The sequence below is a fragment of the Rhinolophus sinicus genome, linkage group LG07 (assembly GCF_036562045.2).
Source record: "Rhinolophus sinicus isolate RSC01 linkage group LG07, ASM3656204v1, whole genome shotgun sequence".
NCBI classification, from domain to species: domain Eukaryota; kingdom Metazoa; phylum Chordata; class Mammalia; order Chiroptera; family Rhinolophidae; genus Rhinolophus; species Rhinolophus sinicus.
In genome coordinates, this window is record NC_133757.1 from 28858650 (window position 1) to 29123022 (window position 264373).

Below are 264373 nucleotides of genomic sequence, written 5' to 3' on the forward strand. Positions count from 1 at the left end.
AACTTGGCCTGCAGTGGGGCTCCTTCCAGGAAGTCCCAGAGCTAGCATGCCCAGTGGCCAGCTTTGGGCTAAGCCAGAGCACATCCACCTACTTCCAAGAACACACCCAAATGGTAGACTAGGCAGGCACCAGAGCCCTGCTAAAGTGAACCCTGCTCTGTAGGGTCAACCCCTGCACCGCAACTCCAATATAGTCACAGCCAGTTCTCACAGCCAATCAGCCTGAGGGCCATTCCCTCCCATTGATGTGCAAACATCAGCTAAGGCTCAACTATAACAGGAGGGCACACACAACCCACACAAGGAATATACCTGGAGCACCTGGCTCTGGTGAAAATGGAGACTGTCCACTGACCACACTGAAGTCACTTTACTACAACTGGGAAACATAGCAGCCCTACCTAATACATAGAAATGAACACAAAGAGGCAACCAAATGGGGAGATAAAGAAATATGTTCAAATAAAAGAACAGAACAAAGATCCAGGAAAAGAACTTAACAAAATGGAGACAAGCAATCTACCAGATGCAGAGTTCCAAACGCTGGTTATAAAAATGCTCAGTGATCTCAGGGACAACTTCAACAAAGAGATAGGAAACATAAAAACAGAGATAGAAAAAATAAGAAAGAACCAGTCAGAAATAAAGAATATAATAACTGAAATAAAGAGTACATTAGAGGGAATCAACAGTAGATTAAATGAAGCAGAGGATCAAATCAGTGATTTAGAAGATATGGTAGCAGAAAACACCCAATCAAACAGCAAAAAGAAAAAAGAATCCAAAAAACAAAAAAAATGAGGACAATTTAAGGGGCCTCTGCATATCAACATCAAGCATATCAACATTTGCATCATAGGGGTACCAGAAGGAGAAAAGAAGAGCAAGGAAATGAAAACCTACTTGAAGAAATAATGATGGAAAACTTCCCTAACCTGGTGAAGGAAATAAATATTTAAGTCCAGGAAGCACAGAAAGTCCCAAATAAGATTAACTCAAAAAGGCCCACACCAAGACACATATCATAATTAAAAAGCCAGTGGTTAAAGACAAAGAGAGAAGCTTAAAAGTAGCAAGATAAAAGCAGTTAGTTACCTACAAGGGAGCTTCCATAAGGAACTTTGCAGGCCAGAAGGGATTTACAGGAAATATTCAAAGTGATGAAAAGCAAAGGCCTACATCCAAAATTACTCTACCCAGCAAAACTACCTTTTTGAAGGCCAGATAAAGAGCTTCCCAGACAAGAAAGAGCTAAAGGAGTTCATCACCACCAAACCAGGTGGTGTTAGAGGGGCTTCTTTAAGATGAAAAAAAAAATCAAAAATATAAATAATAAAATAGCAGTAACTACATATCTAGCAACAATTACTTTAAATGTAAATGGATTAAAGGCTCCAATTGAAAGACATATGGTGTCTGAATGGATAAGAAAACAAAACCTATACATACGCTGCCCACAAAACACTTCAGATTGAAAGACACACACAGACTGAAAGTAAAGGGATGGAAAAGGATACTTCATGAAAATGGAAACAAACAAAAAGCTAGGGTAGCAATACTTATACCAGACAAAATACAATTTAAACAAAGGTTTTTAACAAGAGTCAAAGAAGGACCTAGCAACCCCACTTCTGGGTATTTATCCGAAGAAACCCAAAATGCTACATCAAGGGGTCATGTACATTCATATGTTCATTGCAGCATTATTTACAATAGCCAAGATATGAAGACAACCTGGGTATCCCTGACTGGGGGAATGGATAAAGAGGTGATACATACATACCAGCCATAAAAAAGAATGAAATCTTGCCATCTGCAACAACATGGATGAACCTACAGCATATTGAGTTGAGTGTAGTAAGTCAGACAGAAAAAGACAAATATCATATGATTTCACATATAAGTGGAATCTAAAGAACAAGATAAACAAATGAAACAGAAACAAACTCATAGATACAGAGAACATTTTGATGTTGTTGCCAGATGGGATGGAGGATTGGGGGTGGGTGAAAAAAGGGAAGGGATTAAGACGTACAAATTGGTGTTACACAGTAGTCATGGGGATGTAGGGTATAGCATAAGAAATATAGTGAATAATATTGTAATAATGATGTATGATGTCAGATTGGTATTAGATTTATCAGGGTAATAGATGGTAGGGGGACTGGAGGACAGGGTGAAAAAGGCAAAGGGATTAAGAACTACAAATTGATAGCTACAAAATAGTCATGGGGAGGTAAAGCAAAGCATAGGGAATATAGTCAATAATGTGGCAATAACTGTATAGTGCAAGGTGGGTACTAGACTAGTCAGGGGGATCGCTTCATAAACTATATAAGTGTCCAACCATTGTGCTGTACACCTGAAATTAATATAAAATAATATTGAATGTCAAATAAATAAATAAATAAAGTTCTGTATATATGAAAACAAGAACAAAGAAAAGATGTCCATTCTCCCCACTTCTAATCAACATTGTACTGGAGGTTTAATAATCTTACAAAAAGAAATAAAAGGCATCCTGATTGGAATAAAAGAAGTAAACCTGTCTTTATTCACAGATGATATAAACATTTATGTTACAGGATACAAGATCACTATACAAAAAGTTGATTCTATTTCTATATGCCTGCAATGAATGATCAGAAGTAGAAATTAAAACAATAACATACAATACCACCAAAAACATGAAATACTTAAGGATAAATTTGACAAAAGAAATGTAAGGCCTATATGTCTTATAAAACATTCCTAAGAGAAACTAAAATGGAGAAATATTGCATGTTCTTCTTTTTCTTTTTTTTTTTTTTAAGGGGGAGTGGCAGGAACTGAGAACAGGAAGGAGTGGGAGCTGGAGCTGGTGAAACCTTATGGGCTTGGAAAGGCTTTCTACTGCTTGAGGTAGGAGCCACAGGTCTGAACAGGGAGCAACATGATCTGATTTTTGTTTTAACAAAATCCCCTGACTATAGGGTCAAGAGCAGAGGCAGGTAGCCCAATGAGGCAGCCACTGCAACAACGTAAGAGCAGGTGATGGCTTGGACCAGAGTGGTAGCAAAGGAGGTGGTGAGACACAGCTGGATTCTGCATGTTTTGAAGGTAGAACTGATGAGATTTGCTGACTGATGGAACATATGTGGGTGCGAGAAAAAGAAATGAAAGACAACCCCAAGGTTTTTGCCCTGAGTACCTGGAAGAATAGAACTGCCATCAACTGGCTTTGGAGATTGAAGGGGAGAACCACAAGTTTGGGTTGGGGCAAGTTTTTAAGGTCTGGGTATCAGTTGGACTTCCAAGCAGAGAAGAGTTGGCCATTGAATATATGACTCTGGGATTCAGGGGAGGGATGTAAACTGGAAATATCTCTATGTAAAGACCATATGAAGCCAACAGACTGGGTGAGGCCCCTGGGCAAGTGGTAGTCAGAGAGGAGATGAGGTCATTGTACTGCTGATGAAGCTGAGGCACAAAGGGTTGAACAAATCAGCCAAGTAACCTTGATGTTCAATGGTAGGGCCAGTGGCAAAGCCAGGGTTCAAATACAAGCAACCCAACTCCAGAGCCAACACTTTTAACCACCAGTAGGGTTGTTAGGAAGTTTAAGAGTTAATTCACATAATACACTTGATAGGTGCCCAGCACCTAGGAAGCCCTCAGTAAACGCTATGCCTTCACACCTCATTAAAGCACACCCTCATCTCTGGAGGCCCCATTCCCTCTCTCGTCAGTACTGTTTCTTCATATGCCCTCCACCAAATCAAAGCTTGTAACTCATCTCAGGGACCTCCGCCCCTCCATACTGCGCTATAATAACCCTCTGCCTTAAAACCTCCCATTAAATCGCAAGGATGTATTACAAGAGCATTTCTATACTTTACCATCTGCTGTCTCCTGCTTTACATACTTTCCCCATTAAAGACCCTCCTGAGAAACACCCTCCGACTCACATACTGCCCTCTACCTCACAACCCCTCATTAAAGCGCACACCCATGTTAAAGGGCACCCCCTCCCAATTCCCACACTGCTGGGTCAGCTGCCCTCCTCAGCCCACATTCCCCAGAGCAACTCCGCCCCCCAGGATCAGGGCATACTGGCCGCTCTCCCGGCCCCTCACCTTCTCCACCGCCATCCGTCCTCGCGAGAGGTTCAACTCTACATGTTCTTAAACAGGAATTGTGGGGGCTAAAAAAAATTAATACTTTTCCTCCCACCTTATAAGTTCTTCTAGCTGGGCAAATAATTAACAGACAGATTAACAGTAGATAACCAAATTTTTTAATACATGCACATGGGGAATTCACATAAGCATGAACATTCCAAAGATAGTGAGGCCACATTGTGTATATATGACATTTTGGACAAAGGAGAAAAGGGAGAATGGGGTCTCAGATTTCAAAAGGGAGAGTGGACAATTTACAGGTAGTTGAGGAAGAGGGAACACACATGGCAGGCCAGTTCTTGCCAGACAACTCAGAAACCATGGGATGTGGGGTATCTAGCCAACAGGCCCCTGTCTGAAGCCCCGCTATTTACCATACTTAATTCAAATTAAGCTAAGGCAGCATCCTACGATTTCCTTCCTGAAGCAGATTTTTCTGTCTGAATCTCTTAAGCAGGAAAGGAGGTACAGCCAAAGGTTCTCTCTGAGTCTTATTTCTTAATAAACAGCTTAAAATCAATATCCCCAAAGGCAAAACTTTTGATCCCCTTCAATATCTAGGAGTGGAATGGCTAGGTCATATAGTGGGCATATGTTTAACTTTAAAAAAAAAAATACTTCCAAACCGTTTTCTAGAGTGGTGTTCCGTTTTACATTCCCACCAGAGTATAGGAGAGTCCACTTGCTCACATCTCCTCCAGTACTTGGTATTGAAGGGAACCAAAGTTTTGCCATCCTGAAGCTGCCTTTTTGGAATATTGAATTTAAGCTGTTTATGAAGAAACAACTCAGAAGGAAACTTTGGCCCTCCCCATCTTCCTGCCCAAGAGATTCAGACAGAAAAAAACTGCTTCAAGAAAATCTTAGGATGCTGCCTTAGCTTAATTTGAATTAAGTATGGTAAATAGGGGGGCTTCAGGCAGAGGTCTGTTGGCTAGATACCCCATGTCACACTGTTTCTGAGTTGCCTGTCAAGAATTGGCCTGCCATGTGTGTTCCCTCTTCTTCAACTACCTGTAAATTGCCCATTCTCACTTTTGAAATCTAAGACTCCGTTCCCCCCTTTTCTCCTTTGTCCAAAATGTCATATATACCCAATGTGGCCTCACTGTCTTTGAAATTTTCATGCTTATGTGAATTCCCCATGTGCATATACTAAAAATTTTATTTTATCCTGTTAATATGTCTCTTAACTTGATTATTTGCCCAGCTGAAAGAGCTTACAAGGTGGGAGGAGAAGTATTAATTTTTTTTTTAGCCCCCACAGTATTTACCTAAAATAAATGAAAGCACATGTTTATACAAAGACTTGTACATGAATATTCATAGCACTTTTATTTGTAATGGCCCAAAACTGGAAACTCTGTATCCATCAACAGGAGACTAGGTAAACAAATTGTGGTATATCCATATAACAGAGCACTACTCAGTGATAAAGGGAGCGAATTATTATACACACAATAACACGATCTCAAAATAATCATTTGACCGAAAGAAGCCAACAACAACAACATAAAAGATTATAGCGTATGTTTCCATTTATAGAAAATTCTAGACAATGCAAACTAATCTACCATGACAAACTGGTGATTTCCTGGGGATTAGAGGACCAGGGAAGAAGAGGAGAGAGAGAGACTGCCAAGGGGTATAAGGAAACTTCTGTAGGTGATAGATTTGTTCCCTCTCTTGAGTATGGTGATGGTTTCATGGGTGCATACAAATGTCAAGATTTCATATTTTAAGTATGTGTCATTTGTTGTATATGAATTATTCTTAAATAACGCTGTCAAAATAATAAATACTTACATAACAAAATTTTAAAATATGCCCAGAATCAGCATTTTCCTTCAGAATTTCTTGTAGCAGCTGTTTTCCTGGTAACCCTTCCCCTCCCTTCTGCAGAGAGGCTAGAGTAGAATGAGGCTGGAGTGGCTGTGCTCTCAGCAAGAAACCAGGCCCTACCCCATCCCTATGTCTCTCACTTGGCCCAATACAGGCTCTACTGCCTTTTCAGCTTCCTGCCCCACAGCCTGCCAGAAGATTCACTAGTAATAAAGAGCTGACCCCCAACGCCTACTTTTGCCACTGCTATACTGCCTTTCTTAGTGTGTGGTTCCAACTGCCCTTCCCAGCTTATCAGCAGTCCCCAAGCAACAGCTGGAGTGTCTGCAGTGGGGACCTGCCCCCCATTCTCCTGCTCCAGGCTCTTCTCTCACCTTTCTGCCTGAAGACAGCATCTCCAGGACTCTCCCTGATCCCCCAAAGCCCCAACCCAGTCCACTCTGTCAGTCGCTTCTGGGGAAGTCTTCTGCTGTCATTCCAAAGAAATTGAAACAATTTGGTTCGGTTTAAAGCTTCTGTTTGCATTGAGGGGTTTGTCACACATGTTAATGAACAGGCAGGCTGACAGAGCAGGCACCAGAGCAGAAGAGCAGAAGGGGTGGGGGTGGTCGCTAATGAATTCTTCCTGGCTGCCAGTCTGATAAGATGCAGACAAACAGATGACTAGGGCCTCTCCTGTCTCCTGGACGTAGGTCAGTTCCCCTCCCTGACCAGCTAAGCTCCCAGGCCTGTGTGTTTCTGGGGTCCTTCTAGGCCGGGGGCAAGGCAGGGAAGGATGTGTAGACACAGCAAGTGTGCTCAGTGGGTGGGTCTGGATGGCTGGCCGGGCCCAACTCCTGCCCATTCGCTCCACCGTGCCCAACCTCAGGTGCCCTCAGCCAAGAGAGAAGAATAGCTGAATAAGTTATCTGAGGGCTTCAGCAATCCAGGACAACTCTCTTTCCCTTCCTTTGGTCTAAATGACTTTTTTCCTTTTTACAAGAGTAGTTCCTATGTATTGTATAGTATAAGAAAACAGAAGAAAATTAAACCATGTGATGCCATCACCAGAGATAACCACCTTCATTTTGCCTTAATTTCTTCCTTACTTTTCTAATTCATATTATGGGGGCTAAAAAAATAATAATACTTTTCCTCCCATCTTATAAATTCTTCTAACTGGGCTAATAATCAAATTAACAGAGACAGATTAACAGGAGAAAATCAAATTTCAATACATAAGCATGAAAATTCCAAAGACAGTGAGGCCACATGGGGTATTTATGACATTTTGGACAAAGAAGAAAAGGGGGGGTGATGGGGTCTTAGATTTCAGAAGTGAGAATTGGTGATTTACAGGTAGTTGAGGAAGAGGGAACGCACATGGCAGGCCAATTCTTGCCAGACAACTCAGAAACAATGGGACATAGTGGGTATCTATTATAGCTAACAGGCCCCTGCCTGAAACCCCCTATTTACTAAATTCCAATTAGGCTAAGGCAACACCCTAAGATTTCTTTCCTGGAGTAGGCCTTTGCATCTGAATCTCTTAGGCAGGAAGGGGGGAAGGGTCAAAGGTTCTTTCTGAGTCTTATTTCTTAATAAACAGCTTAAAACCAATATCGCAAATGGCAGCTTCAGGGTAGCAAAATTTTGGTCCCCTTCAACAGGTTTTTAAAAGCAGAAGTGGAATCATAATAATAATAGCAATGTTTATTGAAAATACATAGTAAAGTGCTTACTATGTACTAGGCTATGCTAAGCACTTCATGTGGATTATCTCATTTCATTTTCACAATGACTCTGAGTGATTATGTAATTATTATCCCCATTTATAGAGTAATTGAGGCTTAAAGAAGTTAAGTAGCATGTCCATGGTTGTCCAGCAATGAAATGGTGCGGCTTGGATTCCAGCCCAGGAGATCTGATTCCAGAACCAACACTTTCACTCTGACTGCTTTGAAACTGACTAAATATCCTGTAAATATATTTCTGAATTTTTAGCCTTCATTGTCATTTTTAATGACTACATAGTACTCCATTGTTCAGAAGTACCATAACTTCCGCAATCCCCTATCAGTGGACATCAGGTTGTTTCCGATGTTTTCTAGAATTCATTCTCTGACAAGCATCTTCACAGTTTAATATTTGTTCAAAAACTAAAATTAAAATCCTTGGGTCAAAGCATATGTATAATTTTAAGGCTTTTGATACATGTTGCCAAGATTATCTTCCAAAAATAATGGACCAAATTATACTTCCTATATCCTCCTCCACACCAGACTACAAAACATTCTTCATCCAAGTGATCAGATGCAGCTCAAGTTCTGCCACACGAATAATAAAATTTAAATTAATTAGGGGCTCAGGGTAGCCCAACTTTTTCTGGTGGGAATTTCCTCCCTTCCCCCAATAGCAGAAGAGCCAGAGCCAGACACTGGGCAAACAGGGGTCTGGGGCAGAGGGCAAAAGACCTTGGGTGATTGAATCAGCTCAGTAATTCTAAATTTCTCAGAAATGCCTTGTTTCCACCATTGTCATTGAGCAGTCACTGTCAATGACCAAGAGAGAGAACAGTGTGTGGAATGTCCCTGAGTCCCTTGGCTGCTGAGTCCAGTTGGTAGCAGCTTGGAGCAGGGAGAGGCCAGAAACCAGGGTGCCCAAACGCATGGGTTTTCATCCTGGCCCTGGCATTCTCAGAGTCACCAGCAAGACATGCCAAGCCTCATTTCCTTCATCTGCTTGATGCTGGGGGTGGAACAATGGCCTGGAGATCCCACTGCTCCAATCTCTTGTGCCAGAAGAGGACATTAACGAATACCAGCTAATATTACGCTCTTACTAGAAACCAGGCACAACCTAAGCACTCGGCTGATGCTATCCTGTTTAATCTCCCCAAACCTTTGTAGTCTACTTTACAGTACTGCTTTTGCCCTTGTTTGACAGATGAGAAGACTGGGGCACAAGAAGCCTAAATGATTTGCTCAATATCGGACTGGGGGCAAAAGGCAGAGGCAGAATTTGAACCCAGGACAACCTGACTCAGGTCTAGATGGCCCACACTTCTCCACAATGGGCACTCCTCCATGATCAGAAAACAAGTTTCCTGAAGGAAGAGTTGTGTCTGTATTGTTCCTCACTCTGTCCCCAGCTCCAAACCAATGCCACCGTAGGCAGTAAAGATTGTGACTGCATTAGTTGTCTGTTGCTGCGTAAGAAATTGCCCAGAGCATAGTGACTTGAAACAGCACCCACGTATTCTCTCTGTTCTGTAGGTTGGAAGTCCAGGCACAGCATCACCATCACTGTGGTCTCGTGCTCAGCACTTCACAGGCTGAAAGCAAGGTGTCAGCTGGACTATGTGCCCATCGGGAGCTCAAGAGCCTCTTCCAAGATCACTCAGATTGACGGAACTCATTTCCTTGCTTTAATACGACTAAGGTTCCTGTTTTCTTACTGGTGACCAGAGACCTTTCTCAGCTCCTACAGGCTGCCCTCAGGTCCTTGCCACGTTGCCCCCTCCATATGCCCTCTCACACTCTCACCCTTCAAATCACTCCTGTCAGAAATTGTCCAGTCTCTTTTAAGGCCAGACCCCACGAGGATAATCTCCCTTTGATTAACTTAATGTCAACTGCTTTAGGGACTTTAGTTACACCTGCAAAATCCCTTCTGCTATATAATGTAATCTAATCATAAGAGTGATGGCCCATCATAGTCACAAGTTCCTGTCACCTTCCAGGGAAGGGGATTATATAAGATGTGTACACCAGGAGTAGGAATCCTGGGGCCAACATAGGATTCTGTCTACAACAGTGACGTGTGGATGAGAGAACAAATGCATAATGAATCAAGTGCTCACCTGTGCAGACGGAAGGGAGGAGAGTGGCCTAAATGTGCACTCACTTTGGGATATATCCTAGAAATCTTTGACAGATCCCAAGCTCACTTCACTGTTTAAGGAGCAGGGACCATGATAGCTACCCTTTCTCTCCAGTGTCTCACTCTGGATAAGCTTATATAGACATTGAATGTGTGCTCTGTTCTCTGAAACTTGGAGCAGGGATAAGTAATAATCCAGACAGCAGTGGAGCCAAAAAGGCCATACTTTCTCATTAGGGCGACTAACTTTCAGTCTGTCTCCCATTTCCCCTTCTCTTCCCTTCTCCCACCTTGGGGGTGTTTATAGCTTCTCCTCTGAGAAGTGTCCTGTCACCGAGACCCACTCCCCCTGCTCCACCTCAGAGAATCTGACCTGGGAAAGTCTCATTCACTCACCCCAGCCATTAGAGGTCCTATCTAGGAAGCGGCCACCACACCCCACACTGAGCTGGGCCCATGAATAAAGACATGGACCTCAGCCTCATTTACCCTGTGTCTCCTCTTTCTAGTCCATAAAATCACCCTAATCCCAGACTGTGTACTCTTGAGTATCACAATAGGCCCAGGAAGTGGGACAGGAGCTGTACTCTTCCCTGGGGGAAGAGGCAAAGGCTATCTCCATAGTCAGTTGCCTTTCAGCCTGAATTGATGAACTCTCAGTCCTCCACAGGCTGGTGGTGACCATCTCAGGTTCCCCAGTGTGTAACTCAGGACACTCCTCATCTGGGAGAGGAGGCAGATGACCACCCTGCCTGCAGCTGGTGAAAACTCCACCTCATTCCACTAGGATGCTCAGCATAGGACTTTTGGCTGAAATGTGTACTAATTCATTCAACAATGTCTTCTGAAGACCTATAATGGGTCAGGTACTTTGTTCTAGGGCCAGGTATACAAGATGTCAAAAAGAGAAAAATCCTTGTTCTCTAGGATGTTCTATTCAGTAGGGAAGACAGACTGTAAACAAGATAAATAAGTAAATGATCTGGCATATTAGACGGTGCTAAAGAGCCCTGGAGAAAAATAAAGCCAGGAAAGGGAGGGGGGAACGCCCATGGAGGAAGGAAGCAGTTGCAAATAGGGTAGGTGAGAAAGCTCCCCCTGAGAAGGTGACATGTGAAACAAATTAAGACTTAAAGGTGATAAAAGAGTGGGTGGTTGGGTATTTGAGTTGCAAGTTGCAAGTGCAAAAGCCCTGAGGCAGTAGTGTGGCTTGTGTGTTTTTCCAGAACAGCAAGGGGGGCCTTGTACAGATGGAGCAAGACGGAAAGAAACAGGAGATGGCAACAGAGAGGAAAGGAGGGTGGGGGCTCCGGATCAAGTAGGGCCTGTCAGCCTTTGTCATGCCTTTCTCTGGCTTTTACTCAGAATGAAATGGGAGACTCTGTAAGGTTTTGAGGAGAGAAGCGCCATGACCCTGCTTGTGTGTGTTTTTTTTTTTTTTTTAAGATTTTATTGGGGAAGGGAAACAGGACTTTATTGGGGAACAGTGTGTACTTCCAGGACTTTTTTTCCAAGTCCAGTTGTTGTCCTTTCAATCTTACTTGTGGAGGGTGTCATTCAGCTTCAAGTTGTTGTCCTTTCAGTCTTAGCTGTCGGAGGGCGCAGCTGAGCTCCAGGTCCAGTTGCCGTTGCTAGTTGCAGGGGGCACAGCCCACCACCCCTTGTGGGAGTCGAACTGGCAACCTTGTGGTTGAGAGGATGTGCTCCAACCAACTGAGCCATCCGGGAGCTCAGCGGCAGCTCAGCTCAAGGTGCCATGTTCAATCTTAGTTGCAGGGGGTGCTGCCCACCATCCCTTGAGGGACTCGAGGAGTTGAACTGGCAACCTTGTGGTTGAGAGCACACTGGCCCATGTGGGAATCGAACCGGCAGCCTTCGGAGTTAGGAGCATGGAGCTCTAACCGCATGAGCCACCAGGCCGGCCCCTGCTTGTGTTTTTAAGGACTTGTTCTGGTTACTGTGTGGAGAACAAACTGTGGGGGTAGAAAGGGGTGAGCTGCATCACTGGGCCAGGAACATCAAGTCAGACCCAAGGGACCTCGGATCATGAAATAGTGGCCCTCAACAAACATTTCTTGAGTGAGTGAGTTGAATGTCTGGGACTCGGGCCAGCCGAGGGTCTGTGAAAAACATAAAGCTGGAAGAGGGGCATAAAAAGGGACATGGCTACCAGGGTCTCAGGAATTTGGGACTTTGGCTAATCGATCAGCTAGGTAGAAGGAAGAAGCAGTGGGATGGGGAACCTAGCCGGCCAGGAAAGCCAAAGAAGCCCACTTCAGGAGCCTGTTCTTCAGGCAGATGGTGCTTGCCCTCTCCCCAAGCACCATGGGTTTTTTTCCCACGCAACAAATCCTGATTGACCTCCTACTGTATAGCAGGTGCCTTGAACACAGAGCAATAAACAAGACAATCAAGAGCCTGTCACTTAGTGGGGAAGATGGTCAAGCAACCATATAAATAATGAGTAAAATAATTATGGGTTTGTAGTAGGTGCTATGAAGGATAGTGTTGATATAAAATAACTGGAAAGGTCACCTAAGGAGATGACAGTTCAGGTAAACCTGAGTAAAGATCACACCACCCAAAGCATGGCAGGGAGAAGAATATTTCAGGCAGAGGAGACAGCAAGTGCAAAGGCCCTGAGAAGGAGAAATCCACAGTGGGTGTAACGAAGGGGAAACCGGATGGCTAGAAAGTTAATCAGGGACATTCAGTCTTCCTGCTTAGGCGGTTCAGGAAGATGAAGGAAGGAATGGGTCTGCAGCTGCCAGGGTGCTGGGAGTGGCAGCTGCACACGGGTCCTGAGTTCCGGGGATCTCACTCCCCTGAGAGGCCCTAGGAAAGACCTATTAGCACCAGTGTTTCCTGGACTTGCCCTTTGACTTCAAAGGGCACCAATAATCATTGTTAAATGGTCCAACTATTTTAATAAGTTTATACCTGAAAATGTGATAGGAAGGTTACTTTGTTAGTTCTTTATTTTTAATCACATAAAATGTCAGTTCAATTCCAGCTAATATGAAAAAAATGTATAATTAAACTTAGGCTATCCCACAAAGGGAAAGGTCCTGCTTGTTCTTCTCAGTATAATAGAAAAAAAGTGATAGAACTCTTCTAGATAACACAAGTCGGCAAACAAGAAAAATCAAATCCTCTCTTACGTAATTCTGAAGTAACAGCAGCAGCGTCTCCCAAACTCACAATACTCGCATCTTTCCTCCAGAAACCCTGGAAGCCCCGTTCCTACCATGCTCATGGGGGGGATACCTGACCCCAGCTGGAACAATGAAATTCTTGCCCAGAAATTTGGATTTCAACTGAGAGACAGCTTCTCAGTCTAGACAAGTGGGTGGAATGAGGGGCAGGTCTACCAAGGAGTTCCTGCATAGCCATGTCCTGCCATGTGCTTCAGGAAGTGAGAAAGCTGGTGGAATCCACAAACATGTAGAAGCCCTTTCTGTGGGTAGATCTGGGGAACCAAAGATAATCTGATAGTATACACTGTCTTGGTCTCCCAGGACTCCCATTTAGCTCAGGAGACAAACATGTTCTCAAATCCTTGGTGCCATCCTGGAGGAGCTGTGCCAGTAAGACTGGGACGGCTTAGACAAACATTTCCCCCTTGCATCTCAGTTTTCCCATCTAGAAAACAAAGTGCCTCTTCCAATTCTACACTTCTTCAGGGCCCTGTGCTACCTAAAGACAAATGTAATCTGACTGGAGGTTGGAAGACAAGTTTAAATTTCCCACCTGTGATGGACTGAATGTTTGTGTCCTCCACCCTGCCCCAAATTCATATATTGAAGTCCTAGCCCTCAATGAAAATAGGGCCTGTGAGGAGCTGATAAATGTTAGATGAGATCATAAGGGTGGGGCCCTAATCCTATAGGGCTGGCATATTTATTTTTAAAAAGGAAGAAAAAATGGGGGGATCACTTCTTGAATTATATAAATGTCTGATAAAATAATCAACTGTAATTGAAAAAAAAAATAATGAACTTTCTCTTCCACATTGGAGAGAGGAAGGAAGGAAGGAAGGAAGGAAGGAAGGAAGGAAGGAAGGAAGGAAGGAAGGAAGGAAAGAAGAAATAGAGCTCTCTCTATCTGCCATGTGGGGACACAAGAAGGTGGCCATCTGCAAGCCAGGAAGAGAGCCCTCATCAGGAACTGAATCAGCTGGCATCTTGATCTTGGGTTTCCCAGCCTCCACAACTGTGAGAAAATAAATTTCTGTTGTTTAACCCTCCCAGTCAGAGGTATTTTGTTATGGCAGCCCAAATTGACGAAGCCATCACCTCTTTCTCAAAACTGGACAAAAGGGGCTCTTATATGTTGACAGTTGCCCAGCAGCACACCCTGAAAGCCTCCTGAATACACATGGCATACTTAAGAGCACAGCAGCCACCAGCATCCCAAAAGGTACGGATGGGAAGTTTCTTTGGGAAGCCTCAAAACCTGCCCTGTCCTCAACCTTTGGCCGCCTCACTACCAGGATTCAGGACCTGACGGAATTCATGCCAGTCTCTCTTGGAAGTCCATCCAGCCTCCTCTGGTGCATTCCTGCTACTTTCTCAGTGGGCAAAGGAAGCTCCACTTGGCAACTGGGCAGCCTTGGATGCAGGAGGCAAAGCCCAGGACTGAGTGGCCAACGACAACTGGCCCCTCCTGACTTGTTCCCCCAAGTTTTCCTGCTGGGATGTGTGGAAAGTGCCAGACAGGCTCCCGTGGAGTACTAGGGACTGGATGACCCCTGGCCCCTCCTCCAACCTGGCTGAAATCACCCAGGATTTACATAGAGGCTCCCCTCCACTTGCTTCTCTTCCTTCATATCTGTTGACCCATTGCTTCCCCCAAGCACACAAAATTCCATTGTGTTTTCATTCATGCAGAAAGACCACCATGTTCATTAAGATGGAAGACAGATAACAAAGCAGATTTTGATCTTGTTTGTTTGTTTTAATAATGAAAGCTTAGTTCTTCAAAATCCAATTTTTATGTCTCTTAAAAATGTCTCAGCTTCCCTTTATAGTTTTCTCTCTCTTAGACCTACATCATGCTCTGTGCCCTCTGGAGTTACCTCCTTTAAGAGCCTTAAAAAAAAAAAACAAAAAAAAAACCATAAAAGTCTCTCTCTCTCTCTCTCTCTCTCTCTCTCTCTCTCTCTCTCTCCCCCCTTCTCCCCCCTCCCCCGTCCTTTGCCTTCCCAGCTACCTTCTTACCCTCAGCACCCAAATGACATCATCCTCTCTCTCCTAACCCATCTCCACAAGCCAAGCTCTCCTGAAAAGTAGACCTGGTGCCAGCCTGGGGACCACCTGGGTAGTGTCCCATGGGTCTCCACTCCACAAACCCAACCATCTCTTCCTCAAACCAGTGCCTACTTCTGGTCCCCTTCCCTTTCAAGAACCTCACCTGTGCCCAGTCACGGTGCTTCCCAAGCTCATCACTCTGTGATCCGGAGCACCACCGAGCCCTAGCACATCCACCTCCCAAATGTCTCTGGCTCTGTCCCCTCCTTGACACATCTAACTGTGCCCTCACTTCCTCTTCTCTGAATTTTTCCAATAACCTCACAACTAATCACCAGCTGGGAAACTTGGGACAAGTCACTTTACCTCTTTGAGCTTCAGTTATTCCCTCTGCAAAATGGGTATAATGACACTTACCACAGAGGGCTGTGGGAAGATGCACTGTGGTAACATATATACATATAAACCACCTAGCACAGGGCTCAGCATGGGTCAAACAAATGTTAAGTTATCTCTTCTTCCCCTACTTCTCCAGCCCTGTTCTCCACCGTGTGGTATATCCTCTAGAGTCAAATCTGGTTTCTAGAGTCGTTGTTTGCCAAACACATCCTGCAAGTTTCTGCTTCCAATCATCCAGCTGCAAGAGTATTGAGTGTCTTCTTTTTCCCATTTTAAACCAAGTTGATATTGTATAAAATTATCTGGTTATTTTGATTTATCTAAAATATGCAGATCAGGAGGATACCTGAATTTTTGAAAATAATTATGATTTCTTAAGTCTTGTCTCAGGAAGTTTTTATAAAACAAAGTAGAAAGAACTCATTCCCGTTAGGCATTATCTTTCATTCCCACTCTGCTTTTGGAAGGATTTACAATTCAAATTGAGGATAAACTGTATTTTCACTTAGAAAAACACATTTCCTCTAGCAATAAAATTCTCTTTTGAATAAATCCCCGTAAAAAGCTGTATCTTTATATTTTATATGTGTAACAACTTAACAAGAAAATGCTATTGATCTCTTTTCCCTTTCTTATTCTTTCCCATCATCTCTCTAATGATGGAAATTTAGAACTGCGCACACACACACACACACACACACACACACACACACACAACTCCTTTGTCTTTTCAGAATTCTTTTCCTAACAAATCCTCACAAATGAGACAGTGGTCAGATTTAATTGAAATTATTTTAGCTGACATCAGCTGGGTCCAGGTCCTCAGTATCAAAATGAAATGAAAAATTGAAATAAAACCCATGACTTCAGCTGAATTATCCTGACAGTTGCCCCAAGTTCTATATCCTCCAAGGGAACTGCTTTCAGATCAATATAGAAGAAAAAGCATGCTGGTGTATTGGTAAGTAACAGGGACCAATGGCTGTGGAGTGTCAAGTTCAATGTGTGGGCTCTGGAGACAGACTCTGGGCTGGAACCCTGCCTATACCCCTTTCCAGCTGAGGGACCCTGGGTGAGTTGCTGATATCTCTGACTTTCAGTTTTCTCATCTGGAGTTGTTGTGAGAATTAAATTGATGAATTCATGTATAGAAGTTAGGATAGTGCCTGGCATATACTAAACGATCAGTGACTATAGGTATAATTCTTATGCCAGATAAAATCAGTGCCAGTTCCAGGTACTAAAAACCTGGATGCAGTATAATGTAATGACCACACACCTTTTACTCAGAAAGCCTGGGTTCAAATCCTGACTCCTTTGCTTACTACTAACTGTGTGACTCTGGGCGAGTTACATAACCACTCTGGGCCTCGGTGGCTCCATTTATAAAAAGAGCATTAAAAACTGTACCTGCGTCATAGAAATGTTGTTAAGAATGAAATGAGACAATGTAAAATACTTGGCACATACAATAAAATGCTCAATGAATTTTGGCTGTTATTTTTCCTTGCACTCTACAAAAATATAGTTAACTCAGAACTGCTTCCCCACCCACAGGGAGGTTTTCAAAAGGCTAGTGCTGTAAGATTTTCCACTTTAGTTGTTGATTAGGGGCCAAGATGTATTACAATACACCTCCTATTTGGGGGGTATTCCCAGAAAGGTGGATGGAAATGTTCCTTAAACAAAAGGACGTCAGACTTACCTTCTCCCCACAATCGGCAGCAAGAGTGTGTGCAGGTGAACTGTGTTCAGCCCATCAGATGCTCACAACTGGCAACTGGGCCATGGTTTCTGAAAGCAGAGAAGGGAGAAGGATGGAAGTGGGAAGAGTCCCGCAAAAGGGAGGCTGATAACTGACCCATGGGGGTCTCATTCACTTCAACCACAGCACCTCTACTTTTTCTGTCCTAAAATTCTTAATTACAAAATCAACACATATTTTTTACAACCAGAAGAAGCACCCATAAATGTACTCAGAGAGTGTGATGAATCTCTTTGGAAAATATCCCCCTCAATTCTCCTTGCCAATTAGCTAAGTCCGTCTGCAACTTGTTCTCCCTACTTAACAGTATATCATAGCCATCCCTCAAGGTCAATGAATGTTATTGTCCTCCCACTATAATGGCTCCATCATTTTCCATAATATAAATGCACCACTATTTTTTCAAGCACTCCTCTTTGGGTAGACACCTTTTTGGATATCCATGACAATTTTAAATACACATCCTCATTGACCTACCAACCTCACTTTTGGGAATCAATCCTATAGAAATAAAACACCGGTTTGTATGTAAGGCTGCACGTACACAATGCTGCTTACTTAGTGCATGTTGCTTTGAGTATCTGAAACTGGAAATAACCTAAACGCCCAGCAGTCTCCCCTGAGCTGCGTTGTTCATAGCATTTTGTTTGGGGAATGGGAAAATTTCAACTGTAAAACCTAGGCTATTCAAACCCAGGTAAGAACTGGGACTTTTAGGTTTCTTCCAACAATGAAATTTTAGGTGCCTTTCACTGGGGGCAATTAAGGGAGGCAGGAAGAAAAAAATAAGATTACCACAGCATAAGTGGGTCATTGTTTGGTCTATTTTACCGACATGGACAGAAAATCTGAATCCTCAGCAAGCCCAAGTTCAGGTTTTGCTTCAATTCACAGAGCCTCAAACAACAATGTGCATTAACTTTCACCTGGGACTCTTGTTAAACTGCAGGTTGATTCAGCAGGTCTGGGGTGGGGCCTGAGGGGCTGTGTCCCTAACAGGTGATGCAGCGTCTGCTGGTCTATGGACCACGCTGTGAGTTGTGAGGATCTGATCAATTCACATGTGCTGTCTGAACTGAATTTTCCTCATTTGTCAAATAATGTGGTTAATTAGGATGACTAACCATCTGAGTTTTCCCCAGGACTGTCCCAGTTCTTGAACTGAAACCCCTGAGTCCCAGGAAACCAGGATGGTTGGATTAGATCAGAGTCAGATAACTCAGAGGCCTGAAACGTAATATGAATATATGAATGAGGTGGGTTGGTTGGAAACTTTGGCAAACAGAAGAGCTTAAACACCCACTCTCTCGGGCTCTACCCAAAAGTCTCCAACTTATTACCCTGGTCAAGATGACCCCTTAGACTCCATCCAACTGGGAAATTCTGTAATAGATTTTTCTAAGGGCAGCTGTAAGTACCCATAGGTGATAGGTCACAATGAAAATATTAGAAATCGATTAGAAAATATTAGGCTTATTAGATAATGTTACTGTCTAATTATATTATTATAACATAATATTAGATAATATGATTAGATTTACTAGATAATACTAGAATATTATTAGAAATATTTATTAAGTAATATTAGAAAATATTAGACTGTACAGAAAAGAGATGAAAATGCTGTAAAGAGAGGGCAGGAAAAGAGTCTACCCATGTACTCAAAAACTGAGTGTGGCAGCCAGCCTCCAAAATGGCCCCCAATTAGTCTCACCTCCTGGTATTCGTATCCTCACGTGGCTCGGTTCCTACACCGAATTGGGCTAACCTGTGTAGTCAATAGGATACTGTGGAAATGATGGAGTGTAACTTCCAAGGCCAGGTCATAAAAGAAATTGTGGCCTCTGTCTTACTGGTTTGTTAGATCACTTGCTCTGGGGGAAGCCAGTTGCCATGTTGTGAGGATACCCAAGCAGTCCTATGGAGAGATTTGTATAGCAAGGTCCTGAGGCCTCCTACCAACAACCATGTGGGGGGGCCATCTTGGAAGTGGATCATCCAGCTTCAGCCTTCAGCTGATGCAGCCCCAGCCACCTTCTTGACTGCAACCTAATGAGAGGCTCTGAGAAGAAACCACTCAGCGAGGCCACTCTCAAACACTCTGAAAACTCCTCAGTGATCAAAGACCCAAGAAGTTGAGAACTGGCAGCCAGCAGAGCCACAGACAAGTTTTATTTTGGCTGCACAGTTTTTATTAAAATGTGAATTAGTTACCAACATCTAACAAACAGGATATTTCTGTGCAAATCTGGATTTCCAGCACCTTCTGAAAATTTGGAAAGGCTTTTATCCCTCCAGGTTAAAGATAGGCTGGGGCTGAGCAGTGCCTGCACCTTAAGAGTGGGCTGGTCTGCCCTGCATCAGCACACCCACCACCTCCACTTGTCTCTCTCTGTGGCACATGTCCCGTGTTGACATTACCTGCTGGATCTCATGAGTCTGGGATCCTTGACTTAGAGATCGGAAGTCTTTTCGCCAGTGCTTCTCAAAATATGGTCCCAGGACCAGCAGCATTAGCATCAACATCACCTTGGAACTTGTTAGAAATATAAATTCTGGGGTCTTTATCTAAAACTCTAGAGTGGAACCTAGTAATCTGTATTTCAATAAGCCCTCTAGGGGATTCTAATGCATGTTAAAGTTTGAGAACCGCTGTTTCTCACAAATAAAGTTTATTGCCTTTGGAAATTATATTAGTTTTCTAGGGCTGCCATTAAAAAGTACTACAAAGTAGGTGGCTTTGAACAATAGAAATGTATTGTCTCACAGTTCTGGAGGCTAGAAGTCTAAAATCAAGATGTTGACTCCCTCTACAACCTGCAGGGGGGATCCTTCCTTGACTCTTCCTGGTTTCTGGTGGTTTGTGGGGAATCTTGGCACCCCTTGGATTGTAAACACATCACTTCAGTCTTCCATCTTCACAGGGTGTTCTCATGTGTATCTTCACATCATCTTCCCTCTGTGTATGTCTGTCCCTGTGTCCAAATTTCCTCTTTTTATAAGGACTCCTGTCATACTCGATTAGGGCCTATCCAAAGACCTCATTCTAACTTGATTGATTCTGTAAAGACCCTATTTCAAAATAAGGTCACATTCTGATGTACTGAGGGTTAGGACTTCAACTTTTTTTTTTCAGGGAGGAGGATACAATTTAACTCATAACAGAAATCATTTTCTGATACTCAGTAGAATAAGCTCAAAATGTCTGAGGGTCCAGCTCTACCAACATGCAGACCCAGCCTCAGTCCCAGCAGAAATGCCAGTAGTCTGCACCTTTTGTCAGGCTTTGTATCAGATCCTTAGCGCCCACACAACTCCAAGTTCTCACGGCCCCTCTGGGAGCCCCTCTCAGAGGCATGGTGGGGACCAAGGACCTGGAAGCGATTCCGTCTCAAATCATCTGCTCACTGGCCCTTTTTTCCTGGCACATATATAAATAAACAACATAGTGGGGTTTTTTCTAATCCTATAATGTATTGGGCCCTGGACAGACAGTCCTGATTCTCTGTTGTAACCTTAAATTCCGTTAAGCCTCAGAGTTCTCAGATGTGAACTGAGGGGCTTGAGTGATCTGTCCATGATCTCCCTTCCAGCTCTAAAAGTCTGTGGTTCATTGATATTAAACAACCTTTCCATTTCAGAATACTGAACCCCCTCCTACATTATTAAATAAATCGTTGTTATAGTGGATGGTATGACTGTACTTAATGAATCAATCAATGTGTTTTTTTCAAATATCTATGATAAGCAAAGCACCTTGTCCTCTTTTTGCAATACATTTGAGGTAAGAGAACCCATTAGTGACTTCAGATAAAAATCTTGAAGCATCTATGGTCAGAAATAAGTGAGTAGATTTCTAACCTCTCGATGGACCAAGGAGGGGCTGGGCAGTGGTAAAAAATCGTGCAGTGTGGGTGAGTTTCTGTGTTGTGGGTGCGTGGTTATGAATATTGCAACATGATAACTCTCACCCAGAAAACCTACCACGTAATCCAGAGCTAAGTTTCCACCCTGTCCCAGGGTTCTAACTCAAGTTGACTCTACTTCAAACGAAGGAAAGCTTGTTTGGCCAAATACCCATGGAGCGTCGGTTTCAGGAATGTGACATGCTGTTAAACCACAGCCGTGTAAGCTTGCGGCCACTGAGATTTTCCAAGGATGAAAGTTTCACTTTTCAAAGAAAAACATGGCACCACGAAGCAGGAGACACATAAGGTGAATGGTATGGCTTGGTCCCAGGAAGCTTTCTCTCTCAAAGACACCTACTACGTGTGAAACTGTTCTGGGAGAGGGCAGGGAGGAGCATGAGAATACGTAGGCTAAGTTTACAAGATCCCAATGATGAGACACAGTTCCTGCCTTTCAGTAGGCAGAGAGAAAGGACAGTTGGGAAAATACAATGTCAGCACATGGCATCTTGGAGGCCGGGGAGCACTGGGAAAAGTTGCAGGGTATTTACCCTAGAAGCCAGGTCAAGGGGATGGTCGGCATTGCACAGCTGGGAGAGGCCTGGAGGGGTGCTGGAGCAGATGCAGGAACTGGAGGTAGAAGCACCAGGTCATGGGGCAGGAGAGAGGTTCCCTGACAGTTAACACAGGGAACTCAATGTCTCTCTGAGGTCACATGTCAGGCCCCCTGGGGTCTCACCTCCACATCTGGCTAGGAGATTTGACAGAATGATAACCAAGGACTGTTGAACACTACTAGAGAAGATAGGTATCTGAGGAACTGAATCAATACAGAATCAAATCTCAGAGGCTCACTCTAATTTTGGAAGGGAACATAAGGGACATCTCCCTCCACGTCAGAGTCCCTACAGCAGCTTAGTTATCCAGCTTCCGTTGGGATGCCTTCATTGACAAGGAGCTTTCTCTCTCACAAGTATAGCCTGTGTCATCACCAAAGGGCTCTAGTTGTCTCAAAATTTTTTCCTTATATGGTGCTGACATCTCCTTCCTTCTTATTCTCCTAAATGCAAGCTCTGTCCTTCACAACAGGTCTGAACCCGCATTTTCTGCAGCAGCCCTTTAACTATTCAAAGGCGGAGCCATGTGACCTCTCTAAACAGCCCTAATTCCTCACACAGTGTTTTGGAGGGATGGCTCCTGGACCTAGCTAAACACCTGAACACTGACTAGTATGCCCATGTCCTTTGAAAAACGTGCTCCCTTCTCCCCCAACACTGAGAGCCATTTTCCAGGGATAGTGAAAGCAATATAGATCAGATCGTGAGCATTATGTGTGCAATGCTGACAACCTGAGCCAGCTGACCTCAAGGACCACAGTGGGATGGTGGCTACTTCAGGAACTGAATGAAGATCCAAATCAACCCAGCTTAGGATGACCGCTCCAGAGAGGCCAGGCAGCCTTGACCAAGCCTGAGCCTAAGAACTTGCTAAGCCCTAATGGGTCTGAAGCCTCTCACTGTCTGGGATAAAAGCAGGCCCTAGGCCAAAGTCTATGGACACTGGATTTCATGGACACTGGTGGGAAAACCACTGAGCCCTGAGCTTGGCATAAAAGGGAAAAGCCCGCCCCCTTGTGGACCTCTGGGTGGTGGCAAGGTGCAGAAAGCACCCTGAAACCTCTCAGGAGATTAGGGATCTGGGGGAGCAGCCACTCCCTGTCACTGCTCCCATTTCACCAGTTGCCTCTGGTGACCTGAAAGAGAATTGATCTTAACTGTCACAGGGCAGGGGAGTGGTGGCAGGGGATATGAAGGGAAGTTAGGAGGTAAAGATCCTTGGATCTAGTTGTCCTGCAATACAAAGTTGGAGAGAAATTAGGAAGGTGTTATTAGCTGTTGAAAAGGAAGGAAGGAAGGAAGGAAGGAAGGAAGGAAGGAAGGAAGGAAGGAAGGAAGGAAGGAAGGAAGGAAGGAAGGAAGGAAGGAAGGAAGGAAGGAAGGAAGGAAGGAAGGAAGGAAAGAAAGAAAGAAAGAAAGAAAGAAAGAAAGAAAGAAAGAAAGAAAGAAAGAAAGAAAGAAAGAAAGAAAGAAAGGGAAAAGGCAGCTGGAGGCCTTTCCTGGTTCTGCCACTCCCTGGGTGGCCCCAGGCAAATCATAGTCCCTTTCTAGGCCTCCAAGGGCTAAGCTAGGTGAAGGCTACAATCCCTCTGAATGCAAATTATAGACCCAGCTGGAGGCTTTCACATGCTGGTCCTGACAATGGTCTGTCACTGGTGGCACCACACCCCTGACTGAAGAGAAGAGTGGACGGGAGGTGGCCAGGGCAAAGGACATGTGTGGAAGGGAGACAGAGGGCACCAGCTTCGCCAGCTTGGCAGATCTGCCCATCACTGTGCCGTGCACCTTGGAGCCCTGTCATTTACCACAGTGGTGTCTCCTCCTTCTGCAACTTTGGCCCAGTCTAACTTTCGTACCTCCTCCTGAGACACTTTTCCACTGGGTGGAGGTGTTTGTGCCATAGAACATGCTTGCCTCAGATAGATGTGACCCAGGGCCATTTAATGTACAATATGGCAGCCCACAAGCATCACGCTCACACACTTCCAAACCACCTTTACTCAGCACTAAGCACATTAACAAAGATTGTGTTTTTAACGTATTTTGGAGGTAAAATCTGCACTCCTCTGTAATCAATGAGTATAATTGAACTAAATGCAGCCCTGGAAAATGCAAGCCAGAAGCACTTTTCCTCAAAACTCTCCAGATAAAAATAGTTGAATTTAAAAAATTGAATTATATGCTAAAATGGCTCAAATTTCTTCCTGCTCTATGTTCATAGAAACACAGGGTTATGGAGTCACCAAAGACGTTTTGGAAGACTACCTGTCTTCTGGCAAAATGAAAAGTATTGAACCCGTTTAAAAATGGCCTTGGATAAATTATGTGAAATAATGTCTTCAGGCTAGTGTGCTCCTAGCTGGAATGATGAAGGGAGAACATTATCGGGGGAAGGGTCACCTCTGCACACCACAGCACACTAAAGCTTGGGCTGAAATTAATTAAGCCTGCAATTTCCCATTTTTAAAAAAGGCATTATAAGATTATTATAGGCATTATAAGTTGTTATGTAAACACCGCTTCAAAATCCAAGGATTCCAGCAATAAGTACAATCTAAGTTCTACCTAAAAATCTAAAGTCAGGTAGAACACGTAACTCTAATTGTAGACAGGACCCTTTTCAAACACCTATTTAGACCACCCAGTTTCTGTAGTATTGCCAAATTCTAAAAATGTAATGAAAATTTTAAAGTCCAAAACCTACAAGCCATCAGAGGTTCAGTAAGCAGATTGTGCCATTTCAAAACTGCAAATGTGCTTGCATAAGCAAGTCACCGGGGCTAACCTTTCTGGATTGAGTCTGGCCTTCAGCTCAGAACATGGATATGCCAGGGTCAGAAATGTGACAAAACTGAGCTTTCACGGAGGTTAGCCAAGGTTCACAGGGTCATGACTGGGCCATTTTATCAGTCATGTCAGGCTCACACCCTATTGCCTAGCATAGATAAAAACTTTATCTGTCAGTTTGCTAACTCTACTCCTCCTGCCTTATTTTCAATAAAGAAAACCTGGACTCACTTATCTAAACCAGAGACTGGCCTTTCCCAGTATTGTTTTCATTGCAACTTCTGAGTAAAGGAAACACACCAATGATGTTTGGTCTCATTTTAGTCAATAACTGTCCATAACTGGAGTGAGTGGCTTTGTCTTACTTAAAACCTTGACTTCAGAAAACAGTTCTGTTGGTGTGTGACAACATGGAATATGTTTATTAAACATAATAAGTTTATGGCTCAAGGTGTTATATTAGAATATAATAGTTTTCAACATGTTACCTTTTCAAAGTCATCTTTCCCTAAAGAAAAGCAAACCCCCCAAAATCTAAAATTAACTTTGATAGATTTTCCAAATAGGGAATCTAAATTACCATAGAAAAATCTACAAAGTTACCTTTGGACTAACACACATCCATATATAATATATATTTTCTAATAACTGTTAAGAGAAAAAAACAGCTAGAGTTTCTTCCTCACAGAAAGTATATATGCACAGATGACAAAGCCATGCACATAGACATTTAGAAATCTGATTAAATATACTAAGTACAAATATTAAACCGGCGAGTTTCTCCCCACAGGAATCTTAAATGCAAGACAAGCACCTTCCAATTTTACTTTATTTGGAAACTATACAAAATTCATTATTTTAATACTTAAAGACTGTGGTACTGTAGTAGAGGCACATAAATATTATAATATACATTTAGAAATTAAATATAATAAAAATCAACATGACATTATGTAAAAACTCATATGTACATTTGCAGTAAGTCCAAGGTCGGGGCACGCATGCCCATCAGGTTTCCCCCTGGAAACGGGTGAACCTTGCTGGGAGATCATCCACGGGGTACACGGTGGGGCTGGTTTTCATTGTAGGAGGTCCATTTAGAAGCCGCCAGTCACAATGCCTGGCCAGCTCCACTGTAAATATTTTGAGAAGAATTTTTGCAAACTCTTTCCCTACACAGCTCCTAAGGCCTCCTCCAAATGGAATGAAGCTAAACCTGGATGCATCCTCAGGGTGCGGTAGCATAAATCGGTCAGGATTAAATTCCTCCTTGTTGGTGAAGATGTCTGCCACATCGTGAGTATCACAGATACTGTAGATAACATTCCAGCCCTTGGGAATCTGGTATCCCTACAAAAGATTATGAAGTCCTGAGGGCTGACAAACTGGAATCTAACTTTCAACAACAAAAAGCTATCGCTGATATCTTTGGAGGCGTTCAGTTAAAAGAAAGGGAGGGAGGGATACAGACAGACAGACGACGTTCAGGTTGCTGAAACATGTGTACCCATGGGGCAGGACACTGTTATCAAAAGCATTGAGGAACTTAAGCCAATGCACAGGGAAGCGAGGGGAGATTTAAAACCACAACAAAAGGGGAAGTGGAGAACGTTTAACTTACATTTAATTCAAAAGTCTTAAGGGCAACCCGAAACCCTCCTGGAACTGGGGGATTCAGTCGAAGGGTCTCTTTAATAACACACCCAATGTATTTAAGCTGTTCCAAAATTTCCATGTCCAACTTGTTGTCTTGATTGCTCTTGCAAAGCAAACCCTATCAAAACAGTCATACCGAGGTGAACGGTTATTTTGTGCTCCAATAAAATCAGCCCAGCAGACGTAAACAGGGCTTAAGTGGCGACTAGACCCAAAGGGCCCCATGGTGGAAGAGTGTGAGGGGAAAACTGTGAGCAGCTAGTTAGTGACCATTTGCCTCCACCCCTTGGCCCAAATCCACTATCTATTTACAATTCCAAGAGAATGCTGCTCACCAGTTAGAACCACCAAGCTTCTCCCCACCCCCATCACCCCCACTCACTGCCACCCACCTAGACGTCCCCTATTCATGCCCTTGGACACACAAATCCAAGTAAGTGGAACCTCTCTGAAAATCTCCAAGGTTCTGCAAAAGGTAGAGAAAGGGCAGGAATACTAGATCGAACCCTGTCGAGTGGGATCACAGCTCGGGATTCCTCCCTTTTTATTCACAAAGTGAATTCTCTTTGCCCTTGGTCATGCCCTTTAAAACACTCAGCGGAGTCAGCACAATTACTTATTGGGAAGTTGGCTAGGGAGCAGCGGAATTTCTTAAGCTAATGGGGACCCCTCTCTCCTCCCCCAGAGTCCCCTACCTTACTCTTCAGCTCCTCTCGCACTTTCTGGAGAACATGTGGGTAGAGCCCCAGGTAAGTGATCAGAGATGTGGCTGCACTGGCCGTGGTTTCATGTCCTCCAAAGAGGAGTTCGGTTGAAGATTGCTTTAGTGCCTGAAAATGGAATAAAAACAACGTTTTTACAAGTCTGCATGCAATTTTACAGATGGATTATTCAGAACTCAACTGAGGGATCTGGAGAGAAGACGACAAATTCTACTGATAGTCAAGGAAAGCGACATTTTTCACAAAATGCAAAGTCCCACTAGTTCTGCTGAAACAGGAAGGCCAGTAAAATCCCACTGCACCGGGAACGCTTGAATTAAAGCCTTAGTTATATTAATATCGCCCAAGATTATTTACATTTTGCAAATTCCAACTTTCCTCTTAAAATCTGAAAGGGATAGGGGACTCTCCCTGTTCCGCTGCAGCCTCTTGCACAGCTCTCCCGACCCAGCGTCTCAGCCTTCGGGGTCCCATTCCTGAGAACTGTGCAGGCTGACCACTCAGGGAAGCTAGGCCCCAGGCCGGCGCTTTGAGGACTCCAGGAACCGCACTTGGAATGCCAGGGGACCAAACTCCGCAGTGCCCCTCCTGAAGCTGCCGCTCACCTGCATATCCAGCCTCTCTCCCCTCTCCCACGAGTGTTCGATCAACAGCTGAAGAGCGTCTTTGTAGCCCCCGCCCGCCTCCGCCGCCTGCAGCCCGCAGATCTTGGCGCGAATGTTCTCCTCGATGCGCGCGTGGATGAGGTTCCGCGCCTTCATGCCCTGAGCGCAAAGAGCGTACAGCGGTGAGCAAAGGCCTGGCAACCCGCGTCCCGGGGTCCTTAGCTCTGCACCATGCGTGCCACCCTTACCCGGTATAGCCCGCTGAAGGGCACGTCGATGGGCAACGAGAAGAGATTGCGGGTCATTTCCTCGAAGGCCTCCACCAGCTGCTGCTCCGCGTCCCCGCCGCTCGCCAGCCGGGGCTCGCAGCCCAGCAGGATGCGCATGGCGATGCGGAACATAAGGCGCTTCACCTGGGGGTAGACCAGGAGGCCGCGCTCGCCGCAGCTCAGCCACTGCTCCAGGCAGTTGCCCACTTCTTCGGCGATCACCGGCACGTAGCACTGGAGCGCCTCGCGGCTGAAGGCCCGCATAATCACCTGAGCCCCGAGGAGGGGAGAATGTTAAAACCGGGTCCCACCCGTCCCCCTCGCCTGCCGGGGTCTCCTACCAGACACCCAACCCTGCCAGACCCAAGGCACTTCCCGGCTAGGAAACTAAACTGGGCTGGAGAGGGTCCTAGCCGACGTCTCCTGCAACTAGCGCTCGCCCAGCATCTCTCTGCCTGAACCCCTCCGGCGAATGGGGTCCCCCTTGCGGTACAGGCGCCTCCACCTCCTCCCTCACCTTCTTGCGCTGCTTGTGCGAGGAGTCGTGCAGATTGGAAAGGCAGCCGGAGCCCAGGATGGTGCGCACCGACGCGGGCCAGTGGACCGACACCAGCCGGTGCTCCCCGAGCAAGATGCGCCGCACGTTGTCAGCGCCCATCACCCGCACCGTGGGCCGCCCGAACAGATGTGTCTTGTAGATGAAGCCGTATTTCCTGCGCTTCATCTGCAGGAACTTCCTTCTCTGCGAGAGGAAAGCGGAGGAGAGAGGCGGGCGTGAGGGGGCGCCGGGGAGCGCCGCGCATCGGGTTAGCCCTCATCCTAGCCGTAGTCACCTCCCTTCCGGGGGCTCTTACCCCGGCGTCAGTGGAAGCCCGGAGCCGAGTCGGGAGAATCCTCCTGTCCCGCCCCAAGCTCCCTTACCTGTAGCACCATCTGCAATGTTTCCCCAAAGAAGGGGAAGCCCATAGTTCCGGGGGGCAAAGGGAGGGCGCAGCTGCGGTCGCGGCTGCTCACGCAGTACAGGTCCCAGAGCTTAATCGCGGCCAGGAAGAGCAGCAGCGGTAGCACGAAGGTGCAGAGCGCACTGGCCAGCAGCGCCAGGAGCCCCATGGCGCGCCGCGACCTCCCGCGCCACCTGCCGCCGCCGCCAGCGCCTCCGAACCCCGCCGCGCGCCAGCTTTATAGGCGGCCCAGGTTGCTGCCCACGTTACCTTGGTCAGACAAATTAGTTCACCCAAAGTTCATCTTTAATTGCGGATTGGGCCCCTGGCTCCTCCCCCCGCGAGGCGCTGCCCAAAATCTTTAACCGTTTGTTCCGCGCGGAGGCAGAGGCGGCGTGGTGGCGGCTTCCCTCGGAGCGCGCCTCCTGAGGCGCAGAGCTAGGAGCAGCCTGCCTCCCCCATCCAAGGTGTGCGGAGCTCCGAGGTAGCGGCAGGAGCCAACCCCGGCTCCAGAGAGCGGGAACTCCAAGCCTTGGGCTTCCTGGTGGTCTCTTTGGAATCCCTCCCGCAGGGTCCGACAGGCGATTCCAGCCCAGAGCTGCCTTCACTGGTTTTCCATTTACAGGCGCCGCGTGGGCTGCCTTCCACCTGCTGGGAAAGCAAAGGGATGTGCGTTCAGGAATCGTCCAGCTGCCTTGTGCCACAGGTGGAGAAACTGAGGTCCTGCCTGAACGCAGAACAAAAACGCAGGCCTCCCGACTATTCCGAAGATCCCACAGAACAGCCCGCACCCAGGACACAGCGAGAGCCTCGGGGAGTCAGGCAGGACCGGCGGAGCATGGATCCCAGTTCCCCAAATCCCTCAAGGGGGCCAACACTCATGAAGCCTTCGAAGGTCCTACTTAAGGGTACGAGAGAGCCCCAGGTCCCTCAGGACTTGGGGCGCAAACCTGAACAACTCAGCCCCACCCCTGACGCCCCAGTGAAGGACCCCAGAGGCAATTCTTCCGCGGCTCCGCAACCAGCGCTCTGCCATGCGGCGACAGCGGCCAGGATTCCGAGGATCCTGGGGCATACAGCCCCAGGTAGGCAGAGGGGTAGAGGTTCTCGGCCCTAGCCGGATAGAGACTGAGAGAAAAAGGAAAGCCTGAGGTCTGGGCTCCTAGTCCCGGCTCCATCTCTCTTGCATCACCTTGGGCAAGTCACCACACATCCTTGCGCCTGTTTCCTCCTCCTTAATTTGGAGGCGATCATTCCGGACCTGTTTATACCTTCCTGTAGTTGTGAGTTTCCAAAAGGGGCTTTTGGTTGCAAATACTCTTCCCAGCTCCCGGCATTACCAGAGTGACCTGAACTCAAGGCACTGGAGTCTCTCTCCTCTCTCCCGGCTTCCACCCAGCGTAAAGCTATCGGGTGAAAGGTGATAGGCGCTAAACCCAGGCCTCTGAGGGCCGCTAATGGGAGTGTTGGAATCCGTACTGGGAAGCGGGTCTGAGGGCCTCTGCCCAACTACAATCAGCTGCTACTACAGCCAATGCCTGGAGATCGGGCGATGCAGGAAGTGCACGTGTGATCCCGGCTTCCTACCTGGACGAGCCATCTCGCCTCAGACCAGGCAGGGCCACTCGCTCCCTTGGTTTGAGCGCAGAACGCACCAGCGGCGCCGAAAAGGAAACAGAATAATACACGTTTTTAAAAAACTGAACACTGGCTCTCTCAGGAGTCCGCCACACGCCTTGGAGGTGGAAAACTCTTTGATCTTGGAAGCTGCTAAATACATGGCCCTCCTGCAGAGGTCCTCAAAGCCGGTGGTATTGGGAAATGTCTGCGGAGTCCCAGGGACTTCACAGGCCCGTAACACTCTAGGCCCAGGTCGCCACAAGGCGTGTTTCGGAGAGTCAACGTTTCCCCATAGCCCTACTTGGCGGTTCAGAGGCTCTAGAAAAGGGTCTCTCCCGCTCTCATTTCTTCTAACGATCTGGTGACTGTAAACTGTGCAGTCGACTTCTGGGCTCCGGCAGAAACCGGAGCCAGAAGTGCTAGAGGTAATTCTCAGAAATCCCGTCCCACCCCTTTCTGGACAGTGCCTCCGGCCGGTGAGCAAAGCTAGCGAGCGGGGGCGTGACCTGGGGCCCAGTCCCAATCCTCGGGTCTGACCCGCCTGTGACCCATGCAGGCCGGACCGTGACATCCGAGTGAACTCTGCAGGGCCACCTCGCCAAGTTCAGCGCGCGCCGGGTCACAAGATGAGTGGGACCTGAGGGCTGGAAATTGCTACGGGGTGGGATGGGGAGGGGTGTTTTAATCTATCTGCCCATCGAAACCGACAGGGTGTCCGGCGGGGGCGTCCAGGAGGAAAGGATTCACTAGGAGAGTGGAGATCATTAAAGAACATCTTGAGGGGGCGGGGGTAAGGGGTCAATAAATTACCAGCTCAATAAAAACTTTGATCTAGAAACCTTGCCAAGCTTTCTTGGGTGGCAGTCGCAGGGGAGGGTTGGTTCACTGGAAAACAAAATGTTTCCAAGTTGTTTACAAAGCAGTCTCCCTGTGGCTAAGGGTCGGGGGTAGGGAGTAGCTTTTTGCTGGGGCTGGGGGAGGGGAATCAGGTGAGCTAGGGTAACTAAGACCCATCTTCCCCTTTACTCCCTTCAGCCCCTTCTTTCCATCTCTTGAGCACTCAGGCCTGTCTCAGGGTTCTATGCCTGCTCTTTCCTCAGGTTGGGGTGTCCCTCTCCCAGGCCACCACTGGCTGGTTCCTTCCAAAGTTGAATGTCTCCTCCTCAGGGAAGATTTCCCTGCCCACCCTGCCGAATTTAGCCCCTAGGGACTCAGCATTACAGGCATGCTTGGTTTTCTTGTCAGCATTTATCACCATTGGACATATTCTTGCTCTTTTGTTTGCTAGTGTACTGTCCACCTTCTTCGTGAGCATATCAAGTCCAGCGGGACAAGGACCATGTCTGCTCCTTCCTCAGAGGATCTGGGGCTACTAACACAGGGGCTCAGGTATTCGTGAAATCACTGAAAATGATGGATCAAGGGGAAAGTAGGTAGAGTAAAATTGGAGCTGCCCCCTACAGGGGCTTATAGTTAGTACAAACCCCAGAGCTGGTAACCCAGGTCTCTTGGAATCAGCTCTACTGTCAGGGCTCCTGAGAGTTCCCTCCCATGTTTCTCCTCTCCCCCAAAATCTGGTTCTCCTGCCCCACACCCCGGTGGAGCTTCTCAGGCCTGGCTGTCTGTGCAACTTTAGAGAGACCTGAGGGCAAGCCCCAGTCCTTCCACTTTTGCAAGCTCGGGGGCCTGCCAAGCCCAAGGCCTGGCGCCGGGCCTGTGCTGGGCAGTAGGTGATGAATTGCCCTGGATGGGGTTATGGTGGTGTCAGCCGGGCTCGGAAGAGCCCGCTGCGCTCTGGAGCTAAGGCCCTGCCTGAGCCTGCTGCTTTCCCCTTTCCTTCTGGCCCTGGGATCCACCTTAAGCATAAGGTCAGGAGGGCACCAGCTTCCTTCTGGTTCACTAAGGGGTCAGCTAGGGCCTGGGCGGCAACTTTCTTGGCTCACCCATCGCATCCAGCTGCCCCTGCCTGTTGGAAGATGGGTGGCAGGTTGAAGCAGTTGGGAATGAAAACACTGGAGGTTCTTGGCTTTGATTTAAACATTGGTGGGAAGGTCTGTGTTGAAAAGGTCCAGAGAGAGTCTTTAAGCCAACCTAAGTATCACTATGAAAGGAGAAAGAGCTGAGCCCTAGACGGTGGACACAGGCCCACAGACTGGGGGGAGGGAGGTAAGTGATGGGGTGGAGGAAAGCACTGGCTTGGCAGCCCAGGAGCCCATTGTTGGCTCCTTAGGTGAGTCTTTGGCCTCAGTTTCTCCTCTGTAATTGAGGAGGTGGAGGTAGTGACCTGGAAGATTCCTGCAGCCAGCTATCATGGAGGTAGCTCACAGCCCAGCTCTCAGGGCTCTCCTATGTTCAGGGGGGAAGTCTCAGCAGCCTGCACCCCAGGCTGCCCCAGCTCCTGGCCCCTCTTTGGGTATATGCGAGGATGGGTGCTGGGGGAGGGGGTCTTTCCTGGGTGTCCCCTACCTCCTAATCTATGCCTTTCCACCAGGGAGCAGCTGCCCAGTTAAGCCCCAGCCTCCTTGCTCAACTGCTGCCAGGAAACTTTATTTCTTGGCCTTCCTGTTTTTGGTACATTTATTCCAAACCTCTCTGATTATGTCTCAACCTCTCATGAAAATAATCCAGCCTTAGAGACATCTCGGTATGCCTATTCTCCCCCGTATAAATGCGAAGATTAAATGAGTTATTGAAGAAGGAATTTTTCTTTTAAGAAGTCGGCAGCAGAATCCGGTGATGTGAAGCTGCTTAGAGCCCTGGAAGCGCCCACAGTTCTGAGTTTCCGCCGAGACCGGCAGAGTGGCCACGGCACACTGAGCGGAGGCCAGTTGCCTGAGGGCCTTCCGTTGGGCGCCTTCTCGGCATGTCTTCCTATGGCCCAAAGCCAGGCAAGGGATGCGCTCCGGGCGTCCCCGCTTCCTTGCAAGGCTTGCAGCTACGGCCGTGTGCGGTGGGTCTCGGGCATGGTCCACAAGACCCAATCCTCTCCGCGGCCCCACGACCCACCCACCCTCCCAGGTTTGACGCGAAAAGGCGAGGCAGCGTAGCTTCTAACAGAGTTCCGCTCCTTCCACCCCTGCTTCGGGATCCTGGGAAGGGCTTGTGAGGCTTGGTCCACGATCTTTCCTTCCTCAAGGCGCCAAGCTCACAAGAGGCACCTTCTCCCTGGCCAGGGCGCTTCTACGGTGCCGTGACGGTGGCTCGCACTCCCCCTTCCTCAGAGTCTGGCATAGAGACTCATTCAGTGACCGTTTCTTGAACGAGTGAGCGAGCACCCGACCTGGCACTGGGGAACCGCAGATGGATGGCGCTGTGAGTGCATCAAAACCATTGGCCAAGTCATATCCCGCAGCGCCGGGGGTCAGAGGCGTAGTCCATCTCGCGCTGCCGAAGGCGCGAGCGGGTGGAAAAAAAGCCGCAGCCCGTCCACTGGGTGCACGATGGGCACGGTCTGCATGGCGGGGAAGTCAGGCGTGGCCAGTTCCCAGCGCGCAGTGCGCACCAGCTCCACCGCTAGCAGCTGGAGCACGGCCTGCGCCAGCTCCTGGCCGAGACAGCTGCGCGCACCGCCGCCGAATGGGATGTAATGGAAGCGGCCAGAGGCGCCCCGCGCATCCTCGCCCGCCGCGCCGAAGCGCTCGGGGTCGAAGCCCTCGGGTGGGCTGCGGTACACCGCGGCGGTCTCGTGCGTGTCCCGGATGCTGTACATCACGCTCCAGCCCTTGGGGATCTGGTAACCCTGTGGGGAGGTGAGGAGACCCGCCTGACCAGGAGGCACCAGGAAACCCGGCCTGAACCCACCCTCCACCCCGGGTGCATCCAACAGGCTTCCGAAAATTGGCAGGAACGTGCGTCTAACCCGGAAACTAGGAGACGGCTCTGTGTTCCAATCTCAGCTCCTTCTTTGGTGAGCTGTGTGACCTTGGGCTAGATACTCAATCTGTCTGAGCCTCAGTTCCTTAATTGTAAAATAATAACAAAACTGCCCATTTTGTTGTTGTAAGGCTAGAATAACGGGTCTGATATGCATATTAGTGGTCAGTAAATGTGATATTGTTATTTATGTTTCAGTGTTTTGGTTTTGTCTTCTTTCTTCTGACATTAGATCAGGAGACCTAAAATGCAGTTCTGCACCTACCAGCTGCCTGTGCCAGACAACGCGAATGACAGGGATCCCCATTTCTCTAGGACCAGCTCAACTATAAAGCTCTTCTTTGCACTGAACTGAAAACCGTCTCTCCATCCTCCCCATCCATCAGCTGTACAATAATAACGTTCGGGTCTGGTCGCCACACTTTTAGAAGGCGCACATAAGAATTAAACTGGGGTAGCCTTAAAACGTTGGAAAGCAGCCGTCATGTTCCCTGCATCCTCCAGCTTTTTAAACTATTCCACTTTCTGACGTGTCTTCCAACTCCCTGACTACCCTGCTTCCCTCACCTGAACAGGGGCCAGGATGCCTACTCAGAGGCTCTCAGCAGGTGGAGAGATCTTGGAACCAACCAAGAGCTCTCTCTCTCTCTCTCTCTGTCTCTCTCTCTCCCCTCTCTGGGCCTCAGTTTTCCCATCTGGGGAAGACCTCTGCCCTCTGCTCCCCCGGGTGGACCTATGTTCCTCTCCCTCTGTTTCCCTAACGTCTTGTGGGGCATGCCAGTGCCTGCAGAATAAAGTCTGAATTCTAATGCAGCATCCACGACACTTCTAAACACCTCATTAATCCACCCACCTTTGTGGGGGCTGTCCCTTCTCTGTGGTGTGCTGTCTCCATCCTAACCCTTTACTGCTCCAGCTCAAATGCCAACCCCCAAGATGTTTTGGTGTCATCCAGCTCTAGAGATCACTTTTCCTCACACCACAGTTTGGGATGAAGCTGTCAGCTCTGCCCCCCTTTCTCTCCTTGATGAGCTCCTCCAGGACAGAATCCCAGTCTCCACGGTGTCCTGGAACCTTGGTAAGCAATGCACCACGGATGTTCTCGATGTTCGATGTTTAAAGTATAAGGGTCACGGGAGGCAGTTCCCACTCTGCCTGGAGCCTCCCAGCAACTGAGCTGGGGGGAGGGAGGACTGATTGCTGGGGGAGAGAGAACTGCAGTGGCAGCCATTCAGGCAAAAGCCCTCAGTTTGGCAACGCTAGGGCTCGGCTCCTGGATGCCGCCACCGTGCCCAATAACTCTGGCCCCACCTGGAGTGTAAGAGCTGGAAGGGACCAAGACGGCTTCCTTCCAGAGAGTAAACGGGGGCCTGGAGTGAGGTGGAAATTGCCCAAAGTCTTAAGAGATAGAGCCAGGCCTAGACATAACCTTCTTGCCCAGCCCAAGCCAGCAGATCCGACCATTAAGAGACTCTATCCTATATTTTCATTGTCCTGCTTTTCTGGAACCCAACCTCAGCCAAGGCCCTGAATAGGTAACAAGGATCAGTTTCTTGATCTTGTGAGGGAGTCTGAGGCGTGGGGTACAGACAGGACAGCGTGGGAGGCTCTCTTTGTTCTCCACCTAGACCCACTGGCTAAGAGGGGTTGCCGTGTAGAGAAAAATACGTTTTTTGACTCTAAAACTCGGCTCTAATTGAGTTGACCGACCCGCACTGCTGCCAAAAGCAGTATATGGAGTTCTTAGCCTTGTTGGCTCGCCAGGCACCAGGCTTGCGCCCCTCAACCGTGTTTCTGGGGAAATGAAGCAGGGATCGGCCAATTTCACAGGCAGGAAAGTGGAGGCTGTGAGAGTGGAAGAGGAGACAGGCAGTACTAATAGCCCCACCCTCCGCCGAACGCACGGTGGGGGGGGCGGGGAGGGGGGGCGGGGAAGCGACGCCCCGCCTGAAGCATGGGGACGGCTTAAGGGGGTGGGGCCAGAAGACTGGAGCGGGTGGGGGGGCTCGGGGCGGCGCACTTACGTCGAGTTCAAAGGTGCGCAGCGCGGTGCGGTAGCCCCCGGACACCGGCGGCAGGGGGCGCAGCACCTCCTTGACCACGCAGTCCACATAGCGCAGACGGCCCAGCGCCGCGAGGTTGAGGTCTGGCTCGCAGCTGCAGTCGGGCCAGGGCCCCGCGCCATTCCCTGCAGCCCCTGGCCCGCAGCTGCACGCGCGCCCCAGCCCTTGCGCCTCTAGCTCCTGCTGGATCTTGGCGATGGCTGCAGGGTGCTGCAGTAGCAGCAGGACGAGGGACGTGCTGGCACTGGCGGTGGTGAAGAAGGCGGCGAAGAGGAGCTCCACAGCAGACTCCTGCAAGACAGCCCAGGAGGCGCTGAGTCTTGTCAGTGGGCCCTGGCCTCCTGGCCCCAGGGCTGAGATGCAAAGGGCCCAAATTGACCGATGTGCAAAGGCCAGAGAACCAGGATGTGCCACTGTGGTGGCTACGTGCGGTCCCAGAGTCGACTGAATCGGGAAAGCCACATATAGCAATAGGCAAAACTAGAATCTAGCCACTTTCTTTGGGAAAGTTCCCAGAGATAATACTAGAACCTTCTTCTGTGTGTTGTTCTTAGTGTATGAACTCTAAGTGTATGAATTCATTGGCTTTTTACCCCAGTTCCACGAGGTACACTTACAGCCCTCTTTTAACAGGGTTGGAAACTGAGGCTCCAAAAGGTGCTCAAAGTCCCTACAGCCAGTCGGGCTGAGAGCCCAGTGCTCTTAACTGCCCTGTGGTGTCTGCAACCCCAGCTGGATGTCCTGACAGTGACTGCAGTGGAACTGAGGGAGGCACCTGCAGCCGCTACCCCAGCCTCACACCAATGCAGTCTTCACGGCTTCTTCCTCCCACTTAGTGGAGTGGTCTCAGTGAGCCACTAAACCTCTCAGTGATTTGCACTGCCCAGGAAGAGCAGAGGAGGGACCTGCAGGTTTTATCCTCCAGGCCCCAGCCCTCACCACCCCCTGCCTCTGTCCTCCCAACTTCCCGGTCTTCCTTCTTGCAGCTCCCACAGTGTGTGTTTATACACTGATTTGTGTGATCACGGTATGAAGGTGTACACCCCCCTCCTGCACCTCAAGGGCAGGGGCTGTGCTTTGATCACTTCTCAATCCCCAGTCCCAACATAGAGCCTGAGAGACCCACTAGGTACATAATATTTGGGGAATGAATGACTTGGTCCAGGCTAAGTGCCTGCCCTGCACAAGATGGGGAGCCAGGACAGAGACCTTAAAGCCAGCCCCAACCTCCTCCCTGGCGAGGCGTTGCTTGCCTGCCTGCCTGCCTGCCTGGCCTGCCCTGAATCCCAGACCAGAACTGAAGATTCATGAGCAGTGGGTCTCTTCCTGAGAACCTGGGACCCCCATCCCCAGCTCTGTCAAGGCAGAGGAATCATCCATTCCATTCCGTACCACTCCTCTTCACCATCCAGAACAGTTCATACACATGGGCTCCCCCAGGACTCTGGAGTCCACTGCTCATCTTCTTCTAATCCCCTTGACTCTCCCAGACTTTACAAACACCCAGGAATCAGGGTAGAGATTATTAGCCCCATTCTCAGAAAAGAAACAAAGGCTGAGACCCAACCTTTGAAGCTGGTGGAATGGGGAAATCAAGGTCCAGAGAATGGATAGAAGTTGCTTTTGGAAGGGCTGTGGTGTACCCATTTCTAACTTTCTCCTGTCCAATCTCTCCATTCTTTTTTGGTTCTCAAGCAGGTCCTGGGGGCCATTCAAAGCTTCCCCCCACATCCACTACATGCACTCTATGTGTACATGGGGAGGGGTTCCAATTCTCTGGGAGATCTCACAGTGGTCAAACAGACAGGTAGAGGTGGCAGGTGCCAAGGTGCCTCATGGGAGGAGAGTATTGATTTCTGGGAGGATGAAGGGAGCTTCCAGGAGGATGTGAAGTTTGACCCTGAGCCCTTAGGGTTTCCAGAGAAAAGGCATGAAGAGGGCTTCATAGGCATGAGGACAACAGGCAAAGGCATGGAGTGACAGAGAAAGGGGAGAGGGGAACGGAGCTGTTTATGGCCAGAACCTGTAAGGAAGGGCCTAGGATCCATGCCTTTATTGCTCCCACTGAGAGGGATGGCAACTGGCCCAAGGTCGCAGAGCAAGTGCTTGTGGCTGAGCCATAACTGGAACCCAGATCGCTCTTTTCCCCCTCAGTGCCTGTGGCTTAAAGTGGGGCCAAACAGGACATTGCTCTGGGAATGCAGCATATGTGTGGAGACCTGTTAGGAATGCAAAAGAGGGGAGAAGGAGAAACTTCCTTCACCTACCTTCAGCTCCTGTACTGAAAGCTCATGGCCCAACTCCCTAGTGCTGTGGATAATCATGGCCAAGGCGTCATCTGGCTCCCCAGCTTTGTCTTCATGAAACTTCTCTGCAATGGCCTCCTCCAGGTGCTGATGCAGCTGGTCACGTGCCCGGATGCCCTGTTGCATGAGGAGAGAAGGGAGGTGGGGCCTGAAGGCTGAGAGGGCCAGACTTGGGCACCTACCCCTAAAATCTTCCCACGGCTGCTCTGGTTCTGCTGAGTTCCTGGTGTGAACAGTTTCCCAGCTTCCCACATAGTAGGGGCTTAATAAATGCTCAGAAACTTGTCCACTCTCCCTACATACCAGTCTGTCTTGATTATCACAAGCTCCCTTTGAGGCAAGCAAACAGTTGCTGTCGTCCTGAGGAGAGAATACTGAGGCTTAGAGGGGACAAATGATTGCCCAGAGTCACACAGCTGTCAGTGCGCATACCTGGCACAAAGTCATGGAGGTGGAGCCAGCCCATTGCCCTTCCCCTGCACTGGGCTCAGGCAAGGACAGTGGGCACCAGTGCAGAGAGCAAGGGACCCTTTGATACATCCAAAAAAGCTCTGGCTTGGAGGAGGCAATAGGAGGTTTTAAGCATTAGCCTCTGTAAGGGCTTAGGCAGGAGGGCCCAGATGCCCCTCCAGAGCTGAGGGAGCAAACAGGGCAAAAGCATTTCAGCACTTGAGATTTGTAGTCAGAGGAGATGGGGTTCAAATCCTGCCTCTGCCCATACTAGTTGTGTGATCCTGGGTAAGTCATTTAACCTCTCTGAGCTTCAATTTCTTCAACACAATGAGAAGAGCACTTTGCAGGCTGAGAGAATTAAGTCATGAAATTAAACAAGGTGATCAGCCCATATGATGTCCCTTTATACATAACTATTATTTTTATTCAGGTGACTGAAAACCAGTGCAGTGCAGTGGCACCGTGAAAAGACCCGGTCCATGGAGAAAGGAAAGGCGGGATGGGGTTTCCTAGCTGCTCTCTGGGCCTGGCCCTTAGCTCTGAAGTCTGAAGAGGCCGCGGTTCTCTGATCCGGAAACTCGCGGGCCCGGGGCCTCGGGCGGGGAGCAGGCACCCACCCCTCTCCAACCCCGGCTGGCGCCGGGCTGGGCCGGGGGCGTGTCTGCGGCCCTAATGCTCCCATCCGTTCCGCAGCCATCCGGGCTTCCAAAGGGGCGTTGGAGGCCTGGCCAGGAGGCGCCGCTCTGGGGAGGGGCTGGGCTGATTGGCCAGGCGCCCGCCACCTAGACCGAATTCAGGAGGCCCGCAGCTGATGCGGCCAGAGCACGTCCCGTCAGGCGTGTCAGGCGTCGCCCAGAGAGGGTGTGTGGCCTGCCTCGGGTCACACAGCGAGTCAGGACAGAGGCCAGCCCCAGCGCCCACCGCCACACCATGCGGCCTCCCCTCCCTGGGTCGTGACTCTGTCCGCCAGCAGAGATGACTCGTGGGCCACGCTGAGGGAGCCTAGTCTTGGTCTGGGAGACCCTCCCACGCCGGGAACCCCAAGAGGAAGGTCTAGAGCTGGTGTGGCAGTACCTTGCGCAGGCCGCTGAAGGGCACATCCAAGGGCAGCGAGAAGAGGTTCTCCACGAACTGCTCGAAGGTCCGGGCCAGCTCCGCGCACTGCGACTTATCCAGCCGTAGCCCCAGTAGAATGAGCGCGGCCATTCGGAAAGTGAGGGCTTTGGTGGCCTCGTAGACCGCAACTGGCCCGCGAGTTGCGCACCAGGAGCGCACCTCACACCGCAGCGCCCCCTGCAGGCGTGGCACGTAGCGCTCCAGAGCCCGGCGGCTAAACACTCGTGCCAGGACCTGTGGGGAGCACGAGGGGTCAGCCCTGGCCAGCTGTGGTCCGGCCTCCTCTGCTTGGCGATTCCAGAGGAGCCAGAAGGCCAGTGTTGGGCCCTTCCTCCTCTTCTAAGTGGCAGGAACCTAAACTGTTGGCTGTTGCACTCGCAGTTCCCTCTAGCACTTCTCTGATGTACACAGCCCCTCCCATCCATCCAGGTTCCAGTTGCCTTCTCCTCCAAGAAGTAGTCTTTAACCTCTCTCCAAGTTTGAGTTTCTAGTACTTCTGGTATCAGAGTTACAAAATATCGGAGATGAAAGTCCCAGTCCTGGCCTTATAAACTGAAGCCGGAAAAGATAAGAAACTGGTTCAAGGCTACCCGCTCGTTAGCCAGGGGTCCCGGCCAGGTTCACAGTGTACCCCTAACACCTAGCTCCGGTCTGGCTCACAGCAGGTGCCCGAGAACCGCGGGTGTGACGTCCTGATGGCCCCTTCTTTGGTTTTGGCTCACCTTGCGCCGCTGCCGGTGTGGCTCGCCAACCGCGCCAAGCAGTGTATGCGAGCCCAGTAGGATGTGCGCGCTCTGCGGCCACTGGCTGCGCACAAGGCGATGCTCGCCCAGCAGGATAGTGCGCACATTCTCAGCGCCGCTCACGCGGATCACTGGTCTGCCCAGCAGGTGCGTCTTGAACACTGTCCCATAGCGCTCTCGGCGGGAGCTGTGGAAGCGCGAGCCCTGCAAGCGAGGAGCCGCGAAGAGCGCTGAGGTCGCTAGCGATCCGGCCCAGGCCTCCCAACTGCCCCACGATAACAACTCCCTGCTCCAGGCTGGCGCGTTACTCTACAAAAGTTTCGAATGGGCCTCGCGATACCCCATGGGAATGTAGATGCCCCTGTTCCCATTGGTGAGATGAGGAAACTGAGGCTCACAATGAGCGCCCAAGAGCTCACAGCTGAGAACTGCCCGACTCCAGGTTGTATGTCTATAGGACGGGGTGACATGCTCCTGACTCCTTCCCAGAACCCCTCTGTTCACCCCCGCGTTGTGTCGGGATGTGTTTTAAGATTTGTTAGGGAGAACTCCGGTGACAGACAGTCCTTCCGAGGGAGAGGCTGGGCAAAGGCGAGGGTAGTGTATGCTCCCTGGGGTCCTAGGCAACGGGAAGGGACTAGCTACGAACTGTGGGGGCATTGAGAGCGAGGAGGATCCAGCCAGGGAAGAAGGGGCCGTACGGGGTAAGGGGCACGACACACTGCTCACCTGAACTAACCAGTGCAGCGTTTCGCCGAAGAAGGGCCAGCCCATGGAGCCCTTGGGCAGGGGCAGGGCGGAGGCACGGTCTCGGCTCAGCGTCCAACGGAGGGTCCATAGGTGCTGGGCCAGGCTGAGCAGCAGACCCGCGCACAGGAGAACGGTGCCCGCCGCCCCCAGCACCGACAGGCAGCTCAGCCCGCAGGGGAACATGGTGAGCCTGTGGGGGCCAGGTCACTCACAGAGCACTTGGACAGCAGGGGAAGCAAGAGCTGGGGCACAGGCAGCGTGCAGTGCTCACCTGTTCAGTCCGGAAAGGTCCCGGGCTTTCGGGGCCAAACCCGAGGGTAATAACCTCGAGCAAGGACTTCGCTCTCAAAGCCCACTGGCAGTGGAAGGTGACAGTGACCATGCGCCCTTAGGGAACGTGCCTTTCTCGAGGCCGGCGCGCTCAGGGATTTTCCTCGGCGGGGTGTTGGCTGCCTCTGACCGACCGCTCACGCCGGGCATCCGCGGGCACCTCCCACCTCCGCCCACGGCCAGGACTCCTTTGATAAAAGCAGCGAGGGCGGGCAAAGAGAGGAGCTACTCACCAGTGTTGCCAACCTGGGCTGTGATCACCGCCGGGGCTGCAGACCCCCGCCCCACCTCTGTTTCTCTCCTCCCGTCTGTTAACCCTTCTCGGGCTGCCCCAGACACGTTTATATACATACTGGCTCCCTCCCTACGGACTGATGCCGACCTACACGATGTGACGCGTCCATGCATATTTAAAGCGCTCCACGCAGAGTCACTATTGGAGGTGGACAGCGGTGCTCACTTAGCTGCTAGGGGCAGGGCATGGCAGCCGCCCGGGGTGAGCCCCGCGCAGATCCTCCGCCGGGCTTGCGGGTTCGCGGCAGAACTTCCCGGCTCCACGCAGGAGCTCGGCGGTAGGAGAAACGAGAGCACTGAGCTAACACGCTCTCTTTGGGATCCCCACCCTCGAGCTTCTAGGTGCCCCTTCCCCTCCCGGTGCTCCAAGGCTAAGGACTGGCGTTTCTCCCGTTTGCTGTTCGCCTTTCGATGCCAGCCTCGGCATCATCACAAGTGCTTGTAAGGATAGCCGAGGTCGAGATGCTCCGATATCGCCCACCCCTCCCCGGTGTCTGATCTACTTCAGGAATCCATCAAACGATAGTAGTGTCTGTCATTGCTGCCCAAAGCCCACATGGAGCAATATCCCCAGGCGCCTTTCGGGTCTCAATGACCGAATGCACCGTTCCATCCCCCTCCGCCACCCCCACGCCCCCAGTCTACATAGTTGCTCGTGGGTCTTTTTGGGTCCCGTCTGAGGGCTCCAAATACCCCAGGACTCGAACGTCCCTGTCCCTACAGTGCAACCAGAGGGATGGGGGAGTAAAGTGTAGGGTCCTTGTTATTACTGAGAAGAGTAAAGTGACCTCAAGACCATCCCATCTGAGACCCACAGTGGTCTGCTACAAATCAATGCAAAAGCAGCATCTCTCCGAATCCCCGACGCCTGGCCAAAGCCAGGGAGACATCCTGAGTGCCCTGGAGGGCTGGGTAACACACGCGAGGGGCAGCCACATTCCAGTCGTCAAAGAGAGCTAACTGTTCACCGCTCCTCTTGTAACTTCTAAGAATTACCATGTTTTCCATGCAATAGTTTTTAAAGTGTGAAATACCTTAGGCTAATAGTTAACAGAATAAATTGTTTATTTTCTTAGTTTTGGAGACACCCCCATTCAAATAACTAGGGAATAATAGCTTTTCTGAAGGAAGTAGTTGTTTTAAATCAGGAAGCTCTGAATAGATGCAATAGCAACTCATTTTCAACAACTTGCTCAACTTTTTAATATTTCAGCACAAAATCAAGAAATATACATACATATAATCTTTACACTTATTTTACAGAGTCAAGGATAAGTTTCTTATAGGCATAAATCCTGAAAATGCAAAAGGAGTATTCAGCATAAATACAATGAAGAGAAAGTAGGGATTGGATTGATGTTACCATTTGGACCACGGTAATTTACACAAAGGGAAATGTACATTGGTTTTAGGTTTTCCAGAGTTCATTTGGTTTGGCTTGTTTCCACAGTGAGGATATGGTACTGAGATCTGCTATTTGGAGAAAGTAACCTGACCCCTGTGGTAACTGGTGTGTGGAGGAATATCTCTCTACTCTCACACAAGCTGCACCTGAAGTGGTTAGCCCCACTTAGTTCCTGTCTTCTCTTTTAACTTGAACCAAACCAAACCAAATAAATCCTAGAATGGGGTCAGCTACAAACAATATAGTTAGAAATATAACCCTGCTGAACAGAAACAACACTGCATCTTTAGAAAATCCAAAAACTTGTCTTCGTGTTCAGAACGATTAAATTAAACCACCCAAGGAGAACAAATAATTCACATTCTTACTGAGTTAAATCAAGTTTGATTGCAGGGACCTTTAAAGATTTGTCTATCTCCCCCTCAGAATCAGCAGAATTACAAAATTTTTGTCTACTTAAACCATATTGAGGTGAAAGTGAAAGCTAAAAGAAAATGATAGTGAAGTACTCCCATATCAGACATGACTGTATTCCAAAACCAGATACTGATGAAGAAGAAAGAAAAATTCAAGTCTGAATACAAAAAAAATCGTTATATGTAGGGGCATAAGTTTTTCTAACATATTTACAATCAGTTTCATATACAATTTTTTACCTGATTTATATATTTTTTAAAAGTGAAAATATTAATGTCACATTTCCATATACAAAATAGTATTCAATTATTTAAAAATCCATACAAATGATATTTATTATTGTCTCTTGTTTGAGCTCTCCTCAGTTTCTCTTCTCTATTGTATTTTTGAATTCTGCAAACAAATTACTGTTATAGCCAGTGTCTGTTAGAAACCAATGTTGAATCATGAATTTGGTATCACTGAGGGCAAGCCATGTGAAGTCTATGTGTGATGGGACATACCATTCACCAAACTTCTCAGCTGTTTCATGACTGTCTCTATCAACTTCTGTTTGTCTCGATCATTCTTCCTGAACTGAGCAAATATATTGTTCTTTTTGTTAGTATCCTTCACCCTAGGAGTATATGTGAATGAAGAAGCTTAGTAAAAGGAAATTAATAGCTATGCTGTTACAAGTAAAATATATCTTGGCATGCTCTGAATTATCTCACATTAACTCTATGCTTGAAAAACATATTTCAAAGAAAATAGGTACTAACAAAATTACAGAAATAGCAACCACACAAAAAACTAGCAGCTGTAGTTTACATTCTATATGAAGCGGTGTTTTTGCATTATTATGTAAATCTAAAGTATGTTAAGTTTTCTAATATTATACTATTTTCTAATATAATTCCATAAAGTATGCTAAAATACATACCCTCTATGGACTCTGCAAATCACATTCATAGCAAGACAGGTGAAAGGAAAAATAACATTAGAAAATTTAAAGCAGCAATTTTTTTTTTTTGCCTCAGTGGTGTTTCATGGTATTGTAAAATAAATTTACATTTATTTTAAACAGTTCCTTTTTTCCTCTCAAATCAGTACACCACAGATATTTTGAAACGTGAGAAAACACACTTAATTCAAAAATTGAAAAATTTAATAGTAATACTTAAAAAGAAATATGATTGTGTAAAAAGAAAATCTGCCATATAATTTGAAGGAAAAGTAATACCTAAATGTGTGTTATTTTCAATTGGTCAAAATGCACCAGTAAATGTCCTGTTACTTCAGTTTTTACAATATTATTTTTCAAATCACATACTTCTTTACCTGCAAAGAATCCAATTCCATAACGGTGGGATTTTGATAGTACTCACTGGTAGCAAACATTCCAATTCCTAGCCATATTTTACAAAATACTTTCTTTTCTATATTATAGTATTTTTAAAAAATTGTTCGAATTCTCACTTGTAAACATATTTCTAAGGCCAATTAAGCCTGCTTATTGAGGATACAATAGGAACAATGTTTTGTTCCTATCAACATAAACAGAAACCTCATAAAACTACACCAAATTACTGTTATTACACCAATACTGAAGGGCAAGAAAGAGGCTTAGGTTTTGGTCATTAAAATGGACTGAGCAGACATTTCTCTTTTGATGAAAATACCTAGTTCTTCAATTATCACTGAATCACAAAATGCTAAAATATTAAGCAAAAAAGTTTTCAAATATACTCACTTCTCCAAAAGAGTAAGAGCTGTGTTTGGATTCACCCGGAGGTACTTAGAAGCTGGCTGTCCATAATCAGCTAGGTAAGTAGACCAATCCCAAACCATAAACAGGTCAAGGAGCTGAGGGAGATGGGGAAAATATTAAACCAACTTTTCACTATTTACCTACAGCTTATACATAAAGTATACACCACTCTTGATCCATTTTAATATGACCTGCTTCTTAGATGGAACACAATAAGGAAATTCATTTTTAAAACTTCATTAACACACTTTATAACCAAAATAGTACATACTATCTTTTTACTTTTGACATTACTAAAATTGTCAGGGGTTGCTTTTCTAATAAAGTACTTGGTTGCATTTTTAAATAATTGTAAAATAATGAAAACATTCTTAACACACTGAGGTACAGAGATTTAATTTTTACACATTATTCACTTCATACTCAAATTTAATTAATAAGGTTTGGTGCTACTAACTGAAGAATTTTAAAGAACTTAAATTGAACCTTTTCTCTTAGAGGTTAAGTATGTTTACCTTTCTAAGAAGCCATTTGCACCTAGACTTTCCCAAAGTAATTTAAACCAAAAGCTCAGATAATCTCAATTAAGTGCATTAAACAACCTCTGCTGGATTCTCCCTGGTGATAGATCCTCAGTAGTATTATGAAATGAGGTCTTCAGGACTCAGCATGTTAACTCTAGGCGATCATTTTGTATAAACAAACAACAACAAAAAAAACCCCTCTTGTTTTCCGTGCTGTTTTAAAATTGACTATTTGCTTTATAATCTCCAGTTAGAATTGTTGTCAAATACGGAAGTAATCTTTTAAAAGCAATGCTAGACATAAACCAAAGCACCAAACTCCTTATCCAACTTTAAAACCCTAATCCCCTTTAAGCCATTTAAAACCAACTTCCTATCCCCATTCGAATTGTTTCAGAAAGCTAAATGCTTTACTTACTACCTTCCTTCAGTTTTTATATTATTCTTTCTTCTTTGTTTTAAACTCACTTTATACATAAAGAGTATATTGCTTTTGCTTTTGAATGAAGGAAGCATTTGCATTTACTCATAGGATATGTGAGAGTTTGGATAAAACCTATAGGGTGGTTAAAATCTAAAGAAAGGTTACAAGAAACTAGCTCTTCCTTAGGAAGGTAATGCACTTATTTGTCTCTTTTCCCATTTGACTGTATAGCTATTAATAGAGCATTTCTTGTAAAAAGAGGAAAATTGTATCAAGACAATATTAACTGCTAATATTAAAAGCTACTTTGTTCTCTTTCGGACATTCTAGGGCATACCAAAATTTAAAACACTGGTACAGAAACTACACTGATAAAATGTTAAAAGAATATACTGTCTAAAAAAAGGAAAGGGAACTTATTTAAAATCTGTTTAATTTTTGACTATTGTAACAAGTACATTTTTCCTTTCACAAGGAGAAGTTACTTTCATACACTCTGGTGGTGAATATGTAAATTGGTAACTTCCCTGGAATGTGATTTTGCAATATGTTTTTAAGGACCTTATAAAAATGGCCATTCCCTGTGACTCAGCAATCATACTTCTAGGAATCTAATTTCAGGAAACAATAGCAAAGGTGGACAAAAATTTATGAGCAATGATATTAATCTCAAAAATGTTATTTATCAATAAAACAAGAAAAAAACCCTGAAAACAGCCTAAATCTCAGTATTAAAATAATGATTAAGTAGTGAGATAAGACAAATATGTAGTTATTAAAATCGACGTCTACACAGAATTTTAAATAGCCTGGGAAGACGCTTATGATAAATGTTGCTACTAAAATGACATTAAAAACCCATCAAAAAAGACTGGAAGAAAATTTGAGAATATGTTAAGAATGGCTGTTATTTGTGTGGTGGGATTATGGATTAATTGTTATTGCCTTCTTTATGGTCATAATATTCTACAATGGATATATAGTAACTCAAGAGTTAGAAATAATGTTTACATATTTATATATTAAAATAAATTTTGATAATGAACGCGCCTCACAGAGTTGTTAAACAAAAGCCTCATTTTGAAGGATCCCTTTTTCAGGTATGTGTGTTTGCACAACTGTGTGTGGGCATGCGCGCAGTCAGCAGAAAGAAACACTTAATAACTGTATACTGGCTGTAATCTCCCTTTCTTTCCAAAAGGCATTGGCAACATGACCTTTGGGATTTGCAAGAGGAAGAGGCTTTAAAATAAGTCTGTTTTTCTCTGGTGCTGATCTACCCCCAGGTGGGAAAGGAGGAGCCCACTTAATTAATTTAAAACCTACACCAACTCCAACTGTGAATACAGAACTGGTTCTTTTACAGCACAAAAACAGATTTCCTAGATAAAGAAATATTATGTTTACAATTTCCACATATGGTCAGAGACCCCTACGCAAATCGCTTATCTTTGGAAATTACAGGAACCACAAAATTTAACCCACCTGTCCACATGTAGACAAATCTAATCTACATGTTTTCAAATTTACACTAATACTTTGCAGAAATATTGTGCAGAGTTAACTTATAGCTTTCTGTGGAAATTTGCATAAATCTGTACATTAATGGTTAAGGACTGTATTACCAATGTGGATTAAAGAGCCAAGGATCTAGATAATATTCATTTATTTATTCACCAGATATTGAGTGCCCACCTCTAATGAGCTGCTTTCTGTGCTAGACACCAAAGTATTGAACGCGTCAACGTTTCTGTCCTCAAAGAGTTGACATTATAAGTGGGGACAGTGGAGAGGCAGACAGTTAACAAGGAAACAACATTTTGATGAAAAATATTATAAAAATTATGAAGAAAAAATTATAACATGAAAGAATTATAAAGAAAACTATTTACACAAAATCCCAATAATTTAAACTACAGTAACACAGGAGGAAGCGACTGTCAATTTAATATTAAGTAAGATAGAAACTACTGATTTATGTAGGAGCTAGGAACTGCTTGCTCATTATTCTCAGCCCATGAATCTAGTGGCTGTAGACTTGAGCACCATTTCAGTGTTTATGACCCAAAGGACACATGGATGTAGGTGGAGAGGAAATATGAGGCCAGCAAGCATGCTGATCTCATATTCTGATTTCTCATTTTTATGTGTGTAAGGATTTTTCAAATGCATAATACTGCATTTAATAAGTAAATAGAAAGAAACTTCACAAAGCTAGGCAGGAAGACTCATAAAATGTGTCCAATGGAGTGTAACTACTCAGTAGATATACAAGAAATAACTGACTGACAATGCCAGACCACTATTCGAAGTTTACTTGGGAGCTTTTTTCTTAGGCTTCATGAGTTCAAAAAATGAGCACCCTACAGGTACTGTGGTTTATGCTGACAGCTCTCTGAAAAAGGCCAGTGCTGGCCTGCAAGCAAACTCGGGCAAGTGAATGCAGTCAACTGACTTCCTTCCTTCTACCTCTCCCAGGCTTTAACTGGAGCATTGGTAAAGAAGATACAGTCCTTCACAATAAAGCATTGGGTCTAATGTGGAGTGAGTTAAATGTTCTTTCTAAAGAAATAAGCACTAACATTTCTGAGGGGTCTACTAGTGTCCCTTATCCATAACGGTTGTAAGGCCCTTTTTCACTTTTTAAAGTACAGTTAGCTCTACTGATGTAAAAGACGTAACACAGTACTAGGACGTTACTCCTGGGTCCTACCTAACACTACGCCAGGGCCGATTTATGCACCAAGCCAATTTCTACAAGCTGTCTCCATGCCTGCTTTCACCAAGATGCATGGTCCCTGGTCTTTGGGATGGTTTAAAAAGAACATGACTGCTCTGGCGCCAGAGTGTGACAGGAAGGGACAAGAAACTGGAGTGATGACAGGTACAACCACTGACACTCACCTTCACTCCACACACACTGTCACGGCCTTGGGGACTGCCAGGCAATGGTTTGGCCAGGTTTCACAGGATGCACTATGTCCTTAAATATTAAAACCTAAATTATGGAAAACCTCACTTTTCTACCTCAAGTTTTGCTTCCTTCAGATGGCAGTACATAAACAATGCATTTGTTATTAATCTTACAAAACCTCTGTCTTGTAAATAAATAGTAAGACATAGTCTCAACAGATGAATTTATTAGTTAACACATACATCTGAAATTCAAAGATGTAGATCAAATATGAACAAAAACAAAAATCTCCCCTAGATTATCCAAAAGCAATTTTACAATTACTTATTAAAGGATAAAGTCAGGCATATTATAATGAAAATTGGTATTAAGTTCTATAAATGGGTTTGTTCAAATAGTCAAATAAAGTAATTCCACCTTAAATCCTTTTGGGAAGTAAGCAAAGTATGGATCATATAAAAATGAACAGCCAAATAATGTGCCTCAGTTCTATCTCATCATGATTTATAAGATTACCTAAAATTAGTATCCTAACTTTTTTTCACCAAGGATTCAAAAGTATCCTTCATAACTAATCTGATAACATAAAGTGGATTTATGCCAATATTTGTAAGTGAGTTGTAAGTTTCACTTCCTCAGCGTTCCCTGTGTGTGTCCAGCAAACAAAAAGATTCAGCTTAAGGAAAGAAATGGTTGCATGGGTGGTCCCATTTATATGCTCAAAACAGTTGAATCACTTCAGAATCACTGAAGAATTCGTTTGTGTCATCACATTTAGTTTGCTGACAGTTTCCCATCCTAAGTCTCACTCCAGATGTACACCCAAGAAACTTGGGGTCTCAGACCTGTTGAGATCACTTTGTGCAAATGACACAATGAATCTAGGCCGACTTAAAACCATTCTATGGAACTTGAAGTGACTTTTTGCCTTTGTAAAAGTGAACCCAGAGTGCCAGGTCATTTTTTCCTTGAATCTGGTTTAGCTTTCTTTGTTTTGGGTCTTTTGGGTTTTGCTTTTGAAGCACCTCAGGGGCGGTGACCCAAGACAGAAGATAAATAAAGTTAAGCCAACCTCAAGAGAAAAGCAATTGGGGATACCAGGTTTGCTTTTGTAAATGTGAACAGTGACCTGGGGGCTCAGGGTCAACCTTAGTCCCCCAAAGTCCCTTTTCCAAACACCAAATCCACCTGGGACCTCAGAGGTACTCTGCAGATTCCAAAAGTAAACCAGGAGATCATTTTTCCTTTGCCTCCAAAAAACAAAGCCAAAGCAAGGGTTCCTAGAGTGCTTCTGAGATTTAAACAACAACAAAAATCCTAAACCATAATACAGCTTTAAGGAAGAAATATGAGTAATTAGGCACTGGGGGTTCAAGAAAAATGGGTCTTACTAAATTAGCCACAATGGGGAAAATACAAGTCCTTTTTCTAAACACCAGAAGTTTAAATCAAATGATGAGCTCCATATGATTTTTAGAGCACTTGGCTTTACCCTCTTTTCCAGCTGTGGGAAAACACATTTGGAAACTCCACATGCTGCACAGAAGAAGAATTGGAAGGAGCAGCCAAAAGGGCTAGGACCGAGCTATAAAAAAAGCAGGACTGTGCTTCCACCCACTTCCCTCTTTGCCCTCATGCAGCCTTTGGGCTGTGCTACACCTGACCCCCAGCCCACACCGGCCCTCTGCCGATGTCCCATTTGCCAAACCTGCTCTCCGGCTGCCTCTGGGAGGAGCAGAAGCAGCCTTGAGCCCGCATGCACGCTGTGCTGCAGAGGCTGTGGACAGGCTCTGGTCTCTTCAAGTCACTTCTCTCAAGTGAACGGCACACAGCAGCACAATGTTCTTAAACGATTTCTGATGTTAAGCTATGCACTAGTCCTAAATAGCTACTAAGTGGGTTTGAAATTTGGGGGGAAAAGAGGCAAAATGTGGAATCTACATAATCAGATTTATACAATCCATATTTGCTTTATCTTGAACTTTTTGATCAGAAGCAATCATATTTAACCCCTTCTGTTTTTAATTCTGTTGATTATACCCCATTATCTCTAAATATGCTTATTTTTCTAATTTTTTTTATCATCTTGCAGCTATCACATAAAAGGGTTTATCTTACTTATACCCCTTTCCTATTTTTGGCAGCTATCACAATTTTTCTCTATTTTGCTTTTATAACATTAATATAATTAAACTTCTATTTCTTGTTATACCACCTTTTAAAAATTTTTTGAAAAACATCTTTGAGATATAGTCCACAAACTGTACAATTCTTCCTTTTATAGTATACAAATCAATGGTTTTGAGTATATTCACAGAGTTGTGCAACCATCTTAGTCATTTTTAGAACATTTTTATCACCCCAAAGTCTCCTATACCCATCAGCAGGCACTCCCCAAATAGGAGTCATATAACATGTAGACTTTTGTAACTGGATTCTTTCACTTTGCATAATGTTTTCAAGTTCACCCATGGAGTAGCATGTTTCAGTACTTCATTCCTTTTTATTGCCAAATAATATTCCATTGTATGGATATACCACATTTTGTTTATCCATTCATCAATTTAATTAACGGATATTTCGGTTATTTCCATTTTGTAATTATAAATAATATTGTTATGAACATTCTAGTACAAGTTTTTGTGTGGATATATATTTATATTAATATTTCTCTTGAGTATAAAACAGCATAGAATTTGTCATATGAACTTTTAAGAGTATCTTCTGACTCTCCATTTAGTAATATAAAAATATTGTTAATAGCATCTTCTATAGTTGAGTTTTAAAATAATTCTTTTGGCAATTGAGGTTTAAAATATTATGTTATGTATATTTACCCCAATAACAATAGGTATTTAACTAAAGTTCCCTACAAATTCTTTATGAATGCAGAAAGATGTTAATAAATTAACAAGAATTTTACCCTCTACTTCTGAAAAACAAAAAGACCCCTATAATTATCCAAAATAGGAAAAAGACATTTCAGATAGTATCTTCACGTAGATTCACCTCAAGAAGTTGATCCTTGAACAACAGGGTTTGAACTGTGCAGGTCCACTTATATGCAGATTTTTTTTCAATAAATACTGTAAATGTATTTTCTCTTCCTTATGATTTTCTTAACATTTTCTATTCTCCAGCTTACTTTATTGTAAGGACACAGTATATATAACACACATATAACATACAAAATATGTGTTAATCAATTGTTTATGCTATCTATCGGTAAGGTTATCCAGTAAGGTTTTCCAGTCAACAGTAGGCTATTAGTAGTTACTTTTTAGGAAGTCAAAAGTTATACTTGGATTTTTGACTATGTGGGGGGTCAGTGCCCCTAACCCCCATGTTGTTCAATGGTCAACTGTTCTTCAGTGTGATCTTGGTTTTTATAATACCATTACATATATATGCAGCTTGTTTTCCTTTAGTAGTGAGAGTACCTGGTTCTGTCTCCTGATACTGTACGGTGGATCTTACCTAATTGAGTGGTAGCACTTACCCAATTACCCAAACTAGAAATCTGGATTCAGTCTGCATTGACTCTTCTCTCTCACTACTCCAGCATCTAACTTATTGCTAAATTGTGTCAACCAGCCTTCTAAATATTTCTTGAATTCACTTGCTTCCTACTTTCCATCTCTACTACTACTACTACTATTACTACTACCACCACCATCAGGTTGGTGCAAAAGTAATTGTGGTTTTTGTAATTATTTTTAACCTTTTAAACCACAATTACTTTTGCACCAACCTACTACTACTACTACTACTGTCCGAGTTTAGATTTCATAATCTCTCCCCTTGGGGCCTTTGGTATTGCCTATCCCCTTTGCCTCTCCCTCCTAACACCCCAGATCCATCAACCTTCATATTTCTGCCAGAGCGATCCAGCTAAAATACAAATCTGATCACACCGTTTACTTGCTTAAGACATTCAACAGCTTCCCAACGCCTACAAGATAAAGTTCGAGTTCCTTAGCATGACATGGAAAGCTATCTTGCACCTAATCCAGGTCAACCTTTCTTGGCTTCCTCTCCTGTCTTGTAATTTCAGCTCCTAATCAAAGAACACTCATAGTTCTCCTATAAACCACGATTACCTCCAGGACATTTATCATTTTCTTCTCAGTATGGAGTCACCTTCTGTTCCTTCTTCACCCAGGTAACTTATTTCATAAAATTGAAGTCTGGATTCACCTCTCTAAGGAGGCCTCCCTAGATGACCTTGGTTGGGTTAGTTGGTCCTCTTTCACGTCCTCATAGCACCCTCCACATATCTCTACCGCAGTACACTGATATCATGGGTTAATGTGTCTGTCTCCGCAGGAAAGAATCAAATATCAATTAATTCCTTTCGTAGTTGGGTGACTCATGGCTACCTCAGCCCTGTCTCCTTCCAATATCCCAATAACTGAAGTGCCTTTTCTTCCCCTAAACATGTACTTTGTAAGTGCCTTGAAGCTGGTGACTTATTTTGCTTAGTATCTGTATCTTCACATTTGGCCCAGTACCTGACATGTAGCAGGTACTAAGTAAATATACGTTGAGATGAACTGTATAGGTTACCTTTTGACACAGAATTTTAGGTCTACACTGAACCCACATCTTATATACTTATAAGATGGCTATGTTATTTTTTACTGTAAACTATTAATAAAGACATCTCTGAATTTTTAGTAATGTCTTATAATTACTCTGAAAGCCAGACTAGTTCATTTTATTGACTGATTTAATTTGTGCTACGGAATGTACCAGAATATTTCACAACCAAAGTTCTGCTCTTGAGATTACCTTTTGGAAACCAGTGGTGCCACCATCAAACATTGTTAAACAAACATTCTTGGGCCATACATTTTATTTTCTATCCAGATTCATTACATCATCTGCCAGCCACACTTATCTAATTGGTTTTTATGTAATGACTTTACCAATGAAGCTCAGACTTCCAATACTAAGGAAATCAAACCTTGAAATTCATGATGAGGTGTTCACTAGACTTTCAGTTCTCTCTGATGAGTCATTTTACTTCATTGGAGCAATGAAGAAATAAGATCTGCCTGTATGAATTGACGGAAGAATTTTCAAACAACATAGAAAGACAATGTGGATAAGCCAATGAAGAAAATTGTATGCAATGTGTCTATACTTCTGGATATAGTAGTTGCTTGGATGCAGGAAGCTAAACGATGCTGGGGTTTCTTTACGTACTCCTTTACAGTGCAACTGTTAGAAGAAAAAGGGGCTGGGGCAGCCGGATGGCTCAGTTGGTTAGAGCGAGAGCTCTTAACAACAAGGTTGTGGGCTCAATTCCCACATGGAATGGTGGGCTGCGGCCCCTATAACTAAAGATTGAAAACGGAAACTGGACTTGGAGCTGAGCTGCAGCCTCCACAACTAGATTGAAGGACAATGACTTGGAGCTGATGGGCCCTGGAGAAACACACTGCTCCCCAATATTCCCCAATAAAAAAAATTAAAAAATAAAAAAGAAGAAAAACAGGGAGGGAATAACTACTTCTCAAAAATTTGTAAAAATCTAAGCGGATATTCTTCTCCCCGCCTCCCCACAATTATGACTTAAAATAAGGCAAATAAAAATTTGGAGAATCTAATAGCTGGATTACTTTAGTGTTGAATAAAATTAGTCATGCATGCTTTACTCTAAAATTTTAGTAAGTCAAGTAATATATATTATTTATAATTTGACATTATTTATAAACACTGACTTTTGGCTTTTGAAGAAACAAAGCTAAACTAACATTATAACTAAATACTTCACCCCCCCTAGAGACACCTTATCATTCTATTTTTTAAAATTGAATTTAGGCCATTTGAGATAAATGAAACAAACCAAAGCCATTAAATCCCAGCTACCTCAAGAGGAAAAAGGGGATAGTTTTTCTGGTAATACCTTAGCAGGCAGTAACAAAAGTAAAACCCTCAGTTCTAGTCCTTGCAAGCAATCTTTGGTTGAGCAGGGAACTGAATTTTAGATACATATCTCGTTTGCTTGGCTTTCTAGAGAGAAGGTCTCAGTTTTATGTCCTAGACTATAAATAGAGGCCCTTTACCATTTTGGCCTTGGATTCCCAAAGGAATGAAGAGTTAGCTAGACTACCATACTTAGCATGAGGGCAACAAGGAAAATAAGGATCTTTGTGGTCTCTATTAAATACAAGAATATTACAATATCTTGGCTAGTACTCATATTTAAGAGGTTTGCATCCTCATTTCATTTCTTTCTAATCTTGTAATAGATTTTGTAATCTTAAACAATTTAAAAAGATATGTATTTAGTTCAGTTTTCTAGAATCTAAAGGGCATGTCTCTTATGCTAGACAATTTATTAACCCCTAATTATCCAGTTACTTGCAGACCTGATTGCATATATAATTTACCTTTGGTCAGATATAATAATTTGCTCAATAAACATGTCAGAACACTTGCTGCTTAGTCTGTTTAAATTGATAAATGCAGCTTTCTTACAGCCTCAAGGCATAATTAAATACAACAAAAGGGAAGTTATCAAACTACACTGCAGCTGATTCACTAAAGTAGGAGTACATAGCATGTAGCCATGGCTTACTTAGCGGCTTGATGCTTAAATGCTTAGTAACATTTCTAGGACAGGGTAACAATGACAACACTGTGACATTCTGGCTAATGCAAGTATCCACATGAATTTCAAAATGGGCAACAGACAAATTTTAAGATGCAGCTTAAGCTATTGGAAAAGAGCTGTTGGCATCACCTGCACTACAGGTTATAGCAGTGAAATACAAAAAGAGAAACTAAATAGAAACAGCGGGGGAAGGACTTATTTTTTGGGGAAGATAAATGCAGCCAGTGGAATTAAGCGGATTGCGACCTAAGTCCTACAGTGCTTGCATGACGGGAGTCTGCAGTGCAGTAGTGCAAAAAGAAATCCCTACCTGCCCTCTGGATAACCTAAACAGGAAATTAGCACATTTCTGAGCAAAATAGGTTGTGTCATCCTGCTAAGATAACTGTTTCCATTGACACTTTGCATAAACATCTTACATTAGGCCACCAGAAAAAACTCAAGCCATAGGGTCTCTTCTTTGTAACACATAAAACAACGCCTGGCCCAGTGCCCTCAGCACAGTTGAGGAGGTAAAGTTTGTTGATAATTAGGAGGACAAAGAAGGGGAGAGAGGGATAACAAACAGGTAAGAAAGTTGGAAGCATTCCTTAAATAATTACAGATTAGTTGAAAATAAATATTTTTAAAAAGGAATTTAATTCTTAGAACATGGAGTAATTAAGAGTAGTCAACGATTTTAAGGAAATACTCAAGAAACACTACAGCTTAAAACGAGTCAGCATTTTCTTCCGAATAATTTTTAAACATCTGGTATTTGGTTATGGTGCTTTAGAATGTTAGAAATCGGCATCATGTTGTTGGGAAAAATCAAGTTCCTCAAATGTCTCGCCTAATCAATATTCTATGGATATTATTCGCTTACTGATTATCTCTCACATGGATAAAAAAGTGCTATTTCATATGATACCAATAGTGTATTAATACACAGGCCCTATTAAATTCCCTCCCAACGCAGTTTTTTTTTTTTTTTTTAAATCAAGCTACTTTCCTTTAGAATTAATCATTTAAGGGGATTGTAAACTTTGGGTCTCAAACTTCCTCTTCTGTAAAATGAAGGGACTGTGTTTGCATGTGACAAGCACTCTATTTGACAGCCATAAAAAAGATGACGACTGGTCTTTGGCTACAAGGAGTTCATAAGTGTAATGGAAGAGATATTCACACAAACATAATTATGAACATGCTAATTAATTACAATGATAGAGTTATGCATAGGTTATTATTAGAACATTCAATTTTGTTGGGGGGGGGGTGAGAAGCAAACCTAAGAAGGGGAGTACCCACACTGAGTCGTATAAAGGAGTGAATCAGGAAATGGCAGTGGTATTTCAAGCAGATCAGACAGCATGAGAAAAGGGCCAAAGATGAGAAACATTTGTGCTTATAGGGAGTGTCACGTACTTGAGTGCTGCTAAATTAAAATATAAGGGAATAGTACAAGACAGACCTGATTTAGGAACTTGTGGAAGGTTTTAAACAAGGGAGCTCACGTGGTCAGATTCATCCCTTAGGTATGTGACTCCAACAACTCTGTGAAGAATGGATTTGAGGAGAAAACAGTAATGGCAGGAAAAATAATCAGGAGACTGTTGTGATAACCTTGAACTACACTGGGACAGACAAGTTAGGTAGTTGGTATAGAGAGAAGAGGCTGGATAGGTGGTAGGCAGGTAGTTAGGATGGAAAGAAGAGGATAGGTTTGAAAATATTTAGGAGAAAACATCCCTAGGACATGATGATTGACTCGATGTGGAACACAGTAGAGTGGTGCCATCAACCAAAATAAAGAACAGAAAAGGAAGATATGATTTGAGAATACAGGAAGATGATATGTTGACAGTTTTGGTCACATAGGATGTGAGATACACATCCCCGTGAAAATGTCTACCAAGCAACTGGATATGTATCTAGGTCATACAGCATTTGTGCCAGAGATAAGATGAAAGTGCATGAGTTCACCCAGGTAAAGTGTAGAGAGAGAGCAGTGTTCTATGGACAGAAACCTTAGGGATACCAACATCTAGGGGGTAGAAAAGGAAGCCACAAAAGACACAGAAAAAGAACGTCAGAGTATAGCCTTTGAAGAAGAAAGATTTTAAAGAGGACATAATCGACATTATCAAATGCAGCAGAAAGAACCAGTAAAATAAGGGCTACAACATCTAATGGCTTTCCCCAGTGAACTAAGTGAATAGTGTTTCAGCAGTCTGGCAAAGCAGAGAGTTGTGGAATGAGGAATGGATGAGAAATGAGGAAATAAACATATGATCAATGATAAATCATTCTTTTAAGGAAACCGGATGCAAAGGAGAAGAAAAGAGGCTGGAAATAGCTAGAATGAGACTAGAAAAGATATTTTCCCTGCCTCCCTCCCCTCCTCTCTCTCAAATAAGAAAGATGTGAACATGTTTTTAAGCTGAGGTAGTCAGGAAAAGGATAAGGCAGAGGAAAGGTAGATGAATAATGAAATAAAGTCCCATAGGAAAGACGGGGTCAAGGGCATAGGAAGATGAGAGCACCTTGAATAAAATGGCTACCTATCATGAGTCTGAAGGAAGGGAAATGAGAATGAGTGTGAATACAGGTAAACTGATTGCAAAGCAACAGTGAGAGGTTGATGGTGATAGAATGAGGAGGCTCAAAGGGGTTGGAGCTTTCACTCAAGAGTGGAAGGACAGTGGTCTGTAAATGGAAAACGGGGAAGCAGGAGAAAAGCAATCTTTCCGTAATGCTGTGGAGCACGTGACAGAATATGTAGCTACCACTAGAGAGGGCTACAGGGCTGGCAGTATCCTCAGAATTCTGGGACAAGGAGGTGAAGAAAACATTCTGCCCCACAGTTGAAGCTGTAGGGCCATTTACACAGGAATGAAAGTGTAAGAGGGCTAGAAGAAGTGAAAATGTAAGTGTCCACAAACCAAGGAGCGAATAAACAGGAAAAAGGTTGGGGAGGTGGGAAAGAGTGGAGTAAGAAAGTGGAAAGAGTAGGGAGAAAGTACTGAACTATACTGAATAATCAAATGTTTTAATCTTCTAGAATGATGGATGCATGGTTGGGAAATGTCAGATACGACTATGTCTGACCAGGTCCAGGAAGAAGTGGTGAAGGCTGCTCTGAGGTTTTCAAAAGGGCAGGCAAGCCTCTATTTGAATGTAGGCTCCATCAAGAAACTGTAGCAGCAGCAAGAGTCCTGGTTAAGGAGAGAGCTTCCAGGAGGTTTGGTTAGATTTTTCTGAAGTTCCTTCCAATTTTCAAGTCTTAGGATTTCATGACCAAGAAAATCACTGAATCACAGACTAAAGGTAACTGAAAGGTGATTTAAAATTTAAGAAAATGTGAGAGTCAATGAAAAAGAACTATAAATTGTAAAACACTCTACGGACTAACCTGTCACTTAACATTAAGTACTAAGCATTGTAATGTACACCTAAGGAGGAAGTTCCAGCAAAAATACTATAAATGCTTAATTCTCAAATCAAATAATCCCTTCAACAATTTCATCCTTTTGACATATATTAGTAAAAATTTTCATCATGACTATATATATTTCCACTTGGATCTTAAGAGACACTAATCTAAATTTCTTTTAATATATGGATAGGATAGATTCCTATCCTATCTATCTATTCCTATCTATTCCTATCCATCTAATCTATCCCTGGGGTGCCAAAAAAAATGTCTACAAAGGGATACTTCGGTCAACATTGCTCAAGCAGTAGTCTGCCGTCATCAGAAATGTCTGGACGCTGATGGTAACCACTTTGAGCACCTCTTGTAATTGCAGAAGTCAAACGTGACTTGCATTCATCTTTTGTTATTGGTATATATTATTACAATTTTAATATTTTTTCCTTTCTTAAAATGTGTATACATTTTTGGCACCGTGTGTGTGTGTGTGTGTGTGTGTGTGTGTGTGTCTGTGTATGGCAGAATGCATCCCTTCCAAGTGCTAGCTGAATGTTAGCGGTGTTGAATTCCCTGAGTCATCTAAATTTGAGAGGATGGGTGGCTCTGTGGGCCACTGAGAACTTCCTCAAGTTTGGAGTATGTACATATGGTTATACCCAGTTTTTTGGCTATGTTTGCTTTCACTTTCCAACCAAGTTATGAGTCGTTCAAGGGCAGGATAATAGCTCTTCTTTCTCCCTTAGGGTACTCAATAAAAGCTTGTTCAACTGAACTAAATTATATTGCACAGAACACTTTGAGAAGCAAAAGTTTAAGGATTGTGTCTTTTCTGTGACAAAACCTAGCCACAAAGGAAAAGCAGAGAGATTATGCACAAGAAAAAGCTTTTAATTTAAACCAGTGGAAAAGATTTTCATAAATATATTTTGAGGCTGTGAGTCTTTCACACATAGATTAGCTTATAGTGGATCCTGATTAACCGACTGTTAATTTTTCTTTATCTCTATTTCAGACCATTAGTTATATTTGTGTGTATCTTTTCACTTGAACAACTCATTCCAGCGAAGTGCAGGCTCGCCTATACTTTATAAAAGGAGAAACTGATCTTCAGAGAGATTAAGTGTCTTTTTCAAATTTATATGTAAAGTAGAATTAGAATCTAATTTCCTCAATTTATAAATTAAGTGCTTGAACAACTTAGATTAGGTTGGCTTAATTTACACAAGATTTCCTTTTATTTGTATGTGTAACCAATCTGCTTTCAAAAAAATGCTTGGTAAGGTTTTTTAGAACACTTTTAAGATTCACACTGGATATGGCAAATATATAGGCAGTCTAGGGAATTTTGTTTTATACAGCAAAAACATCGTAACAGAGAATATGGTCTTTCTGGCTATAATAATACTCATTAACGTATGAAATAAACATGTGTTTTTGCTGTTTTTCTGGCAAAGTATTTAAATATTTAAATTTCTCATAAACTATTCTCCCAACTCAAAGAAATCTGTAACAGAAAAGAAGAGGAACATTTTCATTCAATAAAATAAAACAACAATTAGAGAAAAAAACATTACTTCTTATAAAACAGAAAACTTGGTAAAAATGTGAATTTTGAGAGGAAAAATAATTGGATAGTACCAATACTGAGATGATTATCTAATAATGAATGTGTAATATTTATCAAAGGCCAGAATATCACTATCTTTTATTGCTGACAGACTTCTCTAAAAAATTTTAACCTATCACTTTCAGTGAAAAAAATAGCAAGAATATTAATAACTAAAAGCATTTAAATTTGAGACTGCCTCTCTTACATTATGCACTGGATTGTAATTCCCAGCCTATGGAGACAAAGACTTATTCCTTGCATAACACTGAAAATTTACCTCAAAATTAATCACAGTATAAAAAGGCTTGTATTATAAATAAGGAATATTCCATACTTGCCCAAATGCACTTAACACAAATAATTTTTCCCATACATTTATTAATTTTGTTTACTGAAATATTGCTAACTTAAGCACTTCTTTCAAAAATAATTCTGACTAGTATACTTTTTATACTATAAATATATGATATTTTGGCAATACGCAGTAATCCCACTTCTACAAGGCCTATAGAAATACGTTAAGTGCTCAATATACATGTCTGAGAATATTAACTGCAGCATTATTTATATGTAGAAAAACTGGAGACTCCATACAAAAAAGGACTTGTTTAATAAATTATTGCATATTTATACTATAGAACATTATGAAGAAATGAAAAATAAAACAGATACATATTTACCAATATGAAATCATGTAGCGTTGCATGAAAAATGTAAATTATAGCATAAATGATCCATTTCCCCCCGAAAAGCAAATAATTCTACATGTGTGCACACAAGTGGGTGCATGTCTCTGTATTTAAGTGATTATTAAAGGTCTGCAGGGAAACACACTGATGACCCTGAGAAATTGAAGAGGAAAGCTTTCTCTTTATACACTTCTACATGCCTGATTTTTTTGCCATTGTTTTAAATAGCGAGCATGCAATGTCAATTTCCTGATTTTGATAATCATAGATAGCTATATAAAAAATTACCATGGGGGAGCCTAGTAAAGTGTACATAGGACCTCTCTGAACTATATTTGTAGCTTCTTGTGAGTCTCTAATGCCTTAAAAATAAAAAATTTTAAAAATCAGTGGGCATGTATTATTTTTGTAATTATCATGATGTTTTGTTTGCTTATTTGTTTTTCTGGTTTCCAAAAAATCATATTAGAGGGTTAATTTTCCAAACTGCAAGACAGCTCTAACCTTTTCTTTTTTAACCTTTATTTATTCCTTCTCTAAAGCTTTTCCTTTCTTTATGTAGATACAAATTTCTAACCAACATCATGCTCCTTCTCTCTAAATAGCTTCTTTTAACATTTACTGGTGACAAGTTCTCTCCGTTTTGTTAGTCTATGTGTTATGGATTGAATTGTGTCCCCTCAAAGTTCATATTTTGAAGCTCTAACTCCCAATGTGACTGTATCTGGAGACAGGGCCTCTCTAACCTTTACTCTTAAAATAATCACAAGAATCTGAGTTCAAAATTTATATCAGTAACTGAAGGTATGAGCATGAATCACGTACATAGTTAAGCACATAAACTGTAAAGTACCAGAATTATGACACGGGAACAAAAAGCAAAAGACATTTAGGTTCAGGCTAATCCTTTATAATCTAAGCTCTCCCAAAGGGCAGCATACTTTTCTAATATCTGGACCTTAAGGTAAACTTTGTGAGATGTCTAGTCTTGTTATATTCAAGAGTAAACCCAAATACATCTTCCTTTAATTCTTTGGCACTTCAAATGAGTTTAGGATTGTCTAAGGAAAAAAAATGCTTGCTGGAGGAGCTGTGTGAACAAGCTTGTTGTCCTGCTACTATATCTAGTGAAGCATTCAGATACTACAACTTTGGCAAATCCCATTAATACTTTAAGAAGTCAAAGACTTTAAAACTTCTAAAGAAAGTTCCTGTGAAGTAGTCACAGGGGCAAGTTTAAGCAAGCAGAATGTGTATACAATATAGTAACAAATATAATGCAAACAAAAGAAGATTTGTTTAATTATAGTGGAAATAATTGTTATTTAAAAGTGCCTTCTTCCTCATCATAAAAGAATAAACTGGACTAGTGGCAAAAGAATTGTATGTTATGATGCCTTAAGATTAGAAACAGAAGACAGAAATTTCAAAGTAAAGTCTTGGCAGACGCCCAGTCTCCATGGCAAGAATTATGGCCAAACAATTCCTTTATAACTTCAAGGCTTGTTCATGTCCCTTTAGGTAGAATCCAAAGTTGTTCATTTTGAGTCAAATTCAAGTGTATCTTTATCAGGTTCTCCTATCTTTCTATGGTGAAGTACATTTGAATTTCTTTCTTAAACTTTACAACCATTTAGGGGCACTGTGGAGAGGGATTACCAGACCATGTAAAAAAAGTGAAAGTAGTAGGTGAGGGGGATAATGAGAATAAGCAGGAGGGTGCCCAGGCTACTTCCCTTATGAAGCATTATTTGTGGAGAGAACTATGCTCTTCATCTGGCACAGCATCCTTGCATTCACCCTGAGGAAGTATGCTAAGTACAGAGAGATGGTAACCGATGACTTAATCAATTAATGGCCTCTGCAAAGCAAGTGTCACACAATTCACTAATTTTAGCAATAAAGATTAAGCATATAAGCATACCATGAAGAAGGTCTCTTCCAGAAGTTAAATGTACATTTTTCCTCACAGATTTCATTAAACCATTAACATAGAGTTAGGAAACACTTTCTCAAAGGTGTACAGTAGTTATTAAGAGAAGCAGGATTCCACCTTGTTTCCTGATTTCCTACACAATTGTGTCCTTCTCAGCACACCATTCGGATACCTCAGTAGCTTTCTTTTATACTCCTTAATTTCTACCCTTTAGCAAGGTATCTTTCTGAATCTAACAGTCTTTATCTTTTTTTCACTTTACCTTCATTGATCCCAAGTAATTCATCTCTCAAACTGTCTAGGTCTTATTTTATTGCCTACTGCTCAATTCTGTTTCCCCCGTTGCTGGCTATTGTAGGCACTTAATAGACATTTGTTGAAGAAATGAATGAGTAAAGGAAGAAATAAATGAAAATCCATACATACATATTCTTTTTACTGCAGCTTTAGGATTCCACTAATAAATATTTAATTTATTTACACACTGCTTGTGCCAAGGGATTTTTAAAGCAAGTTACAAAAATACATACATGATAAATACAACTTAGTAACTGAGAAAAGTTAGGGCCAGGGGAAAGTGAAGGTAGGAGAGGAAATGAGGTTAGTACATAAAATGCATGTGATGCTATCCTACACACCTGAGTTTTCTAGCTCCTCCAAAATTAAAAAGACAATGATTAGTTGGATCATTCACAGTATTCCTAAGATAAAAACAAACTAGTAATGGCTCAGGATAAATCCAACTATTTCTAATACCAAAAACAGAAACTTCTGAGCCCATATGAAGAAGCCACTGGGAAATATAATGAACCGCATCATCAGTAATTAAGCAATAGCAATCAAGCATCTGTAGCCCGCTCTACCAAAGTCATCGTCTGTTTTCCTGATTATAATTTTATCCTGTTTCAATCTATTCTCCTTACAGTAGCCAGAACAATCTTTTAGAAATGAAAATCAGAGCATGCTACTAACTTGCTTAAAACCCTTGAAGGGTGTCCCATCATACTTTACATCATAAACTCCTTAATAAGGCCCTACACGATTTGGCTCTGATAATCTTCCCAATTTCGTTTGCAAGGATTTTGACTTGCTCTTCCCTCTGCCGGGAATGCTATTTCCCTGTATCTCCCAATTTTATTCAGGCATCTCCTCAAATGTTGCCTCCTTAGAGGTTTTCCTTGACAACCCAGTCACTATCACATTAACCTTCTTTATTTTCCTCACAGGAGCTAAAGCTATTTGAAATTCTATCTAAAGCTATTTGAAGTTATCACTGTTTGTTGTGGATCTCCCTCTAACAAAGTAAGATGAGGAGAGCGGGATCTTGCCATTCCTGCTCACCACTGTATCCCCAGTATCCACTGTATCCCCAGCACTTAAAGCATTACCCACGGCAGGTGCTCAAATATTTGTCAAGTAAATGAAGAACTATCTGAAAATGGGGCAGCTCTTGGTGGTCTGTCTTAATCTGGACAGTTTTCAGTTTCCCGAGAATAGTGATGGTTAGATAACTATTGTTAGGTCATATATGATGAGTCTGAGAATCTGTTCAAAACATTAGATCCTCTTCTCAGAAAAATACACACAAAATTTTGCACAAATCTCCTAGGGACCAATCCACGGTCCCTAAATTAGAATCTCTTATGTAAGAGCATGTAAGACGTTTATGCAAAGCAATCTATGTTATAACGAATTCCTGTCCATGGAGTTGAAGGCCAAGAGGGAAACAAATCAATAAAAAGCTCCAAATCATTCCTAATAGACTTCTCTACAAAGTGGTAGATATAAACGTAGTCAAATGAGTTAACAGACAGGTCTAATGGTTGCTTAGTCTCTTCCTCTAGTATGTTGTATCGAGAAGCCCAGATTTGGAATTTATCATGAAAGAAAATGGCATATATGTTGATGACATACATAATAAGAAAACAGATCTGTGAAGTGAGTAGTTTTATGGGTTGCCTCTTTAAAAAAATCTTACAGACTATACTCTTGTCCTAACTGAACAAACAAGATAGTACTGGATCAGGATACACATAGAGCAAGTCAAGTTCCAGGAACTGATAAAGTTAAAAAAACACTAAAAAGGACTGGCTTAATATTCAGAACGGTCCATGAATTCAGCTGGAGGCAGAGAATCTTCCCTGCGTACCATTAATAACAAGACGCACGTGTAGGGTCACAAATGTGTTCTTTAAATTATGTCAGATCAAAGAAGTAATGGCAGGAGAAAGAATATATTTAGGTGTAAAACTCTTCCCTTGCCTGCTAGGATGGACTTGGTGTCAGGTAAAAAAGACCAACTGAACAAAGTAGCTTTTGTTCCCCTACCCTTCTCCCTTTGTATCTGTAGGTGCTTACAGTTAAGCTGGCTTGTAAAGTAAACCATCTGGGCAAAAAGTTTCTTTAAGTTCTAAAGAACTTAAAACTTTTTTCATCACATTTTTAGTACCATTAAATAGTAAGAGCCACTATTTTCTTTGGGGAAGTTTGACTTTGTTTTAAGGTCCTTATTTGGTATTAGATTTTCTGTCTTAAGGTGCAATGATCTTGAAAAAAAGTCACTTCAACTGTATTTCCTTTTTAATAATGAGACACTCTTTACAACACATAGAAAATACAGAACTTACCTTGATCATTTTATTAAAATCTCTCCCCTTCAAATTTTTCCCATCTCATTTATGGTGTATTAGTAAGGGAAAAAAGTAGCGAATATATTTTTTATTTCTCTCCAACTATGCATACTGTGGCTCAATAACAATAGCCTTGATGATTCACTAAGGAATCTGACAACTGCTAGGATTTGAACTCCACATGAGCTGGTATTTTAATTTCACACTTAAATCTTTTCATTCTTCACTAGCAATCCTGTGTTACCGTTTCATGCTTCTTAAAAACAAGTTATTCTGTATGACTGACTGACTGGTTTACTGCATCTAAGCAGCATTAATCCTCTAGTAATTATTATCCTTCCAAAGTCATCTGAATGTGTTTTTATAAAAAAGGAAGTTTAACAAATTATTTTTGAAAACTTACTACTATTTTTCATCATTTTTGTATTATTTACATTGTAATATTTAAATTTAATCTCTCTACTGAGAGGCATAGCTATTTGCTATCATAGCCCTCTGTTTTAACCACACAGTTCTAGGCATCCATACATTAATGTAATACAGTACTGGTCCAGATAATTCAGTGTTTTTAAACTATGTGCCATAGAACACTGCTTTTGTAGGACAGTAAGAGCTTTTCACTTGTGAAAAGTATTCAATACTCCAACAGGTTTGGGGGGGGGGAAAGAGATACATTTCTCAAAGCTTTTAATGTGCTAATGAAATTGTGAATTTACAAGAGAGGGACACAGTATGTAGGATTTCCTAAACTTATTTGACCATGGTTTACTTTCTTCATGACTCACCATCCCAAACAACAGTAGTTTAGGAAATGCTGCTTTCAGTTCTGTTTTACATTGTCATTGTTGATCACTTTAATTAAAGTATATATTGCCATTCTCTAAATTCCTATAATTGCCCTGTCCGGAATATTTCTTTATCAATAAAAGAATAAGCAGTTTGTTTTGGAGCAATGACAACATTTCTTAGAAATTACTTATAGTACTTTTTTAGTATCCCTAAAGATGACCAAGACAAACCAAGAAATGTTTATATTTGTTATACTTTTTATTTGAGAAGGCAAAGAAATGTGTCTATTTTTAGTAAGACTCTCATCAAAAATAATTGAAATAGAAATTTACTGCTTTTATTTATTTTTTGCATCCATATGGCTATTTTATTTTAAAACATAAAAAAATAGTATTAAATGTTCACTATGGCCTGAGCAGTTTGTCTACAAAATCTCACTTAAGCTTAAAAAGAACCTTATAAAGAATATTCTATTATTATTCCCTTTTTATTGATAAGAGAACTGATACACAAAGAAATTATGTAACTTTACAAGGTCATAAAATTAGTATTTTGAAGAGTAGGAATGAAATCCAAGAATTTGAATCCAGAATATATAAGATATAGCCTCTTTTTTTTCACTAGTTAGACATTTATCATTTATATCCCTCACACAGTGATAACTCCCCTCCCCCCAAAATTTACTGCTTTTAAAGAATGTTTGTTTATGTGGAACATTAACTTACGTGGAATATCTCAATGCCTAATAAGGTGCTTGTGCACCAAAAATCGTTTTTTGCATTCACTTGTTCAACATTTATTGATTGTTTACTGTGTGCCAGGATTCGTGTTAAGCAATGAATATACAACAATGAACAAAAAAGGCAATATTCTTGTCCTCATTTACTTGTAGTTTAACTTTTTTACTTTTATATTGCCGATATTGTTATGAATATTTACTCTAGAATTGTTTTATTTTTAAATGTACCTTTGATGTGGTGAGAGTATAGTTAGGCTGCTATTAAAAAACTTCAACCCTACCACTAATTTGCTAATGAGGAATGGCATGAACCATGAAATGTAAGCATGTAGTTAACTGGAAGATAATGGAAACCATCTCACGCGTACATTAGAAGCACATATCATTTATGTCTCAGTTTTGTGTTTTACAATTATTTTAAGTTAAAATGCTATGAGATCCAATTCTTTTCAATAAATAATGCTGGTCAATTCCATAACCATATGGAAACAATATGAATCTTGAACCTTATACCCCACACTAAGCACAAAAATCAATTTCAGATGGATTATAAATCTAAATGTGAATAGTAAAACAATAAACTTTTAGAAGAAAACATAGGAAAATATCTTTATAATTTCAGGGGTAGGCAACAACTACTTAAACAGGACATTAAAAAGAGCCGTAAAGGGCAAAAATGATAAATTGAATTTCATTAAAATTATAAACTTCTGTTCATCAAAAGACACCAACCACTAAGAGTGAACAGACAAGCCACAGAGCAGAAGATATTTGCAATACATATATTTGACAAAGGACTCATATGCAGGGTATACAAAGAACTTCTACAAATCAGTAAGAAATATACAATGCAATAGGAAAAAAAATGGCAAAAAACCTGAACAGGTTATTCACAAAAGAAGATATTCAAATGGACAATAAATATATGAAAGGGAGTTTAATTTTGTAAATCAAGGAAATGCAGATTAAAACCACAATGTAAAACTACTGTGTACCCACTGGAATGGCTAAAAAGTAAGAGACAGATAATACCAAGCGGTGACAGGGTGCAGGGAAACGAGAATTCTTCCACACTGAAGCATAAGCTAGCAACCTTGCTCTGGAAAACTGCTTCACAGTGTCCATTAAAACTGATCACATACATACCACCCGAACTCAGCAATTCCACTCCTAGGTAAATACCTCAACAGAAATGTGTGCATATGTTCACCAAGGGACAGGTAAAAGAATGTCATGTTAGCACAATCTGTAACAGTAAATTTGGGATCAATTCACATGTCCATCACTAGGAGAATGTATAAATTATGGTATATTTATGTATCGGAAGACTACACAACTACATGTAAAATGAACCACAACTACATGTAACAACATGGGTAAATTCCACATACATAATATTGAGCGAAAGGAAGCAGAACCAAAAAGTTGATAGCTCTTTTGAGGCACTTACTGGTCCAGTTTTCTTTCTTGATCTCGGTGTTAGAGAGGTGTACTCACTTTTTGAAAAATCGCAATAGTACACCTATGATTTGCCTGAATGTATGTTATACTTCAAAAAATATTTGAAAAGTTCTGTGAGATCCAAATATATTTTGCACAATTTAAATTCTCAAATTCTCTACTCATAGTTCAGAGGAATGATCACTCCTCTTTTCACTAGTTTGGCCAAAATCAAATACTTGAAAACAGGATCTAATCCTGGATAGGGAAAGGAAAATTGTAAGATAATTTTTATGACATAGGATTTTAATAGGAAAAAGAAAATGATATACTTGACTCATATCTAGGCTAATAAGAATCACATATTTGAGTTGCTCTACAAAGGTATACCTCTCTAAAGCTTTAGACTAAATATTCCCAGATTTTTAAAAGGCTCTTCATATGACAAGGTATCTGATCCCTCACTAGCCTTCTATTAAATAGTTCTCTTATGTGCTTTCCAATTGGTGAGTATCTATATCATCATGCACCACTTGAGAAACAGTCTTAGCCCCAAAGCACAGTGGTCTAACCCAAATACCACAATCTAAGAATTCCCACCACAATGTTGGTTCATTTGGAGGTTAACTGAAACTACTAGATCTTTTTCATATTAGAAGTCAGATTTCCTATAGGCTGTACTTTTTAAAACTTAATTTCAAAAAGTTCAATAGAGCACTTAATATTTTCCTTGCTAAATTTAACTTTGTTGGCTTTGGCTTATCACTCAAGCCTACTGAGAGCACTTTGATTCTGTCTTCTATCATCTTAGGTAGCTCTTCTAGCTTTGTGCAACCTATACAAATAATTCCTATTTCTTATATCCAAGTCATCATTTAAAATATTTGTTGATCCCAAACTGTCAAAGACAGACATCTAGAGGGTGCTGCCAGAGTCTTGACTTAAAGCAGCATTTCACAAATTATGTTTCATGTGATACAACCCAGAATGAATGAGGGAGGTCTTCTGTGATGAGTTTGGGAAACGCTGGGTTACTGCAGAATTTCTCAGTTCTTACAATTTGAATGCACATGGTAAGTCTCTAAGAGGCAATTAGAGTATAAAGTGTTTCCCGAACTTACCTGACTTGGACTTTTTTTTTAAAAGAAATCTTTTCTCATCTTGAGAAATCAGTGTTCCTGGAAAAACACTTTGGGAAACACTGCTCTAGGGTGATAATAATACATTAACCAACATTTTTTGAGCAAGAGATTGCTTTATTAGCTTCAAACCTACCTAACTGCATTATCATCCAACATACCTAAACTTCTCCATATTGTCTAAAAGATTACCAAGATATTGTCAAATGCTGCAATGATATCTTACCAGTCTAACTTACACAAAGAGAAATAGGACCAAATAAAGAGGATTTAGTATTAAAATTAGTGAGCCATAGATACTCCATTTACTGTAAGAATTATGTTCAATAAGAAGCTATGGAGGTGAGACATGTATTTTTAAAGTTTCCAGTTAAATTGGCTACATTTAAAAAGTTTCGGTGATTAAAAACTAATCTTTACTTACCTGGATAATCCAGTTATATGGGAAACCTCATTTTCTAGCGATATTTAGTGAAATACTTCTATGTATTAAGAACGACTTATAAAAAATTATCAGTGAATATTGTATATTATATAGTCTTATAATAAAAATAATTTAAAAATTTTAAGGTTTTCGTACATTGTCAAAAGAATTTTACCTATTTGAAATCCATTTGAAAGATTGTATTTAACAAAATAGATGGTCTTTGTAAAAGCAAAGAGACACACATAAGTATTTCAAAGTCCTTCATTTAGTGACAATTTCAGAACCAGAGGTAGGAGGATGATAGGCTTTACTTGTGAAAAAAGTTTACACATACAAATCATGTTCAAACGGCACTTTTAAAATAGACTGAGGAAATATATTCACATAATGCAGTACCAGTACTGCTAATCCTCCACATTGTCTTCGGGGCAGTTGGCCTTAAGATATTGTTGAGATAACTGGCTTCCATTAGCAAGCATGTGATTGGCAGTACGATAAAGTCTTTTCACTCACAGGTCAGCTATTTCCTTTTCTTTAGAAGAGGGCAATTCTGATGATCCATCTTTTAGCTACAGTTTCTCATTGAGTCCCAATTCTCTTGCCTTCAGCTTTGATATGGTTCTAACTTTCCTCTTGTATCAGCTCATACTTGTCATCAACTTCTCTATTCAGAACAGCAAATATCAGGAGTTTGACCTCAGGGCAAAGTCCGGGTGGGCAGGTAAAATCTGACCACTGGACCTACTTCCTAATCTTTCATACCCAGCAATTCATGAAGCAGTATCAAATTTAAACCAAAAAAACAGAAGCATGACCCCTTATAAGTACTATGAAAAGGGCTCTTTTGCCTTTCTAAGTATACTTGAAAAGAACTGTCAGCCGCCCTATTAAGACAGAAATGGATCACAGACTGGGAAAAAAGAAGAAAAAGTGTAGAAACCAACTGAAATGTAAATAAAAGTGTTAACACCCTCTTTATGTTTGGTGATATATTACTTCATATAAAAGTGTTAAAATAATATGCTATGAAATACCTTTATGAAGTCAGGAACATAACACTATTGAAACTTTAAGGCATCCTTATTTAAATAATCACTGACATCTGATACAAAAAGCTTGTATCACCTCATGTGAGACTTTAGTTTTCAATTTTATTTTTGTCCAGTTCCCATAGTTGGCATTTCACCACTTAACTATTTATGAATTAATTTGAAAAACAAATATAGGTGAAACATCCTTGTGAAGTTATTAAATCCAGACCTCTGAAATCATAAAATTCAAGTTATGTCACAGTGGTCCAGCAGCTAAAGACAAGAATTAATTGCATCTTCTTGCTTTAAAATGCAAAAGAATAAGAATAGAGTATGAATAAAATTTAACATTAATAGTCAGGGAAAATGACTTTAAGCCCTTTTTAAAACTCGAAAAATTAACACATAAAAAATTAGCTCATCAAAATTTTGCATTCAGTAGTCACTTTCATTGTATGTTAACTACCATACTTTAAAATTGTGTTTTATACCAGTATTACAAGAAATGTTAATGGGACCTCTTTAAGAAGAAAAAAGATAAAAAATAATAAAATGGCAATAACTACATACCTATCAACAATTACTTTAAATGTGAGTGGATTAAATGCTCCAATCAAAAGACAGGGTGGCTGAATGGATAAGAAAACAAAACCCTTACATATGCTGCCTACGAGAGACTCACTTCAGATCGAAAGACACACAGACTAAACGTAAAGGGATGGAAAAAGTTATTTCATGAAAATGAAAAAAAAACAAAGAATCCGGGGTAGCAATACTCATATTAGACAAAATATAGACTTTAAAACAAAGGCTGTAACAATAGACAAAGAAGGACCCAGTAATCCCACTCTGGGTATTTATCCACAGAAACCCAAAATACTACTTCAAAGGGTATGTGCACTCATATGTTCGTTGCAGCATTATTTACAATAGCCAAGATATGGAGCCAACCTGGCAGTCCATCAATGGATGAATCGCTAAAGAACAGGTGGTACATATATATAATGGAATACTACTCAGCCATAAGAAAGGAATAAAATCTTGCCATGTGCAACAACATGGACCGACCTAAAGGGTATTGTGCTGAGTGGAATAAGTCAGACAGAGAAAGACAAATGCCAAATGATTTCACCTGTGAGTGGACTTTAGAGAACAGGATAAATGAATGAACAGGATAAACGAACAAACAAAACAGAAACAAGCTTATAGATACAGAGAGCATTTTGAAGGTTGCTGGATTGTGGTGAGGGATTTGGAGGATGTGTGAAGGGGGGAGGGGATTAAGGTACGAATTGGTAGTTACAAAATACTCACGGGGATGTAGTTATAACATAAGGAATATAGTCAGTAGTATTCCAATAAGTATGTATGGTGTCAGATGGGTACTGGATTTTTTGGGGTGATCACTATGTATGTTATATAAATGTCTAATCACTGTGTTGTACACCTGAATCTAATAATATGTCAAAACTGCAATTGAAAAATTAAAAAAAAGTGTTACAAAACAAAAAATTATGTTTTATATTAGTTATTTCTATATAAATCTTTTATTTTAACAGTTCTACATATGTGTCATAATAGATTTTATAATTCTAAATATTTCATAAATTTTTTTATTCACTTAAAAGTCTCTTAAAGAAATCACACTGATGAGGAAAAGTAAACCAGGACTTAATGCCTTTAAGTGCACATACTTGAAAAGTAAATTCAACCAAAAAGACTTGAGAAGTTTATTAATATTTATAAGTATGCCTTAATAACAATTCCCTAGTGAGCTATATGCTTATAAAGAGGACTTTGCTGTCAAATGATGATTGTCTTTGAAGGAATAAAGTGCCTGGCATCAGAGTTTTAATCTGCATTGAATCAACCACTTATTTGGACAACAAGGAAAAGAATCTTTAGCAACAGTTTCATAAATTATGTGGTCCTATCCACAATCCTACAATGAGATTACAAACTATACTATACAAATTCACACAAAACTGAAAACATATTACATAATAAATTTCAAATTATCTGTGATCAGATTATTTGTATATCATGGGAGCTATCTTTAAATCACATACTCTTTGGATTGGAGAACAATTCATGTCTTTGCAATAGAGAAACTTACCACAACCTAATTGGGAAATGAATATACAACCCAATAGGAAATGAATATACAACCAAACCTATTTCCAACTTGCTAAAGGACTCAGTCTTCTGTATTAGATTATCTTGTTCAGGGCAATAGGACTATAATAGAGAACTCCTAAAGGAAATGAATCTATATTCAAGAGAAAGAATATATTCTGGTAAACTGGAACTTTCTACTATCTTCCCCCATTTAGTAAGGCTAATCATCTATAGATCTAGGTTATCTATAATAATGTTCCTTATTTGGCATAATATTATTCATGAGCACTGATTGCAAAAAGAAATAAATATGAATGTATTTAGTATTTCCAGAGCTTTACAGACATAATTGAGAGACTGGAATGGCTTTTCCAGTTTACTTCTAAACCTGACTTGAAGATATACCATTTATTCCCACACGCCTCACTGTCTTATAAGTATCCTAACCAGTTCATGGGTGTTTTGCTTCTCTAAAGGATTTTAAAGCTCCAAAAGGATGAAACAATGTCTTACATTACTTTTGTGTCTATTTCAACCACATCTCCTCTCTCCAAATAATCAATACATAATAGTTCATAAATACTTATTGAACACTGGTTTAAAATGACAGCAAAAATAGCTCTATTCTCAAACATTTACTGAAATCAGAGCTCCTAAACTGCTCACATTGGTCGTATTCTAAACATAACTGTGGTAAAGTCTATTCATACCAACGGTGGAGCCCTATCTCCAGTCCTCTCCATCCGCCAAAGAGTATGGCACCAGAAACAGACCAATATCCCAGTGGCTTTGTTTTAATTACATCTCCATTTGGTTCTTCTTGCCAAGGGCAGCAGTCACTCTTGTCATTTCTAGCACTCCTGAGCCCTCTAACTTGGATCCACCCCTCCTCCACACTCCTGTGCCTCCCAGCTTTATTAAACTCCTTAATCCAGGGATTAAGAAAAAAAAAAGAAAAAGGAGGGGGAAAGAAGAAAGGAATAAGAAAAAAATATACATGGGGGAAATCAAAAAATGTTAATAGGAAGAGAATTTTAAAATGAAAATAGAGGTGTTAGTAAAATTGATAAGAGACTGAAAAATTATATGTGTTACTATACTTCAAGTCAATGCAACTAGAAAAGAATTATGTAAGTATATAATTACCTTTTTAGTTTTATTCTTCTTTCTGGAGGCATACATCAAAGTTATGAAAAATTTTTTCTTTACAAATGATAAAAGTTTAAGCAAGAGGGGCTCCTATCTAGTTTGTAATAATTTACACTTCATTTGGGTCCTGACACTGTTATATACCACCAATGACCATGAAATAATTAAACAATTTAAACCTCAAGTCATTAAACAAAGTATGAAGATATTATTTAGTTATGTGCTTAGCAGGTAATGACTACGTTAAATATTCACAGATGAGAACGCTCCATGAAGTTGAGAACACTGAATAGACGGATATAGGTTCACAGAGAAAGGCCAAATATAGTTATCAAAGAAGCACTTTTGTAAAGAAAGGTTGTTTTGAATTTTAAAATGAAAATAGAGGTGTCAGTTCACAGAGAAAGGCCAAATATAGTTATCAAAGAAGCACTTTTGTAAAGAAAGGTTGTTTTGAGGCAAACAAGCATTCCTGTAGCATTGAAAAAAAATAAAAAAAAAACAGGCAAGAGGTAGAGGCAATAAATGAGAAGTACATTATTACATCTTACTTGTCTGAGGTCAATGAATGCTAGCTGCAGGGTATCCCCCTGGAATCCTGGCACAGGCTCAGAGCTGGCAAACACTATTCCAAAAAAAAAAAAAAAAGAAGAAAAACAAGATTGCAAAATATACAAGGGTTTAACCGCTAAATTAATTTCTACCCATTACAAATGTATTATAATATTTACACGTAACCATTCCAAATGAAGACTATCTATAACCTTCAATTTCCATTACTGAGAATGTTTTCCACACCCATTACCACAAATATTTTAATAATTTTAAACTTCTAATCTGACATTTAATCACTATAATCCTTAATTACAATAAATTTAGAACGGTTATCCTACATGAAGTTCAAGGTAGTAATATACTTCAATCAAGAGAAGTTTTCTGACTCTTTAGCCTTAGGTGAACGATTATAGAAGCATTTTGAAACTATACCAATTCCATGGCTGTCAACATATTTCAAAACATCTGCTTTGTTACAGAATATGTGCTATAAAAATCCTACCTCTAACAGCAATAATAGGCAGACATGTAAGAAGTCAGCTTTACATGCAGACAACAGGTAAAATGTTCTAAGTAGCAAAATGAAGATGATACAGGAATGTCTGCTCAGATCTTTAAATAGTTTTTTTCCATAAGAGAATCCCACCTCTTTAAAAATTAAAAGGTCTATTAAGACAAGATAGAAAAATAAATTTCCAAGATTTTTTTCAACAATTCTTTTATACTTAAAAAATTGTAACACATAGCTTGTCATAGTTAAGTTGAAAACAAGTCCAATGTTAGTAATTTTGAAGACAAAAAACTTGGCTCATAAAAAAAGACCCTACCGTTTTACACTCAAGCTTCTCTAATAAGAATAAGAATGCCTGCAATCATTCTTCCTCCTCATTAATATCTGAGTTTTCTTAGACAATATTATAAATTTTCCATTTGTGAATTTATCTGATCAGTATTTTAGAAATCAATTAAAATTTCAGCTTATATTGTTCTTGAAATAATAAAATAATTCTTTTTTTAAATTTAAGTGCGTTTTTCTGAAAGGACCCATCAGCTCAAAGTCAAGTAGTTGTTTCAATCTAGTTGTGGAGGGCGCAGCTCACAGTGGCCCAGCTCACAGTGGCCCACGTGGGGATGGAATTGGCAACTTTGTTGTTAAGAGCACTGCACTCTAACCAACTGAGCTAACCGGCTGCCCCCAAAAATAATTCTTAAGTTTAGTGTACTTTGTGTGAAATATAGTTTAGAAAGGCTCAAAATCAATGATTAAAAACAATAAACATATGAAAGCCTAGCACAGCTTAATTTATCTGGCAGTTTTAAAGAATAAAGAATTTAAAATAAATTTCTGTTGTTGCTGTTGTTTTTAACATAATGATAACCTTTGCTATAAGCATCAAAACTTTTTTTAATCTTAAGCATTTTTTGATGGAATTTTAAACTGTAATTCCCTTATGTTTTATTTTTTTTGAGTATACTAAATATTATTTGAACTTTTCTTAATTCTCTGGATCACTAATATGTCAAATATACCTCTAAAAAAAAACTATAGAAAGTAAGAAGAAAACACTTTACATTCCATATAATAAATTTCCAGGGCTGCTATGGTATTAAAAGCTGTTTTCTATTTATTACATTAAATAGCTCAGAATGCTGTGTTGAGATGTTGTGTTTAGCTTTTGTTATTTTCTTGCCTTTTCTCTTTTAGTTTTAATATAAATTCTTATTCCCGGTTCTCTTACTCATTAATCTGTAATTTTTAAATATGTAATCTCTTATTAATATGTAATCTTTAATATTCTTGAGCTGGTAAGTTAGCTAGTCAACTACTAGAATTGTGTCTAAAGTAAGAGCAAATACAGCCTGAAGAAGGGCCCCTCCCACATTTGGGTTTTACAAATGCCTTTGAGTATACAGTATGTACTTTTTGACTATAAGCAACTTTTTGGTTACTCAGAGGTACACCATTCCCGCCCCACCCCTTACTTCTTCGTTCTCTGCTAGGTACCAAGTAGTTATGTCCATTAGATAGGTGACTACACTTACCCTTCTTGGGCCCCCTATATCCAGAAAACTAAGATTTATTGGGCAAATCTGGCCACGCTTTTCATTATTTAGTATAACTGACTCACACCTCTGTCTTTTCGTACAATGAAAAGGGGCATAATTTCATCCGGTGGCAACCCCATCACCTGCCTACCATGTCCCAGGTAACTGAGTTGCCTTTCTTTAGTACCATCAGATCTTAATGAAAGAATAATAAGCAAAATTATAATAGCCTATTAAAAGTCATAGTGTTTTTTAATTTAAAAAATCCTTTCTTAAGGACCTCCCCTATATTGTTAGCTTTTCTGGCCACACTCCTAGACTATTATTTCTAAGTAAGAGTTAACTATGAATCCCTCGTGATTTCCAACCAACCAAGACTGTAAATATTAGCTCAGCTTCTACCATAACCACATATATATATACACATACACACACAATAAAGACTTCCTATAACGCAGAGAGACTTACTTTATATATCAGGCAGAAACATCAGCTCAATTTTGATTATACTTGCAATTATTATCTACTTACTCTCCCCAAATTTTTCTATGCTGAAATGTCATTTTTCTTCTCCCTCAGTTCCTATTTAAGATAATGCAGTTTAAGACCTATTGCTTGGCATTAAACCTAAGAGCTCAGTGTCAAAATTATAACAGTACCAATAATTTATATAGCACTTTCCAGTTTACAATGCACTTTCTCACACACCGTCTTCTTTGATCATCACAATAACTTATTTTATTAAACAGGGCAGCTAGAAGAGACATCCTTTTTGAAATACCTCCATCAGTCCCTTGAAGGCTCAGTTTAAAAGTCACCCAGTCCTTGATTTTATAGGGTAGGAAAAATAAAAGTGAAGTGACTTGCCCAGGATCACACAGTTAATTCAGACCTCATGGCATTCAATCTGCTGATCCAGAATCTGATTAAGTATTCAACCTCTCATCTTTTAGCCATCTCTCCTCACAAGAACCTAACCAATATGTAAATGAAACTCACTAGTTGATAGCTCTCAGGGCTTTTTCTCAAATGTTTTTCAGAGATTGGAAGCAATTTAGCACTCTGATAATCATCTGGCACAGAGGACATTTGTAATTATATGCTATTCAATTTATCAACAGCTTCCTATTTTTTCCTTTACCTCTTTAAAACTTAAATTCAGGCAATCCTGTTGTTTCTACCTTCAAAATATCTTGAGTCTGAATCTGTCTCTACCTTAGTTCAAGCTATCATTTCTTGTCTTGATTATTAAAATACACTCCTATCTGGTCTCCCTGCTTCTTGTGTGCCACCTCTCCATCCACTTTTCCCAGTGTGATTTATGTAAGATGTAAATGTGATTTGTGCCACTTCATAGCTTAACATCTTTCAATGGTTCCCCATCACCTTCATAATAAAGCAAGTCAGGCTGTATAAGTACGTATCCTGCCATGAAAACATGAAACTTTCCCTAAAATTAAATGCAGAATGAATAAGTCCTTGAACAATTGTGTCCTAGGCAGACAGTTATCTTTGCTGTAAGGTAAAGAATGTGTCTTACTTGGAAAACATCTACACAGGGTGGAAAGAATTGTCAGGGAGTAGGAGAAGGGGAAGAAAGAGTGTCCATGGAGTCAAAAAAGATTGAAAAGGAGGGTGAGGAGGCTAGGCTAAAGTCTCAAGACTTCACTTGTGGATGATAAGGAAGGAGCATATATAATGGAATAATTTTCTAACTAAATAAATGACTGATTATAAATGCCAAATAATTTACATACCGAACAGATTTCTGATCATTCCTTTCCTGCTAGACCTGAAGACTTAAAGTAGAAAGTTAGAACTCAAATTCTGGCTAGGCAAAGTACCCTGTGTTTACCAGATGTGTCATTGGAAGGGATGACTAAGAGCACCATCTAGTGGGTTTTTTGGTGGTGAAGAAGAACTTATGCCTGGGAATCAAGGGTCCTAGAGAATTCTTAGTGCTTAGAATTACATTCTGTTACATGTGGTTGGCAGCAGTGGGATACAAGCCCCTTGGACCAAACGCCCCTCTACATCTATCTCTCCTTTTATATAAAGTAGTATCTAGTCCTCTCCCTTTCTTGGAATTAAACATGGGCAAAGTAGCCTCAATCTGACACCTTAAATGCCATTAAAACCAGGAATAAATTCAGATAGCCAAATAGCATAATAGCCTCCAGCTTACTTTTAAAAAAGATATTTAAATATTATTTTATATCATCCATATGCTTTTCCCTGAACCTTTTATTTTGGGGTATGGGTCTTTTTAAAGGCTAGAATTAGAAGCCCTGAGGTTACTGTCATGGACAAAAAAAGTCTATAAAGAAGCTTCATCTTTTTTTGAGGTGGGTTAAGCCTTTATCCAAAATGAATAAAGACCAAGGCCTTCACACCTAGAGATTCACAAATTCCTCAATAACTCACCATTGAAACAGGTGCCAGTACTCTTCAATCTGGAGCTTTTCTAGTGCCTATAGATTTAAGAAGTTAAACTCTTAGGAGATGATTACCCCCATTTAAGTATTTCTGTAGAATGCATGAAAAAGTGCATCTAAACCTATTCTGGGTACTTCAAATCTTTCTGATTGCCTGACGCTTTGGAAATATTCTGTATTTTGTTAGTGATACAAAGAATTTCTGAGATACCTTTATAGGAACTTAAGAAGACATTCTGATCTTTTCCTCTATACTTTACAATTGTATTTGTAAGGTACCTATATTGTGGCCCCATACCTAACAGGTGTTTAAAAAATACTATAAAGCAAAGCACATTCAACAGATTTAGAACATCAGCTTTATGTCAACCTTGGCAAATGCTCTTCCATGTAGGAAGTGATTTCTCTTGAATTTACACAAAATCTATAACAGGATCAAAGGTTCAGTGCAACTTTTGGAGGGGGCTACATTTGCAACTCCAAAGATGCGTTCCTTGATGACTTCCTGACTTCTCCAACCACACAGTTTTAGCAGTATTATGGTTATGGTCAAGTTAACCAAAAGCATCCACTTCATTCATGGCGTAGACTCTACCTAATATTCTCAACCTATGCAACTTTTATCTAAATTAGGTCTGCTACTTATATGAGGTGTGATAAAAAAATACAGTGAATGTTTAATTTTTAAAAAATGTATTACAGTAAGACATATTGCCATCAATCCCCCTCAAAATATTCCCTCATACTTCGAACATACTTATCCCATTATTCTTGCCACTTTCTGAAGCAGTTCTGGAAGTCCTCTTTCTTGAGTGTCTCTAGTTGTGCTGTCGTAGCTGCCTCGATATCCTGAATCCATTCAAAACATTTGCCTTTCATGGTCATTTTTACTTTGGGGAAGAGCCAGAAGTTGCACGGCACCAGATCAGGTGAATAAGGTGGACGAGGACACCGTAATGTTTTTATTTGACCGTAACTGCCGTACCAGAAGCATTATCATGATGGAGGATGAAACTGTTTGCCCATTTCATGTTAATGTTTCTTTGTGATCCATGATTTATGGCACACTTTAAAACACACCTTCCTCAACCGTAGCTCGCACCCAACTGACTGCACCGAACAAGTTGAAACTTGTCACACATTGTTACTAAGGTTCATCAAACCACTTCCCCTATTGAAGATTCCTGCCTTTCCGTTGGATGGCACTCGGCAGCAGCATTCACTATATTTGTTGATCACAACGGAAAGGCTCCATGTCACACATGCTTCTGGTACGGCAATTTCAGTCAATAAAAACATTATGATGTGTCCTCAGCCATCTTATTCACTGGCTCTGGGACCGGGCAACTTCTGGCTCTTCCCCAAAGTCAAAATGATTCAGGACATCATGGCAGCCACAACAGCGCAACTAAACACAGTCACAAAAGAGGACTTCCAGAACTGCTTCAGAAAGTGAAGACTGATGGGAAAAGTATGTCTGAAGTGAGGGGGAGTATTTTGAGGGGGATTAATGGCAAAGTGTCATTTACTGTAATAGTTTTTTTTTATTTAGACATTCACTGTATTGTTTGATCACACCTTGTACTTTCTCACAGTGCCACATACTTTTCTTTTATAGAACTTACCAACTTAATCATATTTATTAGTGCAGTTATTTAATGACTACCTCCTCACCGAGCTTAAACCCCAAGATGGTTAGCTCCTCTTCTGTTTTGCTTACTACTGTATCTCCTAAATGCCAAGCACATAGTAGGTATGACACAATTAATATATGACTCCAAAGCCCCATACTCTTCTTGCTGCTTCTGAATCTTAGAACTAGGATATATCTTGGAAATTATCAATTCCAAATACTATATTTCAAGGACAAATTTAGGCCTCTAGATTGTTGAGTGGTTTATCCAAAGGCACTTTCCCAAAACACAGGGAAGAGCCAGGACTGGAACCATGGTCTCAACTTCCTGACATGTGCTCAGAATATCTTAAGATGGATTTGAAGGCACCATTTAAAAAAAGGTCTATGTAAGTTCATATGATTCTATATTCCTGAACTCAGACATTTTATCAAGTTTGACCTAGTATGGGTTAAAAAAGAACAATAGAAAAAGATCCAAAGGAAAATGATCAAAAGGGTAGTGAAAATAATCCCGTAAGAAAACATTAAAGAAACTATGACGGTTTAGCTCAAAACAGATGAAGTTTAAGAGTCATTTAAACATAGTCATCAATGTGAAAAATTTTTACAAGTGATCAGTTATGCCTGTATCAAGAAGTTAAGTGGTCTTGAATTAAAGTACAGCAGTATCAGCTGGCCTTAACGTTTTAACAACAAAGGTACAACTCTAGGAGAGACAAGTGTAGATTATAGAGATTTCCTGATTTGTTAATTTGGTCATTTATTCCACAAATATGCTACGAGCATAGAATTCTGCAGGGTGCTTACAATTATAAATTCTATGTTGATCTATCCTGGATTGTTAAATCTCTTTTATTCCTTTTTCTCTCTCTTCACACACCACCTCCCTAGTTCTCTTCCACTGTGATTCTCTGATTCAAACCATCTAATTCATATCAAATTGCACCTTTACTCATGCACTAATTTTATATATTTCCTCCTCCAAAATGTCTGGAATCCATCCTCTTCTCTTCATTCCCACTGCCCAAAATCAAAATATTTTTATCCTTCACATGAAAAAGTTCAATAGTTTTTAAACAGGTTTTGCTACTTTCTGTATTTCTCTCCTTTCGGTTCAATTTCTGAACGACACAGTTAACCTTCTATGACAGAGATTTCATCATGTCATGGTCCTGATTAAAAAGCTTCAGTGGATCCCTGTTGCTTATTAAATAAAGTCCAAGCATTCAGGAGTCTAACTTTTTCAGCCATATCTTTCAATACTTTCATCATGCATCTTGCAGTCTAGCCACACAAGACTGTTTGACGATTCCCTAAGCATTTGATCATCACAGTGCTTTTGCCTATGCCATTCCCTCTGCTCAGAAGGCCCTGCCCTGCTTTAGATGCAATCTTACTCATCCTTTAAGACGCAGCTCAGATTTCACTTCTAATGTAGCTAATCTTCTCAACCCCATGGCATGTAAAATTAATTGCTCCTTCTCTAGAATATATACTCCTCTGAAGAATTTATGTTTTATGGTTATTTACATGTCTGTCTCCTCCCCGAGCAAAGAGCTTGTGAGATCTTTGAAGCCTGATTCATCTTCGATTTCCCAGTGTATAACAGGTAACAGGTTCTCATTAAACATTTGAATAAATGAATCTTCTACAAAGTCAGTTGACTTTACATGCAAAATAATTCAGTTACAGACTGAAATTTTAGTTTAAGCTAGTTTAATTCACAAGTATGTGTGTCACAAGGAATGTCAGAGAAAAGGGCACCAAAACATGGTTTGAAAGAACAGGAGAGCATATATGGTAGATGGATCAGTGCTAATTCTGTCATCATCAGAAAAGTAAAACAAAACAAAAACTAAAAGCACGTGGCTGAATGACATGAGGAACTGAATTATTTCCAACTTTCCATCTCCCCAACTTCAGCTAGGCGTGCTACTTGTTTCTACGCGTGGACTGACATTTTGGGGCCTGGGAAATACATGTATACTGTTTTTACAAAGTAAGAGGATGAAAAAAGAAACATCCTGCTTTTCTGATCACACCAAATAAAAAGGGAAATCTAACTCAAAATAAAGTCCATTCCTGATGTTTATATTTTACGCTCACTCCCAATTGCTTAAATTCTTTGACTTAAGCCTGTCTTGAATTCCCCATTCGGTGTTCATGGTCTCCAGTCTTGATTCCTGCTACCCAACTCCCTTGGACTCTGGATCTCTTGCTAGCACAAAACAGACTGGTAGGATTTTATGTTAATCCCAAGAACCAGTCCCAGACTTTTAAGTAATGGTTTCTAAGCCTCTTGAAGAGAAAGTAATTACTATGAGTAAATATGGGTTTATAAGGAATCAGAGTAGTGTAATTTTCTGCTTTGAAAGGGTAATTAGACTGGTAGATAAGGAAAGTTCAGTGGTCGTTATTATCCCTATATGCCAGTAAGGCATCTGACAAAGTTGATCATAACAGCAAAACTACGAGTTAGATTCAATTAGGGAATTAGTAACTGGCTGGAAAAAATCTTAAGATACCCATAAAATTCTGAATAATGGAGCTAAGTCAATATGAAAGGAGGACCATGTAAGTTGTGGTTCTCAAACTTTACTGTGCATCAGAATCCCCTGGAGGGCCTATTCAAAGAAAAACGTCTAGGTCCTGTGCCCAAAGTACCCAATTCAGCAGGCTGGGGCCCAAGAATATGCATTTCTGACAAGTTCTCAGGTGATACTGCTGCTGCTCATCTGAGGACCGCAGTTTGGGGCCCAGTGATGTACTGTGTCTCGAGTTATAGACATCGGGTTTTGTTCAACATTTTGCTAATGACCTTGTTAAATATGCAAAAAGTATGATTACAAGTCTGCAGATGATATTAAATTGTGATATAAAAAGATCTTGATAGGCTAGCTATGGGACAAATCCTAAAATAAAATTTTATAGAGATAACTTTACAATCATAAAATAAAAAAGCAATATAAAAGGATAGGATAAGAAAAACAGAGCTTAACAATCACAAAAAAGGAGAAAGACACAGAGATTTTAGAACATTGTAACTTCCATGATTTGAGAGTATACTCTGGCAAACAAAAAAAGTAGTAACAGTTTGGGCTTTACTAACAAACTACAGAATACGGAACAACGTATTTGATAGCCCGACTATATATTATACTGGTTCCCCCACACCTGAGTATCTCTGCATTCAACTTTGGGTATCAGACATTAAACAGAGGTAGTCAAACCAGTTTGTTAAAAGAGCTTTGGATCTAAAATCATATCGTTTGAGAACAGTAAGAAGAATTGTTGATTTCTGGCATTCAGAAAATTTGGAAGGCTGTAAGAGCAGTTTTCATATATGGCTTGTGGATAAGGATTTGTTTGTTTTTTTTCTGTATGACTCTAAGCACAACTACTACATATAGTTAGTTGTCAGACTGCTTACTACACACAGTTGCCCAGCTAAGGAGAGGAGGGGGGGAAAGGAGGGCTGAAATCTAGTTCACATTTCACTTGATAAGCCATGTGCCTTAGCTGGGACAAAGGGTAAACTTTTTCTAATTCCTATCAAGGGAACAAATATGGGGGACTTTTTTCTTTTAGTGGGAATACCTTTTCTAATTTGCACAATGTCACAATATGCACTTGTGGTGACTAGCTTTAGGTAGAACTAGGTCCATGAAGAGAAGGTGAGAGAAAGTGATTTCAGCTCAATGTAAGAAATGGTAAGAAGGACGTAGTATACGGAAACTTATTTTCTGAAGAGGATTCATCTACCAAACTGGATGTTCAAGAACAGCTGGACAACTACTTGGCAGGGTTATTTTAGAGAGGATTTCAAGGTAGATAGAGGAACATGTGAGTGTGTGTGAGTGTGTGCGTGTGTGTATCACCAGGTGGGTGGGGAAACTCAATACTCTTTTAGCTTCTAGGATTCTACGTCTGAACTACCTGCCTATCTTCTGCATATCCCAGTTGATTTTTATGGTATCCAAATCCCTTCTCTTCACAAATTTATCATGTATTCTAGCCTTCTTTCTACCTAGCCAAATTCCTCTTCCTATCTCCCTTTCTTTTTTCCTTGCCCCAGTATGTAGAAAGCATACATACTGCATTAATATTAATAAACTTTGTATTTTTAAAGTTTTTTCTGTATTTAACAAACAAAAACACAACTTAAACAGGATGAAAACTTAAAATTCTTTTAAAATACTCATTAGAGAAAGCTAAGTTGCATTTTTAAGTGATTTATGTACCAACCACTAAAAGTAATGAGTCGGAGGGTAGATAATTCTTTTGCACCAGAAAGAGAATGAAATAAGCATGAAAGATGTAATGTTGATTTATATTTGTTCAGAGTCCAGAATGCATGATATTGTATTAAATAATGACTAAGTAATGACACTAAGTATTAAGGAGCAGAGACAACCACAGGCACTATCACAAAAGAAGCTGAGATTTGCCTGTGGCTTGTCTTTGAGTCCTGGTCTCTCCCTTTCCTTATCTACAGTGCCAGAACCTGGGTCTCCATCAGACTAGTGTTCACCCCTCTGTACCTGACCCCAAGACTTCTTTAACAGCCTTACACTTCATACTTAGAACCTTTCTTGGTCTCTTCCAAGAATTAGTCCTTTAAGAAAACAGCAGCATTTTAAAAGGAGCCTTCATTAACTCCATGCAAAGAAGTAAGTAAAGGTTACTCTGCCCTATGGTAGGACAGAGAGACAAAGATTCTGTTTTTTATGTGCCTTTCTCTTAGTATAATTAGGATAGTGCTTCATGGAGAGAGGCAAGAGACTAGAAGGAAGATCCAGATACCTAAAGTTGTCGAACCAAACAATAATTTCCATTTTTGAACCAAAAAATCTAATTAAAAAGACACAACCAAATGCCAATAAACAATTCAAATCACCTAATGACTTGAGTCCATATTAAAGATGTAATACAAAATGCCTCAAGCAATATTTCTGTATGATGTAATTTCATACATAAGCAATGTCATACACGAATGATCTCATAGGACAACTTTTTGAGAACTTTAAGAAATCAGTTTCAAATTATTTCTAGAACGGAATAACAATTACTTTGAGCTTGGAAACTTGTAAAAAAAGGTTTTTTGTAAATACAAAATAAGTATCATTTTGTAAATAATGGTTTTATTTTTAGAAAGAAGTATAATAAAGGTTTTCTACAGAAAATTAGAAATGCTTTCTAGGAAAGGAAATGAATCCTTCTCTTCTCTAGGGAAAAACTATCTTTCTTTTGCTTTGTAGATAAGCATTTCTCTTTTTTTGAGGGAAATAGGTTTTTTAAAACTTTGTATTTATTTATTTTTGTGTGTGTAATAAACAATTGTACTTGACCAAAGAACTTTCATAATTATTCTTTTTAACATGAAGTATGTTTTTTCCTAGAAGAATGTCTTATATACAGTGGGCAAATATTTGATATTTCTTTGAAAAAAAAAAATCTGTCACTCCTGCTTCAGTTGCAAGCTGCTAACATTTAATTTTTAAATGTCTTTCACACAGAATATATTATTGCAAACTTTGCCTCAGACAAACATTTTTTAATCCTTCTTGCACCCCACTGATTTTCAGTTTATTAACAGAGGTACCTGACTAAATTGTCAACCAGGGATTTTCATCATTTAATCATTGCACCATTGAATTGAAAGCACTGCTGAAAAATTGCTCCATATGCTCATGTCCTGTATTTAAAGAGTTACAATTTAAGAGTTATAAAACCCACATCCAGAAGGATATATGACAAGGCTAATAACCAAACAGCACATCCAGTTTTGAAGCTAACTGGCTAATGTCCACATTAGACTATGGAATCTGCTAACCTCATTACCCCCCAAAAATTAAGTGAAAACCAGTGGCAAAAGTAAAGGCTTGAGAAATTCTTTGGTGAAAAGAACAAAAAATTCAGAATATAAAAGCTTCATTTGGAATGCAGAGTCCTAAGAGCATCCTTCTAATAAATATCTAATGAGTTACTTACAGGGAAAGTTAAGAATGACAAACTTAGAATGATTTCATTCATTTATGACAAACACTGGAGAGTCCTGGCAAGAAGGCAAGAATGATAAGAAGGAATAAGGGGAAAATGAATCATCTTTTTAATGATCCCAGTCTGGATTGCCACTTCAGTGCCTCTCTCTAGAGGCCCTAAATGTAAAGCTGAGATATTTTTCTCTTCCTGGAAGGAAGTTGCTTCTAAGGCTCCTGAAAGTTTACCTCAATCAGGCCTCTTCCCTCCTTTCTGAACTATCCTACTATATACTTCTTTTTCCATGTAATTTAAATACAGATTCCTAGAAACGCATGAGATTTAACCAAGAAGGTACTTACATTCACATTGTATGACATCTAAGTTAAATTGCTGAACAGCTCCCATGCTTATTTGTTTTAACTCACTGTCCAGTAGCATCTGCATTAGGGATGTTGACAGATGCTGGCAGGCTGACATGCAAGCAGTCTGGGCAACTTTCCCCTGTTTAAAACAAATTTCCAAACCGAAAATTAAACAAAGAAACAAACATAGAAATACCTCAAAACGTATCAGAAAAATTATATATCTGGCTATCTTTTGTTGCCTTTTTTGGTTACAATGGTGATTAATGGCCTTTCTGTTTCTGTATTCTGAGTGGCTATGCCTTTTAGCGTAGGAACTAAAATTAATACTCTTGTTCACTTGTCCCTCTCAGGCTGTATCATTAAAACTCTAATTGCACACAGGAACATAAAAATACAAGTAAATAATTAATTATTCCAGATCTCTCAAAATGTCTCAAGTATTTTAAAAAATGCACATTAAAATATGACATTTATGACATAGAATAACTGTCATATTGACAGAACATTTTATTCATATAATATTCTTTAAGCTCTTCTTTATATAATTAACTAAACCAGAATAAAGGAAGTTAATAAACAGTGTAATTTAAGTTATGATCATTTAAACTGTACCTAAAATTCAAAATAAACTTTGAGTCATTAAATTCTTACATCTAATCAGAACATTAGTTTGTAGCATAACTTCAATTAGTGAGAAGAAAACAGGCTTGCCTACCAATATGACTTCAAAATTATCTACAGATCTACATTTAGTTTTCAAAAGTAAGTTTTAAAATCATCCAATAATTTAGAAATATGTAGTTAAGTAAAACTACAGGTACTTGCGGTTTTCTTTCACCATACATATATCATTAGAAAACATTTTCTACTATAATAAGCTCCTAAAACGCTACATGAACTTTCACTGATAGCCTTATTAAGGCTACATTTTATCAAAAATGATAAAAATGGTCATTATAAATGTTTAGCCTATAGATTACATAGCTGAATCACAATTCAATATCACTTTTAGTAAAACTGTGTCTTTAAACAGGCTTTGTATTTCAACTAGAAGTTTAAAATAAAATAATATAAAGACTCTTTTAAGGTTTTCCACTGTAATACTGCTCTTAGGATGACTATCTTTAACCCATAATTATGATGTGATTTGGTGATGGACTCCCATGATAGGATTCAAAGACTATGAATATGGTTAGAAATAATGACTTTTGGAAGATATGCCATGTTTTGCTTCATTTGCATTAACAAATATTTATTTACCCAGTGATATTTGATAATTATATTTTTTCCTACTTATCATAAAGGGCAAGAAAGCTACAAAACAATGAAAAATATCTCACAAACAAATTCTACAATATATTGGTGCAAAAATATTTACATAGTGTTGATGTGTTAGAAGAGTAAGAAAGAACATAAATATATTTTCACGATATTTGCTAGAATTACATTTGTTTATTAAACTACACATTTAAAGTCAGACTAGAAACACGCAACTTTTATGAATGAGTCTTTAGCATTTAGACATTATGCACAGTGAAAAACTGTGTTATCTGAAATGGAATGTCAATTTCTCAATCAAAAACTTTAGAGATAAAAGCCGATGCAAACAATATATTTGACAGATACTGATGAACTGCCAAAAAGGAATGCAACAAGCAATGCAAAACCCAGCATGCTTCAAGATCTCCCAAACCCAAGAGGAATTAGTCTGGAAGACAAGCAGCTCCATTCCCCAAGCAGAATAATATGAATATGAATGGGAGGGGGGGAAGCAGAAAAAGGAGAAATCAATGGCATGTAACTTAATTACAATATAATAGGCTTGAGAATACTTAATAGAAAAGTCATTTTGACCTAATGGAACAACTAGTTCATTTTAGTTTAATGTACTTCTCTATCAAATCAGCTCCATGTCATACTTATGTTGCCACTATAATGCACTAACTGCAAAAGCAGATTAATAAATTGCCAAAACAAAATTACTATTATATTCATTTCATAAGCAAACACACTGTACATATCAGTGGTATTATTATAAGGTGATCTGTAAAATGTAACATAGGTTCACATGCTACAAATAACTATATAGCAATAGTATTGGAGCCAAAAATGATGGTAAAAGTATAGAAAGACAGTCTATTCCATAAACCTGATGGAAACAGGTAATGAAAACACACACAGGAGTACACACACACGAATTTAGCTTTTTGTGTAAATCACAGATTAGGTTGGTGCAAAAGTAATTGCGGTTCAAAAGGTTTAAAAAAATTGCAAAAAACGCAATTACTTTTGCACCAACCTAATAAAATTCGAATATTAAATTACTTTTTATTATGCATATTAAATACAGACTTACTGTTCTCAAGGATAGAAGTTTAAAATATTTATAGAATATTTTGTAAATCTGCAAATGAAATAAATTCTTCTTATAGCTCAAAATTGAAGTTAACATTAAAGGTTCAGATTCTTAAATTTTTAAAAAGTTATCTTCTATAAGATAATTATTTTTTTTAAATGTCTACTTCCTAACTATAAAATGTACACAAATTTTCTTGAATTTAATCTACTACTTACTTTTAGATAGAAAAATTTTAACATTCCAAAAATTTGCACACCCCAAAAACATCTTTGGGAATTCATTTCTGATGCCTATAGCTCTTGGTACACTTTGGTATAACCAAAATACCCCTTTCTGAACAATATTATTGCTATTATTGTTGACGCTCTTAATAATATATAATTTTCTAAAACAAAACTAATCTCAGTACTTTTACAATTATCTTAAAAACTAGACTTTTTCATTAGAGATGTTTTGGTTTTTAACATTATAACAAATGAAGCCAAAATAATTAAGTGAAGTGAGAAAACAGCACATTTAATAAATCTCAAGCACCTAAAAATTTCTGCTGCCTTCATCTGAAAAATTAATTGCAACTATTATTAAACATTTTCTTTCCCCTTAACAACACAAAGTTCAATAAATAAGTAAAAACACCTGCCAAACTTTTAAAGGTAACTACTTTTTTACCCTGCTCTAACATTTTGCTGAAAAACAACTTGCAAAGAGAGAACACTCTTAGACAAACTTCTTATATTTCAAAGGAACTTGTAAAAGAGAATCTGCTGACATATTAGATCCTTTTTGCATTACCCAAAAGCTTTTCTTCTAAGAACAATTGTGGTAAAGAGACATTTGGCTCCTAGGAAATTCCCAAAGGGTCAACCATATGCATCCTTCCATGGCACCTTCACAGTGCTGCTTTCTAGATCCATGTCTCAAAAGCAGCTTTCATCATTTACTTGTGTGTCAGTCAATATGATTTATGGACTGCATTCAACAAAGTCAAAGCATATAGAATGAGAAATATGACTACAATCTGCTAATTTGTTTTGTATTGAGCCACTTAAGAGTCAAAGACCTGATGTCAGACTGAGACCAGCAACACAATTAACCAGTCGGTGACAGATTCATCCATCCTCCCTGCCAGGCTGTGCCAATCAAAGACAGCATGAGGCGACATTTGGTGAAATCAGTAAGAAAACTCATTCTCTAAGTAACCTATGTGAGACCTTGAGTGACACTTTTTGAATTTAGTTTGTGGAACACAGACACTCTTTACCCAATAGTCCCTCACTGCAAGCTGTGAAATAAGGCTTTTAATGCCAATCATAGGAACAATAAACCACAAACCACCAACCCTCAGTTTAAAAGGAATAAAAAAACCCACAAATAATTTACTATTGTAGATTAGGCTAAAGATACTCTGTTTCCTTTGAAACATCATAATATGACATGGTAACAAACTTACAACACATTTTATTAGATTATGGCTCAAAACTGTTTTTGTTTCAAAGTAATGTTTTGATAGAAAGCTTAAAAACTAATTTGACACATTTAAATTTTCATTTGAAGTTTTCATTCCTGTCTCTTATTTCAAAGATCTAATAAAAAAAGGAAGGTTTGATTTCAGCAGTAATTATTTGAAAGCATTTTTTTCAATGCTGCTTTCATTCTCTAAAGTACATTTAACATAAAAATGTGCTCTTGAAATCACAACCATTCTTTCTGCATCGGTCTACTTTTCTTAATGATCCCAAGAGAGCCCATTCTCCTTTATTTATGTCCCCACAAAAGGTCAACTTTGCACAATAAACTACTTTTTTATTTAAGTAAAAAGGAATATACAGACTCAGAAATATTGTGTTGTATTTATTATTCTTTAAATTGATAGCAGATTTTGTTTTAAAAACTTATGTAATTCTTGCCAGAAAAAGTGGAAAAACTGAAATAAAATTGTGGTCAATTTGAAAATTAAATCTAACATATCTAAAACATTAGTATAAAACACGAAAATTTCCCCAGGATGATTTCAAAAATGCACAAAGATTCCTCTATCTAGTAAGACAAGTGAATTTATTAATTCTGATTCTATATGACTGGTTAAAGTTATTTAAGTTATTAATTTTTTTAAGCTAACTTAAAGCAGTAAAATATTGCTATAGTATTCAAACTCATTGCCTCTCAGTTTACTACATACATTTCAGTAAGGGGACTGTGAAATAGTCTCTTCTGAGGGAAGGCAAAAGAGGAAGTAAAGTATTTTAATGAATCAGTCAGTCTCCCAAAGAGCCACAATTTATGTCCTTTGAAAACACACAGACCCAAAGAGTGAGGGCTTTCATCAAACGTGGAGTAAACATTAAAATTAGAAATAAATTCTCAATTGAAATATGAAAAAAGATGCCTCGTTAAAAAGCAGACATTTTAATTTAAGAAATCTACGCTTCCATTTTATATAAGAACTACTAATGTAAAGTTTTACTTTATGAAACTACATCTTACTTAATGTAAAGAATGTTATTAAATCAGGAAAAAACATACCTAAAACATAGGTATAAAACATGAAAATTTCCCCAAGATGATTTAAAAAATGCACAAAGATTCGTCTAGCTAGTAAGGTAAGTTTTAATCTATTTTCTGGCTGAACACTCTGTCTAACACTGAAATGTATAATACTGAAATGTCTCAGATTCCCAATAATAGAGAATAGATGAGTTATAAGGTTTAAATATCAAGATGAATTCCTTTAGTGAGTTTTAATAACAACTTTAACACCATCTTGAAGACAGATTTTTGAGATTATGCCAAAAACATTCATAAGCCTATCAAAATATACTCAATCTAATATCCCTGACATTCTCCAAAATACTTCTTTTGCATTTCTACCTTCCTCTCATACTCTTTGTGTCCCCATCTAAGTAACTTTAGCCCCCCCAAAATTGGTTACCACATTAGTTAACCACAATCCGCAAACTCAATTATAAATTCCCAATCTCCCTTCTTAGGCTCTTCTCCTAACAAGTCCTAATCATAAGGAGATGACACAGCACCATAAATGCTTACTCTTGGGACTAACAGATGGGGACAGGGACACACACACACACACACACACACACACACACACACACGCATGCAGGCATGAATAACACAGAACACAGTTATCTTAAAGTTGGAAAAAAAAATTCTCCAAGCTGGGAAAACTTCAGGACACCTGTAATATATGACACATATCTATTAATATTTCACTCAAAACTTCCTTATCCCAGCCAAAGGGCTTATCAAACTTTGGTGCCCTTTTTCTTTTTTTAAAGCAATTTTTTGAACACGGCTTTAGATGACATGTAATAACCAGATTTTTAGCTTTCTGTATCATTGTTGCTGTCATGGCAATCCATGATATTGTCAAACTAATTTAACAGGCAGAAAGAGGATGAAAGGACAAGCAAAGCAGTAAAAGTCTACAAGACGTCAAGGTTTTGAAGAAATGCCTCTGCTTCCAAGCTACTAACACATTAGAAATCTAGGTAAAATGGTGAAAGCTACATGCACTTTTGCCCAGAGTAGCAGGAAGAGAAAGCTAGTCTGTGCCACTTGGGAGTTGACAGGGATTATTTCTACTGGATAATAGCAAATTGGGCTGTCAGGCATATGTTTAAATAGGGAAATATTAACTTCTGTAACTTCTCTCACTTGGCAAATGTAAGAAAAGCAAGGGAAGTTAAAGACGAGCTGTAATTTTTCTTGTGATGAATGTGTAATACAGCCAAGCCACAGAATTAAGACTGAAAAACTGAAGCATCCCAGGAACTGTTATTAAAGCAACAGCTCCTTGATAGCAGCAGCATCCTCATTTCTTTACAGAAGCAGCCAGCTCAGAGTATCAGACTATATAATCATTAAAATGTACTATTTCACAACACTGTATGACTCAAAATTTGCAAAGTTGCCAAAATCACTAATAGGTTAGACAATATAGGTGGTTTTCACATGATCATTAGTAAAATGGACAACTGTCACCCAAGTTAACTGACTCTATCTTAATATAAGTGGCTGATATATTACAAACATCTCTCTCTCTCTCTCTCTCTCTCTCTCTCTGTCTGTGTTTATGTGTATGTGTAAACATAGCACAGAGTAGGACTTTGTCATTCAAGGATTTATATTTAGGTTTCAACCTTTTAAGGAATGATTCTGAGAGTCCAGTACAAGTAGGGCTTCATTTGCCGAGAGGCACACATGTGATTAACATGCTCTGTGAAATGGGTATGAGGGGGGAAATCACTCAGAGACTGAATGCAAAGTCCCAAACTCCCCAACTCAATGTGGTTTGGCTGTCTTCTGTTAGTTGATACAGATAAAGTAACCCTTGTTAATGTCTACATTTTTCAATGGTATTTTATAACATTTTCTGAAAGAAATCACACGACATGGCGTATTCTCAAATTTGGGAATTCTCAAAGTTTTTGAATATATTCATCCTGAATGTCAAGGGCTTTCTAAACAGGTAATTTCACTGGGCTAAATCCTAGATTATGGGAATCGGATTGGGTAGATACTATTAGCGTCACTTCCAGTTGAGGGAGTACCTGAGATGGGATTTTAAAAGAATAAGGGAAATGTATCAAGTGAAGAAAGGAAGATGTACATTAAAACAAAACAAAACTCATACAAAGTGGGAGGCAGAAATCAAGGTTTACCACTTCTTTTTCTAAGGACAACCCTGCAAACGACATTGAACAAGTCTTTCCAGACATCTACAGTAGGCTTTTGCCAGCTGCTCCCTTCTTGCTTCCAAAGAATTGACAGAATCTTTTAATTTCAGTGCTATTATCTACCATACTGATTTCCATAAAAGGCAGAAAGATTTAAAACAACACGACAGCTTCCCTATAATACCTTAAGTCTCCTAAATGAAAAAAAAAAAAGTGATTAAAATGTTGTTGCTCATCTTCTGAATTCTTCCCTTATATGTAACAGTCATCAGAACATGCTCCTTGGCTGGGACTTTACAAAGTCTAATTCCTACTTTTTGTATTATCGGACCTTGTATGACTTTTTTTTATAAGGATATATCAGCACCTTGCCTGTTGTATTTTCTGTTATCTCTGACTGACCTGCAAACAGCCTGTAAATCTGAATGCACCAAGGCTGTTCCGTCTCTCCCACCAGCTCTATCGTTTTCCAATCCTGTTTGCTCCATATCAAAAAAAAAAAAAAAGGTTCTTTGGCATCACCAGATTGTGGTTTGCATAGAAAGCTTCTGCCTCCAACATCTTTTCCTACCGACTCCTTTCTTTCTCCTCAGGGGACCTGACCTCCTTATTGCTGTCTTTATCTGCTCATAATAAAACATAATCCCAACTCAAACAATCTCTTATCCACATATTTTAGTCCCTTTTCTTCTTCCCCCATTTCAACTTTGACCCATTTAATTTGGGAGGGGTGGGGAACCATCTTCTATTTTTTCTTTCTATTGTGGAACATGGGTTACCATATGCATTCCTAGAACTTTACCATTCCTATCTGCAGAAACTCACGTAACTTTCTAAACATGATTTTTTTGTTGCCAGATGGTGCATTTTTATTTGTTTTTAGTACTGAATCTTCCTGTCCAAGATGGTACTTTGTTCATAAAGACTGCACCAATGAACTGGTCTATTTCATCCATAGCTGTTAAAAAGTAAAGTTATAGGATATTTGTAAGTGTGCATATGTATATATGTACACTAATACTGTATAGACAGATAGATATAAATATATAGACAGAGTCTGTAGGCTCAGAAGAGTCCATTTTAATTGTTTCCATTTATATCTCCCTGTTCTGTTACTTGCAGATCAGGTCTCATAGTTGTCTCCTAATCCACTGCTTCCTACTAAAACTCTCATGCTGTTTCCCTCTAAAAGCCATCTATTACTACTACTTCTTCCAACGATGCTCTGATTAAGAGCAATTCAAAATACTGTTTTCTACAACTGTTGACAGCAGGGAAATATTTAAGTATGCTACACTGTACACACATAAGACTTACAAGTTATAAAATTAAATTTCTCACCAAGATTTGTCACAGCATTTAGCTAATAGAGACATCAACTTAATAAATACCTAAAAGGATTAAAGTTGTAAGGCTCAAGTATGTTCACATTTCGACTAAAAAGCAAGTTGTTTTTTTTGCAATTAACTTCTAGCAGTGAAAATCACTTAACTGTTTTATTACATTAAAAAAAAGCTTAAGAAAAAATGTAAGTTCTATTTCTAGTAACAGGCTTTGACCATTTTCATCCTTTTCCATTTACATTCTCTCTCTTTAACTCTCTCCAGTTGCACTAATATACTCTCAATGGTTTGTTCCTACTGATTTTTGTGTAGTTGGAATTAATTTATTACAAAAGTATGGAAACCAAAACACCTCATTTATCATCATAGAAAGAGCTATCTCATGTAAGTAACTTTTTCAAAACACTGGACATTTAAGTGCCAAACCTTTAAAACTGATCCCCAAATCTATCCCTGTCTTCTTAAATAAAGGAAAAGAAACAATTAGAACTTTATTGGGATAAAAGGATAGTATCAGTTCTGAATATCACTTCTGTATTTTGAATATGTATACGGTTTATCTGCAGGAAAACTGTCAGCAAGCTTAATAATTACTTAACAATTACTATATAAAATGAGTAAAAAGGTCAAATAAAAGCCTGTGGGTCTATCTCTTCAATAGAAAAAATCATTTGTCATTAGTGCTGGAAATTTGCAACAGTTATTTTGGTGCTATCAGGTCTTTTGTTTTAATCACTATTCAATTTAGAGTTATATCTAGAGAACTGTGGTTTGAATTATTCTTTCATGGAGGTGTTCAAGGAAGGAATAAACATACAAATATTTGTAATCAGTATTCATATCACCTTTATTAAGTAACATTCATATAGACATTTTTCCAAATTTCTACCTGCGAGTAACAGCCTGAAAACTTTCTCCTCAAAACTAGAAAGTACTCTGTATCTGACAAATTTCTTGATTCAAAAATTCTGATTAGTACAGTATACTTTTTATACTCTTCAAACATACAAGAAAATGAATTTTATACAGTCTGTTTCTTCACTATTTCTCTCACATTAAGTTAAAAAATACTTACTCTGGGTAAGACAAGCACTTACTCTGTGTAAGACATTGTTTCGGTGCTACAGAAGATACAAAGATGAGTAGATACACTTCCTGACATAAAAAGATTAAATTCTAATAGTGGAAAGAAGGCAAGTCTACAAACAGATCTAGTAAAAGACAACATATAAATAGTACCCTAAATGTAAAGTATCACGTATGGTTAAATGGAATTAGCAAAAGCTTCATGAAAGAGGTAGCATTAAAGATGGCTTTTGGAAGAGATACAGGATTTTTACAGTTATAAATGAAGCCAAGGTAGAAAATTGAAGATAGATCCAGGACACAATGAATTTTCCACTTGGGATGCCCATCTTGAGTAAGAGTCAGAAATGTATCTGAAAAGAGGCTGAAATCATTTTTTTGTTAGTCTGTGGAATTTTTACTTAATTCAGTAAATAAGCAAGAGACCCTGAAGTTTCTAAACAGGGAAATATGATTAGAATGTGCTTTAAAAAGAATAATCTGTCACTGGCATGTAGGATGAAATGAAGTAAGGGAAGACTATTGGGAGAAATTAATTAGAAGACAAATACAATAATCAAAATTTGAACTTCAATAATAGGAATAGGAACAGAAAGGACAGGCTATATGAGGCCTGACAATTAAGTTTGCAAACTTGTTGTAAAAATGTTGCTAAACTTTTTTTTATATCAGAGGCATTATTCATTATGAATTTGTACCAACTGGACAAATAGTTAACCAAGTTTACTATTTGGAAGTGCTGAAAAGTCTGCGTGAAAAAGACGAAAACGACCTGAACTTTTCACCAACAATTCATGGCTCTTGCATCACAACAAGGTACCAGCTCACATGGCACTCACTGTCTGTGAGGGAGATTTTAGCCAGTAAGCAAATAACTGTATTGGAACACCCTCCCTACTCACCTGATCTGGCCCCCCAATTACTTCTTTCTTTACCTGAAGACAAAGGAAATATTGAAAGGCAGGCATTTTGATGACATTCAGGACATCAAGGGTAATACAACAACTCTGATGGCCATTACAGAAAAAGAGTTCCAAAACTGCTTTGAAGGGTGGACTAGGCGCTGGCGTCGGTGCATAGCTTCCCAAGGGGAGTGCTTCGAAGGTGACTGTAGTGATATTCAGCAATGAGGTATGTAGCACTTTTTCTAGGATGAGTTTGTGACTTAACTGTCCGACCTCGTAGGTTAAGGACATTTAAACTTCAAATGTAGATCAGCATTTATAAGATAAGAAGAATTTTCAATATCTATACATTCAGAAAAAAATTATGAGTTCTTATTCTGGTGTTCAAGAGCTCACAGTTGGAGGTAGAAAGGATGAACAAATACAGTAAAAAGCAAAATATGATGAAGCCATTTAAAAAAATAAAAGCTAAGGCAACTCATTAGAGCAATACTGGTATGGAGTGGAAAAAAAAAACATTTGCAGTGGGTCATGAATCACACTGGGTTATGGTCTGGGTTAGATTGCTACAAGTGGAGTTTGGGATAGGGTTATAGAGAAAAAGCATTCAGGAAAAGCTTAAGTAGTCTTACAAACAACTAATATTTTTTGAGTGTTTATTATATGCCAGGTACTTCTCTAAACATTTTATGTATACACTCTCATTTAATAATCACAAAAATCTATAGGGTATATACTCTTATTGACCTCATTTTACAGATGTGGAAAACATCTGTAAAGTGTGCCTTGTCATGCATGAGGTGACTACAGAGAGGTTTCCCACTGTACTGCACTCACCACAGACATACCATACTAACTTTCACCATCAAGTCCCAGAGTACCTTGACTGCTTCACCGAAAACAACCACTATTACCTGCTAACTCAGGTATCCACAAACTACAAATATATAGAGAACACAACACTGCGAAAATATAGAGAACAATGCTAAAATAATTAGAATTCACTATTAAATACCTAAGCAGAGAAAAATAAACATGCAGGAAGTACACAATTTTCTAATTCACACGCTAGCTTTAGCTTGTATCTACTTACCGACATGGCTGTGCGATCACTGTTTATTAGTCTGAGAAGGAAGACAGCCAGGCAGTCAAGTAAAAAGGAAAAATGTATTCCACTAACAGCAGAAGCAGTATTTCAAGGAGCAAAATAAAAAATAAGCCAGTTGGCTCTGCATGTTTTGCTATAATTTAAAGGTAGTTATTTATCAAATAATGTGACGATCATTTTATTTTGAAGATTTGTGCGTTTTTACATCCATACTAATCAGGTAAGTCCTCCTCCACACATTTGTCTACCTAATGAAGTTGTCTAGTCAGCATCAGAATACTGAGAATGTTAGCAGTTATTAAATGTCTGCTAAACTGGCAAATTTAGAAAATACCAGCTCTTTAACAAGGTTTTTTGCTTTAGAGCAGTTGTCCTCAAATTTTAAGCAAAAAATGCAGATTTCTAAGTTCTGCAAATTTTAATTAAGTCTAGAGCCAAGCACTGGAATCTGACTTTTTAACAAGTTTCTCTTCCCACATGTGATTTTAATACAAAAAGAAATAAAATGTCTATTTTTTTCATAAATAGAAAGTTGTACTGAATATGACTCTGAAGATGCTTAGAAAGGATAAGCCACTATGCTTCCACATAATCTGCTAATATAGCGTAAAATAAATTACTCAAGGAAAGATGGCACACTAAATTATTTTAGAATTAATCATTTAAATGCATTTCCTCCCCTAAGAAGTGAATAAACAGATTAAAGTAAAAACCAAATCATTGCTCTCAATTTAAATACATGAATTTAACCTTTTCATATTAGGTCCATTAAACTCAAAATCTATTTATTAATGGAAGTTGAATGTCATGTATAACCTACACAGAAGGTGACCCTCCATACAGGAAGTTGTCCTCTTCACCAAAAACACAATGAGTAAAGGAGAAAGCACAAGCAGAACTGAAGGAAGGAGACACTCAACTAGCCAGGACGATCAACCTAATTCACCCTAGCAAGCAGCCCCCTGGCAGCTGTGTTAGCCAGATAAATTCATTCTTCTGGAAGACTGGACTAACTAAACTCTAGAAACTCTATCTCTACGTTCTTTCTAAATTTAACTTCTAATAAATTTTGTTTGGATTAGTATAATTATCCCACCACTACAGTTATTTTATTGAACTATTTTTCCATAATCTTTCAAAGTGTATGTATTTTGTGAGATATTTAAAACTACAAAGTCAAGGTAAAATTTAGCAAAAATTTAGTAACCTAATCAATAAAAGCCAGTCAACAACAATTTAACAAACACCATGTAAGTCATAAGACTTATGATGCTTTCATCATAGTCCACATCATATCATTTCTATGAGTTAATCAAATTAGATCAATATAATTCATTACCATTACATATTTAAAAAATTAATATCCACATAAAAACCAATTTGTAAGCACATATATACAATATATGGTTATATTTTCATTTGATAAGCACTAAAATGTACTCAAAGCTGACTACGCCACAATTTTGAAAATACAACTTTGTATTTTTAATACAATTCTTTCTGGTGCCACATAAAAGAAAGGATGATTAAAGCACATGATTGTACTGTTGATTATTAAAATTCTTTGCAGTTTTCAGTCAAGTAAAACCCATTTAAACCCATATAATTAATTTGGATAAAAAGTGTGAATGAAAAAATAAAAATAATAAAACAAAAAGGCAGGGCTAAAAGAGAAAATAGGGTTCCAGGAAAATGAATCTAATTTTAGCTTGGGACTTTACATGTGTCTGAAATAATGATGCTTAAAACATAATATATAGAGAGGCCTTAGAGACAATCTAATGCAATCACTTTACTTCAAAGAGAAGAAAACAGGTTATTCAGAATCAATATGATAAACTAAGTTGATATGTTTGCTTCCCAACCATCCTGAGATACAAGTGAAATAAAAAGCATAGAATTGCAAAAAGGAATAAACGTTTAACAGCAGAGAAAATGAAGGTGTATGGGGGGGAATTCATTAAGTGATGCTTTCTAGAAGACAGAAAGCAAATGAAACAAAGAAGAGAGAGCCACTGTCCATTATATGCTACCAGAAAGGAACTGCAGTAGAGCTGGAAGCCAGCTATGCATCAGAGGTCCAGAGTTAGCAGGTATGAGAGGATGGAAATGAGAAATGGGATGCAAAACAAGAGATAAAGTTATTGAAAACTTCTGGAACAACTGTGCCAATCATCTTCTACCTACAGAGCATAGGCAATTTCCATAATGAAAGCAATTTGGGGAGAGCTGAGACTCCTGGTATAGGCAAAAAGTGAGCGAGACGGAAGGGGGGGGGGAGTCGTCCTCATTCTGGCATGGTGTGGTAATAATGGTAAGAGAGGCAGGGAATGCTATGTAATTTTTGGAATTCAGTGCAAAGTGAAAATGTGAGGCCTCTTGTTTAAAATTATTAAGAATTTCAAGACAATTAAGAGCACCAAACCACATGCAGGACCCTTCTAAACTCAAGACCCCATGTGACTGCGTAGGTCACACATCCATGAAGTAGACCCTCAAGAGAGACCACAATCTCAGGGCTAGCTCCATACCTTTTCACTCTAGGTGAATCCTAGGCAAAATGCCCTAAAAATCTATATAAAAAATTCCCAGTCAGATTCCTACTTGGGGAAAAAGTCTATCAAAAAAATAGCATTTTACCCCAATAAACTTTAATTAAAAAAAATAGCAAATTTGTACAGTAGCAGAATAAACCCATAGAAGCTCTCCAGGGCTTCTTTATTAAAAGGCAATGAGCAAATTAAAAGAAAAACAAACAAACAAACAAACAAAACCCTGTTTGAGGATAACAGAAATAATTCAAGAAACAAAAAATACCTTAAAAAAACAAAACCTCTAATACTCAGACAGGTTTTAAAGATAACATATTTTTTTAAAAAGAGAGAAGAGTATTCTATGAAAAAAGAATACTTAAAAACAGAAGTGATTCCTTATAAATTAGTAAGAGTATAATTAATAGTCTATAGAAGGACTGAAAAATAAAGTTGAGAAAATCTCCCAAAATATGGAAGAACAAACATAAAGAAATAGGAAATGAAGCAAAGGATAAAAGACACAGAGGACCAATCAGGGAACTCTAACATCTAACTAATGAGAGTCCAAGAAAAAGAGAACAGAATAATGGAGGGAACAACATTATCTTTAAAATAGTAGAAGGAATTTCTCTGTGATAAACAAGGACACACATTTTTTGAAAGGGGTCAATGAGTAAAGAGTTCAGTGAATGAAATAAAAGCTTACATCTCTACACATTCCCATGACATTTCAGAATGTGAAAGATTAAAAAGCAGATCCTAAAACCTGGATGCCAGAAGACACTGAAGGAATGCAATAAAAATTATCAGAGAAAAAGCTAGTCAACCTAAAATTATATAACCAGCTAAACTATTAACCAAACATGAGGACATAGATATTTTCTAATATGCAAGGACTTAAATAGTGTACTTCCCTTTTGGGAGGAAGTTATTGAGACAGTTCGGCAAAACCAACCAGTGAAGTAATAAAAACATGAAGAACCCAGGAAATAGTTCTCAACACAGAGAGCAGAGAAGGAAAGTCCCAGGATAACAGCTGTGCATGATCTAACAATTCCACATAGCAACTGGTACAAATTAGAGACAAAGGCCTCTGTAGCTGTCAGGAGACAGTAAATGATGAACTGATAGTAAATGAAGAGCTGATAAAGCAAGGGAAAGGGAAGCTAATATCTTTATCTTAAATAGAATTAAAATACTGACTAAAGTCAGCGGAACAAAAAAAAAAGGCATATAACTATTTTACATAAAAAACAATAAATAGAAGAAATATAACATAATGTAACAATCAATAGGAGAAAAGGGGGGAAAGGAGAGATTGTTATGTGTGCTTTATCTTTCATAGCATGGAATCACTAGACACTCTCTGTTTTTTTTATTAAGTTAATCAACAAAAGAAATAAAAACATGGTGGAAAATGGTAGTCTAAGAGAATGGAATTGGGAGTGCAGAAAGGGCAAGGAGAGAGACTATTTTCCATCTCAAACTCTTTGGACTACTTGACTTATATTTTCGGCTCTCTCTATGAAATAAAACAGACATGAAACAATTAATCCGGAGGTTGAATGAGTTGTCTATTTTTACAACACTAGTTAATTAAAAGAATCAGGGCCTAGACCCCAAATCTCAATATTCAGAAAAAAAATTATTTAGGAGAGAATAATTTTAAAAGTTAAGTACTACCTATTTCTGTTCAAACCATGTGTCTTCATTTATTATTGAATACATATTTGATTCTCGCTTAAAGGCAGAATAGTATGTTTTAAAATCATTTATAGAAATAAAAATGCAAATTAAAAATTTAGTGGTATCAGATACATTCAGTAGCAAAAGAGATTATAGCCCCAAATGTAAAGTCTCTGCAAAGGATAGTACTACATTAGCTCATCAATAAAACACGAATAGCTGGAAGCAAACAAGCCAAAACAAAAACCAAAAAGCAAAAAACAAACCCGTCAAAAGGAACACTTAAAATGGGAAATACCTTAAAAGGGAAATGGATAGATAGGGAAGTAGATGTAGAGTTTAAAGATCAAATAACATTTAGGGCATATTTCCCTGTCTTGAAAGTAGTTTCTTCTATAGTATTTTAATTTTATTATTGAACATATATATACTCTGATTTATTTCTTGAGTTAATAAAAAGTAGATAATTTTTCTTTGACAATGTGATTTTAAAAGCTACGCTATTTTTAGTGCTGTGCTAGTAACATTTTAACAACAATTCTCTGGGAAAGACGCCTTGATTTGTAAGATTTGCTGATTTCCATGGTCTAACTACTCCCACTATGGCTACAAATGTGATACCACTGAATGAACAGTTGGAAAGAGATGTACCATTTTCTCTCAGTAGGAAGGCATCTATAGTCTTAGACTAAAAGATATTGGGAGGAATGATCCTATTAATAGATGTTCTTCTTATGAACAGCTTTTCAGGCATCTAGTCTCTAAAATGAGATATACTTTTAACCAGATAATGGTTTTCTTGAAAAACGCCCGATCATATTAACATGTAATTACAGAACCCCATGCCAAAGAAACTCATTATTGCTAAAAACCATGTCAGTTTTTTCATTGTTCATCACCACTTCTATTAATGCAAAAAATCAAGTTAATTATATTTGGAAGCAAAAGAAAAATATCTATCTGGAAAAATAAAGTTTTGATATTTAAAATTCAAACAGAGAGCAGATTAGTTTAACACCCCTAGCGTAGTAGCAAATATAAGCACAGAAGATTACGGCTAAAGATAAAACAATAGTTTCTACAAAGTAAGAAATATAAGCACACTGATCATTCAAGATCTATTTATTTCTACTATAAAATATAACCATTTGTTAATATAAATATTTGGATAAATTGGGTCCCTTTAGCAAATTAACGTGAAGAAATTTAAAATTCATTATCATTTACACATACCCCTTAGTGGCTGTAAATCAACAAAATATCTTTATTGAACCAAAAACATGATTAGCATTTATGAAGGAAGGAAATGTTCATTGTTCTTTCTGGAAGCAGACCACTGCTGGGTCTTTAGGCAGTACATTCACAGTAAAATGTTATTGCATTCCATTTGGCAGTCATGAAGAATGATTAGATATGTCTGAGCTGCTCAACCATTTCTTCTATTTATATACATGTAAGTGGTAAATGAATGTTTAATGCTGTTTAAAATTCTTCCACTTTTAAATTTTCTATAAAATCTTATTAAAAAAAAAAAAGAGCTTGAGCTTGCTTCCAAGTTAGGCTTAAAATAGTGTCATAAATAAGTATCATAGAAAAAGATGACTTGTAGAATACATGCCAAAATGTTAACAGTGGTCATCCTTTGACAAAATAACAAATAATTTTTATTTTCTTCTATACTGTATCTTCTAATTGTTAGAGAAAAAAATTATTAGAAACAAGCAATGTCATACATTTGAAAAAGTAAAAACTGCTGATTCTAAGAGTACTAATTTAGGGATAAAATAATAGTTATTTCATATACTAATCAGACTTCACTGGCATTAGCTAGCATCTGACCATTAGCCATTATAAGCACTGCACTCAAGCTATAATAATTATTCAAATAAAAAAGCTTTAAATGTCTGTATAATGCGAACTGTATAGCTAAACAACAAGCTAAAATAAAATGCAGGCATAAATACAAGAAAAAAAGAGAAAATATATTAAAATGAAACGAGTACCATAAAGGATCTTAAAAAAATAACAGGGAAAAAAACAAAACTAACATTTGTTAATAGTACCCATCTTTCACCAAGCACCCTGCCAGACAACTTTTTCACACACTCTTTTAATTAATCCTATGATAGTCCTTTGGGGGAAAAAAATGGCTTATGCTCATTTTGTGAAGGTAAGAGGCTCAGAAAGGTACAGCAAATTGCCAGGATCCCATAGCCAGTAAATTACAAATCTAAAGTTCAAATATAACTCTTTCTAACTCTAGAGCCCATCCTACACACTCCTCATCTCAGCACCCTGGCCCCCAAGAACAATAAAAGATAAATGTGTTTAGCTCTGAGTCAGAAAAAAGTCAAGTTCCTTGAGGCAGATAATATATTTAGCAAGGCATCTTAACATTTTGGGTAATGGGGAAATACCTGTCATTATTATAAATACTGCTTATTTAGCTTTCTGCGAATTCCTATGGCCAGTAGAGAGTTTGGCTTCTCTGCTAGAGCACAGGGAAATGCAGATGAACAGAAAAGTTAATATGAAAGCAGGGAAGTTCTTTACTTTCCCCTGCATAGGCTTGCCCTGGCTGACTCTTAAGAGAAAAGGGTACAGGAAATAACAAACCAATTCTCTCACTGATCCAATCCTGGAGATAGAGGTATTTAAAAGGGACAATATTGGTGATCCTGCAAACATTACAGATTTCTACTGCTACCACCATGTAGTAGAAAAGTGGAAATGACAAACTTCTTTCCCTGGGCTCCATCAAAACCATTATTACCCATTAATTTCTACTGTTCTCCACCTTGTGAGCAGAGAACAAAATTGTATTGGATAAATTATAACTTTTCTGTAATCAGTGGAACTTTTACTGGGTAATGTGGTCAGCAAATGTACAGCATGACTGTCTTTGATCGAGAAAATTTCTTTTGCAACAATGATAGGGACTGATAAAACCTAAATATGCAGGGAAGTAAGAGTGGAGCTTTCAAACTGAAAGTGTTCTGTGTTAGGTACTTTTTAGGATTGGGGTTGAGAGAAACATTTTTACCCCACAGAATCCACTTATCTGTCCAATTATTTGCAGTATTGGCCAATACTATTTGAAAGAGTGACCCTTGGTTTCACAACTCCCGTTGACTCTAACAGCAATGTTTCTGAACACTGCCAAAACGAGCCGCAATACTTAACTCCTCAGGTTTCCAATCAGGATAGCTAGTTCTGCTTACGCTAAATGACTTGGGAGCGAATGTGATAATAAATTATCTTCTGAAGCTTCTTTGAGGGTTAAAGGAGTCTAGAACTGGCCTCTCTCTCTCTCTGGGTCAAAGGGTAACCTGAAACTAATGAATCATTTTTAGCTTAAAACATTTAAATAAAAATGGTAGCTTACATAAAGCCATATGTTGCTTAGAAAATATATACATTTAAGAACATTCAAGTAAAGAACACTGCCTCTGTTTTTTACTTGAAAGAAAACAATTTAGTTGAATATTTTATACAATTTCAGGGTTTCAGAGAATTAATGCACTGTCTTAATATAATTATTAAATCTAGCTAAAATTTACCATAGTCAATAATTTAATATTTTTGCTTGGGAATTATGCTTCTAGTTCATCCCTTAAATAAGAATACACTGTTGTTAGGACCATTTTCTCTTTTATTAACTATGAACTATAATTTTCTTTTTATTTGGTCATGTCATATATTGAATTTGCTGATCTACATTGCATAAAAATGTATTTCCTTTAAAAAAAAAACCCATGTTAGATAACATAAAAATTCAAAATGGTATAAGAAGACTCATCTGAAACTATACAAAATATCGTAATAGATTAGATGAGTGATTTAGTTAGGCCAGAAGTCTCTCTCAATGTCACCAGAATATGTCCTATGAGAAAGTAGGATTTCCCTCCAGATGACAGCCTCCGGAGATGAGGCATTTACCCCAAACATTTAACATATAACCTCTCTCAGTTCTACCACAGTTATGCACAAAATTCTTACCCATCACGTGGTGCCAACCCATGAAGCAGACATTGCAACATAAAAACATGATGTGTATATCTGTGTACATGTGTGTGCACATGCACATGTTTATTACTGAGGATTGGTTTTGGCTGAAAGCATGGAAATTTTACTGACAAAATGAATTCAAATGAATTCAACAAGTATTTAATGTGTATTATATGAGCACTTTTTAAGAAATTAGTTGAATATAAAAATTAAATATATACAGTTTCCGTTTTTCAACTCAAGTACAGAAGTTAGGAATACATCATCCCTGGGTAAGTTTCTAAAAGTTCTTTGAAACAAATTCACCATTACAAACTATTCACCATTACAAATTCACCATTACAAATTAAGAAATTCTTCTATTTATTTTTTAGCAACACCTTCCTTCAACTATTCTAATCGGCCCTTTGGAGCAGCTCCTGATGAGCAAAGAGAGTAACATTTCTTTTTTCATCTTAAACAAGGGAGATGGTTGGAGTCAGTTGGGGAGGCTCCAGATTAAATACTTTATTTTTATGTTGAGCTTATTTTATGAAATAAAAAGATCAATAAAATTTTTCCTATTTTATTTATACAAAAACTACTCCATGTTTTAACCATAGTTCTGTTACTTCTGAATATACCTAATAACAGCATGTTCATTCCACCATAATTGCTTTAGTCTTTGCACTCCTTGTCTGAAGAATCCAGTGTTTCTGCCTTTACACTCAAATGTCCCTGCCAGACTTTGTTTTTCTTTAATGTTTCATCATTATATTGTTCAAGATGTAGATGTACTATGACTATATATCGGCATAGAACAATGCTATTTTACTTTTAATCTCTTGCCTAAAAATATCCAATAATTTCTTGGCCTTTTCTAACTGGAAAAGCCATTAATTATATAGACTTTTATAAAAACTACTCCTATTAGAGTTTATTTCTCTTTAAGTCTATACTGTCAATTTCATGATTTTATTTTGGTTTTGATGGGAAGAGAGTTGTTGGTATTGGTTAAAATACCAATGATTAAAAAGTAAAACAAATGAAAAGTTCAAATAATTGACTAAGTTATGATTCTTTACAAATTAATTTATAATAATGGGAAAGGATATATTCAAGCTAAGTAGTTGATTTAAACAAGTAACCCTCAAACTAAAACTAAATTCTAAAATATACTTTAGTAAGCAAAATTATAATATAATTTTTGAAAATGTTTTATACTTACAGGCAAATGCGTAAACACTTGAAAAATGCTTCTCAAAAAATTAATAAGATCCATTAAATAACCACTTGCTCTTCCATCTGGCTCAGACATCGTCCAGTCATAATCAGCAAGCTGAACAAATTCATCAATTTTTTGATTAAGTTTGGTATATATTTCTCCTTCTGCAGCGTGTCGAGCATCCTGACAGGACAAAATAACAACAAACAGAAACAGTTAGAGAAGCAGACAATAAAACAAGTTTTCTTAAAATTCTACATTTTATTTTATATTTTTCTAATACTTCAGTCATTTTCTAATGTTTTAGTCATTTATTCAAAGTCCAAGAAAACTGTTTGTATTTTGGCTGGCAGTACTCTTATTTATCTGACTGGACATCATTTTGTTTTTTTCCAACCTTGCTATCACCTTTATCTTTAAGGTAGGATAATTTATGAGTTACTCGTTATGAATTGTTCTCACAGTTTTAAAACCCTTAAGAGAAACAGAAGTAGAAAAACAGAAGTCAAGAATGCAAAAGAGCACCCCCATCCATTGACTCACTAAGGGAAATTAAGTTGGACTATAACAGAAGACATGGAATAGTTACTGGTGTTTTAAGTTGAACATGCAGAGAGCGAGAGAGTGAGAGAGAGAGAAATAACTTCTCAGAAGAGGAGAAAAGAAATGAAGGTAGTGATACAAAAATAGAAAAATAAGGATCTCCAAACATTCTGTCCTCCATAAAAGCAACAAGAAAACTAGCAAAATTGTCAAAATCTACTTTCCCAAAACTCTGAAAATTAACACAAAACTTACAGCAATCCAGGCAGCATTTATTAAATACACTTTAACAGCTGACTCTTGGTAAGAAAAGAAGCTTTGTGACATTTTAATGTGCCTTATTTCCATTCTCCCTCCCCTGCTCCAGCTCTTTGGTACCCTTAAAAATCAACACCCCACACCTGTGATGAAAACCAGAAGTTTCTCAGCCATCAAAGTGGCAGAATGGGGTTGGAGCTCCTTCAAAGCCACATTCCCAGAGAATTATCATATTTGACCTATTTGGTCGTTCCCTGGAAGATCCCACTTGCAGGGATGCCTTTCTATAACCTAAATTGGGGCTTGTCCAGTGCAGAAAGCCTTTTCCCTGAAAGCCATTTGTTGAAAACAGTTAGAGGCAACTGTTTAACAACACAGATGCCTTAGGCGGTGAATAATAGGACACACAATAGACTAATCAAAAAGCTTAAATGAAAAAACTGAGGATCGAAATGTCAATAGACGGCTTTGAAAAGCTGACATATTCCTGGGACTCTAGAAGGCTATGTGCATGTGTAGGGCTGTGCACATGCTCAGGAAAGACCTGAGAAGGCTGTAAGCTCTCATCTATGGCTGACCTTGAAGCAGGAAGTAAAGGCTAAAAGCAGAGTTGTCAAATGCCTGACTTTTGAAGCATGCTCCAACACACACAAAGAGGTCCTCAGCAAAGACTGGGGGATGTATTTGTTCCAGTCTTTTAAGGAAATCTGTGTCCAGTCATTAGTTGGCCACTAATCTAACCAAGCAGAGACTTCAGTGGCCACACATAACAAAGAATTCAGGCTTTATAGAATTAATTCAGAAAAGTAACGAAAAAAGCAAACCATCACCAAGAAAAAAACAAACCTTGGGAAGAGGGGATAATCTGATTTCCTGAGTTGTCACATACTATTTTAATGTCCAGTTTTCAACAAAATTTCGTCACACAAGGAAATTACAAGTCATACAAGGAAATGACCCATACACAGAAAAACAAAAAGCCATCAATAGAAACTGTCCCTGAGGAAGCCCAGATATTGGACTCATAAGACTTTAAATCAGTTATTTAAAATATGTTCAAAGAACTAAAGTAAACTATATCTAAAGAAATAAACAAAAATATGAAAACAATGCCTCCAATATACAGAATATAAAGAGATAGAAATTAAAAAAAGAAAAAATAAATTCTGTAGTTGAAAAGTACAATAAATAAATAAAAAATCACTACAGGGGTTCAACAGCAGATTTGAGCAGGCAGAAGACAAAGGAGATATGATCAACAATATAAACAAATTACACCTAACAGACATCTATAGAACACCCTACTCAACAACAGCAGACCATTATTTTCAAGTGAACATGGGACACTATCCAGAACAGAGCATGTTAGGCCACAAAAAAAGCCTTAAAAGGAATGAAATCATACAAAGTATGTTCTCCAACCACAATGGAATGAAATTAGAAATTAGTAACAGAAGGATATTTGAAAAGTTCACAAATATATAGAAATTAAACAATAGACTCCAATAAGTAGCCAATGAGTCACAGAAGAAATCATGATCAAAATCAGAAAATATTTTTGAGATAAATGAAAACAAGAACACAACATCAAAACTTATGGGACGTAAAGAAAACAGTGCTTAGAGAAATTTATAGCTACACCAGCCTATATTATAAAAAAAGAAAGATCTCAAATCAATAATCTAAACTTCCACCTTAAGAAACCAGAAAAAAAAAGTTGTGGGTTCTCACTCATTCAAACAGCAACACTGGGGAACTGAAGACTAGACATTGTGGCCTTTGGAACCAAGGCAAAAGATTTTCATGCTGATGCTTTTCTTTAAAAACAAAAAAATTACATAGACATGGAGAGGAAGCATCTTCAAAGTTAAAACTAGAACAATCTTTGCCCTTTTCTCAGGTTTTTTTGGACTGCACAAGCCCCCAGAATTCTCTGTACCACCTTAAGGAGGGTACAGCAGACCATCCTGGCCAGCAAGAGCTTGAGAGCTAGATTTAATCTGATGAGGGTTGGCAATGTGATATTTCTGGCAAAACTAATAAATAGGTATCTATTTAGATTCTTACCTTGACTAAGAAGAGATCTGAGTATCACCATTTATTAGTCACATATTACATTTGAATACAACGTAATATATAATGTACATCAAGTCTAGGAGGAAGAGCACTATAAAGACACTGAGATGAGTAAAACAGCTCCCACCCTCAAGGATCTCACAATCCAAGGAGAGATACACTATAACAAAACATGACTAGTGCTATATTAGAGGTTTAACAAAGCATCTTGAGTAAACAAAGGAGGAAATAATTACTACTTATCTGATAAAAAGCTTTGTGGAGGGGATGTCATTTGAGTTATAACTTTAAAAATATATAATTAGGAACTCTTACTTAGTTAGGTATTTTGGTTTATGTGCCTTAAGAAATTTTCAAAAGAATAGTGTAAGAGAAGGTAAACATGATTAATCAAAATACTATATACCCCATTTCACATTTCAATGCTTTGTTTTTTGGCTCCCTCTCCAATTTTCACATTGTCTAACTACTGACTACTCAGCCAGATTGGGCTGAGGAAAACCAACTACTGCTACCGTATTTGCATGCCTGCCTTCACAGTAGGATTGGAACAGGAATTCCAAGAAAGATTTTTCTTCTCTCTCCACTCAGAGGTCTAACACAAATGTGACACAGAAAATAAAAACTTTCAACAGTGTCTCTCTTCAACTACAGAAGAAAAGTAAACACTACTTTAGATAGAAAAGGAATTTAAGATAATGTTAATGCTATTAACTGAAATGTTAATGAAGCATTAAATATGGCAGTAGCAAAATCAGTTCTGACTCAAAATAAAGTTATTTATAGCAACTTAAGCTATTAGTGTTTCTCTATTAAAATTTCTAATGCAATGCAAATCTCCTCAGAAAAATCTTAAGACTGAGACGCTGAACATTAGTGTTTAGTAATTACTGACCAGCCACTATAAATTGGGCACTCTCAGTAATGTAGGTACAAAACATCCACTAAAATGTAAACAACATGAAGGCAGGAAGTTTGTGTCTGTTTTTGCTCACTGATGAATACCAAGCACCTAGAACAGTGCTTTCAACAGAGTAGGTAATAGATGAGTATGTGTTAAAATTTTTTTAAAAAATCATTACTGTCTTAAAGAAGTTTATAACCTAGCTGGGACAGAAAAGTACCACAAATAAAATAATCATAGAATGAATAAATATTAACTTAGTATTGAGTACATGTATAGTAAATATGTAGCAAAAAAGGAGATATGTGGGCTGAAAAGGTTTATATCACTTGCTGTTCCAGTTACTATTGTTACTAACAAACAATCCCCAAATCTTAGCAGCTTAAAATAACACAGGCATTTCATTACGCTTTCAGGTTCTATGGGTTAGGAATGCAGACAAGGAACCGTGGGGATGACTTTGTTCCACTATATCTGAGACCTCAGATGGAAATGAGACTCAACAGCTGGGAATTAGAATCGTCTGGAGGGTTTTTCCCTCACATGTCTGGCACCTGAGATGGGCAGCCTCTCCATATGGCTTGGCTTCCTCACAGCATGGTAGCTACACGGTACCTGGACTTCTTACTTGGCAGAGCAGGCCTCGAAGCATGTGTGTTTCATGCTTGCAATAAGGTGGAAGTCACATTGCCTTTTTTGTCCTAGCCTCAGTGTACTCTACTGGTTAATGCAGTCCCAAGCCTGCCTAGATTCAAGGGGAGGGGACACAGATCCCCACTTCTCACTGAGTAGAGTCAAGGAATCTGTGGTCATTTTAAAAATCACTATCCTGCTAATAATGAACAATGGAGAAGTGGCCCATAAAGAATATATAGGCCAGGGGGTTGAGAAAATGGGAAAGGGTTTGATTTCCACAATTTCACTTATCTTTATATCTCAAGCAAATTACTTAACTTGTGTAAATCTTAGTTTTCTCATCTATGAAAAGAGACTCATCATCACTATCACTGTCTCAGAGGGCTGATTTGAGCATTACACAAGCTTTTATAATTAATGTAAAGTAGTCTAACAGTACTGGGCACCCAGTAGACGCTCAAAAAAATAGTCTTTTCCTTACACCCACTGGTGTTGGGTACCTAATAGTGCTGAATAATGTTTATTAAGTGAACTATATGGGAAATTAGTATATCAGAATCACAAGCCATCCAAATTGCCCAAGTTAGCTTAGCTTCCTGTAGTTATTTGCATGAAAGGGAGAAAAAAATTGGGTATCAAACATTCACAGAATGATTTTTTAAACATGAAGCAGGAGTGAAACAGAAAAGGGGATCATATTTAATGTGCATTAGACAGTAATATCTCTGTCTCTTTACCCCCCTAACAGCATTAGAGGTACCTAAGTGGTCAAATGCTTATGGCCATCACACACCACAATGATGCCACTTATGTACCAAATTCTCAAAGAAATAGAAAAATATAAAAATCATTTATTTACCACTTTGCATTTTGGCCTAGTGTTCACCAGTCTGCTCTATTTCTGTCTCACTCCTGACTGAATCTAAGCAGATGAATGTAGGCCACTACAGAAATGAAGTTAGACTGCAACTTCAAAAGGCGGCCAAACCAGGGAGGCCTAAAGCTCAGAACTGCATACTCACCATTATACTCATGTCCTGTCTATCAACCCACGTCCTTTCTATCACCAGGCAAAGAAAATTTGGAGTCTGATTGCTCTTATTCTCTACTACATTTCCTATCTGCACTTGGGCTGCGATATATGATTTCTCTTGCTTTTCTGGGACACCTCTAACATAGGCAGGAAAGGAAAGAGATGCCGAATAAAAATTTAAAAACCAGTATCAGACTTTAGTCTTCCAATCTCACAGAGCTAAAATACTTGATGGAACTTGAAATATTTTTAAAAATAACTATTCTTTTAAATTCCTAATTTAAATTCACCTTTAAGAATCAATGGTATACTTCTTAATTCTCCTTTTTATATAGAATTTTGTTAAAATTAAATAAAGAAGATATAATTTATGATTGTCCTGGATTTTTCAAAGCAGTATGAGACAATTAAAACATTAACCAGAAGCTGAGATAGGGAGAAGGACCAAATAGCTAGAAATTTGGAAGTGATGAGGGAAAACAAACACTACTTATCTGAAGGAAGAAAAATTATAAAAATGATTATGATGAGACCATTCACAATATAGTCAAATGAATCAGAGTTTAGAATGATTTAAAATCCAGCTTCTGGATTATCTGGGATAGATGTAAGTGATTCTAAATTAAATAATTTTATAATTCTCAAATTACCTAAATTATCCCCTTTTCCTTTTTAAAAGGTGCTACATTTTTACCTTTCCAGTTTTCAAGGGCTTTGGTACCTCAAAAGTGATAAAGAATGGTTAGGGACTTTGTAACAGCATCTGCCACTTCTTAGGTAATCTAAGTTGTTTGTCATCGGGTTTGCAAATCATCTGATATAAATAGCTTTTTAAAGTAGTCCTCAACTATTTCCTTCCCTATTCTATTTCTGCTTTCTACCACTTTATAAGAGGTGCTTGTTATAATTAACTGATTACTGATGCTAAATTACAGAAAAACAGAAAGCTGAATACTTTCATGCATCCATGGGGATTGAGGTAGTCTATAAATTTTTTTGAACTGAAAAATGCTTTTGCTTTTTCTGTTAGCTGTTATGGTTTTGGCAAAGTAGAACCCCTATATAACTGACCTAATTATTTATTCTAGTCAATAAATATTTAAGTTTTTAATTTTCTCTGATCTACCTTTTAGGGCTTTATGTAATTCAAATATATTAAACCAGCTGCAAGCATAAAACTGCTTTATGCAGCCCTCTCTAATGGGGGAAGAAAAGAGGAGAAGTTGGTGGTAACAGGCAACAAAAGAAAGAAATGTTACATGCATTGCTTTTAAAAATGACAAGAAATTATACAAAGGAACACTTCATCAATAACAGAAAAGCATGTAAATAATCAGAAGTTGAAATGCAATTAATCAGTCAAGAATATTGCAAGTGTGCTAGCAATGCAATAATAAATCAACTTTATATATGCAAAATAAAAAAATTATAATTTAAATGAGAAATTTTAAAAATTCCTAATACCTTACTAATAGCTTACTAGTTTTAAATATATTCAGTTTATGAATGTATATCTTTACTACTAAAAGTTAAATAAATGTACATTTTATTTTACTCATATAGTAACACCTCAGTTATTCAGAGGTTACATATAGTCAATAACCAAGAAGGAAGCCAAAAAAAGTCACTGAGTAGCGAAAAGTGGTATCATACTTCATGTACCAACAAATAAGTTGTAGTAGATCCTATGATAGAATACTATACTAAATTGAAAATAAACGACAGCTACATGCAACATAAATGAAAGAAATATCACAAATCATGTTGAGTGAAAGTTAGACACAAAAAAATGCACTCTTATGATTCCACATAAATAGAGTTCAAAAACAGACAAACGTGCTGTTAAAAGGGTAAAGGGGGTCAAATATATGGTGATGGAAAGGGAACTGACTCTGGGTGGTGAACACACAATGTGATATAGAGATGATGTATTATGGAATTGTACTCTTGAAACCTATGTAATTTTACTAACCATTGTCACCACAATAAATTTTAATTAAAATAAATTAAGTATTGAGAGGAAGAAGAGATAAGGGAGGCTTCTACAATGCTACTAATGCTTTATTTCTTGACCTCGTAATTCCATAGGTGAGTTCATTCTTTTCAGTTTAAATAGAATTTATTTTTTAGAGTAGTTTTAGGTTCACAGCAAAATTGAGGGAAAGGTACAGAAATAACCCATATACCACCTGCCCCCACATTTGCACAGTCTCCTCCACTATCAAAATGCCGCACCTGAGTGGTACATTTGCTACAATTGATGAACTTACATCATTATCATCCAAAGTCCATAGTTTACATTAGGGTTCACTCTTGGTGTTGTACATGCTATGGGTTTGGACAAACGTGTAATGATATGCATCCATCATTATGGTATCATAGAGTAGTGTCACTGCCCTAAAAATCCTCTGTTCTCCATCTATTCATCTCTCTCCCACCCCCAACCCATGGCAACCACTATCCTTTTACTGTCTCCATATTTGCTTTTTCCAGGATATCACATAATTGGAATCATACAATATGTAGACTTTTCAGATTGGCTTCTTTCATTTAGTACTATGTCATTTAAAGTTCCTCCACATCTTTTCATGGCTTCATAGCTCATTGCTTTTCAGTGCTGAATAACATTCCATTGTTTGAATGCCCCAGTTTAACCATTCATTTACTGAGGACCATCTTGGTTGTTTACAAGTGTTGGCAATTAGGATTAAAGCTGTTTTAAACTTACACGTGCAGATTTTTGTGTGGACACAAGTGTTCAATTCACCTGTGTAAATAACAAGGAGTGTAATTGCTAGATTGCATGGTAAGAGTATGTTTAGTTTTATAAGAAATTCTTAAACTGTCTTCCAAAGTGGCTGCACCATTTTACATTCCCACCAGCAATGAATAAGAATCCCTGTTACCAGCATTTGGTGGTGTCAGTGTTTTGGATTTTGGCCATTCTAATAGGTGTGCAGTGGTATTTCACTGTTAATTTGCAATTCCCTAATAATATATGAGGAGGAACATCTTTTCATTCATACACACACACACACAAAAACACACACACACATATTTATTTATAGTTGACATTCAATCCTATTCTACTTCAGCCCCAGGTGTACAGCGCAGTGGTCAGGTATCCACACAGTCCATGAAGTGATCCCCCTGATAAGTTCAATACCTCCATCAATCTACTTTTAATCTTTATATTAAAAGTGGGTTTTATAAACAACATGTAGTTGGGTCTTGTTTTACTGACCCATTCTAACAACTTATCTTTCAATTGTTCTTTTTAGACCATTGATGTTTAAAGTAATTATCGATATATTGTTTTTCTCTTAACACTTTAAATATTTCATTCCATTCTCTTCTTGCTTGCATGGCTAAGAGAATTAGATATAATTCTTATCTTTGTTACTCTAGGTAAAGTGTTTTTTCCTCTGGTTTCTTTCAGGATTTTATCTTTATCTTTAATTTTCTGCAGTTTGAATATGATATGCCTAGGTGTAGCTATTTTGGCATTTATCCTGTGTCCTCTAATCTTTCTGGATCCATGGTTTAAATGTCTGACATTAATTTGGGAAAATTCTCAGTCACCGTATCAAATATTGCTTCTGTTCCTTTGTCTCTTTTCTCTCCTTTTAATATCCCCACTGCATGTATGTTATACCTTCTGTAGTTGTCTCACAATTGTTGAATATTCTGTGTAGATTTTTTTCAGTGTTTTTTTTCCCCTCTGCTTTTCTGTTTTAGAAGTTTCAGTTGACATATCCCCAAGCTCAGAAATTCTTTCCTCAACCGTGTGCAGTCTACTAATGAGTCCATCAAAAGCATTCTTCATTTTTGTTACAGGGTTTTGATCTCTAGCACTTCTTTTTTAGTGTTTCTTAGATTTTCCACCTCTCTGCTTACGTTACGCATCTGTAATTTCATGCTGTCTATTTTATCTATTAAAACCCTCAGCATATTAATCATAGCTTTTTTTTTTAATTCATTGTCTGATAATTCCAATATTTCTGACATATCTGAATCTGGTTCTAATAGTTACTCTATCTCTTCTAACTGTGTTTTTTCCTTTTAGTCTGTCTTGTAATTTTTTTCTTGATAGCCAGACATGATTTACTAGGTGAAAAGAACTGCAGTAAACAGGCCTTTAGAAATGCATGGGGGGAAGTAAGGCATGGGGGGAAGGAAAGTGTACTACAGTCCTACGATTAGACCTCAGTTTTTAAGTAAGACTTCGCACCTCGATGGCGAAACTCACAAGTGCTTCTCATTTTCACTCCTTAGGTGGAGCAGGATGCTGGGATTGGGTATTTCCCTTCCCCCAATTTGGTTAGGCGCTGATAAAACCCCAATAGTTTAGGAATTGGTAAATAGTTTGTTTTGAGATTAGTTTTTGTTGAGAAGCATAGAATACTTAAAGAACAAAATGCTCTGGCATATTTCAAATGCTTCCTTTCCCTTCCTGGAAGCACAAGAGGATTATTTTTCCCCTCCAATCTTCATTGGGAACACCTGGTAGGGCTCTACGAAGTAAAGCTCACAAAAGTGTGCATGCACCACCATGATTGGGTCTCCCTGGAGTTTTAACTTTCAGACTTATCCACACTAAGTCTCCAGCACTTCATCAAGTACAGTTCAGGTTTACTGTAGTGGTTCCTGCAGAGGTTTCTGCTCCATTAAGTTGTGATTTTCTGTATTTGCCTAACTGTTTCTCCAAATTTGGGTGTAGTGGTTTGCCCTATGATCTCACTTCTCTGACAAATCAAAGAGTTGATGTTTTTTCAGTTTTCTCAGCTTTTTACTTGTCAGGACAAAGTGAAAACTTCCAAGTTCTTCACATACCAGATTAGAAAGGAAAGTTTTTGTTCACTTTTTAATAATTAATGGAGCTATATATGTATAATCCATACATTTATAAATTATGCATATTTATATATGTATGTTACACTTCAAAAAAAAAAAAGGGTATTTTAAAAGTCCATTTACTATGCCCTTGCTCCAAAGGAAGAGAATTTCAAGACCTTAATCAAAGACAACTTATCACTATCACTTTAGCCATAATCCTAAAAAAACTTCATTACATACGAGTAGTCATCAACAGATTAAAAAAAGGCAAACTAGAAAAAAAATCACAAGTATATTCCTTCTAGGCATTTACAGATATAATCACTGCCAGGACTCTAAAGGAAAGAACTCTTCAGAGTGGCAGATTAGAAAAGCTCCAGGGAGCAAAATTAAAGAGCTCTGATGCCAAAGAAGAACTGGGTCATTTCCCTACTATACAGATTAAAAAGGGAATGGTATACCCATTTTGCCCTCTATTCTTATGCAAATCTTTTCAGTTAGAAGTCTTATATTAGCTTCAAGTAGCTCTCAGTGTGGGTCCAGGTTAATTTCAAAAAGCTGAGCTACTGCTTGAGGGCAGGAACTACTTACTTTCCTTTTTTGTTTTACTCACAGATTTAGCAAAATGAAAGGCACAGGCTAACAAGATAGTCTATATAGTTCATAAAATAAATATGATAAAAATCAAGCACTTTGTGTGTGCACATGTGCTTTTTACAGGGGAAGCAAAAGGAGGTGTGGATGAAAGGATCCTGTAAGTGCTTATTTCCATAATCATTAAGCAACTAAATAGAAATATGTTTGGTAGAGTCACTGGACTGAAAAGAATTAGGCTAAGAGGTTAACTAAGCGATCCATACTAATGTCTGTAATCAAGACTAGTTTAATCATCTCTGTGAAAGAAGCAACAGACTGACTACTCATAAGGAATGGAAATGCCCCCAATTTCCCTCAGTAATTCACTTTAATATTGATTTAACAATTCTTGATGTTGAATTGCTTCACCTCATAGTTTACAACAAATTCCTTTTGAAACAGACCAAAGGTAGAACTGAAGAATACTTAACTTTCATAGACTGAGCTTGAAACAGCTCTTGTTCTCATATCATAAAGGGTTTCCTGAATTCTATGTGAAAATAAAACAAAAAACAAACAACAATAAAAAAAAAAAAAAAACTATTTATAAAGGCTGAACTTGATTTTCTGATTTCCAAGAAAATCCAAGAGGTATTTTATGGCAGTTGTAGTTTCAACTAAATATCTGCTACTTAAGGGATCAATGGAATGATGGACCATAATTAACATTTCTAAACATTCCTTCCTAACAAGCAGATTTTGAAAAGTGTAATTCCAAGATCCATTAGTCAAAGAGCATCATGTTCCAGTATCTTTGGCTAAGTTATAACTGATAAGAAAATTTTGTGAATATCCGTAGCTGCACCAGATGTCAAGGCAATTCACGTTTTAATCAGAGTACAGAGTAAGCCTATTAAATTTAATGTCAACAGTTAAATATGCTTACAATTCCAGTCTTAGTAAATCCCTTCTTGACAGCATATGAGTAACACATGGACATAAGGACAGAGAGCAATAAAGAAAAGGAAGAGAGATTGTATAAAATCTAATATAAAAGCAAAGAATCAATTTGTCCTGGAATAAATAAGTGTCCAAAAACTTGTAAAGTTTCCTATGTTATGGTATTTATCATACCATATTATCAAATGTCTTTTTATCGTTTTTTCTCCTATGAGCTTCTTGAGGGAAGAAATATATTTTTATATTCTCAGCACCTAATAGAGTGCTCAGAGCATAGATGAAGTACAACAAATGGAACTGTGGTTAAGTAAGTATCCCCTTTAATCCTCATAACAATGTGTAAGGTAGATAATATATTGCTGGTTTTATAGATAACAAAATTGGGAATCATTAAAATTAAAGAATGTGCCAAAGTCACATAGCAGTCTAACTCCAGACTATATGCCCTTAATTACTGTACAATACTATCTGGATAAATAATGCCTGTTTTGTCCAGCTTCTGTCTCACTTTTAATAACTAATTTTTATCATTCTGCTCACTCAGCTATTATTTGTATTTGTGCCTTCTGTATCAGGATGACCACATGAGCTCAAGAATCACCAGAGGAGTATAAGATTTGGGGGCCAGGCAGATAATTTTAGGAATCAAGGGTCATTTCTGGACTTTCAAAGTCTAGTTACTGTTAATACTAAGTTAATTTCTAAATACAAGTATACTGAATTTTTAAAGTGTAAATGATTATACTATACTTTTAGGAGATAAGCTGGGTAATTTATAAGAAACATAGCAAGAGTAGGAAGATGAGAGTTCTTTTTAATAGAAAACTTAGAAAGGGCTATGAGGTTAAACTAGCAAGCCTATTTTACAAATAAGGGTTCAGTAAGTGGTTTATATTTGTTTAGCAAAATATTCAATGTAAAACTATTTATATATTACTACACTATGCCAATGTCTCGTCTATATGACCCTAAATCAATTAAGTAATAGAAGTTTATAAAACAAATCTATGAAATTATTTAATCTTCCATTCTGCTTAAAACAACCATTAATTAATCTTTTAGTATATCCTATGGTAGTATATAAACAGAAATCTTTCTGTTCAGATAAAAGTAGGACTTTAATAACATGTAATAAGATGATATTTTTCTTCAGATCAGAGTCAGAAAAGATGTAAAGCAAATCTTACACTTACCTAATTCATCCTACATTTTTAATTTCCAAACACGTACACGTATACACATTACATAAAAGTTAATTATTGAACTGTGAGACATTAATAGAAATCCAATGAGACTAATTCAGTACTACTGTAAGTCTTCAAAACATGAACAAAATGTAATAAAGCTGTAGAAAATCAATAGTTTCCTCCATTTAAATAAGATGTTTAAAATGTCAAAATGGAATTGACATTTATCTGCTCATTGCTGACAATGATTACCTCTAATTTTCAACTGTTAGGAATATAATGGAATCACGTATATAATAAAAATTGTCTTTAATTTTGTTTGTTTAATTTTTACATTTATGTTTTTTTAAATCACTTTATTTTTTTATATTAATTTCAGGTGTACAAAACCTCATAATGATTTGACATTTACACCCCTCACAAAGTGACAGTCCCCCAAGTCTACTACCCCTCTGACATTGTATACAGCTCTTACAATACCACTGACTATATTCCCTATGCTGTACTTTACAATCTGAATATACAGATAAAGATATCTATCTGTATAATATGTCTATATATATATTTAATTATAGTTGACATTCAATATCATTCTACTTCAGCTTCAGGTATACAGCACATTGGTCAGGCATCTACATAATCTATTAAGTGATCCCCCTGATAAGTCCAGGACCCATCTGGCACCTTACATGATCTTTACAACATTATTGATTATATTCCCCGTGACTACTTTGTGACTACCAATTTGTATTTTCTAATCCCTTCACCTTTGTCTTCAATTTTTAAAAGTTTGTTTATGGTGATTGAAATAAAAACTTTCGGTCAGATTTTTACATACCTTAAAAGTCGAAAGTCCATAAAGTCTTGTGGTATGAACAGTTTCTTGAGAAATATTTGTAATGTTAGTTATAAAGTCCTCAAGGTATTTGCATGCTTGTTCCAGGTGTGTTGTGTTTATTATGATTTGCACGAGCTAGAAAATACAAAATATATTCGGTAAAATGCATGCAACATGTACACAGAGCCATTTGCTTTTTTTAAAATAGGATTATTACTTCCCATAATTGTATCATTTCTGCATAATTATAGCATTACAGGATACAACTGGTTATGTGATTTCAAAAGCCTGCTACAAATATTGTTTATGACTGCTATCATTTTTTAAAAAATAACCAAGGTCTAACTAACTACAAGTTATTTTAAAGTAACTTTTCAAAGTAGTTTTTCAAATTTTATATATTGATCAAGTAAAAAAATAAGTATTTTCATTTTTTACTATGGTCTGGCCATCATAAATCTACATATATGTTCCAACACCTTCAACTATAGTAATTACTCCTGATCTGTAGGGGATACGCTCCAACACCACCAGTGGATTCCTGAAACTGTGAATCGTACTTAACCCTATATATACTGTTTTTTCCTATACATATATACCTGTGATAAAGTTTAACATAAATTAGGCACAGAAGAGATTAACATCAATAACTAATAATAAAATAGATCAAAACAATATGCTGTAATAAAAGTTACGTGTATGTGGTCATTTGTTTCAGGGGATCCCTTGCTGAAGTCTTGTACAGGCTCAATGCTTTCTGATACAACATGCTGTCAATCGAAACATTTTTTGTTCATGTCTTTCACCCACAAATGTAATGCCTTTTCCATCTTAACTTATCACGCACTGTGCCTTAACTTCTTGCTATTTGAGATGTGACAGCAAAACTAGCACAAATTTCCTTTTCCCTTTTCACAATTTCACAGATAGAAGATTGGTTCTTACCATAGAGCTTAGCAACCTCAGCACACGACTTTTTTCTTTCCTCATTAATTTGAGAACTTTCACCTTTTCGCTTCAAGGTGCACTTTACAGCTTCTCTTTGTCAGATCTAAATTGCCAGCATCACTACTCTTGCACTTGGGTGCCATTATTAAGTAAAATAAAGGTGATTTGAACACAAGAAGTGCGATACCACAACAGTTTTTCTGATAAATGAGACAGCTACAAAGTGACTAAACAGGCAGGTAGTGTGGACAGTGTGGACACGTAAAACAAAGGGATGATTCACATCCCGGGTGGAATGGTGAGGGACCGTGCGAGATTTCATCATGCTACTCAGAACAGTGCACAATTTAAAACTTATAAATTGTTTACTCAATTGTTTATTTCTGGAATTTTCCATTTAATATTTTTGGACTACAGTTGACCACAGGCAGGTAACTGAAACCGTGAAATGGGGAGACCACTACCACTACCGTGTTTCCCCGAAAATAAGACCTAGCCGGACCATCAGCTCTAATGCATCTTTTGGAGCAAAAATTAATGTAAGACCTGGCTAGGTCTTATTTTCGGGAAAACACGGTATATGTACTAGTCTCCAAGTAAAAACTGTTTTCCCTCACATTGCTTGAATTTACACTGATGTTTCCTTATTTTTTAAACAAATCCACTTCTATTAATAAATTTAAAATAGAAAGCTAGTTTTACAGGATGATGTTCAGTTAATTTATAACAATTGTTTCATATAATGAAACACTTAGCTATAAACCTACCTCTGTCAAACCTATATGAGGTTTTCTAATAAGGTTCAGTAAACAGCTATTCAAAGTTCTGGTCAGCAGCAGATTTGTAGATTTTCTAAGCATATCATCTATTTCTGTTGAGCTAAAAACAAAAGTTGATATTATTAAGCTTTCAACCAGGGTATAGTTAGCTTCCTGAATTATTTAATACAATTTAGTAAAATTATTTGATCCACCTCATTCCTTTGTATCTTTAAAAAAACTACATCCACCAACATTTATTAAATCACAAATTTCAATACAATTTAATTTCACAAAAGGGACATTTTCAATAAAGTAAAATATTCATTTATGGCATAATTTAAATGTATTCAATTTACATTACAGTAAAACCATCGGGATACTTAGTATAAGGAAATAAAATTATTCTTAAATTATGATTCCATTGTGGAACAGTCACTTTCAAAGATATTTCATATGCAACTATAGCTAAAATTACTGTTAAAATGCAAATTGCTCTGAGCTCTTTCCAGATATAATTAATTACTAGATTTAATTTTAACCTAAGATATCCATTTCCACTGAGATTTTTAAGAGATTCAAAGAAATATATTTAATTACCTTACACTAGTTTTAATCTGGTTTAAAAAATATCTATGATATTTCTTAATATCGTAAAGATTTCTAGGTTAACACTGAAAAGCTTGTTATTTTCTCCTAACCAGTAGGCTTTCGAATTAAGTAAATAGTGATTTCTTGTATATAGCTTCATTATCGAAACAGTTAAGCTGTCATTAAACCAAGTTTTCTCAGTCTCAGCACTACTGACATTTTAGGCTAGATAATTCTTCGTTGTGGGGCTGTCCTGGGCATTAAAAGACATTTGGCAGCATCCCTGGCCTGTACCCACTAGATGCAAATAGCAGCCCTCCTCTTAGCTGTGAGGCCAAATGTCTCTAGACATTGTCAAATGTACCCCAGGGGGCAATATTCCAGTTGAGAACCACTGCCTTAAACATAGGCTAGAATTTTAGCACCACATTACTTTTTATTTTATTAAAATGTTACTCTTAAAAAAATCTATAAAGCACAAATATTTACTAGTTTATATTTATTTTTTTTAAATACAAATAAAGCAAGATTTGACGAAACACAGGTACTTCTCACTACTATAATGTTTTCCATTTTAATGCAGGCACTTTTTTCAATTTCTGCCAACCTTAATTCTGACAGATCTGAGGAGAGTATTTCCCTCTGATTCTTTATATCTAAAAATCAAGACTTCCCAGGGAATATGTATACTACCAGCTTTAGGGTTATTGGCATCAAACTCTCAGAAAACTCTTTCTAATATGTCAGTAGTGTCCCTTGAACAAGCAACGTATGAGTAAAAGGAGGTGGTTGCCAACTCCTTTGGTTTCTTTTCTGAAACACTCAAATTATGCTTAAAGACACCCTGTATAACATCGTTCTCAGATGAAATATTTGCAAATGAAAGGGAAAAATAGATAATCTATGTATCATAATAGATGTCTTCTGTTTAATTTCCCTGAAATTCCTTGAAATGCCGAGTCATTAATTTCCCTGAAATGCTGAGTCAATGTATACTTTTTATTCCACAAGTAAAAGCAGAGAAAGAAAACCTATCAGTATCTGTGCCAGCAAAATGTACCTGACAATGACCAGTATTTCCCCCTTGAGGTTTTCATCCTAACTGAGCAATTTTTTGCCTTACCCCCTTGTCCTTTGAGCCTGTAATTTGTACTCTTCCTAATTTTTAAAGAACATTTCATAGTAATTGACTCTTACTATGTAACAAAACTCCTAAAATATTTTACAGTTTAACCTCTTATGCAAACTGAAAAGTTCTTAAAGATCATATTAAGTCTAAATGTTTCCTCCACAACCAAATAATTGAAACTTTGGCATCTCTTCATGAAGTAACTTTATTCTCTGGCCCTGCTTTTATTCATATATAAAAAGAAACCCAAACATTTGTACTATAAGAGCTCTGAAGTATCTTCTAGTCCTAAAAATCAAATCCAAAATATGTTTAAACATAATAAAAGACCTTTAAACTCAGAAAGTGATTTTGCCATATCTCTTTAATGACAAACAAAGCAACTCTAATTACTCAATTTTAGGGCACAGATGTAAATTCTTTAAATAAAAATATATGTCAGAAAAGCTGATAATCTAGAATAAATTTAGATTTACATAATTTTAAATTAATATGTTGTCTCTGCATTCTGAATTGTTTATTACTCTCAAAATGAAAACAGCCAATGAATTTAGTAAAGCCTAACTTTTTTAAAAAAGGTAAGCATAAAAGCCTTGTGAATGAATAACTCATGGTTATAAGGAGTTAATTAGAACTCTTAATATTTGTATTGAACAAAAGTGACAGATACTTTTATCAAAGAAGGAAAATTTTGACAATGTTTTCTGCTGTAGCATTAGTACACAGCATTTACCTTTTAGAATGCTAGGAGGTCATATACAGAAAGAGTCCGAACTGAGGTGGCAATTCTAGCTCTAGTAAGTTATTAGGGAGGCTTTAAGGAAAAGTATACATAATATGATGACCAATGACTTTTATAGTTGGTGTTATAAATGCAGTAAAAAATATCAAATAACTAGAGAGCCTCTGTCTCTCCTCTGTAAATAAAAGTTAATTCCGAACTGCTAAATTTCTACATTTTCCATAGTTTAACAATATCTTAATTAGATATCAGTCCTATTTTTCAAGAATCAACATTCAGATCAGGTAACAAAAAATACTTGTGAGGACATGCAAATTGTATATTTTACCAAGTTAGAAAACATTAAAGTAACTTATATTTAAGGAAAAGCTGAGAAGGATCAATGTTATAGATCCAGGATTGCAGTTTCAAGAATAATTCTCAAATGTAACATTGAGGCAAATCGTAGGATGACTGTTAAATAGAGATTTCTTGTTTCTCCCTTTTACTTGAGTATGTTTACCTCAAAATAATAGATGAATGCATGAATCACTGTTTTCAAAGATGACTATAACTAGAATCTATTTGAGAGTATATAAACAAAGTCACGTCCACCCAAGTGTAAGTAAAATTGTTCTCTATCCCTTAACTTCTTCATCTATAATAATTATTTAATTTCAAGCTCCTAAAACTTCTTGTATATGTTCCTCTTCATTGTGACCACTGATCCTGATTATTTCAGGATCTTTTTCTTGAACCAAGGCCTTCACCTCTTCAATGTGACTACTTTTTTTAACCCTTTCCAATCTATCATCCACATTGAGACCAGAGTAAACTTTCTACAATATAACACTAACCATGTCATTCCTGAGTTAAGAATTCAACAATTCCCCAATACTTACAAATTAAAACACTCCAAGCTCAAATCTTACATCTCGTATTGTAGTACTCCAGCTATGATGAAGATACATTTCTTATTAGTAAACTTACCTCCGGTGTAGTGACTCTGAAAATTTGAGGCTGGCATAAATAAATTCTTTAACTTGAGTGTAAATACGAGGCACTGACTGAGACATGGGGAATTTCTTTGGGAAAGATTGCTGTAGAAAGAAAAAATTGACGTTGTTTTTGCAGTGTTACAAAAAAGATATTCTAATCACCTAAAAGTATAAAAAATTAAATTGATTTCACATTTGAATAGTAAATACCTGCATCTCAAAGTCTACTGCTATATTTCTACATTATTTTTAGATTTTAAAGAACACCAAAATATTTTTTAGGAAAATAATGTGGCAATTTACCTGTTTCTTTAATCATATTGTCAGACTGCAAACAAGCAGTGAAAGCATGTATCAATACCTCTGCAGGTTCCAGTAAGTATCCTGCAGAAGATGCTTAACTGTCTGCTTCTCTGCATCCATAATACAAGAGTCAGGTTGGCCACGAGTCATCAAAGACTCCCTTCACTCACCCTCAATGAAGGTGTGATGCCAATGCAAGTAGGTATCCATTTCATTCCATAACTCCTAGAACACCTGACAACAGCTTTCTGACCCATATACCATCAAACACTGGTATGCAGCCAATGGTTTACAATGTGCTTCTTGGCTAAACTGCTTTATCAGCCAACATCCATTAGCAAATTGTTTCCAAAAAGGTAAACTCTCTCCAAGATTTTTACCAAACGCCCCTTATTTATACTTCATGAAGTCCAATCTACACTTCCATCTTCACATTCATTGCAACCTAGTTGTATCAGTGAAAAGTACCCTCACCAATGTCACCAATGACCTTGTAAATGTTAAATCCAATGGACTTTTCCAGCTCTCATGTTACCCGATTTACTTGCATCTGAAGTATCTGACACAGTTGGCCTCTTCTTACTCCTTAAATGAGCCCTCCTTCCTTGGGATCCAGGCCCCACACTGGTTTTCCTCTTAGTTCTCTGCCTTCTCTGTATCTCTTCTTCTAGCCATCCCTTAATTATTGCTTTGCCTTAGGGTTCTAGCCTATATCTTCTTCTCTTTTTATCACACATACTATCCTTGGATGATCTCATCTACTCTCATGACTTCAATTACCACACAAGTGCTAATATCTCCCAAATCTGCAACTCCAGACCAAATCTTTCTCCTGAAGTCCAAAGCCATCTAAGTACCACTTGGACACCTCCATTTGGTTGTAACACTTAAGCTGCAGTGCCTGTGGCTGCACACCAGTGTTTGATGGTATTTGAGACATGCTCAACAAATCCCAAAGTGAAATTATCATCCCTTCCTTCTAAATCTGTTCCTCTTGTGATTCCTATCTTAGTGAAAGCTACCACTGTCCAAGGCAGAAACTTGGCTATCATAATGGACCCGTCAATCTTCGTCATCTCTCATATGCAAATAATCACCAACTCCTGTTTTTCCTACCTCCTAAACACCTCCCAAATTCCATGGCCATAACTCTCACTCAAGTCACCAACTGCAACAATCACCTAGCTGGTCTCCCTGCCACCAGTCTTACTCTTCTCCAATCCATTTTCCTCCACACGTTAACCAGAGAGATCTTTCTAAAGCGCAAATCTGATTATGTTTTTACTACTTAAAATCCTCTGGTGACTTCTCATAGCTCCCTCAGGACAGAGGCTAAACTCTCTTATTCTCCTTACAAGAGCTAGTCTAGTCTGGCGCTTTCTACTTAATTTCTTGATCTTCATCTCTTGTATTTTATCAACCTTGTACTTTATACTACAGAATTATACCCTTTTTGCATGCTACTTCCTCTATCTTGAGCTGTGCCAACTTCTGTGAATTGTAATTTCCTGGTGTGTTTTTTTTTTAATCTATTCCTTGACTATAAGCTCCTTAACAGCAGAGACTGAAAAACTAGCATGTAGCACAGTGGCTACTATGCAGTAGGTGAGGACAAACATTTGAATGAACAACTGTATTCTTTGGTACCTCCAGCATAAGGAAACTTACAACCAGCTAGTAGTGATAACATTCATAGAGAGCAGTGTCTCTTCAAAACTGTTAGGTTCAACTTTTCCAAATTTAAAGACTCAATTAGGAGCACTATAAAAATTAACTGAAGAGTTGCTATTCTTTAAAATCACCTGATAATAATGTAAATGTTAACTTACATCCAACTTATGCTTTGCAGAATAATGAACCCAATAAATACTATTTGGAAGATATTTCAAATTTAAGAATTTATTTTAATGACATTAAAGACAAGACAGAATATGCGTATGTTCTTAATTTAGCCAAAGGGTTTTAATCAAATTATCACAGCTATCTGCAAAGAAAGACTGATTTTTGCATATATGTTCAGTCTTACTCCTTTCTCATTCATAATTTACACTAAAAATAATTCAAGTTATTTAAAAGACAGTTTTACATCTTTGCTAATAGTTTAAATTGAAAATTATACTTAAATTAGGAAAAAAATTAAATATACATATACACACAACCAAGAGACTGTTCTTAAATAATTCATGGGATTTCCTTTTAAGTTGTCAAATTTAAATTTTCCATGTGGCTTTTACCTTAACAGCAGCTCTTCTTTTTAATGATAAGTAATATATGGAGCAATGAATACAACGCCTAATGAGTTTAATCCTACTACATATTTTGGAAGCATCCTAGAAGCTAAGTCAAACTTCCTTTTAACTGTAAATCGATTTAGAATACTTGAGTGTAATTTCAAGGAACATCATTAGAGATTTAGTTCAACCTCCTCACATGACGGATGAGCCATAAATATACAAATAGGGTAAGTCACTTGTCCATAATAAGCCACAGGCAGAACTGACATGTGAACCCAGAGCAATCCAATGCTCTTTATGGAGACACTGTAGCCTGAACAAACTTTATTACCAATAACCAAAACAAAACAAAATAAAACCAAGCCATGAGATGGAGAATATTCTGGTAATATTTCTTGACAGGGACAACTCTGATTGGAGTTTTAAAAATATGGAATTAGAACATTTATTCTGGTCTTTTGTGTGTATTAGAATACGGCTATTAGGTATATGCAATGGCAGTGTTAACTATAATATGTCACATATTATGTGATTATTACACATAATAAGCTTAGTTTATATACATGAAAATATTACAAAAATTAACAGTCACAATTCACACATTTCACTCAGAATTCACTTTTATTCATTGTGCAGGGATAAAAATGGAGAAAATGACTAAATTATAAAGAGTTGGAAAAATCATAAAGCGTAAGGGGAAAAAAACAAGAATAAAGAGAATGAAAAAAGGTGACAATAACAGGAAATATGGTACCTTTTTCCTATGAGATCTGATTCTACCCAAAGATACTGGATAGGTGTGTGTGTGTGTGTGTGTGTGTGTGTGTGTGTGTGTGTGCAGTCACAGACTACTCTACATGCTGATCTGCTTCTTTTCTCCATCCTGTCTTTTCTTCAGACATCCTAACTCCAAAAATACATATTTCTACTTCAGGAAAATTCTACAGGTGGCTACTGCCTTCATATACCTCTTACTTAATCAAGGTAAACTTTTTGTGGAAGTGTATTTCTAGAAAAAAAAGCCAAAAAATAAGATCTTCCACAATGATGGACATTTCAAAGAAATTCTCCTCTCTTTCCCTAGAATATACTCTTATCCCTATAACCTATTCAACATTTTGTGCATTTAATTCGGAATCCATCCAATGTTAGTAATACCTGACCTGAGAATCCACCTAACATTTGGGACAACTATTCCCAATATCCCCAGGAAAGTCACTTCTTAACTTCACCAAAATAGTAGTAGTAGTATTAATAACATAATCTTTAAAAGTTAACAAAACATAACCGATTTTCTTAAATAACACAACAAAAAAATTGCCTCAAAAGAAGCCATTCTTACTTACAGAGTCAGGTTGCTATTATATACCAATAAATATTATGAGTTTATTTTTAAGAAAACTCTTGAATTAAAAACTAACTTGTACCTTTTCAAGGTCTGGATCCTGAAAGGGAAATTTACTGATGACTATTTTATATTCTTCTTCATTAACAACAGGGATGGGGCTATAATTATCTTCTTCAAAAATGTCCCTGTTAAGAAAGATGAGAAATTGAAAATTTAATATTAGAAAATGTATCATTATAGTGCTATAGGGCAACATTTTAAAAAAACCACAACTATAACAGAAGCATTTTTATTTTGTCAGAGGTCTAAACAGGAAACCACAACATAATCATCCAGTATTTTTTAATTCAATATCAAATAAGTCTTATCCCTCGGCATTCATATGCAACCTCTTCTTTCCACTTGTACTTTTAGTTTTCTGATCTAGAACAATTTTCAAGATGATACAATCTATTGTCTGTGTCTATGAGTTTCTGTTTCTCATTTGTTTGTCTTGTTCTTTTGTTGTTTCTGGTTTAGTGGTTACCAGGGGTGGGGGGGTGGGAGATGAGGGTAAGGGGGATCAAATATATGGTGATGGAAGGAGAACTGACTCTGGGTGGTGAACACACAATGGGATTTATAGATGATGTAATACAGAATTGTACACCTGAAATCTATGTAATTTTACTAACAATTGTCACCCCAATAAATTTAAAATAAATAAACAAATAAATAAATAAATAAATAAATAAAATTCAACTAAGTAAATTAAAAAAAAAAGATGATACAATCTAAATGAACTCATTATCTATTATCTATAACTAAAAACAAAGCCATGAAATGAAGAGTATTCCAGGCATATTTTTTGATAGGAACAATCTAAAGTCATATGTCTTGTGTTTTCTCTCTTCCCAACTATCTCATATGACAACAATGTCTTCTATTGTTCAGTGTCTCATAACGTAATTAGAGAAAAACTTTTTATAGGAAAAAATCTTATATACTACTCATCAAACATCCATGTGATCTCCCACACAGCTCCTTTACAAATAGGCAGTCATACGACCAGTTTTGGCCATCAGGCTGTGAATGCAAGTGATAGGTGTTGCTTCAAATCTAAAGCATTTATGAGCTAACTATGTGACGCTTCTTCCCATGGTGACAGTGGAGACCACATGTTGAGAAAGTAGAATCACAAAAGCAAACAGCATAGGTTAGGATAATTAGACACACTATGGATTTCTGTGCAAGTGAGAAATGTCTTTGTTCATTCACTGAGATTTGGGGCATTTTTGTTACTGTTGCATAACCCAGACAGTCTTAATATACCTGCCGTCCAATCATCAACCTCCTTTTAATCAGTAGTTCAGTCTGATTAATATTTATTGAGCACCTTTTATGTGCCAGGCTCTGAGCTAACTGTGATGAAAACGCCCTACCTCACGAAGATAAAAGCAAGATCTGTTCTCAAAACTAATAGGCGAGACAGATATACAAACAAATTATAATGTTGATAATGATATGTTATACAAACAATAAAAGAGGTACAAAGTTCAGAAATAAGATAAAGAAAGTAGTGATATATTTTATTAGTAGCTGTATATTTTATTATATATAAAGCTATCATATTACTATTAATACATTATATTGTAGCATATATATTATAGATTACTACCCCTATTAGTAAGCACTACCTCTATTTCTAAAATACTAAATATAAAAAAATCGTTGATACTTACACACGACTCATCAAGACTGTCAATTATCCATTTGGAACAACATCCTTACCATATCACTGCTAAGGAATGTTAACACACAATTCTTAAATAAGGATTTATTTAGTTGATTTTAATAGAACTGTGTCACTTGGTGAACCACTTAGGTAGCTTAAAAAAGTTTCTGTTACTGTCTTCAGAAGGTCAGTCTTCCACAGTTTTGAAAATTGATGGCGTATATGCCAAGCTGCTGTTAAATCATGTAACAAATTTTCTATTTTAATCTCATCAAATATTATTGCCACATTACTTCTACCATATTTTGGGTAAACTAGATCTAAGAGCTACAGATTAACTTCTTTTTCGTAAGGAAGGAAAAAAGAAAGGGGGGGAGGGGAAAAGGAAGGAATGAAGAGATGGAGGAAGGGAGGAAAAGGGGAGTAAGAAAAGTTTTTAGAATTTAAAAAGGAGGGAGCATATTTCTCTTTTCATGACAATACAAAATTACATAGTTATTAAAATATTTTGTCCCTCCAGGCAGGTGATTAAAGCAAAAGTAACCTCCTAATTAGATGCTTTAAGATTTTTAATTTAGCTATGCTGTTTGTAAAAATAGCACTTTCCCTAAAGAAAATTTACAAGCTATAAATACTAATATGTCTCTAATGCTAAATACCTTTGAATACTTACAGCCTTTTACCTAATCATTTATTGGGGGGAAAAACTATAGAGATTAGAATTATAAGTAGTACATTTAAAAATTAATTATAAGTGGTGCGGCCATTGTGGAAAATAGTATGACAATTCCTCAAAATATTAAACATATTTACATGTAATCCAGCAATTCCACTTCTGGATATATATACCCCAAAGATTTGAAAACAGGGACTCAAACAGAATATCTGTACACCAATGTTCATAGCAGCATTATTCATAATAGCCAAAAGGTGGAAATAATCCAAATATCCATAGATGGATCAATGATAAATAAAATGTGGTATATACATACAATGGAATATTACCCAGCCTTTAAAAATGAAATTTTGACACATGTTAGTACATGGATGGACCTGGAAGATGTTATGCCAAGTGAAATAATCCAAACACAAAAAATATAAATATTATACGATCCCACTTATACGAAGTACCTAAAACAAATTCATAAAGGCAAAGTAGAACGATGATTGCCAAGGGCTAGAAAAAGAAGCGAATAGGGAGTTATTGTTTAATTGGTATAGAGTTTAAGTGTGGGAATATGAAAAAGGTCTGGAGAAGGATAGTGGTGATGGTTTCAACATAAATGTACTTCATGCCATTAAACTATACATTTTTAAAAGGTTAAAATGGTAGATTTTATGTTACGTATACTTTACCACAATAAAAAATTATTATAAGCATTTTAAATTGCTAAACACAAAATCAATTACTGTAGCATTTGACAAACTTTCTTAGTACATTAAGGCACCATGGTTTAGACTAACCTGAAAACTCCAGCCCATTTCTTAAGCAGTGTTTCATTGTATTGATCTCTTATTTCAAATAAAAGGTCAAAAAGACGGTTCACCGGAAAACCATAACCCTAAAACACACACATAAAAAAAGAGGATAACTTAAAGGTATTCATTTAAAAATACTGGGAATACTGGAGAATTATTTGAATGTGATCACTATACACATTATATGCCATTCCAACAGTATGGGGAAAAAAAGTTATCCTTTAGATTTTACAAGGTTGCCTTAGGTAGAAAAGAGGCTAGAAAGAGTTTTCTGAAGCTGAAATAATTTCTCCATTTCTTCTGTCTTTTCACTCTGGATTACTTTGTTAGCTTTAAAGTATTAGGGCATTTCCCCTCCCTTCCCCATTGCCACCCCCCTACACAACTACTATTTCCCTCTGGCCCCCCTTTTCGTTTCTAGTGCTCCTGCCTTCTCTCCGTGGCAGCTCAACTCTGAGCCAGTGGGGGGAGGGAGGGAGAAAGGGGTGTGGAGGAATTGGGGCTCTAGGGAGTAGGAGCAGCAGTATCACTTCCAGAAAGTTCAGGAACCCTGGAAAGGAGAAAGAATAAAACTCCAGGAAGAAGATAGAGAGAGGGTAGAATGGAAAAAATCTCACTTAACTTCTAACGTGTACTTCTGGCCTTCTATCGCCACAACCTCAAGACAGATTGGGAAGAAGACATTCATCAACAAGATGAAAGATCAGCTGTTGCCAGAGAAGGGCTGTGGGGTGACTCCACCCCACCACCCCACCTTGCTAACTGTGCCTGACTCAGTGTCCCTGTCCTCCAGCATCAATATGGACAGGGTCCAAGTCAGACCAGCTAACCCTACATGGCCAGGCGTCTGTTAATGGTGGCCCCGGTGCCATCTACAGGACTGATGACTGCTGGTCCTGGTTTGATCATCACGTCCCCCTGGGGCTCCCTTATGACCACAGCCTCATCAGCTCAGACCTTCTCCATTTCAGCGCCCACGACTGTCTCAGCTCTGCCCCCTGGCTCACAAGCCCTGCAGGTGGTCCCTGACCTCTCCAAAAAGGTATCATCAACCCTAGGGGGAAGGAGGTGGAGGTGGCAATGTGGCTCCTAAGCACCCCCAAACTGAAAGAAGAAGAGGATTCTGGAATCAGGGCTACCTGAAATGAATGACCCTTATGTCCTCTCCCCCGAAGATGATGAAGACCATCAGAAAGGCCAAAGGAGCGAAGGGATCTACGGCACAGGAAATAGACAAAGCCTTGGGCTCATGGATTCAGCTCCACCACGAACTTGCATCTGACATTCTACTATATGCAGATCTACTCCAAGTCACACACTGAAGCCAAGCCCCACAAGTGCCCCCATTGTTCCAAGACCTTCGCCAACAGCTCCTACCTGTCCCAGCACATCCATATCCACTAGGGGACCAAGCCCTACAGTTGTAACTTCCATAAGAAATCCTCTGCCAGCTCTCTCACCCCCAGCCGCACACCCGAATCCACACTGGTGACAGGCCATACAAATGTGCACACCCAGACTGTGAGAAAGCCTCCACATAGCTCTCCAATCTGCAGTCCACAGAGACAGCACAACAAAGATAAATGCTGCAAGTACCACAACTGTCCCCGGTGTACAAGAAGCAGCCTCGCTAGAGATGTACCTATCGACACATATGGTGAAGCATGTCAAGGTGTACACCTGTACTATCTGTAGTCAGGCATATACATCGGAAACGTACCTTATGAAACATACCGTGTTTCCCCAAAAATAAGACCTAGCCGGACAAAGGACGCTCTAATGCGTCTTTTGGAGCAAAAATTAATATAAAACCCGGTATTGTATTAAATTACATTATATTATATTACACTAAGTATTATATTATATATTATATCCGGTCTTATATTAAAATAAGACCGGATCTTATATTAATTTTTGCTCCAAAAGACGCATTAGAGCTGATGGTCCGGCTAGGTCTTATTTTCGGGGAAACACGGTATGTGCAAACACAACCCTCCTGATCTCCAGCAAGTACAGGCAGCGGCAGGAGCAGCAGTAGTGTCCCAGGCCCAAGCTCAAGCTCAAGCTCAGGCTTCCCAGGCATCACAGCAGCAGCAGCCACAGCCACCACACTTCCAGTCCCCTGGGGCAGCCCTCCAGGGTGGGGGTGGTGGGGAGAGTAACCCCAACAGTCCACCCCTGTGTTCCTTTGATCTGACCCCCTATAAGACAGTGGAGCATCATAAGGACATATCCGCCTCACTGGCACCACCAGCACCATCCAGGTGGAGCACCTAGACAGCCAATAGAGACCTATGCTGCCACCCACTGGGGAGAGGGAAAAGAAGTTCTGGTCTATTCTTTCTCTAACTCCTCTTGGTGGGAAAAGTCCTCTTCTTCCTTGACAAGCCTTGGCTCCATCTCCTTAGGCCTCAGGTACTGCCTTCCTTCACAGGATGCCATCCTTATTTTCAACACTTCAAAAGGAACATCAGGCCTCCTAATTGGCAAAGGAAAACTGAGCTGGTAGAGTAACCTAGCAGCCCCCCTCCCAAGCCTAGCTTTTAAAATTTTGGGATTGGTGCTCAAGGGAGGGATTTGCTATGACCTCACAGAAACTTTTCTAGTGTGGGCACTTCACTCTCTCCTTACCCTCATAATCTTCGAAGTTCAGGCTGATGGAAGACTAGAGACTGCTCTCCCAGATATCAGAGAGAAGGGAGCCCTAACTGCAACCAGCCTCCTGTTCTCATCTTGCCTGCGAAAGAACAGGTTTCCCACGTGCCTTGATCCCTGGGAGCCATTTTCTTCCTCCTCATGGTCTCACTTCAGTTCCTACTTAATGCTGGAGGAAGGAGACTTGGGTGGTGGTCAGACCCCCTTTATTTGTTAAGGGGCACGGGCTGAGATGTGGTCCCCAAGGGGTTGGTGATCCCCAATGACCAAAGGTTGCTTAGAAGTGAGTTTTTCTTGGAGCCTCTCCTCTTCTCTGCCAACCAAGGCCCTGTGTACTCTGTCTTCCCATCCCAAAATCTAAGGGGCTATAGGAACTTTGTGTTCTTTATGAAATTCCACAAGAAGGGATGTGACAGAGAAGGGAGAGTTCAGGGCTGGACTTCGCTCCCTAGGTGCCACGGTCAGTTGCCGGACACTGACTTATATAGAAATATATATATATACCTATTCATCACAGCCATTTTGTTGTAACCATTTGTGTTTATAACATAAACAGGTCCTGTTACTCCCAGGGCCCATGATCATTGTCCTATGGTAGAACTCGTATCTTCTAATTTCTAGTTAAGGGTTCTTTCTACCACATCATGTACTTTTTTTCTTTTTAACTACAAAAATACTTCATTCCAATTGAATGACCAATATTTAAAAAGATGGTAAAATTCCCTGAGCTCTGTCCAAGTTTCAAAATCAGGAAGAAAGTGGTATGAAAAGTTCTGGGTAACAGGGGAATATCAATATATATGTAAATGTTTGGCTACTACTAATTTACTACCATTAATTAATCCACAATAAAATAAATGAGCGTGGTCTATTCTTTTGTATATCTTTAAGTACTTAAAACAGCCATTAATTGAATGTTAGATTATCACCCACCTGCAAAGTATCTGCAAATATTACAATGAGATTCTTCAGCTCCAGAACAAGATCAGGGTCAGTGCAATAAGACTGTAGGGGGAAGAGAAGGGTGAGAAGTGGTAGATGCAGGGGTGGAAACACAAACAAACAAAAACCAGAGTTATTTGGTTAAAAACTAATGAAACCTGAAATTTTTCCCTTAAATTGCCAGACTTAACAAATTTTAAATCTTGGTTATTAGTTAGATCCACAGCTAGCTTCCTATATTCAGTAAAAACTCTTAGGGAAAGATCATAAAATGACATATCTAAAGTATCTGTATTGTATGAAAAGGAATTTTTCTGAAATTTGTTCACACAAAACTTTGGTTAAAGCAATGATGCTTATATTTCTACTAGTTATTTTAAACTGAAAAAATGGGATATATATATATGTGTATATATACGTATCACATATTTTTAGTTTTCAATTATTTATTCCCTTATTAAAAAGACACAAATATATTACTTTTTCCAACATAAGAATATCAATTTAAGTATTTTCGTAGTAATTCACCAAAAGAAAGTAATTAATTTCAAAGGGATAGTGAAAATCACTGTGGCCTTAACAGTATTTAATAAGATTTTGAGTGTGATATGTTGCATTTAACATATTATAACTTTGTATTTGATGTCACAGAATTAATAGGAAGCACACTATAATTTTACATATTCAGAGCTGGTCTGAATATAAACCATGATAAAATGTATAGTTCTTTATTAATATGTTAGGGAAAGTGTAGTTCACTGGACAAATAGTATATCAAGAACCTACTTTCCTGAAAAATAAAAATGTATTTATAATCTAAATATCACATAAACTAAAATCCTCCTCTAAAATATTTTCAATCCCTATTGTCAGTAATAAAATTATAAATAATACATTACAAAATTTTAAGTATGAAGAGATTTTACTGAGGGTAATCTACTAAAACTGTGTTAAGTAAAAGTCTACACTGAGCAATCAATTTCAGTAGTCGTCATACCACTAACATATTTATTATTTCCATAAGAGGCATATTACAAAAACATTTGATCATTTTACTTTCATTCATAAAAAAAGAACCCTCATTACATATTATGTAAAGATTAATTATTCAAATGAGTTCAAATTTTAACAATTGCATATTTTTTAAAAGTTAGTAATTGTATTACTGCAAACAAATTATGAACATCAAAGAACAAGTTCTACTGAGTTTTAATAGTGGAGTTTACTTTGGAAGAATTTGGAATGATAATTAAAAACCCTTTCTTCATGGTGTTTTTCAGTGATCTAATAAGGAGGTCAATTGAGACTAATAAGACCAGCTTTATTCTTCATTTTCTATAATGCTGGACTAAACATGTCTTGGGAAGCCCCAGTTGCAAATATCACAGCCCAATATTACCAAACAAAAGCCTGACATTACTACTTCCTAATCTGAGCAATTACCAAAAATATACAGAATGATGTAATATAGTATTCTTTTGACATTATGCATCTCAGAAGTCATTGAAGTAACTGAATTAAAATTTTAGTGACAAATTGTTTGACTTACTGAATGAGCTCTAAGGACAGCAATTATCTTTGAGAGGGCCATGTTCCACAGTTCATCCGTGTATGCCCTGGTTACTAATCCTTGGGTCACATGTAAAATGTGATCTTCCACCACAAAGAACCTAAAAACAGTCATTACCAACATGACATGAGTCAAAAAAAAATTAAAATCCAAATAGAAAATGATTAGTTCTGACATTTAACATACTATAAAAATAATAGTTATTTCCGTATTAGATACGTACCCTACAATTTGAGTGAAATATCTTCTATAGCCATCAACTGTTTCATGCTTTAAATGAAAAATAAAAATCAATTTAAACCAATACATACTAGTAACATAAAAGTTCTAAGTCACTACAACACTTATTAACAAATATTTATTGAGAGCTTACTATATGCTGGGTACATTTTTAAAGCACCAGGGATATACTGGTTAACAACAAAAAGTCCTTACCCTCATGAAATTTGCATTCAAAAGGAGACAGACAATAAACAAGTTAAAAAGTAAATATGACTTCAGAACCCCCCATCCCCTCAGCAGGTTAATTCAAGCCACCATCATCTCTCACTTGGGTTATTATCATTCTCCTACCTCCTCTCCGCAGCTTCCAGGCTTACTTCCTAGAATCTAATCTCCAGATAGCTCCAGAATGATATTTTTCAAATAGTAATCAGATCATACATCTTCTGCTAAAAACCTTCCAATAACTTTTCATCTGATTCACAAAAAAATTCAAATTCCTTGCAAATGGTCTACAATTGCCTAGCGTTCATAATTTTAACAAAAGGCATACAGGAAAATATTTGATCATTTGAATTTCATTTGTAAAAGTTTATTACATTATTTGAAAAGTTTATTTCATTATTTCAATTAAGTTCAAATATTATATTTTGCTTATTTCAAAAATGTGATCAAAAATTTTAAACATGGATTTTTTGGGAGGTTGGGAGGGGTATTATTATTTTTTAGATTAAGAATATTGTTATCAAAGAGTAGTCTATATGATGTCAGATATTTCATATTTCTTGATACTTGCTTATTAGTTACATTTTGTAACGTTCCATTTGTGCTTGAAAGAATCTGTTTCTACAGTTGTTGAAACAGGATTCTATATAGTCCATAAGCTCAAACCTATTAAGTGTGTTCTGTATTCTTACTGATATCTATTTGATTTATAAGATACTGACATGCTTAAAACTCCACTATACTATTTATCCTTTTAGTTGTGGCAATTTTGCTTTAAATATTTTGATTCAATGTTAGTAAGTGCTTACAGGTTTAACTTACCATTTCTTATCAACTCTGAGACATGAATATTTTATTTTTTATCATTCTAGCTTTTCTGTGTTATATGAAAGTATATATTTTTACTACTCTTTCAGTGGTTACTCCTGAAATTATATTACATATACTTAAGTAATCAAACTCTAACATTAATCAGTATTTTTACTCTTCTGGACAATTCAGAAACTGTAGAATAGTTTCATTTCATTAACTTCCATCTCATTCTAATGTTATGTTTATGCTATTGTTTACTTTAATTCTATCTTGTTTCAAAGTCCATGATATTTTATTACTTCCTACAGTCAACATAGATTTACTCACTTATTTATATTTTCTTTGATATTCTCTCCTAGCATCCCATGTCTTCCATTTGGCATCACTTTCCTTTTGCCTGAAATAGATCCTTTAGAACTTTCTTAGTAAGGGTGTCTTGGTAGCAAACTCTCCTCTTTTTGCCTGAAAATGTCTATCTTTGCCCTTGTTTCACTGGATATAGAATCCTAGATTGACAGTTATTTTCCTTCAGCATTAAAAATATTCCACTGTTTTGTTCATCTGAAAATAATTTTTTTTCTTTGGGTATTTTTAAGGTCTTCTCTTTACCTTTGTTCCTAAAGCCAAGTCTATTGAGGTATAATTTATGTATAGTAAAATTAACCCTTTTCATATGTAGAATCCAATGATTTTGACAAATGTAGACGTCCGTATAACCACCACCAAAAATCAAGATGTAGAATATTTCCATCTCATGAAAAAGATCGTTCATGCCCCTTTGTAGTGAATCATCTGCCCAATCCCAGCCCTTGGCCACTGATCCTATTCTGTCACATAGATTTGCCTTTTTAAAAATGTAATATAACAAATCATACTATACATAACTTTGTGGTAGCTAAATTTTTTCACTTAAAATAATGCTTCTGAGATACATCTATGTCACTGCATCTTATCAGTTCCTCTTCTACTGCTAAGCAGTATTCCATCACATGGATGTATGGCAATGTGTTTATTCACTAGTTAGACATCTGGGATGCCTCCAGTTTTGGGCATTTATGAATAAAGTTACTACAAAAATTCACATATAAGTCATTGTGTGAAGATACATTTTCATTTCTCATGGGTAAAAACCTAGAAGCAGGACTGCTGGGTCATATGGTAAGCGTAAGTTTAAAATTTTAACAAATTGCCAAACTATATTCCAAAGTGTCCCACCAGAAGTATATGAAAGTTCCAGTTGCTCCACATCCTCATCAGTACCTGCTATTATCAATCTTTTTAATTTCAGCCATTCTAGTAGATACATAATGGTATCTTGTGGTTTTAATTTGCATTTCCCTAATGAAAAATGATATTGAACGTTTTTCATGTGTGTTTTTGTCACTGTGTATCTTTGGTAAAATGTCTACTTGGATCTTTTGTCCATTTGTTTGTCTTCAATTATTTAGTTACACAAGTTCTTTATGTATTTTGGATACAACCTCATTGTTAGACACAAGTTTTGCAAATATATCCTTCTTGTGTCTTGTCTTTTCATTTTCTTGACAATGCCTTTTGAAGAGAAGTTTTTCACTTTGATGTTTAATTTATCAATTTCTTTTATGGTTCATGCTTTATGTATCTCACATAAGAAAATACTGACTGCTTAACCCAAGGTCACAAAAATGTTAACCTTTGTTTTTTCTAAAAGTTGTATAATTTCAGCTCTTACATTTCGATTCATGACCATTTCTTAAATTGGTGAATGAGGTAAGAATCAGATTTTTTTTTTGCATGTGGATAATTTAATTCTCTTGTGGTGAGAAGACATGCTTTGGATGATTTCAAGTCTTTTGCATCTGTTGAGATGTATTTTATAGCCCAGAGTAAAATCTACCTCTATGAACCTTCCACATGTACTTGAAAAGCATGTGTATGCTGCTTTTTTGGGTGGAATATTTGATAGATGTTAATTAATCAATTTAGCTGATAATGTTTTTCAGGTCTTCTATTTTCTCTCTTTGGTATTCTGAAATTTCATTGTAAGGTCTTTAAGAATGCATTCCTTTTTATTTAACCTATTTGAGATTCCTTGGGTTTGACTCTGTAGGTTTCTATTTCTCATCTGTCCTGGAAAATTATTAGCCATTATGTTCTCAAATACGTCTCTGTCCCATTTTTTCTATCTTCTCTTTCTGAAACCCCAACTAGAAATATGTTAGACCTTCTTTCTGTGTCCTCACACTCGTCTGTATTTTTATCATTTCATCTTTCTGTGATACTTTCTAGATAATTTCTTCAGATTACCTAACAGAATGCATCAACTATTAAACCTATCATAAAATTTTTAATTTTGGTTGATACACCTTTAATTTCTAGGTATTCTACTTGGTTTTTCTTCATATTTTTGGGTCATTTTTTATATTTTCTTGTTCCCTAATTATATCAGCAAGCTTGCCTTTTATTTCTTTAACTATTTTAAATAGTGTTATTTTATATTCTATGGCTAATGGGTCAAATATTGAAAGTCTAGGATTTATTTCCGTTGTCAATATTTCTAATGATTCTCACTTTTTTGGTAATTACTTTTCACTTCAAATTGCTCATTTTCCTTGAAACTTTAACTACGGATATTCCTTAACTCTGGTATGAAGGTTCAGAGAAGATCTGCATTTGCTTCTACTAAGCACCTGGAGGCAATATCAGCATGGAACCACTTTAAACTAAATTTTCAACTTGAGATTTTTTTGACTATCCAACTAGAATAAACTGGGTTGAAAACACATGTGAGGAACTATTTGTTATGAATTCTCAGACAGTTTTTTCTTATTGTTGTTCACTCAGTACCAAGATTTGAGATAGGCGATTTCCTAAGAGTATTTGGCAGAAGGAACAAAGAGATTTTGTTAGATGGTTTGTATCTCTAGGTCATCGTAATAATGGGGCTATAATTCTTTGGAGTCTGAGGTTTCTTTACAAGGGAGACAAGTATTTTGGGTGGCTCTGGCTTGGCCCTCTATATCCCCATGTCCTTAACAAGGACATGCTTTCCCATTCAGCAGATGTCCCTATGATAAAAGCTACATTTAGTGCTTCATTAAACTTATCTCAATTTCTGTCTTCATTTAGGTTTTCCTGTTTTATAGTCAGATGTATTGAGGCATAAGTTACATACAATAAAACACTCTTTTTTATGTGCTGCTGCTATCAGTTCTCACAAATACATCTAGTCATGTAACTATCACCAAAACCAACATGTAAAACAGTTCCACATTCACTTAGTTTTTGTCCTGTCTATACTTTCAGTGCATTTAAAAGCAACTTAAAATTTAAAAAAAGTTTTATCCAGTATCTTCAGTTGTTTTTTCAATGGAACAATTAATCAAGGTACAGAGTCCACCATATTTTCAGAAACTAATTATCACTATCTGACAATTCATATATTTACTTGTTTATCTTTTTACTTATTCACTATTTTATTTGTTTACTATATATCTTCTCTGATAGAATGTAAGCTAATAAGAAAAGGGATTTATCTGTTTTGTTCAATACTGTACCCTTAGCACCTAACCCAATTATTGGAAATAGGTGTTCAATAAATATTTGTAGTTGAATGAATAATGATACAAGCAGGTAAGGGGCTAAAAAGTGACAACATAATTCAAAATTTTCGTATACTTACCATATTTGACTGGGGTTGTAATACCAGTCTTGCTTGTTTCTTTCTTTGTTTTCGGTAATAATTTTCAAATGTCTCCTCGTCACCCTAAAATAAAAGCAGCAGAGTAATGAGAACACACACACACATGCACACACACACACACACACACACACACACACACACACACAAATACTTACCAAAACAGAATAAATGTGCAAACATCGGTAAACTGGGGAAAAATCAACAAGGTCCTGAACAGTTAAGACCTGAAAAATAAAACCATTTAAGAAAATTATAGGTCATTACTAGTACACTGTTGGATAATGTAAAGTTAATGATACACAAGGAGATTCATGGACTTCATGTTATAACATTTATCACCCATAAAAAGCATACAATATAGACGCAATGCCTTTTTCATTTTCTTTTGGCATTTGTTCAGTTCATTCTTTACATATTTATCATCATTGACTGTTTTAGATTATAAGGTATAAAGGGGAGAGGCTGTTTATCTTTAACATGCTTGGTAGATTACCAGAAAATTTCTATCGATAACTAGATACATCATTATTGCTTTTGGTAAAGATGGTACATGGATTTATGGTTTAGCTGTAGACAAAGTTCCTTCTCTTATGTAGCTAAGTCTTATAATTTATCATTATTTAATCAAACTGAAGACATTATCACTATTATTTTATGGAACACTAAGAGAAAAAAAAAACACTACCACTTGAAACTATGATGTCATTAATTTTAAGATGTATCAAATTCTAAGATGCCATAATACTTTAAAAATTGCACTTCAGAATTGAAATAGAGTAGTATAAAGTTTCTCAAAACTTGAGAAACTCTTTTTAAAGGAACACATTTCTACACTCAACATTTCTAAGCTCATGAGTCCTCAGAATGGACTTAAAGTATTTTTATTATTGTGCTACTTATTAGGGAAAATGATAGAAAAAAATGTAATAATAGATCTGAAAGAACAAGGAAACAACCAAGTTTTTCTTAGATATGGATTTGGGCATTTGGCATGATGGTGATGCTCCCAGCAGTTAACAATGTGCAAAACAGACTAGGGAAAAATCAAGCAAGACTAAATGGTCCATTTTCACCATTCTGAATTTCAAGGAAGAAAAGAATATAGAGACTCTATGAATACTAATTAAGAAAGAATAAAAGGTAGATTTCAAAAAAACATTTATTTAATTTCAAAGGACTAATCAGGACACACTAATTCTACATTAGGAAGACACTAAACTATCTAAGGCTGTTTGCTTGTGTGTATTCATTACAACATCTGATATCTGTGCATATGCATACATATATGTATATATACACACATATACATATATACATGTACACATATATTTATATACACATACACACACATATTTATACACAGAGACATAAATAAAGATGGTACCTGACTTACGATGATTTGACTGTACCATGATGTGAAAGCAATACACATACTTACATGAGATATTCAACACTTGATAATTTGTGTTAGATGGTTTCACCCAACTGTAGGCTAAGTAAGTGTTCTGAGCATGTTTACTGTAAGCTAGACTAAACTATGACATTCGTCAGGTTAGCTGTATTAAACGCATTTTTGACTTAAAATATTTTCAACTTATGACAGGTTTATCAAGATGTAAACCCCATCATAAGTCAAGGAGCATCTGTAGTCTCACCCATCCTCAGGCATATAGTAGATATGTACATATTATACTTTTCTCTCAACCACAGAGAAGGCTATGGGCACATATTCACATGGTTCTTTTTATCAATCAATTAAAAGTTTTTACTATGCCCCAACTAAGGCTTTGAAAAAGAATTTAAAGTCTCATTGACAATGTAAAACTTATAAACAATTGGGAATAACTAGGCTCCTTATGGTATTAACTAAATTCAAAAAGAATTCAAAGGAAAAGATAAAAAATAGGCTCAATAGAAGACTGCGGAGAGACTAAAAGGAGCAATAGGACTAAGACTGCATTTGGTTATAGAAGATAAAAGACAGTAGCATTTAAGGATAATTTCAAAGTTTCTAGACTCAAGATTTTCTTTAAGCAATAAAAAACTTTAATCATATTAGTTATTTTGCAGTATCTTGGCACCAATTAAAGAAAACAAAAAGGTTGGTTATTCTTGACCTAAATGGCAAGGTTAAGCCATCATGAAATTAAATGTTAGCCACAGATAATTACAATATAAGTGATCACTACAAAAAAATTATTAGATTTACACTTTTACTGCTAATTATGGAAGAACAACTAGTTTGAACTATGATTTACAAATATAATCTACAATATTTCGTGTTTACCTTACCAATTATGCAGTATAATATTTCAGATGATTCTATTGCCCTAATAGCTCCTTACTAACTGATCTGCATAAATTCAATCTGCACATGGGAAGATTGAGAATCACACACATACAACTCAAAAGGAAAAATTCATCAAAAGAAAGACAAAGAGAGAAACCAACTCCCATCACCTCCTCTTCATTCTCATCCTCTTCCTCAAATGCATGTTTCAATTCAATTTCATTCCTTTCTTCTGGAATTCTACCATTTATATACATCTTCTTCCCAAATTTTACATTATTTTGCTTTGACAGAGCAACACTGAAGGTTTTCTGCTGTTGTGCCTATTTTGGAAGAAGAAAAATTTGGATTATTTCAAAATTTATTATGGTCGAAATTGGTTCAAGAATTTGTTCACATTTCCATATATATATATACATATACATATATATATATATATATATATATATATATATATATATATATATATTTTTAATTCAAGAAAACTTTATTTCCATACTTGGCAGATAGAAATACCAATATAGATATTCTAAAGGATAATGCCAATGTAGACAGTAACAACCACAATTGCTTGAAAGAATGTAGTTCATTTACTGAAACCTACTTATATTTTTAATAATGTCTGTAGGCAAAGGATCTGAAGTGATGTCCCATTTTTTATGATTTGTGCCCTCTTCTTTTTTGAACAGTCTTGCAGGGGTTTATAATTTTATTTCAAAAGACGAAGACCCAATTCTTGACTTTGTTGATCTTCCCTATTTTCTTGTTTTCTATTGTATCGATTTCTACTCTTACCTGGATTATTTCCTCCCACTTTGTTTTTTTAACTTTACTTGATTGTGGTAATAATAAGCACACTAAGATGAGATCTACCCTCTTAGCAAATGTTTAAGAGGTTACATTATTACAGTCTTAATATATATTGACAATGCATTATTGGTGACTATATGTACAATGCTGTACAACAGACCTTTAGAGTTTATTCATTTTTGCTTAACTGAAACTTTATGGCTACTGATTAGTAACACCCCATTTCCCCCTCCTTCCAGCCCCCAGCAACCACTATCCCACTCTTGATTCTATGAATTTGACTATTTTAAATTATTTTCCTTTTTAAAGGCTGGATAGTATTCCATTGTGTGTTCATATCACATTTTCTTAATCCATTCATCTATCAATAGACATTTAGGTTGTTTCCACATCTTGGATGGGTATTGTGAATAATACTGCAATGAGCATGAGTGTAGTAATATTGCTTTGAAATTCTGATTTCAATTCTTTTGGATAAATATCCAGAAGTGGATTTCTGGATCTATATGATAGTTCTATTTTTAGCTTCTTGAGGAACCTCCATACTGTTTTACATAGCAGCAACACCATTTTGCATTCCCACCAACAGTGTACAAGGGTTCCAATTTCTCCACATTCTCAACAACACTTGTCTTTTGTTTTATTGGTAATAGCCATCCTGACAGGTGTGAGGTGACATCCTGTTATCATTTTGTTCTGCATTTCCCTGATGGTTAGTGATATTGAGCATTGTCTTTTACATTGGTTAGCCATTTAAGACATGTCCATTCAAGTCTGTAACCCAGTTTTTAATTAGGTGATTAGTTTGACTATTGAGTTGTAAGAGTTCCTTAACATATTTTGGAGATTAACTCATCATCAGATACGTAGTTTGCAAATATTTTTCTCTCATTCTGTAGGTTGCCTTTTCACTCTGTTGACTGTTTCTCTTGCTGTGCAGAAGCTTTTTAGTTTGATGTAATACTACTTGTTTCTGTTGTCTGTGCTTTTAATGTCATATCCTTCTCCTTTCTTTGAATTTAATTTCCAATTGTTTCTGTAACTTAAGATCAGTATTTAGATGATGGATTTGTCTTTCTTTCCTAATTTGTAAGTTTAAAGGCTACAAAATTTCCCTTAAACACAGTTTTTGTTGCATTCTATAAGTTTTGATATGTCACATTTTCATTGCAATTCAATCCAAAATATTTTGTGGTTTGAACTTAGTTTCTTCTTTGACCCATGGGTTATTTAGAATTTTATGTCTTAATTTCCAAACATACAGGGATTTTCTACTTATCTATTCATTACTGATTTCTGGAATAATTCCAGTGTGGTCTGAGAACATACTCCGTATTATTTCAATCATTTGAAATTTACTGACATGTGCTCTGTGGACCAGAATATAATCAATTTTAGTAAATGTTCCTAAAAATATGAATATATTTTGAAATCATGGGATACAGCGTTACATGTGCCAGTTAGGTCAAAGTTGTTAATCTTAAAAGGACTATATACTTACTGACTCTAGGAGTTACTGGTTCTATTAGTTACTAAGAGGAGTGTAGGATCTCCCATTATGTTTGTTAAGTTGTCCATTTATCTTTTTAATTGTGACAATTTTTGCTTTATGGTCTAGTACTAGACCATAGGACTACATGTAAACAAATTTAGACTTATTCTCCTGATAAACTGAACCTGTTATCACTATGAAATGTTCCTCTTTCTCTCACTACTACTGCTTTTTGTCTTAAAGCCTACTCTCATACTAAAATACACAAATCAGCTTTCTTTTGATTAACGTTTGCACGATATATCTTTTCCATCCTTTTGCTTTCAACCTTTCTATATGTTTATGTATAAAGTATGTCTCCTATAAGCAGCATGATTTAATAGAGTTTTTAAAACCCATATTAATTCCCCTCCCAATTTATATGGTTGTTGTTTTGCAGTTAATTCTACATGTATGTAAACCCCATAAGATATTTTTGTTTTATACAGCCAATGTATATGTAATTTTACCCAAAATAGTTGCCCTATTTACTTCCTGCATCTCTAGGCTTCTAACTGGGATCATTTTCTTGATGTCTGAAAACACTAATAATTCTGCTAGTATAGGTCTGCTAGAAATAAACTCCCCAGGTTTTATTTATCTGAAAAATATCTTTATTTCCCCTCCATTTCTAAAAGATATTTTTGCTGGGATAGAATTCTAGGTTGACATATAATAAGGTTCATCAGCAGTTTATATATAATATTTCACTGTCATTTGGTTTCCATCAATTCTACTAAGAAGTCAGCTATTCATTGATATTATTATTGCTCTTTTGAAGGTAACATATTTTTTCCTTTGGCTGATTTTAAGATTTTTCTTTACTTTTCAGCATTTTTCAATTACAGCCAGTTCTCAAACAATGTCATTTCATTCAACATTGTTTCACTGTAACAATGAGATGCTGTAGAACTCAATTCTTGTTTATGTCAATTAGCCTATGGTAAAATTGGTTTCATTATATGTTGTTTTACTTAAAGTTTCAGAACCTATCAACAACACAAAGTGACGACTTAGTGTATGTGCCTAAGTATGGCTTTGTTTTTTGTTTCTCCTGCTTAGAATTCACAAGTCTTTTTGAATCTCTAATTCCAAGGTCTATCCATGTTATTTATACCCTACTGTCTCCTTTTTCTCCTTGTGGAACTATAGTTACACATATGTAAAACCATTTCACCTTATCCTATGTCTTTAAATTCTTTCCTGTACTTTCCATCCTTTTGTCTGTCTAAGCTTCAATTTGGATATTTTCCTCTGACCCATTTTCTGGTTCATATATTCTCTCTTCAGATATGTCTAATCTTTTCTACCACCTGTATGTACACTGAGTTTTTTATTTGTTAATGTATTTTCAGTTCTAGAATTTCCAGATGGTTTGCTTTATGGTTTCTAATAATCTGCCCAAATTCTCAATCTTGTTTTATAATTCCTTGAAAACGTAAATTTTAAAGTCCATGTCTAATAGTTCCACTTAAACTTTGTTTCTCATCCTAGAGTTAGCTTTAAATCAATTACTAAAGAGTACATTCCTCTTCCTTTGAATGATTCAGGTCAAGCAGTGATTCAATTATTTTAATGCCACTTGGTTTGGAGCACAAAGCTTTACAAAAGAATTATCACTAATTCTTTTTTAAGGAGAAAACCAGACACATATATTTAAAAACACCAGAAAATAAAAAAAGATATTACACATGCATGAAGATACATAAAATATGCTGTTTTAACTCCAATTACTATTTGTAGAGGAAAAAAAATGTTTTAATTTCCTGAAGCCCTGAAATTATGTTAGATCATTTACTTTCTAAGTTGGCATTTGTGTGTGTTGGTGAGAGGGACTGGTTCATTCTTTGGTCAAAATTCCAACTCCTTGAAACGTCCACTAACCTCATAGAAGGAACTGTAGTATCAAGTTACAAGCTCGTTTTATTTTCCACTGAAAATGCCCACAGTCTGTGAAGACTAAGAATGCAGAAGATAATTGAGTATCCCAAATTGACCTAATTACTGATAAAAATAAATATTTATACTGATTAAGAAGTTGAACACCCTTATATTTTCTTCTGTTCATTTTAGTGATACTTTACTAGCAGATCTTCATTAACAGAGGTTGAAAAAATATAGGCTTAATTCCAGGATTTCAATTACTTACATACTTCATATTAGTGAAACATTCCTTGTTCTGATGGGTCAGATTGTAAATACTCTGTTCTGTTAGCATACAGAAAGTTTACCTACTGCCTCTTTTAGTGATAAATTCTCTCTATGGAATACACAACTATTAATCAGACCTTTCTACTCCCAGGTAATCAGACCATGCAAATCACAGAAATATAGCTCTCCTTTTACCCAGACATTGATGCTGGCTGCCCTCCAGAGGCTTGTACTTGAGAAAATCACGATCCCTCCTCCTCCATTTACACTCTCAACCTACTCACTGAAAAAACAACAACAAAAAAGCCAGAACTTCCTTTCTCCCTCTGTCCCAAACTAACTTTGTCAATGATTTTCTGTTTCTAGAGTATAAAATCATTCAGAGTATTTCTTCCAAACTGTGTTATGTACAAAACACAGTATCAATAGGTATTCCTTGAAAAGGAGGTTCTATGCTCAAATAAGTTAGATAAATATTATATACTGTATTTCCCTTCTAGATTTATAATTCATAAGTAAAGAAACCTATTTAACTTTATTTAACCCAGGTTTCCAAAACTTACTTGAACATTTAGTCTTATTTTCCCCTAAAGAACACTATTAAAATGTATGCCAAGGAATGTAATCTGGAAAATGTTAACTGAGACTATGAATTTTAGGTATTTGTTAATTAAACATCAGACTACTCATAGTGGATTCATCTTTCCATTAGAAAGAAGGGGAAAAAAAACACTACAACTGCAAGACTGTCTTTTACTTTTAAAAATTCTCCTTAGCGAAGCTAAAATTCAGCTCAAACTCCTTTAATAAACAAACAAATAAACAAAAATAACTTTTTGTGTCACTCATGTTAGGCATAGGCACAGTGCTAGCGTCCAGGAAAACAACATTAAATAGGATATAATCCCTCACTTTAAAAACTCACTGTCTAGTTAAGAATACAAAATAAGCAATTATAATGTAGTATGAAAAGCATAATAGATACATACACTGAGCAGGAAGTGACCATTTCTTGCTGGCAGTAGTGAGATAGGAGGAGGCAGATTTCACAGACAATGTGATCCTTAGCCAGACTCTAGTCTGGCACTGTGCGACTTTTGGCTCTTCTACAAAGTCAAAATGAGTCAGCCATGACAGTTTAACTAAACACACTCATGAAAGAGGACGTCCAAAACCACTGCAGAAAGTGGCAAGAACGATGGGATGAGTATGTTCGAAGTGAGGGGGAGTATTTTGAGGGGGATTAATGGCAGTGTGTTTTTTACTATAAGAAATTTTATTTATTTAAACATTCACCGTATTGTTTGATCACACCTCATAGATAACGTTGAAGAGTTCTCCAGTGGGGAAGAACAGTCACTGATCAGAGGCAATCAGTCTGAAGGACTTAGGATCCTGAGAAGTAATGGGAGGTGTGAAAGGAAGGATCAGTGGTTCCCGATTCCCATTTTATCAAAAAATATATCAATCCTATTAGTATCTTGAAGTGTCAACAGTGAAGAAGAATGATGATCACTTCAGAGGATTACTAAGACACCCCACACTTCATTCCACCTTAACAGTGAGGTAATATCCAATCTTTTGGCTCTACTTAGCTCTCCATTCCTGGGTCTTTCCTAACCTACATGGTGTTCTGGGGTAATCATAGTCTCTAGACTCTTTTCTGGACTCTTCTTCTAAACATTGGCTTCAAATCATAATTCACTTAAATTTTCTTAGTCTTCATCTTTTCCATCAACGAATCTGATATTCAAACTCTAACCCACTGACCTACATACCCTTCTACCATTTCTGTTCCCATACTATCACCCACAACTGACCATATTCTGATCATCCTAATGGTAGGGAAAATGGCCTCAGGCCTCGCTTCCATAGAAAAGAGAGGTAATAAGTTTGGCTTAAGTTCCATTTTGTAGCATCTGTTTATTTACAGTAAATAAAGATATTTTGTCAAACAAGTCTGAACAAAAGACACTACCAAAAACAATTTGAAAATCAAATCTGCTATAGCCCACCTACAGATAAGCAACAGTTAACCACAAATGGAAAAAAAAAAAAAAGAAAATGAAGCAACTTTAAAAAACATTATTATGCATCACAAATCCCACATTATTATATATAGTTTTCATTTTTATTAAAGTAAGTTGATTCTGGTGAAGAATTTTCAAAACCAATAAATCCTCAAAGTAAACAATCTATTAAACAAAGCAAATTAACATAGAATAGAACATTGTACAAAGTTGAAACAAACAGAAATATAACAGATATTATCTGACTTAATAATCCTTTAACAAGTTAAAACAGGGAGAAAGTTATATACTGAATTTTAATTTCTTCTGATGTGACAATAATCTGATACAGACATATTTCTTTAATTAGAAAAATGATATAAAAGCTCCCCTAAAGTAGTTTGTAATACTTGAAGAAAAAATCATGGTTAGAATGCATGTTGAGTATTATTTTATTTCTTTGACACTGTTATTACCAGGAATTTTAACAGCTAATTCTTTAAAAACTTAAATTAAATTATAATCCTTTAAAAAGTTTTTATTACTAAAAATTTTAAATGTAAACAAGGTAAACTGGTTAATATAATGAACTCCAAAGTACTCATCACCTATCTTCAATGTATTTATACATTGTTTCATCTGTATCTTTACTCACTCCACACATACCCCAATTATTTTTTACAATTTTCTTTCAGGTAAGATTTATATACACTGAAATGTACAGATCTAAACTGTACAATTTTGACAAGGAGATAAACTTTTATCACGGTAAAGAACATTTCCATTTCCCCAGAAACTCCCCTTGTATCCCTTCCCAGTCAATCTCCCCACCCAGAGGCCACCACTGCTGATTTTTTTCACCTTAAATTACTTTTGCCAGCTTCACATCTGCACATAAGTGGAATCACACAGTGTGTGCTTTTTTGTGTCCAGATTCTGTAGCTCAGAGTAATGTCTGGAAGATTTATATTTGTTGAACATGTCAGAAATCTATTCCTTTTTATTGCTAAATAATATCTCATTTTATAAGTATAGCACAATTTGTTTATTCATTCACCTTTTGATGTCCATTTGGGTTGTTTCTAGTTTTTAGCCAACTTTGAACAAAACTACTATGAATATCATGGGGACATGTTTAATTTCTCATTGGTAAATACCTTAGCGAGAAAATGCTGACTCAAAAAGTAAGTACTTTTCCCATTGTTTGTCTTTTTATTATTGAGCTGTAGGAGGTGTTAATTCAAGATAATTCTTTTAATTTGTTTTAAAAACAGAGCAATTTAGAAACTTAGCATAAAAGAACTGCCATTTTTCAGCTAAATTTATACCAACTGTGACTGCTGGCAAAAGTTAATGTAATACCACACAGATGGCAAGATGGCGAATTAGGTAAACATTAAGCCTACCGCATCCCAGAATCACACCAAAATTATGAACAAAGTATAGAACAATCAACCTCAAGAATCTGAAGGGCAGCCGGTTGACTCAGAGTGCAGTGCTCATAACACCAAGGACACCGGTTCGATTTTCACATGGGCCAGTGAGTTACGCCCTCTACAACTAGACTGAAAAACAACTTGATTTGGAGCTGATGGGTCCTGGAAAAACACACTGTTCCCCAATATTCCCCAATAAAATTTTTTTTAAAAATCATCTAAAGACTAGCTAAACAGAAGCCCTATGACTATGAATATAAAGAAGAGACTACATCGAGACTGAAATGTGATACAGAAATACAATACTAAAAAAAACCACCATACAAATAGTTGGGGAACACTACCAAGGAATTAGTTGGTGAATCAAGTTAAATGAATAATGGTAAATGAAAGGAAACGCTGATGAAATGCCTTCTAAACAAGAATCAGGAAAGATAAGAAAAGGGAGAACTAAAAAAAAAAAAAAGAGGTAATAAGCATTTTATGTAAGTAAAGAAAGAAAACCTCTGGTATATTCTATAACCTAAATTATTAAAGAACATTAAATTAAAATTCTCTTTTTTAATCTCACCTGTTTCATTGCTGTTTCACCTATTTTGTCAGAATGTTTTCGAATGCTTTCCAAGAAGTCCTTGAGATCAGACATGGAGATTTCTTTAATATCCTCACGGAGTTTAGGAAGATTTTCTATCATAAGCTGACAAAACCGGTATTGACTAACCCGGGGAAAATACACATTCTCTAATTGTTCCATAGTTTTTAAAGCAGAATAATACCTGTGAGAAGTTAAAAAGAAAATTCTATAAAAAGTTCTTACTACATTAATTTCACAAGTAACCCCAAATAATAATTCAGTAATATTCCAAAAATAATCAGCCCAATGTTCCGATCAAAAAGGTCATAGTTATGGTTAAAGTAAAATTAACATTTATTATTATTTACTAAGCACAGACTATAAACTATATGAACAAGTTGCAAGCTGAAAATTCATGGCTTACATTAATGTACAACTTCCTTATTTCACTCCATCTAAATCTATAACAGCACAAGCATTATCATAGTCATCACAATACCAATACCTAAATGTAATGTATAATTAATTCCATATTTTAATTAGAATATTCAGTTATTTGATATGAGTTTCATAGTCTCTCCCATCCACATAACATCACAAAAAAGTAGGTAGCACCGATATCAAAAAAGTAGATAGCACTGATTTAATTTAAATTGAAGCAAAATATATTGTAAGGAACTTTAAAACAATTTTTTACACTATCTAAGATAATTAGAAATAATATTAAGTGTCACAAAAAACAACTGAAAAAACCACTGACAGAGTGATGTTTTGAATTCAACAGATATTTACTGAATGCCTATTACTTACAAGGCACTAGTGACATGCAGGGTATGCAGCAATTAGTAAAGTATAGCCTATGTCCTAGAGAAACTGACATATGCTTTCATATATATATTTCAATCTTCTCTAGACTTCAATGAGACAGATGTCTATGGCAGATATTACTATCAATCTATAGATGAGAAAACTGAAACACAGAGAAAGAGTACATAAGTTGGTCAAGATACTATAATTAACTGGTAGTAGTACTGAGACTTTCCAAAATTGTCAGTATCTTAAAATAATATTCACCATCAAAATCCATTTAAGAGTAGGTAGAGGAATTTTTTTAATTAAATAATATTCTGTGCCTTCCCACTGAATTGGATATTAAAATGAGAAAAGGCACTACCTAAAAAACAACAAAAAAAGTAATATATAAGTAAATGGAAAAGACAGAAAGTTGAAAAGCTATTTAAAGATACTTGTTTTCTAGCCTATTTTCTCATGACAGAGTATATTTTGCAAATTGTCACAAAATTGTACCACTAATTTAAAAATTACACCTGAATTCTATCTTGGTTATTTAAAATCACTAGAATGGTTATAATATGATCTAATAAAATATATATTAGGTCAGAAATTAACATATTTAGGTCATGGTACGGGTGAGGAGATGTCATTACAGTGATCATTACAATGATACCTAAGACATAGATTTAGATAATGTGAAATAATGAATAATATCTTTTCTGAGTAAAATTACATTTTAGATACAATAGATCAGTCAATAGACAAAGTGTATTATTTGATCCTGGCACATTTCCTGCTTTGATTTAAATTAGGTATACCTCAAAAGAATTCTCCCTACAACAGGTATGTTTTCTGAAAATTCATGGTAATATCTATAATGTATTTAAAATCACGAGTGATAGATCTAAGTGAAAAGTATTACCAGTAGTTTTTGCAACATACCACAGACACAATCAACTGACTTCATAACACAACTATGCCTTCCCTCATGCTAATCATTTCTCACTTTCCACCCTGGGCTTCCCTGTGTCACTAAGGCATGAGACACCACAAGACCTTCCAAGCACCCACACAGACAAGCCAGCAATGTTAGCAGTTAATCCCAGTGGGTTAAATCCTTAAATTACAAAAAAAGGAAACCAGAAGATTAATTCTACTTTCCTCCTCCTGGATGAAATGTTCTGATTTCCAATAATTAATATAAACTCCCAAAAGTTCTCTGAAATAGGTCAATATTAAGCACTGGCTAACTCACTCAACCTCGTATTTGCCATCCCAAGTTCCCTATCTCATTTCTCTTTCCCTCAGTCCTACTTCTTAGCTTCCCTAGGATTGTACTCCCTACGAATGTAGTAAAACATAAAGTTATACCTCAGGCTTTGCACTGGGAGGCTAAGACACACACAAAATTTATAACCTTAGGCAGAGAATAGAAGCCAAAGAAAGACCAGACCTTGGAGCCTTTCTAAAATTTAGCCACAAATCTCCTAAGCTTTATCTATTTTGAAAAAGAAGAAAAATTTGCATTTCTTTTTTAGTATTTAAAAAATGATAACAGTAATCTGTAACCATTGGGAAAATAGAAAAACTACAGAGAGAAAATTAGAGGCACACACGATCTGATGCTACCATTTAGTAATTGCCTCAGTAACACTTGGCACATTTATATCTAGTCATATACCTATAACATTTCCAGTTTTATATGCTCATATCCTATTTAACAATATATCATGGAATTTATCTTAAACTAAAATTATTTAGAAACATTATTATTCTATTTGTAAGTCTATTATAATAATGCAATGATGTCCTAATGTTGGGATTTTAAGTCTCTGATTTTTTATTTTTTTATACACAACACTACAGGAAGTTTCCCCGTATATTAAACCTCTCTCAAGTTGTCAGTTTATAAACATGAGACACTTCAAAAAAATTGTGTATCATCTGTAAATGCAAAACATGTGAGTAGTCTAATGATTCTCTGGCCCACAAGGTACAAATTATGCCATTGTTCTTACTTCATTTGCCTTCCCTTGAGCATTTCCAATTCACTAGAGTTTGTCCTATTATAGAAGTGGTTAGTTCAGGCTCTACTAATTCTTTTTAAATACAATGTCCTGCATATAAGAAAAAATTACAAGATACATGACTAAGTGCAAAAATGGGAACCACAGTTTAAGAAAAAAAAAGTCAATCAAAGCATACATATAAATGGCCTAGATCTTGTAATTACAGACAAAAACTTTAAAATAACTATTACACATGTTACAGAATCTAGTAGAAAAGGTAGTTAATATGCATGAAGACATAGGGAATTTTAGCAGACAATCGGAAATTACAATAAGGAATCAAATGAAAATGTTTAAAATAAAAAAAATACATCAGAATGAAGAATTCAGTTACCAGAGGGTAAGGGGGGTGGGAGGTGGGGGGTGGGAGATGAAGGTAAGGGGGATCAAATATATGGTGATGGAAGAACTGACTCTGGGTGATGAACACACAATGGGATTTATAGATGATGTAATACAGAATCGTACACCTGAAATCTATGTAATTTTACTAACAATTGTCACCCCAATAAATTTAATAAAATAAAAAAAAGAATTCAGGGGCCGGCCCAGTGGCTCAGGCAGTTGGAGCTCTGTGTTCCTAACTCCGAAGGCTGTTGGTTCGATTCCCACATGGGCCCATTGGGCTCTCAACCACAAGGTTGCAGGTTTAACTCCTCGACTCCCGCAAGGGATGGTGGGCTGCGCCCCCTGCAACTAGCAATGGCAACTGGACCTGGAGCTGAGCTGCGCCCTCCACAACTAAGACTGAAAGGACTACAACTTGAAGCTGAATGGCACCCTGCACAACTAAGATTGAAGGGACAACAACCTGACTTGGAAAAAAAAAAATCCTGGAAGTACACACTGTTCCCCAATTGAGAAAAAAAAAAAAAAGTCCTGTTCCCCTTCACCAATTAAAAAAAAAAAATCTTTAAAACAAAAAAAAACCCGAAAAGCTATTCTCACAAGTCAGAAAACAATAATTAACTGATTAAAGCAAGAGTCCTAAAACTACTGGGTGAAAGGTTTTTAGGAAACAGGACTCAAAGAAATCATCGCCCAACAGATTACTTACTAATTGCAGAGAGAAAAATATACCTTTTCAAAAGAAATCTGGTACCTATCCTCTTCACCAAATGATCAAGTTTAGCACAACCCAGAGATAACCTGACAGGATATGCTTTCTGATGTCATACCATGAAAGGTATACAATATCACTTACGTCAAATATTTGCCAAAAACATTAAACCTGAATCTAATCATGAAAAAATAATTAAATCCAAAATGCCCTGGTCTACAAGACATGACCTGGACTCTTTCATGAAAAACAAGAAAAGTGGGAAGACCATTCTAGATTAAAAGGACAAAAACTATATACCAACCCATGTTTTAGGGAGGAAAAGAATACATAAAACATTTTGGGGATAACTGGGGAAATACATTAGATTATGTTATTGAAAAATACATAGTGCCCCAAACTGGAAAACAGAGAATAATAAAAGTCAGTCATTTAAAGACATAAATGTAAAAAATCCCCAAAGAGATAAAAGTTTTTGCCCCTAGGGAGGAGGGATGGTAAACGGCAAGTAGGGAAGGTTGTGCCTGTTTTTTGCAACAAATAGAACTATTATTTGGATCTTTAAAATATGAGAATGTACAACTTTGATAGAAAAAAGAGAATATATCAAAATATATACAAAAAATAAAAGATTACTTCAGAATAGTTTGTGGCTCATGTATTAAGAAGGAAAAAAATCATTCTACTAATTAGTACCAATTGGTAAAGCCTAGTAAAATTCAATATGCAGCATTCTAAAGTAGAACATACAAAAAACTGAGTATAAATGTGTATATGATGTGTAGTGATAAATAAGTAATTATTAATAAACTAAAGAAATCATTATTTCCCTTTTCCAATTGTGTCTCATTTATTCTGATATTTCTGTGTTACTTTATAATTGTTCATCTTTAGAACACTTCAACATTATTACACCTAATGCTTCTATGGCAATCTATAAACTAAATTATTTTATTTTTACTTTTCATTTGTCATTTATTCATTTGTCTTATAAAATAGAATGTGAACTACACTAACCCAGATTGCCAAAATATAACTACCCACACTTTGCTTTCATCTGTGGACCCACAATAAACATAGCTTTTGACTATATGCAATGTTGTTATGTTGGTAAGTTAATCAATATTTTTTCATTCCTGTTCAGTTGTCTATTTCTTCTTCATCAACATTATCAATCTCTGATGTCACTTACATATAGGGCAAGGATCTACAAATAAATGGCTAAGAATTGCTTGATTGGATGATCCTAAAGGGCAAATTGCATGAACAAAGCACAGTTAAAGGTAGAAAGCAAAATGTCACATGATTCACTATAATTTACAATAAGTTTAAATAGAAATAGATTAAAAAAAAAAATTCTTAATAGAAACAATTAGGAAAGAAACCAACTCACCTTTTTGCACTCATTTGCTCTTTTAGCTTACTGTACATTTCCAGCACTGCATTAAAAAAATATAACTTATTTTAGCTTTCAAAATAAAAATAAAATGTTGAGATGAAAATAATCAAGGAAGGAAACAACATATTATAAATTCATTAATTTTCTCGATACTTTTGATTTAGGCTTACATTTTCAAATAAAATTTTGTACTTCAAGTAAATAAAAACCTTTAAATTTCTACATATATTATACATTATATATATTAATACATTATACTGAACTTGGAACATTTGCAGATGCTGAGACCTATAACTGAGACATTAACCTACTAACAAATATCCTGTTCAGAAACTTACTAATAACTCTTCCCCGCAATGGAACTGAAGTTTGGACTTAATCTGAGAGAGAAAGTTGAGTGACAGTGAGATTGATTTTGATTTGACATATCAAATAAAATGTATATAGCTCACTAAATAAAATTTTGCACCAAATCCACACACACAAAAAAACACCTCAAAAGCTTACAGCAGTGAATTATAATAAAGGTATAACTAAACATAACAAAGCATCTTTCTTTGTTATCATTTCTATCAAAGGTTCAGAAATACAATTTTTCAATAAAACTGTTATAAGCTTCAGTAAGATGACACACTGCCACCAAAAAAGTTTTAATGCAACTATATAAATTACCATTCATCCTTAGTAAATTTCAAAGTATAAAGTGAGTAAATTATTCTTGGCTCATCAAGCCAGCTCACATTTTCCTAGACCAAAGTGACAGACAACATTATTTCCCAGATTTTCTATAGTTTTCTGGCTATCCTCAGAGGTCTTCAAGTTCACAAAAGATGTTGCTTATTTGTCTGAAAACCATAAAAACTGCCAAGGGTGCCTAGAGTGAACCAGTCCTAATTCTGTGGTATCACTATCATAGCTCCTATATTGTAATGCAATATTTCTCACCTTTTCAAACCAAAACATTAGAGTGAACACATACCTGGGAAAAAGCCTAAAACTGCTGCTACAAGTATAAACTTGCTTTGAAGTTTCCTGTTTTATGTCAACAATTCATGTAAATTTCACATCTACCTGATATTATTCCTCTAGTTTTCATATAAAAATGCTTGCCTCAAATATAATCAAGTAAAACTAATGCACCAGGAAAAGGCATAGTTTATCCTGTGACTTCTTATATCCTCTCATAGTGCTCCTTATCTGAGGAGGAGTTAAGCAATTGTACAGTAATTGATGGCTTGTCTTTATTCACATAAGGTTGGTTATAGGATTCTTCAGAGCTGGGACTAGGTCATTGTCAACTTTATATTTCCAATATCTACCATAATTCCTGACACACACAAAAAAGTGTTTATAAGAGGGTAATTGGAAGGATAGATGGAAGAAAGGAGGTAGTTCTGGACATGACTATTAAGAATACAATATTTACATGAACTCAAATTTCCCCTCCAGCATTGGAAAAAAAGACAGTAGCTGTAACAAAAATGTACCCTCTACTTCACTTTATTTCTCTATTTGAAATAGCCCACTAGGTGAATAAACTGTTCAGCTCTTTCTCATTTCATCAGGACCCATTTTTTAAGGCTTATTACCATTCAAGGACAAAGCATGCAAACTTAGAGACTGTCTTCATGGCTACTTCAGTGTATCTGATGGTGGCAAAGAGGTATTATTAAACATTGCTAGGAAGGAAGTAGGTTTCTCAACCCTGAAACTTAACATAATAAGCAGACATTTTATTTACTCAAAATTAATGTGCAAATATCCCTGGTCCATCAAAATTAAACTGAATAGACTTTCAATGATTCTAAAAAAAAAAAAAAAAAGCTAATCTCACAAGACTGAAAATAGTAATTTTTTAGCTAATAAGATCTGCTAACAGTTTGTACATATAATTTGTATTCTAAGCTAGATTTACATTATATAATTATTATATACAAAGCACCTTATTCTATACCCCTGAATATGGAGGTTCAGGTTCCTTCCTTAAAAAGTAAGTTAAAAAATGGGTTTAGCTTACTCTACTAAGAAAAAGATGACATAGGAGTATACCTACTTCCTTCTGTTTGAACAGAATATATTCAGGTAAAGAAAATACTCGTTAGTTGCTTCAGAATTTATTTGATGTCCCAGTAATATTTGAGCCTTAACAGAGAGACTAGAAACTCAGAAACATAAAAAGTAAGTCTTTCCAAATGTAGGAGGAAAGGCAAGACTGAAGAAGGGAGAAGACCCAGCATTTTTGGATGTTTTCTTATCAGCAAAATGAGACCATGAACAGAGCAAAACCAACCTGCTTAAGGTATCAAACAGAAAACAATAGAAAACTAGAGGTAAAAAATTAGGCAAATTAGGGAAAGACATGAAAATGTAATCTAAAGACACCCCATGGGAAAGCATTCTGAGGAAAAACAAAGTTGCAGGGGAAGATCATGGACAAAGGATAAACTAGGCAGAAAGGAAACAGAAAGGTAGAGGTTATTCTAGGAGACTCATGTGACCGATCAGCAAACAAGGGCTATATAATCCAGGAAAACCACGAAAATTCAGGGAATAAAGTGGATAGAAAAGATAACCATGAAGACTTTTGGGGGACAATCACCAACTATCTGTAATTCCCATAATGAATAATGACTATATGCTCTCATTAAATTATAATTTTCCAAGCCAAACGTTACATGATCAACAAGTTTAACTCACCTGGAAGGCATAACTGCAATTTTTCTACTACAGTTGTAATATTCCTCTGCTGAATTCTACATCGAATAATATTGTCTGTTTGGACTAAAACCTTAGAAAAAAAAGAAATGTTCATATTTTTAAACAAACAGTTAAATCACATCCACATACTGGTACACAAAAAAATGTATCATTTTCTCACCTCCTTTCCAGCATCTTGCAATCTTCGGTTGGTATCAGTAACTTGTACCTTAAAAATAATTTCACCTTAGTTAGACAAATATGTATAAAACTACCCTGGTGTGACTACTCACCCTTGTAATCAGATCATGCTTCATGAAAAACTTAGAACAAAGAAATGCAAATTCAAATTAACTCTACAACTTGAACTTGAACTTTTGATTGAAAAGGGTTTTTAACTTCAATTACTTATGACAGTTCTTTTTAACAGATTCTGTGGCAAACTTCTCAAATTTACTCAAGATTTTTTAACTTCCCTTGCTTCTCTAAGTCTGTCAAACAATTCAAATCACTGACCCAATTGACCACTGGTCCCTTTTTGATAACTTCAATAAGGTCTATGTGCCATTCATTGTCTGTAGGAAACGGTGACTGCATTTTACGGTAATTAAACATTCATACTTTGCTGAATGCAAACACTGGGTGGTTGATTAACATCAAACACGGAAATCTCGATCCACAGCAAAATTTTAATGCTGCAGGTGCAGGCAAAGCTCAACCTTAAATTTTCCCACATATTAAGTGACTCATTAGGTCGTGATAGTAAGGAAGCACATTCTGGTTTATTAAAAATCTCATTAATTTCCAAACAAAGATGCTCAGTGACCTCATTGATGCTGTATTTGGTCTCTCATTTTGTGAACATCCTTTATATAATGGTATTCTAATCATAACCTTTGGTAAACCAGGGTCATTCTGTCTGCTAAGCTCTCCAAATTGAAGATAAATAGGATAATTCTTATAACTATTTTGTATTCTCAATGAACAAATCCAGTCTCATTTAATAAATAATGTTATTGCTGTGTAACAGAAAATGTAGACCAAAATTATGCAGTGCTGTTACACTAAACAACAACAACAAAAAAACAAACAGTTTCAACATAATTAAATAACTTTGAGAACACAATTATATATAATAAGTTTTTAAAGGTTTTTAGAAGATAGCTTTTTTTCCAATACTGTACTAATTGTCATTTTTAAAATTCTGAAACAAATGAGGCCTTTCATTGTATGAAGTTTTTTAGTTCATTTCCCTGCATGGAAAGTAATCCTGTTAAGTCAATGCATTACTTGCTTTACCAAAAAGGGACTACTTCTGACATTAGCATGACAACCATGTTAATTAAGCATAAAGAACATTCCCAAACATATACACTAATTCACTTTTTGAAAGTAGTATATTTAACAATGATTTGTACATATGCACTATAAACTAATACTTGAGTAATTTAATGACAGCAAAGATAAATAAAATTTTAACATATTTCCTACCTTCAGTTTTTCTGCATCAGTCCTTACTTTAAGAAGTTCTGTAATAGCGTCTACAAAACCCTGATGATGAAAATTACACATCTTTTCAATTTCCTTGTCATGATTACGGATACAAGCATCTAATTTTTCCATAAACTTCTTGTGTGCATTTGGTTGGTCATCATACACAGACCTGTATGTATATAAAAAGAAAGCTAACATTAATTTCCCAGATCACCAAAATTTATTATTTATTAAGCTCCATCTTTGCAACAGCTAATATCTTAAAATTAAATCTCTGAACAGATAAACTAGGTTGATAGTACTGCGATTAGTAGAAATAATTTGAGTGAAAATATTTATTTTTGAATTAATAGTAACAATTAGTATTGTTAATACTAAAAGAGCCACAAGCCCTCTAGATATATCACTAGGTATCTGGAAATAAAGGTCTGAGGACAACAAAGGAGTCTTTCCATACTGAATCTCAAAAAAAGAATCACTGAGTGAATGATAAAGGAATAAATGAACAAACTCTGATTTCTACAGCATTTACTATGTGTTATGACATATTCCAAGTGCTTCACATAGTAACCCTTTAATCCTCACAAGTTTATAATGTAGGTACTGTTATTACTCTTGCTTTACAGATAAGTGACAGATTATGTTACTGCCACAAATTCCACAACTAGCAAGTGACAGCTGGGCTATGAATCCTGGTTGTCTGGCTCCAGAGTTCATATTCTCAAGTACAGCGCCATATTGCAGGCACCACAATGTCCTCTAAATATGGTATACACATTCCCACTGTACCTCAGCTCATGCTGTCTCCACATAGAGGGCACCCCCTGACCTGCCATGCAGGAAAGGATTAACCTTGCCCAAAGAAAGGTTTGGCCCTTGCCCCCAGCTCCTGGGAGGTATGCCTTTGGAATGTCCTGCCAGATAGATGTCTTTGTTTCCCGACAGAAGGCTGTGAGCGATGCCAAACAGTCTACACTAACAATGTGATTTAGTGGGGTGGGGTGGGGACCTTGGGCGACAGTATCAGCTCTGGAGGAGCTGGAGACTAAGGTCAGCAGCATAGGCAGTCACATGTCTGTGACCAACCCCAGTAAAAATCCTGGACACCCTGGCTGGAGCAAGCGACCCTGGTTAGCAACACCCCGTAAGTGCTGACGTGCATCATTGCTGGAAGAAGTCGGTGCTGTCCAGAGGACTCCCCTGGGGATCAACTGGAAGCTCCTGCCTGGAACTCTCCTAGACCCTGCCTTCTAAGGCTGGTGTGAATTTAATCTGTATCCTCTTGCTGTAATTGTAAGTATAACAGCTTTGCTAAATTCTGAATCCTCCTACTGAATTCTTGAGAGCAGTCTTGGTGCCCTCCCAAAAGGGCACCCACCCATCCCCACATCTGTTGCTGCCCATTGTCTAAGCTCAGTTCAAGTCCCATTTCCTCCAGTAGGCCTTAGTCATTCACTTCCATTCCCAGTAATCTTTTCATCTGCAGGACAGGTAAATTTAGAGTCCATTTCTACATTCTCATATGTAATCAGATATGACTTTGCGTTGTAATTTAAATGTTTCAATTATATGTTTCTCCACATAGACCATAAACTTCTTGAGGGCAGCCTCCATGACTTAGGCTGTTAATGAGTACCTACTATAATACTAGGGAGGGCAATACAGGATGGCAGCTACTAGGTACTGGGCGAGTTAGGAGCTGAGCTAGAGTTAGGCTCTGATCTTGGACATCTTGGACATCTTTTCTACCTATACTACTCTTTCGATCTCATCTAGACTTGGAGCTTCGAATTTCAGAAACACAGACACCATCCAGATGTACATTTCTAGCCCTGGCCTCTCCTCTGAAATTCAAACTCATACATCTCTCCAAGTAGGTATCTGATAAGCACCTCAAATATGTCCAAAATGAATTCCTCCCTTTTTCTCTGAAACCTGCTCCTCCCCCAGTCTTCCCCCATCTCGGTAAATCTATTAGAGCTGCTCAGGCAAAAAACCTTGAAATCATCCCTGACTGTTCTCTCACCCTCCCCCACCAAAACAATCCAGCAAATCCAACTACAGCTTCACTATTTCCAGTGGTACCACCCTTGGACTAAGCCATCAACGTGTCTTACCTAGATATTGCCAAATGCTTTCTAACCAGTCTCCTGATTGCACCTTTGCTCCCCTTCAGTCTATTCGCAACACAAGAGACAGATGGTCCCATTAAAACATATATTAGATACCATGTCTCTCTTCTGCTCAAACACTAATTTTCTTACAATAGCCTAAAGAGCTCTACATGATTTTGTCCAATGTTATCTCACCAACTTCATTTCCTACTACTTATTCTCCATGTTACTTATTCCATGCCAGCAACTCTGGCCTCCTCGTGGTTCCTGAAATACAGCAGGCACATTCCTGTCCCACGCGTTGTCCATACAGCTTCCTCTACCTGGGTCACATTTCTCACATGTGGCTGCCTCCCTCACCTCCTTCAGGTCTGTTGCCCCCTTTCTGATGAGGCCTTTTCTAGCTACAATATCTACATTATAAACTCACATGCATGTACACACACACACACACACACACACACACACACAACTTCCCCTCCCTGCTTTATTTTCTCTCCTTTTTTATTTTCTAAAATAAAGGAGTTACTTTGTCACTGCATCACACTTACCACTGTAGAGTATACTCTCTATTTCACACTTTATTTTCTGTCCTCCCTTCCTGGAATGTAAGTTGCATGAGGCCACAGAATGTTTGTCTGTTTTGTTTCCAGCCCTAGAATAGTACCTATCACATAGCAGAGGCTCAGCAAATAACTGATGAATAAATGGGTGGGTGGATGGATGGAAATGACACAGCTGTTCAACCTCAAGTAAGCTACCTGACTTCTTTAAATTTCGATTCTTTCAACAAAAAAAGTGTCTACATCAGAGTGTTATGAGGATTAAATTACTAAACATATGAAAAATTCCTAGCACAATAACTGACACATCGTACTAAGTGCTCAATATGCACTGGCTACTAGCATTGTATGCACTTAAGAGACAACCAAATCCTTGTTAACTGAGTGAACCCTGTTGAATAACTGAGTACTAGTAGGTGCAAATGTCAGATACAGCTAACACTCAATTACCCTTGCTTTTAGCTATCACTAACATCTGACTTTTGTATAGGGCCTTTTGCATTTTTTACATCTAATGCTTCATTTATTCTTTATACCACACCAGAGAAAGAATCACTGCCTCTTTTCACAAATGAAACAGGCATAAAAATGGTAAATGACTTGCTCGATGTATGTAGCCCAGTTAGTGAGTGACTAAGGCAGCACTAGAATTTCCCACCTTGCACTTTTCCTACAATTAACACACATAACAAGAACTCTTCATTAAACAAACAACATTATTCCAAAGTAAAATCATGTGCAAGAGGAAGTTTAACTAACCTTGATACGTCATTAACAAATTTTTATTTCATTAATTGTGAGCAAGTATTATATACTCTTTAAGTAACATACATGTGCATTTCTAAGACTTTTTTTACATATTTTAATAAAACAGCTTGATATTTATCTGGCTCTTAAAGTACCAAGTAGTGAATAGAACATACGAAAGAACCGGCTTTTTTTTTCTTCTTAGTACAGTTGTAACACTGTAGCAAAAATCTAGCAAGAGAGATTTCAGGACTGCCCTACTCCAGTGTCTTTCCAAAGGAGGGTTTGACTCCGTTTGTGAGTGCAAAGACAAATACTGTTATCTCTTTTAAAAATAACAGTAACATATAAATAAAAAGGAAGAAGAGAAATAGTTATTTCCCAGAAGTCTATTTTATTTTAGAAAGATCTTAAAAAGTCCCTCCTTTGGTATGTCTTTCCAATTTATTCTCCAGAGTTTTAAAAACCAAACTACTATCACTTTATAGTAATTCAAGACACTGCCAGTGGACCTATTATAGCATCATAGGTGAACGCCACTTTTTCTACTGATGGTATTAGTATGGAGAAAAACAGTATCAGAACATGTGCAATACCCACCCTCCATTAATAGAAAACCAAAGCCTGAACTAGATGAACTATTTACATTCCATGCTTTCTGCTATTAAAGGAGACCATGAGTCTCAATGAAGGAAATAAAATAACATTAAGGAATCAGTACTGTAAAATGAGAAAGAGTAGGTCTTGATCTACCTATTACTACGTCTTAGCCTCTCCTCACCCTTGATAACCATTTGCTATTCCAGACATGAGTACAAGCTGCACCCCAAGCTGACAGAACCACTTGTCACCCACAATCCACAGTAATGAGAGCACTCTGAGCAGAGTACACAGAAATTAAGAAGTTAAAGTAAAGAAACATATTCTAAACCACAGGAATAAATTGAACTTAAAGTACTGAAAGATCAGGCAAGTGCCAGAATCCAAAATTCATCAAAAGATAGAATGCTGGCCCTGGAAAGGACCCTAAAAAGTTCCTAGTTCTGACTTTCTCAATTTAACAGAGCTAGCAAAACTGAGGCATAGCTAAAATCCAGTACGCAATGACTCAAAATGGAATTAATCACTATATGTGGTTGATTTAACTCTCTACCCCCACTGATGAAAATATTAAAAATAACCAGTCTAAAAATTTACTAATAGAGCCAGTAATAAATAGCTGACTGAATAGAGAGAGACAAGAAGGAAGAAAGGGTGGCTGTGTATAAGAACACTGGAAAAGGGAAGAAAGCAAAAGCAGCTCTTATCCCGAGAATTTCTCCACAACATATGCACAGCAGGAATTATCAATCTTTTCTCTGAAGAGATCTATGTTTAATTATAGAGATGATTTAGAAAGACAGTGGAGAGAGAAGGACAGGAAAAAAACAAAAATATACACTGTCTGTAAACAATACTCCACAATAACTTAACCAACTAGAATCATATCTGCTGCTTCTGGCTTAACGAGGTGAAGATAAAAAAAATAGTAACACACAACCAAGTACTTACTAGTAAGTGCTTTACATTCATTATCTCCTTAATATTCACTATAGTTTTATGATGTACATTCTCCTAGCATCCCAATTTACTAATGCAGTTTGGGAAGATTATGACTTTAAGTCTAAAGTCACACAGTAGTAGGGCCAAGATTTAACCCTAGGTCTACTTGACTCCCGAACCAGTACTCTTGACCATTATATTATATAGGCTCTCCAGTCAGAAATGGTGATAAGCAGCAGGGAATGCAAAGAAGTTACCGGCATAGCAACTAATCAGATCACCTTTGAAGATGAACAATTGAGAATAACTCAGTAGGGAAACCCTGATGTGCACTGTTGTACCCATCAGGTGAAATCATCCAATGGACAGAAAAGGAAGATGAGAACTGTGGCATAGCTAATTGTTAGGCAGTATTAAATTACAAACACAACAAAATAAGGAAGAGCAAAATACGAAGTAGAGAAAATGGAGTACCCCGGACTCATCTGCCCTCAGCTAAAGGGACTCTGAAAAATCTAGTTTTCTTTTTTCTTTTCTTTGAATGATAAGCATTATTCTTTGAAATTTTGATTTGCATGGCAAGAGGGGATGTACCACTCAGCACCATTCATTCTTTGAAACCTAAGTTGGTTAACCGTTGTATCCATCTCCTTAAAATACTAATGTGCCAGATATACCACTGTTCTAAATTTTCAAGCAATACACAATTTTAATGAAAATAATTTTTTCTTCTTTCAAAATGTCCCCCATAATTTTATAATGTTTATTGGCAAGTCTAATCACACTCCTACAAATAAATACACACACATATGTATGACAGAACCAAAAATAATGAACATTAGAAAGTTGGTAAATTTTCCATTATCCCACATATACTCATCAGGATGTACCTTAATGTTCCATATACTGATAATGGCTTCAATATAAGAGTTTAGTCATCCCTTCCAAAAGCTTAGCACAATAAAATCTTGCTTTTGGCAAAATGTATTGCTAATCAGACAAAAATGCAGATGCAAAATCACTTTTAAAGAACAGATAACTTTAAATTTTCATGTGAATAGAAAACAAAGGTGGATTATGCTGTACTAAAGATTTTACGTACATATTTTAATTTTGGCAACTAGGTATGTATAAAAACAATGTATGTCTCAAAAGCATAGCTAAGAATATTTTTAAGTACAAACGCATTTTCTCTCTTTATTATATTTAATCTTCCACACCAAAGCAAAGTATTAAAACATGAGCTACCACAGTCTTTGATCATCTGATACATCAAGGCTTATAGAATTTAAAGAAGTAAATGATCTTTCAGAAAAGCCTTCTTGAATTATATGTATAGAGCACCACCTAGTGGTAATATAAAGAAAACTAAGATGTCAGTAAAACGTTAAAATTGGTTCATTGAAAATTAATGCTTTTATCATCAAATCAAATGTCTTAACAGAGAAACTCAGGCTATTTCCATTTTTTGGACAGATGCTATATTCTGTTAAGACAAATGATTTATTAACCATATTCTACTGTTTTTTAAGGAAAACATCGTTTTTGAGTGGAAAACAACATTCACAAGATACTATGTGAAAAGGACTCTCTTTTTATTACTGGTAACATATTAGGATTTTTTGGGTCAAAATCACATAATATTCCTATAGTATTTTCAGTATCTTTCACATTGTTAAAAAAATTCCATCATAATAACTGTGAAGAAAATAAAATGTATTAGTTTCCTATGAAAAGATTTTTTAACTCTTACTAAAATGTTTACACTTTGAGAAAAATAGATATAATCTCAAAGGGCCCAATCCCAATTTTCCATATGACCTATATTTACTGGAGTACTACTGTTCCTTTTCTAGACAAAATAAAAATGGTCTTTCTCTATCTCAGAATCCTTTGCTCTCCAATAGAATGGATATATTGATTGCATAACCACAAAAGACAAAGGCCTACACAGAAGAATCCTGTGAGAAGATACTCACCTAGAATGACTGCCATTAAAATGTTAGCCATTAGCAGACTTTCCTGTAAATTTTATGAAATATCAATCAGCTGCTTTTAAGAAAAAACAATGACTCTAGCGAGGAAATGGACTTTCAAAATACTGGAAAACTAAAGGCAGAAATACTGTTCAGGAATCCCTGGGCACTGACACCTTCTAGTGTCAATACTTTCTACAAGCCTTTATTAGAAAACAAAATTTCGTTCTTTTATCTCTTACAACATTGTATCAGCTACTTCTGATTTCCACTGGATGCTTTTTAATGTCATTTTCTTTTTCAAACATTAACTACATTTTTTGCCAGTTCCTCAAATGAGACATTAGTCTTAATTCTGTATTTCTAGTATAAAAAAATTGCTTTTGCATCCTTTTGAGCATTCTTTCAGTCCATAGGCATTTTTACTATTCTTTCACCAGTGTTTCAAAGGGCATATCAAGATTAAGATCTAGCATATCAATCTTAATTTTATATTTCTAGTAATTAGTAATTAAGATTTGGTATTTAATATTAATGAGACTGCTTACAATACTTCTTCAGCAATTTCATATTTATACTCAATGCTTTTCAGATTCTAATCTTACTGATTAGCGCTGAAATTTTGGTTACTAACTAAAAAATACATCTTTCTAAATATTAAATGTATAAGACAATTAACCACACTATGATTATCAGCTTTTGACAAATTAAACATTCCTAAAAACACTGCTATAAAGACAATGTTAAAAGTAATCACACAAAAATCTGGTCACAAATTTTCAAAAGCTATTAAAACCATCCTATCCAATACAAATTGCTTGCTATCAACCTCAAAAATAGTTTTAAAAACAGGTTTTTGGTTTAGCAGTAAATTTGGTCAATTCAGCAACCTGGTCATGTAACCAATTAGTCATTTTGGGAATTAATTTAAAGCCAAGATTTTAAACATGCCCTTACATAAAGCACATGACTTGTTAGTTTACATTCTTTCAGAATGAATCATACATAAACCCCAAATATCAAAGAACAATTACACAGCAAAAATTAAGCTTCTGAGATCCAGTGAGACCCTACTTTGCCCAGATAAAGTCATCAGCAGTCTTTTGCGCCCCCTGTATGGATCCTGGAAACTAAAGGAAGCTACACTGAGACATTCTACCTGTTCCTACCTGAGTGACCACTTGGTTTTTGTACCCTTGGCTATGTAAATTGGAAATTTAATCTAATCTTTCAGTTGAACAGTCTCTTCAATATCAGTTTATAACCCACTTGATACCCTGCAGTTAGAGTCAGAAATGGAACTCTCTTCAGCAGCCTTTGGATACATTTAAGGTGCCCAAATTTCCCAAATTTCAGTAATGTCTGTGTGAAAACCAATGGGCTAAAGTATTAGTCAAAAATAGCAAATAAGTTATCATTTGGGAGAAGGGCCCCTTTTCCATAAAGTCACATGATTTGGAATTCTTTTCTTTTAAACAACAAATAGCAAAGGTGCCATCACCCTAGCTTAAATACTCCAAAGCCTTGTTCAAAGTACCACTCAATCTCGGAAAAAAATATTTCTACTATATTACTTAGTACTGGAGAATAGCAAGAAAGAAAACGGTCAATACAAAAGTATCATGCCCAGTACTTCTAACAGTTTCTAACCATTTCATCATATATATCCAACATGAATAATAACCTTCCCATAACTTTCCCTGATACTCAGTAATCCAGGAGCAAATAAGAAATGAAGTAGCAGCTAGATAAAGAGAAAGGAGAATTCCTTCCAACAATATTCATTAAGTACCAACCATGTGCAGTAGAAACTGAAAATCAACTGCAAAAAACAAGCGTTATGTACAGGCAATTTTAATACAGAGGATAATTAGTACCTAAATCATTAAAATTTATCTGTATTGAGCCTGTTTTTTCAAGGAGGCAGGAAAGTAAATGAAGTAGATTTATAACATAGGTCCAAAATCGTTTGACACACCTTCTATTGAGAGATGGGGTCTATATTCCTTTTCTTTAAATCTGGGCAGGCTATGACTACTTTAACCAATGGAATATGACAGAAGTAATACAGTATGTGACTTTAGAAGCTAGAAAATGCCATGAAACTTCCACCTAGACTTCTTCAGACATTCACTCTGAGGAAAGCCACCAATCATGTAAGAAATCTGACAGTTCTAAAAATGACATGCTGGAGAGAGGCCACATGTGAGCACTCCCAAATGACAGCCACATCAACTGCCCGCAATGTGAGGGAGCCATCTTGGTTGTCTAGTCCAGTCGAGCCTTCAGATGATTTCAGCCCAAGCAGCAACCAATATCTGACTGCAAGTGCATGAAAGACCCCAAGCCACAACTGCCCAGCTGAACCCTATCTGAATGCCTAAAATAAAGCTTTCCAAGTACAATACAAATTATTTGGACATTTTCATAAAATATTTAAAACAGAATTAAATTTAAACCTTTTCCAGAATAATTCCTTTTTTCTCTATTTTTTTTTCCTTTTACCACTAATCATTTTTGGCAGTCCTTATCTTCTTTTTTCCTACGCCAACATGCCCTTCCCCTACAATATGCTTCAATCTTAACTTTAAACTTCCTTCAAAATTCAGCTCAAGATAGTTCCTTCAGGATAATTTCATGAATAGCCATATTAAATAACTTTCCCATTACCTGGAATTTTCCTAGCTCTTTTATGTAAAGCCTACACTACACTATCTTTTATTTGTATAATACATCAAATTTATTCTCCAATTATTTAGTGTATGTTTTATCTTCTAAATTCCTTGAGAACTCAAGGTGTCTTCTGTTTCTATATTCAATTCACAAATGCTGTGAGGCTGTAAAGAACTGCAAATTTTAATGGAATGAACAGGTTCACTAGAGGGCACACTTGACCAAAACATAACCTCTAGAAATCCAAGTATTTTTTTTTACTACTGCATCACAATATGGTGTGAGTCTCATATTCAACCTAATTAACAACCAAGAACTATGAAATAAAAATAAGATTTTACATTTTTCTGAAGCTGCTTTATCCTGTTATCTATTGCTTTAATATAATGGTTAAAAATAGCAGAACAGAACCATAAACACCTTAAAAATTCTCTGGCAATTCCATGGGTAAGTATGAATAATCTAGCATAGGATAACTTTTCTACATTATATTCAGCCTGACATATCGTAGGCACTCTGACATTGAAAGAACACACAAATAATTTTACTAAAGAACATCTTCAAGTAAGTTTTGAATTTATAATAAACATATGAGTTCATATATTATATTGCAAACTGATGGAAAGTTAGCACTGATTCATAAGTCTAAGATCTAAAGAAATTGAATATCAGTCAAATACAAACAAAAATGTATTTCACTTCTCCATCAGCATTGGAAAATCTACACATAAACAATTTTTATGGTTTATTCACGTTAGGTATCTTATGTATGAGGATAATGCTGAAATTAATGAATGAAAAATAATATAAAACTTCTAACGGCTTTAGCAGTTTTTTTTTAACCTACCTCTAAACTATGTAACATTAGCATTTTTATGGGGCAAATATGTCAAATAAAATTAATGTTTAAAAAAGTAATAATTTTTGGAGGTACTCTTGGAAAAGAAATCATTGTATAAGTATATCCTGAAGTAAAAACACGAACTTTACTAAGTTGCAGAAAATGTTAAAAATGAGGGGCAGCCAGATGGCTCAGTTGGTTAGAGTGTAAGCTCTGAACAAGGTTGCTGGTTTGATTCCCACATGGGATGGTGGTGGGCTGTGACCCCTGCAACTAAAGATTGAAAACGGTGACTAGACTTGGAGCTGAGCTGCACCCTCCACAACTAGATTGAAGGACAATGACTTGGAGCTGATAGGCCCTGGAGAAATACACTATTCCCCAATATTCCCCAATAAAATTTTAAAAATATGTATTTTTTAAAAAATGAAAGCCAGATGCTGATGTATTTAATTCTAACTCTGGAAGAAAAGATTCCAAACAAATACATTTTAAAAATATATAATTAATATATATTAATTTAAATTTTATAATGTGCTTTTCCAAAGACAAAGAATTTTACCAAATAAGTATAATTCAGAGGTAGTATGGAGGAAAACAGAAACATGGTTACTCTGATATAAGACTGATCCCAACTCTCCATCCTGACCACACAATCCATTTCTGTTTTACAGAAGAAACAGGGAGAAAAGAATACGTTGAAAAGAGAAATAACAAAACAAAAAAATCATCTTTTATATTTGTACTAGTGCATTGCAATTTTCATATATTTTGCATATATCACTGGATTTGATCCTAAGAACCCTGGCAAAGTGGACAGGGCAACTGGTTTTGTCTCTAGCTCACAGATGAGGAATGAGGCTCAGAGAAGTTAAAGGATTTGTTCAATACCATGTGCCTACTAAAAGGCCAAAGCCAGGCATACAATCAAAGTCTTGGACTCATAAGGAGTACTGGAGGATACTGCACACACAAAAAAGTGAAAGGAGCGCACTGCAAAAAATTGCCATTCAGTTGCCGAAATTATTTACCTTACATCTGTCAGTAACATGTTCATTGTTCATTTCCAGAGTATCTTTCGCATTACTATGGTAATGCCTCTATTCCTGAATTCTCTCAAAATTAAGCTCCTTTATAATGAAGTAGGCAATGCACAGACATCAAGAACACATACACACAGTCTCTCACAAACCACACAGAGGATAGTTGCCTGCCTTCACATTCAGGTGTAACAAAATAGAAAACAAAAACAAATAAACCATAGTACAGAGATTCTATTAAGGCCTGGTCTACTAAACTGAAAAGAACTAGCCCTTTTTGTAAGACAGGCTTACACCAAACCTGATTTATGTTCTTTTTTTACCAAAGGAATAAAAGGGCAAGATAAGGAATGATGGTAATGTTTTCTTTTTTCCATTATTTAGAGCTGAAAAAGGGCATGGAGAGGGTAAAAGGGTCAGTGTTTTCTCATGAATCAAGCAGCTCCCATCTCCTGCAGAGAATAAACTTACAGACTGGCCTAATAAAGCCACAGGAAGTCTGTATGGGGAACTGCAGAGGAATAAGGGACCTACATCACTACCGTGTTGCCCCGAAAATAAGACCTAGCCAGACAATCAGGTCTAAGGCATCTTTTGGAGCAAAAATTAATATAAGATCCGGTATATATTATATTATATTATATTATATTATATTATATTACACCCAGATAAGACCCTCCCTGAGTACAGTTAAAGTCACATTCCTTACCACTCCCAATCTTAATGTAAACCTTCCCATTTTTTTAGTTAAAATTCAATAAGATTTTTGTATTTCAGCTTTCATTAACTGATACTCTAAATTGAAAGGCAAAAGATAACGATTAAGATAGGGGGTGGGGGGTTCACACAGTGTGAGGGATATAAATGATAAGCGTCTAAGTTTTGCTTTGTCTTGTGCACCTGAAATAAAATTTAAAAAAAAAAAGAATATAGTCTCAGAAGTGAAATGGCTTGTGTTCACATCCAGCCCCACCGCTTACTGAGTGCCTAGAGCAATGACCTAATCTATCTCTAGTATTTAAAACAGTGTCACACAGTGAATACTCAATAGATCTTAGCTATTACCTATTATTATCTACATAATTACTTTTACTTCCAGCAACAAAAATCCTGAAAAAAAAAATTGTTTTAAAGTTAATATCACTGTTCATAGAATTTCACAAAAAAAGAAGAACCACCTAACTGAGCAACAAGAAAATAATCAAATAAACAGAGAAAACAGGATGAAAATTATATACAACTGTAACTTCGTTTAACAAATATTTAACAACATTCAACATACCAAAAATTTAATATGCTGAATATCATAACTTCATTCAATAACTATTCAATAAATATATAATATTTGTTGTTTCTAATATAAGAAAAGACAAGGATTAATGTCAATTATGATTATTCTTGAGTAGTAGGAAAAAAGTGATTTTTTTCCTCCTCTCTATTATCCTATAATTTACAAGTTTTCCATAATGAAGGTTTTTATTTTTCATGAATTCAGTTCAAAAGTACATTGAGTCTGTTGTACCACAGTATTATACCTTGTAGTAACATAGTCGAACCTATTTAGATATGTATGACAATTAGAGGCTGCAGGGACAATTGCATTAAGCCTGCATTTAAGACATTTACATAAGACACACATACAAAGACATACATTCACACACAACCAAATTACATTGTGTATCATTTAAAAAATCCATGCTATGAAAATTCAGACTCAGGAAAATAAGAGCGTATGTGTGTGTCCATGTAGAATGCAGTAGTGTTCTAGGATGCAAAGATTTCACGGAGGAAATAGGACCTAAGATGAGAATTCAATGACACGTAATATTTGAGTAAGTGGAGAAATAAGGAGAGGGTACTCAATCACCGGTAATCACGGGCAGAAAAGAACATGGCATTGTGAAAGTGACAAACAGCTTAACCAATATGAAGGATATTGGTTATAAGTAGTGGGAATTCTATTATACCTCTTACAGCAGTTATTTTTAATCTTCATTTGAGCCTGGAGAGTGACAAGAACGTCCTCTGTGATTTGGGTAAAAGCTATGGATCTTCTCCCCAGAAAAGGGCACAAACACGACTGTAGTAAATACTGTCTCCCTGAGAATGGCTGACCAGCCACAAGGTTGGACGAGCAGTACAGCCTCTTCCTACCACAGTACACTGCACCAGAGGCCGACAATTGATCCGACCTGATTCAATCAGATACACTCAGGAGTTTTGAATTGGAATTCAGAGACCGGCTGTATATGCCTGACTGACATATGGAAACTGTAGGTGATCATCTTCCGCCAAGTGCAGAGAAAAGCAGAGAAAACCAGATTTAAGGGAAGAATGAAGACAACAGAGGGAAACAGGAAGGAAAACAGAAAGAAACGTGGTCTTCCAAATCTTTGTTCCAGGCTTTTGAGAAGTATGACTGCCCTAAGAATTCTGTGAGATATCCCAGGAACCTGCCACTATTTGTTTTTTCATTTTTCCTTAAGCTAACTCAAGTTGGAGTGGTACCTACAACTAAAACAAAACAAAACAATCCCTAACTAAGACACACGTGCACACACAAACCCCCACACATATTACTTACAATTGTAAGGGGTTTATAAACCCCCTCAACTTCCCAACTGAACAGGCTACAGGCACACACACCACAGTAGTGGTCATGTCAGCCTACAATCTGACTTTATGCCATGACAAAAAATGCTGGGAAGTAGGACCCCAAAATAGTCCAGAAATAAAGGTATAAAGGCGTAGCTGAAGTGAACAGACTCCTGAGGAAAAGCATGTCAAATAGGCCTCTAGAAAAAAAAATAATAATATAATGCCATCTAGCTTTTCCACAACTTTTAATTTTTTTCAAAGCGTCCACAATATTGTACAGCTAAGTAAAGAATTCAGGATAAGGTAAGTGTCCCAAATAACCACTGTTGGATATCTTATACCAAGGAGGTATCCTGTAGCTGCAGTGGAACTGGGAGTTTCTAGCAAACCCAGGAGAACAAAAAAGAATAAACAGAGAATCCAATTTCTTTCATCACAGAATACTGAAAAAGATTTCTTGTTTATAAAATATTCACCTTCTGTGTGTTTTCCCATGAAATATTTCTTCTAGTTTGCCACATGCACTCTTAGAATGTTTTATAAAATGATGCCCAGGTGCTTCCTCTAATTCAATTGAAGACAATCTGCCAAACAATTTTTTAAATAATAGAGTTCACATACCCTAATTTTATTTTTTTTAAAAAAAGGGAACGATATCTTAAAGGATCACACAATCCATCAAAGTATCAAAATCAAGCAAAGCCAAAAGAGAAAAGATGGTTTTTCCCTACATTTCTGATGCTGGATTTTACTTGCCTTGTTTTCCTCTATGTGCAATTTCTGCGACTTGTTCTCACTAATAGTATCCTGTTTCCATGCATAGGAAAGAGCCTAGTGCAGTTTGTTAGTTAACATTACTTCCTATAACTAGGGTTGATATTCTGTAGTACTAACATTAACACTCACTGCAATTCTGGATAACAACATAGCACAATGATGATCATTAATGGACATCCTCTATGGTGAAACCTGAATTGATAATCAGCTAACACAGATTTGCAATAGACTTCCTCCTTCCTGTTTTTACACTCCTGACCAAGGAGATGTCTCTTCCTGTTAACTTTGGGCTACTTGTTAAAATGCAAAAGATGACAAATGGAAACACCCAACCCATAAAAATTTTATTTGTCCTCTAGGATAACAAGCTGAATTGTTAAACAAAATTTAACTCAAAAAAAGTAAACAATTAAGCAGATTAATGAATGCAAATGTAGACTGGTTCCTAAAGATTTTAGAAAATTAATCGAAAATATTAAACTGTCTAGAGCAGATCTAATGTGCAGTTTGCCTAATAGTTTAAGAGATAATCTATAAATCCCACCAAAGTCCTTTACAGGAGTATTCATCTACAGTTAAGGAGAAATTCAGAACTGATTTCTCAGCAAAACTACAGCAAAAACAACAAAAAACCACTATTCACAGTTTTTTCATGGAAAATAAAAGCAGAAAATTAATTATTTATATATCATTACTTTAGCAACAAACATTCATAAAACAGCAACTTTTTACAAAAGATGTAAGGAGACAAACAAATTAATAAGAGACTTTAACACATCTCTCTCAATCCAAGGAAGAACAGGTGAAAACCTAATATGAGGCCTTAGAAGATATAACCAACTTAATAAGGAGAGAGAGAGGGAGAGGGAGAACATGAATAAATCTGGGGGCCGGCCCGGTGGCTCAGGTGGTTAGAGCTCCATCCTCCTAACTCCGAAGGCTGCCGGTTCAATTCCCACGTGGGCCAGTGGGCTCTCAACCACAAGGCTGCCAGTTCAATTCCTCGAGTCCCACAAGGGATGGTGGGCAGTGCCCCCTGCAACTAGCAACGGCAACTGGACCTGGAGCTGAGCTGCGCCCTCCACAACTAAGACTGAAAGGACAACAACTTGACTTGGAAAAAAAGTCCTGGAAGTACACACTGTTCCCCAATAAAGTCCTGTTCCCTTTCCCCAATAAAATCTTTAAAAGAAAAAATAAAAGACTAAATCTGAGTCTTAATAAAAAAAGATGCTTTCAAGAGTACATGGAACACTCATGAAATCCAACGATATATTAAGCCACAAATGAAACCTCTATGAATTTCAAAGAATAGAAATAATACAGATTTACCTAGCTATAATGTAATAAAAATAAAAATTAGCAAAATTTTAAAAATTAAAAAAACCTTCACATTTAGAAATTAAAAAACAAAAAACAAAACCCCATTAAAAAACTGTTGGATCAAAGGGAAAATACAAAAATAAAACATGAGAATTTCTTTAAAATACAAATCAGGAAAACAGATCAGAGTAGTGAGCTAAAGCTAGAGCAATGATCAGGAAAAAGTTTATAGCATTAAATAATTACATCAATAAAATTAATGAATTGAGTCCAAAATACAAAGAACTAGAAAAGAATAAAATAAATCAGAAGAAATAAATCACTAAAGATAAATACAGAAAGGGATGTCTTAAAAAACGAAAATTAGTGGAACAAATTCAAAAACAGATTAAAAAGAAAAATTTCAACAAACCAGCAGCGAATCTATACAAGGGGGAAAAATGAGTGAAATCCCAATACCCAAATTAGAACTGACAAAGGGAATAAAACCATCAAAACAAGAAATTATAACATAAGACTACATTTACATAACTGTACTCAAGTAATTTGAAGAAATGGTAATTTTTCAAAAGAATACAACTTATTGACCCTCTAAAGACAGAAAGTATAAAACAGACCAATTATCACAGAATAAATAAGAAAAAGGAATTAAAAGATTCTCCTACCACCACCACCAACAACAACAAAAAGCACAGGCCCAACTGATTTTACAAGAGAATTCTAATAAACCTTTAAATATCAGATAACATCAATGCTAATTATAGTATTCCAAATGTAGAAAAGGAAAACTTCCAATTTTGTTTAATAAAATAAGCAAAGCATTTATCTGAAGACCTGAAAAAGAACTGCATCAAAAAAGAAATCTACAGACCAATCTCACTTATGAATGTCAATGCAATAAAATCTTTAAAAGCATACTAGCAAACAGAATCCAACAGCACACTAAAAGAGCAATTCATCATGACCAAGTGGGATTTATTCTACAAATACAGAAATATTTCAATAATAGGAAATACATTAATAAATTCAATTATAGCAGGCAAAGAAAAATCATATGCAGAAAAGGCACTTGACAAAATTCAGTAGTCTTTCATTTCAAAAAAACACTAAATAAAGTAGGTATTAATGGATATTTCTTCAGCATAATAAAATATAAATACCTAAGCCCAAAAGCCAGAGTTCTCCTTCATGAGGAAACACTAAAGGCTTTCCTGCTAAAGTCAGGAAGAAGATAACGATACACACTGTCTCAACTATTATGTTGCAATTAGGCTATGAAGTTAGACTAGACAAAGCAATCTACAGTTTAAGAAGTGAAAAGGAAGAAGTAAAATTATTTCTAAATACAGATTATATAATTACATTCCGGGAAAACCCATAAAAATCAATGGGGGGAAATTGCTACGGACAATAACAAAATTTAACAAAGTAGAAGGTTAAAAATTAACATACAAAGATCATGAGCATTCATGAATATAAGCAAAAACCAGTTAGAAGACATAATGTAAGAAAAGATCCAATGAAAATAACAACAGAAATACACCAAATCTTAAGGAATTCTAAAATCTATTCATGGAAAACTTATGCTCTTGGATATAATGACTCAACATCATCAAGATGTCTGTTCCCACTAATTAATTTATAAATTTAACTCAATACAATAAAATATTTGAAATGTTTTCACGAGCAAGACAAGTGTATTAAGTTCATTTGAAGAATAAACAAGGAAGAGTCACCAGGAAACACCTGAAAAAGATGAGCAACGAGGTGAGGGTAACCCTACCAGGTATTGTAACAATACGGCCTCCATAATTAAAAGCATGGTATAACACATAAATAGACACATGGACAATGAAAACAGAAAAACCAGACCCACCACATATGAAAATTCAGTAAATGATAATGACAGCATCTCAAATCAATGTGAAAAAGACCTACTTTTTAATCAGTGTTAGGATAGCTGGATTGCCATATTTAAAAATAAATAAAAGATAAAACTGGAATCATTCATCACACCATACCCCAGGAAAATTCAAAAAGGAACAGAAATGTAAAAGTAAAAAATAAAACCAAACAAGTACCAAAATAAAATGTGGATGGATTCCCCTATAACCAGGCAGTATGGAAAACTGTCCTGTGACTCAAAATCCAGAAACAAAAAAAGGAAAAAGATTGGTGAATTTCATTTTCATAAAAATGGAAAATTTTCCATGGCCAAAAAAAGGGTAAGCATCGTAAAAAATAAAGTAAAAAAAAGTTTCCAATGACAAGAAAAATTGTGAAAGACTTTTAAATGGACAAAAATGATTATTCACGTCTAGCACATCCTTCTAGATTATGGCTACCTTTCACTGTTTTGGGGCTATTTTACAACTCCATAAATTGTAGAAAACTGATGTAAGTTATTCTTGTCTATAGAAATGCAAAAACATTTTGGCCTGTGGAATGCAACTGATTATTGCCCTCAAGATACTAACCAGTTATGTGCCTATTTACAAATCAATTTCAGCATTCCCAAATGCCTATATTGTTTTTTGCCATTGCTTTTGAAACAGTTGTAACATTTTACCGGTTATCTCATTAATTAATAAATTAAATAAAATCTTTGGCATGCATTATCTTGATATTTGTATGAGGGTCATGATTTTATCTTTTTTGAAAATTATCTTTTAATAGTTTTGGAGGTTTCACCAAGATTCCAGCAGATTCACCTGACAAATCTAGGAAACTGTATTGCCAGAGAATTGCACCTCATGGGCTACTAAAGCTTAGGCTCAGCTTTTCTTGGCTCCCAGTAGTAAACCCCAAGTGGCAATACACATTTAACTTTACTGACGGTCTGTTTCTGTCTTTTTCCTCTCTACAGATTGTATGTTTTGGTTTGATTTTCAGTTACTGTATGGCCAATAAGTTGTTACCCCTAAGCGGTAGCAATGACTAAGAATTTGGTTTTATGGTTTGACCAGTTACTTAGTGATCCCTCTACATGGATGACAAAGATCTCTTGGGTAAAAGAGAAAAGACATTGGTTTATCTTTTTTTGCTTGCTATTTGTCTATTTTGAGCTCAAATTGATTAAGAATTTCATAATCACCAAAAACAGGTCTTTGATATCTGGACCAGTGAGTTTTATTTTAATCTCTACAACTCATGTCTCTTGACCTGTGGGTGAAATTACAGAAAGAAACCTATAAAGCTCTGTCTCTGTAATTCAGAAAGGCTTTTACCTCTCACTGTGTGAGATAAATCAAACAATTTACCTCCAGAGGATATTAATAATTTAGGTTTTACAGTCTCTTAAGTTAAAAGAACTCCGTTCTGACTGGCTTATTGGTTAAAAAAAAATAGTATTTATCAAAATGGAATATTTGTAAAATTCCCAGAAAACAAGAAAATTTAATTTCTAAAACTTTAAATAAGCTGGGTTTTCAAAAAATTCTTCTTAGACCGATTAACTCAGAAACATTTAAAAAATCCAATTTCACATAATTAAAAGTAGAAACAAACCAAATGTTTATCAACTAATGAATGGATAAACGAAATGTGGAATACCCGTACAATGGAATATTCAGCCATAAAAAAGAAATACTGACACACGCTACAACACAGATGAATCCAAAACATGCTAAAGTGAAAGACGCCAGACATGTAAATTCACATACTATATGCTTCTACTTAATGAAATATCCAGAACAGGTAAATCAATAGAGACAGAAAGCAAATTAATCGCTGCCAGGAACTAGAAGAGGGAGAATGCGGAATGACTGCTTAATGAGTATAGGTTTTCCTTTTGTAATGATGAAAATGTTTTGGAACTAAATAGAGGTTGATACAACATTGTGAATGTATTAAATGTCACTGAATTGTATCTTTAAAATGGCTTATTTTGTTTTGTGAATTTTATATCTATTAAAAAAGAAGAAACTTCCATAACTCACGAACCTGCTTCCTAGTGAAATACCCATAATTTGTAAAAAATGATTTTTAAAAAACCACCATTTGAAGTTTCTGGAAATTGTCCTGAGAGCACACAACTAACAAAGAAACATTTACTCAAAAACGACCTACTAAATACTTAGTAAGAACAGTAAGAGTTTGTGCCCCTTGAACTACAACCCACACCCTTCCTCCACAGCCCCCAGCTCAATACGATGGAAGCTCCATCCTGAGTGAATGTGGCTAAGAAGGCACCATTTCCTCTCCTCCCAGGTTTCAGTCAAGAGTCAAAGAAAGGGCAGGCATCCAGTATTTCTAATCCTCCCTTCCCACTGCCCTGCTACAGAAGCTAAAATCCAGGTGAGTGTGGCCAAGAGATTGTGGGCTTCCTTCTTCCACTTAGCACCCCCTCCTCAAGTCAGTCTCATGAAGGGTGTTATAGGACAGAGGCTCTTCCACAAATGCAGCAGCCAGGAATAATGGGGTTGCGACTGCCCTGCATCAGTTCACTCATAGGGCAGAGGCTCTACAGTGTGAGTGGCAAACCAAGACCAGAGATTACTGCTCCACCCAGAGGCCTGCTCTTAAAGCAAGGGTGTCACTTTAAGAGAAGCAGGCCACTGTTCCTGACCATGGCTCTGGCGCACTGGTTGAGAGATCATACCCATAAGGCGAGGCAGGAGATAAGTACAGGAAGCTGCAAAGCTCTCCCCAAACAAACTGACTTTATTTAGAACAGGGTGTGGGGGAGTTCAAATGTAAGAGTACTCTGAAAAACAATGGAGTTTTCACTAGTAAGCAGTTGAGAGGAGGCTGCTAACTCCATGAAAGCAACAAGCTAAACCACAGGTCAGCTAGTTTACTAAACAGAACCAGGGAAAGAAAAGGTGAAGAGCCCTCCAGCAGTCAAAACAAACCTTAGATACCAGCCGGAAAAACTACCACTGCACTCAAACCATACCATATTTGTACCAGGTCTGACAATTAAGTGTGTGACCTTGTTGCAATGATGTTGCTAAACTTTTTTGGTATCAGAGGGATTATTCATTATGAATTTGTACCAACTGGACAAACAGTTAACAAGTTTACTATTTGGAAGTGCTGAAAATGCTATGTGAAAGAGTTATAGACAACCCGAACTTTTCACCAACAATTCATGGCTCTTGCATCACGACAATGCATCAGCTCACACGGCACTGTCTGTGAGGGAGTTTTTAGCCAGTAAACAAATAACTGTATTGGAACACCCTCCTACTCACCTGATCTGTCCCCCAATGACTTCTTTCTTGACCCGAAGATAAAGGAAATATTGAAAGGAAGACATTTTGGTGACATTCAGGACACCAAGGGTAATACAACGACAGCTCTGATGGCCATTCCAGAAAAAGTTCCACAATTGCTTTGAATGGTGGACTAGGCGCTAGCATCAGTACATAGCTTCTCAAGGGGAGTATTTTGAAGGTGACTGTAGTGATATTCAGCAATGAGGTATGTAGCACTTTTTCTAGGATGAGTTTGCAAATTTAATTGTCTGACTTCATATACCATGTTCAGAGCAGCATTATTCACAACAGGATGAACCTTAAGAACATTATGCTGAGTGAAATAAGCCAGTCACAGAAAGTCAAATGTTATGATTCCATTTGTATGCGGTATCTAAAGTACTCAAAGAGACAGAATGGAAGTTGCGAGGGACTGACGGGAACACAGAACGGGGAGTTCATGTTTAATGAATACAGTTTCAGTTTGGGAAGATGAAAAAGTTCTGGAGATAGATGTGGTGATGGTTGCAGAATAATGTGACTGTTCTTACTTAATGACACAGAACTGTACACTTAAAAACTGTTAAAATGGTAAATTTTATGTTCTGTATATTTTACAATTTTTACCACAAGCTTATGATTAGGGATTTAAAGCACTAGAAATGTCATTAAGCCAGGAATAAATGTGAAACAGATAAATGAAAAAATTATGTCATTTATTCCTTCAACAAAAATTGAGCGTGATCTCTTTTGATGTCTTCTAGCTACTGGGATGTGTACCGTGTTTCCCCGAAAATAAGACTTAGCCAGACAATCAGCTCTAATGCGTCTTTTGGAGCAAAAAATAATATAAAAATAATATGGTCTTAAATTATAGTAAAATAAACCCGGGTCTTATATTAACTTTTGCTCCAAAACACGCATTAGAGCTGATTGTCCGGCTAGGTCTTATTTTCGGGGAAATATGGTAGATCACTGTTACCTGGTGAATCAATCCTCTTCCAGCTGCAAAGAACTTAAAGCTGCACCCTTCTCAGAAGACTTGTCAGCAGCATGCACTCCACCCAGTGATGCCTAGGAGGTTATGCCCCCCAATACATATATACTCTGGGGGCAGCCTATAGCAAATGAGAGATTGTTGGAAGTAAGGGTAAAAGCACAGCCCCTCTGCCTTAAGGTGGAACAACTCTGTGATGTCATTCAAGCTCCAGAGCTCCCTCTGGGATCAGGCTGAGGCTAGACTTTAGCTGAATCCAGTTTTGCTGATCTCCTCTTCCCTATCCTGTTTCCCTCACTCCTAAAGGTTTCATCTAAAGTATTCCCTCAACAAACTACTTGCATAAACACACACACACACACACACACACACACACACACCTACCACTGCAAAGAGGACCAAGTTTAACCAGATCAGATTGTGAAACAATTTATGCCCCAGGATATTACTGAAACAATGAAACAACCAGCTGGTAGTTACTGGTGTCTAACAGCTGGGTGTGATACCAACAGAGGCAGACAGCTTAATAGAGACCTCAAAGAAAGAGACCCTCAAAGAGAATTCTGCTAAAAACACTGTCCTTCCAGAGTGACTCTGTACATGCAAAGATTGCACCCTCTGAAGCAACAGCAGAGGTTTCACACTGTGAAGGAATTACACTTAACTAATATAGTTTACCGAAGCCACTAAACAAACAAACACAAATAACAACAGCAAGCCCCAGAGGGTGGTGGGATGGTGAGAATCAGTACCAAGAATTACTATAACAGATAATCTAAAATTTGTAATTTTCAACAACAAAGTATGAGATAAGAAAAGAAACAGGAGATTGTGACTTATACACAGGAAAAGAAACAGGCCCATGAAAGAACCCAGATGTTGGATCTTACAAAGATTTCAAAGTACCATGTTCATAATCCCAAAGAGAACCAAGCTTAAAGAAGTAAAGGAAGGTATAATAGCAATGTCTAATAAAATAAACCTTAAATAGAAAATAAAATATTGATAAAGAAATAGAAATTATAAATAAGAACCACATGTAAATTCTGGAGTTCAAAAGTCAATAACCGAAATTTTTAAAAAGTCATCAGAAGAGCTCAAGAGTGGATGTGAATTGTCAGAAGAAAGACTACTTGAAGACAGACTAACAGAGATTATGCAACCCAAAGTACAGAGAGAAATAAGAATAAAGAAAATGAAACAGTCAGTAACCACAAGATGGCCACAGGGTTTTGAAAATTAATTTGAGGAATGTAATCAATAATGTAAAGATTTTGTAGGGTATCCGATGGACACTTGTCCCATTTGGGAGACCACCTCAGGGATGATGTAGATGCCTGATCACTGCACTGTACACCTGAAGCTGAAGCTGAACAATAATGAATGCCAACTATAATTATATATATATATATATTTACAAGAAGCGGAGTACAGCATTAGGAATACAGACAATGGAAATGTAATGGTTCTGTGAGATCTCAGAAGGATAGCAGATGGGGGGAGGGGGGTTCACACAGTGTGAGGGATATAAATGATAAACGTCTAAGTATTACTTTGTCTTGTGCACCTGAAACTAATGAAAAAAAAATAAAAATAAAAGAATAAAGAAAATGAACAGTGCCTCACAGAAATGTGGACACCATTAAGCACACCAACATACACGTGATGGGAGTACCAAAGTAAAGAAGAAGGAGCAGAGAGAACATTTAAAGAAATAATGACTAAAATTTCCCAAGTTTGATGAAAAACATTAATCTAAACATCTAAGACAGTCAATTAACTCTAAGAAGGATAAACACATCCATACCCAGGCACATCATAGAAAAAATAATGAAAGACAGAAGAAAAATCTTAAAAGCAGCAGAAGAAAAATCACTTATCACATACAAGGGAATACAAATAAGATTAACAGCTGACTTCTCATCAGAAACAATGGAGGCCAAAAGACAGTGGGATGGCCTGTTCAAAGTGCTAAAAGAAAAAGCTGTCAACCAAATGTCTTATTATATCCATCAAAACTATCTTTCAAACTGAAGGTGAAATGAAGATACTCCCAGATAAACAAAAACTGAGAGAATGAGTTACTAGCAGACCATCATTATGAGAAATACTAACAGAAGTTCTTCAAGATCAAAAAAGTAAACCCGAGTGGCAATACACACATACCACACACACACACACACACACACACACACACACACACACACACAGAGTACCAGTAACAGTAACTATGTAATTATAAAACACAATATAAATGTATCTTTCTTTTCTTAACTGATTTAAAAGGCAATTACATAAAGCAACATGTACATAATTCTATTGGTGGGCAAAATATACAGGAATATATTTGACAATAAGTGCACAGAGGTGTGTGGGTGCAAAGCTATACTGGAATAAGAAAATGACACAAAATGACAACTGAAAATTCAGCAACAAATGAAGAGAATCAGAAATGATAATTAAGGTTAACACAACAAACTCTGTAAATACTACTCACTCTCCTTTCTTCTCTCAGCTTCCAATTATAACTATATATTGTTGGGTTTGTAACATATACAGATGTAAGATGGATAACAATAATAGTACAAAAAAGAGAAACAGGGAATAGAGCTATATAGGAACAATAGTTCTATATTTCACCGGAATTAAATTAGAATACATTTGAAGTTTAATCTGAGACCATTATGAAACTTTTAAAAAATATATTGAAAAATAATTAAAGTAATTAAGATGTTACACTAGAAAATATTCACTTAATGAAATAGTAAAAAAGGAGTAGAGGAGCAAAAAAGAAATAAGACATATAGAAAAAAAAATGACAGACATAAGTCCAACTATGTAATAACATTAAATATGAATGGATTAAACAATTCAATCAAAAGTCAGAGACTGTCAAACTGGATTAAAAAAACAAGATCCAACAATATGCTATCTATAGTAGGCACACTAGATTTAAAGATAAAAACAGGTTGAAAGTAAAAGGATAGGAAAAGATATATCATGCAAAGAGCAACCATAAAAAAGCTAGAGTGGCTACATTAAAATGAGACAACAGACTTTAAAACAAATCTAGAGATAAAGAGGGATTATTTTATGATGGTAAAAAAAGTCAGTCAATCGGGAATATATAATAAGTATGCACATATAGACCATACTACCAACAGAGCCAACAACACATAAAGCAAAACTACCCATTATTCAATAATAGAACAGCAAAGCAGAAGACTTTCAAAAAGGAAACAGAAGACTTAAACAACTATAAACTGAGACATAACAGACATCTATATAATCTTCTACCCTACAACAGTAGGATATACATTATTCTCAAGTGCACATGACACATTCTCCAGGATAGACCATATGTAAAATTGTGAAACAATCTTCAATAAATTTAAAAGGACTGAAATCATACACAATATGATCTCTGACCACAAAGCAATGAAATTAGAAATTAATAACAGAAGGACATTTGGAAATTCACAAATATGTGGAAATTAAACAATACACTTCTAAATAGCCAATGAATCAAAGAAGAAATCACAAAGGAAATTTTAAAATTACTTTGAGGTGAATGAAAATGAAAACACAGTATCAAAACCTATGGGACAAAAGTAAAGCAGTGCTTAGATGGAAATCCATAGCTGCAAAAGCCTATATTTTAAGATATGGAAAAATCTCAAATCAATAGCCTAATCTTCCATCATAAGACACTGATAAAAAGGAGAGCAAACTAACCCACACAAGCAGAAGAAAGGAAATAAAATTTAGACACAAATGAAATAGATAATAGGAAAACGACAGAGAAAAATCAATACAACCAAGAGTTGGTTCTTTAAAAAAAAAAACACACACGAAAAAACTCAACAAAATTCACAAGCCTTTAACTAGACTGACCAAGAAAAAAAGACTGAAATTATCTAAAATCAAGAGTGAAGTCACTACAACTGATCGCACAGAAATAAAAAGGGTTATAAGGGAATGCTATGAACTGTATACCAATAACTTAGACAACCTAGAAGAAATGGACAAGTTTCTAGAAAGACACAAACCACCAAAACTGACGTAAGACTAGAAAATCTAAACATACTTATAACAGATTGAATCAGGAATCAAAAAACTCCCAATAAAGAAAAGCTAAGGGCTTCACTGACAAATTCTACCAAGTATTTAAAGAAGAATTAAAACTAATCCTTCATGAACTCTTCCAAAAAGTGGAAGAGGATAGACACTCTCTAACTCATTCTATGAGGCTAGCATTACTCTGATACAAAAGCCAGATAACATCACAAAAACAGAAAACTACAGAACAATACCCCTCATGAATGAATATAGGCATAAAAATACTCAACAAAACAGCAAACCTAATTCAACAACATATTAAAAGGATTGTACACCATGATCAAATGGGATTTACCCCAGGGATGCCAGAGTGAGTCGACATTTAAAAAAAAAATCAATGTAATACACATGAATAGAACAAAGGGGGAAAAACACAGATCATCTCAATTCAGAGAACTCTAACCAACACATTTTATGAAGTATTAGTCTCATACCAAAATCAGACATCGCCAGAAAATAACAGAACAATATCTCTTGTGAAGATACATGCAAAAATCCTAAACAAAATACTAGCAAACAGAATCCAGCAATATACACAGTCGGACAGTTAAGTTTGCGAACGCATCCTAGAAAAAGCGCTACATACCTCATTGCTGAGTATCACTATGGTCACCTTCAAAGTACTCCCCTTGGGAAGCTATGCATCAACGCTAGCGCCTAGTCCACCCTTCAAAGAAATTGTGGAACTCTTTTTCTGGAATGGCCATCAGAGCTGTCGTTGTATTACCCTTGATGTCCTGAATGTCATCAAAATGTTTTCCTTTCAATATTTCCTTTATCTTCGGATAAAGAAAGAAGTCACTAGGGCCAGATCAGGTGAGTAGAGAGGGTGTTCCAATACAGTTATTTGTTTACTGGCAAAAAACACCCTCACAGACAGTGCCGAGAGAGCTAGTCCACTGTCGTGATGCAACAGCCATGAATTATTGGCGAAAAGTTCAGGGTGTCTAACTTTTTCACTCAGCATTTCCAGCACTTCCAAGTAGTAAAACTGGCTAACTGTCCAGTTGGTACAAATTCATAATGAATAATCCCTCTGATATCAAAAAAAGGTTAGCAATATCAGTGCAACAAATTCGCAAACTTAATTGTCAGACCTCATATAAAAGGATTATACACTATGATTTATCCCACAAATGCAAGGTTGGTTTACATCTGAAAATTAATGTAATAAACCATATCAATACAATAAGGGATAAAAACCACATGATCATTTTAATAGCTGCAGAAAAAGGATGTGACAAAATTCGATACTCCTTCATAATAAAAACATTCAACAAACTAGGAAGAGAAGGGAACTTCTTCAACCTGATAAATGGCATCTATGAAATTCCCCTAGCAGTGTATGAGTGCCAATTGTGCCACAACCTCTCCAATACATGGCATAGTTAGTCTTTTTTTAATTTCAGACATTCCAATGTTGTGGTAGTTTAATAATACAGTTTTAATTTGCACTTTTCTAAAAACTAATGATATTAATCATTTTCTTATATGCTTATTTGACTTCTGTGTACCTTCTTTTGTGAAGTATCTGTTCAAATCAATTACCTATTTTTAATTGGGTTGTTTGCTTTCTTATTATTCAGTCTTAAAGACTTTTTTATACATTCTGGACACATTTTTTTTTTAATCAGGTATGTGATTTGCAAATATTTTCTTCCCATCTGTGGCTTGTCTCTTCATTCCCTTAATAGTCTCTTTGAAGACCAGATGTTCTCAATTTTGATAAAGTTCAACTTATCAATTTTTTCTTTTATGTATTATGCTTTTAGAATAATATCTAAGAAATCTTTGCCTAGTCCAAAGTCATGCAGATTTTTTCCTATGGTTTCTAGGAGTTTTATCGTTTTTCATTTTACATTTAAAATGCACTTTGGGTTGATTTTTAACTATGGTGCAAAGTTCATTATTTTGCATATGGATATCCAATTGTTCCACCACCATTATTTTAAAAGACTATCTTTTTCTAATGAATTACCTTTGCATCTTTGTCAAAAATTAATTGACCGTGTGTGAATGAATCTATTTATGGCATCTCTAATCAGTTTCACTGATCTATCTTGATGCTAGTACCACACTGTCTTGATTATTGTAGCTTTATAATAAATCATTAAACAAGGTAGTATAAATCTTCCAACTGTTCATATTTTTCAAGTTACTTTGGCTAGTCTAGTCCTTTGCATTTCCTTATGAACTTTAGAATCAGTTTGTCAACTTCTATACACACACACACACAAAAAAAAAAAACAAAAAACTTCTCCTGGGATTGCCTTGAATCTAAAGACCAATTTGGGGAAAACTGACATCTTAATCCATGAATGCAGCATATGTGTGCATTTATTTAGGTCCTCTTTAATTTCTATCAGCAGTGTTTTGCAGTTTTCATATACAAGTCTTTCACATCTTTTATCAGATTTATTTTTTTCATATTTTTATTACATCAATTTTTTATTTCAATTTGATTGCTCCTTGCTAGCATATAGAAACACAAGTGGTTTATGCACACTGACATGGTCATGGTATCCTACATGCTTGCTAAACTCACTTATCAGTTCTAGTAGCTTTTCTACAGATTGCATATGATTTTTCTCTATAAATGATCACACTGTCTGCAAATAAACAGTTGTCTAATCTACCTTTTTTCTTGTCTTATTCTGGCAAGGACCTCCAGTTGAGTGCTGAATAGAAATGGTGCGAATGAACATCCACGCTTTATTCTTGACTTTAGGAGGAAAGCATTCAGTCCTTCACCATTAAGTACAATGTTGGCTATAGGTTTTTCATAGATGCCCTTTTTCAGGCTGAGGATGTTCCATTCCTAGTTCCTGAGGGGTTTTAATCAGAAATGTTGGATTTGTGGATGTTTTATCTGCATCTATTAAGATGATAGTACAATTTTTCTTTTTTAGTTTAATATGGTAAATTACATTGATTGATTTTTCAAATGTTAAATCGACATGATTTCTTGAAACCAATCCCATTTGATCATGATGTATTATTCTTTTTATATACTGTTGGATTTAATTTGCTACAATTTTGTTTAAAGTATTTTCATCTGTGTCTGTAATATTGGTCTATACTTTCCTTTTCTAGAAGTGTCTTTGTTTAGTTTTGGTATCAGATTAATGTTGACCTCAAAATGAGTTGAGAAATATTCCCTCTTCTAAGAATTTTTATAGAGTTGGTACCAGTATTTCCATAAATGCTGCAAAATTCACCAGTAAATACATCTGAGCCCAGAGTCTCCTTTTGATGAAGGTTTTACACAGCAAATTCAACTTCCTTAATTAATATAAGTCTATTTAGTTATCTGTTTCTTCTTAAGTGAGCTGTGATAGTTTGTATCTTTCAGGTAATTTGTCCATTTTTTCTAAGTTGTCAAATTAACTGGCATGAAGTTCTTCATAATATTCCGTTATTACCTTTTTTAGTATCTGTAGAATATGTAATGATGTTACCTCTCTCATTCCTGGTATTCATTTTGAGAATTGGTAATTCCTGATAATTGGTATCTTTTCTCTCTTTTTCCCTAGAGGTTTATCTGTTTTACTAATCTTAAAGATCCAGCTTTTGGTTTCAATGATTTTCTCAATTGTTTTTCCATTTTCTATTTCACTGAGTTCCACTCTGGTATTTATCATCTCCTTTATTTGGCTTTTTTGGATTTCATTTGCTCTTATTTTTCTACTTTCTTAAATTAGAAGGTGAGGCCACTGACTTGAAACCATTCTTTTCCAGTAGAAGTGTTTAGTGCTATAAATTTCTAAGTATTGCTTTAGCTGTATCCTACAAATTCTGATATGTTATTTTTATTTTATTGAGCTCAAAATACTTTCTAATCTCTCTTTTAATTTCTTCTTTCATCGGTGGGTTATTTAGCTGTATGTTATTCAGTGTCCAAATATTTGGGAATTCTCCAGAGTTTTCTATTATTGATTTCTAATTTAACTCCATTGTTGTCAAAGAACCATATTATATGTCAGGTGCTTTGAAGAGTATATACATGCTTCTTATGTAATCATTTGGTTTTCCCTGGAAGCCAGATCTGATAAAAAGTGAATCAGGAAAAGGTCAGGCTAAAAAACTCTGCCACTGAGAAAACTAATAATAATAACAACAACATAAGCCTACAGGCTAGCTAAAAGATAATTGGAGAAATAACAAAAATTAATCTTAATACTGAAATATTTATGGATGAATTGATGTCTGGCTTTTGCTTCAAAGTAATCCAGGTGAGGGAGAATGAATAGGGAAAAAGATCAAATGAGACTGGCCCCAGGATGAATTGAACATAGATGATGGGTTCATGGTGTTTCATTTTAAAAACATTTCATGATAAAAGATTTGTTAGAATTTAATATTAGCACTTCACTCAGTGAAACCTAGGGGGAAAAATACACCCTGTTCAAGAGAAAGAACTTGCTTGCTAACAAGTGCTATGTGTGTGGATAGAATCTGCTTGTAAATGAGAAATGGCAAGTTTATATATAGAATAAGTATGAGTCATTGGAGTTAGTCAAAGAAGAGCATGGGTTTCAACAAAGTGAGCAGGTGACACAATTGTCCAGCAAAACAGAACAGAATGTTAACACCGTAAATACATGTGTTCTATTTGTGTCACAATAGTCTCTCAACATATTTAATTTTTTTATTCCAAGTTATTTCATCTTTTTTCAAGGATATTGCCTGGCACATTTTGCGAAGATGAAGCATCTCCTTCATAACCAATACTGCTTTCAAAAATAGACTTTTATGATAACTATACCACATACTGTATTTTTTCAGTTTCACCATGCAATGAAGAAAACAAAGCTTCCTTTTAATCTATGATTTCTACTTTCATTACCAAAAGTATAGTTGGATGAAAAGAAATAATTATGCTGGAAAATTAAGGAAATGCATTCATCATGCTTATCATACCATAGCAAGAACATCATGTTACAAAAGTTTATCAGGTGCTTACCATATGCTTGGCGTTAGGGATACAACAGTGAACAAATAGGGAAGGTCCCAAATGTCCTGAGCTTTCTGAGCATCTAAACACCCACTCCTAGCCACTCTACGCCTAAGGAAATCCAGGTCCAAAGAGGTTAAATGATTTTTTTGCCCATGACTGCACACTTCATCAGTGGTAGGAGTAGGGCAAAACCCAAGTCTCTGGATTCAGGGCAAGGTTGATTTACATTTGACCTGGTTTCACTTTGTATTATTTACATTCACAGGTCCACAAAATATAGAGCGCTTCATTTCTAGAAAGTATATCCTGAAGAATATAATGACAAAGCACAATCAGTCTTAAGTTCCCTGATTTAAGTGAATTATAATTTCATTATCATCAATGCGAAAGATGAAGCCTTACATTTTAAAAGGCACTTATCGAAGCGAGTGCCGAACGTAATCTAATAGATCAATACAGTATCCCGCTACTACTCTACCATTAGGTCAGCAGGTATTCAGTCTGGAATATTCATTATCTAGTACTTTTAACGGGTGGAGACCCTTTTTTAAATAAACGGGGGAATTTATGCAAAATTAATGAAACCTTCGTAAATAAGTAAAAGTTTCCCCTGCTTGCCCGGTGAGCGCACGGTCACATCAGCGCGTTCCAGAGCATGAGCTCCTCCCCTCCAGCCTACGCTCCCCTCTCGCCCACTCCGACTGCGCGGCGGGATGATGGTGCCGGCGTCTCCCGCTCAATTTCAATTCTCCCACGCCCGCGACAGCCCAGCGCGCCAGGGTTTCCACCTGCGCGCGCCTCCGCATATCAGTCAAGCCGGCTGTCAGCAGTTAACCTTCGCTCCCCGCACTCCTGCAGCCAAAGCGCCCAGTCCCGCCGCGATCAGGGAGCCCGGCAGGCCCGACGCCAGGCGGCAATCGCAGGGCGGCGCAGCGGCTCCCGGGGTCAGAGGCACCGCGGTAGCCACACCCACCGGCTGCGAGGTGACAGCTCCCACGACTGAGGCGGGCGGTGCAGACAGGTGCAGCCGCCCGTTCTGTCCCGCCCCAGCCGGGCCGGGGTCCCAGACCTCCGCCCCGGACCGCCCCCGCCCTCCTCCGCGCGCACCACCTGTCAGGCCACCCTGCCCGGCTCCCGACGACGGGCCGGCAGAGGCAGTTCGAGGTCCTGGGGGGGATGAATGCTTTACCGGAGGGTGGGCCCCACGCAGGCGGTGTCGGTGCTCTCGATCTCCTGCAAGATCCGTTCATGCTCCGGGACAGTGCCCGGACCCTCGCTGCTCTCCGCCATCTTGGCTGGAAGCTGAGGAGCCGGCGAGGCGCGGCGCCGCGCAGAAAGCGGGAGCGAGCGGCGCGCGGACAGCGGGAACGAGCGGCACGCCGCGCGAACGCGAGTGGGCGGGGAGAAGGGCGGGGGCGAGCGGAGCGCGGACAGGCGGTGCCAGCCAGCCCTGGGTCCTGGCGCTAGCACCTGCCAAAGACCAAGGTGCTACCTAGTACAGCGAGGGTTGGAGACGCGTCGCCTCCCGTTGTGCCCTGCCGGTGCCCCCAGTTGCTGTCGATTGACTAGCCTGGCTTTAACATACGTTGTTTTCTGTGAGCCAGACCCTCTGTTACGTGCTGGGCATACCTCAGTAATGACAGAGGTGGGCAGCCAAATAACCCTCATTCTGTAATTAAAGCTACGGGATTGTTTAACAAGGAAGCCTGATGTACTCTGGGTGGTGAAAAGTCAGAGAAAGGAAAAACGTGCATTCAAGAAAAGCAAAATTGTGTGTGGGAGTATAAGATTTATTTTAGGAATGAACCAAGAAAATCCCAGCTGACCGATGTGGGTGGATTCATGTCCCTGCCCTCAGGAAGTTCGCAGAGGCCAGTCAACTAGAAAATAAATTATAAGCGCCAGAAAAATTAAATGACGAAGAACTATGACACTTAGTGGCAAACATGCAAGAGAGGCCCAGGGCAGTATGTGATTTCATGCCACAGTGCCCCCAAGGTGCTGCAGCTGGGATGAGGAGAGAGTGGAGGCTCCTCGGAGTATAGAGCATCAGAGAGCTGGGGAAAAAAGAGGCAGGGGGGCTTGAACAAAGGTACTAGTGTAGAAGAGTCCTGTTCAATGACATGTTTGTGGAACTCTGAGTAAACCAGTTTGTCACGATCAAAGTAATGACTCAGGAAGATTAATCAGGAAGGGAGTGCAGACCTAGCCCTGAAGGACAACTATTTTCTGGTCTCCATTAATCCAGGGCTCTGAACTTCCCTTTGAGTCAACCAAGCTCTTTATTATCTAGCTGTGTAAATCACCCCCTTCAGTAAGTTTTTACTAGAAGCCTATCTCCATCCTCCTTCCCACAAAAATCCTGGGAAGTCGTATAATAGCTAAAAGCATGAGCTCTGAAGGCATCCTCTATTTAATTCCTGGCTCCTTCACTGCACAGCTGGGTGACATTGGGCAAGAACCTAATCCCTTTATATTCCAGCTTCCCCCTCTGTAAATGACTGTGAGGTAGTGTCTACTTCTATATTACTGTCCCATGTTGTATTAGTTTTCTGTTGCTGCTATAACAAATTACCACAAACGTAATAGATTAAAACAACTCAAATTTATTATCTTACCAGTTCTGTAGATTAGAAGTCTGAAATGAGTCTCACTGAGTTAAAATCCAGGTATCAGCACAATTGTGTACCTTTCCAGAGACCCTAAGGAAGAATTCATTTCCTCACCCTTTCCAGCTTCTAGAGACCACCCACATTCATTGGCTTATGGCCTCAATCTTAAAAACATTGCATCCGCTTAGGCACTCCTGACTCCTGGCCTATTTCAACATCTACCCATAGAGATTACCTCAACATAAGCTGCAGTATTTTCCCTGCAATTCAAGTCAAGATGGGAGGAAGTTCATATACCACTTCTCCTTCTGAAACAGCTTTTGCTGGTTCCCTTTGTGACTTCTGACAGTTTCGTTAGTACTTGAAGATTTTTGCTAAAGCTAAATGCCCTAAATAATTATGTAAATTTTAGTTATGGGCATAGATATAACAAAAACATAAATGTCCCCCAAAAAGCCTTTTCTAAAGTGATATATTTCTAAATGCTCTAAAATGAAGAATTTTAGCAATAGGCCAAAATAAAAACCATAATAGTTATTTATCGAGCACGATTTGCTGTCATTTATATTATCTGATTTAATCTTTACTAATTTAATCAGCAACTTAATTGGTAATTAAGTTAGTACTAATTTTACTAAGATGTAATTTAAATTCTATGGGCTTTTGGCTCTGAGAAGCACAAGAACAAGTGCCTTACAAAAGGCAGCAAGAAAGGAGCCAAGAAGAAAGTGGTTGACCCACTTTCTTAAAAAGATTGGTATGATGTGAAAGCACCAACTATGTTCAATACAAGAAATATTGGGAAAACAAGAACTCAAGGAACCCAAATCACATCTGATGGTGTCAAGGGTTGTGTTTTTTTTAAAAAAGCTAGTTACTGAGGATGGTCAGGGCAAAAACTGCCTGACTAATTTCCATGGTATGGCTCTTACCTGTGACAAAATGTGCTCCATGGTCAAAAAATGGCAGACCATGACTGAAGCTCACGTTGATGTCAAGACTGCCGATGGTTATTTGCTTCATCTATTCTGTGTTGGGTTTACTAAAAAATGCAACAATCAGATTTGGAAGACCTCTTATGCTCAGTATCAACAGGTCTGCCAAATCTGGAAGAAGGTAATGGCAATCATGACCCGAGAGATGCAGACAACTGACTTGAAAGAAGTGGTCAATAACTTGATTCCGGATCGCATTGGAAAAGACATAGAAAAGTCTTGCCCATCTATTTATCCACTCCATGATATCTTTTTTAGAAAAGTCAAAATGCTGAAGAAACCCAAAGTTGAATTGGGAAGACTCATGGAGCTTTATGGTGAAGGTAGCAGTTCTGGAAAACCTACTGGGGATGAGACAGGTGCTAAAGTTGAATGAGCTAATGGATATGAGTCCCCAGTCCAAAAATCTGTTTAAAATTCAGATTTTTCATGGTGACAAGTAAAACCAGTTCATGTTTAAAATAATAATAATAATAATTCCTATGGGGTACTTTTACTATCTCTAATCTAATCTGAAGAAACAGACTTACAGAGATTAAGTCACTTGTCCAAGACCACACAGCAGTGAGCTGGAAAAGATGGACCTATTAACCAGCTCCTATTTTTCCCATTAGTAAAAGCCAGCCAAGAATGAATGTTCCAATGTTGTTTTACTCAAGGGATAAAGGAATTCATCAATCTGACCTGAGGAGGTTGGAGGGTAGTAGGGCACATACAGGCAGATTGTATATCCATGTTGAGTTATATTGCAGTAGATATTGACTTACAGAGATTCCCCCCAAGATCTCTCTTCAGGGCTCCTGGGAAGGGAAAGATATACCAGAAAGACTGGCAGGGCAGGAGCCATTTTGTGTTCAGTATGAAACTAACCAGCAACGTAAGGATTTAACCTGTAAATAAAGTCTTAGTCATTAACGACTTATACTTTGAGCCACTTGTCTGCAGACTAATAACCAATCTTGGGAAAGCCCCTCTTTCAGAAGGAAGCTGTAGAATGCAACTGCCCAGCTCTGGCATTTAACAGCTTGGGGTCAAATTCCAACTCATCTTTAACCAGATGTTGGGTCTTGGAAGAGTTACTTAACTTGTCTAAGCCTCAGTTTCTTCAAGTGTGAGTCAGGGAAAATAACAGTTGCTAGCTCACCAAGTTGTGTGGTGATTAAAGGAAACAATACATGTATATTGTTTAGCCCAGAGCTCAATCAACAGTAGCATTGTAGGCTAGGATTATCAGGCATTTATTATTCATCCAGGAAGCCCAGAATTTAGCTTCCCTTGATAAAATAAAACCGGACACATAAATGTTTTTTTAATCATTAAAAAATATGTTAACTTTGTACCAGGGTTCTCTGAACCTGAACCTCATTTTTTCTGAATGCTCAGTTAGTGGAAACTGCCTGAAATTTGTTTCCTGATGTGGAGGAGGGAAATGAAACTATGTCTTTGGGTTATACTCTTGGTTCCTGATCCACTTTGATGAGGCTTCCAGTTCTTGCTTCTCCATCAAGCGCCTCTCCGTTGTTCTTGGAGGTAGCGCTTATCCTTTGAGGCACATGCATATTGTAGTGGCAAACAAATCACTGAGTCTGTCTCCTCTTCCAGGCACAGGGACATTGTCTGTATTGTTTACTGCCCAGCCTGGTTAATAGCTTTTAAATAAAGGACCCACAAGCAGATACTTCTGACATTAAGCTTAATGTTGTAAATGCATGTTTTGTGAGGTAGGGTGAAACTTTACAAAAGATTCCCTTCCCTACTCCTGGAAACCCTGTAGCTGACTTCCTGCTTATCTTCTGAAGACTTTGCTAGTATCATTCAGATGTTTCTTAAATAGTTTAAGAGACCTAATTACATAATTGTGGGACTGTATCAAAATATTAAAGTACAGGCAGTCTTTATACATTGGCTGTAGTAAACTAACCGTTTTTGGAGGCCTTTTAGCCACTCTGTGGGGACGCCTTGAAAGCTGCACTCCTCCAGTCTCTGCCTTGTTGGTGCAGTGACCCCAAGTGGCCACACTTTGTAAGTCCAAGAGAATAGCAACAGAGCCAGGGACGGCCTGAGAGGATTCCTGATGCAAAATCCTATCCAGGAACCTGTTGTCCCATAAACATCTGGACCCCACAGTAGAGAACAATAGAAGGAAATTTGAAATTGAAGCCAAACAAAATCAGTTTTTCTGAAATATGAGCCAGTCCTCAGAGAAGTTCAAAAGGTATTAGCCTCAGGGCATTAGCCCTGGGTTCTGTTCATTTAATAACCCTTTTTATTGAATGTTTGCTATGTGGCAGGCTCTACGCTAAGCTCAGACAGGGCTGGCTTATCAGTGTGTGACCTCTGCAGTTGCACTTCGCTTCATGCTCTGCCATCACATCTTGTAATTCTTGATAATTTTTGAACAAGGGGGGCTGCATTTTCATTCTGCATTGGGTCCTGTAAACTATGTCACTAGTCTTGCCCGCAGAACAAAGTCCTGAAAGCACCATTAGCTCACTCATCCCAAAGCTAAACATTTTAAAGTCCATTGAGCCACTAGGGCAATATTAATTTCTCTGAGTTTATTCTCCCTCTTTCCTTCCTCTTCCCCCCCACCCCAGCTTACCACTCCAACTATATTCTTTTTTCTCTCCTCTTTCTTTCCTTCTCCTCATTGTTAGTTATGTTTTAATTCTTCATCCCGTTCAATGCCATCTCTATTCCTCACTCTTTTCCCACTTAGCTTTCCTTTACTGCCTTTTGCCCTTTCTCTCCTCTCACTTGTCCTATTTTGATTCTCTCAGCAAAATCAATTTGGAAATATAGCTAATGTAATGTAATGAAATGATAATAAAAGCTAACATTTCCTTCCTAGTCACTCTCTTTAAAACACCGCGTTTCCCCAAAAATAAGACCTAGCCAGACAATCAGTTCTAATGCGTCTTTTGGAGCAAAAATTAATAAAAGACCCAGTCTTATTTTACTATAATATAAGACCGGGTCTTATATAATATAATAATAATATAATATAATATAATATAATATAATATAATATAATATAATATAATATAATATAATACTGGGTCTTATATTAATTTTTGCTCCAAAAGACACATTAAAGCTGCTTATCTGGCTAGGTCTTATTTTCGGAGAAACACGGTAGGATCCCTGTCCTTCATCCTGTTTTGCTATTCTTCATAGCACTTATTACCACTTTTAATTTGTTTATTTCTAGCTCTCTTCAATAAAATACAAGCTCCCTGTGAACAAGGAATTTCCAGGCCTTGATCTTGCTATATCAACAAAACCATCCTAGACTACTACCTGCCATATTGCAGATGCTCCATAAATATTTATTTACCAAATGAATGAATGAATGAGCATTTGCTGTGTATAAAGCATTACATTAAATGTGTTTGTATAATCCTTTCAACGACTGTATTAGTAAGTACAGAGGCAAAATTTGAACCTATGTCCTTCTGGCTCTAGAGCGTCTTCACTTAACTGCTAAATAAACAAAACTGCCTCCCTGGTTGGTATACTTGGGTCCCATACATGAAAAATGTTTTTTAACTTCTCTCTAGTGTTGTATTTAAATGTTCAGTGAAAGTTTGGCAACTGCACAGGTCACTCTCATCAGGGACCCCAGGCTTTCCCGAGGTGCTGCAGACATAGCAGGCCTCAGTCGTGGTTAGGCCCACATTTATTTCTAAACAGTTTCTCTGGACTCCATTTTATATCCACAACATGCAGTACCCTATCCCACTCTCATTAGACATTAAATGATGTCATAATATATTAGCATAAAATATAATTATTAGTATTAAGTTAGTAGTGGTAGTAGTAGTAGTAGTAGTAAGTATGGTTTTGAAGAAGGGATACCTCTCTCTCATACACATTATGCAACCAAAATAAAATTTACATTACTCAATATTTCTTACCTGATCAGAATTTCAAGAAGTTGTAAGTGCTTGTTTACATCAATAAAGTATGTATTAAATTATACTAGAATGTATATCTCAGATGTAAATTAGACATAACAGCTAATATTTATTAAGCATTTACAATGTGTTAGGCAGTCATTGTGCTGAGCACTTCATATGCATTAGTCATTTGAGATAAATTTTATTATAATCTCCATTTTATAGTTTCAGAAACTAAGGCCAAAAATCAAATAACTAATAAAACTTAGACTTTTGATCTTAATCATTGTAGTTAATGGAATATGATTTAATAGAAATCTTACATGTCTAAAGATATGAAAAGCAAGAGCATTCTAGAATGTCTACATGTGACTAGTCATATTTTTTAGTATGTCATCTTAAAATTTGATTATGTATACAGTTTAGGTTGTTAGTTGTTGTTTTTTTTAGTGTTTTCCATCGTTTCCTACAAGTAAGTTATCTTCATTCCTAAAAACATTAAAGTCAAAGAAATAACAATATCCTGTTTGCTCTTAAACTGGTAAAATTTCATGGTCAGCTTTTGGAAAAGAGCCCAAGTGAGTCTGTGAATACAAGTGTAAAACAATTATGTTATCATAAAACAATTACAAAAATGTCTTCTGGTACGTCATCTTGTACAATTCCCTCTTCCTCCTATTTTTCCCAGCCCTCTGCAGAGCTTTCTGTCTCTACCTCCCACTCATTTTGCAGTGCCCTTTAATGTGTCTATGATTTTCTTATCACAGGCTCGGCTATAGCAACAAGACACATTGTGACTTTTGAACCCAGTTTGGTTCAGAATGCTGTGATTTCAGAACCTGTTCTAAGAGCGTAACAATACAGCTCCAGGACCCCAAGAAGCATAATGAGTCCAGGCTTCATCCAGGTTGGAGTCAGGATCCATGGAGGGCAGGTCTAATGGGTGAGGCCTGGCAGCAGAAAGTTCTAGTATAAATACGGTAAATGTTAGGAACACTACTGCCCTATTCTAATACTATAGCTGCCATCACTAATTTATCAGAATCACTTTCAGCACGAATTTCAAACAACCACTACCAATGCCTTTGGAATTGATAGGCTAGATGAGACCTACTGACCATTCTTATTCAAAGAAGTTGGTAATGCTTAATAAGGCTGGTACTAGGAGTTTCCTTTAGTGTGGCTACAGATAGCCATTAAGCCTACCAGGGAAAGCCCCTTAAAAGAAGGAGCTGGCAAGGAGCTGGCCAAATGGAGGGACTGTAGTGAAAACTAGAAACTCTAAAGAGAGGCGGCAGGATGGCTCGATTGGTTAGAGACAGAGCTCTCAACAACAAGGTTGCCAGTTCAGTTCTGGTTCAATTCCCGCATAAATGGCAACTGGACTTGGAGCTGATCTGCGCCCTCCACAACTAGATTGAAGGACAACAACTTGGAGCTGATGGGTCCTGGAGAAACACACTGTTCCCCAATATTCCCCAATTAAAAAAAAAAAAAAAGGAAAAAATCAAAAGAGAATAAGAAAATCCAATGGAAATCAGCATATGGTGGTAACATGATGAAAACAGTGATGCCCAGGGCAAAAGAATTAGGGCAACAAAACTAATTCCAGACTCCCAGCTGCTGGTGAGTTTCAGCCTACCATCTGACAGCCAGAAGATTTTGAAAGCCCAAAGCAAAGTTATGCTAGGACAACGCAGGCACTCCCAGTAGTCCTTTCTCTAATTTCTCCCTTTTGTCTTAAATTCAGTCACCATGGCTATCATCACATTCCACTGTCCACTCTGGAATATTATTCCCCAATGCAATTGCTATAGACGCCTGAGATGTCTTTAATGGGTATTTCATTGACAACACAAACAAACCATGGCAAAAGCATAGCGCCTCAGCTCTCCCCTAAAACTCTCTCCTGTAAGCATAATATTATGGGTAGTAGGCACATTTCACACACAGAATGAAAACAAACACAGGACTTCAGCATCATCTGATTCTTCACTTTTCTACCAAAACGAAAAAGCTGACCCAAGAGCCTGGGGGAGTCAGGCAGGAGACAGGCTGGCCATCTGAGAGAAGCTTACTCTGGGAGCAGCCAAATATGAAGTCAAGAGGTAGGGGGAATGAGCCTGGGCTGGGTGAGAGAGACTGTGGGCCATTGACAATCACCAAACAGCATGACTCCCGGACTCAGCAACCCCCTCCTGACTCCTCAGATGCAGAAGACCCATTCTTCCAGATGATTTATGTGGGTGAGTATACAAGGAAGGTTTGCATTCTGTGAAAGAAGGACATCTGAGCCATCCTTAAATGACATTGGTAGAAACCATGAGTCACTGAGTTCTCAGAACTCCCCTTATTAGAGAAGCAGAAGCAAACCCACCTGGCCCTGATCTGAACGTTGACCTTAGGCAAGACACCTCAGATTCTCTACCTGAAAAACAAGGCAAGCAGGGAGAGAAAGCTAACAGAGTTTGGAATTTTACAGGGAAAAACAAACAGAACTCTCGGATGTCCCCTCCACCTCAATTTCAAGGTCTTTTCCTGATCGTGTTTCTCTCCTGTATTCCCAGCTCCATCCTCTCAGTGTCCTAACCCTTCCCTCACTGTTCATTCCACGACAGAGACTTGGCAGCCCTACAGGCCAAACTCCCTCCAGCCAAACCCCTTCTCCACCTTCTCTGCCTTTAGAGCTTGTAGCTATTTAAATATTTCACCTTTTCCTCTTCTTCTCTGAATGATGACATTCTCTTTGACTGCCTTCTTTCTTTTGCCTCACAAAGTCACCATTAGCTTAGAAACACATACAAATTATTTTAACAAATGTTTATCTAGCTACTATGTGGCAGGCATAGTGGAAGTTTCTGCAGAGGATACAGAGATATAAGTAAGACACAGGTTCTGCCCTCAGGAATCTTTAGCCTGAAAATGGTTATAACACAAAGCACGCACATGCGCGCACACACACGAGAGCCAGAATAAGTGCCCCGGGTTCTTTGGAGCTTCAAAGGATGGAACATTCACATCTGGTTGGGGAATCAGGAGAGGTTTCATAAAAGAAAGAGCACTTGAGCTGTGCCTTGCAAGGTGGGCTGGATTTTGGCAGGCAGAGGTTAAGAGTGAAGAATAATAAAGAAAGGGAAGCATGAGCACCAGGAAGGAGAAAATATCAGAGCATATTGTCAAATAGCAAACACTCCAGTTTGGCCAAAATGGAAGTCCTGTCTTTATTTTCCAATCATACTTGGTCATATGGCTGATGTTTTCCATGAGAACAACGGAACAGAAGAGTTGACATTGGAATATTGATAATATGCATAGGTATGTACAGAAAGGCTTTGAATGCCAGCCTGAGAAGTCTTTATTTAATCATGATTTTAGCAAGAGTGTAGGAAAACTAATTTTGGTTAATATTATCCCAGATAAAGCCTTGTTAAGAGCTTTTTGTCTATCCTCCAAAATAGCATTGGGGTGTTTTAACAGTAGCCTCTGGAAAGTGCTCTCACCCTTCATTTAATAATCTGAACACGAAGCTAACAGTGGACATCACTGATCCACTGGTGGTGGTGACAGGACAGCACCTGGGGAAAACATCTGCGCAGTCTCCATTCTTGAGGGTGATGCTGTGACCACCAGATCTAAACTGATTTTTTTTTCTTTAGGAAGACCAAATACAAGATTGGGGTGTTTGCCCTAAGTACAAAGGGTAGAACAGATCCAAGAACCAAAGCAGGAAGTTGGGTCTAATTCCAGAGCAAGATTAGCTGGTAGTTCCAAGGATAAATGAAGACTGTAGTTATTGGACAGCATTGTAAGACGAGGGGAGAGATGGAAAGAGTCAGGGATTGAGGCTGAGGGCTCTGAAGCAGCGATGACCACAGAGGCCATAGAAACTGACATACATCTAGGCTCCTTTCACCACCTTTCGTTTCCCTTTAGACTTCTGATTTTCTTACCAGGCAAATGCACAAGTTCTACAAGGTTCTGGTACAATATAAAATATGTTCCATGTGAAAAAAATTACTGAGTTTCCCATTAGTAAAAAGCTGGTTTCTTCCGCCCATTGAACAGGGTAAAAATTACTTGCCCCTCTTTGCATGATGCTCAGATAAAATGAAGATATAAAAAACAGTTATAATGAAGTTGTATTTTGCAACTGCCTACGTATTGATAATCCAAGAATCAAACCAAGAAATATCAATAGTTTCCCATGCCTGCAACACTACCCTAGGCCTTTTGAAGAGATTCAAAATATACTTAATGCAAAACCAAATTTAAATACTTGGGAGAAATTTATTCAGATTTAAACAGTAGTCTATTTCAAAGCACTTGGCCCTGGGACCTTTCTGAGAAAGGAGAGACAAAACCGAAAGGAAAAAAAAAAAAAACTTTTCTCTTAATCTACAAATATTAGTGAACAAATATTTATTGACTGTCAGTATCACATTCAGTGATTGCCATCCTGTTCCCACACTGATAGGTGTCAGATACAGGCAGACAGTCAGAAAGAGTTAAATGTTAAAAGCTGCCCTTTTAACACACAGAAACACTGTCTTTCATGTTAATCCTATTCTGTAACTGTGCACATTAATCCCCATACTAACAAAAAAGCTATTTTTAAGTCTTATGTAGAAATTTAATATATATATATATATATATATATATATCTGAGAAGTCACCAGATACTTGAGAGGGCAGCAACGATACAAATAAACAGTCTACATTTTTTCTACAATTCATATCCACCCAAATACAAATTGGTTTTATTAAAATGTCTAATTGTTCTCCATGTTTTCTACTAAGCACCATTTTAGAGAAAACAATTGAAATTTCCTATAAATGAGATGGAATATCAATTTGGAGATGGCATGAGGCCCTTTTTGGTCACTTAAAAGTCATTTCTATTTTTTTCACTTTGTGGTCATGAATCCAGAAACAAATACAATGCCAAAAAAGTGGATTATTTACTATTGTAATTTCTCTAAGGATAAGAAAACTTTGAGATTAGGTGTATACAGAATTGTAGCTATTTCTCAAAACTATTTTTTATTCTGTTATAGAGAAAAGTATAAAAAGAAGTGCTACCTTACCAGCACTTAAGAAGAAATAATAAAATTATAAAGGAGTCCTACCTTAAAGTAGCTTCAAGGGGCAGCTCGAAAGACTGAATCTCAGCCAGGACATTCTCATAGGTTTGATCTGGGTCTTCTTCCAACATTGCTCCATATGCCCCTGATTTTCCAGCTGCAGACATCAGATTTTGAGTGCAAAACAGTTGTAATTTATAAAAGAAATGTAGTTTTCTTTGTAATTATGATAAGGGTTCTCTGTTCACCCAGAGTAGCAGCAAAACTGAGCTCACTGTCTGACTTCATGCTATCAAAATCCTTGCTTCCAAGAATGTTGCACAGCTGTTGCTGTCCTTTCTCTACTTATAACATTTTACTTATTATTAACCTTGACACAGTTCAGAAAGTTCCTGCCTGATGCCTGCTATATTTATTTACTTGTTTCTCAAAGACAGTAACTACCCTGTTTCCCCAAAAATAAGACCTAGCTGGACAATCAGCTCTAATGCATCTTTTGGAGCAAAAATCAATAAAAGACCAGGTATCATTATATTATATTATATTATATTATATTATATTATATTATATTATATTATATTATAAATTATATAAGACCCGGTCTTATAGTAAAATAAGACCGGGTCTTATATTAATTTTTGCTCCAAAAGACGCATTAGAGCTGATTGTCCGGCTAGGTCTTATTTTCAGGGAAACATGGTATTAACTTGGAAGGAATTAGAACTTAAAATTATTAAATACAATTGACTTGTTAGGGAATATATTTTTAATATTATTTATGCTAAATACATAATTAGAGCTATGCTTCTAGTTATTCCCGCAACTATACCCTTGCCCATAAATGCAAGCACGTAGCTTGTCCAGGAAAAATGTAACACCCTATAGATTATGATGTTGAGGTCACTGGGCTAGTTCTTGGTTCCCCATCTTTTTCACTTCCCCATCCTACTCACTGCTGTGGGAAGTTTCTCCATTACAGAGCCTTTTTTTCTTTTGTCCCCTGTTCAGATACAAATCCTCCTGGAAGCAGTTAGATTTGTAACTATGCCTCACTGTGGATCAGTTTGCCAGGTCCTTTCTACAGACTAGGTTTTGATGGGGAGGGAGAAAGCATGATGATGCCAGGATATTAAAGGGGACTGGTTGTCATTGAGAGGAAGAAAGAGTACAGGAAGTAGAGGCCCAAGATATCAACTGAAAAGGTGGTCTACAAGCCGTCCCCAAGTAGACCTAAAAAATTAAGCGAGCATATATTTCCCATTACCATTTGCACTAGATCTTCCACAGCTCTGAGTTTAACCTCATGCTTTTTTGCCCAGTACTAGAAAGTGGATAGTCAAAGGAATGGATGATGATATTCTTCTATGTGAACCTAGTTTTTTAAGCTTCTATCAGATTTTTAAACATTGCACTGAAAAAGAAAATGAAGTCCTTGCTCCTAAAAATGTAATATTCACATAAGGCATACAAAGCATATGTCATAAATTGCGTCTGTTTTTCACTTTTCCCTGTACCCATACCCTTGCCAGTGCCTCACTGCAGGCACAGTGTGCCTCTGTGCCCCCTGACTTTGGGCTTAGCCATGTGACTTCTACTGGCCAATGATACATGAGCTGAAGTGACAGCATGTGAGCTCCAAGCCTAGGAAGACCTCACATATTTCTGTTTGTCCTCTTGCACCTCCGCCATCCTCTGAGAAAATTACATGCCCTGGTTAGCTCACTGGTCCAAGGAGGATGAGAGATACATGAAACAGAGTGATCCACAAAACCACAGGGAGAAGCATATATTCCAAACCAGTTGCAGCAGCCTAAAGCAGAGCTTCCCAGCCAAGCCCAGGCTAGACCAGCCTTACCCCAAATGATCCACAGACACCGAAGCTTTAATAAATGATTGTTGCTTTCAGGCATTGAATGAAGGGGTGTGCAGCAACAGCAAACCAATGCAGCGTCCTTCACTTCAACCCCACTAATAGGTTCAACTTCTTAGCCCCAGTGCTCCTCCATGGCAGGATGGAAAAAAAATGCAACAGGAATATGCCTAACACCATTTCCCCCAAGAGGAAGTGATGATGCCCTCCTGTAAGACTTGACACACAACAGTGATTTTGTCTTGTGTTAAAGTCACTTATGTGCAAGGTTTTTAATTTATATCAAATGATCGGGTTATTTAAGAGCAGAATATCTATTTGATTCACATACACATACCCCATAACGCTTCACACATTGCCCTGTATACAGTAGGTGCTCAAGAAATGCTTATTGAATGAATGACTGAATAATAGCAAAAGCTACAAGCAAAGAGTTACCTCTGACTTGTGAGAAAATGTTGATCCAAATTATGCAAAAACCTGACAATTCCAGATTGAATTTATCAGAACCTGACAAGACATAAATAAATACAAATGACACTGCTGATAAGAAAGCTTTGGTTATCACTATACTACATCATAGAGAACAAGTTCATAGGTAATGTTACATACCCATGAACATATAACAGTATTGACCCATCCAGCATTAAATATCACATAGTTAAGAAGTTGATTCTTCTCCCCACATGACTGAAATTTTAATTTTTTTAAGTTTTCAAACTTAGGGAAGACTTACAAGATGAATACAAAGAACAGCCAATGAACACCCCTTCATCTGACTCACCAACTGTTAACATTTTGCCACATTTGCTCTTTCTGTCTCTGTTTATTCAAGTGGATTATATAATGTAGGCATACGCTTTTAATATATAGAGTGAGAAATGTGTATTAACTTAGACAGGGTATTTTTAGAATACTATAACACAATACTACAAAGTAGTATAATAAACAAACCACAATAGCGTGGACTTATTGTTACTGCGTGACCTTGTTCCTACTCCATGGCCCCTTCATTTTTTTCCTGTGCAGCCAGCCCCACCAGGAGATTCAGACTTCCACGCTGTTGGCCTGGTTGCCTCCTCTGTTCCTCAGTTCTCCCCACCCTTCCTTTACTCTTACACTGCGCTCTTCTGTTCCTCCCACTTCTGTTAAATGAATTTTCGCTTTGCCTCTTACTTTCTTCTAAGCTGTGTAAGACACAGGCAACAACTTCCTGTTTCCACTGGCTAACCAGCATCTTCCTTTTATTCAAAACTTTCCTTGAGTGCCGTTTCCTGCCAGAAGTCCACACAAGATTGAATGAACAAGAGACACTCTCCTCTTGAAAGTAACATTTAAAAAACAACCTTCCCTATCCCATAGTGCTAACAACAGATTCACCAAATAAGGAAAAGAAAAGGAGGAAATGGAAAATTTTTAAACAACCATATTCCAAGATGCCCATAAAAGTGACTGGTGTGTGTAACTGGAATGTTCCTAGTCTCCACCCTTAACCTCTCCTCCCAGCTGCAGCTCAAACTGTTTGACTACTTCCTAGGATCAAGCCTGACCACCTACAGAAGACGTTTAAGTGGCCCTACGCCAGTTGTTCTTGTCCCTCCTCAGCCCCAGATAAATGCCTGGAGACATTTTTGATTGTCACAACTGGAGGTGAGTGCTACTGACATCGAGTGGGAGTGGGTAGAGGCCAGAGATGCTGCTAAATGACCAATGCACAGCACCGTCCCCCATGACACAGAATTATTCAGCCCCAACTGCAAATAGTACCAAGGTTGGGAATTCCTGCCTTAATCCAATCTTTGGGACACATAATCAGCCTATGTGTGGTGTTGATATGGCCCTGTTTCTGAGGCTTCTTTCTGGGCCTTTTTTTTCTAACTTCTCTGTGTCTTATTAGTCTGCTAGGAACCTTAGCACCTCTAGAACTAGAAATCGACTTTTTTTTTTTAAAGGAAGCTTATTATTCAAATAAAACTCTGTCAGTCTTTTGTATTCCTCCCTCTCCAAGACTAGAATCTCAGCCTCCTCATTCTATGCTGGAACCACCAGTGGGAAGTATTGTGTTCATGTGTTTCACTAGCACAGGTGCCCTCTCTGCAATTTGCAGTCTCTAGGAAACATAGAGTCTGGGGGCAAGACAATGGTGGCCAGAAGGTAGGAAAAGGGTACCAAAAGGAGGTGGCCCAGCTTGACAATTACCACCTGGTGTTCAGTTCTGTTCAGAGCCTTGGTGTTATCTGAGTTTCACCCTCTCACCACTACCTCATACATTTCTGTGGAAGTGATTCTCTTACTTTTATAGGTAGTTCTCACACCTCTATATGTTTTGATGAGTTCATTTTTTAAAAAAAGGAATTCAATAACCTAGGAAAGAAGAGAATGTCTTCTATTAATATAATAAAGGGAGAATATAATAAAGGGAGAATATAATAAAGGGAGTCTAGAAAAAAAAATACTCACACTAACATCTTACTTGTTGACAATTTGTCAAACATTGGCCTCCTCAGCTCAGGAAAACAATAATCACTAGCTCTATTCAAAATTGACCTGGAAGTCCTAGCCAATGCAATAAGATAAGATAAAGAAATAAAAGACAAAGATTGGTGAGAAAGAAGAAAAATTTATATTTGCAGAAAACATGATTATTTACATAGAAAACATAGATGGATGAACAAACAGAATTAATGAATGAATTTTTTTGAGTGAATTTAACTAGGTCTCTAGATTTTAAAACATTGAATATAAATCTACATATTGGTAACAATTAGGAAATGAAATACAAAATCGATACCATATACCATAGCATCAAAGCACATCAAATATCTAGGAATTAGTTCTGCTACCTAACTAGGATTTGGGAGTCTATTGGGCCATGGTTGAAAGTGCTAAAAGAGTCCTAAAACATTTTTTTAAAAAGTATTCCAGGCATACTCCACCTCTTGCTTGCCCTCTGTCTGAAATGCTGTTGTTCTTATATCCACTTGGCTCACTCCTTCACATCCTTTAGGGCTTTAGTTTAAAGACACCACCTGAGCGATGCCTTCATTGGAAACAAAATGCCTGTCACATTTTAAACTTGATCTAACACTCCCTATTCCCACCCTTCTCTCTCTGCTTTGTTTTTATCCCTTAGTACTTACCACCTTTCAAAACATACTGTCCACTTATTTTTCTTACTTATTATCTGTTTTTCCTCTTAGGATGTGAGATTAATGAGGACAGGAAATTTTCTCTGGTTTGTTCATTGATGTATCTCCATTACCTAGAACTACGCCTGGCAAATAGGACACACACAATAAATATTAGTTGAATGGATGGATGGATGGATGAATGAATAAGCAAAGAAACATACAAACAAGAAAGCAGAAAAATACCTGAATAATTTTAATATATGAAGGTAAAAGATGAGTACTAGAAAAGAAGAAGGAATAAAAATGCTGGGAAGGGCAATCCAACTACCCATTGAAAGATGAATAGAGAAACAAAATGTGGTACAAACATGCAGAGGAATATTATTCAGCCTTTAAAAGGAAGGATTGCCTGTCACATATTCCAACATGGATGATCTTTGAGGACATTATGCTAAGTGAAATAAGCCAGTCACAAAAAGACAATTACTGTATGATTCCACTTATATTAAGTGTCTAAAGTAGTCAAATTCGTAGAAACGAAAGTAGAATGATGGCTGCCAGGGGGTGGGGGAAGAGGGGAATGGGGAGTTGTTTAATGGCTATAGAATTTCAATTTTGCAAGATGAAAAACTTCTGGAGATTTGTTTCACAACAATATGAATGTACTTAACACTACTGAACTGCACATTTAAAAAAGGTTAAGGTGGTTTTAAAAATACCAGGAAGGCTCAGAAGAGAACAAAATATCTATATGGGGGGGAGGGCATTGAGAGTTGAGAGTTGAAGAATGAGTACTTTTTCACAATTCTAGATAGTGAGGGCACTCATAGCCAATTCATATGCAAAGCAGTCGGTGGGAACACAGACCACTAATATAGAAAGAGGGCCTGGTCAGGGAAGTGAGAGTGAGGCTGGGGTGGTGAACAAGAGTGGCTGGCTGGAGACAAGTGTGGAGATAGAGAGGTAAGCAGAGATTGGGCTCTTATTGGGCAGTTGTTTTGCTGCCACTGTTACTATACCCACAGTTACTAGCACAATGGCTGGCATAAGTTAGTTGCTCAAATAAATATTTGTTCAAGAAATAATCTTAACACAGTAGTACAGAGCTTTGTAAGTAATGCGTAATGAATAAATATTTAATTATGATATCACAGAGTATAACTTACAAAGGCTATCTAAAATGAAATAGTTAAAAGTTGTTTTAGTTATAGTAGTATTATTTTTTCAACATTAGAAATAATATCTTTCAAAATATTCAGTTAAAATTTAAAACTATAGCATTATTATTTTCAGGAGACTCACAGCAACATGGTTTGTTAACTGAAAGTTAGTTTTTTAAGGAATTCTATGGTATCCAAAATTGTGGTTCCACAGGACCATCTTCAAAATTTAGGATGTACTATTTCATTATAAAAAGCATTTTGGTCTTTCAATGAATCTGTGTTTAATAAATGATGTTCCTACTGTTCTTTGAAGAGTAACATCTTTAAGTAATTAAGAAAATAGTTTTTAAAAAATCTGTCCTAAATATCTGATATAACTCAAAACATTTTTCTGTTTATAAAGTCATAAAGGACATAGTGTTTCCATGAATATTATAATTTCACCACTGCTACCTGAGCTACTATTCCCCGAACATGCCATAGTTTTGTACATCTTTGAATCCTCTTACATGCTGCTTCCTCTAACTACAGTGCCCTCCCCAAAGTGGTTTTTTTGTCTGTAACATGGGGATAATAATAGCATCACCTCCCTCATGTAGTTCTTGTGACGATGACATGACTTGGGTAGAGCATTTATTAGGTAGAGCACTCTGGAGAGTGTTTGGCACGTGATGAGCGTTAGTACGTGCCAGCTGTTACGATTACTCTTCTTTCAAGATGTTGTTCAAATGCCACCTCATTGTAGAGAGTGATTTGCTGCTATCTCCCATAACTCTTTTGAACATGTCTTTATCAAGGCTCTATCCCTTGGTATTATTGTTTTTGTTATACATTCATCTACCTTCCTGGACTATGAGTTACACAAAGGCAAGGCCTTGTGCTTCTTCAGATTCAAAGCGTCTTGCATGATGCTAGGTGCACAGTGAGCGTGTGCTGAGTGATTGCTGAATGAATGGAAGACTTAAGTAGGAATGATGAAAACAATGATGACTCTCCAAAACAAATACCAGTAGTGTTTACTGCTTAATTAAATTGACATTTTTCCAATTTGACAAGAAAATTCTGGACTAATTGTTTTAACTAACTGTGATTATTCCTTTTCTTTATCTTCATGCAAATCTGGGGTTTTAGTATGAGAAGGCAAGGTAAAATCTCTCCTACCACCTACACTGTCTGTTTCTCTGAGTTTTCAATAAAAATCATTGTTATAGTAGAAATAGCTTCACCAAGTAAATACTTGACCCTTATACCTCTTCCATTTGTTACGAAAGGGTCTGCTGATTGAAAAATGTTAGGGTGCCCTTGTTGATCTTTTCCCAAGTGTAAGTCTTAAATATTTGTATCCTTGTCAATGTAAAACTATGCATAACAGTCTCAGCCCTATTGTCATAGAGCTAGATTATGGTGCTACCTAGTGGTGAACTTTTGGCACGTATTTTATTGAAACTGGCTCATGCTCTTCTAGGTTTTAATTTTATCTTTTATATTAGCATTTGTAAAATGTTGTTAGCAATCACTACATCTTGCTCTTTTTTCTGGTATTCTTGGCAACTGTTCTATGTGTCATTTATCCTCAATTCATTTAGTTCAGATCTCTTCAGCAGAACTGAGAATTTAAAGATATGCTACAAGGTCTATTATCAAGAAGCCAAAGATACCCTTTTCTCCCACATGAAAACCAGGATCTTTACAGTCAGAATGCAGGACACTAACTCCTTTGTGCCATGAGCTCCACCTGAGTCCACGCATGTCTTGCAGGCTGCCCATAGCAAGTGCACCCCTCCTTTGCTCACATTCTCCTAAACAATCATTCACTTTTCCCTCTTTTGAAACCAAACAGTTCCCTCAAAAATATGGTTTCAGCCATAAAATAGGAAATAGTACTAAACAAACGGAAATGTTTTGCTTTAAATACTGAAGCCATTTGTTTACATTAAGAAAAAGTTTGCATTCAAAGCCCATAATTGAAAAGAAACATGAATCATCAATCACACGGGGCTATTATAGATAAGAAATAAGTTCTGCCATGAACAATTGTATTAAACATGAACAACTCTTCTTGGGAGCTTTTGCTGAGTCATTTTTCAGGAAGTGGCCTGTCCAGGGAGATTTCTACAGGAGGAACAATTGACAATATTTTCATATTAATAACCTCCACTTACTTTATTGTTCTCAAAACTTTTGTTAATAAGCATTTTCCTGTTCAGTTAAAAAAAAATAATAGAACACTCATCAAAAGATAAAGCCTAATCTAATTTTTTATGTGTTTTTGGTACTTTTCTTCTGTAAGTGATATTAAATATATTTACGTAAGTTATAAAATGTCCTCATTATTGAACATAACATTAGGAAATATTTTGTTCTGAATCTTTTTTTTAAACATATGTGCTATAGCATATGTTGGATATATTTGTTAGAATGATTCCAAATAATTATTTTGCATTCAATTCCCCACAAGGCAGCAGCAATGTTTCCTCTTGGTGGCTTGGAGCCTCTTCTGTCCATTCCTTCTGAGATTTCTCTCAGTTACCCCTCTGTAAGGGACAATCAGTGTGGGCTCCTGGAGACCAACTAAAAGATTAGGCCATCCACACAAGGGCCCCTCAGAAAACTCTCCAGCAGGACCACAGAGGACAGACAGGGTCCGTGTGTTCCCTGGAGACTCCCTAGTGTGCACACTTTTGGGCCCTGTCCCCAAGCACTGAGCCTCTCTCTTAGCTTTATGAATGTTTGTCACAAGGAGCCAAAGTCACCTTCTTATGGGATTAGAGAGGTAAACTGTGAAATGAAATCCTTGTGTGATTCTGATTCCTATTATCATAAATAATTATCATGCTTGTTGTTTTGATTTAATACAAATATCTCTCCCACCACCTACCCACACCCACACCTGTCCCAACTACGCCCTGGTGAGAAAGCCTCCCTTCCCATGCACAACGAAGCTTTCCTTCTGTACTAGGTGATAAACAAAGTGGGCCTAGCTGTATAATCAGGTACCAGAATCAAAGTAGGCTTTTGTGTAGTGTAGCAGCTTGCATACATAGACTGCTTGGACTGCCTAAATTCAAATCCTACCTCTGCTACTTATTAGCTATGTGACCTTGGGCACTTTTCTGTGCCTGAAGTTTCCTTATCTGCATAATAGACAAACTCCTATCTTATAGATTTCTTGGGGAGATGAAATTAATTAATGCAAATAAAGTCTTCAGAATAGTGTCAGGAACTAAAAAGTACTATAGAAGTATTAGGAACAATATTATGAACCATTGAAGATAATTTTTTGGTTTTTTAGAAAAACCAACTGCATTATAATTTTATAATGAGTGGTATTTTTCTTCCATTTCTTTTCAAATGGACACATGGAGATGTGTCTCTGATGCCCGATGGTTAGAGTTTTGAAAACGTCAGTTACCTATAAAAATGTTTTGAGACTATAAAGCTCATATACTTATTACAGTTATTTCTTGTGTACTGAACTTTATGTTTTATTAATTTACTCAGTAATCTTTAAAAAGAAAACTGTATATTTTAAAACTTAATATGTTCCAAGCCCTTGAAAAGTCCATGGATCAGTGCAGAAATTTCTCCTTTATTCCAAGCACACTGAGAGTGGGTGGGGTCTGGGAGTCCATATCCAGCATGGCACACACACCTGCTGGGAGAATCTACCTCTGAACCTCAGAGTCAGGCTTTAAATGCAGATCAGTCTAACTCTACAGCTCATAACCACTATATGATACTGCCGTCCTCATTGGAGCTTCTCAACCTAGGACCATCCCTTTTTACCTGAATCCTAGAACCCTCCATTCTCCAGGCTCAAGGCTCCAGCCTCCTGGATTTTATTTTTGGAGGTGAAGAGACGAACCAACATTGGAAAAAAAAACCACAAAAGGATTTGGTTACATGCACCTTTAGCATTTTTTGTTTTTTGTTTTCTTCCTTGACATTCTCCAAATTCATTAAAGAAAGACTATACTGTGGAGAAAGGGGAAAGCTGCCATTTTCTTGTGGTTTCATCATACCTCCCTTGCTTCTCTATCTCAGCCTCCTGCCCAGGTTTCTTTTCAGCATTCTGTCCCTTAAATGTAGTTGTCTCTGAGGAATCTCTCCTTAATTATCTTATCTTCTTTCTCTATATTCTTGTGAGTTCATCTACTTCTGTGTTGCCAAGTCCCAAATCTAGATCTTCAATTGCACTTTTCTCCTGAGCTCCAAACTTCATTTCTAACAATCTGCATAACATCTCCATCATAATATCCTGTCCCACTGGCATCTGACATTCAACATGTCCCAAACTGCGTTCATTAACTTTCTTCTGTCTTAGTCCATTCAGGCTGCTATAATAGAATTACCATAGACTGGGTGGCTTACACAATAAATATTTATTTCTTACAGTTCTGGAGACTGGGAAGTCCAACATCAAGGCATCAGCAGATCCGGTGTCTGGTGAGAGCCTGCTTCCTTGCCCATTAATGGCCATCTTCTCACTGTGTCCTCACCTGGTGGAAGGGGTAAGGGAGCTCTCTGGGGTCTCTTTCATAAGGATACTAATCTCATTCAAGAGGGACTCTACCCTCAGGACCTATTCACCTCCCAAAGGCCCCACCCGCGACCATCACATTGGGGACTAAGTTTCAACATATGAATTTTGAGGGGACACAAACATTCAATCTATAGCACTCTCCTCCCACTTTAAGCCAGTCTCCATACACCAAACATCCACCTACTAATAATAATGATATCCTTAAGGTAGATTTTCCTAGCCTGCCCGTGTTCTCCAAATCAATCTGCCAATCCATTAACTCTGAGCCTGGTCACCTCTGGGCCTTTGTAGGTGCTGCTCCTTTTCTCTGGAATGCCTTTCCATCTGTATACCTGGTGAACAAATTTCTATGTATTTTTCAAGATTCAACACAGACAGCTCCCTCCTCAAAGCCACCCTAGGTCCTAAATTGTACTTCACATAGGACATAATTTGGACAGGGGACATATATATTTTATTTCTCATGCTAAGCTATGAATTCTTTAAAGACCACCTCTGGACCTGATTCACTTTCATAGTGCTCGGGGCACTTAGTATAAGACCTCATACATAGAAGTCCTCAATTAATGTTTGCTACAATAATTAATCAATTAATTAATGTAATAAAAAAGAGTCAGTGTGTTTTAGAGTGTTGAGTTATTTCTTCCTCCACTCATACTTTGTCTTCAAATTTTCCATTACCTACTATCACTTTTGGATTGGTCACCACTCAGAAATTTTGATGTCGTAAACAGTCTATCTCACAAAATGTTTTGGAGTATATTTGGTTTATAAGGCCTGACACAATCTGTCCCCTTACAAGGACACCTATTGTAGAGTAAAAACTGAGCGAATGACTAATGTGAATTCCTTCACTTCAAATACACTATGATAAAAAGAAAAGTTTCCATTTATACCAGGTTTTACAGGGTTATGGTTCAATAGGTGATCTGTATGCTTCCTTTTTACTTCTAAACACATGTGTTCCTTTGTTTCTCAGGAAGTAATCATCATGCAGCCATGGAAATCAACAAGTGCAAAGGAAATGTTGCAGGAGTATAATGAAGCCAACTAACTCAACTCCACAAAAGTTGGTCATATCCTAAAATAATTAAAATACAACCATCCAAAAACTCTCAGAGGAAGTGCTAATCGGTGCTTGGTATTTTGACAGTAACTGTATAGTATGTGAAAGCATTTCAAAAATTTTAAAGCATTTATAAAACGTAACATATTATCAAGATGAATGAATAAATATTTATTGAGTGACTACTATCAACTACGCCCTTTCACATATATTCCCTCACTTTATCATCTCAATAGCCCTGTAGAACAGCTATTTTTAGTATTGGTTCTACAGATAAAATTTTAAAAAGCTTACACTCTGAGAGGTTAAATGACTTGCCCACACATTACTAAGTAAGAGACAGCACTTGAGGGAACATGCTCCATCAATCACAATTCATCTTAGAGATGAATAATGACCAGATCACATGGCCTGAATCACAAGAGGGACTCAACACAGAACAAACCACCTCCCAACCAATTTTCCACACTTGTAAAATTTAACTGTTTCTTTCTCTTAACTTGGCCTGCAAATTCATAGCTTTGCAAGTAGATTTGTGATTTGGAACTTTAAGACTTCTCAATAACAGGAATGATCAAGACTAAATTGTTTTCTTTTGAGTCATTTATAAGTCATAAGTATTACATCAGTAAAATTTTGACACAAGGGACAATCCTATTATTCTCTTCTTATAGTAGATTTTGTAATGTTGAAATTGATTCAAAGTTTGTATTATACAGAAATTTGTCTTGTGATGATGTTTCAGTAGGAAAAAAATTGAGAGCGGTAATAGTATTTTTATCTTTATTTAGAGTCTTAAAGTAATGAAGTTTATTTTAGGGAAAACCTATAAACTCAGTCTCATTATAATTCATACTTTATATTTTATATAAATTATATTATTAATTTAAGTCCTATTCAGTTTGACATAAGTTTATTATATTACTCATTCATTTTGATGAATCATATGTAGTTCAACACAAAAGAAGTTTCCTTAGAAGTGTTAGGTGTACAAATTCTAATCCCAAATTTTAGTCATGTCATTACTGATAATGGTAGATAGAAATGAATTGTCAGACAAAATTTTGAGGAATTTGCTTTGTCATAAGCAACCAATCACTTCCATTTGCTGAGGATCAGTTTTAGACTTAGCACTATGTTAGGTTCTATAAAAGATCCAGAAAAAACATGTGACAAGGTGAATTGATAGGAATTATGTCAAGCTTTAAGTTGCAAAGGAGACTACAGTGGCCTTTATTCTCTCATGGTAAAGAATCCAGATATGGACTAGATTCTCCACAAAGTCCACAAAGTCGTCAGACAGACAGACTGCTTCTATATTTGTGCTTTTTGTCTTTAGCAAGTGGCTTCCATACTCAAGGTCGTCTCAGGATACAAAAACACTGCTGGAGCTCCAGCCACCAAGTCCTCAATCCAGCAGCAGGAAGAAGGGTGGGGGAAAGGCAAAAAGGATGTGGACCAGCTGCATGTTCCGATTACTTAGGAGTTTTCCTGGAAGTTCCACCCACCAACTTCTGCTTCTATCTAATTGGTCAGGACTTAGTCACATGGCCACACCTATTGGCATATAAGGCCAGGGAGGACAGCCTTTATTGGTCACAGTGTCATTTGAATGTAGTTAAGATTCCACTACTAAAGAGGAATGGAAAGAATGGGAATGGATATAGGGGAGGTACTTACATTTGCAATCACTAAAGGTAAAGAGACAGTGGGACAGTGGAGCCCAGACCAAAGATCAAAGTCTTCAAAATGGAAGAATAATTGCATCCGGATCTCAGCTCTGCTATTTATTAGATGCAGCAGAAGCAGTGGGATCAGCTAGAAGGTAGTTTGGACCAGGGTGGGATCAGCTAGAAGGTAGTTTGGACCAGGGTGATAGTAATGGAGATGGTGAGAAGTGATCAGATTTTGAATATATTTTGAAGGTAGAGCCAACAGGATTTGTTAATGGGTTATAATGTGAGGTGTCAGATAAAAAGAAGTCAAGGGTGATGTCAAGATTTTTGTTTGTGTGTTTGTTTAAGCAACTGGAAGAATAGAGTCTCCACTTACTAAGAAGGGTGTTGACGTAGGAAACGTCCAAGCCTGTAGAGAATTTTTTTAAGAGTTTATTTGAGCCAAACTGATGACATCTGCCAGGGAGCAAGATCTCAAGTGCTCCCAAGAATAACAGCTTTGCAGCTTTTATGCATTTAAAATTAAGGAGGGCACATAAGGAAGATTACATGAAAGTGGGGGAAAGCAAGGTGGGTATTGGATTACAGATAGTTAACAAGATTCTGTACTCTCTTGAGGGTGGTTAGGGCTTATTTTCAAAGGACTGTTAACCTAGATGCACAGGAAAAATGGACAGGGCTTGCTTAAGGCAAAGATGAACTTTTACTAAAAAGTTATAGCCTGAGCTGTGACTACCCACCATGACCTGCCCAGTTAGGAATTTGGGATCAAATCACCCTGTGAGGGTACTTTCCATAGAATCCTTTTTTTTTTTTTTTTTTTTTTCCCCACAAGGGAAACATTAAGGGAGGAACAGATACCAGATAAGGATAGACGATCAGATCCTCATATATTTTTTAAACATCCAAGTGGAGGTGTTAAGTTGGAAGTTGGATGTGTGGTCTGGAGCACAGGAAAGTGGTACAGACTGGAGATATAAAATTTAGAAGTAACCAATATATAGATAGTATTTAAAGCCCTGAGATTGGATGAGCTCACCAAGGTAGTAAAGAGAGCCTAGGACTGAATCCTTGAGCACTCCAACATAGAGAGATCAAGGAAACTAAAAGAACCAGACAAGAAGAATGAGAAGCAATGAGGTACATAGAAAACTGGGAGTTCATGGAAACCATGTGAGTGAAGTATTTATATAAGAAGGGAATGACTGTTTCAGACGCTGCTGATAGGTTAAGTAAAATGAGGACTGAAAATCAACTACTACATTTGCTGTGGTTACTATAAGAGTAGTTTCTGTGGAGAGTGGGGGTTAGAGGAGAAGAACTGAGAGGAGAAGAATTAGAGACAGCAATTATACAAAACTTTTTGAGGAATTTTGCTGTAAAGGGAAGGAGAGAAATGGGGGAGGGGAAAACTGGAGAAAGAAGGGGCATCAAGAGAGTTTTTGTTTTTGTTTTTATGAGAGAATGCCTATATGGTACTGGGAAAGAGAGGGAGAAATTCATGATGCAGGAGAAAGGGGAGGGTTGCCTTTGACTAGGTAAACAAGGCAGGTGGAGATGGAAATACTGGCCTTTGTAAAGAGTGTGGAGAGTTCGTGCAGAAGAACAGCAGGGAAGGCAGAGTCTATGAGCCTACATGCTGGTAGGTGGATAGATGTGGTTGTGGGAGCTTGTGGGAGTTTTCTTCCGATGGCTTCCATTTTCTCAGTATGTAGGAAGCAAAATCATCACGACAGTGAGGGGTTGAAAGTTTGAGAAGCAAAGAAAAGGTATAAAATAAATCCCTTCCAGTAGAGTGAACACATGAATGGCCTAGAGAAATATGGTATGATTGCTGGGTAGCTTGAAGGGTCCACTAGAGATGAGTGTTCAAGAATTTAAAACGAGACCAATGAGCTTGGTTGTGTGTTTTTCTCCAGCTTCATTCGACTATGTGAACAGAGGAGGGGAAAGTTGAATTTAACAAAGGTTGTATAGTGTAGCCAAGTTAGTTCAAAACAAGGTGAGGGAGAAACAAGAGAGTTGAGAGTATATTTGATGGAGTGATTAAAACATTTGACCACAGATTTAAGCTGAGTAAAGAGGGAAGTGAGGACACGGAAGGAATGAGGGGTAGTGAAAATATAGTTGGATTCAATGGATTTTAGGTTCCAATGGTGCTGAACAATTGCTGAAGTTCAGCGTGTTTGCATGTCGATTAACAAAACAAAAAAGAAAGAAGAAAAAAGCTCTGAAATTCTCAAATCTAAACCTTAATGATGTCCAAAGATGCTAGAACTTAGGGTCTTGCCAGTGTGAGCTTCCCCATTTATCCACCCCAAAATAAATAAACCAGCCTTCTTCCCTTTCAATCACTGACCTGATACAAAGAGAGTGACCTCATAATGTGGCATGATTAAATCCTGTTCCTGGATTCCAGATTTTCATACACTTCCAGCCATTTCCTGCAAATGACAAGTAGAGATTTCCAGTGAGCTCTCTGACATGGCAGAATGCCAGATCAACCAAAGAATCTCTCATTCTATAGCCTGAAGAAAACTGAACATCAGATCTCAGGCAGGCTATTGTGTTAATCAGTTTTCAAGACAAGGCCACATTTTGTTTTGAAATCATTAAAGCTGTTCCAGGGTGGCCGGTTGTCTCAGTGGTTAGAGCACAGTGCTCATAACATCAGCATCACCAGTTTGATTCCCACATAGGCCAGTGAGCTACACTCTCCACAACTAGATTGAAAACAACGACTTGACTTGGAGCTGATGGGTCCTGGAAAAACACACTGTTCCCTAATATTCCCCAATAAAAATTGAAAAAAAAAAAGCTGTTCCACAAGCAGCAAGGGTGCTCTTTTTTGAGCCCCACTCTTGCCTCAGGTAGGAATTGACCCATAAATCAGAACTTCTCTGGCCAGGCCCAGGCTCTTTAAACAAGAACAACACGGAACGCAACACCTTGGATGTATACAAGAAAAGAAAAAATATAGCCTAAAATCAAACATCTCAGAAAAAGCATTCTGTCTGGGTGAGATACCAGGGCCCACTTCTCCCCCACCCACCCCCACCCCCACACGCTCCCACCCCCCAAGCACCTTCATATGATTGACTAACATCACAAAAACATCGTAGACTCGAAATGGTATTTATACAATCATGCTGAAATTCTTATTTCTCTTTCTCTCTCTGCCACCTATAAACCAGTTTCTTTTAACATCTAAACTGATGACTCAATAGTCAGGCATTTTCAACTTCCTTTATGCAAGTCTCTTGTCAGGATTTTAGAATTTTTAAACCTTTATCTTCATTGAGTAACACAGGCCTAGAAGAGAAAAAATATGGTTAATTAATAGTACTGTTTTTCTTTCAGCTTCTTTTTAAAAATACCCCAGCAATAATTATAGCACCAACTATACAGGAGTTCTGAGTAAATGTGAGTTTACTTGATAATAACAAACAAAACCAGCAAGTAATGTGTTTCACTTTCTTGACATTTAAAAACAAAATAGTCATTTTAAACGTTTAAAATAAGTGTCAAATACTACTCCTCTTTTCCTTTTCAGTCAAGTCCTACAATACTTAAAATACTTGTCACCCGTCACAAATCCCACATGCTATAAAAGGTTGAACTTAGATTATAAGGTAAAGATTTACCCTCAGAAAATGGAACTGAAATCAGAATGTCCCACTTTTGTGAGTTTAAGAAAAAGCCTTAATGGTTCTTTTTAGTGTGGGGTTTGGGGTTGAGTAGTATTTAAAACACTAAACTGTCTCTCCAGTATTTGAGAGGATTAGGTTTAGAGTTGATTGTGTTGACTGTCTTTTGAGATTAGATAGTTTAGTTAGGCTCCTACTGACCATGTAAATGTCTCAGTGTTTATTGACTGTCTGCAGTCATTATCAAAGGCTCTGAACACAATCGACACCTTGTAAACAGAAATCCCATTATTTTTGTGGTACTGATAAGATTTACTGAGGATTTCATTTTTGTATGATTGACTGGCCAGTTAAAGATATTAATACAGTACAGGAGAGCATGATAAATGAGTATGAATTCAGTCAACAAACTTGCCCTTTTATTTTGTTTGGAAACTACAATCTCATTTTGCTTGTAGATTATAGAAATACTATCTGTTCAGTGCTCTGTCTAAAAATACTTTTAAGTACATTTGATAGTGTCATATGCATTTCTACTAATCCTTCAATGATCTACAAAGGGATTTGTTTTTTTAGAAAGATGTCTTAAATCTTTCAGAACATAGAAAGAAAAATTCTATGGAAAGTGTACTAATTTAGTTTGGGAATGTTGTAAGGGTTTATTTTGGGGGGTGGTCTGGGTCTACATTTTAAAATGCTTTAATCAAAATAAAATTTGGAAAGGAATGCAATAAACATGTTGCATTTAACCACAGGTAAAAATCTATGGGATCAACATTATTTTGATTCTGAATTTGGTGATCTCTGCTGGGGAGGGGGTGCTATCAAGCTTTCCTCCCTGCTTTTCAGGAAGATGTGTGAAAGATGAAAGAGGGTAAGGGAAGCGTGCCTTACCTAGGGACTTCCATCGCAGGGCCTCAAGAAAAGATGACTTGACAGCAGTCAGAGTTGAATGGAAGGAGCCTTGCTTCGGGAAGCATCGAAAGGGAGTTAATGTTCGAGAGAAAGCAGAAAGACGGAACTGGGATTAGACTGTTTTGTCTAAGAGAAGTGAAATGGGTAGCCCACCACCACATTTGATTACCTCTGCATAAAATATAAATTGCTTAACGCAAAACATAAAACCTTCACAATGAAGCCCCAACACACCTTCATGTCCCTGGCTTTGGCTTTTGCAGTACTCTCCTTCCTTACCTCCTGACGTGAACCATTACATGCTTCCTCGCCTCTTCACTCTAAATGTCCAAATGTCAGTGATGCCATTATATACTCAAACAAGTATCTAATTTCTCCACTATATTCATAAATGTTTTGCCATTTCTTTGTGTGTCCACATTTGTGTGTCCACATTTCTTTGTGTTCCCTACATCAATTAATAAGCTCCTAGAAGGCAGGACTAGATCTTACTTTTTATTTCTATAACCCCAGGGTGTAGTGTATAATGTGTGCCTAATAACGGTATTGGGCAGGAAGAAGGAAGGAAAGAAGGAAGACACTCTGTACCTTTGCTCATACACCCACCCCATTCTCTCTTCCAATATGAAGCTTATTCATTAGTTTAAAACCAACTGCTTTTTGAACACTTCCCTGACCAATGATCTCCCACTTCTTTAAAGTCCCATAGCACCTAAGTGAGAATGACACAATCGATACTTAACAGACTTGTGTTGTCATCTTAGTTGTGTTTTTGTATCTGTGTGCCATTTCCCCAACCACAAAGAGCTCTTTGCATCACCGCAATGCCTAGTGGTGCTCTGCTTCAAGTTGTTACCTACTGAGTGTTGATTAAGGAGGAGAGGGAGAAGGTCTGAAAGGTAGACCAGTGATTTTGACAGGCTCAGTGAAGGAGGGCACATTCAGGACAGCCCAAGCCATGCCAGCAGTCAAGCAGTGAGGAGCACCAGGCAGACTGCCCCCAAATCTTCAAGTGCTTCAAAAGGAGAAAAAGTCAGTCCACCAGGAGTTTAACAAGGGGCAGAAAACAGCCTGTACTTAAGTTAATGAAAAGCCAGGACATTGCAAGTAGGAGCAAATGTTCACAATCAGTTGCAGAAGATAAACCAGGCAAGGAGGAGAAAGTCCGAATGGAGAAGTTATCGCGTACCAATTATGTGCTATGCATTTGATATACATTTTTAAAAAAAATCTTTGTTGACATATAATTCACATATCATATAATTCAGCAATTCAAAGTGTTTAATTCAATGGTGGTTGTTTTTTTTTTAGTGTATCCACAGAGTTGTGCATCCCAAAGCACAGTTTTAGAATATTCTCATCACTCCAAAAAGGAACACTGTACCTGTTAGTAGTCACTCCTCATTTCCCTCTCACCATCACCCTCCCACGCCACCTCCTGCCCTAGGCAACCACCAATTAACTTTCTGTGTTTACGGATTTGCCTATTCTGGATATTTCATATACATGGAATCATACACCAGGTCTTTTGTGACTGACTTCTTCCACTTAACATAATGATTTCAAGGTTCATCCATGTTGTAGAGTGTATCCGAACTTCATTGTTTCTTAATCGCCAAATAGTATTTTCAGTCAGCAGTTGGAAATCTGAGCATGTGAATGGCTGCCTAGTAGTTATAGGCAGATTTTCAACTGTGTGGGTATTAGCACCCCTAACACCCATTCAAGGGTCAACTATATTCCATTGTGTGGAAAGAGGACATTTTATTTATCCATTCATAAATCAATGGACATTTCAGTTGATTCTAGACATACATCCTTTCATTTTTTTTCCTATGCTCCTGGGAAGTAGGTATTAGTGCCCTAATTTCACAGATGAGTAAACTGAGCCTCAGAAAGGTTAACTACCTTGCCCCTTCATGTAAATAATGGCACTGAGATTGAACTCAAGCCTGCCTGAGTCCAAAGCCTCTATGTTTAATCACCTCTGTTATTTTATTTGGCAAACATTGTGAATGTAGGGATGTAGATCATGCCGAATTCCAAAGACTCATAGGGATCATTGATGCTCCCCGTCTTTCAAGGAATTTAGTTATAATTTTTAAAATGTGATAGTTGTGTGCCATAGCAGAAGGAACTTGAGCTTTACAGCTACTTGAATTTGAATCCCACATAACTAACTTTGTGATTTGGGGCAGATTGTGCCTCAGTTTCTTCACCTATAAAAATGAAGATAAGTTCTACCTTACAGGGTTGTTGTGAGGAGTAAATAAGCTGATAAATATATAAAGTGCCTGACATATAGTACATAATAAGAATACGGTAACTATTATTATCATTACTGTTTGCGGTGGTACCAAAAGCAAGTAAAATACCCCCCACACGCACTTCCCCATAGGGAGAAATCTGAAGAGATCAGTTTGGGATATGGGGTAGTGGGAAATTCAGGCAGAAGTCTCCAGTGGTAAGCAGACAGAGATAGCACAAGCTCAGGTGATAGGTCAGGGCTAGAGATATAGATTTGGGGGTTATCAGCATGACAGTGAGGGTTGAAGCTGTGATAACTATTCAAGTAGAACCAGGCAGAAAATAAAGGAATGAGTCCAGGGCCTATGTCTGGGGATGTCCACAATGAAAACCAGGAGATGAAATGAGAAGCACTAAAAGATACAGAAATAAGTATTTGGAGGGGTTGTGGTTATCCCAGAAGAGCACCTAATTTTGAAAGCCAAAGGAGAAAATATATTTAAGAAAGGTTAAGAGGTAGGAGAGACAGTTGAGAAGGTTATGTTGCAGAAAGATTTGCACTAATGAGAACTGAGAGGAGGCCATTACACAGGCAGTCAGGAAGTCAGTGGTGACTTTAAAGGCTGAGCATCCATCCATCCATCATCCATCCATCCTTCCATCCCTCCATCCATCCATCATCCCTCCATCCAACCATCATCCCTCTATCCATCCATCCATTTGTTCATTCAGCATGATTCGAACACCTACAGAGAACCAGGTACTGTGCTATGCCTGAGAAACAAATGGGTAAAATACAAATGGGTAAAATCCCTTGCTACACTGAGCATGACATAAAACAGATGAAAAGTGTAATGTTCTGAGACCCCTTTTGTCTAAGAGTTGGGCCTAGGAGGAGAAACTGGGGCTTCATTGGACGATTGTGATGGAAAGACAGAGTATTAGCAAATCAGGAGGAAACTGAAGGGCATGTCAAAGGCAGGCTGAATGAGGGAGGGGTTTTGTCATTTTAAAAGGGGAATTAAAAGGGGGAAAAGAAGGCAGAAGCCTTTGGATTAACATATTTGACACAAATGTCATCTGGAGGCTTCTTCTCTCACTGGTTTACAATTGAGATGTTGCTACATTAATTCTATCAATTTTTGAAACTTGGGGTGAATTTCTTAAACTTGACAGCACATTTCAAGTATACATGTTGATCATTCCTCTCCAAGGATTTTCAAAGATCAGAATTGTTTTCCCTCCCAAAACTTTGAGTAAAATGGATCCTTCAAGAAAATGCACTGTTTATCCTTTAGCTCCAGTACCTTCTGACCCACTACAGAAACTATAGACTACTCCCCTTCTCCCAGCCCCCAGTCTCTAGTCAAGGTACCCCTACTCAGAGAAGCAAGTTAAAGAATGGGGACCCGGATACCAAGGCCTCACGTCTGTGGCCATACTTCCACATTAAAGCAAACAGACAAATAGCGGTAAATAAAAATCAATTCAGAAGTTATTGGTAGAAAACAAAAAGTAGGAATAATAGAAATGGAAATACTGAAGTCTAATAAGAAAACCAGGAACCCAAAAATCAAAAGAAGAAAACTGGGACACATTTAATATTAAAGGATAAAACAAGTGAACACTGAAAAAGTTAAATAAAACAAATGTAAGAATGAACTTTAAAAAACTTAAATAAACTTAAAAAATGGAACAAACTAAAACCACAAGAATCAAAAAGATTAAATAATGACAAGCTAAAGTCACAAAAGAACTTTTAAAGCTAGATAAGAAAAGGAAGTCAGTAATTTTAAGATAAATAAAAAGAAAGATGATAGAAGTAGATTTTTAAAAATCTAATCAGAAGATTAAAGGAATGAAAAAGGAAATAATAAAATGATAAGGTAAGAGAAAAACAATAGCAAATAAAGAGTGTATATAAGTTAAATAAAAAATAAATTAAAATAGCAAAAAAAGAAACGAAGTTAAAAACCCAAAAAAACTGAGACATAAAAGAATAAAATTATACCAAAGCTAAAATGGGTAAAATTAGTGAAAATTAAGTAAACAGAAATATAAATCAGAATGAAAAAATACACTGTCCAGAAAAATACAAATATTTTTAAAGCTAAGGTGTTAAAAATTAAACATACTTTTACAGTGGAAAAAATGACAAGTAGTGTCTGTTCCTAACATGATCTGGGTTGAATGAAGCCACACGAACCCTGGTTCCTGGTGGAGGGTGAGGGCAGAGCCCTGGGAATAAGAGCAGAACAGCATTTTTTACCTCCATCTTGATGAGAACACAATGCCATGCCCTGGGTGCCAAGGCACCTGAGAGAGGTCAGGCCCCCAGGAACTCTCTAGAAAAGCACCACTGTCTCATCGATGCTCCATGCTGTAAAAGCTCTTGTAAGTGGTAACTGGCAGCCAGGTGAAAGGCCTCCAGGGAGTCAGCTGGTTCTTCCTCTCCAACCTATAAAAAGAGGTATCAATTATGTTAGGGTTAACTGCAAGTAATAGAGACCCAGAATAACAAAGGCTTGAAAAGCTGGAATTGTATTTGTTTCTCATGTAACAGTCCAGCAGTCAGCCCAACTGAGATGGCGATTCGGCTCCATGAAGTCCTCAGGGCCTTAAGCAACGTCTAGCTTTCTGCTCCCACTCCTAGGACCCTACACTTAGGTCTTGATCTCATAGCCCATGACTGAGCTACCGCCATCTCTCTCCAGGAGGAAGGAAATAGGAAAGGGCAAAAGGCATATACCAGTTAGCTTTTAAAGGTTTCCAAAACTGCCTCACAGCACTTCCACTCACACCTCATTGGCCAGAATTAAGAAGCACTAACCTGCAAGAAGAGATACTGGAAAATGCAGTTTTAATTCTGGTGGCCATGTGCGTAGTTGCAAATTACGTTAAGATGAAAAGTGAGAGTGGCTACTATGGATCAACAAACAGTGTCTGTCCCAGAAGAATGCAACATTAGCACTCTTCTCCCTCCCCCTCCTGAGGAATGCACATTTATTTTAGGTAAGAGCCAATTTTAAAAGTCTTTGATTACCCTGGTTTTGCTAAAGGAAGGAAGACTCCAGTAAAAGTATGTGCACAAATATTATTAACATCAGTATGAATATTTCCACACACTGTGAGCGGGGTTATGATTTGATCACAAGATGTCAACATCTCACTCTGGTCTAATGTATCAAGAATCTGAAAATTAAAGTTATTACCCAGTGGTGTAGACCCAGGGTTGCCTTTTTATACAAGGAAAAGTACTGGTTCTCTGGTTTGGTTTCTGCCTCCTATTTAGTTCCCTGAATATCCTGCCCTGAAGAAGTTGCACACCTGGATAAGCAGCCTTTCTCCCCATTTCTCCCATTTTCCAATTTGGTATAGGTCTATTGGATCCAAAGAAAATTTTAGAGGAATTTAGAGGAAGGTACAGGCCTCCTGTTACATTAGTCACTATATTAGTCACTAAGAAGAATCACAAAAGGCCTTTGGCCCTGTGACAAGAAGATGCATTTATGGGGCCTCAGTTTACCTCTGGGTAATAAAAGGATTAAATTGAATTTGATGGTTCTAAAACTAAGCTCTGTATAATAATCACACTAAGTAGCTGACATAAAAAAGCAGATTCCAGACAGATGAATAAATTTTACATAACAGTATAAAACCACCAATCATATGATTTCAGATTCCACATTGTAATTACCCTTTAAGAAACTGTTACTTGTCCAGTTTGGATGACATGTATATACATATATAAAAAATTCACAATTATCTGAAAATGCTATTAAAACACCCTTCTAGCTACATACATGTATGAGGCTAGACTTCAAAACAACATATCACAACAGATTCAATACAGAAGCATAAAAGAGACTCCATCTGTCCTTAATTAAAGTGATTTGCAAAAGTTAAAGAGATTTGCAAAAATATAAAATAATACCACTCTCCTCGCTAATCATTTGATGTTTTAGAAAACATAATTATTTTTCATATGCTATGTATGTTAACATGTAATGGTTTTATTATTGTCATTTTTAATAGATTAGTAAATAAATAAATTTCTAAAACAAAAATAAATTCAGAATCCAAGCCTTCCAATACCAGCACCACCAGCACCACCATGAAGGTTTGTGTTTCAGTAAGAATGAGGGTGGGTCCAAGAGTGTTCAGTCTTCATAATTCCCCCAGGTGATTCTGATGCAGGTGGTCCTCAGATGACACTTTGGATGGGAGCTCTCTGTAGTCCCTTTCACCCCTAACTGTAAATAGGAAAGAAGAGAAATACATTATTATAGGGTCAATGGAGAGACTCCCAAATGGTATCTTGGTTTCCTCTGAGTAAATATCAGGGCTAGTCATGTGACCTCACCACAGAAGTTTTTTGAGTTGATGCCTCAAAGTGTCATGGCTCCCTCACCTGTCCTTAAACCTGCCCTTCTGGCCAGTGCATTTAGCTATGTTTGAACTCAATGTTTCCTCTGGTAAAGCTTTTCTCCATTATAGTCATTTCTCAAAGGATTTATAACCTTCAAAATAAAGGTCCCTGAAACAGGACTAGAAGGATGATCCCTACCATAGACTCATTAAGAGCACTTCAGGTACATTAATGTCCCTGGTCCCTGGATTTATTGCAACACGGTAAAGCCTCTTTTTAGAAAGCATACTCTTAGTTCCATTTATCCAGCAGGCTTTTCCAGAAAGAGATTAGAAGTAAAATGATTTGAGATAGAATCAAAGAATTCCATCTTTTTAATTAGTGTGTTAAACACAGGAACACCTAATACAAATATTTGACTATGTGGTCGAGCGTTGGCTCTGAGGTCATCAGGGGAAATTTATAGGGAACTCTAAAGGCCCTCACAATAATTGTCTTGGGTTATTGCTCTTCATTGCCAATAGCACTGCATTTGGACATAAATAAAATTTGCTGAATTAGAGCACTGTTCTGGTTAAAATGTTTAATCTCCACTTTAAATGAGTTGTGGTCATTGAAGCCCTTTTGTTTCGTGGAAGAGGGTACCTTTGCACAAGGTAAGCTCTTTTTACACAGCCTAATGACTCACTAATTTAAAATCCTTTTTGGGTAGATGCCAGGCTTGTCTGGTCAACATGGGGGAGGGGAGGAAGTAGAAATCTATTTGAAAAATATTTTAAGTTAGTATAATTCTGTAATGCATAATTTATTATTAAACATTATGTAAATGATTTTAGTAAGTACTTCAGTGGGGAAGAAGTTGCTAGTCACGTACTTAAACAGTTTATGCTTTGCATGGAAATCTGTTTCACAAATGAGATTTAATACTTCATCACATGATGATTTACACCATGGGCTCTTGGACTGTCAGTCTCTAAAGTGCCAGATTTGTTCCTTGCCTGAAATGAGAGGCAGCTGTGCTGTGGAGAAAGAAGCAAAGGAACATTCCACAGCCAGAACAGGACATGGGGACAAAGAAGAGGAAACAAGAAAATAAACCCTAGGGACGTGGTGTGGGATAGGAGAGTGTATGTTCCATTTCAAAATACCTTTAAATGGACTTGACCTTTCAATTAAGTTTTTACTCAGGGCTATTTTAAATACTGTGTTGGGTAGAACCTTGAAATGGCTCCCTTTTACAACATACTCCTTCCATACCAACCCAAAGATTACTGCCCCTGCTGACAACACCTGAAAGTCCTTACTTCATCTTTGCATCTCCAGGGCCTAAACCAGTGCTTGGCACATGGTAGATATTCATTAAATGTTTGTTGAATGAATGGATAGATGGATGGAGAGAATAGAAAATCATCCATTTAACACATCTTTTAAAGTACGTATCTCCTTATGAAGGTAAGAGGACTGTTGGTCATTGCCATCAATATGTATGGATTACATTAATTTAATTCCTTGGGAGGAATGACAGTGATAAAGAATTTTGTTACATAGATTTCAGGTGTACAATCCTATAATACATCTATATATCACAGAAAAGAGAGGAGAAGGCAGGCCTGGGTCAAGACATCAGTGAGCAGCCAGAAGCACCATGAGGGCTTTGAGCACCTGGAAAATAGGGGTGAGGGTGTGAAGAATCCCAGTGAATTTTCTAAACTGGAATCACACCATTGTTCTGGCTGGAGGCTTTATATCTCTTCTGGGCTTTAAGAAAATTATTTTCTTTCTATTCATCCTGCGCCTCAGTTTCAAGCCTTTGAAATGCCGAGACAGCCTCTCGCAAAGAAACACTTGCAGTGACTTATTTTGAGCATCTGGGAGGAGATGGTGCAGCTTTAAAACAGGGCTTGGGGAAGTCAGAGAGGCATCAGCAGTAGCCCTCAGCCATACAATTTAAACAATTTGTTTATTTTCCCAATTTCTGACAGATTTACCATCCTCCTCTCTGAAAAAGATGTTATTTTCACCATCAAAAAGAGGCCACTGCATTCATTGTTGTTCTAATAATAACAACAGTAAATTAGAAAGAGCCCATCCATTGACGGGGAAATGGTTAAATAAATTATAGATTACTGTGCAACAGTTTAAAACAATGAGTTGATAAATCTACCAACATGAAGAGTTCTCAAAGCCATACTGTTAAATGAGAAAAGCAAATTAGGAAAAAAATATATGTACTATTTCACTAATTTTTTAAAAACACACGTCAACAATATATTTCTGAATGTATGCATGTATGTAAAATCATACAAATAGCACCACACTGGTAACCGTGGCTGTTCCTGGAGAGGAGATTAGGACCAGTCAGAGGCAAATGGATCAAAGGTGACTTTTGCTTTATCTGTATCAGTGCTGGAGACAAAAAAGAAAATTTAAAAAATTAAAAATCATATTATGGACTTTCCTCTGGAAAAACAGAAGGGGGATATTCACCATTCACTCATTCACATTCTGATGGGCCTCACATACTCATACTCTTGGCTTATGGGGTCAGTCCCTCCAAAGGCCAGAATCAGCGTACTTGGACTTTACACCATCCATGTCTGTTTTCCAATATGGTTGCCACATGTGACTTCTGAGCACTTGCAATATGGCTAGTCCAAACTGAAATAGGCTATCAATCTCACAGCAGAATTCAAAGACTTAGTATGAAAAAAAAAGCAAAATAGCTCATTAATAATTTTGTTTATTGACTGCATGTTGAAATTATGTGATATATAGATGTATTATAGAATTATACACCTGAAATCTATGTAACTTTACTAACAATTGCCATCCCAATAAACTTTAATTAAAATATACATATATATATTATTTAAATTATTTGTTTCTTTTACTTTTAAAAACGTGACTACTAGAAGATTTTAGATTCTATTATGTGACATATGTTACATTTCTATTGGATAGTGCTGGTCCAGAGGATGACAATGTTAAACATGAGAATTACCTGAATAATCCTACTAAATGTATACAGTGAACTTTTTTTTTTTTTATGTAAGGAAATTTAGATGCGTGCTTCAACACCTTTGGATCATTTTGTCTGTTTTACATTCAATCTACACTGAGTAGATAGTTATCTCCAGGACTTCTTACTGAGCTTCCGTCTCTCCATCTGTAATATTACCCACCTTGTAGGAGTATAGTGAGGATTAAAAGGGATCACCTATTTAAGGTCCTTAGTCTGGAATTGTCTAAATGGGAAGACGTTTTTGGGCTGGAAGCCTAACCCAAATTATCCTTTCAGTCATTCAATGACCCTACTAAGTCCCAATAAATGTTAATGCGCTCCTCTGCGTTCCTCAGTTCAGTACTAAAAAGACACTCATGCAACTATGGCTCCACACAAATTTCAAAAAACTTTTTTCAAGTTCACTCCACTTAATATATTATCTGTTGGATTTTTTTTCTTGCTAGATTTGTTCAAGCCTTTTCATTATATTCTTCTAAAATTAACACCTCATTCCCAAAGCTCCTCATTCTCCAAGCAACCTCCCCCACATGACCCCACATTCTTGCCCTCCCATTGTGTTTGCTGCAAATATGGACTTCCTAGAAAACCATTTTCTCCAGTCTTAGTGATTTGGACACAGCTGTTTATTTGAATCAACCATTTTCTTACATGTTCTAATTTCACTTTCAAGTTCTATTTCCTCGGTTATTTGGTTCTCGGAGCACAGATCTTTTTTTTTTTTTTTCAGAAAAGAGGTAAAAATAATCTTAGTATATATTGTTAGCATTGAAGAATTTCCCCTAGTCTTTTATTGTTAGAATAGTTGAGCTTAAACTACATATTTAAGATCTGTTCAATTTCCTGCAGGCAAATTAAGCTTCAATATTTTTTTAAAGTAATAGAGCCAGACATTTTTTTCTCTAATGAAAACAGAAGTTTTTCCTTAGTCCTCAGTTGATATTCCTAACAAGAGATCTTAATAGACAAAAGGAATAACGATAGCTAACATTTATAAAGTCCTTATTATAAGCCAAGCACTGTTTCATGCACACGACATTTTATATTTTTAACAATGATTTCCCAGCCTGCTCAGGAAGAAACTGCTGGGTAAAAGCAGTAGTTCATTGCCTCGTCTTCTGTTTGTTCTTTTTTCTGTTGTGCACCTAGGAAAACCTCTGGTCCCAGGTTTCACTCACAATCCCTGGTTTTGAATATTCACACCCAAACTCACTAATCTTTCTTGTTAACACCTTGTAGTTTGGCCCTTGATTAATTCAATCAGTGATTAGCACTTCCACAATAAGTGTTAATCTCTCTTTTAAAATACCTCAAAGCTCAGCCCTTTATTGAGGCTTTCTGCCCAAATCACAATCTACAGGAGAGGATTTCCCTATTGTGAGCGATATCTGCAAGGCATTTCCCATGCAAACCACCAGCTTGGGAAAGGCGTGTGCTTCACAGTCCTGTGGTACAATGAAAGCATGCAATTACAGGCTCACGTTTTCACCCACCACATGCAATAGACTCCAACTGTGTACAGCTATTAGTTCCATTAAAAGCAGGGCCAGATACTTCAACATCAAAAATGAATAAACCTCCAGAGGGCACTGTCAGCGGTTGGGTCTGGGAGGAGGGGACTCCAGGCCTGACAGAGCCTTGCTAGGCACTGCTTTCTGGTTTCCAGCCACCAGCTGCTAAGTACTCAAGTGTGAGAAACAGGGCCTTCTCAGAAGCAGCCAATGCAGACTTAAGTACCTCACCTGGCAGGTGTGAATGCCTCCAGCTGCCCAAGAACAATTTTCTCCCTGATACAGAATATATGTGAATTAACAAATAATTTCAGGGATGCACCCTGCAATTGTCCTTTCTAGTTCACAAGTGAGCATGTTGGTTTACCTTTAAGGCATTGGCTCACACTCTCGAAGTAGCAAGCCCTAAGAAGGTACTCCTGGTGAAGAAAGACAAACATAACAAGCTATCTTTTCCTTTTCCATTTAAAAGAGAACAGCTTTGATCTTGGTTTCATGGTAGGCTGTCAGCTTTCGTTGGAGCACTTTAAAAAGTTTCATAAAAAGGCAAACTTCTCCATGCTCCCCACTACTTATATCCCCCTGGGGGGGTTTCTCTCAACATAAAACAGTGTTCTAATAGATTGTTCCAACTAATTTGAATATTTTCCTTTATAGCACAATAATCATGTCACAACCTTACCTTTAGGATGCATCATTAGCCCATTTTTCTCACTCATTAACTTTTGGACATAGGTATAGCAAATATCCTCATTCCATTTTACAAATTAGAAGCTGGAGACCCAAAGAGATCCCGTATCTGACTAAATCATACAGTTACATTACTGAGCAGAGTTGAGATTTAAACTCAGGGCTCTCCAATTTGCATGGCTGAGAGCATAACTACCATACTCTGTTGGGCTCTTAATCAATGGGATCAAAAGTTGGTGTGGGCTAATTATTAGCAGCAGAGCAAAGGCTACAAAAAAATTGGTAAGCATCATAGCTGCAGTGGGATAAAGTGAGCATATATTTGTCTATGGCCAAGCCAAGGGGATGAGGGAGCCCCAAAGCCAGGTATAGTGGTAGCAGCCAGTTATGCAAAGACCCATGGAATCGGGGAAGAGAGAGAAGTGAGAATTCCAAAGGAGTCAAAGGCAACCATGGATGTGCTTTCATTATGCTTCACCCTCACACTCTTGGACCAGATGGGCCTGGACCAATGAATGGTTCTTGGGCTTTAAAGTAAAATCTCTGAGGGAGGATGGGGCATTAAAACACAGATTCCTTATTCCACTTATTCCTATGAATCAAAATCCCTGAAAGTGAGACCAGGGAATGCGCATTTAAGCAAGCTTCCCAGGGATTCTGACCACACTTGGAGAAGCAAAGGCAGATTACAGGGGCAGGTCTGCAGGTGTGTGTGGTTTCATACAGTAAAGACAATGCGGTTTGCTCCTGAATTGAATGAGAGTAGATGAGCAAGAGAAAGCTTTCCAAAAGATAGTTATTTCAAGCAGTGTGAAAATGTCCCGACCTTTCCCAGAGAGGGTCTCACACCACGGAAGTGTAGGCAGGAAGTGTAGGCGTGGTGAGGTCAGAGGGAGGACTTGGCTACTTGGGCATGTACTAGCAAACCCTGGCTGTGGCCCAACCAACGAGGTCTTGTGGTAGTGGGGAGGGGAAGTGAACAAGACAGACCAACACCAAGGTAGAGACTTTTTATATATTTTATACCTTAGTTTTCATTCTAATTGTTACTCACACAGACACACAAAACATTTAGATATATAAAAAAATGTAACAGGAGTAAAAGAAGCCTTCACAGTCTAGGAAAGAATAAGCAAACTTGAAGAAAGGATGTACATGTGCTATCATTTATTGAGAAAAGTAAGCAATGACAAAGCTGAGCCTTAAGCATTAAAGGAAGACATTTGTCAAAGGCAGGGTGGGGACGCTAGGAATTATTTTGGAGCACTGACAGAAAAACAGTACTGCAGTTGCTACCTTACATACCCTCACTAAACCTCAGATCCCTCATCTGTAAAATGGAGATAACATTACCTTTGGATTGTTGAGAAAATTAAATGAGATTATGTACATAATAATGTATGTGATGAATTTAACAGGTTAACAGGCATATAGTAAGTGCTAGTTGCTATAGTGCTTATCATAGGGTGTTAAGTAGATTAAGTGAGACAATGAATGCAAAACTCTTAGCACAGCACCTGCACATAGTAAGTGATCAGTAAATTATAACTACAAACATTACTATAAAATTTAAAATAACATTAGATAGCGGAAGACAAAAATAGGAACAAAGAATGAGGGCAATGAAGAGAAAACAGTAACATGTAAAGTAACCCAACTATATCAATAATCACTTTAAACATCAGTGGTAAAAATACATCAATGAAAAAACAAATTGTCAGAGTAAGTCAAAACCAAGACCCAACTTTATATTGTCTACAAGAAACCCACTTTAAATATAAAAACACAAACAGATTTAAAGTAAATGGATAGAGGGAAATATACCATGATAACACTAACCATAAGAAAGCAGGAGTAGCTACATTAAATTCAGGCAGTGATTCAAAGCAAGAAAATTTATGAGAGATAAAGAAGGGTATAACATAATGAGAAAGGGGTCAATTCTCCAAGAAAACATAACAATCCTTAACATGTATGTACCTAACAAAAGAGCAGCCATCTACATAAGGCAAAAACTAATAAAACTGCATGGAGAAATAGAAAAATCCACTATTATAGTTGGAGATTTGAAACCCCTCTATCAGAAGAGGACAGATCCAGCAGGCAGAAAATCAGTAAGGACATTGTGAACTCAACAACCTCATCAATCAACTGAATATAATTGACATCTATTGACTACTTCATCCAACACCAACAAAATACGTATTCTTCTCAAGCTCATATGGAACATTCACTGAGATGGACCACATTCTGAACCACAAAACACAATTTAACCAGTTTTAAGAATTAGATATCATACCGTGTTTGCTCTCAGACCATAATGGAATTAAACTAGAAATCAATAACAAAAAGATAACTGAAAAATCCCAAAATACAGATTAAACAACATGATTCTAATTAACACATGGGTCAAAGAACAAATCTCAAAAGAAAACAATATTTTTGCATTTTCTGTAGGACTTAATTTTTTTTAATTACACTTGACATTCAATATTATATTAATTTCAGGTGTACAGCGTAATGATTAGACATAAGTCTAGTACCCCCCAACACCATACATAGCTATTATAATATTATTGACTATATTCCCTATGCTATATTTTACAGCCCCATGACTATTTTGTAACTGCCAATTTGTACTTCTTAATCCCTTTACCTTTTTCACCCAGCTCACCAAACCCCACAACAAACTGCAATAAGCAATTTATTCTCTGTATCTATGAGTTTGTTTCTGTTTTGTTTGTTTGTTTATTTTGTTTTTCAGATTCCACATATAAGTGAAATCATATGGTATTTGTCTTTCTCAGTCTGATTTACTTCACTTAGCATAATACCCTTTAGGTCCATCCAGGCTGTCTCAAATGGTTACGATTGCATTCTTTTTTATGGCCAAGTAATATTCCATTGTATATATTACCACTTCTTCCTTGTCTAGACATCTATCGACGGACACTTAGGTTGCTTCTATATCTTGGCTATGGTAAATAAAGTTGCAGTGAACACAGGGATGCACACATCTTTTCGAATTACTGTTTTGCATTTCCTCAGATAAATAACCAGAAGTGGGATTGCTGGGCCATATGGTAGTTCTATTTTTAATTTTTTGAGGAATTTCCATACTGTTTTCAATAGTGGCTGCACCAATTTGCAATTCCACCAACAGTGCAGGAAGGTTCCCTTTTCTCTACGTTCTAAGCAACACTTGTTTGATTTTTTTCATGATAGCCATTGTGACAGGTGTGAGGTGATATCTCATTGTTGTTTTAATTTGCATTGCTCTGATGATTAGTGACATTGAGCATTTTTTCATATATGTATTGGCCTCTGTATATCCTCTTTGGAGAAATGTCTATTCAGGTCCTCTGCCCATTTTTCAGTTGGATTGTTTGTCTTTTTGGTGTTAAGTTGTATGTGTACCTTATATATTTTGGATATTAACACCTTATCAGATGTATCATTGGCAACTATCTTCTCCCATTCATTAGATTGTCTTTTCATTTTGTTGGTTTTCTTTGCTATGCAAAAACTTGTCAGTTTGATGTAGTCCCATTTAAACAATTTTTACTGAATGAAAATGAGTATGCAACTTATCAAAATTTGCAGGATACAATGAAAACAGTGCTTAGTGGTAAATTTATAGCATCAAATGCACATATTAGAAAAAAAGAAATATGCAAAATCAATAATCTAAACTTCCACCTTAGAAAACTAGAAAAAAAAAGAGCAAAATAAATCTAAATTAATCAGAAGAAAATAAATAAGAATTAGAGCAAAAATCAATGAAATTGAAAACAGGAAATCAACAGAGAAAATCAATGAACCCAAAAGCTGTCTTTGAAAAGATCAGTAAAATCCATAAGCCTTTAGCCGGGCTAAGGAAAAAAGAGAGGATACAGATTACTAATACCAGAAATAAAAGAGAGGACATTACTTTTATTAAAAGCATAATAAAGGAATATTATGAACAACTCTATGCCCAGAAATTTGATAACCTAGATGAAAAGAACAAATTTTTTTTTTAATTTGTTGGGGTGACAATTATTAGTAAAACTACATAGATTTCAGGTGTACAATTCTGTATTACAGCATCTATAAATCCCATTGTGTGTTCACCACCCAGAGTCAGTTCTCCTTCCATCACCATATATTTGATCCCCCTTACCCTCATCTCCCTCCCACCACCACCCCTTACCCTCTGGTAACCACTAAACTATTGTCTGTGTCTATGAGTTTTTGTTTCTCATTTGTCTTGTTCTCTTGTTGTTTTTGGTTTATATACCACATATCAGTGAAATCATATGGTTCTCTGCTTTTTCTGTCTGATTTATTTCACATAGCATTACACTCTCAAGATCCATCCATGTTGTCACAAATGTTCCTATATCATCTTTTCTTACCGCCAAATAGTATTCCATTGTGTATATATACCACAACTTCTTTATCCATTCATCTATCGAATGACATTTTGGTTGTTTCCATGTCTTGGCTGCTGTAAACAAAGCTGCAATGACATTGGAGCACATGTGTCTTTATGTATAAATGTTTTCAGATTTTTTGGGGTAGATACCCAGGAGAGGGATTGCTGGGTCATATGGCAATTCTATTCGTAATTCTTTGAGGAACCTCCATACTGCCTTTCATAATGGCTGCACCAGTCTGCATTCCCACCAACAGTGTATGAGGGTTACTTTTTCTCCACAGCCTCTCCAACAGTTGTTACTATTTGTCTTGTTGATGATAGCCATTCTGACTGGGGTGAGGTGATATCTTATTGTGGTTTTTATTTGCATTTCTCTGATGATTAGTGATGTTGAGCATTTTTTCATATGTCTATTTGCCATTTGTATGTCCTCTTTGGAGAAATGTCTCTTCAGGTCCTCTGCCCATTTTTCAATTGGGTTGTTTGTTTTTTTGTTGTTGAATTGCATGAGTTCCTTGTATATTTTGGATATTAGCCCCTTATCGGAGGCACTGTTTGCAAAAATCTTCTCCCATTCAGTTGGTTGCCTCTTTATTTTGTCGATGGTTTCTTTTGCTGTGCAGAAGCTTTTAAGTTTCATATAGTCCCATTCGTTTATTTTAGCTTTTACTTCCATTGCCTTTGGAGTCAAATTCATAAAATGCTCTTTGAACCCAAGGTCCATAAGTTTAGTACCTATGTTTTCTTCTATGCAGTTTATTGTGTCAGGTCTTATGCTGAAGTCTTTGATCCATTTTGAATTAATTTTCGTACATGGTGACAGATAGCAGTCCAGTTTCATTCTTTTGCACGTAGCTATCCAATTCTCCCAGCACCATTTATTGATGAGGCTGTCTTTTCTCCATTGTATGTTTTTTGCTTCTTTGTCAAAAATTATCAGTCCATATTTATGTGGTTTTATTTCTGGGTTCTCAATTCTATTCCATTGGTTTATGTGTCTGTTTTTCTGCCAATACCATGCTGTTTTGATTATTGTGTAGCCCTGTCGTACAAGCTAAACTCAGGGACTGTGATACCTCCAGTATTGTTCTTTTTTCTTAAGATTGCTTTGGTTATTCGGAGTCTTTTGTGGTTCCAAACAAATCTGATGATTTTTTGTTTTATTTCTTTAAAAAATGCCATTGGGATTTTGATGGGGATTGCATTAAATCTGTATATTGCTTTGGGTAATATGGCCATTTTAACTATGTTGATTCTTCCAATCCATGAGCATGGAATGTCTTTCCATTTCTTTGTGTCTTCTTCAATTTCTTTCAAAAATGTCTTATAGTTTTCAGCATATAGGTCTTTCACATCCTTGGTTAAGTTTATTCCTAGGTATTTTATTCTTTTTGCTGCAATTGCAAAAGGAATTGTTTTTTGTATTTCTTTTTCTGAGATTTCATTGTTAGTATATAGGAATGCAATGGACTTTGGTATGTTGATTTTGTAGCCAGCAACTTTACTGTATTCGTTGATTATTTCTAATAGCTTTTTGGTGGAGTCTTTAGGGTTTTCTATATATAGCATCATGTCATCTGCAAAGAGTGACAATTTAATTTCTTCATTCCCAATTTGGATGCCTTTTCTTTCTTTCTCTTGCCTGATTGCTCTGTCAAGAACTTCTAACACTATGTTGAAAAACAGACGTGATAGGGGACACCCTGTTATTTTCCTGAATGTAGAGCAAAGGGCTTCAGTTTTTCTCCATTAATTATGAGATTAGCTGAGGGCTTGTCATATATGGCCTTTATTATGTTAAGGTATTTTCCTCCTATACCTATTTTATTAAGTGTTTTAACCATAAATGGATGTTGTATTTTGTCAAATGCTTTTTCTGCATCAATTGATATGACCATATGATTTTTGTCTTTTAATTTTGTTTATGTGATGTATCACATTGATGGATTTGCGTATGTTGAACCATCCTTGTGCCCTGGAATGAACCCCACTTGGTCGTGATGAATAATCTTTTTAATGCATTGTTGTATTCGATTTGCTAGAATTTTGTTTAGGATTTTTGCATCTGTATTCATCAGAGATATTGGTCTGTAGTTTTCTTTTTTTGTGTTGTCCTTACCAGGTTTTGGTATCAGGGTAATGTTGGCCTCATAAAATGAGTTAGGGAGTACTGTCTCTGCTTCAATTGTTTGGAAGAGTTTGAGGAGGATTGGTATTAGATCCTCTTTGAAGGTTTGGTAGAATTCACTAGTGAAGCCATCTGGTCCCGGACTTTTGCTTTTGGGAAGGTTTTGGATGACTGATTCAATTTCCTTACTGGTGATCGGTCTGTTTAGATTTTCCAGTTCTTCATGGTTCAGCCTTGGAAGGCTATATGTTTCTAAGAACTTGTCCATTTCTTCTAGGTTATTGAATTTGGTGGCATATAGTCCTTCATAGTATTCTTGGATGATCCTTTGTATTTCTGTGGTGTCCGTGATAACTTCCCCTTTTTCATTTCTGATTTTGTTAATTAGTGTCTTCTCTCTTTTTATCTTAGTGAGTCTAGCCAAGGGTTTGTCAATTTTGTTAATCTTTTCAAAGAACCAGCTCTTTGTCACATTAATTTTTTCTATTGTCTTTTTGTTCTCTATTTCATTTAGTTCTGCTCTGATTTTTGTTATTTCCTTTCTTCTGCTGACCTTGGGTTTCACTTGTTCTTCTTTTTCTAGTTCTTTAAGGTGTAACATGAGGTTATTTATTTGGGATTTTTCTTGTTTCTTGAGATAGGCCTGTAATGATATAAATTTCCCTCTTAAAACTGCTTTCGCTGCATCCCAAAAATTTTGGTAGGATGTATTTTCATTGTCATTTGTTTCTATGTATCTTTTGATCTCTCCTCTAATTTCTTCTTTGACCCAGTTGTTCTTTAAAAGTATGTTGTTTAATCTCCATGTATTTGTGTTTTTTCCTGCTTTCTTTTTGCAGTTGATATCTAATTTCAAAGCCTTGTGATCAGAGAATATGCTTGGTATGATTTCAATCTTCTTAAATTTGCTGAGGCTGATTTTATGTCCCAATATATGGTCTATCCTTGAGAATGTTCCATGTACACTAGAAAAGAATGTATAGTCTGATGTTTTAGGATGAAGTGCTCTATATATGTCAATTATGTCCATTTCATCTAATGTGTCATTTAGGGCTGCTATTTCGTTATTTATTTTCTGTTTGGATGATCTATCCATAGCTGTCAATGATGTATTTAAGTCCCCTAGTATAATTGTGTTTTGGTCAATTTCTCCCTTTAGTTCTGTTAGTAGTTGCTTGGTATATTTCAGTGCTCCCTGATTGGGGGCATAAATATTGATGACTGTTATGTCTTCTTGTTGTGTAGTCCCTTTTACCATTATGAAATGTCCATCTTTGTTTCTTGTTATCTTTTTCATCCTGAAGTCTGTTTCATCTGATATCATTATGGCTACACCTGATTTTCTCTGGGTACCATTTGCTTGGAGTGTCAATTTCCACCCTTTCACTTTGAGTCTATGCTTGTCCTTGTAACTGAGATGTGTCTCTTGGAGACAGCATATGGTTGGGTTTAGTTTTTTGATCCAGTCTGCTACTCTGTGCCTTTTTATTGGTGAGTTCAGTCCATTTACATTTAGGGTGATTATTGATATGTGAGGATTTCCTGTCATTCTATCTTTAGTTTTCTGGTAAGGCTGTGTCTCCATTGTTTCTTTGCCTTTTTGTTGTTGTCTATTATTTCTGTGTGGTGGTATTCTATGATGTTTCCCTCTGTTTCTTCTTTTATTACAGTATATATTTCAGTTCTGGATTTGTTTTGAGTGGTTACCCTTAAGTTTATGTAAAAGAAAGTTTGATATTTAGAGTATTCCATTTTCTTCAGCACGCTTACTTTCTCCATTTCCATATTCCGGTTCAGGCCTTTACTCTCCCCCTTTTTATGTTTTGGTTGCCACAAATCATCCCTGTTGATGGTGGTCGAATACCCTCCTTTAGTATTTCTTGTAGTGCAGGTCATGTATTAGAAAATTCCCTCAGCTTCTGTATGTCTGGAAAGGTCTTTATTCCTCCTTCATATCTAAAAGATATCTTTGCTGGATATATTATTCTTGGCTCATAATTTCTCTCTTTCAATAGTTTGAATATTTGGTTCCACTCCCTCCTGGCTTGGAGAGTTTCTGCTAAAAAAAATCTGATGATAATCTAATTTCCTTTGTAGGTTACCGTCTTCTTTTCCCTGGCTGCCTTGAGGATTCTTCCTTTGTCGTTGATTTTATTTTGTTTTTGTTTTTTCATTTTTATTTTTTTTTAAGATTTTATTGGGGAAGGGGAACAGGACTTTATTGGGGAACAGTTTGTACTTCCAGGACTTTTCCAAGTCAAGTTGTTGTCCTTTCAATCTTAGTTGTGGAGGGTACCTTCAAGTTCTTGTCCTTTCAGTCTTAGTTGTGGAGGTCGCAGCTCAGCTCCAGGTCCAGTTGCCGTTGCTAGTGCAGGGGGCGCAGCCCACCATCCCTTGCGGGAGTTGAACCAGCAACCTTGTAGTTGAGAGCCCCACTCCAACCAACTGAGCCATTCGGGAGCTCAGCGGCAGCTCAGCTCAAGGTGCCGTGTTCAATCGTAGTTGCAGGGGGCGCTACTCACTATCTCTTGTGGGAGTTGAGGAATTGAACTGGCAACCTTGTGGTTGAGAGCCCACTGGCCCATGTGGGAATCGAACCGGCAGCCTTCGGAGTCAGGAGCATGGAGCTCTAACTGCCTGAGCCACCGGGCCGGCCCCTGTCGTTGATTTTAGACAGCTTCAATACAATGTGCCTTGGAGAAGGCCTATTGGGATTGAGGTAATTAGGTGTTCTATTTGCTTCTTGGATTCGAGGATCCAGTTCTGTCCACAAGTTCGGGAAGTTCTAATTGACAATTTGTTTAAATATATTCTCTGTTCCCTTCTGTCTTTCTTCTCTTTCTGGTATGCCCATTATTCTTATATTGCTCTTTCTGATGGAGTCAGAAATTTCTTGTAGAGTTATTTCATTTCTTTTAAGTCTCAAATCTCTTTCTTCTTCCATCTGTGTCATTTCCAGGTTTCTATCTTCAATGTCATTGATTCTTTCCTCCATCTGGTCAACTCTACTACCTAAGCTGGCTATTTCATTCTTAATTTCTTCTATTGAGTTCTTAATCTCCAGAAATTCTATTTGGTTCTTTTTTAAAATTTCAATCTCTTTCGTAAAATGCTCATGTTGTTCTTTGATTGTATTTCTGAGTTCATTAAACTGCCTGTCCGTGTTTTCTTGCTTCTCGTTGAGATTTTCCGAACTGCAATCTTGAATTCTCTGTCATTTAAGTCACATATTTCCATATATTTAAGTTCGTTTTCTGGAGACTTTTCACTTTCTTTCTGAGCTGTCTTGTTGCCTTGGTTATTCATGGCAATTACTGATTTATTATTTCTCTTCCTAGACATCTATAGGAGTGGATTCTCTAACAGGCTGATAGAAAGAGGTCTTTCTTTTGTTTTCCAGTACTTGTTGGTAGAATGTTTCATTTTCTCTCCGACTGCAGCCTTTTTTTCTCTCTCACACGGTAGTGTTATGTTTTCTCTGCGCTATTCCAGCTTCTCACACAATGAGGGGATTCCCTGGGAGATGGGCTTCTTCTCTGTTAATAGTTCGCCTGGATCACAGGGCAGTGTCATGTGGGTATGTGGAGAGCTTTTGTAGTTCCAAAGCTCTTCCTGCACCAGATTCAGAGCCTGTATGTTTCAGCAGTTCTGTTTACTTCTGCAGGGATCCACCCAGATAGGTGGGGCCAGGGGCAGGGTGAGTTGTGAGAGGTGGCCCAGAGCAATGGCAGCGACCACCACCACAGCAGGTCCTGCTTCCACAGTTCCCTCCCCTTTGCCGGAACTAGTTGGGCCGCGAATCTGTGTCTGCAGGCCACAGTTCTCAGAACAGCAAATATTCTGCTCTTTTGATCTGACACTGCTACTGTTCCACTTCTAGCACCTGGCTGGTGGGGGCAGGGCGATCTCTGGGAGGTTAGGGAGGGGGCGGCTAGTCTCAGTGTCTAAGGCTTCCATTCTCTGCTCGGAAGTGAGGGTTTAAACCAACGTTTTCAGCCTTCTTCCCTCAGTCTTTTCTCCGAGCTCTCTGCCGTGAGCGTTGGGTTCAGCCATGTTATATGCTGCCCCCTCAGCCCTGTGGGCCATAAGGTGAGCCCTAGCAGTCCGAGTTCTTCCCTCTCCCGCAGCTGTGGTAGTTCCGGGATGCAGCGAGCTTGGAGCACTGAGTTAGGTCTGCGTCCTGCGCCCACGGGGCTCCGTGTCCGCATTTCTCCCTTCCCTCCTCCCCCACTCGCAGGATTCGCCCACCTTTAGATGAATTCAGTAGTGGGCCTCTTCGTCTTGCCTGTCTGCTGTGCAGGGAGTCCTTTGTGGAGTTATAGTTGTTCGATTAGTTGTAAATTCCAGGGGAGATTTACAGAGGCTCACCTCATGCCACCATTTTGATGACATCTCTAAAAACGAATTTTTTGAAAGATACCATCTGTCCAAACTTACACAAGAAGAAACAGACAATCTGAATAGGCCTACATCTACTAAAGGAATCAAATTAATTAATAAGTGATTATTGCAAGATTTCAAGATTCAATTTTAATATATGAGAGTCAATCACTTTCCTGTATACCAGCAATGAACAAGTGGGATTTGAAATTAAAAACAAAATATCACTTACATTGTCACCCAAAAAAATGAAATACTTAGATATAAATCTAACAAAATATGTACAAGATCTACATGAGTAAAACTACAAAACTTTGATGAAAGAAATCAAAGAACTAAATAAATGGAGAGATAGTCCATGTTCATTCATTGATAGGAAGACTCAATATTGACAAGATGTCAGTTCTTCTCAACTTGATCTGTAAATTCAAGGCATTCCTCATCAAAATCCCAGCAAGTTATTTTGTGGATTTTGACAAATATATTCTAAAGTTCAGACAGAGAAGCAAAAGAGCCAGAATAGCCAACATAATATTGAAGGACAAGAACAAAATTGGAGGACTGACAATACCCAACTTCAAGTCTTACTATCAAGTTACAGTAATCAACACAGTGTGGTATTGGCAAAAGAATACACAAATAGATCAATGGACAAGAATAGAGAACCCAGAAATAGATATACATAAATATAGTCAACTAATCTTTGACAAAGGAGAAAAGACAAAGCAATAGAACAAAGACAGTTTTTTCAACAAATGGTGCTGGAATAACTGGATACCCACATACAAAATAACGAATCTAGACACAGATCTTACATCCTTCAAATTAACACAAAATGGATCATAGATCTAAATGTAAAATGCAAAACTGTAAAACTCCTAGAATATTAACGTAAGAGAAAACTTAGATGGCCTTGGGTATGGCAATGACATTTTAGCTACAACACCAAAGGCATAACGCATGAAAAAAATAATTTACAAGTTGGACTGATTTCATTAAAATTAAAAACTTCTGCTCTGTAAAAGACAATATAAAGATAATGAGAAGACAAAAATAAAAATAAATAGAAATAAATAAGAAGAAGACAAGCCACAAACTGGGGGGGAAAAATTTGCAAAAGACATGTGATTAAAAACAAAAAACAAAAAAATACAAAAACCTGTTGTCCAAAGTATACAAAGAACTCTTAAACTCAACAATAAAAAAATAAACAACCTGATTTAAAAAGAGCAAAAGATCTAGATACCACACTAAAGAAAATACACCAATGAAAAATAAGCACATGAAAAGATGCTCAACATCACATATCATTAGGGAATTACAAATTAAAATGAGATACCACTACACAGCTAATCAAATGGTCAAACTCTACAATACTAACAACCAAATGCCAGTGAGGATGTGGAGCCACAGGAACTCTCATGCACTGCTTGGTGGGAAGGCAAAATAGCACAGTCACTTTGGAGGACAGTTTTGGCAGTTTCTTAACAAAACTAAACATATTCTTGCCATATGATCCAGCAGTTGTGTTCCTTGATATTTACTCAAGTTGAAAACTTACGTCCACACAAAATCTTTTGCACAAATGTTTATAGCATCATTACTCATAATTGCTAAAACCTGGAAGCCATCGATTTCCTTCACAAGGTAAATGAATCGACAATTGTAATCCAGTCAATGAAATAGTATTCAGCACTAAAAAGAAATGAGCAGTTGAGGAGACAAAAACTGTGTGGAGGCAGGGTATAGATGGGAACTGTCTCCTCCTTCAATTTTGATGTTAACCTAAAACTACTCTAAAAAAATAAAGTTTATTTTTTTTAAATAATGACATTAGAAAAATAAATGTCATACACAAATAAAATGTGTACAGCACTTGGTCTTCCAAAATGTTTTCAAATTCATACTGAAGATTTTAAAAGATTCACATGGGGACTATGTTATAAAAGGGAAATAAAAAATACCAGTCATCTTAACTTCAGCATTCAAGGAAATACTGGGAAAAAATTAATGTGGGGTGGCCAGATGGCTCAGTTGCTTAGAGCACGAGCTCTTAACAACAAGGTTGCCAGTTCGATTCCCACATGGGCCAGTGAACTGCGCCATCCACAACTAGATTGAAAAACAACGGCTTGACATGGAACTACTGGGTCCTGGAAAAACGAATTGTTCCCCAATATTTCCCAATAAAAATGAAAACAAAAAAAGAATTAATACAACCAATGTTCAAACCCCACAGAACAGAGTACATGATACTGATTTTATTAAGAAAACTGGCCAGGCTAGGAAGACAGGTTATAGAGAGCAACAGCAGCAGAGCAGGATTGATCTGACTAATTATAGCGTGATTTTTGCCCCATATCCTTGGGTTTTCTAAAAGGTCAGGAAACAGGAGTTCAGTGACATTGTTCTTGGTTGGAAAAGCAAAGATTCTCTGCGACTTCTTAATTAAGGAACTGAGGAGAGCTTTGAGAGGTCAGTCCTGGATCCAGTGGTATTTAAAGGGTCCACTGGGGAGAAGTCTTTAATATAGGAAGAAAGGAGGGCACTGCCAAGGTGGTGGAGAGGTCAGAGGAAAGAGGTTGAACTAGCAGGCACCCCACCTTGGGAGGTCTTATCCCAGCTCCCTCAGAACTTCCCTTGGGAGGCCGTCTCCCAGCTGGAGAAACGTTGGTCTGGACTGTTCCCATCTTGCTGAAGTAAGAGTCACATGAAGCAGAAACAAAGACCGGATATGTACTTCTGCTCTTGCTTCCCTAAATATTCATTCGTTCACTCTTTCCTTCATCACTATATATTTATAGAGTGCCTTCCATATGCTAGGCTGTGTGCTACGTACTGGGGGTGCAGCAACAAATTAAGTCCTTGATTTTATGGAGGGGTGGCATACAAGAATATAGTGAACAGATATGTGACATGTCAGGATATGAGAGGTGCTATGAGGAAAAATAAGGCAAATAAGGAAATACAGAGTGATGAAGTATTGGGGTGCTATTTTAAATGAGGGAGGGCTTCTCTGAGAAGGTGAAGATTGAGCAGAGATCTGATTGAACAGGTTTTTAGAGAAATAGATTCAGTAATATCATCAATAGAAACATTATGAAAATGTTTCTTGTTGTACTGGAGGTATCCTCAAATATTATTGCACTGAAAAAGTGAAAATGTGGTACCCAACTGAAAACAAAAAGTTGGGGCAGGAAGACCAAGAAATGACAAGCAAAAGAGGATAGTGAGTTTTGATATTAGACAAACAGAGCTTTGAATTCCTGCCCTGTTATGTGACCTTTATGAAGTTACTTAACCTCTTTAAGTCAGCCTTAGTTTCTCCATCTGTAAAACAAGGACCAACTAAGGTGTCAACTTCACAGGATTACAAGAATTATAACAATTCAGTGAGATGAACATTTAAGACTATCAAGCCCAGTGCCTTGTCCTACTGTAAAAGTTTTTTAAACGATAGCTATTATTATTGACCAGAATGTGGTAGGTTGGTTAGTTTTCTTTTCTTGTCCCAAAGAATTTTAGAACAAAGATTCACATGCTTAAAAGAGAAGAGGAGTTTTAATCTAGGATTTGTGAATCCCTATGTCAGGGATGAGAGTGTCCATGGATTCATTTCTAAGGTGTCTGTGAATTCCTGAAACTTTGTGCAAAATTTGCAGGATAAAAGTGCATTTTTCAGGGAAGAGAGTACCTAGTAGCTTTCCTTACATCCTCAAAATAGAACATGACCCCAGCAGTTAAAATCTGCTTCTTTCCAAACTACCATTCCCTGCCTTCATTGTTTGCCTGCTTTTCCATTTCAGGTTATTCTAGTTTTATCAGGTTTTTTTTTCTCAGAAAGATGGAAGTTTTAAAAGTGAACAAAAATATTTAAAGGTTCTCTTTCTTTATCAATTTATAGTTTAAAGACAGTATCTATTGATGGTAGCATTCTCTTTCTCCTTTTCACTTGCAAGAGCAGAAAGTGAGTTATTATTGACTTTGATATTTTTAAAAAGATGCATCTTCTCTTTGGTTTAACTTTCTGATTCTACGCTTAAAAGATAGTGCTGCTTTGTCATACTCCTTACCCATATAGACTATTACCGTGTTTTTTTAAGTGGAATTTTCTCTTATATATTATTTGTGAGTACAACTGAAACCCAAGTTGTATGAGTGATACGCTTCTTAAAAAAGAAAAGAAAAAAAATGATGCAATCTGAGCCTATGTAACGGAAAGCTTCAAAATTATGGACAAGATTTAAAATGCACAAAATGTTACACTAAAATTTATAAACTTATCAAAATCTAGCACACATCAATTGCAACTTGAGGAAATGACATATTGTTTTTACATCTGTATACAGTTTGCTAGGTCATTTACTGCATTGGCCATATAATGGACTATTACTGCCTCCCTCAGGTTGTCTGGCTGATTCTTCAGAGAGAAGTTGACAGTAACTCAAGAGTCTGGGCCTCCAGGGGTAGCAGGTTAGCTCAGTTGGTTAGAGCGTGGTGCTGGGAGCACCAAAGTTGCTGGTTCAAGCCTTGCATGGGCCACTGTGAGTTGCACCCTCCATAAAATAATAAAATAAAATAAAAAGGAGTCTGGGCCTCCTGATAGAAGTGACTCTGTACCTACACTATTTGTTAAGACTCTTGCTAGCAAAATCCACATCCACCTTAAACTGGACTAGAGAATTCATAGGCTCAAGTAACTAAAAAGTGTAGGAACTAATCTCTAGATTCAGAGCCAGCTGGACCAGTGTCCCATACTATCAGACCCTCTCTCCATTTGACCACTGCATCTTAGACAAGCCCCACACATATGAGGGTGCTAGTAGATCAAGGCTTGTTTCCTTACAGCCAGCACTCCCAGACAAGAAGTTTCCACTTCCACAATAGCTCCAGCAGAAGTCCTTGCAGGAATTAGGCATCTCCTGCCCACCCTCTTTATCTGTAGGTTGTGAATGAGGATGCTCCATCTGATCCACATGGGCTGATTATGGCTGAGAGTGGGTGCCCCAAAGGAAAATGACGGTTCTATAGCAGACACTTTCAACTGCCGCTCAACATACATTTCCCCCTTCCCTGCACAGAATTATTCAGGTAGAACAGAGACCACTTGATCTTAGGAAGAGTTTTCTCTTATCCTATTCTCTGGGATAAATTATTATTCGAAATCTTATTTCTTTAGCCCTATTATGGATCTAGGAATGGCCATGAGATCCAGTTCTAACCAATGAGAAATAAGCAGAAGTGTGCTGGGTGAAGCATTTTGGAAAGATTTGCTTTCCTAAAAAAAAAACAAAAAACAAAACTGACATGGCTCTCTTGCTCCTTTGCCATGTACCCTTCTTTCTACTTGGAATATGGATGTGATGCCAGGGAGGCAGCAGCCATCTTGTGACTATGAGTGAACAAGCATGAGGATGTATATCAACACCCCCACCCCCAAGGCTGGTAGACCAGAAAAACAGAAATATCCCAGATACCCGATAGCTCCAATGAGTGCCTGCAGTAGCCCTGACTCAACATCCAGACTTATTATGTGACACAAGAAACCTTATTTGCTTAAGCTATTATAGTTGTGTTTCCAGTTTCTTGCAGCCAAATACAATTCTGTTACAGATGCTATCACCAGAAGAATAGAGAATGGATGCTGGGCAGGCAAAAAAAAACCCAAAAAACAAAAAACCCACAATTTTCACCAGAGATACTGATAACCCAAGGCTGGACTTTTCCACTTCTTCAAACAGGTACCAGGAAATCAATCCCAAAATAATAGAAAGAGGATACAGAAAGGAATATGAAAATGTATCTCAGACTGACTTAGTCATTCTTTCTTCACTGATAACAGGATGATAAATCCCGATTCTATCAATCAAAGATGAATTTGAGCAAACAAGTTCTTCTTTTAAAATGTTAAAGCCTTGCTTGCAGGGAGAGTTACACCCAAAATCGTCAAAAGAGAATGGACTTTGGACCGGCATTCAAATTTTCTCCACCACTTATTAGCTGTGAGACCTAGAGCAAGTTATAGGTAACTGAGTGTGAGTCTCAGTTTCCTCTTGTGAAAGATGGGAATTTTCCCCCTCCCCCTCCCATACTTGCTTTAAAAAAGTTTTATTAAACCATAATATCTCTCTCACACACACACACTTACAGACCTTACCTTGTCCTCCCTTCTCAGATGTCTCATAGGAATTTTTAAATGAATTACTTTAATTATTTTCCTGTATACCAAAAAACATGGACAATTCAGTAACAAGCACTGGGGTTCTCCTCATCCCCCCAGTTTAAGAAATGAAACATTATAGATATAAATGATAATCCCACAGCGTTCTGTTTCTAATACCAGATTAGATTCTTTCCAGTTCCAGTATAGATTATTTGCCTATTTTCTACTAGATTATTTGTCTTTTTCTTATTCATTTATAGGAGTTCTTCAAATATTCTGAGTATCAATCATTCATCATTTAATACATCTCCTTCTGCAGAGGAAACACCAACTGAAGTTAACTTCTATCATTGCCTGCATGTTTTTCGACTTTTATTATGTATATTAAATACTATTACTGTGCATATTTTAAAACTCAATATAAATGAAATTATGCTGTAAGAATACTTTGTTTTGTTTTGCTCATTTTTTCGAGATTCATCCACGTGGATACATGCAGTTCTAGTTGAATCGTTTAAACTGTAATATAGTATTCAATTTTACGAATACACAATTTATTCATTTATTTCTGTTAGACATTTAGGTCCTTTCTAATTGTTTACTATTAAAGCGTCATATTTCTTTGTGCACATTTGCTAGAGCTTCTCTAAAATGTATACTCAGAAGTAACATTAGGTCATCAGCTAGGCATTTGTCAGGCAGGAAAACTCGTTTTTGCTGCAGTACAAATAACCATAGCATGCCGATAGTTTAAAAGGTTTCTTTTAGTCCATTACGGGCATAGGTGACTTTCCAGGGCAGCTGGTCTCCACCTGCTAGCTTTTTTTTCTAGATGCTTCAATCTATGACATCTCCATACATACACATTCCCAAGATTTTAGCAGCAGGAAAGAGGCAGCATAGAAACCGGCATACCAGCTGCTAAAAGCTTCTCCCCAGAAGTGACACACATTAATTACACTCACATTTAGAGCAAATGACATGGCCAACCTAACTTCAAGGAATTTGGGAGAAGAAGCCTTCCTGTGCTCCTGGGAGAAGAGAAGAATCAGAAATACTGGAGAGCAACACTATGTTTACCATAGGCATCTTCCATTTTTCCTAAAAACTGCCTGCAGGTATGGGATCCAACAGAAGAGCAGTATCTCTCTTCACAGTGATTTTACCAAGTTTCCCTCCCATCAAAGTACACAAGGATTTCACTGGTATATACTTTGTCCTAGTCTTTTTAGGCTGCTAAACACAATGTCACAGACTGGGTGACATATATATTATTTATAAGCCTATAAATAATAGACATTTAGTTCTCATAGTTGTGGCGGCAGGATGAAGATCAGGGCGCTGGCGTGCTGGCATGGTTCTGGTGAGAGCACTCTTCCAGGTTTCAGACTTTTCACTGTATCCTCACAAGGTAGAAAGGGTATGGATCTCTCTGGAGCCTCTTTTATAAAGCACCACAGTTGAACCTTGAACAGCACGGGTTTGAACTGCACTGGTCAATTTATACACAGATTTTTTTCAATACATACATTTGGCCCCTTGCACCCATGGGGTTTCACATCCGAGGATTTGACCAACTATAGATGGGAAACAGTGTTTTCCCATTCCCAGCAGCAGATTGCCAACCACAGGGCAAATATACTGTTTTCCATCCCTGGAAAATACTGAATCCGCGGAGGATGCAAAAGGCAAATTGTAGAGTCAAAAGTTACATGTAGATTTTCGACTGTGTGGGGGGTTGTCACCCCAACCCCTGTGTTGTTGAAGGGACAACTGTAATTCCATTCATGAGGGCTCCACCCTCCTGACTTAAGCATCTCCCAAAGGCCTCACCTCCTAATACCATACCTGTGAGGATTAGGGCTTCAACATGTGAATTTTAGGGGGACACAAACATTCAGACCACAGCACACATTAACCAACATCTGGACTTGTAGGCTTTTTTCAAGTTTTGCCACTTTGGTATGTGTGAAAAGCTACTTGATTTAATTTGATTTCCTGATTACAGGTAAAATTTAGCATCTTCTGATGTGTTTAATATCTATTTGTATTTCCTCTTCTGCCTATATAGATTCTTTGCCTATTTTCCACTGGGTTCTTTGTCTTTTTCTTACTTGTTTATAGGAGTTCTACAAATATCCTGAATATCAATAATCATTTATTGCATTGCAAATATCTTCATTCAGTGTCTGACCTTTTTTTACTTTATGGCATCTCTTGTCAAACAGAAATTTTACATTTTAATATAATCATATTTCTCAATTTTTTGCTTTATGGTTGGTGCTTTGATTTTCACATTTAGGTCTTTAACCCACATGGAATTTATTTTTGTTTATGATATGTGGTTGAAGTCAAAAAGTGTTTTGATTTTTTTTTTCTTTTTTTGTCTGTATGGATAAACAGTTGGATCAGCATCATCTAGTGACTGGTCCATTCTTTCCCCACTGATTATAGCATCTCCTTTATCATCTATCAGATTTCTTTATGTGCATGGGTTTATTTCTGGGTTCTAATTCTGTTCCATTTGTCTCTTTGTCTATCTCTGGGCCAAAAACGATACTGTCTTAACTTCTGTAACTGTATGACAACTCTTCATATCTAATACAACAAACCCCTCTATGTTATTCTTCTTCTACACTGTCTTGGTGAATCTTGGATATTTGCTCTTTTGTATAAATTTTTGAATTCCTCAAGATCTATGAAAAACCCTGCTGGGAATTACATTAAATTTATAGATTAAATTAGAAAAAATTAACATCTTTATCATACACAGTCTTCCCATTTATGAATATGGCATATCTTTCACTTTATTTAGGGCTACCTTAATATATTTTGAGAATATTCACAATTTTTGTCATAAGGGTCTTACACATTTTCTGTAAATTTTACTTCTTGATCTTTTTATTTCCTCATAAGTTTTTTTGTGTGAAAAAGTAATGAGTTACATCATCCCCTTCTGATTCATAATTTTTCATGTATTATTTCAATGAAGTAATAATAATAAGAAAGTCTAAACTTTGAATAATATCTTTCACAATGAGAATGTTAAATATGCTTTAGAGGAAAGACAAAGGGTGTTACCTAGCTGTCATCTAAATATAAAATGAATCACAATGAGAATTAGAACACTGGTTAAAGAGATGGTATAAAGCATACAACCATGAACAAATGTAACCTGAACTTTTATACCTAGAAACCACACTCTTTCTCTGAGTTTCACTACCCTTTCAATTGTTCATATTCATTTACTCATGCCTCATTAATTGGAACCTCTCCTATACCCTCCTGAACAATTTGATCACTGGTTCAATAGCAGGAAACTTACCATATATTTTCTAATCACTGTGTACACTCAATAAGTAATGCCTACTAAATGTGTAGTGTCAACCCCCCACATAAGTGTAACAACTTTCAATCCCAGGCTAGGATTTTTACCAGTTTTGTTCACCACTATATCCCCAGCATATAGAATAATGTTTCGCATATATTGGGCACTCAATAAATATTGTTTGATTTGTTGAATGAATGAATAAATCTGTACCTCTATTGGATTTCTATGATAGGTAGACTTTCTTCCTATGTGAGCCTTCTTATTTCCCTAAGCATGTTGAAATCTCCTCATTTCCTGAGGTTCACATGAGGCTTAAAAATTGCGAAACAAACGGAAGGATGTCTGCTGACTTCAGTCACCTTAAGAAAAGTGGTAACACCCAAAAAAATGACACAAATGACAGGTCAGCCTACATTATGTCAAATGGACACAAGCCACAGATTTAGTCATTCTGAATTGCCACATGTTTTTTCAGACAGCAATATAATAATGATCAGGCACTGTGCTAAGTGCATTACATGTATGGGCTCATTTACTCCTGCCAATAATCCTAAAAGACAAGTGTCATTAGCCCCATTTTACAGATGAAGAAACTGGGATTTAGAGAAGACAATTTATCTAAGCTCAGTCACCCAGATAGTAAGTAGTGGGGCCAGGATTCAAACTCAGGTCTGTCCAACTCCTAGAAAAATGCTCTGAACCACTTTGCCAACTGCCTTATCTGAAAGCCAAAGCCCCTGCATAGGAAATAGACCTGTACACATGGGTCATGAGGTGCAGAACCAATCAAATCTTTTCTAGGAGTAATTTTGATCCACGTGTCGGAGATGGCCAAGGCCTAAAGCTCAGATTATCATTCATAGGCATCCAACTTCATTGGTTTCAGGCTCCCACTGCAGGACAGAGACAGACCCTCCCTACTGACCAGCTTTTATTTACGTTAAATATCACCCCTGTGAATAGCTTATTCACATAGCATCACAGTTGGTCATTGGAGATCAATAATATTCTCCTCGAAAGCCAGAAATACTGATGGCCAGAAATATTTTTAATATTTTAAAAAAGTTTTTATCACAGAAAATTTCAAAATATCCAAAAGGAGAGAGGAAAAGTACACCTATCCCTCCCTTAATGAGTTTAATCCATTCCTAAAAATTCTTCCTCTAAATGAACAAGGAAAGCAACAAGTTTAACTAAGTGCATTAGTTTGCTAAGGCTGCCATAACAAAGTATCACAGACTGGGTGGCTGAAACAGTAGAAATGTATTCTCTCAGTTCTGAAGACTAGAAGTTTGAGATAAAGGTGTCCCCAGGGTTGGTTTTTATTGAGGCCTCTCTGCTTGGTTTGTCGATGGCTGCCATCTTGCTGTATCCTCACAGTCCTTTCCCTGTTGTGTGTGTGTGTGTGTGTCCAATTTTCTTCTAAGAACACCAGTCTTATTGGATTAGGGCCCTCCCCAATGACCCCATTTTAACTTAATTACCCCTTGTAGATCCTATCTCCAAATACAGTCACATTCCAAGGTACTAAGGTAACAGGTAAATTTTGAGGAGACACAATTTAGTAAGTAATAAACAACTGGAAAGTAAATAAACATCATTCGTACATAAAATGTAACATAATGAAAGTTTATTGTACTCACCCAAAGAGGAAGAAAAGGCTTGATGGAGATAATGTGGGGGAGAAGTGAGGTACAGTCTTTTTTTGGAGGTACAGTCTTCTTTCTGCACCATTTTCTTCACTAATTTTCAAAGGTTGAAATCATCTTACACTCAAGCTGCACTTAAAGTTCTGGCATAGAAAACCACCTTGGGAGGGGAAAAAAGGTTAAGTGTGAAAAGAGCACATGCATGAAACAGACTGAAGCGTTGACAATGGCACTACCTCTTCATCTTTCTCTTGACATATGCATACAGAGCAAAATGGTTTTGGTTCCTCCAAACATGGCAGGCAATTCAAATTTGTCCCATATAATATTGTCTGACTAGAAAGCGTTATTGAGTAAATTGGTGAGTATGTGTTTGCCTAACAACCTAATGTTGAAACAGCACTTCTTATGGTATATTTATTTAGATCGTGTAGATCATTATACACCAAGAAAGGGAGTCATTGTCCCCAAAATGGGATAATTTCCCAGGTACCACTATGGTGAAAAGTCACCAATTAAGCAGTCATTATAGGAGTCTGTACAATGAGCCATGCTTCAAGTCACCCAACTTCAATTATCAACCCATGGCCAATTACGTTCTGTCAGTTTCCTCAACCCCTCAGATTATTTCGAAACAAGTTCAGATCATATTTCACCTGTAAATCAAAATTATTTCTTTTGAAAAGAAAAATAGCAAAGCTTGTAATAGATTACAGGCAAACCACAGTGGACTAAACTTCCACAAGTAATCCTTAATATCACATCAAATTTCCTGGTGAAAGAATCTTTCTATATTAAACACTTATGATTTAGACATGGTTTCAAAACTCAACTCTATTACTATTAGCTATAAGACTTTGGGCAAATGATGTATCTTCTCTGAGCTTCAGCTCCCTCATTCAAGCAGGCTGATATAGGTATTTCATATTGATATAGGCTGATATAGGTATTTCATATTGATATAGGCTGATATAGGTATTTCATATTGTTGTACTGAGCAAAATAATATATAACGCACTTAGCACAGGTCTGGCATCATAAATACATAATAAAGATAGCTATTTGTTTTTCTTTCAGTGTCCAGCACAGAGTAAATGTCCAATAAAGTGTTGTTTATCATACAGTTATTCCATTACTGTGAGGGACTCCTGTGATATCTGATGGACTTTGCTGGTGTGTTTCCCCATGCTTGGTACTGCTGATGAGGTTGTCTGACTCTAAATCTAAAATCTTCTCCCAGGGATGGATCTTCCCTGGGCACAGCTCATCTGAGCAGTCCATCCCTTCCTCCTCACATACTTACTTAATCTAGTTAGGGCATAAAACTTAGCCCTCAAGTTGATACCGGAAGAAACAAAAAATAGGTGAAGCAGAAAGAAGTCACTAAACTATATCTGAGCAAATGGAACGTCTGGGAATAGCCCCACATGTTAAGCATGGGCAAGATTTTCAAAAGCAGTGTGGCAGGTATGCAAATATGCTGCAACAAAGAAATGAGGAAAAGATCTCAATGACAAGATGATAAAACAACAGAAAAAAATGAAAAGGGAGCTAGAGATTAAGGGAACAAATCAAGAGCCAAAGTAATACTATTGAAGAGCTATTAAGTAAATATAAACTACAGGGGAAATAATAGACATTTGCTGAAAACTAAATTTATTAATGCAGTTTTGCTTTTCAACAAATGCAAAGGAAAAATCAAATACATTAATGTAAATAAAGAGAAGATAATAAAAATGGAAGACAGACAGTCCAACATAAAGATAACAGATTTCCCTACAGTAGCAAACCATACGGAAATATTGTTCAAAGTTCTAAAGGGAGAAAATTTCCCTGAAATGAACAAAGAATTAAATCTGCATATTAAAGGAGCACACCAATCACAAAGAAAAAAAATGATATAGCACAAGCAACATTGAGATATGAGTATATCCTGGTTGTAACTGAACTTTAAGGACAAACAATTCTTTAGGAAAACAAGCAACAACAACAGATAATTTACAATGCTTTTGTCTATTTGTTTTTGTGTTTTCCTTTGGTTTTTAGAAGCCAAGCAGGCTTCAAACCCTCCAGAATGACTGGAACAGGCCTGTAAAAACAAGTCATTCATCTTACAAAGGTAACAAGCAAACATCTCAAATATGAAAATAAACAAACTCAGGGAATATAACACACATGAACCCTTCTTAGTAAAAAACATCCAGTGGTGACTCAAACAAAGAAGGAGATAAATGGAGAAGCCATGGTAAAAGACCAAGTTCAGCAACTGATGTCAAAACACAAAGAAATAACATCTCATACCAATTTCTGACAAAAAGAAAGTGTGATTCAAGAATTTTATATCCAGCCAGGTTATTTTTCAGGATAACAGAAAAACATTGTCCAGATTACAAGTATTCAAAGAATACAACTACTATATGCTCTTCTTGGGGGGTAGGGGGTGGGGACTACTTGATGATGAAATCCA

The 264373-nt window shown here is 37.6% G+C and overlaps 3 protein-coding genes, 1 long non-coding RNA gene and 2 pseudogenes across 9 annotated transcripts; 3 read left to right on the top strand and 3 right to left on the bottom strand.

Moving 5' to 3' along the window:
* Nucleotides 1-25399: 25399 nt before the first annotated feature.
* Nucleotides 25400-30847, bottom strand: CYP26A1 (cytochrome P450 family 26 subfamily A member 1). 2 transcript variants are annotated; one of them, XM_074339379.1, is made up of 8 exons: nt 30369-30847; nt 28762-29432; nt 28358-28582; nt 27820-28110; nt 27572-27730; nt 26940-27074; nt 26210-26362; nt 25400-25938 (listed from the first exon to the last, which is right to left on the bottom strand). In XM_074339379.1, the coding sequence occupies exons 2-8, from the start codon at nt 28948-28950 to the stop codon at nt 25597-25599; spliced, it is 1494 nt and encodes a 497-aa protein (XP_074195480.1). In that variant the 5' UTR covers nt 28951-29432; nt 30369-30847; the 3' UTR covers nt 25400-25596. The 2 variants fall into 2 exon arrangements, with proteins under 2 accessions (XP_074195480.1, XP_019595125.1); XM_019739566.2 differs by lacking the exon at nt 30369-30847 and having other exon boundaries at nt 28762-30208.
* A 40-nt stretch (nt 30848-30887) lies between these two features.
* CYP26C1 (cytochrome P450 family 26 subfamily C member 1) lies at nt 30888-42271 on the bottom strand. Its single transcript, XM_074339376.1, has 6 exons — nt 41685-42271; nt 40935-41159; nt 40171-40446; nt 38605-38760; nt 36299-36628; nt 30888-34140 (listed from the first exon to the last, which is right to left on the bottom strand). Exons 1-6 carry the CDS (start codon nt 41886-41888, stop codon nt 33763-33765), a joined length of 1569 nt encoding a protein of 522 aa, XP_074195477.1. The 5' UTR covers nt 41889-42271; the 3' UTR covers nt 30888-33762.
* A 1233-nt stretch (nt 42272-43504) lies between these two features.
* Nucleotides 43505-210286, bottom strand: EXOC6 (exocyst complex component 6). 5 transcript variants are annotated; one of them, XM_019739513.2, is made up of 22 exons: nt 210031-210286; nt 165931-166102; nt 164621-164668; nt 164440-164530; nt 161737-161782; nt 156417-156621; nt 148079-148231; nt 145774-145842; nt 145598-145681; nt 140900-140946; nt 140656-140776; nt 139098-139169; nt 135495-135592; nt 132396-132501; nt 128424-128533; nt 125002-125113; nt 123287-123421; nt 109443-109622; nt 88507-88648; nt 76045-76118; nt 45884-45996; nt 43505-44767 (listed from the first exon to the last, which is right to left on the bottom strand). In XM_019739513.2, exons 1-22 carry the CDS (start codon nt 210150-210152, stop codon nt 44635-44637), a joined length of 2433 nt encoding a protein of 810 aa, XP_019595072.2. In that variant the 5' UTR covers nt 210153-210286; the 3' UTR covers nt 43505-44634. The 5 variants fall into 5 exon arrangements, with proteins under 5 accessions (XP_019595072.2, XP_019595089.2, XP_074195481.1 ...); XM_019739530.2 differs by lacking the exon at nt 210031-210286 and adding an exon at nt 198588-198764; XM_074339380.1 differs by lacking the exon at nt 210031-210286 and adding an exon at nt 198509-198746.
* Nucleotides 135710-137797, top strand: LOC109450748 (zinc finger protein 384; annotated as a pseudogene).
* Nucleotides 199345-201420, top strand: LOC109450744 (small ribosomal subunit protein eS1; annotated as a pseudogene).
* Nucleotides 210287-213369: 3083 nt separating the features above from the next.
* LOC141572795 (uncharacterized) lies at nt 213370-222108 on the top strand. The gene is made up of 3 exons (XR_012498289.1): nt 213370-213505; nt 220545-220660; nt 221672-222108. It is a non-coding gene; the product is annotated as an uncharacterized LOC141572795 (long non-coding RNA).
* Nucleotides 222109-264373: the final 42265 nt, after the last annotated feature.

Coding starts and splice junctions, on each gene's coding strand:
- CYP26C1 (XM_074339376.1), bottom strand. CDS start 41,888: ATGTTCCCCTGCGGGCTGAGCTGCCTGTCGGTGCTGGGGGCGGCGGGC. Junction 36,629..38,604: donor TTTCAGTACAGGAGCTGAAG/GTAGGTGAAGGA, acceptor GCTGTCTTGCAG/GAGTCTGCTGTGGAGCTCCT. Junction 34,141..36,298: donor TGCGCACCTTTGAACTCGAC/GTAAGTGCGCCG, acceptor ACCTCCCCACAG/GGTTACCAGATCCCCAAGGG.
- CYP26A1 (XM_074339379.1), bottom strand. CDS start 28,950: ATGGGGCTCCTGGCGCTGCTGGCCAGTGCGCTCTGCACCTTCGTGCTA. Junction 28,111..28,357: donor CGCACAAGCAGCGCAAGAAG/GTGAGGGAGGAG, acceptor CTCGGGGCTCAG/GTGATTATGCGGGCCTTCAG. Junction 26,363..26,939: donor GAGAGGAGCTGAAGAGTAAG/GTAGGGGACTCT, acceptor CTGTTTTGATAG/GGTTTGCTTTGCAAGAGCAA.
- EXOC6 (XM_074339380.1), bottom strand. CDS start 198,648: ATGAACGGATCTTGCAGGAGATCGAGAGCACCGACACCGCCTGCGTGG. Junction 135,593..139,097: donor TATTTGCAGATACTTTGCAG/GTGGGTGATAAT, acceptor TGTGTGTTTTAG/GGTTATGGTTTTCCGGTGAA. Junction 125,114..128,423: donor TCAGAGTCACTACACCGGAG/GTAAGTTTACTA, acceptor TTTTGTTTTTAG/CTCAACAGAAATAGATGATA.